The 288,358-nt window shown below is 38.8% G+C and overlaps 1 protein-coding gene and 1 long non-coding RNA gene across 9 annotated transcripts; both read left to right on the forward strand.

Moving 5' to 3' along the window:
- Window positions 1-13,246: 13,246 nt before the first annotated feature.
- LOC149250292 (uncharacterized protein At5g02240-like) lies at window positions 13,247-150,041 on the forward strand. Of its 6 annotated transcripts, none has more exons than XM_089459007.1 (10): window positions 13,247-13,574; window positions 26,052-26,138; window positions 26,233-26,306; window positions 26,667-26,735; window positions 26,916-26,996; window positions 133,773-133,835; window positions 148,247-148,420; window positions 148,550-148,645; window positions 148,739-148,843; window positions 149,404-150,041. In XM_089459007.1, exons 1-9 carry the CDS (start codon window positions 13,388-13,390, stop codon window positions 148,814-148,816), a joined length of 909 nt encoding a protein of 302 aa, XP_089315133.1. In that variant the 5' UTR covers window positions 13,247-13,387; the 3' UTR covers window positions 148,817-148,843; window positions 149,404-150,041. The 6 variants fall into 6 exon arrangements, with proteins under 6 accessions (XP_089315133.1, XP_089315134.1, XP_089315135.1 ...); XM_089459005.1 differs by having other exon boundaries at window positions 13,248-13,574; window positions 26,640-26,735; window positions 149,620-150,041; XM_089459006.1 differs by having other exon boundaries at window positions 13,248-13,574; window positions 26,640-26,735; window positions 148,950-149,447.
- Window positions 150,042-229,015: 78,974 nt separating this feature from the next.
- Window positions 229,016-256,541, forward strand: LOC149250293 (uncharacterized). Of its 3 annotated transcripts, none has more exons than XR_016266824.1 (2): window positions 229,016-229,153; window positions 256,099-256,541. It is a non-coding gene; the product is annotated as an uncharacterized LOC149250293 (long non-coding RNA). The 3 variants fall into 3 exon arrangements; XR_016266823.1 differs by lacking the exon at window positions 256,099-256,541 and adding an exon at window positions 241,073-241,537; XR_016266825.1 differs by lacking the exon at window positions 229,016-229,153 and adding an exon at window positions 241,761-242,005.
- Window positions 256,542-288,358: the final 31,817 nt, after the last annotated feature.

Raw genomic sequence — 288,358 nt, forward strand, 5'->3', positions numbered from 1 at the left:
TTTTTTATTTCTTAGTACACCCCTCCAGGGATTAATTTTCTCTCATTAACTCTTCTATAGATTGATTTCCTCTTAAAAATAGTAAAACATACTTATTTCTAGATCTAATCAATTTCTTGGCTTGGTTAGCACTTACCAGTGAAATTTTAGACTTTCCCTTGTGTGTATTAACGGTGAAGGATTTTCCATCCTTGATGAGGTGATACTGGTTGGCTCTCCACATGAAATATTGCATCTCACATGTACATATAGGGACTTCAAAACACCACTCCACATACATCAAGGGGAACTACATCTAGTTCTACTTAATTAATAAAATCAACACTGATAAAAAATCTGCTTTTGCATTGTTTGGTTCCCTTTATTTTCAAATATGGGATTGGATGATCATAAACTTCCAATCCCAATTTGTTCATTAGGTCTGTTGCAATGATATTCACTTGGGATCTTGAGTCGAATAAAATATCAAATTTTGTCTTCTTTACCTTTATCTTTATATGGAAGAGTTTGGTCATTCGTTCTCTTTTTGTTGCTGAAGGCTACTTAGATTAACTGCCTTCTACTTTGATCTACATGAAATATTCTCATCCACATTGAGATTCTTTCCAATTTATTACTTGAATCTGTGGCCATGATATTTTTGTTCTTAGCCATTTTATTTTTGTTCTTCGAGTTGAGCTCTAAATGCAACTTTCAACACTTTTCCTCTGTATAACTGAATGTTATAGTGGTTGTTGGCATCTTTGTACTAATGTGTTGTGGTTGTTGTCCTTTTTTATTGTCCCCCTTACTACTTCTTCTCCTCCTCATTAGAAGCATCTTGGAGCTCCTTTTGCTTCCACCATTGGATTTCCCTTTCTTTTGGCCTATGTTCTTTAGGTACCATGCATGTACACAAGCTCATCCATCGATCTTAGTTTGAACAACATCACTTTCTTCCACAAATGGTTGTGTAAACCCCCCAAATACTCGAGGAGTACATATGGTTTCTTTGTGGAGATACCAAACATTTTGACCATCTTTCTAAATTTTGTGGTGTACTCGTATACACTCTGCCCCTATTTCTACTTGAAGTAATGCCATAGGATCCATTGGTCCATTACATACCTCATAGGGTAAAACTATGACTTTATGAGAGCTTTGAAATCCTCCCACTTAGTCTCTAGAGGATCTCCCTCCAATCTCAGTGTCTTGATGTGGCTTTCCCATCAAGTTAGGGCATGGCCTTTTAATTTCATTCGAGAAAATGAAATCTTTTATTCTTCCTCTATATGATGAACATTGAAATAAGCATCTAATTGTTGCAACCAATGATTCAACTTTAGATCATCGATCTCACCTTGATATGGCTTGATTTCAACCTTCGCTACCATTTTAAATAGGGATTGTGAATGGTTCACAACATTCGAATTAGGTTGTTCCTTTTGAGGTTTCATCTCTAGTTCTCCCCTATCTACCAATTTCCCCTTTGAACTGGACTTCATGTTAGAACCTCCATCTTCTTCAAATATCCTGAGCTTATTGGTCAAGGCCACCATGAGGAGGCTCACATTATGATTTATATTTGTGACTTGTGCTTCTAGGCATGCAATTCTCTCCTTTGTGGAATTGTGGGGGTTATTAACAAATTTTTTGCACATGGTTGGGGTTTTATGACTTTTAGCTTAGTCAATATGGATTTCCTACAACTCCCCATACTATACCTAAAGAAACCTACTCTAATACCAATATGATTTGTAATATCGTTGATATTCCAATGGACAATTTGTAACAACAAATGTAATGAAACTATACTTAAAATCCAAAATATGCACTATCAAGGACAATTTCTCCTTAGGTTTACAGATTCGTTGATTATTGTGTTAGGCTTATGCACACAATAGATAAAATATGCAAAAATTAAAGAACAACAATATAAAACTCACAAACCACAAATTAACACAAGATATAAATTGAGAAACCCTTTCAAGAGAAAAACCGACTAGAAGATGATGTTTCTTTGCTTTCTTCCTCTAAATGGAAGTGAACGCAAGTACAAAGAAGTGTGGGCTACTAAAGTGCAAAAACCCTCTTTGTTTTCTCTCTCCTTATCCACTTTGGGCTACTCTTCTCATCTATGGAACAAAATGCATTCGAATAGAATGAAACCCCTTTTCCTCCTAGTGGCCCAATCATAACATAACCTGATAGCCTACTGGTGGTTAAGATTGAATCCTTCAACTCTTAACTAGAGTTATAATATCGATTTTTCTGGAGTCTTCTTCATTATGATCATGTGTCTGGCCCCTTTTCCATGAATAATGAGGGATGATGTGGCATCCTCTCGAATCATGGTGGTCAAAATAGGAAGGTCAACTTTCAGGTGGCATGACTTTTGCATGAAAACTTCGATTGAGGTGATTCTTACATTGTTAGAAAGGTATATGTGTGTAAAATAGAGGTAGGGGGTGAACACTTAAGTAGCAAAGTTTTACCCCTCAAAAATCATTGTTTGATGCCTCAAACTACTTTTGAAATGTTCCATACTCCAATTTACCAAACTGGGACCAACCGATAAAAGTGATCATGTAAGCTTATTTCTCCACTTTTTCCACTCTAACAACATCAATATGGATGAAAAATATTGTAATGATCCATTCCAGATCAAAACACCCATTTCGACCAACAATGTGGTGAACTATGGAACATGTAGGGTGAAGTCATTGGTTTGAGGCTTCAATTGGGATTGATAGGAATTCCTACAATTGTACTAACTTTGGGGTCTATATTTTTGGTAGAGACATACTATAGTCTAGTTGAAATAGGTCATTTTAGAAACAACAACCATGTATTGAGAAAAATGAGGGGAACTAGTAAGTTGAAAGTATACTTCAATGAACTAATCAAGGTTGATATGTATAATTATGAACTTGAGTTCAATGCAAAGCCAAACAACTTTCATATACACGCCTCACATATATGTCAACAAGGAATCTAGAGTAGGATAGATCAAAAAATCCTTGAGTACAAGAACCTTTGCAGATGGGGTTGGCTCTAATGGTAGCATATAACCATTCCACATTTAAAATAATAGGTTTTACATTGAGATTGAGGTGTAGAAGACACATTGAATTCATAAATAAAATCATATGGAATAAATGCATATGAGCAAATAAGATACCATAATCCATGCAATGGGGTGGCTAATAAATGCACGTGTTGCAAACATTACTATAAGCAAATGCTATAAGGCTTGTCTACTTAGCTACTATTGACCCACAAATAAAAATAGCTATGATATCCAATCAAATTATACGTATAGGCTTACCATATAATGAAGAAAATTGCCATGATGCCAATAGAAGAAGGAAATCAAACAAAACATATTTAGATAGAGTATTCAATAAGTCAAACTACCGTGCAATAATAATAATAATCCAACAAAGAGGGCTTCAAGAATAGAAATGACAATTGTTAGATTATCATGGTTATAAGCAAGCATTAATGTGTGGGTGGAGAATGATAATGATGTTGTATGAAACACAATTTTAACATGACATATTGTGTATAATAACTCCTACATAAGCTTGTCATAATTGTAGTAGCATACTATACACTACTCTTAGCATCTTTAGAACCATCAATACAAAGCAATGCCATTGTTTTTAAACTTGGTCCTTTTTTGATATTCAAAATCTATCTATGGAAAAAATGTTTTGACAATAACGATAACATTGATAACCTAATTGAGTGATTGTCATACCCATGTTATATATGCTCTTTATGTATCTATCCATGCAATGCACTTACTACTAACATATATATTTTGAAGATAATCTAACAATACAATAGTGGCAAGGGATTTTAATGATAGCCTCAAACCTTCACTGTTAAGCAAGTAGAGGGAAATAAATGTTTAATAGGTCAAATTACTATGCAATAATAATAATAATAATAATAGTCCAACTAAACATGCTTTCAAGAATTAAAATGATAGTTGTGGGGTTATGTTGGACATGTGAAAGCATGAATGTATGTGTTTTTATTTTTGAGGGATAAACTCATGTGCTTCTAGGCATGTGGGCTTTCATACCAAATAAATCATGTAAGTAGAAGGAAATAAATGTAGGGCCCATAAGCTAAATCGTCATTGTCATAGAAATAAAAATAACTATGTTATTCCATCACATCAAACTAGACATGTGTTGAAAATAGCAACAAGAAATGCTAAATATAGAAGTGCTAAAAATAGCACTGCCATAAATAGCATTTCAGGATACCTTCCTATTTTAGTTAGTCCTGGAACTAAAATAGAGAAGCAAAATTCGAATTTGATCTTAACAGTTGTTTGTAAAATAACTAATTATTCATCTTGAGTTAATTAGTTGTAGAAAATCAAACATGAAGTCTACGTGGGGACATGCAACAATTATCCCATTGATTGAGGAATTTATCCCTCAGTTAAAGAGATAAGGATGAGTTGTAATTAGTTAGCTCAGTTAACTGAGTTAAGTCCAATTAGATTAGTTCAAATAGTTTGTTGAACTAATTGTGAGTTCAGTTAGTTAATGCATGCATGCATGCATATAACTGTTGCACTTCAGATAACTAAATATTCTATCATAAATAACTCATGCATGTCAGTTCAGTCAGAGACCCAATTGAGATCAGATGGAGGGACAATGTACTATCGGTTGCAGGAATATTCCATTGTGAATATCTCTTGCATGCAGAAGGAATTCATTCCTTGGAGATTGCACAGTTACTTCTTCAGTTTAGTGAGTGTGTGATGAGGCCAATCACACAGGTGGCATCATTGGACCCCAAGAAAAACTGCGCAAGGAAATAGGAGGCTTGGAGGGCTAAGGGAAGGCATATCTTGTGTCTATTCAGTCTGTGAGTTGTATTATTTTGATTGCAGAGAGAGCAGGATAGCTTGTGAGCTGATTCTTTTTGTAATCTAAACATATTTCCACTTGTATGATAATACAGAGATTGGGGTTTTAGGCTGAGGCTTTCCCCGGGTTATTCTTTTGTTCATGTGTGATTGATTTCTCATTCTCAGTTATATGTGTTCTATTTGATCTTGCTCATATTCGATTAAGCTTCCGCAAGTTTGTTGTAGAAGTAGATCTTGTATTTTGCTTTAGTATATTGCATAATCTGTTGATCTACAGTGAGAATTTCTACATGGTATCAGAGCAAAGGTGATCAAAGCGAAGAACAGTATACAAGAAGGGAGAAGTTCGAAGGTTGAAGTTCCTGATTATAGAAATCAAGTTCTTATCACATCTCAATTTCACTAATGGCGTTCAACAGTTTAAGACTCGAGTATGCCTTGATGGCAACTCAAATTATATAGTCTGGAAGGATCGCATGGAAGCAGTATTAGAGGATAACGGTCTAAAGGACTTCATTGATCAAGAAGTCCCCAAGCCAGCAACAGCTAATGCTATAGAATTGGCGGAATGGAAGAAATGTGTGGCTAGAGCAAGGAGAATCCTCCTGGAGGGAGTTCGAGACCACATTGTCTCGAGCCTCCATGGGAAGGAGACACCATTTTCAATGTGGAAAACATTAAAAGATCTATATCAGAACAACAACGATCAGAGGAAGCTGGCGCTAAAAGACAAGCTTTGGAAAATCAAGTGTGAAAAGGGCGACATGATCTCTACATATCTGAACAAGCTCATCACCTACAGGGATGAGCTTGGAAGTGTAGGGATCACGACAACCGATGATGACATGGTGAGTCTTGCACTCCTCGGTCTTCCTAGGAGCTGGCATAGCTACCAAGACTCAGTTAATGGAAGAGAAAAAACTGCCAAATTGGGAACGACTTTGGTCGGATCTGATGCAAGAGGAGATATGAAGAAGCACCAGAGGTGGATCCTCATCAAAGCAAGATGATGAGGAAAATCTAGCCTTAGCTAGTAAGGCGAGGAAAGGGAAAGGGAAGGCATCCCATCCCAAATCCAGTTCTTCCCATGGTGGGAAGAAGTTTGACAAATTGAAAGTGTGAATGCTTTCATTGTCATGAAGTGGGCCATTATGCTACAAATTGTCCACGGATGAAATCCAAGAAGGGATCCTCGAAGGGATCTGATGGTGAGGCATTGGCCTCACAGTTTGAGTTGGATTTCTCTCTTATCGCATGCATGGTTTCATCCATGGTGGGATGTGTGTGGCACATGGATAGTGGAGCTTCATTCCACATGTCAGGTGACAAGAATCTTTTCAGTACCTTGGAGGAGAAGGATATCTAGATGCAGATCGAGATGGGTGATGATGGAAAGTACCATGTTTCAGGTGCAGGTACGGTTGTGTTTCAGAGGGAGCATGGAGCTCCTCTCACCCTGACTGATGTAAAGTATGTACCAGGTCTGAATAAGAATCCTATGTCCGTTGTTATGTTAGAAGATAAAGGCTATGATGTAGTCTTTAGTAAAGGAAAGGTATTCCTGAGGCATATCGGCATTGGACAGACCAAGCGAATTGGGATTCGAGTAAAGAATCTCTACAAGCTGGAGGTAGACGACTGTGCTGCATTGAGTTCCAAAGCTGAGATGGTGCAGAGCCAAGATATTGGCGAGCTATGGCATAGAAGATTGGGCCACTTGCACAATGGAGACCTGAAGATCATGCAACAGATTTCTACCGAACTTCCCAAGGGAAAACTGGAGCAGATGGATATGTGCAAAGGTTGTACCTTGGGTAAGTATGCGAAATCTTCCTTTCCGGATCGAGACAGTAGAGATGGAGCAATCCTGGAGCGAGTTCACTCAGATGTTTGTGGACCTTTCTCTACAGCCTCCACCGCTAAACAAAGGTACTATGTTATTTTTATTGATGATTTTTCTCGTAGATGCTGGATCTACTTTATGCAAAAGAAGGATCAGAACTTCTTGAGGTTTTGTGAGTTTAAAGACTTGGCAGAGAAAGAATCTAGAAAGAAAATAAAAGCCTTACGTAGCGACAATGGTGGAGAGTATGTCTCCCAACAGTTTAAGGACTTCTGCGCTGCAGAAGGAATTAAACGGGAGTTGACGGCACCCCATAACCCACAATAGAATGGGGTGGCCAAAAGGAAGAACATATCGATTTTGGGAGCAGCTCGAGCGATGTTGCATGACCAAAGTCTACCACTGCATTTGTGGGCTGAGGCATGCAATACAACAATATACTTACAGAACATAAGTCTGCACCGTATACTAGGAATGAAGACACCTATGGAGGCCTTTTTCAGAAAGCGACCAGATGTGAGTCACTTCCGAATCTTTGGATCATCAATTTACTGCCATGTGACCAAAGATGCCTGGAAGAAGCTAGATCCAACAACTAAGTTGGGAATACTTGTGGGGTACACTGATACACCCCACAACTATCAGGTGTACCTGCCTACCAGTTAGAGGATAGTGGTACGCAGGGATCTGAAGTTCGACGAGCAAAAAGCCATGCAAGTATCACTTGAGAGGGAGCTCAAGTTGCATGCAAAGGAGGAACTTTCAGTTCCTAAGGAGGAGGAGGCTCAAATTGATGCGGAGCAGCCGCATGCAGAGGATTCGGGAGTGGAGACATCCACTCATGCTGAGACTTCCAGAGATGGGCGAAAACGCTCAAGGGAAGCTGACAGGTTGATGCTGGATGCGCGGGAGAATGTGGGACAACCATCTTCTCAGCGCAGACAAAGGAGGTCGCCCGAGCGGTACACTGGTTACATGGCCCTGGTTGGGGAGTGTGTAGAGTCCGAACCTTCTTCATTCGACGAGGTAGTGCAGCAACCAGTCTGGGTTGATGCAATGGTAGAGGAGTACAACTCTATCATTCGGAACAATGTGTGGGATGTTGTCCCAAGACCTCAGGGCAAGTCAGTGGTGAGTTCCAGATGGCTTTACAAGGTAAATCAGGTAGCTGATGGCAGTGTTGAGAAACATAAGGCAAGGTTTGTTGCCCGTGGTTTCTCATAGGTCGAGGGGATCGACTACGATGAGACCTTTGCTCCTGTAGCAAGGTACTCATCTATCAGATCGATGTTGGCACTATTAGCTCAGATGGGTTGGAAGATCCATCAAATGGACGTGAAGACAACATTCCTCAATGGGAAGATTGAGGAGGAGGTGTACATTGAGTAGACAGAGGGTTTCGAGACCTTCGATCGTGAGTTGCATGTGTGCCGACTCAAGAGGGCTTTGTATGGGTTGAAGCAAGCACCCCATGCTTGGTACACCAGGATCGACAACTATTTCACCGGGTTGGGCTTCACCAAGAGTGAAGCAGATGCGAACCTTTACCACATCATGGTAGAAGGTAAGCCATTGATCATTGTTCTTTATGTCGATGATCTGATTTTGACAAGTGATGATCAGTTGATAAAGTCTTGCAAGGAGGACATTGTAAGAGAGTTCAAGATGAAAGACATGGGTCTTATGCACTACTTTCTAGGCATGGAGGTGTGGCAGAAAGATGGTGAAGTATTTGTGTCTCAAGGCAAGTATGCCAATGAGATACTTAGGCGCTTTCACATGGAGAAGTGCAAGCCCATGTAGACTCCTCTAGCTGGGAACTGGAGGAAGGAGGATGCTACTTCAGGTGAGGTAGTAGCTGCTACTGTTTATCGGCAGCTTGTGGGTTCACTTATGTATCTGGTGAACACACGACCAGACTTATGCTTTGCGGTGAACCAGCTGAGTCAAGCTATGGTTCATCCTACCAAGCTGTTTTGGAAGGCAGCGAAGCATGTGCTGAGATACCTCAGAGGCACATATCAGTTTGGATTGTGTTACAAACGGACAGAGGGAGTGAAGCTTGAGGGCTTCACAGATGTGGATTGGGAAGGGAGTCCATCAGACCGGAAAAGCACTTCTGGAGGAATCTTCAACCTTGGTTCAACTACACTTTCCTGGTACAGTAGGAAACAGAGGTTAGTTGCACTTAGCTCAACAGAGGCTGAATACATGGTTGCTAGTCAGGCTGCATGTGAGGCCATTTGGATGCGGAAGATTCTAGTGGGATTGTTTGGTCAAAGGATGGATCCAACTGTGATCTACTGCGATAATCAAAGTTGTATCAAACTCTCTGAGAATCCAGTTTTTCATGACAGGTCCAAGCACATTGATATCCGGTATCACCATCTTTGAGATTGTGTGGTCAAGAGGATCATGTTATTGCTGTATGTTTCGACCGAGGAACAGGATGCAAATATTTTGACTAAGGCATTGTCAAAATGCAAGTTCGAGTTCCACAGAGACAGGATTGGGGTTATTGATAATCCCTTTCTTGTTGAGAGGGAGTGTTGAAAATATCAACAAGAAATGCTAAATATAGAAGTGCAAAAAATAGCACTGCCCTAAATAACATTTCGGGATACCTTCCTATTTTAGTTAGCCCCTGAACTAAAATAGAGAAGCAAAATTCGAATTTGATCTTAGCAACTGTTTGTAAAATAATTAATTAATTCATCTTAAGTTAATTAGTTGTAGAAAATCAAACATGAAGTCTATGTGGGGACATGCAACAGTTATCCCATTGATTGAGGAATTTATCCCTCAGTTAAAGAGATAAGGATGAGTTGTAATTAGTTAGCTCAATTAACTGAGTTAAGTCCAGTTAGATTAGTTCAAATAGTTTGTTGAACTAATTGTGAGTTTAGTCAGTTAATGCATGCATGCATGTAACTGTTGCACTTCAGATAACTGAATATTCTCTCATAAATAACTCATGCACGTCAGTTCAGTCAGAGACCCAGTTGAGATCAGATGGAGGGACAGTGTGCTATTAGTTGCAAGAATATTCCATTGTGAATATCTCTTGCATGCAGAAGGAATTCATTCCTTAGAGATTGCACAGTTACTTCTTCAATTTAGTGAGTGTGTGATGAGGCCAATCACACAGGTGGCATCATTGGACCCCAAGAAAAATTGCGCAAGGAAATAGGAGGCTTGGAGGGCTGAGGGAAGGCATATCTTGTGTCTATTCAGTCTGTGAGTTGTATTGTTTTGATTGCAGAGAGAGCAGGATAGCTTGTGAGCTGATTCTTTTTGTAATCTGAACATATTTCCACTTGTATGATAATACAGAGATTGGGGTTTTAGGCTGAGGCTTTCCCCGGGTTATTCTTCTGTGTTCATGTGTGATTGATTTCTCATTCTCAGTTATATGTGTTCTATTTGATCTTGCTCATATTCGATTAAGCTTCCGCAAGTTTTTTGTAGAAGCAGATCTTGTATTTTGCTTTAGTATATTGCATAATTTGTTGATCTACAGTGAGAATTTCTGCAACATGGATATTTATTTTTATAGAGATAAATACATACATGCATACACATGCAAGTTTTGGTGCCAAAGGACACCCATAAGAAGGAAGACGTTAGGTATACCATAGAGTAAAGCCAATCACCACAATGCCAACAAAAGTGGCTAGCTAAATCATAAAGGAGTAAAGCAAGTCTAATGAGTTTGCACTTTAGGAAAACAATCACGAAGTCAACAATTAGAGAATAGGGGAAAAACCCAAACCACACTGGCACCCTGCCACCCCTATTAATCTCAAGAACAAGTCACCCCAATATATGAAACATAACAATAGATAGGGCTATCCAAAATTTTCAACAAATCATTATCATCATTATATGATTAATAAAACAAGGCATTGCTTGACATGTCAAAAAACCTTCAAGTTATGAACTAGATGTTCTAGTAAAATGTGCCTAAAATAAAATAAATAAGACTACACAAGGCCACAATGCTAACAAATGTGATAAGCAAACTTGCAACGAAGTAACGCGGGTCCAATGAGCTCACACCTTATGCAAATAATCACCAAGTCGTCAACCATACACCAGAATAAAGGAAAAATCCAAGCCACACCAACAACTTGCCACCCCCATTTACATATGGAATAAGAAACCGAACATATGAAACATGATCAAAGGAAATAATTGTGCAGAATTTTCAATGAAGTACTATTACCATTACTTGACTGAAAAAACAAATTGACCAAAAAAACTCTAGATTATGAACCAACTGTAAAGAAGTGAGAAACAAAAAACTTTAGGCTAAGGCCAACCCATCACTAAGTTAATGCACTTTGCATGTTGCACACTGTATTGAAAGTCAATGACGATTGTCCCTTGTGACCCCATTTGCTCTAGTGTTAAAGGGTGATGTTAACATTGTAATACCTTACGTTTTAAACATTAATAATAACTTACATCATTGACAGTAGATGAACAAGACAAGAGTATAACGAGTTATGATCCCATAAGGTGGGGGGGGGATAGCTAGAGAGCCTAGACCATTTTATTTATATTTTATTGTACCCATATTTGAATTAGTTACAAAAAAGGTAGGTATGTGAGCTTTTTGGGGAAGTCATGTGGAATTTTGAGGGCATTCATGGATAATTAATCTTACCTTATAGGTTGTTTGGGGGTTTATTCACTCATAATTGTACTCTTGCTTCTTGGAGAGAAGAATAATTCTATTGCAGAAAGCCATTGTTAGCGGCTATGCATAAATATTATTATTACTCAAGCAGATGAAAGATGCATGAGTGCATGAATGCATTGGAATTGTTGATGAAATTGTCCACAACTGAAAGTTTTTGGTGAATCTAGCATTGAGGTTTTCTGTGGAATTGGAGCCTTGGAGGGAAATGACATAGTAGCTAGAGAGCCTAGACCATTTTATGTAGGTATGTGAGCTTTTTGGGGAAGTCATGTGGAATTTTGAGGGCATTCATGGATAATTAATCTTACCTTATAGGTTGTTTGGGGGTTCATTCACTCATAATTGTATTCTTGCTTCTTGGAGAGAAGAATAATTCTACTGCAGAAAGCCATTGTTAGCGGCTATGCATAAATAGTATTATTACTCTAGCAGATGAAAGATGCATGAGTGCATGAATGCATTGGAATCGTTGATGAAATTGTCCACAACTAAAAGTTTTTGGAGAATCTAGCATTAAGGTTTTCTGTGGAATTGGAGCCTTGGAGGGAAATGACATAGCCTTAGGGATTGCATTGCGAAAAAATGAATTCCTTGGATTGGATTGTGCAGGTTGAAGGGGAAAGAGAGTTGGAAGTTGAGATTGCTAATGGTCTAGTTGAGTAAACTTTTACCAATGTGATTGATGTGTGATTGCGTGAACAAAGAAAGCTTGAAAGCTAACTATTTGTGAGTGATAGAGTTGGCCTAGGCACCCATCTTGGTGGAATCATAGCCTCAACTTGGTGGGTGGGCTATTGTAGAGAGTGAATGTACAATAAACCCTATGATTGATTGGAATGTTCGATGTCTGCAATCAATTGATGATCTTTATTCATGATAAGTGCTTTATGTGTTCCCTGTATTTATTTTATGATGTGTTAATTAATGTGTTATTTATTTTTGAATGCGTATGTGAATGAGCTTGCATTTCACAATTATTTAATATTCTTGTCATTTGCATGACTTCTAGTTTGTCATGCATATTTTCTTAATTTTCTTGATTTTCCTAATTATTAAAGAATGCTACTAGAGTTCAAATTTCGCCTAAGAAATTGGTTTTCGAGTGTACCGAGACATGGTCGTACATCACAAGCATACAACACCCAACCATAACCAAGAAAAATAAGAAAAACATAATTAATTTTAATATTCATAAAATCCCCCATTTTTTACAAACTAGCGGAATTGACAATTGGCTCGGACTCATACTTACATGACATAGAGTTAATTTTGATTGCTACCACTAAAACCTCCAAACATAGCAATATAATTTTTTTTATTATTGACTTTAATTTACATATAAAATTTACTAAATATATAAACACCAAAAAAAACATAATAACAAATTAAAAAAATCAATATAAGCTCATGGTACCCTTTGCTACATAACCTAATACCTGCACTTAACATGCATTGCATGTAAAATTTACTAGATGTATAAACACCAAGCCGCATAATAACAGATTAAAAAAGTCAATGTGAGCTCATGGTACCCCTTGGCTACATAACCTAATGCCTACACTATTCTTTACACAATGAATGATGATATAAAAAAATACTTCCAATAAAAACTAAAATAAACTATAAATAAAAAAGTCTAATATTTTTCAAAAAATTGAACAGTTACACGGACTATGGATCCTGTAAAAACACAACAAAGAACAATTTATATTAATTTTTAATTTGAAAAAACACACGCTCATTATTCCAAATTTACACCAAACCGTTTTATCCTTCCCTATTCATTTATCCCATTTCCACGAATGATTTATGTGGTTAGAGCGACCTTATCCTACTCCATTGAATATGTATACCATTCCCACCTTAATTCCATTTATCCTCCACAATTGAATATGTACCCCGTTCCAACCCAAATTCCATCAACGTGCCCGAACATAATCGTTCAATCCCATTTCAAAACATGGCTCTGTTTCTGTATCGCATGCATTCATTGCCTCCACACAAATGCAAAGAATCCGGGTTTACAATTGCACAAAGCAGAATTAACCGTGCCAAAACGTTATGGGTGGCAAGCAGCTCATCCAACAACAAGAAGAAGCAGCCTAGACCTCTTTCCTTTGGAGAACGTTTGCTGGATTACATTGAAGGTAAATGGTCTATGCTCTTTGTTTTTAGCTCTCTAAGGTTTCAATTCAATCTGTATTTTTTCTGATAGAAGTGGTTGTAGTAAGGTTTCTTTCAAATTCATGGATGAACTGCATACAGCCCAAATATTAATGCCATTATTAACTCGAATTGCATTCATTTGAAACTTGTATTTGCATCAAACTTTACAAATGGTTAGGCAGAAATGGTACTCTAGAATGCTAGCGTATTGCTTATAAAACGTCCTCTGAGCAACATTCTTATTAGTTTTAAAATCTCAAGGAACAGCTAGCGTGTTGGATATATGGCTAGTAAATGTTCTTCTTCCCAGTTATTATCGTGCACGCCTGGTGTTCTCTGAAATGGACTTTGGAGCAACACTCCTATTTCTTTTCCATAAGACTAAAATTATGGGTGGTGCCTTGGGTCACTGAGATTGTTTGAGCGAAATTCTAAGCTCATAAACCTTGATGATGGAAAATTGTTAAGTAGTTGGTGCTGACTTCCCAAACCATGGTGAAAACATGGGTGCTAAAGAGGTGAAGGCATCCCTGGCAGCTAACAAAGGCATTTTGGTATTGATGGATATTGTAGTCATTGATGTGCCAGATGGTTGGGGCATGTCGTTATCAAGGAAATGGTGTGCTTCAATAGGTGGACAATTGCAAATGGATCTATCATATGCCACCATTCTCGAATCTAATGGGAACCCATTTGTCCTCTATAGTGAACCTTGGTTGCCCGATCATGTTGAAGACATAGGGCCATTCCCTTATCCTACCCATAATGACCACGAGGACATAATCAAAGCCCTAAAAACTGTGAATAAAAGGCACCCTTGTGGACATTCAACAAGCCTCCTACTTCCCAAGAGGTCTGCCACATCAAGAAATCAAACTCAGAACCAACCATCCTTAAGAAGCAGTGGGTCCAAAAAACAAAGAGGGAATACTGAGTAGGTGATTTTGTTTTGGTTGATAAAGACCTTATCCTTGTTAGAATCCATGGGAAAGTAGGTGTGGGATACTTTTACATTGCCAAACTTGATGGTAAACTTTTTCCTTCTCTAGTGAAAGAGAGCCTCCTTACTTTCTTTGGTGGAAACTGGCATGTATTAATCAGTCATGCATGGTAGTTTAGTTGCATTGCATATTGTGTGAACATTTTAATATCATTCATATCATGTTTCATGCTAGACTAGATTGCATTTAGATTAGATTTTATTTTTTGTACGAATTTATTATCTTCATATAAAACATGGGTGATACCCTATAGCCAATGCACACGCTCCCAAACAAGTTGCATGCATTATGCAGGTTACAGGTCTACCGTATACGAGCCTAGGGATTGCTGGAGTTCTCATAAATTCCCTGTTAGAGCATATGGATCATGCGCTCTACAGTGAGCTCATGTCCTTGAGTTGGAGCGAGATGTTACCCACCAAAATGGAGAACCCTATAGGAGAAAAAATTTCTCCTATTCTTGACAGCCAGCTGGCCATCCACATAGCCAACAATCCATGACAACGGCCACTGGCTGATGACATGCCATTATATCTTTGCCACTCGCATCATCCATATGCTTCTCACCCATTTGGCATGAGCACATGGACGAAGGGGGGATTCCATTCAAAAGGTACTTTATTCATTTTGCAATTGGGTGCTTATGCTTGTTTGTATTTGGGCATTTGATATGGATTATGGTGTGATCCGAAAGAAGGATGGGTTTTGACTGTAATCTTGTTCTCTCACCTTAAGTGGGGGGTTAATCTTCGATCCTAGTCCAGTGGGACCTCCCTGATGACCTAATGGGTGTAGGATGGGCACTACTTGGAAAGCACTGATTGGGTTGCTGGAGTTCTCATAAACTCCTTGTTAGAGCATATGGATCATGCGCTCTATAGTGAGCTCATGTCCTTGAGTTGGAGTGAGATGTTACCCACCAAAATGGATAACCCTATAGGAGAAAAAAATTCTCCTATTCTTGACAGCCAACTGGCCATCCACATAGCCAACAATCCATGACAACGATCAATGGCTGATGACATGCCATTATATCTCTGCCACTTGCATCATCCATATGCTTCTCACCCATTTGGCATGAGCACATGGACGAAGGTGGGATTCCACTCAAAAGGTACTTTATTCATTTTGCAATTGGGTGCTTATGCTTGTTTGTATTTGGGCATTTGATATGGATTATGGGGTGATTTGAAAGAAGGATGGGTTTTGACTGTGATCTTGTTCTCTCACCTTAAATGGGGGGTTAATCTTCGATCCTAGTCCAATGGGACCTCCCCTGATGACCTAATGGGTGTAGGATGGGCACTGCTTGGGAAGCCCTGATTGAGATAACGTAGTTTCATATATCCCTATGTCATACTTAATACTTTCCATCATACATTGTTAGTTTTTGTAGCACCAGACAAGTGTTCTAGTCTCGATTTGTGTCAGAGAGGCTAAGAACACGAGACCTTCAAAACCCATAAAAGGTTTCATGAGATAAGCTTGCAAAACGCCTTAATTAAATTAATTAGCGATCATTTAAATATTTCCTAAGTCTAACCGAGGAAAACTGGTTAATTAATAGGAATTAATTATAGAAAGGTGAGAAAGCTCTAGAAACTCACACGGATCGAGTTTGGGATGATTTTAGCTGTTGATGATGATTTAATCATGGTCGTCGGTAATCTAATGAGAGACTACAAGTGCAGGTCGATGGGGATGGAGATACGCACATCGAGTGAGAGGGAGATCAAGGCAGATCGAATTTCCTAGAGAGCAGAGATTTGGAGGGAATAATCCGAGCTAGAGATCGAGCATCAATGATTGAGGGAGATCAATAGCAGAGTTCCAGAGGATTATCCCAGTTCTGTAGAGCTAGCAGAAGGGAGGCCGAAATATTTTGCAAAAAAGTCGTCTAGGTTGAGTGAGGGAGCCAAAAACCCCAGCGCAAGTGTCAGAAGGAGACCGTTTCAGTTGCAAGAGACTGGGAGAGCATCCGGAAGGCAAAACGACTCATTTTCGGTGACAGAGGGAGGCTAGATAGCCCAACTGGAGGCAGTTCTAGAGGTTGTATGACTTGCCTAGGCCAGTAGTGCTACCAACCAGTTAGTTAGTGCGAGCAGGTCAGAAAGAGGCTGAATTATTTTGGTGGAAGGAGAATTTTTCTCCTAAATATTTTTGGCGAGTTTTTTGTGGGAGGATTGCCAGATTGGCATCCAGATATTGTACTTAGATTTTGCTACTACATAACAAAATAAGCCCTCATTTGTTGAACCTATTTTCCCTTCGAGGTTTTTCCGGGGATTGATTGTCCAAAAATATTGGTGTCATTTTTTATTGTGTGTGCATCTATTTTTCTTAGTTCCGATTTATTTTCTGCAGCGTAATTTTATTGTGAAGTATTGCAGTGTGATTTATTCGTCATTTGTCGTAACAAATAAATTGCATAATTAATCAATTAGAAGAATAAATTTCCAGTTCCTGCAATTTAAGGAAATTTCACATGGTATCATAGCAATAAAGATCAAATTGGAGGCTCGAAAGCGAGAAGGAGAATTTGTGCAGGTTCAGAGGTAGTTTTGCAGCACGATTTTCCAGATCTATGCAGGCCACCTGGAAGTGTGAATTTGCAAAAGCAGGTGTTCGATTTTCTATTACAGGCTGTAGGAAAATTCGATCAGCCTCAGGGGCAAATATTTGCAGGTTGTGGATTTGTCAGATAGAGGGTTATGATGAGGAGGTCAATCAGTTTGTTGAGCAGATCTAGGCGCAATTGGTTTGCAACAATAGATCAACGTTGGAAGAGAAAAGCACATTGAAGAGGAATTTCCAGAATTTCTCAAAGGGTTTCCAGATCCAGATCTACGTGGAGATCGATAATTTCCAGGAGCAATAGGCATTAGCAGTGTTTCTAGTCAGCTAGTGCGAGTTTTAGGAGCAGCAGATCGTGTGCCAAACTCCAGAGAAGGACTTCTAGAAAGTTGAGCGAGTTGGAGTAGCAGGCAGTGTGAGTGCTAGAGAAGGGCGTTTGGAGGCAGACAATAGCAGATTTTCGCATTCCAGAAAGGAGTGTGAGTAGCAGAAAGAGGATGAGTAGGAAAGGGAGGAGATTCCTATTTATTTCCCGGTTTTTGAGTTTCGGGAGATGGCCGTAGCATGTCTCAGAGATCAAGATAGACTTGACAGAGCCTCGAACTTTGGCATCTAGAAGGCTAGGATGCTCTTCCTGTTGGATGAGCATGGCCTGAAGGAGTTCGTGACAACAGTTGTAGTTGTACCAATGGATCCTATCCAGTTCCACAACTATAGGAAGGGTATGGCCAAAGCAAAGAGGATGGCCTTGGATGGAGTTCGAGATCATATTGTTCCACGCATTGCAAAGAAGAATACAACAAAGGACATGTGGGATGCCGATGTGAAGTTATATCAGGATCCATCTGAGAATCAGAAAATGGTTCTCAGGGAGAAGCTGAGGACCACAAAGATGACGAAGGGTGAAGCCGTAACTCCATATCTCACCAGAATTCAAAATGTTAGAGATGAGCTAGCAGCTGTAGGAGAGAAACCAGGGGACATCAAACTTGTGCGAATTGCTCTAAATGGGTTTACCAAAGAGTGGGCTACGTTCGTTTAGTTAATTATTGGACGAGACAGATTACCTGAGTGGGAATGCCTATGGAGTGATTTCACACAAGAGGAGTTAAGGCTCAGTCTTGTCGAGGGCACTACCAACAGCAACACTAGCAAAGGACTGAAGGTTGAGAAGGAGGAGGAGAATGAAGCCCTCGCTAGTAAAGCGAAAGTGAAGAAAGGTCCCAGTCAGGGACATAACTCAAAGGGAGGAGAAAAGAAGAAAGATCTGTTGAAGATCAAATGCTTCAGGTGTGGTGAGTTTGGTCACTATAACACTCAATGTCCCAAGAAAAAGAAGGACAAGAAGGGGGAGCAACAGACAACAGCTTCGACAGACATAGATGAGTTAACCTCTAGGTTGGAGGAGTTTGCATTAGTGGTAGCTATACCTCCAGATGGAAGAGGAGCATAGTGCTTCAGAGTTCAAGGATTGGGCAGGGTCCATGGAAGAGAAGCAACAATTGCAGTATACTCTTCATATGGATCATTACCTTTACTATAGGGGCCCACAATTTTCAGTAGCAGGAGGATCAATGTCAGTAGGCGTAGTCAGATCTCGAGGGATAGTTGCAGAGACTAGTTGCAGCGAATTACTTGAGGGGCGCAAAACCAGTCATGGCACAGACAATTACCCAGTAGACAGTGCAGATGCTAGTTTCAGTCAGAGACTTAGGAGACAGTTGCAGAGCCAGCATAGGGACACAATGGATCGTTCTCAGTGGCAGTGGTTGCAACAACAACAATAGCATGAGATTAGATGCAACGCAAGCAAAGTTAGCAGCAATGCAAGCAAAGTTGGCAGCAGTGTAGTGTTAGCAATAGCACAAATGCAGTGCGGTTCAACTACAGGGCTAGCAAATGAATTAGAGTATGCGTAGTAGTTTGGTGGACAGTGACAGGTTGTTACAAATGTCAGACATTAACAACATGAGGGAAGATGTTATGGGAGAGAACACCTTCCTCGTTAAGAGGGAGTGTTAGTTTTTGCAACATTGGATAGGTGTTCTAGTCTCGATTTGTGTTAGAGAGGCTAAGAACACAAGATCTTCAAAACTCATAAAATGTTTCATGAGATAAACTTGTGAAACACCTTAATTAAATTAATTAGCCATCATTTAAATATTTCCTAAGTCTAACTTAGGAAAAATGGTTAATTAATAGGAATTAATTAAGGAAATGTGAGAAATCTCTAGAAACTCACACGGATCGAGTTTGAGATGATCTTAGCTATTGATGATGATTTAATCATGGCCATTGGTAATCCAATGAGAGATTATAAGAATAGGTCGATGGGGATGGAGATATACACATTGAGTGAGAGGGAGATCAAGGCAAATTGAATTTCCGAGAGAGCAGAGATTCAGAGGGAAGAATTCGAGCCAAAGATCGAGCATCAATGATTGAGGGAGATTAGCAGCAGAGTTTCGGAGAGCCAACAGAGGGGAGGCTGAAATATTCTGCAAAAAATCCATCCAGGTTGAGCAAGGGAGCCAAAAATCCCAGTGCAAGTGTTAGAAGGAGATCATTTCAGTTGCAGGAGACCGGGAGAGCACCCAGAAGGCAAAACGACTCATATCCAATTTTCCAGTGATAAAGGGAGGCTAGACAACCTAGTTGGAGGCAGTTCTAGAGGTCGTACAACTTGCCCAAGCCAGCAGTGCGAGCAGGCCAAAAGGAGGCCGTATTATTTTGGTAGAGGGAGAAGTTTTCTCCTAAATATTTTAGGCGAGATTTTTGCTGGAGGATTGCTAGATTGACATCCAGATATTGTACTCAGATTTTGCTGCTGCATAATAAAATATACCCTCATCTGCTGCGTCGGTTTTCCCTTCAGGGTTTTTTCGAGGACTAATTGTCCAAAATATTGGTGTCATTTTTTATTGTGCGCATCTATTTTTCTCAGTACCACTTTGTTTTCCGCAGCGTAATTATACTGTGAAGAATTGCAGTGTGATTTATTCGTTATTTGTCGTAACAAATAAACTGCATAATTAATCAGTTTGAAGAATAAATTTCCAGTTGTTGCAATTTAAGGAAATTTTACATACATTACAAGCCCTTATCTCACATCCATTCTTTGGGTTTAATTGACCATCGGTTCTTTGGGATTTGGATCCATACATCCTCATACTTGGGTAGGGCCTGAAAGTTTGTTGTGGGAGTTTGATGCAGCTAAAAGAAACAGAAAGAGCATATCATCACCACAACAAAACTAAAAGAAAGAATATCAAAATGCAAAAGATGGCCAGGGACATACACATTAGCACGTGGGTAAAAGCCTAGCATGAGCTCTACCTCACTCGAATGGCCATCACCAGGTTCCTAAGCACATCTTGCTCCATTACATCATAATAAGGAACCCTTGAATGTCCCAACCCTGATGAGCGATAAACTAACTCATCATTAAGGGATAATGCAATTTCTATATCATTCAAAGCAAGCTCTAACTCTTGAACTATGAGTAGTAATACAAAGAAAAATCAAGAAAAAGTAAAAGGCACACAAGAGGGATGGAAAAACAAAGGCCGAGTTGGTAACTCATGCATCCACGATTGCTCCCTCCTCACATATATACACTTAGGATGTGGATCCCTATCAACCGGTCCCTTTGACCATGGCACTTGGCCATGAGGGCTTATCCCCTTCATAACAACATTATTATTCACTAACACCTATCAATTGAAGGGTGGACTAAGGAAATGTTACTTCCCCTTAGGGGTTGGAAACACCTAATAGGGTTGTCCTTTAGCCACTCCTACCTAGGGGGAAAACACCATTGCTAGTTCAAGGTCCCCATGACATTCAAGCTTGGTTCACTTAGATGCAATAATGATTTTTGTCCCTAATGACTGGTTGCTTTCACTAGAATCTGTGTTGTGATTGTCAGGTGGTTCAACAACCCATGTCTTGGGCACCTTACCTACAAGTACCCAGGGCATTAGAGTAGTATATTGGCACTCGCAAGTGAAGTGTTGAGACTCTTGGGCCTCCTAGGAGCACCAACATATCCCAGATATACTAGAACTCTCCTTGCATCTAGGACGCTATGCCACTTTGTACTGGATTTGATGATTCTTCAAGATGACACCCTTGAACCCAACATGCCCCCAAGTTGGCCTTAACACCTTATGAGGGATGGCTACTGATTCAAGGCCCAAATGAGGATGGCCTCACGTTCTGAGACTTGGGAGGGCTAGTAGCACTTGGAAAGCCCTCAATGTTGGAGTAGAGATGGATACTTTTCATAGATGGAGATCCAGAGAGACCACTTTATGGTGTCCCAGTTGGATTTTGAGACCACAAGGAGCCATTGAGGTGGATTTTAGGGCCAACCCTCAAATCATGATTTTTACATGCTTCTACATCACATTTGGCACCTCCTAGCACTTGGACATGGCATTTGGAGGCCATTTATGCATGACGTCAACCCTAGAAGCCTAGCGACCCACATGTGTGGTTTTATTTTGCACTTGTGATCAAAAGCTAGTGGGTTGGCTTGTAACCCAAGGGTTTCTTGTGATTTAACTTGTTATTAGGGGATTTTAGGCTAATATTTGGACTCATCCTCATATAAATAGAGGAGAGGATCATTCATTCTATTCAACATTACTTGGACTATTCGACCCTCCTTATGAGAATTTCGGCCTCTTGCGTCTTTAGAGAGATGTGATCTATGGAGTACTTTACATATTGGAACTATTTTCTTGTCTTTAGAGAAGTTATCTTGGATCAATATTGGATTATACATGCATTTCATCTTGTAAGTGAGCTTTGCTCTTGAAGAAATTTTTATTTGTTATCTAATGTATGGAATGTAATGTTTGTCTATGGATTTTTCTATTGCACCATTAATTATTGCAAATAAATTGTATGGAATCTAGATATCCTCATTGTATGCGTTATTCATATATGGAATGTGAATGGTAATCCCCTTGTTGAACTCTTGTTATAGCTCTCCCAAGTGTCTTTGATCCCTCACAAAGATAATAGTTAGGGTTTTGTTGCTAGGGCATCAAAATATCCTTACTCCTTTGCAAGATTTATCTAATTTTTAACACCCATAGACTCCATCAACCCAAGGATTAGGCATTGGCCTTGTCATTTTGGTGATCAAGCTTTACTCTATCCATAAATTGATTTTTGCTCTCTCTATCTCTCTATTTTCGGCCCTTTAAAGGATAAGTGGCCTCAGCTAGGGCTTGTTGTGAATTTACCTAGGAAGGGAATTTTTGGTATTGGAAGGATTCAACATCAAGAGTAGGATTGGTTGCCTCAAAATCATCCTCCTTGGTGGCTAATCCATCCATTTTTCACCATAATTTCTCTTGCCCTAGCTATTTTCCCTAGGAGAAACCCTAGTTTGGTTAAGCTTCAACTTGAGGGCCTCTTGTGATGAAAACTTGACTAAACTGAGAGGGGGGGGGGGGGTTGAATCAGTTTAGTATATTCATGGACATTAAAATTCTTTTCATTAAACTCATTAACTAAAACATTACATGAGCATCTTAACAAATAATGACCAACAAATTGAATATGTGAACAAGTAATAAGCAAACCAAAACATCACATCAACACATAATAACAACACATATTGACACCAGATATATGTGGAAACCCATAAAGGGAGAAAACCATGATTTTATTATTGTTGTGATGCAAAGGCAAGCTCCTACTCCTTATTACATCTGATTTTCTGTAGGCTCCAACCTACAGGAGGCTGCTACCTCAATTTTCTGCAAGTTGCAACATGCAAGGAAGCTCCAACTCCCATATGTTTTCTGTAGGCTACAACCCACAGGAGGCTCCTACCTCAACTGGATCCAACCTGATGTTTATCAAGCCACTACTTGAAAGGAGACTACAATCCCCTGATGCAAACAAGAAACAACAATGTGCTAGTTTACTTGGTCATAAATTCTGCATATCTCCATCTTCATTTTTGCCTCTTCTTCCCTTCAAATCTGCTTCACATAAGCTTCATATGTGCCAGGTAACTAATGCATAATAGCTCAATCAACTCTCACACATTCTCCCACTCTCTAACATCTCTTTTGCTTCCAAAAACAACATCTTTTATAAAGATAATTTGCTAGTTGTTTGTATTCCACATAAGAATATGAAGTGAATAGGCTTGACTCTTTGCCTTCCACTCATTCGTTTCCAAACTCTTCAAATTTTGAATATTATAAAATAAATAAGTGCTCCACCACATATTATTTCAGCCATCTATAATGATTAGGTGCATCAATATCAACATAGTGCCAAAAACAACATTATACCACCACAACACATGCAAGCATTCTCCAATGTAAACAATATGCACTCAACATATGAAAATAATGCAAGCATATGTATGCAACATTCACTCTCCAAAGCCATCTATATGATCAAATTCATCTTTTCTTCATGCCATTGCCTCAACCTCCTTGAGTCTTGTTTTGTTGTCATGGAATCTTGCCTTTGCTGTCATGGAGTCTTGCCTTTGCATCACAACAATTCAGCTCAACAACAAATTAGTGTCACCACAAATTCTTCATTAAACAATCTCTGCAACATTATCCAAGCATCAAGCCATCAACATGCCATCAACACAAGCATCAAGCCATCAACATGCCAACATCAATGTTTTGCCAAACCATCAAGGTATTTGCTGCTCCTTTGTCTAGTTGTCATCAAGCATGCCAAGAATGATGTTTGCAACATCTAGCATCTGTCTCGCCAACAGGTATTACATCTGCTCCTTTGCATACCTTTGCTGATCTTGATTTGCTCTTTTGCCCTTTACTGACCCTGTTACTGCTCTTGCCTTGTTGCTCCTTTGTCCCTTACTCCTGCACACCTTGCTACTGCTTCTTGCCTTGCTCCTCCTGTTGCTCCTTTGCCATGTGCTCTTTTGCCATTACCCCTTTGCTGCTTCTATTCTTTTGCCTTCCCTGCCTTGTTGTTGCTCCTTGCTATTCTGTTGTCTTCGCTGCTCTTTTGTCATCAATGACAATAATGTCATCATCTTAAAGGTTTCATATTCCATTAGATTGCTAATACTCATTGTTGGATACCTTTTCCTTCACACCTTGACCTTGGGATATTCCATTTTGCATGTTATCACTCTAGTCCTAGGTCTTGCGTGCCCTAGATTGGCCTCTCTACGAGATGCAAATTGCCTCTTCATCATTGTTGGGACATTGTACTTAAGTTGAGTCGTCCTTTGGAAGTAAATTGTCTCACCTTAAGCCCTTGAATCTAGAATATCTCTTGTAGGTGACCTTATACCGGGACTCCTCCAATTGGTGAAAATACATAAAGAGTAGGGGGTATTGGCTGTGGTGACAGCGGGCCATTGCCTCATTGTTGTCACTTGGTCTAGTGTTTGCCTTGTAGGGTTCCCCTCTACAAGACTTGCTAGATTTTGAGGAAACATGCCCCACTAATGCTATGTAATTAATGGTAATGTTAAATTCTTAAAGTATCAATTTTTACTTAAATTTTTAACAGTGCCATTAAATGTTTCAGGATGTTTGAGAGGTTCCGACCTCATTGCATTTCATATGGAGAAAGTAGAATTTTAGATCCCACTCAAACTCTAGCAGACTTAACAGTTTTTAGGATTCACAATTGGTGGGTGTTACCCCGCATGTGAGTAGTGGTACATATACTTATTAGTGTAGCATTCACCACCATTTTAAGCCCAAGGTCACAAATCAAAAGCCATGTGGAAACCATGTGAGGCCCTATATTAGGCATCCTAGAGTCGTGTCTTTGTCATTGAGTTTGTATTTATTTGTTTGGTCAGGCCATGCCCTATCCCTTAAAGTTCCGCTTAAGGTCACTTTTGTCCCTAATTGGATGGGAGGGCTTTTTGCGAACTCTCTTGAGGACTCATGGTTTTATGGGAGTCTGCATCTATAGGGGGGATCACAAGTGTATGGGCTAGTCCAGTCTGCATCAAGGTGCACCTATGTCATTTCACATGGTTAGAATCTTTTGAGTTTGTATTTGACCTTGACCTTGGTGCAGTATTCCTCATGATACCTCTAATTGGGATTACTTGGGCAATGTTACCATCAATGGAGAATGTGCACAAAGTCTTACTTGGCATATGGAGTCTACACAAAACCACATCAGGACCAATAAGTTGTATGCCATGACAATGCCATTATATAGATGCTACATGAAGGAATGAGATTATACAGTTGTAGAAGCTATTCAAAGATGCTAAAAGGTAGGTGTATCCCACTGTTTTTGTTCCTGATATTATGATTGATGAGCAAATGCAACTCAAAGAGAACAACATACAAACTACTATTCAACAGGACTTGTAGTCTACATCACAATCTCCGGACAAGCGTCCAAGATTCACAAAATTTGATTGTTACCTTTATTACTTAATTGTTTATTTGTATTTGCTTACACTTTCTATAGTTTTAGACATGAGGCAGGGAGACACTTGATGTAAAAGGGATAGATAATATTTTCAGCAGATTTATTATCAAAAGAGGATTGTAATGAGCTGAAAAATCCATATATACCATAGAAGAAAGTTGTACAAAATGGTCATCGATCACTGACTTTCAGGGTTCAATTCAGGTGAAAGCATTGAGTATCCATCATATAGAGCATTGTAACGTACAAATATAAGGTATTCTGATAACTTTAATTCTGCTGTGTTCTTTATTAATCACTGTGTAGATCTGTGAATGAATATGTAGTTCATCGATTTCCGTTATTATCTTGCAATTCAGATTTAGGTTTCTCTAATATAGAGAAGTATATTGCACATTGTCCTTGTTTTTCCATTCAATTTCTCCAGCTTCTTAGATTTTATGCATTGAGTTTTGGCTGCAGGAGGACCAAAACTAAGAAAATGGTATGGGGCACCAGACCAGCTTCCAAGAGATGGACTTGTCGGCAACAAGGAGGATAGATATCGAGGTAAAGTTCTCAATATACTTGTTTGAGCATATGCCATGCAAATGTATTATAATAAAATGGCATGGGTAAAGGAAATTCTTTTGAGGCTGCACAGAACCTGAGCAGGAAACTGTCCCTGAAGTTCGAGATGCGGTGCTGGTTACGGATGGTGATAGCAAAACTGGCCAGGTATAACTTTTCTAACAGTTTGTTCTGTACCTTCAAAAGTCTTTGATTATTTAATATCTTGAAAATATAGTGTCAAACCTTAGGATGCCATCTAAAAAGGTTTCTGTGGTGTTTTAGATTGTAACGAGTACAATCTCAAAAGGACTAAGCCCTTGGTTTGTAATATAAATATTGAACAGTAGATTATGCTATATCTCAAAAGGACAAGCACTTCATTTGTCATATATTGAGCAGTAGTGTATGCTATATCTGCCCTGTCCTGGATATTATGTAGCTTGTATTGACTTCTGTAGATGCCTGAAATGATTGCATATTTTGAGGCTTGTAATGTAGTTGGTGATTCTATCATTAATTGTTAAGCGGGCTCGAATCAAGGCACTTGTTAAAGATATTAAAGCTGCAGCTAGTGCCTTTGGTTCGTATATTGAGGTATTTCTTGATATCTTATATAGCACTTTTATTTTTGAAAATATATTTCGGCATGATAATTCAGGACACTTTGAAGTTAACTCTTGCATGGTAATTTCACCCGGTTTCTGTTTTGCATTTGAGAGATTGTTCTTAACTTTGTTCTTTTGGTGATCAACATGGTGTTACTTATGTGGCAAGCCTATAGCTGGAGATGTAACAGACAAAACTAGTGTCAAGAAGGCATTGAAGGGAGTTCGTGTGATCATATGCATAGAAAAGGTAGGTGAAGTACACCCTAAGTTAACAGTTACAAGCATTATTATTGGAAAATCTGGGCTCTAGCAGGAATTCAGCATTATTTTTGTAAATTGGTATTCAACTCAACATAAAATGTTCTCTTCGGAAGGCAAATATCTGTCAATAAAATGCACATGTCTGAATGAAAGAGCTAGTGATGTATAATAAATTCCTTTGTAGAGATGCTGTTAGGGCATATTGTTTCAATCTTCATTTTGGACAAACTACTAAGTTATTTTTCCTACACAATATTAATGGATGACAAAGCGAAAACTAATTGTGGATTCCTTCTGGAAAAAAGAGAAACATACTTCTAACTTCTAACTTCAAGTTTTTCCTGTTTTACTTCCTGATATGCATTCTACTCTTTGCCGATGACATGTGTGGATGGACATTTTCATGGGCATATATCAGGATTTGGTAAAGTCCTGCAGATATGTAGTTATAGGTAAGGTTGCAGGAACCGTCCCCCTCCCCGGGTTCAGGAGGCAGTTTCGTGTCCTGGATGGATTCACGGGCGGAACCATAGTTTCGCTCAAAATTCATGGTTCGAGGACTTTCGGAACAGTGATGGTTCCAAACCGCGGTTTTGCAGGCTTGAACCACAGTTCCAGCATGGTTCCGAAAACTGCTTGCAAAGTTCAGAGGGGATTTTTTTTGTTTGTTTGGAATTTTTGAACCGCTATGTGAGGAACCATGCTTCTCGGACACTCCCAAGGTGCTCCCTTGATGCTTCCTAGATGCTCCCTAGACCCTTCCTAGATGCTCTCTAATGGTGATCTTAAATTCTGAAAGTAAAAGTGACATTCTACTTTATCTTTCATTTTCATCCTTTTACTTAAATTTTTAACATACCATGAAATGACTTAGGATGTTTGAGAGTGGTTCCAACCTCATCGGACTTCATATGGAGAAAATAGAATTTCATATCCCATTCAAAATTCAATAGACTTAACAATTTTCAAGATTTTAGGATCAATGGGATTGTGACATTTCATTAGATTATATCATGTATGAGGGTATGTGATTGGCATTTAATCAAGAGCACCAAGCCCTATATGTACCCCAGTGTTGGTGGTGTTGATTGTTGAACTCCTTTGTCATGGCCTTAGCAAAAATGTTCCCTTCACTCAAGTCAAATCATTGATCATGCATTTTAAGTTTTTTCTACCATATTATAAGGCTTGGATTAGACAATTTGATCAAAATTGGGCAATGTTGACTAATATCCCTAGAGAATCGAAGTAGAGGCAAAGGCTAGACAAGAGGAGAGGAATCTAAAATCTAGATGGTTGATGCTCAAATAATTAATCATTAATGTACTATGGATGCCATTTCTATCTTGATTTGTGTACATTATGCATGCTTTGATATATTCTGCAACTAATTTGGCACTTTGGATGTTTTTTGAATATAAATGCAATGATAATATATATATATATATATATATATCAGTGTTGCACATATCACGATAATATCAGAATTATCGTGATATTATTGCCGGTATTTATCGCAATAAAGTGCCCGAATTAAAATTATCGCGATAATTTCGAAATTATCGCCTTGCTCTATCAATACCAACTTATTAACAATTTTTTTTCTTTTTCAATTGACCCTAATTTTTTAAAAGTGAGTTAGGGGATTAAACTGTGAGGATACTCTAACTATTTCCATCAAGCAAACAAGGGGAAATCCATTGTTTTCATTTCCCATGATTCATCTTATGAGATACATAACCTAGTAGTTAATGGTAATATTAGATTCTTAAAGTAATATTATCTTTCATTTTCATCCTTTTACTTAATTTTTTAATATTACCATTAATTGACTTAGGATGTTTGAGAGTGATTTTGACCTCATTGGATTTCATATGGAGAAAGTAGAATTTTAGATCCCACTCAAAATCCAACAGACTTAACAATTTTTAGGATTTCAGGATTGGTGGGATTGCAATGTTTCTATTACATTTTGTGATGTACGAGGGTATGGAACTAACATTTAATCAACATCACCAAGCCCTCTATGTACCTCGATGTTGGTGGCATTGACTGTTGAGCTCCTCCTTCATGATTGTAGTATTAATGTACACTTAACTCAATTATTCATGACCCTAGTAAAAATGTACACTTCACTCAAGCAAAATCATTGATTAGGATGTTAAGCTTTTTCTATCTTATTTTAATGCTCAAAGGGTGATCTTGATGAGGAGGATCCCAATATAGGCAATGGTTTTGATGTTATGTAGCTATTTGTTGTAGCATGATTTTCTTTGGATTTTAAAGGCCATTTAGAGCCTCTCTATTGATCTTTTTTGATTCAAAGATGGCTTGCACTCGATGATATTTTGGTTATATGCACCCTTGCCATATACAAAATAAATTTTGCATATTTGTGTATAATAATTTGGATTCATATAGATGCACATGAATTATATGTTGTTTTCAAAATTTGAATATTTTATGTATTTTTTGGTCAACCAATCTTTTGGTCCAGTTGAGGATGTTGTGACCATTTTCCATCAAGCAAACAAGGGGAAATTTGTTGTTTTCATTGCCATGATTCATCTCATGAGATACATTTATTTTTTTTGATATGATTTTGTATCATTCTATTAGATCTTATGACTCAGGACAAATATCATATTTCAATATCGAAGTCTGATGTATCACTTGACATCTTATATATCGATTTTATTTTCATATTTATGTAGCAATGTGTTTGTTTGATGTTGATGTTGTTTTAGAAGTTAAAACATTGAGAAAAAATGATTATTTTTGTATTTTTTAAAGTTTCCTGATAATTTTTGATATTTTCCCCGATATTGCCGATAATTTAAATTTTGGACCCCCGATGATAAATTGCCGATAATGATAAATGTAACATTGATATATATATATATATATATATATATATATATATATACACACACACACACGCTTACAGGACACTTCGCTTCTGAGGATTTTTGGAAAACGATGCTTTCGACACTTCGCTTCCAAAAAGCATTCCCACTTCGTGCAACATTGAAATTTATAGGTAAAAGGATGTATAGAGTGCTTATCATTTTCATATGAACACCAATACTCTTTTCGTAGGATGTCTTCAGAAATATTTATTTGTAATAACCCCTTACATCCAGAAGTTGTCAATGAACCCTAGTTATGTTAAATCTTTTTAGTAACTTTGAAAGAAATTGTAGTTGGTAATGAATGGATACTATTGAAATGCTATGGCTATTAACGAGGAGGTATACCTATACATATACCTTATTATTCTTTGTAAGAATTATCTTCAAAAGGTCTTGTTGGACTGTCCTTTGGTTTTGCGAAGAGAATGTGGAAGTGACCTACCTTATGAATAATCTTTGCTCTATCCTTAAATATCCCATTATCTGTTCCTTAGTTAGAAAAGACTTTTGTATTTAAAAAGAATTGTTGAATTTTGCATACTTTTTATTGGCTCCTTATAGAATGGAATATTAATACTTGTACTTTTTGAATTTTTCATTTTTACAAGCAAATTTCCCTTTCACTTGGAGAACTATTAGGTTAGAATCACCAACATTTTTTAAAAGTTTATTTCCAATATCTTTAGCTAAGTTCAAACCAAGTAAAAGTGCTTCGTGTTTAGCTATATTGTTAGTTGCTTCAAATGCCAAGCGAAAAGCATAACATGAAATATTGCCTTAAGAAGAAATACATACAATACTTGCGCCCATACCTGCTTGATATTTGGCCTTGTCAAAGTTCATATTTCATATACTATCAATGTCTTTCTGAGGTGATATTTTTGTTGTAAGTACGGTGTGGGATCAAACATCTTCTTCAAAACAAACCAATTCATTCTTAGGATTCCGTGGATCCTCCACATTATATTTTTTCATTGACTCTCAATGTAATATAACAAAAAGACCCTGAAAATTTGGAATGGTAGTGTATGATAAATCCATTTGAATAATACCTCCAAGTTCAACAACCTATTTTCGAGATAAAAGCATTCCCAAGCATCAAGAACATCAAAGACTACTATGTCCATTACCAAGCATATATCCTATTGTGTTGCCAAACATTCTTGAAGGTCTTTGATCAATCCACACACTTTAACTTCTCTAGAGTCCATGGCACATACATTTCAGTAAGGTCTCAAAGTCTTTAAACCCAAATGATTCATTACTATAAAAGGCATCAGATTAGTTGAAGCTTCGGGATCCAACACACAATTATGCAACATTAAGTCACCCATTATCAAGGAAATGAAGAAAGGCCGATGCTTTGGATAGTTATTTCCCCCTTGGTTCATGGTTTGGAGAATGATGGGGGTGTATATCCCTTTCCCAGACATGGGCAACAAAGACCATCTCATTAGCCTAACCATTCCCATAGGATAAAAATTGAAATAAATTAGGGAATCTCAGGGGAGGAATTAATTAATTAAGGTGACTAAGGAGAAGAATATTAAAAAGTCACTTTATTTAATGAAGAAACTGGTGACCCGTGGTATTTGGACTAGTGTTGCAAACATCAACATCAGGATAAAATCGGCGAGGGTCCGTGTTAATTTTCCACTGCTCTATGATATATCAATTACCTTAGTCCAATTCAATCCTTCATTAAGCAATCTTTTTAGTAACAATTAATTCTTCCAATTATCAACTGTAATTGAAGATAGAACAATAAATGCAATGACAATAGGAGACAATCAAGAACATCAACAAGAGACACTGATTTGGTCAAAGACTAGGGAAAAACCCCACAAAGGGGGAAAACCCTTTGAAAATTCTTCTTCTATTAGATTGTCAAAAAAATGTTTAGCAGAGAGTACAATGAGCCAAATTCATAAACAAGAGTCAAAGTCAAAGCCTTGATTTATCAACGTATCAACCAACCAAGTTTCAATGTGCCAATGATGAAAATGTCAAATCTGGTCAACTGTTATAATCTGCAACTTTATCCAAGTCAACAACAGTCAAAGTGTGCCCTAACTAGTCCACGAAGTCAATGATCAAGCCTTCCAAACAACTCGGTCAAATCAACAATAAATGCGGCCTCAAGTGCTGGTCAAAGTCAACCCAAAATAGTCCAAAAACACCTAGTCAAACTTAGTCAAAATTTGCAATTTTCTCTCCGGTCAAACCTGTGGTCAACCCTGAAGTCAAAACCAATCAAATAGCCCAGATTACCTCGATTTTTGTGCCAGTCAATTTGGCCTCAAGAAATCAGAATTTTCCTAGTCAAAGCATGTCAAATGATGAAGTCAAACTCGGTCAAATGAGAGAAACTCTGTGGTCAAAGTCTACAAATTTTCCTGCGTTCAACTCAAGTCAAACAACCCAAAATTTCTCGGTTTGTGTGCCAAATAATGCGGCTTGCCAGAACAGAAAAATCTTCCAAAAGAACGATGTCAAAACATGCCAAAATCACCCAAGTCAACATTGGTCAAAGGAGTAGAACAATTCAGATTTTCAGCCACTTGTAATTTTCCTTCCTTCCTCCTCGCACGTGTGAAAAAGACTCCTACAATTTTCAGATGTATCGACCCCAAGAAGAGGAGAGGTGTGTGATAATTGATGTCCAAATGAGCTTGAGGTGACATGAATTTATAGGTGTTGGAGGAGGGCTAATTAGCCTCTTAGGTCAACCTTAACAATTTGTGTACCTGTGGGCTTGACTTCAAAAATACATTTTTCCTTATCCAAATTTAGTGCTTCAAAGGTCAATTTTGGTCCTCTCGAAAAGAGGAATCTAGTCCAATGATTGGAATTTATCACTGAGCTGCCAAATTAACACTCCCTCTCAACTAGGGAGAAATTCCAACTGCATCATGTGATCATCGCAAGTATCTTGTCATCAAATCATGTCTCATCTCTGCTTGAATCTATCTGTTGAATCATTCTCAAATCTAAAGAAGAAGAATCATAAGGGAGCTTCAACTACCACCCTCTATCCATCGGGGAGCCACTGCTACCACCTGGAATAACTGCCAGTGGGGAGCCAATGCTACCACCCGAGAATCTCTGCCACCGGTGAGCCAATGCTACCACCCAGGAATCTTTGCCAGTGGGGAGCCAATGTTACGACTCGGGAAACCTACAGATAATAGGAGGGATGCCACTTACCTTATGAGGTAAGGATCACGCTTATCCCACTGCCTGGCAATAATAGGAGGGATACCACTTACCATAAATGGTAAGGATCGTGCCTATCCTATTATCTATTGATCTTCCCAACTTGACCCTAAAGAGTCAAGTGGTAGAACACTTGCATCTCTAGCTTGAGCGGGATGCCACTTACCATAAATGATAAGGATCATGCCTAATGTAGGCAAGCAACACCCATTAACCAGATGGGTGGAAAAGACAAATGCCAATTGGGTTACACTCTGTCAAATCCTGAGGTCCCTCAACCGCAGGAGCTCTAAGGCTCAATTTCTCACTCTGGGAGCTTAGACAGGGGGGAAGAGCATAGCTCAGTGTCCTTGATCAGTCGGGACCCTTACCCAGGAGTGTCACATCCATCTGTCCAAGCTGCCGTATGTCCAAAATCTGCTCATCGGTCGAAGTATGACGGAGTCTCACAACTCCTCTCTGCACCATATCATGTATGTAATGATATCTGATCTCAATGTGCTCGGACTTGTCATAAAACACGAGATTCTCTGCCAATCGAATTCCACTCTTGTTGTTGCAATATATCACTGTCGTATCTAAGACTTGCTCAAACAACTCTTCCAAGCTAACAACGTATCCTGCCTTGGCCGTGCTTAAAGCAACGAATTTTTGTTTCCTGCTTATCCATGATATCATTGTAGATCCCAAGCAACACCCAAATGTGCTCTTCCTGTTACTAACGTTTCCAACCCAATCATCGGTGTATCCATGCAGTCTCATATCTCTAGAAGTGTATCTCAGACCAAGATCTTTCATCTCGAACTCAGAAGCCAACTCCTTCTTATGCTCAATCATCAGAGGCTCACTACTTGTCAAGAATAAATCGTCAATATATAAAACCAAAATCAAAGTCATACCTTGGACTAGTTTGAAGTGGAGGTTCAGATCGACACTGCTTCTTGTGAATCCAAGCTTCACCAGGTAACTGTCAATTTAGGCATACCAGGCTCAGGGAGCTTGCTTCAAACCACATAATGCTTTCTTCAATCTGCAAACGTGAGCCTTCCTGTCCTGTACTTCAAACCCCTGAGGTTGCTCAACACATACTTCTTCCTTGTACTTTTCAATGCTTCCATCTGCTTCATGCTTTATCTTATATAGCCATTTTGAAGTTGCATCAGACTTTCCTTGTGGTCTCGGAACATCCCATACATCATTCTTCATAATCGATTCTTCGGCCATAACATCCTTCCAAACCTATTCTCTCACAACTACTTCATTCTATTCGTTTTCCAAGGCAAAAATAAATACTAAATTCGTCTTCAACCCTGGCACATACATCACATCATGGAGCAAAACAGATTCCCCAGAGTCCAAATGAAATCTAACAAAACCAAAGCCCTTAACAGGATGAGTGTAGTTGTCTCTAAGAATAATCTTCAAACTCGTCTCCCTCTCAACCGGATTTGAGAGGACTTCCTTGTACCTGAAGATGTGTTTAGAAGCCCCATTATCTACCAGCCAACTGTTATACGAATCTGGAGGAGAAGAAATAGAGAGGGCTGAAATAAGAATGTATTCAGATTGACTAGTAGCTATGTTACTTTCATACCTGGAGTTTCTTGACTTCTTTTGAGGACGAGGACTTTCTTCACGATCATCCAGAGTATCTCTTCTTCTTCGATCATCTCTCCCTCTTCTATCATCTCGCCTTCTTCTATCATCACTTCTTCTTCTATCATTGTACCTATTGTTGTTGTAGCTTCGGTTGGATCTTGGAGCATCTCTATTTCTTGGACAGTCTTGGGCATAGTGACCACGCTTGTGACAATTGTAGCATTCAATATCCCTTAATCTTCTATTAGAGTCCTTTGACTCGGGAGAAGGCCTATTTGAACTAGATGGTCTTCCTTTTCCCTTTTTCTTCTTGTCTTGAGTAACAAATGCAACGGGCTCTCCTTCTCCATGTTTTTGAATTCTCCCTCTTGAAATCATCCTAGATTCTTCTTGAGTGAGTTTTCCAACAAGCTCATCAAATGATGGGAAATTGTTGTTATTGCTTATGGTGGTAATGAAGGTTTCCCAAATAGGAGGGAGACCTCTAAGGGTTACCAACACCAACTCCCTATCAGGTACAATTTCCCCAATTCTCTGTAATTGATATTTAAGACGAGATATCCTCATGATGTAGGATTGCACAAATTCTCCTTTATTCATTTTCATATCTTTGAGTTGATCTTTCAAGGAGATGATCTCATTCAAATTATTGACTTCATACATGCCAACCAACTTATCATACATATCCTTAGACTTCTTCAAATTCCCAACATAGGCAAGTAAATGATCTTGTAAACCATCAACAATAATTTTCTTTGCTTTTAACTCACCTTCCTTGTATTTGTTCTTGACAACAATGGTAGCATTTTCTGGAGGCTCGGGTACTTTTCCTTGTATGTATTCCCAGACATCATTGTCATCCTGTATGATTTCCAACCTAATCTTCCAAGCAACAAAATTTGATGTGTTTCCCAGCTTCTTAGCTTCCTTGAAGAAGGAAATAGACATCTTGACTTGATTTGATAGACTCCTTCAATTTTTCCAAAGATTGCTCTACCTCTTGTCTCCTTTGGGCTTGTACTTCACCTTAGCTCTGATCCCATGTTAATTTTCCACTGCTTTATGCTATATCAATTACTTTAGTCCAATTCAATCCTTCATTAAGCAATCTTTTCAGTAACAATTAATTCTTCCAATAATCAACAATAATTGAAGATAGAACAGTAAATGCAATGACAATAGGAGACAATAAAAAACATCAACAAGAGACACCAAATTGGTCAAAGACCAGGGAAAAACCCCACAAAGGGGGAAAATCCTTTGAAAATTCTTCTTCTATTAGATTGTCATAAAATGTTCAGAATAGAGTACAATGAGCCTGTTACCCACCATCTGTGGGTAGTGTATATAGGAGAATTTTTTTCTCCTAGATGGTCCTCAGCCGACAACCAACAACCCCTTGCAACCACCAGATAGCTCGATGTGCCATTATCTCCGCCACCTGAGCCAACCATGTGGTCCCTCGCCCACTTGTTATGATTGTATGTTTGAAGGTGGGCCTCCCGACCTCGAAGGTATGGCTTTTCATTGGTATAGTTGAGTAATTTCCTTACTTGTCATGGACACTTTTGGGCATGGATTGGTGGGGGGATTCGGCGGAAAGAGTGGGCTAGGTCTGTACTCTTGTCTCCATTGCCCGATTTTGTGGTTAGCCTTGTATCCTAGTCCCGTGGGATCTCTTTTACTGGCCATTAGCTTTAGGGTTGGCACTACATGGGAAATCCCAATTTTGGTTGCGTGGTCCTGCTCCTTGACACCATATACATAACTCCCTTCCACTTATTTTAGCCCCATTCATCTCTTTTCCCATCTGGGTCCACATGTGTTCACTGGGTCCACATAGGGTTAGCCTCCTACTCCCCTTGTCCACACCTTGGGTCAGGCCTGGAATGATGCTCGGAGGTTGATGCAGCTAGAAAGAAAATAAAAAGCATAATTTGGCCACTCTCAACAAGAAATGTACGACAAAATGCAAAAGATGGTCGGGACATACAAATTTAGCAAGTGGGCAAAAGCCAAGCATGAGCTCTACCCCTTATCCATGGTCATCACCCTGGTTCCTATGGGTCTTAGATGAATGCCTCTCCATCATTAAGGAACCCATGATTGTCCCAACCCTTGGTGGGCGATGAATTGCCCCACCATAAGGGAGTATCCATTGCTATATATTACACAACATGCTCTCATCCCCTGGAGCCCCGAGCAATTATGAAGAAAAATCAAAGGCAAAAAGCATATGAAGAAGGGTGGAAAAGCAAAGGTCGGGGTAACTCATGTACCACGATTTGCTCCTTCCTACACTCATATACCCAAGTGTGGGCTACCCTTATTATAGCTACCCTTGTACCATGACATGTGGTCTGTATGATTCCCCTAACCCCCACTCCATTCCATCACCATATCATTTGCCACCTACCACTTGGGGGATGTACCATGGACATGTCACCCCCTTTAAAGGTTGAAACCACCTAATAGGGTCCTTGATTAACCCCCTTATTGAGCTTGGAGACATTTGTACATGCGAAAGGCCACTATGGAAGGGCATGCCACCATGAAGTGCCCCATTGGTTCCATGACTTGTAAACTATTTTACTTGATTATTCTAATGATTTGTTGTATTGGAGGGCAAGGGGACGCATTGGATCTTATGCAGGATTGCAGGTGGGTCTCCATTTGTGGCTTGGTCCAGTGTTGCACGAAGCGCCCCCCCCCCCCCCCCGGTTCCAAGCCCCGAAGCGCGTCCCGTACGGAAGCGCCTAGGAAGCTTGGCCGGAAGCGCGCTTCCGAAATTTTTAGACGCTTCCTGGAAATTTGGAAGCGCTGGCGCTTCCGAAGCGCCGAAGCGCGCTTCGTACGGCGCTTCCCAGACGCTTCCCAGACGCTTCCGTACGCTTCCAGAAAAGCTTCCGGAAAAGCATTTAGAAAATCGTTTTTTTTTCAATTTTTTTTTAAATTTTAGGTGAGTTTGCTTGTTGGGGGTGGGTCCACCTTGGGTTAGGGTGACAAATGAAAGCAAAAAAAAATATAAATATAGCAGATGCTCCCTCATGGTAATGTTAAATTCTTAAAGTAAAAGTGACATTCTCCTTTATTTTTCATTTTCATCCTTTTACTTAAATTTTTAACATTACCATGAAATGACTCAGAATGTTTGAGAGTGGTTCCAGCCTCATTGGACTTCATATGGAGAAAATAGAATTTCATATCCTATTCAAAATTCAGCAGACTTAACAGTTTTCAGGTATTCAGGATCAATGGGATTGTGGCATTTCATTAGATTATATCAAGTATGAAGGTATGCGATTAGCATTTAATCAAGAGCACCAAGCCCTATATGTACCCTGGTGTTGGTGGTGTTAATTGTTGAACTCCTTTGTCACGCAGCATGCCCTTAGCAAAAAATTACCTTTCAATCAAGTCAAAATCATCGATCAAACATGTTAAGCTTTTTCTACCATATTTTAAGTCTTGAATTAGGTAGTTTGATCAAAATTGGGCAATGTTGACTAATATCCCTAGACAATCGAGGTAGAGGCAAAGGCTAGACAAGAGGAGAAGAATCTAGATTCTAGATCATTAATGTACAATGGATGTTATATCTATCTTGATTTATGCAAAAATATGCATGTTTTCATGTCTTCTACAATTAATTTGGTATTTGGGATGTTTGTTTTGAGTATAAATGCAAAAAAATATAAAATATATATATATATATATATATATATATATATATATATATATATATAGCAGACGCTTCCGCGGACGCTTCGCTTCCTAGATTTTTGGAAAATGACGCTTCGGCGTCCCCGCTTCCAAAAAACGCTTCCGCTTCGCTCCCGCTTCGTGCAACATTGGCTTGGTCTCCCTATACAGGGTCCTAGCCCTCCAAAGGCCACATTGGAACTTTAGGGTGAACATTGAGAGCCATGGACCTCTACCATAGCAGAGAGTACTTCGTGGATCCCCAACACCATTCATTAATTGCTCGTGTTCCACCTTTTGGATGAGGATGATGCACCTGGTTCACCATGCCCAACCAACTCCACACTTGCACCATACACATGGCAGATGATCCAGGGTCTAGATGAGGGCTTATGTCATAATTCTAGCCCTTACAGATGGTTTACAAGCATTTTCGACCCACTTGGAGCACCATAGGGATTTGCTTGGAAAACAAGGGGCCAACCCCTTGTCCACTATGTTTCAGGTCCATTCTCACATCTTGGCACCCTTTGGACTTCATTAGGCCTCCTCAAACACCCACTGACTCACTTTATTGATCATTCTACCCTCTTGAGAGGCTTATTCTTATGTTATTGAGCTATCTTAGTGGGCTTGTCACCAAGAGATGTTATTATTGCACATTATTTTATTATTTGGGGCTCAATTAGGCCAAATTAGGCAAATCAAACTCATAAGTGATTGTATAAATACAAGTGAGGTGATTTATTTTGATCATCATCACTTGGATTGGATTAATATTTCTTATGAGATTTTCACACTTTTTGTTGGGATGAATTTTTGGAGCTTTTCTTGATGCACTATGATGTTTGGATTTCACTATTGTCTTTGGAGCTTCTCTAATGCGAAGTTGATAAATGGATACACTATCTCTCTCATGTAAGTCAAAATTTTGATGTTGTTCTTGTTATCTTACTGGTTAACTGCATGTATGTTGTTATCTTTACTCTTGTATGGGTTAAATGTAATGCAAAATTCTTCTGGTACCTTGAATAAGTGATTAAATGCATGAGTTGATCATTGAGGGATTGGGCGAATGTTCCTATAGGCACCACTTATGTTAAAAACCTCGAAACTTTGTCTCCTTCGCAAATTTGAAGTATAAATCTCTATTGATCTAGTTGTTGCCCTTGGAGAGGCTAGTAAAGATCAATTAGGGCTCCTTAGCTCACGAAATTTCATGATCTAGGTGTATCTTGACTCCATTAAGCCCAAGCAACAAGGCGCCGATCCTTGTATCCCTTTGGTGGTCAAAATAACATTTCTTTTCTTCGTTTTTTCCAATTTTAGGCCTAATCCTAAAAGGTCTCCTAGGGCATCACACAAAATCATTTGTAGCCATCCAAAACCCTTGAAAATTGGTCTGCTTTGCGTTGTAGTTTGCTCAAGAGTCCTCCAAATTTCAAGCAATTCTGACGGTGGAATCCCGAGATATAGCAAGCCCTAGCCACAAGACCATTTCTTGCCCTAGGTTGATTTTGGGTTAATGACCTCATTAGGATCATTGCATCTAAATCTCAAAAGAAAATTTGTCCTGTGATCCTCTTCTCTTCCCTAATTAGGCCAAGCACCTCCTTGGTTGATTAATTCCACTTCCTTGACCTAATCCACTTGGTCCCGTGTGGTCTCACAACTTTACAACTTCAACTTCGCAAAAGTCACACAAGAACCAAGTCTCCATAAGGATTTCTATGCCTAGGAATTATCTTTACAAGATACATTCCCAAACCCTAGCCTCAAGAATCCTCTTAGCCCTTCCTAGAGAGCCTATCACCTTGCTTTCCAAGCAAGGAAACCACACAATTGGGTCTCTCTTACGAATAGGCTTTGGGAATCACCCTTTATCCTCTCATTAACATATCCATTATTGTGATTCCTCTTATACCGGGTCTCCTCCCATCAGTGAAAGTTCGTAAAGAGCCGGGAGCCTTAGCTAAGGTGACAATGGGCTATCGTTCCATTGTTGCCCTTGGCCTAGTAGTTGCCTTATAGGATCCCCTCCTAGGACCCCTGCTAGTTTGAGCGGTAACATTTTTGGCGCCGTTGCTGGGGACATGAGATGTGTGTCTTGTTTCCCTTACGACATCATTGACATATCATTCTTGGTGAATTCTTTGGAAGAACAAAGCCCTGGTTCTTCATTGAAATTCAAAGTTAATGCTTGTAGGGTGAAGAAAGCATCTATCAAGGCATTTTAATTCACCCTGACGACTCCATTTTGATCCTAATATGCAAAATCATGAAAAATGGATTATTGTCAAAGAGAAATTACCCTTGGCTCTCCATTTGCAAAACTCAATGATCAAGATCTTTAAGAACTACAAAAGAATGTGGACAAATATGTTGAGTTTTATGAAGATTTATTGGAAAACATGGATAAGGAATTCATGCTCAGGTTCCATAGGTCAACACAAAAACAACTCTACATAATGATGTGTGCCTATGAGAAGGATCCTAGTCGTCTCTTTGACTTTGTTGGCCTAACCTGTGCTTTCAATATTCTGACTGACCTAATCAATGAAAAATATTATAATCAGTCGCAAAGCCCCACACAATGTAGTCAATTGGATGATCAAGGTGACATTAAAGAAAGTTCAAGTGTGAAGGACCATCATGAAAGTGAGGAATATATGGAAGAAGGGGATCCATCTAGAGAAGATCATGATAGCCATAATACCACAGAGGACCTTCAGGATGCATACCTAAGGGTTGAGAATGTGCATGACATAAGTGAGAGCCCCATTGAAGATCATTAACATGATGAAATGGAGGCTTACATTCAAGAAAGGGGGTCTGAAGATATGAGTATTGTAGATTACTGTGAAGATGACATTTCTCATTTCTTGTGCATTAATGACGAAAAGTGGGATGTGGGCAACCATCATTTTGATAGTGACCCTATTTATGACACTGACATGGAAAATGAGGTTGAAATTGATTCTCCTTTTCTCTAGAAAATTACTCATAATAGTATCCCTATTCACACCATCGAAATGGAGGATTGTGGTTTTCCCTCACATGAAGAAGGTTTATTGGAAATGACAGGCCCCATTTATGACACCGATGATGACACTAACGAAGGCCTTGTTTTCCCATACCTTCCCCAGGATCTCGATAGCATAACTACATTACCCCTGAGCCCGCACCTTGCCCTTTCTCACATTAGCACCATCATTGATGATCCTTTTTCTCCTCCTAGGTATGATGTTGAGGAAGATCTATCCATTAGTTGTATCCCTCCTCCCACCTCGTACCCTCAGGATTCTGAATATGATCATCATGAGAAACCTGCTTGTTGTGTCTCCCCTTGTCATCAGTCTCCCTTTCCTCCTAGTCATGACCCTATGGTGGTCATAAAACATGACATTAATGATGGGGACCATAATGGGGATGATATGCCTGAGGTTGCTATCCACCGGAGGTTTATGAGCTTAATTGTTGATATCTCTATATTTTGGTTGGAAGAAAGGATCCTGTGGTATAGATTGCATCCCTTGGCTCCCTCTTTCTCCATGATACTCCATGCGTGCTTACTTCATTTTCCCGCCTCCCACCCTTGTGACCTTCCGTGTTGTCATTCCTACCCCTGCCTTTGGATCCATTGCATGACTGAGCATAAGGGAAGTTGCTTTCATATTGACTAGATGATATGTTGGTTACATTGGGTCTATGATTACACTTAGTATTTGGGTGATCTAACATGCATGTTAGGGTAGGATGCATTGCATGCTCATTTTTCTCATTAGAACTAACATCATATGATATTTTCATGATAAATTAGATGCATTTAGATTAAATTTGCATTTTAATTTCTTGTTGATTTTTATAGCCTAATACTAAGCATGGGTGATCATAAGACATCACAAAAACATGCTGCCCTGTGTACTTGGTCTTTGATATCTGCAGGTAACAAGTCTGCAGTACCAAGAGATTGCTGGCGTTCTCATGACCTCCCGTTCGAGTAGCTTAATGTACCTTTGGGAGAGCTCATGTCCTAGTTGGAGCCAAATGTTACCCACCATTTGTGGATAGTGTATATAGGAGAAACTTTTTCTCCTAGATGGTCCTCAGCTGACAGCCAGCAACCCCTTGCAGCCGCCAGATAGCTCCATGTGCCATTATCTCTGCCACCTGAGCCAACAATGTGGTCCTTCGCCCACGTGTTATGATTGTATGTTTGAAGGTGGGCCTCTTGACCCCGAAGGTATGGCTTTTCATTGGTATAGTTGAGTAATTTTCCTTACTTGCCATGGGCACTTTTGGGCATGGATTGGTGGGGAGATTCGGTGGAAAGAGTGGGATAGGTCTGTACTCTTGTCTCCATTGCCCGATTTTCTGGTTAGCCTTGTATCCTAGTCCCTAGGGATCTCCTTTACTGGCCATTAGCTTTAGGGTTGGCACTACATGGGAAATATCGATTTTGGTTGCGTGGTCCCGCTCCCTGACACCCTATACATCACTCCCTTCCACTTATTTTAGCCCCATTAATCTCTTTTCCCATTCGGGTCCACATGTGTTCACTGGGTCCACATAGGGTTAGCCTCCCACTCCCCTTGTCCACAGCTTGGGTCAGGCCTGGAATGATGCCCAGAGGAGCTAAAAAGAAAAGAAACGAAAAAGCATAATTTGACCACTCTCAACAGAAAATGCACCAAAAAATGCAAAAGATGGTTGGGACATACAAATTTAGCACGTGGGCGAAAACCAAGCATGAGCTCTACCCCTTATCCGTGGCCATCACCCTGGTTCCGATGAGCCTTAGATGAGCCCCCTCCATCATTAAGGAACCCATGATTGTCTGAACCCCTAGTGGGTGATGAATTGCCCCACCTTAAGGGGGTATCCATTGCTATATATTACACAACATGCTCTCATCCCCTGGAGCCTCGAGCAATTATGAAGAAAAAACAATCAAAGGCAAAAGGCATATGAAGAAGGGTGGAGAAACTAAGGTCAGGGTAACTCATGTACCATGATTTGCTCCCTCCTACACTCACATACCTAGGTGTGGGCTTCCCTTATTATAGTTAGCCTTGTACCATGACATGTGGTCTGGATGATTCCCCTGACCCCCACTCTGTTCCAACACCATATCATTTTCCACCTACCACTTGGGGGATGTACCATGGACATGTCACCTGCTTTAAAGATTGTGTTATCACATTTGTTAAGTTTGATTTTTTTTAAAAACATGCTGATAATTGTAGTATCAACAAAAAAGTTGTAATAAACAGGGAAAAACGATGATAATGGGAATATCAGCGCTATTGTAGTTTCTAAAGTTTAAAAATACGTTGGCAATGGGAGTGTCAGCGTTATCGGGTGTTTGAAAGAGGACATCAACGCCAAAACGAAGGAATTCAAATTTTTGTTTTATATTGCGCTGACATATTCCACGTCAGCAAAAGGGCAATCATTTCTCAAACACACTCTGATTATTCCGAAAGGTGAGATCACGTGATGAAAGGATCGTTTCTACTGCTGAGAGGTATGTGGGTTCAAAATTCATAATCGCAAGGTTACATTCTTTCTTCTCCATTGTCAGTTAGTTATGACAGTACACGACCTGACATGTTTTTAAATGAATTACCGCATATAGAAAAGATCACCTGTATCAATTATGATTGTTATTGTTTATGCCAAAACTGCTCGGTTTGTTGAGTGCTCGCTAGAGATCAAGGATCAAATCTCGATCCCCTGTTTCTGTGTGTTCGTTCAGCTGCGAAGGAGAATGGGAAAAAGTGGAAAGTTAAATAGAAGTGAGCCGAAAGGGCCTGATCTTGAAATATACTTGGAGATCAAGCAACAGTTTCGGGAAGCCGGATGGGAGGAATTCTTCAGACGATGTACTGATTTTCACAACGAAGTAGCCAGATCATTGCCCAGGGCTTCGATGGACAATGGGTGGTTGTTGGAGGAATTTCTTTTCAAGTGAGAGAGGAATTGATCTCTGAGGTTACAGGTCTACCCACAGATGGAGAAAGAGCCTTCAGAAGCCATATCTTGGCTAGTGTTGATGTACCTTTCTTTTTAAAGGATGAATTCAAAGAAATGAATTGGAGAGTAGGGGTGTAGAGGTCGTGGTTAAAAGATGAATGCCATTGTTTTCTACGGATCGCTCAGTCTTATTTTCCCTGTGGGGGATGCTACAACCATGTCAACCTGTATCGTTTCCGCCGCGAAGAGGTATGTGGGTTCAAAATTCATAATCGCAAGGTTAAATTCTTTCTTATCTGTTGTCAGTTAGTTATCATAGTACACAGCGTGACACGTTTTTAAATGAATTATCACATATAGAAAAGATCACCCGTATCACTTATGATTGTTATTGTTTATGCTATGCTAAAACCGCTCGGTTTGTTAAGTGCTTGTCGGAGATCAAGGATCAAATCCCAATCCCCTGTTTCTTTGTGTTTGTTCAATTGCGAAGGAGAATGGGAAAAAGAAGAAAGTTAAACTGAAGTGAGTTGAAAGGGCTTGATCTTCTTGAAATATACCCGGAGATCAAGCAAAAGTTTCAGGAAGCCGGATGGGAGGAATTCTTCAGACGATGTACTGATTTTCATGACAAAGTAGCCAGAGCGTTTGCCCAGGGCTTCGACGAACAACGGGTGGTTGTTGGAGGAATTTCTTTTCAGATGAGAGAGGAATTGATCTCTGAGGTTATAGGTCTACCCACAGATGGAGAAAGAGCCTTCAAAAGCCATATCTTCGCTGGTGTCGATGTACCTTTCTTTTTAAAGGATGAATTCAAAGAAATGAATTGGAGAGCAAGGGTGCATAGGTCGTGGTTAAAAGATGAATGACACTGTTTGCTATGGGTCACTCGGTCATTTTACTTGTGAGTGGTGCTACAACCGTGTCAACCTGTATCGTTTCCGTTTTTTGGCTCATTTGGAGGGTTGGTTAAGAATCAATGCTTCTTATTTCCTATTAAAAAGCTTAAAACATATGGCCACTCGAGTTCGAGCTAGAACACATGCATCCTCTCATTTTATTTACCATAAAAGTCTGATAAAGTTATTAATTGAAAGCCAATTAAGGAAAGATGGGATAACTTGGGAGCGTTTTCTATTTTGGGGAGGGTTTCAGCCTCAGGCCGCAAAATCTAAAAGAGGTAGGAAGAAGGGCAGTAAGAAGGAAACCAAACAAACCCAACACCCTAAAGCAGGAACTTCATCTCAGAGGACTTATGTTGTACAGACATGGAGTTAGAAATGAGTAGAAAAAACCCCTACTTTGATCCCTCAGTTACCCAAAGTTTACACTAGAAAAAGTTATAGGCTCAAGAAAACACAGGAGACCCCTCCTCCTACTGAAACCCTACCTATAGGCAGCTAGCTGACAGAAAAGGCTAAGGAAAAAATGACTGAGCCCCAAAATGAAGGAATCGTATCTGAGAAAGAATCCACCTTGTCTGAAATGTTTAAAGGAGGAAAGAAGCCTCACACCAGGCCCTGGAACAAGCTAAGTCTGAATATCAAATTAAAACAAAATCCTGAACTAGCTAAGGAAGTCATAGATGTGGATAAGATTCCTCTAAGAAACCCGATCATAAACAAAGAGAAAGCTACCAGTTCAAAAATAGCAAAGAAAGCAAAGGTTTCGAAGGAGGGAACTTCCATGGAGACTCGGGGAAGTAAAAGACAGAGGATGGCCAATGTGGATGTTTTGTTAGAGGCAACTAACACCCTTAGCTGAATTGATTTTTGGTTTTTAAGTTTTTGACCCCTCACTGTCAAAGTGAAATTTTGGTTTTCAATCGATAGAGTGCCTGTCAGCGTTTTAGCACAAGAAAAGGCGAAGGAGTGTTAACAGTTTTGTTGTCAGCGTATTTTGGTGAACAATTTGGAGGATTGCTGACAGTTTCATTGTCAGCACATTTTGGTGAACAATTTGGAGAAAGCGTTGACAGTCAGCCTGTTAGCAGAATTATCAGTTTCTGACCGCTAAAGGATGATAACGAGATTATCAATGATTTCAGGAAAAAAACCGAAAGACAGGAGCTGCGCAACAAAAAGACATTTTTGAAGGAAGGACAGAGCACGAAATTCCAGCAATGAAGGCAGAAAATCAGTGACTATTTTTGAACCTATTTTCCAGCCTTACTTGTAGTACATAGTTATATCTAGATACATATAGGTTTGGAAGATTTTTCATATGCATGTATTTGATAAATATATTGTTATTTTTAGATTTTTGTAATTAAGATATGCTAGAAACATGTTGTAAGTTGCAGTCTTTCCTATAAAGACAGTTTCTAAAGAATGAGAAAGGGTTGGAAATTTTTGATAGAACTTTGATATATTTTGTATACAATTTGACATTAATATAAGCTACTGTGACCGGTGTTATTTGTTCAGAAATTTAGAGATTCCTGTGTGATGGTTTTCTGGTCTGTCTTCTAGTAATTGTTATCTCTTTTGTTTCATAATCTTTTCCCATATGTCTTCTACATTTTGGAAATTAAGTTATTAAAGCTGAACTCTGTTTATCAACTCAGTTTTACTAATGCCAAACTGCTATATGTTTTCCACTTAGATATCTTAAACAAAATTCATTAATTGCTTTGTTTTTGGTATTTATTTCTACTTGCTTCTATCACAGCTAAATGATAAATCGTCTAAGAAAGTTGTTGCTACCTTGCCTTTGTATTTTGTTCATATAGCCTGTAAGCAGTAACTCGTTGTCAAACAAACTCCATGCCCAATGGTTTTTCTGTCTTTTTCCATACCAACGTTGTTCAAATCCAATTAGATCTAGTCAATGTGCTAAATACATAACTAGTCATTGTGATTGAGTTATAGAAGGAATCCTCCTTGGGATTGAAAGGGCTAGCTTTCAATCCAAAATATTGGTTAGAGGTTACCTTAGAGTTTTTCCCACAGCCAAGTTTTCTCTAAGTGATAACATTTTGGCGCCGTTGCCGGGGAATGAAAGATATATTCTCCTCGAACGACTTGATTGTTTAAGATCATATCTCTGAGGGAAAACAGAGATTTTGACATTAGTTTTGGCTGCAAGATTTTTGTTTTGGCGAATCCACTTTAAAAGTTTAAGGTGATCCTATTGATGAAGTTCTGGCTCATAGAGGGTTGGAGGAACCCTGATCCAAATCCATCACATATTTTGTCAAGCTCGAAAAAATTGTTCAGAAGAAAAGCTCCAAAGAAATCAGGTACGATTCACTTAGAAAGGTCTCATTCATTACCTAAAAAGGTTGAAGTTGTTGATGATTTATAGTTTGATATCAAATTTGAAAATACTTTATTCAAATCTAAGTCCGAAAGCAATCTTTCAGACACTGTCCTTGATCAAGCCAGTTTAAAGACCTTTATTCCTAGTTCTGTCATCCCAAAATTAGATTTACTGCCACAAGACCAAGAGATTTGGTCTCATTTTCAAAAGTTGGAACAAAAAGTCCATGAACTCCAGGTAGCTGCATCCAAATCTCCAACTTTTCCATTTTTTATTCCATCATTTTCTGCTTCAACCAGTCCTCTGTTTTATGTGGGATTTCATACTCCCATCTCATCAACTACTACAACAACAACCTCATTACCCTTGACATCTGCTTTTCAAATTCCTATTGTCAGTTTAACCTCATCTCACAACACTATGGCTGCTAGATACGCACCTCTTAATCTCCTAGCCCCGCTACATGATCTCCCTTTGAACTACAGACAACGCCTACTTCAATTCGATGGTACCAGACCCTTCACAAATCAACATGGACAAGTTAAATGACTTCATTGATCTAGAAGAAGTAGATCATGAAGATGTGAAGCTTAGGATTTTTGCACAGAGTCTATCAGGGGAGGTAAAGAGATGGTTTAGATCTTTACCAACAACAAGTATTGCTAATTTCCAGCAGTTTGAACAACAATTTCTTGCCAGGTGGGAGGTGAAGAAAAATCCCCTGCAGATATTAGCTGAGTACGAAGGTCTAAAAGGATTCAACAAAGTTTACAGTTCAATCCCAGCTGAGATAAAGCCCTCCCTGGATTAGCTTTGTTGCACTATCCCCATGGTTTTGATGCCGAATTAGCCTATCAACTCTGAGAAAGGAATCTTGCCACCTTGGAAGCAATGCAGACCAATGCTATTGGAGTAGAAGCAAATTTGTTAGCTAAGAAAGCAAAAATGAAGACTGAGAGAAGGGTGGTATTCAAGGAGGAATCATCTTCCTCATCGGATGTGAAATTTGATGTGATGTTGAAAACAATGGAGAAGTTGGTTGACAAGTTAACTCCTTCCAGGAGTGAAAATCAACCTTAGGTGTGGAACACAAACTTCAGGAAACCTCAAGCGCAAAATCGTCCAAGAGAACACAAGGGTCCTGAAGATCAACAGGTTGTTATACCTCCTTTTCCAGAGAGCTTTGTTGATGAAGATGTCACTGAGGAAGCAAATCAATTGATTGGATGCTTTGATGACAAAGAAACGCAAGTGTTTGCTACCAAGGAGGAGCTTGATATTTCTGCCAGGTACTTAGGAGAAAAAAATAGCATTCACATTTGTGATTCTGTAGTCTACCAGTAGGGTTATAATGTGCAGTAGCATATTTTCAGAGGCAGTACAATCTTAGAGGCTGAACTGTCCCTAATAAGACTCAAAAACAACAACAGAACAACAAGCTGAGTCAAGAAAGGAAATCCTGAAAAGACCAGAGGAGCCTAAAAAGGATAGTCCAAGAAAGGTAGAACAAGCTAAGAAGGAAGTGAAAGAATTGGAGAAAACACAGTCAACATTCAATCTGGAGAGTGAAATTGGTAAGCTGAAAATTCCTATTCCTTTTGCTGAACTTTTGAGAAATGAGCAGTACAGGAAAATAATCTTTTCAATGGTTAAAAGTTCAGACAATGATCAGGTTAATATCAATTCACAGGATTCCCTAAATTTAGATGATGATGCCCCAAAATTTGTTTTTGGTCCACATGTAACTAGTATAAATGATGATGTTCCCCCATTTTATGTAAGCCTGAACATTCATGATATGATCCTTCATAACTCTATGTTGGATTCTGGAGCTTCGCATAATCTGATGCCTAAGTCAGTCATGGATCACTTAGGACTTCAAATTACTAGGCCTTATAAAGACTTATTCTCTTTTGATTCAAGGAAGGTTAAGTGTTTAGGGCTAATAAAGGATTTAGTTGTAACCTTAGCACAAATACCTGCAAAAAGTGTGATGATGGACATAGTGGTAGCAGACATTCTGACAAGATTCGATATGCTATTGTCTCGGTCTTGGGCAACAAGACTAGGAGGAACATTGCAAATGGACATGTCTTACGCATCAATTCCACTCTTTGGAGAGTTAAAGAGGTTATATAGAGAAGTCCAGATGGCTTATATGGTAAGCAATAGAACTCAGCCAGATAATCATCCCATTTATGCAATAGACACAGAGGTTGGATCTCATATTTTCTTTAATGATTTTTGTGCTGATGGGGAAGTATTAGAACAGGTTGAGGGCAATATTCAACAAGAACAGGTTCAAACTTTTTCAGATGAAATCTGGAATTTATATTTTGATGGTTCCACTTGTGAGAAAGGTTCCGAGGCAGGAATTTGGATTGTTTCGCCAGACTGCACCAGTCAACTACATTCGTTCAAATTGTATTTTGACTGCAAAAACAATGTGGTAGAATACGAAGCTTTGATTATTGGGCTGAATCTATTAAGAGAGCAGAAAGTGAAGAAAGTTCGTATTTTTGGAGATTCGGAGTTGATTGTGAAGCAGGTCAAAGGCATATATCAAACTAGACACCCAAGGATGAGGGCTTATCAGAATGAGGTATGGGATATGTTTTCTAATTTCTTTTCTAAACATGAAATTTCTCTTGTTCCTAGGGAAGAAAATGGAATTGCAGACTCTTTGGCCACTGCTGCCAACACATTTAGAATTCCCATTTACCCAAATGAAAAATATGAAATCAATGTGAGACATAGACCTTCTATCCCAAACAATACTAGACATTGGTAGGTTTTTGAAGATGATCAACAAATTAGAAGATTTCTTGAGAGGACTGATGAGTTTCTTAGCACTCCAATTGATAAAGATGAGGATGAAGCCACGGAGGAAGATCTTGAGGCAACAATTTTCTTAAATGTTGTTGCTAGACAGGATATAATTCAACTCAATAATAACATAATCCCTAGAGGTTTAGTCCCTTTAGAGAGGTTGTTTGACACAAATGATGTGGTTGTCAAACCCATAATTTTTCCAAGTGATGGGGAGATGGAAGATTATAATTTAGGGATTGAGGAAAATCCAAAGATGGTCAAGGTTTCTAATACCTTGAAAATAGAACACAAACCGCCTTATGCATAATTATTGAAGGAGTTTTCAGATGTATTTTCCTGGAGATATGAGGATCTAAAAGTTTATGATAAAACTGTCATTCAACATACCATTTCGCTCAAAGAAAATGAAAATCCATTCAAACAAAAATTAAGAAGAATTAATCCTAAGCTGTTGCCATTGATTGAAAAGGAGGTTAAAAGGTTGTTGGCTGCAAAGATTATTATACCTCTAAGATTTTCAAATTGGATAGCTAATTTGGTCCTAGTGAGAAAGAAGAGTGGGGAAATCAGGCTTTGCGTTGATTTTAGAAATTTGAACAAAGTTTATTTGAAGGATAATTATCCTCTACCCAAGATGGACCATATTTTGCAGAAGGTAGTTGGTTCTAAAAGGATTTCTATGCTCGATGGGTTCTCTGGGTACAATAAGATTTTGGTTAATCCACAAGATCAAGATAAGACTGCCTTCACCACACTGTGGGGTACATTTATGTAATCAAAGATGCCCTTTGGACTCATGAATTTCGGGGCTACCTTCCAGAGAGCAATGGATATAACATTTGTTGATGAGAGAGACAAGTTTGTTGTAATATACTTAGATGATATTACTGTTTTTTCAAAATCTGAGTCTGCTCATTTAAAACATTTGAGGACAATTTTCACTAAGTGCAAAAAAATTGGAGTTTCACTAAATCCGAAAAGTCTCATTTTGCCATGAAGGAAGGAAAATTACTGGGCCATATAGTATCAAAAGAGGGCATTTAGATTGATCCTAGCAGAGTTACAACTATACAAAAGATTGAGCAACCGAGAAACAAGAAAGAAGTTCAGTCATTTCTGGGTAACGTGACTTTTTTTATGTAGATTTATTCCTAATTTTGCCGAGATTCTAAAAGTTATAACAAATATGTTGAAGAAGGGAAATGAGATTAAATGGACTAATCAGGCTAAGGAATCTTTTGATGATATTAAGACATCTCTGAGTCAGGCTCCTTTACTTACTAGTCTTGATTTTTCTAAAGAATTTATAATATTTTCTTTTGCCTCCGAGCACACCATCTCTAGTGTCTTGCTTCAGAAAAATGTAGAGGGTCATGAACAATCCATTTCTTTTTTCAGCAGAGCGTTGAGAGATGTTGAACTGAAATATGACATAATGGATAAACAAGCATATGCATTGATTAAATCGCTCAAAGATTTCAGGGTTTTTGTACTTCACTCTCATACAATTACCTATGTACGAGATGCTATAATCAAAAACATTTTAATTCTCCCTGACAGTGATGGTAGGAGGAGAGAATGGATTGCCAAAATGTTGGAATTCGATCTGGAGATCAAGCCTACCAAACTAATAAAAGGACAAGGTTTAGCTAGATTGATGACTGAAGTGAATCTTGGAACTTTTGGAATTAATCTGACTATGGAATTTTTAGGCACAACAAGGGTTGAAACATTTGTAGCAGTGGATGATTGGTTTAAAGATTCTTCATGGTATGGGGATGTAGTTTACATCTTGCAAAATCTGTAGGCTCCACTAGGAATAAATAAGACTCGGGCTAGATTTTTGAAACTTAAATCAGTGAAATACTGTATCCTGGATGGTCATTTGTTCTGGAAAGATCCGCAGGGTATTCTACTGATTTGTTTACTTGAAGGCGAAGCGCAACAAATGATAAAGGAATTCCACGAGGGAGTGTGTGGTGGTCATCATTATTGGAAAGCCACTATTGATAAAATCTTAAGGGCAAGATTTTATTGACCTACAGTTTTCTCTGATGTTTGTAAGGAAGTTGCAGCATGTCATAAATGTCAATTGTTTGAGGGAAAAGCTAAATTGATGTCTCTGCCTTTGAAACCTGTTTCTATAGAAGCTCCATTTCAGCAATGGGGCCTTGATTTTATAGGCAAGATTCATCCAACATCTTCAGCACAACATAAATGGATCTTGACCGGGACGAACTATTTTACCAAATGGATTGAGGCTCTCCCAAGTAGGCAAGCTACTGATCTCGTTGTTATACAATTTTTAGAAAATATTCTTTCCAGATTTGGTAGTCCAAAAAGAATCATAACTAATAATGCTCAATGTTTTAAATCCAAAAGACTGATAAAATTTTGTGATGAGTATCATATAAAACTTAGTCACTCTACAACCTATTACCCTCAAGGTAATGGACTGGTTGAGTCATCAAACAAAAGCCTTATCAGAATCATCAAAAAGCTGTTAGAGGATAATAAGAAAGCTTGGCATACGAAGCTCAAGTTTGCTTTGTGGGCAGATAAGGTTAGTACAAAGAGGTCAATAGGTACTACTTTTCAATTAGTATATGGTGTTGATGCAAATTTCCCAATTTCAATTGGGATACCAGTTATGAGATATTTACAGGATCTAGGAGAGGAACCAAATCATCTTCAAAGGAGAATAAATCAGCTGATAGAAGTACAAGAAAGCAGAGAAAGGGTATATGAGCAGTCTCAAAGTTTCCAGGATCAAATCAAGAAGGTATTCGACAAAAAGACAAAGGAAGATGATTTTAAGTGCCTAGACCTAGTTTTGAAATGGGATGCTCGAATTGAAGATAAAGGTAAGCATGGGAAGTTCGATAATATTTGGAAAGGTCCATATAAAATTTCAGCTTTCCGTGGCAAGAACAATTTTATTCTGGAAGATCTGAAAGGAGTGTTGCTCCCTGGAGGTCCAGTCAACGACGGTTTCTAAAGCATTATATCTCCTAAAAGAAGAATATTTCACTTTCCATTGTATATATCTATATTTTTTGAAAAAACTTGCAGGTGTGGATAAACATTTAAAGAGCTTGAAGCCCAAGGAGAAGGCCCTAAGGTTCTGATAAGTTTTTATCAAAAAATAAAGTTATTTTACTTTAGTTATTTTATTTTTCAATTCCAACAGAGTCTATAAAAAATAGTTTTGAACAATGGTTTTCTTATTTTGAGTTTGTCAAAGTGTTGCTTTAGGAAAACTTATTGTAATAAATAGGCTTCTGGTCTATGGGGTTCTTGCTGCCATCCATGATCGACAACATCCCCGTGGAGTTAGTTGTTATCACATTTGTTATGTTTGATTTTTTTAAAAAGATGCTGATAATTGCAGTATCAACGAAAAATTTGTAATAAACAAGGACAAACGCTGATAATGGGAATATCAACACCATTGTAGTTTCGAAAGTTTAAAAACACGCTGACAACGGGAGTGTCAGCATTATCGGGTGTTTGAAAATGAAGAAAAAAGAAACCTCGCAGAAAACCAGGGTATCAACGCCAAAACGAAGGAATTCAAATTTTTGTTTTATAATGCGTTGACATATTCCATGTCAGCAAAAGGGAAATCATTTCTCAAACACACTTTGATTATTCCGAAAGGTGAGATCACGTGATGAAAGGATCGTTTCCGCCGCCGAGAGGTACATGCTTTCAAAATTCATAATCACAGGGTTAAATTCTTTCTTATTCGTTGTCAGTTAGTTATCACAGTGCACGACTTGACACATTTTTAAATGAATTACCACATATAGAAAAGATCACCCATATCACTTATGATTGTTATTGTTTATGCTAAAACCGCTCGGTTTGTTGAGTGCTCGTCGAAGATCAAGGATCAAATCCCAATCCCTTGTTTCTTTGTGTTCGTTCAGCTGCGAAGGAGAATGGGAAAAAGCAGAAAGTTAAACAGAAGTAAGCCGAGATGGCCCGATCTTCTTGAAATATACCCGGAGATCAATCAACAGTTTCGGGAAGCCGGATGTGAAGAATTCTTCAGACGATGTATTGATTTTCATGATGAAGTAGCCAGGGCGTTTGCCCAGCGTTTCGACGGACAAAGAGTGGTTGTTGGAGGAATTTATTTTCAGGTGAGAGAGGAATTGAATCTTGATCTCTGAGGTTACATGTCTGCCCATAGATGGAGAAAGAGCCTTCAGAAACCATATATTGGCTGGTGTCGATGTACCGTTCTTTTTAAAGGACGAATTCAAAGAAATGAATTGGAGAGAAGGGGTGCAAAGGTGGTGGTTAAAAGATGAATGGCACTATTTGCTACGGATCGCTGTCTTATTTTACCTGTGAGGGGCGCTACAACCATGTCAGCTTATATCATTTCCGTTTTTTGTCTTATTTTGCAGGTCAGTTAAGAATCATTGCTTCTTATTTCATGTTAAAAAGCTTAAAACACATGGCCGCTCGAGTTTGAGCTAGAACAGACGCATCCTCTCATTTTATTTACCATAAAAGTCTAATAAAGTTATTAATTGAAAGCCAATTAAGGAAAGATGGGAGAACTTGGGAGCATTTTCTATTTTGGGGAGGGTTTCAACCTCAGCCTGCAAAATCTAAAAGAGGTAGGAAGAAGGGCAGTAAGAAGGAAACCAAACAAACCCAACACCCTGAAGCAGGTACTTCATCTCAGAGGACTTTTGTTGTACAGACAAGGAGTCATAAACAAGTAGAAAAAGCCCCTCCTTTGACCCCTCAATTACCCAAAATTTACACCAGAAAAAGTGACAGGCTTACGAAAACACAGGAGACCCCTCCTCTTATTGAAACCTACCTACAGGCAGTGAGCTGACAGAAAAGGCTAAGGAAAAAATGATTGAGCCCCAAAATGAAGGAACCTCATCTGAGAAAGAACCCACTTTGTTTGAAATGTTTAAAGGAGGAAAGAAGCCTCACACCAGGCCCTGGAACAAGCTAAGACTGAATATCAAATTAAAACAAAACCCTGAACTAGCTAAGGAAGTCATAGATGTGGATAAGATTCCTCTAAGAGACCTGATCATAAACAAAGAGAAAGCTACCAGTTCAAAAAGACCAAATAAAACAAAGGTTTCGAAGGAGGGAACTATCATGGAGACTCGGGGAAGTAAAAGACAAAGGATGGCCAATGTGGATGTTTTGTTAGAGGCAATTAGCACCCTTCACTGAACTGATATTTGGTTTTTAAGTTTTTGACCCCTCACTGTCAAAGTGAAATTTTGGTTTTCAACCGACAGAGTGCCTGTTAGTGTTTTAGCACAAGAAAAGGTGGAGGAGTGCTAACAATTTTGTTGTCAGCGCATTTTGGCAAACAGTTTGGAGGAGCGCTGACAGTTTCATTGTGAGCGCATTTTCGTGAACAGTTTGGAGAAAGAGTTGACAATCGGCCTGTCAGCAGAATTATCAGTTTCCGGCTGCTAAAGGATGATAATGGGATTATCAGCGATTTCAGGAAAAGAACCCGAAGACTGGAGTTGCGCAACAAAAAAACATTTTTGAAGGAATGACAAAGCACGAAATTCCAAGGAAGAAGGAAGAAAATCAATCACTATTTTTGAACCTATTTTCCAGCCTCATTTGTAGTACATTGTTATATCTAGATACAGATAGGTTTGGAAGATTTTTCATATGCATGTATTTGATAAATACATTGTTATTTTTAGATTTTGTAATTAAGATATGCTAGAAACATGTTGTAAGTTGCAGTCTTTCCTATAAAGACAGTTTCTAAAGAATGAGAAAGAGTTGCAAATTTTTGACAGAACTTTGGTATATTTTGTATATAGTTTGACATTAATATAAGCTATTGTGATCGATGTTATTTGTTCAGAAATTTAGAGATTCCTGTGTGATGGTTTTCTGGTCTGTCTTCTAGTAATCGTTATCTCTTTTGTTTCATAATCTTTTCCCATATGTCTCCTACATTTTGGAAATTAAGTAATTAAAGCTGAACTCTGTTTTTCAACTCAGTTTTACTAATGCCAAACTGCTATACGTTTTTCACTTAGACATCTTAAACAAAATTCATTACTTGCTTTGTTTTTGGTATTTATTTCTACTTGCTTCTATCACAGCAAAATGAGAAATCGTCTAAGAAAGTTGTTGCTACCTTGCCTTTGTATTTTGTTCATATAGCCTGTAAGCAGTGACTCGTTGTCAAACAAACTCCATGCCCAATGGTTTTTCTATCTTTTTCCATACCAACGTTGTTCAAATCCATTTAGATCTAGTCAATGTGCTAAATATATAACTAGTCATTGTGACTGAGTTATAGAAGGCAATCCCCCTTGGGATTGAAAGGGCTAGCTTTCAATCCAAAAGATTGGTTAGAGGTTACCTTAGAGTTTTTCCTGCAACCAGGGTTTTCTCTAAGTGATAACAAGTTGAAACCACCTAATAGGGTCCTTGATTAACCCCCTTATTGAGCTTGGAGACACTTGTACATGCCAAAGCCCACTATGGAAGGGCATGCTACCATGAAGTGCCCCATTGGTTCCATGACTTGTAAGCTCTTTTACTTGATTATTCTAATGGTTTGTTGTATTGGAGGGCAAGGGGACACATTGGATCTTATGCATGATTGCAGGTGGGTCTCCATTTGGGGCTTGGTCTCCCTATACGGGGTCCTAGCCCTCCAGAGGGCCACATTGACACTTGTAGGGTGAACATTGAGAGCCATGGGCCTCCACCATAGCAGAGAGTACTTCGTGGATCCCCAACACCACCCTTTGATTGCTCGTGTTCCACCTTTCGGATGAAGATGATGCACTTGGTTCACCATGCCCAGCCGGCTCAACACTTGTACCACACACTTGGCAGATGATCCAGGGTCCAGATAAGGGCTTATGTCATCATCTTAGCCCTTACAATTGGTTTACAAACATTTTTGACCCACTTGGAGCACCACAGAGATTTGCTTGGAAAACAAGGGGCCAACCCTTTGTCCACTACTAAGTAGCAGGAAACGCTGGGCAGGGGTCCGTTTCCGTACGGAAACGAAACGGAAACTGGTTTCCCCGTACCGTACGGCGTGGAAACGAGTTTCCGTCCGTATGGGCGCGTTTCCCGAGATGGAAACGCGCCCGTACGGACGGAAACTCGTTTCCACGCCGTACGGGCCCCGTTTCCTGTAAAAAAGCACTTGTTTTTTAAAAAAAAAAATTTCCTAATTAGTTTAGGGTTTAGCTTAGGGTTTCTAATCACTTCTAGAAAGCGTTTCTAAAGTTATAAAAGAGCTGTGCCTCTCATTCTCTCATCACACTATTCAGCAAGGAGTTTCTCTTGGAGATTGGCAGTTGTTTCAGTAGCTGGTGTTTTGAGCATTGAGCAAAGTAGATTTCAGCAGCGGGAGAAAGAGATTTCAGCAGCAAGAGAAGGAGATTTCAGCAAGAGATTTCTGTAGCAGCAGATTTGGCTCAGCTACAGCCATATTTATCTTCTCTTTTCTGGCATTTCCGGGTAGTTTCAACCACAGAAAATTAATTTGGGTAAGTAATGCTTTATGATTGCAGTCTTGCACATATATATATTAATAATTTTTAAATGTTTTTAATATATATATATATATATTATTATATATATTCGCGTTTCCCCGTTTCCAAAATTCGGGGAGGTCGCGTTTCGTTTCGCTTCCGCGTTTCGTGTCGCTTCCCCGTTTCCCCGTTTCGTGCAACTTAGGTCCACTATGTTTGAGGTCCATTATCACATCTTAGCACCCTCTGGTCTTCATTAGGCCTTCTCAAAAGCCCAACAACTCACTTTATTGATCATTCTACCCTCTTGAGAGGCTTATTCTTATGTTATTGAGCTATCTTGGTAGGCTTGTCACCAAGGGATGTTATTATTGCACATTATTTTATTATTTGGGGCTCAGTTAGGCCAAATTAGGCAAATCAAACTCATTAGTGATTGTATAAATACAAGTGAGGTGATTCATTTTGATCATCATCACTTGGATTGGATTAGTATCTCTTATGAGATTTTCACACTTTTTGCTAGGATGAATTTTTGGAGCTTTTCTTGATGCACTATGATGTTTGGATTTTGTTATTGTCTTTGGAGCTTCTCTAATGCGAAGTTGATAAATGGATATACTCTCTCTCTCATGTAAGTCGAAATTTTGATGCTATTCTTGTTATCTTACTAGTTAACTGCATGTATGTTGTTATCTTTATTCTTGTATGGGTTAAATGTAATGCAAAATTCTTCTGGGACCTTGAATAAGTGATTAAATGCATGTGTTGACCTTTGAGGGATTGGGCGAATGTTCCTAGAGGCACCTCTTAGGTTAAAACCATTTAAACTTTGTCTCCCTTGCAAATTTGAAGTATAAATCTCTATTGATCTAGTGGATGCCCTTAGAGAGGCTAACAAAGATCAATTAGGGTTCCTTAGCTCACGAAATTTCATGATCTAGGTGTATCTTGACTCCTTTAAGCCCAAGCATTAAGGCATTGATCCTCGTATCCTTTTGGTGGTCAAAATAACATTTCTTTTCTTCGTTTCTTCCAATTCGAGAGCTAACCCAGAAGGTCTCCTAGGGCATCACACGAAATCATTTGTTGCTATCCAAAACCCTTGAAAATTGGTCCACTACTGCGCTGTAGTTTGTTCAAGAGGTCCTCCAAATTTCAAGCAATTCCGATGGTGTAATCTCAAGATATAGCAAGCCCTAGCCACAAGATCATTTCTTTCCCTAAGTTGATTTTGGGTTAGTGACCTCATTAGGATCATTGCATCTAAATCTCAAAAGAAAATTTGTCCTTTGATCCTCTTCTCTTCCCTAATTAGGTCAAGCCCTTTCTTGATTGATCAATTCCACTTCCTTGATCTAATTCATGGTCGACTTGGTCAAGTGTGGTCCCACAACTTTAAACTTCAACTTCTCAAAGATCACGTAAGGACCAAGTCTCCATAAGGATTTCTAGGCCTATGAATCATCTTTACAAGATACATTCCCAAACCCTAGCCTCGAGAATCCTCTTAGCCCTTCCTAGAGAGCTTATCACCTTGCTTTCCAAGCAAGAAAACCACACAATTAAGTCTCTCTTATGAATAGGCCTTGAGAATCACTCTTTATCCTCTCCTTGACACATCCATGATTGTTATTCCTCTTATACCGGGTCTCCTACAATCGGTGAAAGTTCGTAGAGAGCAGGGAACCTTAGCTGAGGTGACAGTGGGCTATCACTCTATTGTTGCCCTTGACCTATTAGTTGCCCTATAGGATCCCCTCTTAGGACCCTTGCTAGTTTGAGTGGTGACAGATCCCAAATCCATAAACAAGAGTCAAAGTCAAAGCCTTGACTTATCAACGAATCAACCAACCAAGTTTCAATGTGCCAATGATGAAAATGTCAAATCTGGTCAACTATTATAATCTGCAATCCTATCCAAGTGAACAATAGTCAAAGTGTGCCCTAACCAATCCACAAAGTCAACGACTAACGCTTCCAAACATCTCGGTCAAATTAGCAAAAAATGCGGCCTCAAGTGCTGGTCAAAGTCAGCCCAAAACATCTAAAAACACCCAGTCAAACTCAGTCAAAATTTGTAATTTTCTCTGTTGTCAACCTTGAAGTCAATGCTAATCAAACAACCAAGATTACCTCGATTTTCTGCTAGTCAACTTGTCCTCAAGAAATTGCAATTTTCCCAGTCAAAGCATGTCAAATGATGAAGTCAAACTCGATATAATGAGAGAGAAACTCTCTGGTCAAAGTCTGCAATTTTCTTGCCGTCAACTCAAGTAAAATAGGCTAGAATTTCTCGATTTGTGTGCCAAATAATGCGGTTTGTGTGAACAGAAAAATCCTTCAAAAGAAAGAAGTCAAAGCATGCCAAAATCACCCAAGTCAACGTTGGTCAAAGGAGCAGAACAATTCAGATTTTCGGCCACCTATAATTTTCCTTCCTTCTTCCTCACACGTGTGAAAAAGACTTCTGCAATTTTCAGATATATGGACCCCAAGAAGAGAAAAAACAAAGTTACTGATCAAACGAGAACTATTACCTCAAAACGAGAACTCTAACCAAAAAACCCCAAAAAAATATGAAAAAACAGTCTGAAAATGAAAAGTGTTGATGCTTAAAAATGGAAGTAAAAGTGAATTTTTTTGTGCAAAAAACAACTTGAAAACGAAAAGTGTTGATGCTGTAATGCTTTTTTTCTGGGTAAATTGTTAACACATTTTAATAATGATGTTAAAGATAAAATTTGTGTCAATATTTTATTTTTAATTAATTTTAAGATTTTGAAATTTGCAAATTGTTTTTTAAAAACTATATTTCATTATTGATAAATATATATTCTAATTTTAATTTTATATATAATAATAATTTAATATTAAAATTAAAGTTCTTTTGAATTTAATAAATCGAAACTAATAAACATATTAAAGATTATGCAAAAACAAAATTGTCGTTTACAGAATCTTATAAACTGTTAAGGAAGTACACCATCAACAAAAAATTGCTCTCTTAGACTTATTACTTATACATATTTTTTATTTTGACATATATATCCAATTAAATATTTTTTTTCCCGTAGAAAAAGTCGTAATTTCTATTATATTATAAGAAATTACATTTTGCAGATGCCTGCGCATATGTATAATGAGGCTGGCCGCCTTCCGGATAGTAGCAAGTAAAAATTTTGTCTACAACCATGTACAAGAAACATAGAAACCAGTAGTTGCCTCCACGCAGGGAGTTACCAGGTCTCAGGAAATTATGATTTTCTTCCTTTTTTCTTCTCAACCTTTCGCCACTCACCTTGAGTAGGAGAGGATTTATAAAGGGCTAGTGAGGAATCCTCGACAGTACGGGACGCGTCCTTTTCTGAGTCAGAGTGTTCTGGGGAGTGGTGTCTTTTGGCCCCGCTGTTGTCCTCAAGAACTGTGTTTTGCTTCGACAAGGAGGCCCACATTCCTTGGCCTGCCAGATTCTCTGATTCTGTCGTCATATGAACTTGATTAGGTGCTGAGGGGGTGGGAGCCGCGGCTTCACCCCCAATTGGATCCTCGTCATGTTTAGGTGGAAGGTTTTCTGTCTCCTCGTCTTCTGTTTCTTCTGCTAGGTTCTCTGTGTTTTGCCAGCCTCTTGGTTTTTTTGCTGGTTTTTTGTTCCTTCTGTTTTCCTTTTTGGCCTGAGGACAGTTATTACGGAGATGACCTGTCTGTTGACAGCCTCGGCATCTGAAGGCCGTGTTTTCATAGTCTAACGGTTGTTTCCATTGGGAGTTGTTATGGATTAGAATGATGCTGTCAGGTAGCCCTTGACTGAGGTCAACTTCGACACAGATTCTGGCAAAGGTGTGAATGCATCTAGCAGTTCGTTCGTCATCATCCTTGATATATTTGCCTATTACATTCCCCATTGCTTCAAAAACTTTGGGAAGCCAAAAGTGAAGCGGGAGATTATGTAACCTGACCCAGACTGGCATTTTGGAGACCACCATAGTGGAGGGATCAAAACCCGGAAACCAGGGGGTCATAAAGAGCCCTGCGTTGCCCTAGAACCATGGCCCCTCATGGAGAACATGGTCTTTTACCTCGACTGAGTCGAACTGTACAATAAAAAAACCTTTGGAGCATAATAAGATGTCACAGTTTGGAGTCCATGTGGAATAGATCCAATGCCGTAAAGCATCTGTTTTAGGCCAAAAACCATTGAATCTACAGATGATTGCCAAAGAAGATAAATGTGTATGAAATTTGTTTACCTCAGGCATGTCGATTGTCAATACTGGGTTCTGTTTACTTTGCTCCACTATATAAGGACTAGGCAGATCCTGTGGTGGTGCTGGCTTGTTGGTGGCTTCCCCTTTTCCTTTGACAGCATCCTTGAAAGAGCCTGTGCCCTTTGAGCTAGATCCAAAGCTTCCTCCTCTCAGCCTCATACTCAGATAAATTGTTGAATCTCTTACTATTCCATAATGCTGCACTGAAAATTTTTCCTGTAGATTGTGTCCTGCATGTACCAAGCTCAGTAAACTTGCTGGTATGCCCAATAATTCTTGAATTTCGTCCTTTAGGTTTTTTATCAGCATCCCTGTTCTTATTTGTTTGCAGATTGTGTTCCCTGACAGGGTTCTGATAAAAATTTGAATCATTTCATGACCTGATTCTTTTATTTCACCTTTTGTTTTTTGCCTGATTTCTTCTGCTGGTTGCTTCTCCCGTACAAGAAGGGGGGTAGGCTTGCCATGGAGAGGACCTGAAGGAGGCTGGGGGCCTTGTATCTCTCGACGAGAGGGAGTCTTGGAGATGGGAGTCTTGAGACTTAATTTTTTCGCTGTCAAAATGGCAGTCTCCCAAATCTGCGCCACCGAGGATAGGGGAGCCTCAAACCATTTGACTACCAGATCCAGTTTCCCGCCCCATAATTGGTCTTCCACCAGGCCATTTAAAGACAGCCATAGTGTGGCAGATCGGGCTCGCAGAATTCCAAGAAGGGGCAGAGGAATAGGCAATCGGCTCTGTTTCCCATTGACGCAGACAGGGCAACCTATCCAGGGTAAGTCACCCGCGTAGGAGGGCGTATCAACCTGAGACTGTGTGAGGGTCGGTTGATTTGAAACATAAAACCCCGGACAATGAAGAGGGGTGCCCAGAGTCGCCCTAAGGAAAACGAACCGTGCCAAGAAGGGGGGAAAACCTCCAATACCTGTTTGTTTTGATTCGAATCCTGTTGCTCCTTTCCGTCAAAGGATCCGGGCCAAGTCCTGAGGGTATCATCGAGCGCTGAGGATCCCGCAGCCAGGCTCCAAGCCGTTCCAGCATCAAACAAATCTGTGGGGGCGGCGGCGGCAACATACGGGCCTGCTGAAACCCTAAGCTCGCAAACACCTGCCATCGCTCCAAATCCACTATCAAATTCAATTGATCTCCAATTAAATATATTGAGAATAGGAAAACATTAAAAAAAACACAAAAAATTAAAAAATAATAATAATAACAAGTAAATAAAAAAATGACAAAAAATATATATTAAATTATAAAATATCAAAATTACAAAAAAAAAACATAAAAAAATAAATTTAAGAAAAAAAAATATTTCAAAAAAACATAATTTAAGAAAATAATTTAAAAAATAGACACAAAAAAATATTGATGTGATAAAATAAAAAATAAAAGAATAAAAAATGAAAAAATAAAAAAACAAATTAAAAATTATTTAAAAAAATATTAAAAGAATTAAAAATATTGAAAATAATAATTAAAAACATTGAAAAGAAAAAACATTAAAACGATTTTTTTTTTAAATAATAAAAGAAATATTTTTTTTTTGAAAAAAATAAAAAACAAATTAAAATCTATTAAAAAAAATTAAAACTAATAATTAAAAAAAACAACAATAAAAAATAAATAAGAATAATAATTAAAAAACAAATTCATTAAAAAAAAGTAAACAAAAAAATCATAATTTATTAAAAAAAATTAAATTAAATTAAAAAAAGCATAAATAAATAAAATAAAAAATTAATTAAAAAAATGGAATTCGGCCTGCCCTGCGACCACCTCGGTGGGGAGGCCGATTCGGGGAGGCCGATTCTAGGAATCGGCCTCCCCGCCTAGGTGGCCATGGGGTTTGGCCCCTAGGCGGGCGGGGAGGCTGATTATGGGAATCGACCTCCCCACCCAAGTGGCCGTGGGGCGGGCCGAATTCCATTTTTTTTTTTAATTATTATTTTTTATTTTTCCATTTTTAAATTTTATTTTATTATTATTTTTTATTTTTATTTTTATTTTTTTATTTATTTTTATTTTTATTATTATTATTTATTTATTTATTTTTTAATTTTATTTTCAATTTTTTTCCAAACTTAATTTTAATTAATTAATTTTTTTTTTAATATTTTATTTATTTTTTAATTATGCTATTTTTTTTTTTAATTTTAGTTTTTAACTTAAAAAAATGATTTTGATGTATTTTTTTGGGGTTAATTTTTATTTATTTTTCTTTAATATATGTGTTTTTTTGAAATTCAATCCCCATTTTTTTATTTAATTTTTGATATATATATATATATATATATTTTAATTTTTTGTTTAAATTTTTTATATTTACAAGTTAATTTTTTTTGTTTACATTTTTTTTTATTTGATTTTTTTTTGTCATGTTTTATTACCAACATGAAAGTCACCAACATTTAAAAAATAATATCCACACTTAATACATTAGAAAATTTAAAGTGTAAAAAATAAACCCTCTAAATAAAAAGGGTTGATGTTGCATTAACATTTTTTCAAAATGAAGATGAAAATCACTAACATTTAAAAAAAAATGTTCATATTTGATACATAAAAAAATTTAAAGTGTCAAAAATAAGCCCTAAAAAAATGCTTTGATGCTGCATCAACACTTTTCAAAATCAACATGAAAATCACTAACATTTAAAAAAAATTGTTCATACTTGATACATAAAAAAATTTATAGTGCCAAAAACATGCTAAAAAAAATGTATTATGAATCACCACTTTTCAAAATTGGGTGATATTTTGCTACCTCAAAAAAACGGGTACTAGGTAATTTTCTCGTTTGATCGGTAACTATGTTAAGAGAAATGTGTGATAATTGATGTCCAAATGAGCGTGAGGTGACATGAATTTATAAGCATTGGAGGAGGGCTAATTAGCCTCTTAGGCCGACCTTAACAATTTGTGTACCTGTGGGGTTGACTTCAAAAATACATTTTTCCTTATCCAAATCTAGTGCTTCAAAGGTCAATTTTGGTCCTCTCAAAAAAGAAGAATATAGTCCAATGATTGGAATTTGTAACTGCGTTGCCAAATTAACATTCAGAAAAAAAAAAGAAGAAAAAATCATAAAAATTGGGAAAAAAAAAAGTGAAAATCAGAAAACATCGACAAAATTAAAAAATACAAAAATATTCATTTTTTTAATTTTTTTTTAGTATCTAAAGCATCTACAACATAAAATAAATGCATTGACACATAAATATGAAAATAAAACTAATACATAAGATGTATAAGATGTGTAGTGCTACATCACACATAACAATGAATCATGTCCTGAATCCTGAGTCTTGACTCAGTGTCAAAATATCAACAAAAGATATAATAAATGTATCTCATATCATGAATCATATACAATGAAATTGGGTATGTAAACCACTAAGTGTGTTCTCTAACTAATGATTTCCTCTGCACCTTTCGCGAGAAAATGTAATGGCTTTTCCTCAAGATGAAGAAGGCCCTTGGGCTAACATTAGACTCTGATGCCCTTAGAAGAAGTAGGAGGAGGTAGACTATGTCCTCTACTAGTACCAGCCATGGTAGGTGATGTCACCTCCTTGTTAGCTACCTCTCTCCCCTGTGGCTGCTACCTCCTCCTCTAACCAATCGGGGGCTGATTCCATGATAGGCCTCTCGGCCTCAACCTTCCATGAAACAATAGTGTCAATCCCATCCAATGAGATGGCCTCCACGTCAGGTGTCTTTTGAAGTTGCCTCACCCACAATCAGAGATTGTAGTAGACGTAGACCATGTCGTTAAGGTGTTGGGACTCCAACCTGTATGAGGGTCATAAATTATAAATTAATAATTATAAAAATAATAAATTATAATTTTTAATGAATTCAAAAAATTAATTTGAAATTTTTTAACCTATTGCGCTTCTTGGTGTGTATTTTGTCAAACACTCCAATTGCGCTCGCATCCGGAGGAGCTGCATGTTTGGATGAGCAATCAAATGGCAAGCTTTTGGGGATTGGGTACTCTGCCACCATAGCTTGTCCACCACACATCTACAACAAATAAGAGAAACATAAGAAAAATATTGAAATTTGAAAGTTGAAACAAATTATAAAGAGACAATGAAATTTGAAACTAACTAAAGCTTACCTTGTTGATTTTATCTTAGCACTTCACAATCAGGTCTATGTCTAAAACATGATCACAAACACACTAAAATGCCACAACACCAAGCACTTTGCACAACGGAAAATGTACAACAGTGAATCAATGAAGTACACAAGATTTTTGCAAACCTAAAACTTGTTATATTACAACTTTAATACAACAAACATAGTGTTCTCGTACCAGGGATCATGGCTTTTACAATTAGCCCTGATACAAGGAAAACTATGGCTTGATGTCGACAACACATGACCATCAATCTACCCAAGAACAAGAACAAACTTGAATTGTTGAAGAAGCGCTTACACCAGCCCTTTCAGTCCACTTGTCTTGAACATCTGGCAGGTCCTTTGCACCTATGCACACAGAGATTACTGTTGCTCCAACACTTCTGCCACTGTTGCTCACAAGTATTTTTGCTGCTCCAGAATTTCTTGTATCTTTGGCTTCAATACTCTGCCTCTAACAGTGCACTTGCTCCATCAAGGGTCATTGTACTTAGGCTCAACAAGACTACCCACTAACTGCCCTCTTGCTGCTCCAATGTGACTGAACTTAGGGCACAAAACAACCTTCTTTCAGACTTCTTGCTGCTCCAGAAATATCTAATCATAGGCTTTCATAAACAACACTCTAATTGTCTTCTTGCTGCTCCAAGGTAACAATCCTTAGGCCACATTTGGCAGCCCACACAATAGTGATTTGATTCCCCAAATCATAGTCACTAGGGTTGCTTGTAAACGTTGTTCAAAACCCTTATGAACAGACCTACTACACTCAACAATTCATCAAACTTAAGACCACAAGCTTACCTCCTTTAGGAACTCGACACAACCCCTAAGGATCCTCGGCCCTGGGCATCAACTTGACTGAAATTTCTCAGCCTAGATAACACAATTGTGTGGCCACCTTAGACCCTTTTGCCACCTTCTATCTTGCGGCCACCTTAGTCACTTAAACGTTGTGATAACTGTGAAAATTCCTTGAAATGAAGCAACTTGAAATTATTCTTCTAACTGGTTTATTATTAAGCAATTTAAACTTTATTTGCTATGAAAAACAACGAATAATTCACACCAATTCTTCACAAATAAAAATTACGCCGTGGAATTGGTTTTTTCGCTGCTTGCTGAAGGAGTTACGCAGCCCTAGCTAGCGAATGCAGCAAGAAGCTCGCAGCTGCCCCTCAGCGGCCTCCTGCTGCTGGGGTTTGAGCACCATGGACGCATCAGAGGACGGAGAGCCTCTCTCAGATCAACAACAAGAAAATGAAGGAACAACAAAAGCTTTTGCCTCTCTCATCTCTGCAATGGGCCCGACAAAGAATAGACCATCAGTCACCAAGTTTGTTAAAATATTGGAAGACATTCCTGAAATCTCACTCCCTCCTGCCCTTCCTCGTAGAGCAACACTTTCTCTGGCGGAGCGTGGATTAGTGGGGCAGTTTACGGGGTTATGGCCATCGCCCAAAACTGTGCAAAAATGGGTAGAAAGGAATTGGACTGTGTCAATAGATGGAAAAATCTCAATTAGGTTTTGTGGAAGAGGTTACTACACCTTTCACTTTGAAACCAAGGAGGATCGAGATCTGATTTTCAGGAATAGACCCTATTTTACGGATACAATCGGTTTGTATCTAAACCGATGGATGCCAGATTTCGACCCAGAAATGGATGTACCCAATGTCGTCCCCGTCTGGGTTAGATTGCCACACCTCCCCCTTCACTGTTGGGGGGATGATTCAGTCAAAGCCATAGGAAATGCAGTTGGGAAATATAGAGACAGGTGCGAGCCAAAGGAAAATATGCATGCATGTTCCAGAATCTGTGTAGAAGTGGATCTTGGGAAAGGGATACCAGAAGCTGTCAAAATCAAAGTGGACCAATGGACGCACATACAACAGCTGGATTATGAACAAATCCCCTTCAAATGCAAGGTATGTCACGAATATGGTCATTTTGCAAATAGATGTACAAAAAAAAAGAAAATGAAAATGAAAAGAGTGAAGATCCGGAAAACAAATGGGAACAGGTTAAAAGAAAGAAGACAGTCCACAAACAACCAAATCTATCTTCCTCGCAGCCCTCCACATCCTCTGATCTCCATCCCTCATCACCCAAAGAAGATAATAATCCTCTTGCTAGCCTTAATCCTTTTGAGCCTCTGGATCCTTCAGCTCCCCCATCCCCTGGACCAAGATCCAGATCCAGATCCAGATCCCCACAACATACCCCCAACCCCCCTTCATCCCCTCTGGTATCAAACTCTCACACCCCTCCTCCCCCCTCAGTAGACAAAATTCTAACCAGAAAACAGTCAAAGGAAGCACCCCCAAATGTAGAATATAAAAAAAAAGCAGGAAGAAAGACAAACAAAGAACTCAGGGATGAAGCAGCAGCAAAGGAAATGGCATTAGGAACGCAACAACCTATGGAAACCTTCTTAGGAAGGAGTACAAGAAACAACGAAAAAAGCCAACAAAGAGGGAAAGGAGCCATGCACCACCCAACAAGTAAATAATGATAGTGGTCTCCTGGAATTGCAGAGGAATGGGATCATCCGTCAAAGAAAATGCCACAAGAGACATTCTGGCAAAAGAAAACCCAGACATCCTTATGATTCAGGAGACAAAAACAAACAACCAAGAAACTAAAAATATAAAAAAAAAATTCAGAAATTATGAAGGGGAAGCAATACAGGCAACAGGAGCGTCTGGAGGTATTTGCACAATATGGAAAAAAGGAACCTGGGAATTAATAAAATACAAAAAAGACCAGCATTGGATCCAAACAGATCTAATGCAAATCAGTACAAAAGAGAGGTACAATGTTATAAATATATATGCCCCAAATCACTACAAGGAAAAAGAGCAATGCTGGGCCACCATAAAAGAAGCACTAAAAGAAATACAAGCTGGGAAAATAATTCTAGGAGGAGATTTAAATTTGGTAAGAAGTATAGAAGAAAAGTTTGGAGGAACATACCACACAGACCCATCCAGGGATATTCTAGAAGAAATAATGGAACAACATAATTTAATAGACATCCCGCCAAGCAACGGGAAATACACTTGGAGCAATAAAAGAGTGGGCAAAAGAAACATAAAAGAAAGGCTGGATAGAATTATGATACAAGAAAACATAGTAGTAGTGCACAACTCCATAAAATAAAAAATTTTACACACCACAGCATCTGACCATAAACCGGTGACAATAGTCATGGGCAAAATGGAAAACCAGGGACTGCTCCCGTTTAGATACAACTCAATTTGGGACAGCAACACAAAAATCAGCGAACTAGTCAAGGAAGCATGGGAGCCAAGAGTAACAGGATCACCTCAGTATATTTGGGAAACAAAATTAAAAACAGCAAGAACCAAATTAAAGGAATGGGCAAGAGCAAATGAAATAAAAAAGAAAAGAAAAGAAAAAAGAGTTACAACAGAAAATGGAAAGCATGCAAACTGAAAAAGAAAACAGAGAAGAAGGCAAGCAAGATTATCTAAGAGAGAAGGAAATCTTCTGGGAAATATATAGGGAAAACAGGAAAGAAGAAGAAGAGGCAAGATTGAAATCCAGAAGTTTGTGGCTCAAGGCAGGGGACAAAAACACATCTTTTTTCCACAACACAATGAAAATAAGAAGAGCAAGAAACCAAATAGAAAAAATTCAAGTCGAAAGCCAAGAGGTCAAAGGTGCGGAGGAACTAAAAAAAGTAGCCTATCAGCACTTTAAAAACTTACTCTCAGCCAATGAAGAAATGGCTGAGAGTGAAGATTTCTTAAAGCACAAAAAAAAATAATTAGAAAAGAACAAAATGCTACAATGTGCAAGGATCCCACAGAAGAAGAGGTAGTGGCGGCCATATGGAGCCTGCATCCGGACAAAGCCCCAGGGCTAGATGGTTTCACAATAGCATTCTACAGATCTCATTGGTATACCATCAGAAAGGATTTCTTAAGAATGGTGAAGAATGTTTTCAAAAAAAAAAATAGGAGGCAACACAAAATCTTCCTACCTTGCTCTAATCCCAAAGGAAGCAAACCCCTCAACTTTCAACAGGTTTCGCCCTATCTCTCTTTGCAATTCATCTTATAAGATAATAACAAAAATAATTGCAAATAGAATCAAGAAAGTACTTCCAATAATCATATCTGAAAATCAAGGAGGATTCGTGCCCAACAAGCAAATCATAGATAATGTGATTATTGTACAGGAAGCTGTACACTCTAGTATGCTAAGGCAAGAGAAAGGCCTCATAATCAAGCTAGATATGGCTAATGCATTTGACAGGGTCAGCCATCCATATCTAATGGCTGTCCTCCAGAAACTTGGTTTCTCAAGAGATATAATGGAAGTCATACAGGCATGCATTTCTACTCCTTGGATTGCCCCCCTCATAAATGGAAGGCCCAATGACTTCTTTCAAAGCACAAGAGGCCTTAGGCAAGGTTGTCCTCTCTCTCCCTTCCTATATATTATAATGGCGGAAACTTTAAGCAGGGCTTTGGAAAATCAAAGAAAGGAAAGAAACATCACAGGGATCAGAATAGCAAAAGGAGTAAAAACAATAAACCACTCACTCTTTGCTGATGACACATTACTGCTGGGAGGGGCTTCAACAATAATAGCAAGGAGGTTCAAAAAAGTTTTGGATGATTTTTTACAGGTTTCAGGTGGGCTATTAAACAATACAAAATGCAGGATATATGGATGGAATACCCCCCCCAGAACTATGCAAAGGATCTCACAAATCTTAGACATCCTTGTACAGGAAAAATGGACACACTTCTTCTATCTGGGACTTCCAATCTCAAAAGAGAACATGAAGACAAAAATATGGACTAAACAAATTGAAAAAATGAAAAACAAAATACAAAGCTGGGGTATGATGTGGCTGAATATGGCAGGAAGGGTAATACTAATCAAAGCACTCCTTGCAACACTACCTATCTACCAATATGCAATAATCATGGCCCAGCAAGTGCCCACAAACAAATGGAGTTAATCTTAAGAAGCTTCTTGTGGCAGGGGGGAAGCAAGAAAACAAAAAATTTAGCCTGGTCAGGTGGGAGCAAGTAGTACTACCTTATGAACAAGGAGGACTATCAATACGGATACCTGGGCTCATGAATGCAGCACTGGGAATGAAAATAGTATGGAGACTAATTACAGGAAAAGAGAGCTGGTGGAAAAAGACTCTTTTATCAAAATATATGGATGGCACCAGGGAAAGATTGCTTAATGGAAATATCCCAATAAGACAATGTACCCAAGTTTGGAAGCTGGTTAAAAAACAATTCCATTAATGAGTAGATACATTTCTAAAATCCTAGGCAATGGAAAAACAATTTCAATTTGGGAGGATAGAATCATGGGAAAAGAACCACTTCAGACTCATCCAGAAATTGAAGACATACAAGAGTGGATGAAAGGTAAAGGTTTCAATACTTTACACTCAATCTCTCTATGGAACCAAAAGGAGTGGCAAGACTGGAAAATCTCAGCAATTCCGGCAGATCTGGAAGGGCAATGGAGCAAAATCAGGCAACTCTTAAAAGGGGCAGCGCCAATCCACCATGATGAGGAAGATGAATATCTCTGGGACCCAAGCGGTGGACATTATACAGTTAGGACTGGATATAAAATCCTTCAAGAACAACCAAATCAACAAGAGTGGGATTCTTGGAAAATAGCATGGAAATCAGAAAGTTTGCCTAAGATAAAAATGTTCATCTGGACTCTTTTAAAAGGGAGAATATTGACCAATGAAAACTTAAGAAAAAAAGGCTTTCAAGGTCCAACACAATGCCCATTATGCATGCAGGCTGAAGAAAATATACAACATCTTTTCCAAGAATGTATCTTTGCCAAAGAATGTTGGCAGCAGCTAATAAGTCCTTTGGAAATAAGAATAAATTTCGAAAAGCCCTTGCCGGATTTTCTTCAGACCTTTGAGAAAGCCTACCCATACACAACAAAGAAAAAAGCCACAATTCAAAGAATATGGAAATGCATTCCAGTGGTTCTATGTTGGCAAATTTGGTTGACATGAAACAAGTGCATTTTCAAAAATCAAATCCCAAGGATAGGGAAGACCCTTTCAAAAACATGGGGTCTAACTTCTGAAATACTCAATGTCAAAGGAACAACTCCAACAGACTATAAAACTCTTCAACAGGAAGAGCGAGATTGGCTCAGCAAAGCCATAATAAATAATAATGGGCAAAAAGGACAGAGGAAGACAAGCTCAGGAGTTATATGGAAAATAAGAATGAGTGAAGAGGAACTGACAAACTGGAGGAAAAATCAGAATAGATACTGTCTATACTTTGATGGGGCTTCAAAGCATAATCCGGGAAAGGCAGGGGTAGGGGGAATAATCCTCGATCCTGATGGGAAAGAAAATGTCACTTATGAATGGGGATTGGGACAAATCTCAAATAATAAGGCAGAAGCATACAACTTGTTGATGGGAACAAGAATAATAAAAAAAGAGAAATCCAAAATCCTATCATAATAGGAGACTCAGCCATAATAATAGAGGCAATGGCAAGAAACAAAAAACCAAGCAATGAGTTCATGAACAGAATCTTTAGAAGAATCAGGAAGAACCTGGAAGGCTCTGGCGATGTAATCTACAGACATGTCTTGAGAATTCACAATCAACAGGCAGATTATTTTGCAAACCAAGCAGTGAAAAAAAATGAAGGGCTTGTTTGTGAAAACCGGGAGGAATACCACAGCTCTGTTCCTTAATAACTAGCAAAAACCACAAGTTCAAAGCTAATCAATTCCAAAGGAAAAATCACAATGATAAAAGAAACAAATCAAAAAACAACAGTGATAAAACAACAAAGGACACATCACTGCAGCGACAGCTAGGAAATCATGGGAAAGCAAAGGAAAAATCATGAAACTTCAGACTCTCGTATGAGCAACAGCAGGAATGAAGATTCTAATCCTAGTCACAAGAACTACGTTGCAATCTATCTCATCGAAGGCAGGTTTCGGGTTGAGATAAAGCACTATAAGAATAGAGGGTACATTCACAAAAATCGCAGCAACAATTTCAGTGAGGAAATCTCCATTTTCCATGTTATTATAGTGATACTTTGGTTTCAAAGACCCTCCCTATCCTCTCTAATAGCCAGCAGTGTTTCCTCTGTTCAGCGCGCAGACTTCATCTTAAGCCCCCACCCTTCTACTTACCCAACTTGCTCTCTTCGTATCTCTTCTCTCCCTTCTCTCCCTCCTCTCAGCGAGTGCAAATCCCTTCTGAGCACCCACGCCCTCCATCTGCCCCTCTCATTATATCAGCCCTCTTCCCTGACAGATATAACCAGACTTTGGCCCTCCTTCAATTCTGTCGTTCACAGGGACTTCAGCTCTATCGGTTTACAAGGGAAAAACCCATCCAAGCGCTTTATCCGGACTTCAAAAAACCATTCATTTGCATCTATTATTATCGTCGGGCCCACACTCCAAAGCCTTTTCCGCAGCGCTGCTCCCTCCTTTCTCCGATCTCCGATCAAATCAGGACCGTTGATCGGGCGCTTGATCCAACGGTCGTTGATTAGCCTGTTCAATCAAATCTGTGCGACTCATCCCCATCGTCGATCTGTACTCATAGGATCGGACGGCTCCCACCGATTTCGGGCGGACAACAAGCATGAAGATTACTCGCTCGAAAAGCGGTTTTCTCTCTCTCCTCCGATGCTACGGGTCGCTCGATCAGTGGAATCGGGTGACCCCTCCCTTTTACCACTAATGGTTTATAACCTGCTCGAAATACCATCTCTGCGTTTTATCCCACCTTTCTTCTCAGTTAACATGCGGACTTGTTCGCGCCCAATGACTGTAGATCTCAACCATTGACGGTTGCGACAGCTCCTCCAATCTCCTCTTCCATCAGCGCCTCTGGTTAATCTCCACCGTCCATCCCCTGATCCCAATCTTTGCGAATTAATCTTGGCCGCTAATCTTCTGACAACCCCGTTTACGCCAAAAGGAAAGTGGTCAACAACAACAAAAGAAGAAGCACCTCAAGCAACACAAAATCAAAGAAGCACAGCGAAATTCGGAGCAGAAAGCAGAGACAAAGGAAGAACAAGCAAACAATTCACATGGAATTCAACCCACTGAAGGAGAGAACTCTTCGAGCAACGAAGGAGAGAACTCGGACAATTATGACAAGAAGAATCAGTCAAATCAGGAGCAATCAGTCTACAAGCCTTGAAAACCTGTCAGAGAGCTCATGACATGCAAATTTCTCTTTCTAGTAGGTCATTTTGTTAGGCAGTACACTAGAATACACATAAAAATACATGAAGTCCTGAACACAAGCCTAGGAGAAGAGACTGCGTTCCTATCTCATGGCTTAGATGTTTTTCATGGTACAGTCTTTTGTAATAGGAGCCTGCTCCATCAAAGCTTTTGGTAATATATAAACTACCCGATCTTGTTAAAAAAAAAAAATTACGCCGTGGAAATAAAATATGCGGAACTGAGAAATTTAGAGCAATCACACACACAAATTGGCATCATTATTTTTGGATAATCGTCCCTGGAAAAACCCAATGTGGGAAAACCAGTGAAACAGATAAGGGTTTTATTTTTATGTAGCAATATTTTTGAGTACAATAATTTGGATGACAAACTGACAATCCAATCTGAGAGAATCACTTGGAAAAATTCTTGTGAGGATTTTTCCTCACCCCACAACTGATCTCAGCTCCCAAAACTGGCTCTCAGCAATTCGTACTTCTTTTTGCGTCAACCTCTGCGCAGTGCTTGCACACGCTTTGCTGGTGTTGCCTTCGGAAACTCCTGAAATCCACAACTCTGCTTCTCTCTGAATTTGGAACTGATTCACTGGCTCTCTTGATCAAAATCCCGACCACCAACTATTGAATCAACTTCTCCTCCAGCTAGATCAAACTGCTCTATTGTTGCTACCTGTGCAGTACTTGCACAATCCCTCTGGGAAAACTCGCACTCCCTTAATCAGTCTCCTTCGGCACCGGAACCCTCCATAGGAACGCTGCCTTACTCCTCTGCAACCTGCTACTTGATCTCTGGCTAAAATCCTCCTGCTGAATCACTCTGCTACTGGAAAATCGATCTGCTTAGATCACTGAGTATCTACATTGTATATTCTCCATCAACCCCATTGACCTCCTCTTATAATCTCCAGTTGAGATTTCAACAACCACGATTAAATCTTTATCGATGGCTGAGATCATCTCTAAGTCGATCCATGTGAGTTTCTAGAGAATTCTCACCTTTCTCAGTTAATTCCTATTAATTAATCGATTTCTCTACGTTAGACTCGGGAATTTTTAATTATCGATCAATTACTTTAATTGAGCAGTCTCTAAGTGGAATTTCTAGAAACGATTTTTAGGTTATGAAGAAATCATGTGTTTTAGCCTTGTTACTGCTCAAACTAGCAGGGGACCACAAGGGGATCCCTAAAGGGAAACTGCTAGACCAATGGCAACAAATGGAGACTTAGCGCACTGTCACCTCAGCTAAGGCTCCCTACTATTTACGGACTTTCACTGATGGGAAGAGACCCGGTATATTATGGAGTCACAAATGAAGGATAAATCAATGTGTGGATGTGGAGTGACCCAAACGATCCCTTTCCAAAAGAGGTTAAAGGATAGAGCTTGCTTGCTTTCTAAGCAAGGTACAATGTCTTCTAGGAGAAGGATGGGAGGATTTAAGGGTTAGGTTTAGGGGATACAAGTCGTGAAACAGTTTCCCAATCCCTAAAATCCTTATTGAAATTGGTATCTCGGATGGCTCTTGAAGAATTGTCTTTTCAAAGGAACGAGATCACACGGGACCAAGCGGACCCAATCTAGGGTTGGGGAAAGAGTATGGCAAACCAATGATATCCTTACCCTAGACATGGTGGGGGAAAGGATCAGAGAAGTTTTTTTCACATGAAAGGTATTGAATTGGTCTTATGAGATACTAGACTTGGGGATGCTAGTGCAAAGTTTGATCTCAGAGCTAGGGCTTGGATTTTCTCCCAACTCCACCGTCGTAATGGCTTCAAAATTGGAGGAGGCCTTGAGGAGACACCAACGCAGGAGACCCTAGGAGATCGAACTTTTTGGAGGGATAGTTTGTCGGGAAAATGATGCCCTAGGTGACCCAACTTGGCTAGACCTGGGAAAAGGTGAAAAAGATGTGATTTTAGGTGACCACCTCTTGGTAGATCAGTGCCTTAGTCTTGGGAGAATGGAGTCTATGATGAATATGAGTGAGGACCTTTGGTTCTTGGTCAAGGAGGCCTCAAGACTACTTCGCTAGCCTTCTAGGTCAAAGAGAAGCAATCTTGCAACTTTTATACTTTGATGTACAAAGGAGATGGCTTATCAAGGTCAATTTACTGTTAGAATTACCCCTAGGAGATTTTGTTCACATTACATGGCCCATACATTGAGAGATGCTATAATAGAGACAAAATTCCACAATTTTAAGCAGTAAATGCATGCAACAATTAGCCTTAAAAATAGCGAAAATCCCAGTCCAATGTATATGACAAAATAAAACAAGAATAACATTAAAAGTATGTACTTACATGTAACAGAATATATCCAACCATCCACAATTGACAAAAGAGAAGCTTCAAGATAAGATAGACCGATATCCACACATCAAAATTCATCCATAAAGCTCCAATTCATCCTCTAGAAAAAGTGTGAAATTCTCAAGAGAGAGAAAAGATCCAATCCAAAGTGATGATGAGCAAATGAACCCATCTCACTTGTATTTATATGCTAACGAGGAGTTCGAATTAGCCTCCTTGGCCTACATAAGCCTCAAAAATAAAATAATGTTCTAATAATCCAACTTTTGGTAACAAGCCCACCAAACTAGCTCATAAATAAAAGAATAAGCTTCTCAATAGGTGAAATAATAATCTATGCATGTCGTAGGGCCCTCTAAGAGGCCTAACGAGGTCCATGGGTTCCAAAATGAAGAGTAGGACCCTCAAAAGCAGTGGATAAGGGGTTGGCCCCTTGTAATAACCTATGGTGCTCCAAATGACATGTGGGGGCACACAAGTGTCCTCATGGGTCTTCAAACAAATCGAAGATGCCTGTAGATCGCTTGCAAGGATGATGGTGTAGGTGATGCAACGTCATCGTGCAAGTCCTGGATCATCTGCCAAGTGCATGGTACAAATTTGGGGCCAGCTGGGCATGATGGATTAGGCGCATCTTCCTCGTCCATTAAGTGAACCACGAGCAATCTTTGAATGGCTGTGGGGATCCATGGAGTGTTGTCTGCTACTATGGAGGCCCATCGCTCTCAACACACACCCTACATGTGCCAATGTAGCTCTTTGGAGAATTAGGACCCCATAGATAGAGACCAAACCCAAGATGGAGACCATTTGCAATCCTGCATAAGATTCATTGCATCCCCTAGCCTTCCAGTACAACAAGACATTAGAGAAATCGAGTAAATGAGCTTACCCATCATGGACCACAGGTGGGGACTTCATAATGGCTTGCCCTTCCTTAATGGGCTTCGGGATATGCCAATGTCTACTAAACTCCAAATAGGGTTAACCAAGTATCCTATTAGGTGGTTTCTACTTCTAAAGGGGATAATATGTTCAAGGTACATCCTTCAAAAGGTGGTGGCACGTGACAGATAGGTGAATGAAGTAGGGGATGAGAAGGGGCAGCCCTGGGTCACATGTTGGGGTAGAAAGGTAGCTAATAAGAGGGAATTCGCCACTTGGGTTTATAATGTATAGGGGGAGAAATCGTGGTACATGAGGTGCACCGACCTTGATTTTTCCACCCTTATTTATATGTCTTTTGCCCTTTATGATTTTCTTTGATTAACTACTCGGGGCTCAAGGGGTAAGAGCATGATGCATAAGATATAGCAGTGAATACCCACTTTTAAGGTAGGGTGGTTCATTACCAGGGATTGGACAATCATGGGTTCCTATATGATGAAAGAGGCTCATAGAACTATAGGAACCAAGGTGATGGCCATGATGATGGGGTAGAGCTCATGTATTGGCTTTTGCCCATGTGCTAAATGTGTTTGTCCCGACCATCTTTTGCATTTTGTGGTACATTTTCCTGTTGAATGTGGCCAAATATGCTTTTATTTTTCTTTTTAGCTGCATCAAACTCTGGGAATCATTCCAAGCTTGACCCAAGGTGTGGGCGAGGGGAAGGGGCGAGCTAACCCTATGTGGACCCAGTGGAGGAATGTGGACCCAGGTGGGAGAGATGATGAATGGGGTAATAATGAGTGGAAAGGGGGTAATATAAGCGGATAAGGGAGTGGGACCACGCAACCAAAATCGGGGTTTCCCATGAAATACCATCCCTAAAGCCAAATGGTCAGTAAAAGAGATCCCACGAGACTAGAATGCAAAGTTAATATCCAAAAGGGGTCTAGGGGACAAGGGCACAAACCTAACCCATTCTTTCCGCCGAATTCCCCCATTGATTGATGCCCAGAAGTGTCCATGATAAGCAAACTACAATACTCAACTACGAAATAACAAGCATACCTTTAAGTTCGGGAGGCCCACCTTCAAACATACGATCATGGTAGATGGGTGAGGGACCACATGGCTGGCTCAGGTGTGGAGAAATGACATAATGAGCTAGTTGGTGGCTGCAAGGTGCTGCTGGCTGCCAGATGAGGACCATCTTGGAGAAAAAAAGGTTTCTCTTAAGCATATTACCCACAAAATGGTGGGTAACAAGCCTCTCTGCGAAGTTTGAGACTAGAACACCATCCGGTGCTACAAAACTAACACTCCCTCTTAGTGAGAAAGTTGTTCTAGTGCTGCACTGCTACAACACCCTGTCTTTGCATCATCCTCCCATACACGCTGCTGATGTTTGACAACTGTAGCTGCCTGCCATTGTCCATTAACCACTGTGCTAACTTTGATTCATCTACTACCGGCTGTCACTGAACCATGCTGCATCTGTGCTACTGTAGACACTGCACTGTACAACATTTACCGCTGCCAACTCTGCATCTACACTGCAACCCAACTAACACTCCCTCCCACTATTGTTGCTGCAACTGATAAGTATCCAACTAATATTGAAAAGGGTTCTCCACTATACCCATTTTTTCTCTAAAATATACGAACTTAGCTCTCCCTAGAGCTTTCGTGAGTATATCTGTAACCTGCTCTTCTGTGGGAACAGACTGTAGTTGGACTGCTCCACATTGCACACAATCTCTGATGAAATGACACCGAATATCTATGTGTTTCGCCCTGTCATGAAACACTGGATTTTAAGAGAGCTTGATGCGACTCTGATTATCGCAATAGACACTGGTCGCCTTGATCCTCTGCCTGAACAAGCTCACCAATAGCTTCCAAAGCCATATCACTTCACATGTGGCTGTGCTAGTTGCCATATACTCTGCTTCTGCAGAGCTTAGTGCTACTAAATTTTGCTTCCTGCTGCACCAAGAAAACATCCATGATCCAACACTGAAGCAGTACCCAAAAGCACTTTTCCAGTCCACTGAACTGCTTGCCTAATCTGCATCTGTGAATCCACATAGTCTGACATTATCCCCTTGGCCATATTTCAACCCATACTCTATTGTGCTGTGCAAATACCTTTGAATGTGCCCTTGTTGATGTCCAATGCATTCTCTTTGGATCCACCATAAACTGATTGAGAGTGTTGACTGCGAAGCAGATATCTGGCCTAGTGTTGACCAGATACATGAGAGAACCAAAGAGCAGTCTATACAAGGTGAGGTTCGACATCCTTTTCGTTTGATGCGTATATCTTCTTCCAGTTGGCGATCATGGGCGTAGACATGGGTCTACAATCCTGCATCCTGAATCTTTTCAGAATCTCTGTAGCATACCTCCCTTGACCAAGGAAGATCTCCCCCTCCTTCTGCCGCACCTCCAACCCTAGGAAGTAGTGCATCAACCCCAAATCCTTCATGTCAAACTCTGCTGCTAGGTTCCTTTTGCAGTCCTCTATGAGCCCTGATAATCCTATCAAGAAGAGGTCATCCACATACAACATTAGGATGAGTGACTCACCCTCTACCATCAAGTAGTAAAGGTTGGGATTTGCGTCACTCTTGACAAATCCCATTTGCCGCAAGTAGTTGTCAATCTAACCATACCACAACTTGGGAGCTTGCTTGAGCCCGTATAGAACTTTCTTCAGCCTACACACATGTGTGTGCCTCTCATGTGTCTCGAAGCCCTTTGGTTGTTCTATGTGACACCTCCTCCTCTATCACCTGTTCAAGAATGTTGTCTTGATGTCCATCTGGTGAATCTGCCATCCCATATGTGCTGCTAGGGATATAACTAACCAGATAGAAGTTTATCTGGCAACTGGGGTGAAGGTCTCCTTGTAATCTATACCTTCCTTTTGCGCATACCCCTTTGCTACGAATCTAGCCTTGTACTTCTCCACACTGCCATTTGCAACATACTTTATCTTAGAGATCCATCGAGAGCCTGCAACTGACCTGCCCTCAGACCTCGACACTACCTTCCAAACATTATTGGTCATGATAGAACAATACTCTTCTACCATGACATTTATCCACACCTAATGTTGTGCGACTTCCTAATGGTTGGAAGGTTCTTCAACCTGTGCCACCAATGCTTGGTACTTGTCTGGCTGTCTGCATTCTCTCTTGCTCGTCCTAGAGCTCCAACAAAATCCTCAGCATCTTTGAATGTTTGGCGAGCTTCTCTACTGATTTGACCATTGGTGGTGGGAGGTTTGATCAAATCCTCTTCTTGCCTTTGCTGCTCCGTCTGCTAAGAACCACTTGGATCACCTGCACCTGAAGATATGTTGGTACTGGTAACTATACGAGATCCCTGTGACTGTCGTGGTTGTTGTCCCTATGGATGCCCCCGATGCTGGACCAATGGAGCTTCTGCTGGTTGATTCTGATCACCTGCAAGCATCTCACGAGATCTTTTGAAGTCTTTGTTCTCCATTAACTTTACGTCCCGTCTCACTACATTTTTCCTATTGCTAGGAATGTAGATCATGTATGCCTTTAAGGTTTCACTATACCCAAATAGAAACCCCTTCTCTACAGTCAAATCCAGTTTGGTGCGCTTCTCATCCGGCACATAGCAGTAAGCTATGCTACCGAAGATCCTGAAGTGACTAACTTTTGGCTTCTTTCCTGAGAAGACCTCTTCTGGCGTTATCTTTCCCAATGCCTTATGAGGAACCCTGTTCTGGATATACACTGTTGTGTTACACGCCTCTGCCCACAAGAACTTGGGCAAATCCTGGTCATATAGCATTGCTTTTGCAGCCCCAACTATAGATCTGTTTTTTCGCTCCGCTACCCCATTTTGTTGTGGATTGTATGGAGCTATCCACTCTCTTTTGATGCCTTCCTTCGCACATAAATTTGTGAAGTCCTTATTTGTATACTCTCCACCATTATCTGAGCAAAGAACCTTGATCTTCTTCCCTTTTGCATTCTCTACTAGAGCCTTAAACTCCCTGAAGCGACTGAAGACTTCATCCTTGGTCTTCAAGAAGTAGATCCAGGTTTTCTTGGAATGGTCATCAATAAAGGTGACGAAGTACTCAACCCCACTGAGAGATCTTGTGGACATAGGGCCGCAAATGTCTGAGTGTACAATTTTCAACACGCCATCTACTTTGTTGTCGCTTCTTAGGAATGCTGCCTTAGCATATTTCCCAAGCACACTCCCTCTGTGCACCTCATTGTGTTCCGTGCCAAGTTGTGGAACACCTATCATACTCTCCTTGAACATTATGAGTGCCCTATGGTGTAAATGTCCCATCCTCCTATGCCATAGCTCATTCATGTCTTTCCCACTATCACTATTATTGCCTACTCGTGCCATTGGAGAATCGAGCTGCAACCAGTACAACCTGTTGCTTCAAACTCCAATCTGTTTCACCCTCTTTCAGTTCGTGTGTTATATGAACACCTTCTTCCCTACGAAGTGGACACCATATCCCTTATCCTGTAACTGGGATACTAAAATTAGGTTCATACCCAATCTCGACACATGCAATACATCTATAATGCTGATACTTGCGCTCGACTCCCTTTGAAGATTGATGGTACCTCTCACCACTGGAGTACACTTGGTCCTGTTTCCCATCGTTATCTAGAAGTCCATCTGCTCTGCATTGTAGCTAGAGAAATATTCTCTAACCCTTGTCATGTGAGTTGACGCTCCACTGTCTATATACCAAACACCTTGTGAAGCTATGCCAAACAAGTAAGCTATATGAGCAACTTTGGTTTCCAATCTGGAAGGCAATTCTATAGCTCCCTGAAAATCAAATCTGGCTATGACCACACTGAAGAAATCTGAAGACATCTTGAGTATAATTCCGTGTGCTATTTCTCTTCCTCTTCTGCTCAAATCTACTTAACGATTTTGCTGCGCTGCTCTTTGGAATTACTTTTTGGCTCTACCTCTGCCTGCTGGAGCTCTGCTCTGAGCAATTCGAACTTTTCCTGCCACTCTGCAACTAGAAATCGAACTTCTGCTTTGCTACTCGCACTGCCTGGCTAGGCCCTGCACAAACCCTGGAGAAATTGTGTTGCTGCTCCCTCTGAACAACAAATTTCTCCCTCTTTGTCTTTGAGCTATTGATCCGATCAAAATCGCTCTGATACCATGTGAAAATTCCTTGAAATGCAACAACTGGAAATTATTCTTCTAACTGGTTAATTATTAAGCAATTTATTTGCTACGACAAACAATGAATAATTCACACTGCAATTCTTCACAAATAAAAATTTGGAAATAAAATATGCAGAACTGAGAAATTTAGAGCAATCACACACACAAATTGACACTATTATTTTTGGACAATTGTCCTCGGAAAAACCCAATGTGGGAAAACCGGTGTGGCAGATGAGGGTTTTTATTTTATTATTATGCAACAGTAAATTTGAGTACAATAATTTGGATGCCAAACTGGCGATCCAATCTCAGAGAATCACTTAGAAAAATTATTGTGAGGATTTTTCCTCACCCCATAGCTGATCTCAGCTCCCGAAACTGGCTCTCAACAATTTGCACTTCCTTCTGCGTCAACCTCTGCACAGTCCTTGCACAAGATTTGCTGTTACTACCTCTGAAAACTCCTGAAATCTGCGACTCTACTTCTCTTTGACTCTGGAACTGATTCACTGGCTCTCTTGATCAAAATCCTGGCCACCAACTACTAAATCAATTGCTTCTCCAGCTAGATCGAACTGCTTTATTGCTGCTTCCTGCACAATCCCTCTTGGCAAACTCACACTCCCTCAATTTGACTCTTCCGGCATTGGAACCCTCCACTAGAATATTGCCTTACTCCTCTGCCATCTACTGCCAGATCTTTGGCTTGGATCCTCCTGTTGAATCACTCTGCTACTAGAAAATCGATGTGCCTAGATCACTTAGTATCTGCACTGTATATTTTCCATCAACCCCATTGACCTCCTCTTATAATCTCCAGTTGAGACTTCAACGACCACGATTAAATCGTTATCGATGGCTGAGATCATCTCTAAGTCGATCGATGTGAGTTTCTAGAGAATTCTCACCTTTCTCAATTGATTCCTATTAATTAATCGATTTCCCTAAGTTAGACTTAGGCATTTTTAATTATTGATCAATTAATTTAATTGTGTTGTCTCTAGGTGGAATTTCCAGAAACGATTTCAGGGTTCCGAAGAACTCATGTGTTTTAGCCTCTCCGCGAAGTTTGAGACTTGAACACCATCCGATGCTACAAAAAACTAACAATAACCTCCCTTCTAGACCTGTAATCACCTTCACTGCTTCTTGAGGGGACTCGACGTTGTCTTCCACTACCAACATCGGTCTCGGCCCTCATTTAAACATAGACTTTCAACTCGGCCTTAACACAAAAGTTACCACAGAAACATTGGAACATAACTATGCCCAGGATTTCGTGAACAAACCATAAACTCAGCCAACCAAAACACAAGACAAGAGACACAACTCATCCTTCTTCTTCCTTCCTAACTCAACTCCTTGAGGTCTGCGGTCACTTTGCTTGTCTTCTTTAGATGAATTGCATGTAGTTAAATGAGCTTGAGTTCATCTCTACTTATAGTGTCTTTGGGGAGAACATTAAACCCCAAGGGTCATGTCTTGTAGGTCAAGCCGACTTGAGCCTACACATACAAACCCCACTAACATAAGAAATAAATTCTCTTTCATTTGTTTTAGTCCTCACATTGTAGCCCTAGGTGCCCCTTAGTCCATCAAGGGTGCTCCTCATGCATCCAATGAATAAAAGATTAATTTCTCCTTGGGTCTTTCGCCCATAATTTTGGGTACAAAGCCCACCACTTGGGTACATTTCCCACAAAACCTCTTTTTTGTGGGTAAATTCCTCACAAACCCAGTACCCCAGGGGTTGTGGGAGTACCTCCCAATCTACACATTTCAACACTCTCTGTTAGCAAGGGAGGTACTTCCACCACTCGGAAGTAACAGGTCATTGTCAGTGACACTAGCCCAATCTCTGGCGTTAACCACTACAAAATACCCTGTAGAATGAACCACACTATTCTCAGTAGTGTCCTTGCCACTAGAAGCTTCCTCCTTTCCAGCTGTCGAAGTCTCCTTACTTCCACTGACCATGCACTCTTCTTGGGTTGTGGATTCTCCCTCTAAAATTGCATACTCCTACTCGAACATGACTCCGTCTGAGTCTCAGGAACCTACTTCTTCCCTTAATCTATAGGCTTTCCTATCAACCAATATAGACCATGCTCCCTAACTCCAATGATAGCTCCAACAAAGTTAGAGCCTTTGGGTCTGAGCATCACTTTCCCATCTTGGAATATCACCTCAAACCCCTTCGCCTTGATCACTGAGACATACAACATGCTGTACTTGAGCTCTGGTACCCACAATACATCTTGAACTCGTAACAACCCACCTGACTCCATCCTGAATGTCACAACACCTGCCCCTCTGACGACTTTCTGACTCTTATCCCCAACCTCCATGTGCAACTTCAAGTCCCATTTAGTTAGAGTCTGAGAAACTTCACGTGAACTTGTCATATGGTTCGATGCTCTACTATCCACGTACCATGCATGCTCGTCTATAGTACCCTCGGAGAAAGGAGAAACTAAAGCAAAGTCCTCCAATATTCTCAAGAAGTTGTCTAGCTCAGAAAATGTAGTAGCACCAACTATCTCCTTCCTCTTCTCATTATCTCCCTTCTTCTTCCGACACTTGCTCGCATAATGACCAAATTCACCACATGTATAACACTTCAACTTGCTCAAGTCCTTTTTTGCCTTGCCCTTCATCTTCCTTGCAAGAGCCACGATATCATTATAAGTCTTCTTCTTCTTGTGAAGATCCTCGTCCTGTAGTTCTTCCTAGATGAAGGCATCCCATAACCTGTTCCAATCTGACAGTGTTCCAAGGAGCCTCAAGTGGAGAAGCTTAGCTTCATTAATGAGTATCCACATAGTCTACCAAGTCAACCCACGTGCAAATGCTCCGACTTTGGACTAGCGAAGCCTGAACTGTCAAGTCACGTGTTTACCTTTCTCCAACTTGGGTAAATGAATATTGAGGAAAGTGTCCTATTGTTGATACAGCCAACTTATGTTGGAGGTTGATTTTAGTGCATCAAAAGGATCAATTGCAAAATACTTTAGATGTGAAGAGTGCTAAAAGTAAAATAGCAAATGAAATGACACAAATTGCAATGAGCTGGTAAGTAATCTAAACCAAATGAAAGCAAAACTATCCATAGAGCATGTAATTTGGAATTAGATATTTTGCATGAAATTAAAATAGCATGAAAGATACTTGCATGGAAATGAGATCAAACCATGAGAGCATTAACGTGTAAATGATCAAGCAAAAATTATCATGTAGAGATAGTAAAGTGAGATGAAGCATCAAATAACCAACTAGCTCAAGATCAAAAGTGCATTAGCGAGTGGAGAGAGCATGCAACTAAATCATGAAAATCTCATAAGCATAACAAGAACATTAGCATGAAACAAAGGACATGTGAACTGTTCGACTTGTGAGAAATGAAAGGAATGAAAGCGGAAATCACAACATGCACACTCAAGAACTCCTTCTCTCAAAAGAGAGAAGGATGGGATGCCAAGGGGAGAATCCCCAAGCTCCCAAAGAAAAATAATTCCTTATTATTAGTGATGTGAGTGCACTCTTATAGAAATGAGGGAATATTTGGGAAGAGTTTGCAATATTCTTGAAGAGCAAGACTACACTTTCCCAAGAGCTACAATGAGTGATTAATAATTTCTTTTGAGAAATGTTACAAAGAAATCTCTCCTTGAGAGGGACTTGAAAATCTTAAATGAATGATGAAATGCAAAGTTACAACTTATCACAACTTGTGAGGCTTTGGGTCAAGAAGATGAGTAGTAAAAGGAAGGTAGAAGTCTTGAAAGTTTTGTTGACTGTCCCTCCTAGTATACTCTGCCCAAAAGGACAGACTTTAGAGGCTGCAATCTCAGTGCAAAAAGACAGTCCCAAAGACCCTCTTCGTTGCCCCAAAAGTCACTCAAAAGCAGCCCCAAAAATCTGCAACTTTGATGTATCTTGACAGCCACCAAAGTGAGGACTTTTTCTGTACCTAATTTGCCCAAGAAGACAACGAGGAGGCAAGTTAGAAATCAGAGACATAAAGGCTGAAATGTGCAAGAGAAAATTGAGTGCATGTGATGAGAACAATTATGGATTAAATGCTAATTCAAAAACAGTTATAATACAACAAATTCATCCACTAAACCAACTCACATGAGCTGATTTAATGAATGAAAGTTGGGACTAAACCCAACACTTTAGCCTTCTATGCTTGATTAATCAATACTTGCGCAATAGAGAGGGAAATAATTCAATTTTAATGAGATGGAAGGAGAAAGTAGAGGCTTATGAAACCCCCTTTTGATCCTCTTCTTTTGATGTCTTTGGAGAGTCCTTGGCTTGAATGAATTATGAGTTCCTTGAGATCATTGGAGATGGCTAGTCCAACCAAAGACGTCCCCAATCTCCAAAGGCACTTGGTAACCTGCTTAAACACAACCAAAACTTGCAAAGCCAAATATTAGTGCAAATGGAGACTTGCCATATGATGGCAAAGTTGGATTTGTTGTTCAACCGAGAACAAACAAATCACAACTATTGCTCAAGATATGCACAAGCTCAAGGGAGACTACAAGAAATTGCAATCTTCCTTCCCTAGACAGAAATGCCCTCAGGCTATACACAAAATCAATAGCTATGCAAGAGAAATTCAACAAAATACAACCATAATATGATAAAAACTCAATGCAAGATACAAGTTACCTCATGCTCAAAGGCATAACAACATAAGACCAAGCATGTGACCCCCAAAGACTTCTTTTATTACTTCAATGAAAATTTTGGTAGAGTAACAACAAGCATCTAGCTTCCAACCATAGCTAGAATAGAACCCAATGGGTCTCTTTATACACAAATGAGAGAAAATCCCAATGAGAAAGATCAATGACAAATGGAACAAAGGTGATAAACCCAATGGAGAAGTCGAATTACAAGTGGTTTGAAGGACTGTTGTAGGTGGCACCAAAAAGCAACGCATACTTCGTTCTCTAGGCCAGCGTATCTCCTTTGACTGGTGCGTATTCCCTCTAGGCTGTCAAGTGTGAATTTCGAGTGGGAGAGGGGAGGAAAACTCCCACTAAATCCTCAACCAAAATTCAGAATTGCGAGACCTTGCAAACAAGTGCCAACGACTGCCATCAGATTTGCGTGCTAGCTGGACTGCGTGTAGGCTAAGTGCTGATGTGTATGGGCTGGAGTGTACTGTTGGTGCACAAGTGGAAAGTGGAGTTGGTGTTGGTGGAGACCAACTCCACTAATATCTCAATCGAATCCCCTTAACTGTCCTCAATCCATGCACTGATTTCCTTGAGGAGATTCGACCTGCCAACAAGGCAAATCGACCCCACAAACTAGAAAATATCTCGACCTCCTTGAGTCCAGTAACTCATGTGATGATATGTGTGCCATATCATCATCCAACTGCTCTTTGACCGCTTCTTACTTTGACTTGCATTTTCCACCTCATTTCCACTTCATTTGACTTGTGGAAATATTTATTATTTCACTACTTATTTAATTTTCTGGCAATTTATTTCCAATTTACCCACTAAACTTGGGAAAAGTGGGTTTTGAGGGGTTAGAAGTGACTTTTTGACCCCCAAAGTGTGTCATAGAAGAATGTTGAGGTGGAGAGGATGAATTTTGAGTACTCATACACCCTCAACATCTTCTGGCATCACTTATTTACATTTTACATAAAAAAAATTAAAAAGAATCCCATCCTACTGGACATTTTTAATTACTAAAAAATCCTATCAAGACTTAGTCAAGTTCTGCGAAAATTTCTAGATGACCTAGCATGGTAATATATATCGACCATAGACACTAAGATGGACCCAAGGCTCGATCTTCAAGCTGTCACCCCAGCTTTGGGGGTATATGTGAGTGAAAAAACTCAGCTAGTTATTCGTCGCTGAAAAGCGAGAATAATTAGCTAAGTGAAAAAAACACTCTAGGGTGTACTCACTTGTTGATCGAGTCCCAAGTCTCCTAGGCCTGTTACAAAGCTTTATTCATCATGCTAGCGACATTTTTACAATTCCCTGCAGGGTTGCAGAATTTGAAAACAGAGTGAAGAGAGAGGAGAGAGAAAGGGGCTAGAATGCCCTGCTGACTTCTGGAATTCTGAATATTTTTTTGATGTATACTTTGTCTTGGGCTATGGAGTCTTCATATCTGCTAAGTGCAACTCAACAGTCAACAAGTACTTATGGTGTGTTGCAGATAGCAGTACTATAGTGAAATTGCATATCTAGTGACAGTATAACCAGAGCGTTGTGGTGCTGAATCGCTGATATTCCAGAATATTTTACTATTGCTAAGGTTTGAATGCAGATGACAGGGATGTGAAAATAAAGGGCTTTATGATTGGTTAAGCTCAACACTAATGTGTTATTGTTGATAATAATTTAGAGTTTAGAGTTAGGGTTGCCTTTATGTTTGCTGCCAAGATATGACAGGGTGACAACGGTTGAGATATGGCATGGCTGAGTGACTTGGCTACAAATGGCGTAATTGTTTTGCTGACCATATCACTATTGGTTATGAGTGTTTCTAGAGGATGTCTGAAAACAAAGCTTATCTTCAGTGACAATGATCTGTGAGCAGCGTGACAACAACACTTAGAGCAAATTTGTGTGAGAGACTTGAAGCAACAATGTGATAGTGTTATGATAGTTGGATAGAAGCAGAGGCAGTGCAACAATGTTATTAACAACAGTGGTTGGATAGTGATCGGGGCAGTGAATAAGTGCAGTCACTGAGCAACATATTCAGTGTGATCTACAACAACGTAATCTAACTTATTTAGTTATCTTATCTTAAGGGTGGTTGGGTGGTGCACGAAGAAGATTGAAGACTCCTTTAGGTTCGTGCCTGAGAACATCTTCAAGCTTTGTTAATTTGTTTTTCAAGTTCTATGCTGTAATAATTACTTAAAAAAATGTAACATTCAATTTCATTCACCCCAGTAACAATTAAGCAATTATAGATAAAACTGTAAACAATAATGCACAATAGAAGATAGTCAAGCACAATGTTACAAAGATTTTTGGTCAAAGACCATGGCAAAACCCCAAGAGGGGGAAAACCCAAATCAATATTCTTCTTAGATATTCAATCAATGTTCAACTGAGATACATTCCAATTTGTACATCCATAAACTAGTCAAATTTAACCCTTTGACTTCCAAGTCAAACAAGTTAAATCCAGTCAAATGATAGAGAAAAAGGCAACTCTGATACCAGTTAATAGTTTGGTCAAAGGGCCGAAGTTTGGCTTGCAACTTCCACAGAAAAGTTCAATCAAAGACAGCAGTCAACCCAGTGGTCAATGCCCAGAAAAAATGTGAAATTTGGTCAATTGCAGGGTCAAAGATTCGGTCAACACAAAAAATATTCCCAATCAGAATCTCGGTCAAACAGATTCAAAGTCAATCTGCGATTTTTGGCCTTCCAAGGCAGTCAAACCATCAGTCAAACAGAGTCAAAGTGCCTAGGTCAACGCAACTCAAACAAAGAGAAAGAATGCTGGTCAACACAGAGAAAAGATGCACCTTTGACTCCTTCGCATGTGTGAGATACTCCTGCAATTTCAGACCGATTGATGTGATGTGATGGTGTCCAAATGAGGGTCAACAATGCCATATTTATATGTGATTTAGGACGTGGATTTTCAGATTGTGGGGCTGACTTGAACATCTTAGGGCCAACTTGGTCAAACCCAAAATTATGAATTTTCTCCAACATTTTTCTAATGAAAATTTTGACTGAAGCTGCCATTTTCAACACTCCCTCTCAGCTAGGGAGGAATTTCCGACTGCATCATAAGTCTCATCTCGGATGTACATGTCTCAACATAAGGAAAGCTGATAGTTGCACCATCATCTCATCTCATCTCATCTCATCTCGTCTTAGCTAAACAATGATGACTCGATCCATAGAAGAAGAAGAATGATCCACACTGACAATAGGGGAGATCGATTTACCACAACCAAGTCCATGGTAGTCATAAATGACCTTGGTAAAGATCACACACCTTATGTCCACTAACTGATCCTCACCCAACTTGATCCTTAGCGATCAAGTGGTAGAACACCTGCATCCAACACTTAGGGGAGATCAATTTACCACAACCAAGTCCATGGCAGTTGCGTCCGACCTTGGTAAAGATCACACACACCTAAGTCTCCTCACCCACTGGCTAGATGGGTGGCAATCCCGACAAGCTTAACCATCTCAATATGGCCCTTGGTCAATAATGACACGAAGGTGACTTGCGGGTAGGATGCATACTGGGGTATGTACTCAGCCAAGTCCATGGCTCCAAGGAGTACCCTCACACCCAAGAGCCTCATTGCTCATCCCCCCCACCAAGTCCATGGCTAGTCGAAAGATTGGGGGAAGAGCATATGCTCAGTGTTCTCAATCAACAGTGTTCCCTCCCAAGGAGGGATACATTCTCTTGCACTCCAAGCTGCTCTCTGAAGAATAAGAACTTTGCTTTCGGCAAAGGCTTGGTGAGAATGTCTGCAACCTGCTCATTTGTCGAGATGTGTTGGAGCCTCACTACTCCTCTCTGTACCATATCTCTAATGTAGTGGTACTTGATCTCGATGTGCTTCGACTTGTCATGGAATACTGGATTCTCTGAAAGTATGATCCCACTTTGATTGTCACAGTATATCACAGTCATATCTGGCACATGATCAAACTGCTTTGCAAAGAGCTTCCACAACCACACTCTCTCAAAGCTAGCCATATTAGCTGCAGTATACTCTACCTCGGCTGTACTGAGAGCGATAGACCTCTGCTTCCTGCTCATCCAGGAAATCGTGGCAGATCCCAAGCTAAAGCAGCATCTTGATGTGCTCTTTCTGTTAGTAACACTCCCAACCTAATTTGCATCTATATATCCATGTAGTCTCAAATCATCACTGGGGGCATATCTCAGTCCATGATTGATTGCCCCATGTAGATATCTTAACACATGTTTTGCAGCCTCCCAATGAGCATGTAAAGGTTCCACCATGAATTGGCTCAAGGTGTTAATTGCAAAACATATATCCGGTCTAGTGTTGACTAAAAACATCAAAGCCCCATTCAAATGTCGGTATATAGAAGGATCTGCTAATTTGGTCCCACAATTTCACCACATACCTTATTGAAGTTTGCCTCCATTGGTGTGGCCATGGATTTAAAATCCACCATCCCAAATTTCTCCAAGAGTTTGACAACATATTTTCCTTGGTTGAGGAAAATCTCTCCAAGTTTCTACCACACCTCTAAGCCCAAGAAATAGTGCATCAACCCAAGATATTTCATCTCAAATTTAGAGGCAAGCTCCCTCTTACACTGGATGATTAGAGGCTCTACTCTTGTCATGAACAAATCATCAACATATAAAGACAAAATCAAAGGCATACCTTGGACAAACTTGAAGTAGAGATTGGGGTCGGCATTGCTTCTGTTGAATCCATGCTTCATTAAGTATCCATCAACCTGAGCATACCAAGCCCTAGGGGCTTACTTCAATCCATAGAGGGCTTTCTTCAATCTGCAAACATCAGTTTCCCTGTCATGTTCCTAAAAGCCTTGCGGTTGCTCCAGGTACACTTCTTCCTTGAGTATACCATGAAGAAAAGTTGTCTTCACATCCATTTGATGAAGACTCCAACCCTGATTAGCAGCTAAAGCAATGATGGACCAGATGGTAGTGTATCTGGCAACAAGAACAAATATCTCATCATAATCTTCTCTCTCTTTCTGGGAGAATCCTTTAGCCATGAACCTCGCTTTGAACTTTTTAATGCTACCATCAGCTGCGTGTTTGATTCTACATATCCACTTGAAGTTACAACAAACTTCCCCTAAGGTCTCGGAACAACCTCCCATAATCATTTTTCATAATGGACTGATATTCTTCAGTCATGGCATCTCTCCAAACCTGTTCCTTCACTGCTTCTTCATAGCTGCTAGGTTCAGATTATTTCATGTTGCTCATCAATGCGGCATATCCCTAATACCTGCAAGCCTTCTTGCTTTCTCTGAAGGTGCCTCTAAGGGATAAGTGTCTCTCTGCATCATGTAATGTATCATGAAGCCATAAAGGTCTCTTCCTAGAATAAGAAGGATCACAAGGAGGAGGATCCAAAGGTGCCATAGGCTCATCTGGAAGGTCAGGCTTTGGTATGGATGGCTTTGCATCTATATCCATAGTATCATCTCTTCTTTCAGTGTTGATAGGGACAGGAGAGTCCGTTGCTTTTCCAAGGGCAACATCTTCATCAATGTTCACATTCCGACTGAACTCAATGTTCCTTTGTCTTGGCACATATATCCTGTAAGCTTTAGATTTTTCACATTAACCAACAAACGTACCTCTCTTTCTGAAGCCTCTAGCTTAGACCTATTCTCATTCGGTACATGAAAGTAGATAGGGTAGCCAAATATTCTCAAATGTCCAACTTTCGGTTTCACACGTGTAAATACTTCTTCAGGAGTCTTGTCTGTGAGTTTTTGGATATGGTAGTAGCGGACAAGTGTTCTAGTCTCATAGGATGTCTAAGACACTAAGGAACACATGATCTCCAAAACCCAGGAAAGCTTTCGCTAGAAAAGACTTGGAGACACCTCAATTAAATTAATTAGCTAATAATTAAAAATTTCCTAAGTCTAACTTAGGAAAATTGGTTAATTAAAGTGAATTAATTGAGGAAGTTTGATTTTGCTCTAGAGGCTTCTATTGATGAAGTCAAATTGATCTTAGCCATCGGTTGAGATGTAATTGTGGCTGTGTAGACTCCAACAAGAGATTATAAGACTATGTCGAAGGGTTTGGGGAAATTATTAGTTGTATTGTGAGCAGTTCGACTACCCAATTGCAGGTATTCAGCAAGGGAGCAGTTGAAGCTAGGGAAGAATCAGAGTCTAGAGTTTCAGCAGAGATTTGAGAGTAGGAGTCTAGAGGAATTTTCCAATGTCCAGGAGACAGGAAAGAGGGGGCCAAATTATCTGCAGAAGGAGGCTGAAATAACATGCGAGTTAGCCAGTTTATCTAGTGCGAGTTGTCAAAGAGACCACGCTTCATTTTCCAGTGCCCAGATTAGTATTCCGGAGCCAAAGCGAGTTGGTTTAGTTGCTACAGGAGGCAAATTTACCTGCTAGGACGAATTCCTAGAGGTTGTGCGAAAATCCAGAGGCAGGCAGTGTGCATTCCGGTTTGCAGTGCGAGTGGCCAGGGAGATTGCGAGCAGGCTAGGAGAGGCCAGATTAATTGTAGAGGGAGGCAAGGTGTCTCTAGATTATTTTGCCAGTAGAGATTGCCTGAGCTTTGCCAGTTTGGCAAGCCGATCATTGTACTCTTGAATTTGCTGAAGATAATAATAAAACCCTCATTTGCTGCGCTAGTTTTCCCTTCGGGGTTTTCCTAGGGACAATTGTCCAAAAATAATAGTGTAAGAATTTTGTGTGTGTGTGCATATTTTCTCAGTTCCGTAATTTTATTCCGCAACGTATTTTAATTGGTGAAGACTGCAATTGTGAATTCATCGTTATTTGCAGTTAATGATAATTAACAGTTGATAAATAAACTGCAATTAGTTAGGAGATAAATATCTAGTAATTGCAATTAAGGAATTTTTCACATGGTATCAGAGCGGATCAGATCAGAGAGGCTCTAGAAGCAAATGCAGTGAGGGTTGTGTAGTTTAGAGGGAGATCTGAAGCACAGTAAACGAGATCTGCGCAGGCCTAGTTAGGCAGTGTGAATTGCTAAGGGAGCAAATCGATTTCCAGTCCAGTCCGAAGGAAAAGTGTGAATTGTCTCAGCGCAGTAGCAGCAGCCAACGAGGGTGCTAGAAAGGGTTTCCAATGAGCAGATCAAAGATTCGCAGAATAGATCTAGCGCAGTGATTTTACAACATAAGGGTTTTTCAGTAGCAGATCGGCGTAGGGCAATGAAGAGAGAGCACACAAAGTTTTCAGAGAGGGAATTTCCAGAAAAATTCTCAAAGGGTTTCCAACATTCCAATAGCAAGAAAGGAGGCCATAATTTTTAGCAAAAGAAGGCCGTAGCAGGTAGTGCGAGCTTGCTAGTCTATCCGGTGTGTGCTTTAGGTTCAACAGTGCGTGTGCCAGTATCATAATAGGTTTCAGAGATAGAGCGAGTTGCCGAGGAGAGAAGTAGCAGGCAGTGCGAGTTTTGGGAAGAGGTCGCAAAAGCGAGTGCGAATTACCCAGAGCAAATCTACGCATTCCAGAGAAGAGTGCAAGTTGTAGGGAGAAGGCCAAGTTAATTTGTCGAAAGGAGAAGAAGATTTCCTAGTTCTCCAGTTTATTTTAGTTTCACATTTTTCAGAAAAGATGGCCGCAACAGGACTCAGAGATTAGGACAGGTTGGATGGAGCCTCCAACTTTGGCATCTGGAAGGCCAGGATGCTATTCCTTTTGGATGAGCATGGTCTGAAGGAGTTTGTGACAACAGTTGTAGCTGTACCAGCAAATCCTATCTTGTTACATGATTACAGGAAGGACATGGCCAAGGCTAAGAGGATGGTCCTAGACGGAGTACTGGATCATATCATCCTACATATCGCAGAGAAGACTACAACGAAAGGGATGTGGGACACCATTAGCATGGTGTATTAGGATCCTTCCGAGAGTCGAAAGATGACACTTAAGGAGAAGTTGAGGACCATAAAAATGAACAACGGTGAAGGAGTAACGTCTTATCTCACTAGGATTCATTCGGTCAAAGATGAGGTTGTTGCAGTGGGAGAGAAGCCTGCAGAGGATGAACTGGTGTATGCAACTCTAAATGGGTTTACCAAGGAATGTCGAACCTTCGTTCAGGTGATTACTATACGAGATAAGCTACCAGATTGGGAATGCCTATGGAGTGACTTCACTCAGGAGGAGTTGAGGCTCAGTCTTGTCGATGGTACTACCAGCAGCAGTGGCAAGGGACCGAAGGTAGATAAGGAAGAGGAGAACGTCACTCTTGCAGGGAAGGGAAAAGCGAAGAAGGGTCCTAGACAGGGACAAGACTCAAAGGGAGAAAAAAAGAAGAAGGACCTTGTTGTAGCGGCTACAACCACCCTCCAAAATTTTGCCTTAGCTTCATTTTGGAGCCTTCACTTCCAACCTTCACAGCAGCTTGCCTTGCTTCGTCAAGTTCACCAACTTCAGTGTTTTTCTTGCACAAAGGCAGCCTCTCGATCACAGCTTGATGCATTCCCCTCACAGGTTGTTCACCCGAACTTGGTCCAGCTGTAGGCTGAGCAGCGTCCCCTAGAAACTTGCGCATTTCTGGAGGGAAACCAACATTCCCTCCAAAAATTGCACAATCCTATCTGGCAGCCTGCTGAGCTCCAAGATTGTGCAATTCTGCAAGTCAATACTCCCAGCAGGAATTGCGCAATTTTCCCCAGCAAGGCTGCTTAGTCCAGAATTTGCGCAAAACTGGGCAGCAGTTCGCTGCTCTGCCCAAAAATTGCGCAAATCTCCTGGGCAGTCAGCTCAGCTCCCAGCCAAAAATGCGCATTTCCTTCAAGCAGTCGAGCAACCTGTTGCATGTGTAGATGAGTTGACCGGTTCCCTCCGGGACCAAGCAAAACAGACTTGCATGCATGGGCTGCTTCTCCCAAGGCAGCATGCAAAGGCATCCTTTGTTTCAGGGATCTATGTTTAGCAGTTGGAGGTTACATGCAAGGATCGTTTCAGAAACCTCCCACCAAGTGTCGCTTTCCCTAGATTTGTGGCATGTGCGTCACAACCTCGATGTTATCAAAACTCATCAATCGGATGTTGCAAAGCTCATTCCTCACATCAAACTTGCAGCTCTGACATCCCACATCACATCTAGGAGCAGTTGGCACATTCGGCTCAACTGTTTTGGGGTAAGCCTGCTTCCCATGCCTTGTGTTGCATTTCTGTCGCTTTTTGTGTTTTCGCTTGTATGAGTACTATTTGCTTGATTTCAGTGAGCGCTTGTTGTCCTTTATGTGTATATTAGCTTGTCCTAGCACCATTTCAGTTTTTGTCAACATCTCACTGCTGTCGCATGCATGAAACTGTTTTTCGCGAACGGTCGCCGATTCGGCGACTCGCCTCACCCACATGCATGTTGTTCCATTTTCTGAATCTGTCATTCACCATTTGCATGCATGATCATTCACTTATGCTTACACTCAGTATCAACATGCATTTGCACTCACATTCACTTTCAGTTGCCCGTCGGCGAGTCTGGCCAACCTCGGCCCAGACTCTGCCTCACCAAGAGCCTCACCAAGACAACATTGCACAATCTTGAGAGGGAAGGCTCTGCCTTCCTCCCCAGAAATGCACATTTCTGCCCAACAGCTGTTCCCCAGGCCTGCTTTGCGCAATCTTGAGGGACAGTGATTGCTGGCCAAGAAAATTGCACAATGCAGTCACTGAGCCTGCAGCCATTGCCAATTGAGATTGCGCATTGCGCAATCCCAGCAGTTAGCAGCTAGACTGGACTATGCATTGCGCAGTTCCAACAGTCAGTCAATCTCCCAGCAGCCTAGACTGTGCCTTGTGCAGTCTTGGCAGTCGGTCTCCCGACCTCCCGGCCGAAATTGCGCAACCTTCATGATCAGTCACACAAGTATGTTGCAAGTTAGTTCTCAAGTTCATTTTGGTTTTCGACTGACAAATTGCTTGCCATGAGTGTTTCCATGTCCCTAGGTATTGCAGGTGCTCATCTGCCTCTCAGTAGTGTAGGTACAATGGTTTCCAAGAGAGTAGAGTCGAAGACACTGTTCAGAGCACACTTGGAGATGTAGTCGATCAAGTGTCTATGAGCTTGCCTACTCACAAAGACATCAAGTTGTTCGTAGACAAGGACATCAAGATATGACAACAACAGCATCACAACGAGCAACATCATGAACAACAGCTGAACGCAACATACAGGATGCAAGAGGAAGGTTGTTGACAACATAGAGGCGGGACAAAGTTGCAAGATCAAGTAGATCCACTGATAATGAAAGCAACTTTGGAGACTCAGGCTATGAGGTGACGGCGCGACATGAAGGTCGCGTGAAGACAGAGAATGGAACAAAGAAGGAGTTACATGTGCTGAAGCAACAACTCAAGGAAGAACATGAAGCTGCACAGACAAACGAATGAGTTGCAGCAGGATCAAGAACAACAGTGGGCGCAACATGCACTCACGGATGAAACTGCGCCCGTACAAGTTAAAGATCCATCCCAGTAGCTGACACAGAGTAGACATGGTGAGCAGTGTTGTTGATCGCATGCAAGGGATTCAGCAACATGCATGTCATTGTGCACATGCATGCAATCCAACCCTTTCAACCAGTGTGGAAAACGTTTGCAAAAAATCAGGATTAAATCTTAAAATTGCGATTTTTTCATCAAAACGATTTAATCCTCTGATTTTTTGCAGACTTTTTTTTTCACAAACGAAAACATCGCGATTTATTCGTTTTATGCCAGATTTTATCGGGAGTCGACCCAAAAAGTCGGTTGTCCTCCCAGGCCGCGTATAAAGAGGCCGAAAAGGCCGAAAATGATATCATTTTCATTTGTTTTTTCTCCCATTCGGCGCTGTGGAGATTCATAGTTGTTTGCCATTGCCCTAAAGGAGAATATTTGTGAGTTTTGTGGTGGGGATTTGGAGATTTGTCCACTGCTCAATGTGAGAGATTCAAAGTGCCAAATTGCTGCTGCCAGGTATGTATTTTAATTTCTCTCTTAGTTTTTTTTACACAAATGGCTTCTTAAATCTTTCTAGGGGCCGGGCCTTCTTCCTCTAGAGGAAAAGGCAAAGCTATTCCCTATTCCCGTAAAAGGGGAAGAGGATCTCAGTGACTGATTACTTTATGACTTTTAGATGACTCATGATATACATTTATTATATTTTTTGTTGATATTTTGACTCTTGAGAGTTGAGACTCAGACAAGACTCAAGATTCAGGAGTTGATTCACTATTTTGATATGTGATGTAGCACTAGACTTCATATACATATTATATATTAGCTTTCTTTACATGTTTATGTGGAAATGCATTTATTTGATGTTGTGGATACTATAGATGTTAAAAGAAATAAAAATAAATGAATATTTGTGTTTTTTTAATTTTGCCGACTTTTTTAAAAAACTCCCGAATTTAACGAGTTTTTCAACTTTTGGACCCTTGTCGAATTAATCCCGACTTCGAATTTTTCCACATTGCTTTCAACACACCCACCAAGGTGAAGACAAGAAGCAAGTCCAACTGGAGCTGAACATGTACTTCGGCAAGTTGATGCGCATGACCACCAACACACACTTGAAGATCAACACAGACACTATGCATCAGTGTGTTGCCGGTTCAGCCGTACCCAAGAAGACCATGCGCATGTTAGCAGACGAGTTGGATGAAGGGGTCGAACTAATGCATCGGTTGCAATGGAGGCAAGAGTTCGCTTCAACAAGATGTCACCATGAGGTGCATGCACACCATCACGGACGACCAAGCTTGGCATCAGCTCACCACCTTCACCATCACAAGCATGTTAAAGAGTTGGTCTCATCACAGTGGACCGAGTGTCAGTGATGTCTTGCATGGCTTGCTCAAGCCATATTGTCTCACACGAGTACATGTGCATTGTAATGTTGAGTCATGTCAAGTGTCAATAGTTGGATGTAACAGTCATAGAGTAGGTGAAGAGTCATGAGGGTAGTTGAACTGTCACAAAGGGGAATGTCAAGGGTCACCCCACCATTTGCTATAAATAGTCCCTCATAACTCATTGTAGGGGCTTTTGGTCAACCAAGCTTCTGATAAGACTATCTTGGAAAGAGCTTGGACAATATTGTAACGCGTTTTGGCTTCTCCACTGCATGGAGCTAGTTCATCTCTTTGGAGGAGCAAGCGGATGTGGCTGTAACGTTCCACTATTGGGGCTAGCGGGTTTACATGGATGTATTGTATGATTGGAACTTACACTTCTTTATATAATAAGAGACAACACATTTTCACACATGTATTGTATTTGTTGTAAGACTGATCTTTAACACTTGTAATGCATGTTGCTTTAACCTGTGTTCTACATCTGAACTGTTTCATTTGTTGTAATGCATAATCTATTAATGGAAATGTGTTGTATATGTTGTTAATGTTGTCCCGTCTGTGTCGACTGCTCTGTTGGACATCAGACAAACCTTCATATGAAGCTTGCTGTAACAACCGTTGCACTCGTTCAGACTGATCCGTGAGTGTTGTACGTGTTATCTTACCTTGTATGTTGTGACTGTTGCATCCGTGTGGACTGCTCCGCCGGAAGCTGTGTATGTCCTGTGTGTTGTGTGTTCCTAGCCGAGTTGGGACTGATCCCTTTCAACCTGGAACTCACCTTCACCCTCATCTCAACCCACCTGTGTTAGAACCTCTCATACACCTTCCTTGACTCACTATAGTGGTCACACCCTTGCTACTGACAGAGTTATCTTACTTGCCTCTGTGCGACATTGTGGTCAAGGCATTACCATACGACCCACTGTTGGGACTCCTACACGAAATGGTCTGAGGTCTGACTGGGACTTCTTACCGGGGAGATCCCCTTAAATGTTGGCGGGTCTAGCACCGTCAACAGACCTGTCGAATGTCAAGTTCTTTAGATGTGGTGAGCTTGTTCATTACGTCAGCTAGTGTCCAAAGAGGAAGAAGGAAAAGAAGGAGAAGCAGATGACATCTTCGACAAAGATTAATGACTTGTTCGCTGGGTTGGAGGATGAGTTTGCTATGTTTTCAGCATTATCCTCAGATGGAGGAGGGGTATGATACTCCAGAATGCTAGATTTGGGAAAGGTCCGAGGGAGGAGCAACAAGAGGTCTAGATCTAGCCAAGGAGGGCTTGATCGGTAGACCAAATCTAGTTGTTGTGTGATACTCAGTTGGGCCATTTCCTTTTGTACGAGAGCCCAAGAGTAAAAGTAGCAGGAGGATCATAATGTCAACAAGGCGCAGTCAGTTACTTGAGAGAGTGCAGAGCCAAATAGGTGCAGTCAAATACTCGAGATAATTGTAGAGCCAATTGTCATGACTCAATAGATCAGTGAGAGATTAGTACACATAGTTGAAGTGATGGCAGCAACGCAGAGGCAAGAGAAAGGCAGTCAGAATTGACCAATGGCACAGAGCAAGGTGCAGTTCCAGTCAGAGTGACTCCAGTGTAGGGGCATCAGTAGTGTGAGATCAGAGTAGCGCAGTGATGCATAGGATGGTTCAATTACAACATGTAGCAGGTTCATCAGAGATTGTGTGTAGCATGGATCAGTTCGGCTACAACATGTTCCCACAGACCAACAAGTAGGTGATACACTCATGAAAGCCTTGGTTAGAGCTAAGTTTGTCTACTTCAGGGAGCAGATGGGTATAGTGGTGAACACTTTCCTCGCTAAGAGGAAGTGTTAGTTTTTGGCTGTGGTAGCAACGGATAGGTGTTGTAGAGTTAGATGATGTCTAAGAGGCTAAGGAACACGTGATCTCCAAAATCCAAAAAAGGTTTTGCGACAAAAGACTTGGATACACCTCAATTAAATTAATTAACCAATAATTAAAAGTTCCCAAGTCTAACTTAGGAAAATTGGTTAATTAAAGTGAATTAATTGAGGAAGTTCGATTTTGCTCTAGAGATTTCTATTGATGAAGTCAAATTGATCTTAGCCATCGGTTGAGATGTAATCGTGGCCATTGAGACTCCAACGAGAGATATAAGAGCACGTTGAAGGATTTGGGGAAATCATCAATTGTATAGTGAGTAGTTCAACTACCTAGTTGTAGGTATTCAACAAGGGTGTAGTCGAAGCTAGGGAACCATCAAAGGCAAAGGTTTTAGCAGAGATTTGAGGACAAGATTCTGGATGAAATTTCCTTAGTATTTTCTAGTTTTCGAGAGACAAGAAAGAGGGAGCTGAATTATCTGCAGAAGGAGGCCGAAATAGCAGTGCTAGTTAGCCATTTTATCCAGTGTGGGTTGTTGGAGAGGCCATGTTTCATTTGCCAGTGGCCGGAACAGTATCCCGGAGGAAGAGCGAGTTGGTCTAGCAGCTGCAGGAGGCAGATTTACTTGCTGGGACGGATTCCCAGAGGCTGTGCGAAAATCTAGAGGCAGACAATGCACATTCAGGGTTGCATTAAGTGGCTAGGGAGAGTGCAAGCAGGCTAGGAGAGGCCAGATCGATTGCAGAGGGAGACAGAGTGTCTCCAAATTATTTTGCTAGTAGAGATTGCTTAAGCTTTGCCAGTTTGGAAAGTAGATCATTGTACTCTTGAATTTGCTGAAGATAATAATAAAACCCTCATCTGCTGCACTGGTTTTCCCTTTGGGGTTTTCCCAGGGACAATAGTCCAAAAATATCGGTGTCATATTTTTTGTGTGTGCATATTTTATCAGTTCCATATTTTTATTCCGTAGCATATTTTAATTAGTGAAGATTGTAATTGTGAATTTATCGTTATTTGACATTAATAATAATTAACAACTAACAAATAAACTACAATTAGTTAGGAGATAAATATCCAGTAATTGCAATCAAAGAAATTTTCACAATGTCTTTCAAGGTTTGATGAGGGCTTCTATTTTGAACATACACTGCAGTATTTGCTGTTTCTCCCCACAGAAACATAGGAAGTTTCTGATCATGAATCATGGCTTTGGCTGCTTCCAAGATGGTCTTGTTCTTCCTCTCAACAACTCCATTTTGTTGAGGGTTGTATGGAACAGTCACCTCCCTCTTAATCCCGACATCTCTGCAGAAGTCTTTGAAATCATTTGAGGTGTATTCACCTCCATTATTAGTCCTTCGGATCTTGATCTTCTTTCCAGTTTGATTTTCCACTAGAGCTTTGAAGTCCCTGAACATGCTGAAAACCCGATCCTTGGTCTTCAAGAAGAAGATCCAAGTCTTACGAGAGAAGTCATCAACAAAGATCACATAGTATAAATCTCCTACAGGAGATGTCACCGGTATGGGTGCACAAAGATTAGAAAGAATAAGTTTAAGAATCTCTTTAGATCTGCTGCTACTAGAAGGGATTGTTCCCTTGACATTCTTGCCTCTAGCACATCCCTGACGTACACCTTCATGATCCACTTGAATCTTGGGAATCCCTGAAACCATCCTGCTTAAGTTAGGCTATGCCCTGTAGTGAAGGTGAGCAAATCTTTGGTGCCAAAGCTCACACTAGTTAGTGCTATCGTGGACCAATGCTTGGATTGGTCTTCCACAATTTTTGTGTAGTCCTTCAATTCTAACCCCAAGATTGAAGGTTGCCTTTAGACTAGACTTCCTTGGCCAAGCAAGGAATTTTCCATCAATGAATTCAACTCTAAAAGCTTTGTCTTCCATGGCTAAAATGGAGACAAGATTCTTCTTCAAGCCTGACACATTCAACACATCCTGTAGATGAAGAGTTTGACCATAATCCAAACGAAAAGAAACAAACCCAATTTCTTTAACAAGATGAGTAGAATTATCATCAAGTATAATTTTCAAATTTGTCTCCCTCTCCAAATTTGAGAGGATTTCACGATACCCAATCAAATGTCTAGATGTCCCACTATTCACTAGCTAGCTATCAATGCTATTTGAAGATGTGCTTGAAGGAGTAGGAAAGAGAAAATATTCAGATTGAGTATTAGCTACATTATCAACATACCTTGTGTTCTTGGACCTCTTTTGAGGGCATGAAGTCTCTTCAACACTTGCATGGGCGACATGACCTCTTCCTCTCTTTCGATTGTTGAAGTTGTTTGTGTTGCCATTGTTGTTGTTATTAGGCCTTTGTGCATTTCTTCTATCAGGACAATCTCAGGTTATGTGGCCAAATTTGTCACATCTATAGCATTGGACTTTGGACAAGTCCCTTCTATTATTATTTAATGTTGGAGTTGGCTTCTTTGACTTCCATTTGGAAGGTCTTCCTTTCCATTTCCCTTTTCCTTTCCTGACATTTGCTGCAAAGTCTGTGTTACCCAACACCTGTGGGTGACATCCATAGGAGAATTTTTTTCTCCTTCATGGTTCTCAGCCGGCAGCCAACAACCCCCCTTTGCAACCACTAGATAGCTCGATGTGCCGCCATCTCTGCCACTTGAGCCAACCGTTGTGCTCCCTTGCCCATCTGTTATGATCGTATGTTTGAAGGTGGGCCTTCCAACCCCAAAGGTATGCCTTTCATTATGTAGTTGGGTATTTTGGCTTACTTATCATGGACACTTATGGGCATGGATTAGTGGGGTGATTTGGCGGAAAGAATGGGCTTGGTTTGTACTCTTGTCTCCTCTGTCCAACTTGGTGGTTAACCTTGTATCCTAGTCCCGTGGGATCTCCTTTATTGGCTACTAGCTTTAGGAGTGCCACTACATGGGAAATCTTGATTTTGGTTGTGTGGTCTCGCTTCCTGACACCATATACATCACTCTCCTCCGCTTATTATAACCCATTTTCATATATTTCCCATTTGGGTCCACATTTGTCCATTAGGTCCACAAGGTGTTAGCCTCCCCTCTCCTTGTCCACACTCTGGGTTAGGCCTGGAACGATGCCCTGGAGGTTGATGCAGTTAAAAAGAAAGTGAAAAGCATAATATGGCCACTATCAACAGGAAATGTACCACAAAATGCAAAAGATGGTCGGGACATACAAATTTAACTCGTGGGCAAAAGCCATCATGAGCTCTATCCCCTATCATTATGGCCATCACCCTAGTTCCTAGGGCTCCTATATGAACCCCTCTACATCACTAAGGAACTCATGATTGTTCCAACCCCTGGTGGGCGATGAACTGACCAACCTTAAGGGGATATTCACTGCTATATCATGCACATCATGCTCTCATCCCCTGGAGCCCCGAGCAACTATAAAAAGGAAAAATCAATAAAAGGAAAAAGCCATATGAACAAGGGTGGAAAAACAAATGTCGGGGTAACTCATGTACCACTATTGCTCCCTCCTATATCTATACACCCAAGTGTAGGCTTCCCTTATCAAAGTACCCTTGTACTATGGCATGTGGCTTGGAGCCTTCCCCTAATGCCCCTCTCCTTCCATTATGTGATAACATGACACTTGCCTCTTGATGGATGTACTATGCACTTGTCACTCCCTTAGAGGTTGAAACCACCTAATAGGGTCCTTGGCTGACCTTCTTCTTGAACTTGGAGACACTTGTACACTCTAAAGCCCATTATGGAAGGGCATGCCACTATGAATTGTCCACTTGGTTCCATGAATTGTAAGCTCATTTACTCAATTTTACTAATGATTTGTTGTATTGGAAGGTGAGGAGACGCATTGGATCTTATAAAATATTGCAGGTGGGTCTTCATCTGGGGTTTGGTCTCCCTATACAGGGTCCAAGCCCTCCAGAGAGTCATATTGGCATTTGTAGGGTGAGCGTTGAGACCCATGAGCCTCCACTATAGCAGAGAGCAGATTGCCACATCTTGGAATCCATTAGTACCATCCATTTCTGCTTGTGTTCAACTTTTTTGACGATGATGATGCACTTGGACCACCTTGCCCAACCGGCTACACTCTTGCACCACACACTTGGCAGCTGATCCAGGGCCCAGATGAGGTTGTGTCTCACCATGGTAGTCAAAGGGAGCGCTTGCATCATTCTTCTAGCCATTACAGATGGGACACAGGTTTGTTCGATCCACTTGGAAACCCATTAGGATGTTTTTGTGCCCCCCACAGCCACTTAGGAGCACCACAGGGCATTTGCTTGGAGATCAAGGGGCCACCCCCTTTATCACTATATTTGGAGCCCTTCCACTCATTTTGGCACATATTGGACTCCACCTGGGCTTTCAATGGCCCTTCGACCTATTGTATCTATCATTTTAGCCCTCTTGAGAGGCTTATTTTCATGTTATGGAGCTATCTTGGTATTGTCACCAAGTAATGTTATTTTGTACATTATTTTATTAGTTGGGACATCATTAAACCTAATTAGGCAAATCGAATGCTTAGAGGATGATATATATTGATGAGAGGATCATTTGATTCTCATCATCACTTGGATTGAGATCTTTATTTCTTCTGGAATTTTGCTATAGCTATTGGAGGATGAATTGGATAATCTTTGATGCATTTTGACATTTGGAAATCTTGTCTTGGTCTTGGAGCTTCGATTTTGTTTCTCTTTGATGGTTGGATATATTCACGATACTTGTAAGTGTTCTTTTCCGGGGAGAAATAACGTAATTTTCATTGATTTCAGAAGATTACATGTTGTAGATGCTAAAAGCATATGTAGAAATGTGGGCAGAGCCACTTACAAAACAATATTCCAAATGAAGTATACTTGAAAAAGCCCTCGGACAGGGCAAATAAACAAAAAAAAGGGTATGTAAACCCCAGAACCTACATAAAAAACAGGAGCCCAAAAAACCCCAAAGGGCCAATATTGAGTCCCGGAGCAGACCTGTAGAGGGTAAACCATACCCATAACAAAAAAAAAAGCAAAGAAAGCAGTGGTGCAGCACCAAAAGAGAGGCAGCAAACCCAATCGATCAGCTCAGACCTGGCACCGAACCACCACAAGCGGAAGATAAACTCCTGAGGAGAGAAACTGAGACAGGAAGCTTTGACCCTGGCAGCCCGGACAAGAAAGAGAGGCACGAAATGAGGAAGAAAGCAGCCAGGGTAGCCACTCCTCCCCCGCCCCCTCAAAACTCTCCTCCTGAAACAGACGAACCAGAAGTAAAAACAGCTGCCCCCAAACTTCCACAACAGCCTTCAGAAACCCTAGCACACCCAGCCATGTTGCAGCGGCACGAAACAAAACGCAGAGATAGTCGACCTCCACACCCATGTTCCCTCAACGCTCCAAAACAGCAGAGGATAGGCCAGCGCGCGACCAACAAGCACCATCTGCAACAACGAGAAACCCATCCGGTCCCGGCCAGAGAAGCAGAGGCGAAACCGGGGGCAGAGGCGGCTAGGGTCAGCCTCCTCGCCCCCGCGCAGTGAAAAAACCCTAGAGACTAGTGGCGAAATTTTTTTTCTTTCGCATCGCTCCGTCCAGCTCAGTCCACTGATCACGATACTTGTAAGTGTTGTTTCATAGTCTATTTCTCTATTTCATGTCACATGTATAATTTATGAAATTTTCGTTCATGGAATCTATGTTTATGCTTTAATTGAAGTGCGAATTTGATTTTGTGAGGGTTTTGCATATGTTACATGTCTAGAATAGTGAATGAATGTTCCCAACGGTATATTATTTATATAATTGCCTTGATAAGTCATCAAATTGCAGCAATAAGAAGAGTAAATTTCTTTCGTAACCTAGTCGCTGCCTTTAGGGCCATACGAAGTTGCTGGGGAACCCCTTGATTGGGGTAAAGACACTTCAAAGGTTGAAATCTATCTCATTGACTCCATTCTCCCAATAGACTAGGCACTGGTCTAATCTTTGGTGATCACTTCAACGAAAATCTTTTCACCTCCTTCTCTCCCTTTTTCTAAGCCATAACCCTAGTGTCTCCTAAGGCATCCCACGAAATTTATTGTAGCCATCCATTTGGTGAGCGAGTTGGACTACAATTGTGTTGGGGTGTCCTCTTGGCCCTCACAAATTTTGTTAAAATTCCCGTGGCCAGATTGAGAATTATCCCAAGCCGTAGCTCTATTATTGGCCTACGGTTTCATTGGTTAGTCACTTCATTAAGGATCATTGTATTGGAAACTCAAGACAAACCTAATTTCTTTGATCCTTTTCTCCTCCCTTACCTGGTTAAGACCTTTCGTTTGAAGTTTCATCCGAAGCCCCTGGCCTTGTTTGGGTCCACTAGGGCATCTTTGTGGTCCCACACATTTGGTACTCTAACTTCACAAGGATCATTTTAAGAGCCCTATTCTCTTAGGATTCTTAGGTCTAGGGTACCTTTATCAAGATATATCCCTAATCCCTAGGTCTAGGCTTCGTCCAAAGCCTTTCTTAGAGAGCCCTACACCTTGCTTCTCGGGCAAGTATCCTCTTTCATTTGAGTCTCTCCTATGAATGGGCTTCTGAACTCACTACCTCTCCACCATTGATATACCTTTGATAGTGATTTCCTAATTACCGAGACTCCTCCCATCAGTGAAAATCCGTAAAGAGAAGGGGACATAGACTAAGGTGACAATGGGTCTTAGTCCCATTGTTGCCACTTGATCTAGTAGTTGTCCCTTTGGAACCTCTCCTAGGTGTTAGTTTTTGTAACATTGGAGGTGTTCTAGTCTCGGAACTTTGTGGAGAGGCTAAAACACAGGAGTTCTTCATAACCCAGAAATCGTTTCTGGAAATTCCACCTCTAAGTGTCTCAATTAGATTATTAGCCTTTTTTTAAATATTTCCTAAGTCTAAACTTAGGAAAAGTGGTTAATTAATCAATTTTAATTGAGAAAGGTGTGAATCATCTAAAATCTCACACGGATCAACTCAGATATGATCTTATCATCGATTAAGATTTAATCTTGGCCGTTGGAGGTCCAACAAAAGATTATAAGAAGAAGTCGATGGGTAGATGGAGAACACACACACAGAAATTGATTTCCTTGGTGAGTTCGATTTTTCAGAGATTGTAGCCAGAAGAGTTCGAGCTTCAGAAGGGAAGCAAAGACAGAGAGGGGCAGGGATAGTGAGTCCGGAGGAAAGCTTTTCTAGATCTGGAGAGTCAGTAGTAGAAGGGATGTATTTCCTAGTGGAGCTGCACAAAAGGCTTCAGGGGGAGATCAATTTTGCCAAAGGAGAGATAAATTCAGTTCCTACTAGTCCGAAAATTCTTTAGGATGCCAAGCGAATTTCTCCCAAAGGCAGAGTTAGCCAGGATGTCATTTTTCTTGCAGTTCCGGGCTTAGCGAGTTGGGGTCTGTGCAAGCACTACGCAGAGGCTCACACAAAGGTTGTACGACTGGCTAGATTTGTTAGTTGTCAGAGAAGGATCAGGCGTGGTGTTGAGGTATTTGCCTCATAGATATTTTGGCCAGTTTATTCTGCTGATTGGATTGCTAGTTGGACATCCATAGATTGTACTTAGAATTTCATTGCTGCATAATAATAAAAACTCTCAGTTGTTGCACTGGTTTTCCCAAGTTGGGTTTTTCCGGGGACATTTGTCCAAAAATAAGTGTCAAATTTATGTGTGCTAGCATATTTCTCAGTTTCTAGCGCTATTATTTTCCGCAGTTTTATTTGTGAAGGTTGTAGTGTGATTTATTCGATATTTGCCTTAGCAAATAAATTGTTAATCAATTAACAATTAGAAGAATTAATTCCAGTTGCTGCAATAGGATTTCAGACTTAAAATTTTCATATGGTATCAGAGCGATTTTGATCAAACAAGAAAGCTCAAAAGCAAAAGCAGAAATTTGCTATTTAGAGGGAACAATAGTATGAATTTTTGGAGGTTGCGTAGAGCCTAAGTCAGGCAATGCGAGTTGCTTGGGGAAGTTCAATTTTTCAGTGCAGGTTGGGAGAAAAATTCGGCTTTCCAGTTGAGTGATTCCAACGAGTAGAGGGAGTAGCAACATAGGTATTTTCTCTAGGCAGATTCCTTGTTTGGGCGCAGAAGGGTTTTGCAGTAGTTTGCAACAACAGAATCAACGTCAGGTGGAAGAGGAAGAGCACACACATAGGGAAATTTCTCTTAGGGGATCTCGAGTTTTAGAGATCTAAATTTTCCATTTGCAGATTGGTAATAGCTGTGAGTAGATCTTCTTAGTCCAGAGGGAGTGCGAATAGCAGATCCAACAACTGAGCAAAGGGAAAGAGGGAGATTTTCGACCATATTTAGAGATGGCCACAACTGGGCTTAAAGACCAAGATAGGTTGGAAGGAGCCTCCAACTATGTCATCTGGAAGGCTAGGATGCCCTTCCTTTTAGATGAATTTTGCCTGAAGACCTATGCAGAGAATGTGGTAGCAGTACCCCAGGATGTCGATCAGCTCAAGGAGTACAGGAAGGAGATGGCAAAGGAAAAGCAGATGATCTTGTATGGAGTTCGAGATCATATTGTCTCACATGTGGCAGACAAAGGTATGACCAAGGGAATGTGGGATGCTCTCTTTGAGCTAGATCAGAGTACTTTCGAGCAAAGGAAGATGTTCCTACATGAGAAGCTGACGAGCATCAAGATGCAGAAGGGCGAGAGCATAGATGTCTTCCTCACCAGGATTCAGGATGTCCGAGATCAACTTGTAGCTGTTGAGGAGGCACCCCAACCCACAAATCTTGTACGGTTGGCACTGAAGAGTGCCTCAGAGGAATGGCAGATGTTTGTCCAAAGTACCTTGGGCAGAGACACATTGTCTAAATGGCACAGGATGTGGTCCAACCTACGGTAGGAGGAGTTGAGGCGGGCTCTAGTAAAGAGTACCATTAGCGGCAGCAGCAAGAAGAGATCAAAGGGTCCTAGTCAAGGATTGGGGGAAAAGAAGAAGAAAAAGGACCTATCAAAGGTCAAGTGCTTCAGATGTGGTGAGTTTGGTCACTACAATATGCAATGTCCTCTCAGGAAGAAGGACAAGCAAGAGAAGCAGGACCAGGCAACAATGTTCGCTGAGATAGATAGGTTGTCCTCCAGGTTGGAGGAAGATTTTGCAATGTGTGCAACTATACCTCCAGGAGTGAGGTGGGGCGATATGGAATTATAGTCCCAGAGTTGCAAAGGTTTGGCAGGGTCCATTGAGGTGTCCTCATGGATCATTACCTTGCTACGGGGCCCCACATTATTCAGTAGCAAGATGGATCAGTGTCAGTGATGCAATCAGATTCCCGAGTGATAGTTGCAGACTAGTAGCAGTCAAATGTTGAGGGAGCGCAGTGCAGTGTTGGTAGTAGTGCAGAGTAAGCAGTAGCGCAATTTCCTTATAAGACAATGCAGTGGCTAGTAGCAGTCAAAACTCAGAGACAAATACACAAGACAGTTGATTCAGTATTTAGGATGCTTCTTAGTTGCAGCAACAACAGATGAGAGGGAGTTGCAGTGCAGATGCAGAGTTGGTAACAATATAGCAGTTTTAGCAGCAACACAGATGCATCATTAGAGTTGTGTAGTGGTTGGTGGGCAGTGGCCAAACATCAACAACATGACAGAGCGTGATACATAGACAGGGTGTTGTAGTAGTAGTGCAACACTAGAACACCTTCCTCACTAAGAGGGACTATTAGTTTTTGTAGCATCGGAAGTGTTCCAGTCTCAAAACTTTGTGGAGAGGCTAAAACACAGGAGTTCTCCATAACTCAAAAATTGTTTATGGAAATTCCACCTAGAAGTGTCTCAATTAGATTATTAACCTATTTTTAAATATTTCCTAGGTCTAAACTTAAAGACAATATTTAATTAATCAATATTAATTGAGAAAGGTGTGAATCATCTAGAAACTCACATGGATCGACTTAGATATGATCTTAGCCATCGATTAAGATTTAATCTTGGCTGTTGAAGGTTGAACAAAAGATTATAAGAAGAAGTCGATGGGTAGATGGAGAACACACATACAAAGATCAATTTCCTTGGTGAGTTCGATTTTCCAGAGGTAGTAGCCGGAAGAGTTCGAGCTTCAGAAGGGAAGCAGAGATAGAGAGGGGCAGGGACAATGAGTCCGAAGGAAATCTTTCCAGATTTGGAGAGTCAACAGCGAAAGGGTTGTATTTCCCAGTGGAGCTGTGCAGAGTCAACGCATAGGGCTTCAGGGGGAGATTGATTTGCTAAAGGAGAGAGAAATTCAGTTGCTACTGGTCTGAAAATTCTCCAGGAGGCCAAGCGAATTTATCTTGGAGGCAGAGTCAGCTAGGATGTCATTTTTCTTGCAGTTCCGGGCTTAGCGAGTTGGGGTTTGCGCAAGCATTGCGCAGAGGCTGTACAATTGGCCAGATTTGTCAGTTGTCGGAGCAAGATCAAGCGTGGTGTTGAGGTATTTGCCTCACAGATATTTTGGCCAGTTTATTTTGCTGATTGGATTGCTAGTTGGGCAGTCAGTTTATGGTGGAGCCGAAGAGAGTGCATTGGACAACAACGAGGCACATTTTGAGATCTTTGCGCGGTACAATTGAGTATGGGTTGAGGTATACTTGAGGGGATGATGTCAGACTCTATGGGTTCACAGATGTAGATTGGGTAGGCAATTCAGTGGACAAAAAAAGTACCTATGGGTACCTATGGATTATTGATGGTTTCTTGGTGTAGCAAGAAGCAGAAGTCAGTAGCATTGAGCTCTGCAGAAGCAGAGTATATGGTAGCTAGTACTGCCGCATGTGAAGCTATATGGCTTTGGAAGCTGTTGGTGAGCTTGTTCAGGCAGAGGATGGAGGCGACTAGTGTTTACTGTGATAATCAAAGTTGCATCAAGTTTTTTGAAAATCTAGTGTTCCATGACAGGTCGAAAGACATAGATATTCGGTGTCATTTCATTAGAGATTGTGTGCAACGTGGAGTAATTCCTACAAAAGAGCAAGTTGGAGATATACTCATGAAAGCTCTAGGAAGAGCCAAGTTCGCCTATTTCTAAGCGCAGATGGGTATACCGGAGAACCCGTTTTAGTAGCAGGGACAAGGTATTTTGGATTTTAGTTGCAACAACAAAAGCAGAGATCAGTTGCATCGCAGTGTAGAGTTGGCAGTAGTACAATGCAGTGTCAGTAGTAGTGTAGATGTAGGGTGATTCAGCTATAGAGTGGCAGATGAATCAGAGTTGCGCAGTGGTTGGTGGGCAGTGGCAGTAGTCACAGATGTCAGTCATCAACAATGTGTATGGAGGATGTTATGGGAGAGAACACCTTCCTTGCTAAGAGGGAGTGTTAGTTTTTGTAGCATCGGATGGTGTTCTAGTCTCAAACTTTGTGGAGAGGCAAAAACACATGAGATTTCCAGAACTCAGAAATTGTTTCTGGAAATTCCACCTAGAGACAACTTAATTAAATTAATTGATCGATAATTAAAAAATGCCTAAGTCTAACTTAGGGAAATCGATTAATTAATGGGAATTAATTGAGAAAGGTGAGAATTCTCTAGAAACTCACATGGATCGACTTAGAGATGATATCAGTCGTCGATAAGGACTTGATCATGGTCGTTGGTGATCCAACTGGAGACTATAAGAGGAGGTCGATGGGGTTGGAGGAGAACACACTTAGAGGTTGAGTTCCTTGTAAGAGATCGAGTTTCCCAGTTGCAGTGATTCAACAGAGAGAAGTTTGAGCTAGAGAGGGGATGCAGAGACAGTGAGTCCAGAGAAAATTTTCCAGTTCTGGAGAGTCAACAATAGGAGGGTTGAGTTTCCTTAGTGAGGCTGCGCAAAAGCTTCAGAGGCAGAGTTCGATTTGGCTAGATTGAGGGTTGATTTAGTTGTTGGAGACCGAGAGATTTTTCGGAGGAGCTAGCGAGTCATTCTCAAAGGCTGAGTTGGGTAGGACGGCTTGATCGGAGCAGCTTCCAGGCAGAGCGTAAGAGGGTTTGTGCAACATTGGCGCAGAGGCTAACGCAGGGGTTCTAGCAACCCAGTTTGTGCCAGTATTTGGAGTTGGATCAGTGTTGGATGAGGTAAGATTTGTCTCACTAATTTTGTGGCCAACTTATCTTGTAGAGGATTGCCAATTTTGGGCATCCAATTGTACTTAGAATTTCACTGTTGCATAATAATAAAACCCTTAGCTGCTGCACTGTTTTTCCTACATTGGGTTTTTCCGGGGACAATTGTCCAAAAATAACTGTGTCAAATTTTACTATGTGTGCATATTAATTCTCAATTTCCAGTTTATTTTCTGCAATGTTTTTATGGTGAAAATTGCGGTTGTGATTTTATTTGTTATTTGCCATAGAAAATAAGCTGCTTAATAATTAATCAATTAGAAGAATAATTTCCAATTGTTGCAATTGTTGAAATTTTCACGGAATTCTCTCTTGTACAATAATTTCACACCTTTCTCTTGGATGCTAGTGGAGACATTTGATACATTTCGATATCTTTGGAAGCTAAATTTTGATCTCTCTTTGTGCTACTTCTTTTCTATGGTTGGATATATCTCTTGTCATCTTGTAAGTGCTATTATGTTGAAATTTTTTATTGGAATAATGTCTAAGACACTAATATGTGGAATAATTGCAACTAGTTAATTCTCTTTTTCCCTAATTTATTGAATATCATTGTACAAGATTATTTGGTTGTAAATTGCACATGTTACTCATTGCATGACAATAGATGAATGTTCCTAGTGGATGGGATTTTGTTCTTTTTCCATGAAAAGCCATAGATATTGAGTAGGAAATTGTTGAAGAGTGGTTGCTAGGGCATCACTCTTTAGCCTCTTTGAAGATGGATTTGGAAAATCTTGAATCATCATAGACTCCAGAGCCCAAGGATTAGGCACTGCTCCAATAAAAATTGGTGATCACCCTTCTTTTCTATCTCATTTCTGCCCTCCAAAAATTTTGACCCCTTTTCATAGACGACTACCTAGGGTCTTGTTACCCACCATTTTGTGGGTGATATCCCTAGGAGAAATTTTTTCTCCAAGATGGTCCTCAGGCAGCGGCTAGCAGCCCCTTGCAGCCACCAACTAGCTCATTGGGCCATTTATCCGCCACTTGAGCCAACCATGTGGTCCCTCACCCATCTGCCATGATTTTATGTTTGAAGGTGGGCCTCCTGAACCTAAAGGTATGCCTTGTTATTTGGTAATTGAGTATTGTAGTTTGCTTATCATGGACACTTCTGGGCATTGATTAATGGGGGGATTCGGTGAAAAAAATGGTTTAGGTCTGTGCTTTTGTCCCCTAGTCTCCTTTTGGATGTTAACCTTGGATTCTAGTCCCGTGGGATCTCTTTTATTGACCATTTGGCTTTAGGGATGGTATTTCACGGGAAACCATGATTTTGGTTGCGTGGTTCCGCTTCCCCATCCACATATATTACCCCCTTTCCACTCAGTATCACCCCATTCATCATTTCTCCCACTTGGGTCCACATACCTCCACTGTGTTCACATAGGGCTAGTTCTCCCCTTCCCCTTGCCCACAACTTGGGTCAAGCCTGGAATGATGCTTCAGAAGTTGATGCAGCTAAAAAAAAAACATAATTGGCCACATTCAACAAGAAAATGTAACCACAAAATGCAAAAGATGGCCAAGACAAACACATTTAGCATGTGGGCAAAAGCCAATACATGAGCTCTACTCCATCATCATGGCCATCACCCTGGTTCCTATAGGTTCTATGAGCCTCCTTCATCATATAGGAGGAACCCATGATTGTCCCAACCCTTGCTGGGCAATGAATCGCCCTACCTTAAAAGGGGGTATCCACTGTTTTATCTCACACATCATGTTGTTACCCCTTGAGCCCCAAGCGGTTAATCAAAGAAAAATGAAAAAGACAAAAGGCATATAAAGAACGGTGGAAAAATCAAGGTCAGGGCACCTCATTTACCATGATTGCTCCCTCCTATACATTATATACCCAAGTGTGGGCTTCACTTTATTAGCTACCCTTGTACCCCAGCATGTGGCCCAGGGCTGCCCCTTCTCATCCCTACTTCATTCACCTCTCTATCACATACTACCACCTTTAAAGGATGTACCTTGAACCTATTATCCCCGTTAGAAGTAGAAACCAACTAATAGGATAATTGGCAAACCCCATTTGGAGCTTGGAGACATTAGCACATGCCAAAGCCCACTATGGAAGGGCAGGCCATTATGAAGTCCCCACCTATGGTCCATGGATGGTAAGCTCTTTTACTCTATTTATCTAATGACTTGTTGTACTGGAAGGATAGGGGATGCATTGGATCTTATGCAGGATTGCAGATGGTCTCCATCTTGGGTTTGGTCTCCCTGTACGGGGTCCTAACCCTCCAGAGGGTTACATTGGCACATGTAATGGTGTGCGTTGAAAGCCATGGGACTCCACAACAGTAGACAACACTCCATGGATCCTTGAGGATGTTCAGAAATGCTGGAGATTCTCCTATTGGACGAGGAAGATGCACTTGGTTCACCTTTGTCCAGCCAACCCCACAGATGTACCATGCACTTAGCAGTTGACCCAAGACTTGTAGGATGATGTCGGATCACCTACACATCATCAAAGCCCTTACAAATGATCTACAAACATCTTCAACTCATTTGGAGATCCACGAGGTTATTATTGTGCCCCCACACCCACTGGGAGCACCACAAGTTTATTGTTTGGAGAACAAGGGGCCAACCCCTTGTCCATCACTTTTGACGGTCCTATTCTTCATTATGGAACCTATGGACCTCATCAGGCCTCTTGGAGGGCCCTACGACATGTATTATTTATCATTTGACCTCTTAAGAGGCTAATTATTTCATTTATGAGCTAGTTTGGTGGGCTTGTCACCAAAAGTTAGGTTATTAGCACATTATTTTATTTTTGGGTCTTATGTAGGCCTAGGAGACTATTTCGAACTCCTTATTAGTATATAAATACAAGTGAGATGAGTTCATTTTCTCATCATCACTTTGGATTGGATCTCTCTTCTCTTTAAAGAACTTCACACTTTTTCTTGGAGGATGAATCAAAGATTTATCGATGAATTTTGATGTTTGGATTTGGTTTATCTTATCTTGGAGCTTCTCTATTGTCAAATTGTTGATGGTTGGATATGTTCTATTACATGTAAGTACAAGATTTTAATGCTATTCTTATTTTACTTTGTCATATACATTGGATTGGGAATTTGATATTTTTAGGGCTAATTGTTTCATGCATTTACTGCTTAAATTGTGGAATTTTGTCTCTAAAGAGCATCTTCAATGTATGGGTCATGTAATTTTGAATGAAATTTCCTATGGATAATTCTATCACTGAATTCATCTTGATAAGCCATCACCTTTTGCAAGTCGAAGTATAAAGATGTAAGGTTGCTTCCCCTTGCCCTAGAAAGCAAGCGAAGTAGTCTTAAGGCCTCCTTGACTAAGAAACAAGGTCCTCATTCATATTTATCATAGACTCCATTCTCCCAAGACTAAGGCACTGATCTACCAAGAGGTGGTCACTCAAAAATCAACTCTTTTTCACCTTCTTCTAGGTCTAGCCAAGTTGGGTCACCTAGGGAATCACTTTCCCGACAAAGTAACCCTTCAAAAAGTTCGATCTCCTAGCATCTTCTGCATTGGTGTGTCCTTAAGGCCTCCTCCAATTTTGAAGCCATTCCGACGGTGGAGTTTTGAGATAACCCAAGCCCTAGTTCCGAGATCAAACGTTACCCTAACATCCCCAAGGCTAGTGCCTCATAGAATCAATTTGACACGTTTACATGTAAATTCTTTCTTTGATCCTTTCCCCCTCCTTGTTTGGGTTAAGAACATCATTGGTTGCTAAATTCTTGCCCCTTAACCTAGGCTGGGTCCACTTGGTCCCGTGTGGTCCCACACCTTTGAAAAGTCAAATCTTCAAGAACCATTTGAGAAGTCAAGTTCAATAAGGATTTTAGGATTGGGAAACTCCTTCATAAGGCATATTCCTCTAAACCTAACCCTCAAGTCCTCACCTCCTTCTCCTAGAAATCTTCGTACCTTGCTTGATAAGCAAGAAAGCTCTATTCTTAAAACCCCTTCTAGGAAAAGGATTATAAGGGTCACTTCATATCCATTGGTCGATTTATCCTTGTCAAGTGACCTTTTGTATATATCGGGTCTCCTCCCATCGGTGAAAGTCCGTAAAGAGTAGGGAGTCTTAGTTGAGGTGACAGTGGGCTAAGCCTCCATCGTTGCCCTTTGATCTAGTAGTTGCCCTTTAGGAATCCCTTTTATGACCCCTGCTAGTTTGAGCTGTAACATTTTGGCATTATTGTCGGGGAGGAAGAAGGTTTGCCTCCCTAGTGAATCATTGAGGAATTGATTCATTGATGACATCTATAAAGCATTCCTTTGGCGACTCCACTCATTATCCAAACCCCTAGTTTACTTGAAGGTGACAACATTCTTCCTTTAACTAGGGCTGCTGCAAAAAGGGGAGAGCAAACTCCATCACCTGTTGGAATCGCTCTTTTCCCTGAATTTGACAAGGTCAGTGATCCATCTCCCAAAATGCCATTTAGTTCTAACGTTGACCTAAAACAAGATCAACCCAAGATGAACAAGAGTGAAAGGCAATTGATTAATGTCTTTGCCTCTTTGAAATTGAGTGATGATCCCAAACCACTACCTGAAAAATATAATCGATGGTTACCCAAGTTCAAAGGGGATGCTACTTGGACTGCCCATGGTTTTATTGAAGAATTCTATTGGCAAATGTCCCCTAGAATGATCTTTGATGAAGATAGGCTCATGATGCTCTTTGCTCTCACTTGAGGGACAAGCAAGAGATTGGTACCTTAGCCTTCCCCCAACATGCATACAAGACTCTGATGACTTTGAAGACCTATTCATGAAGAGGTGGTCATGCAATGCCCAAGGGACCTTTAACATTGAAAAATTCTACCAAATAACCAAGGGAAGGGAAGATGTATGAGAGTTCATTCAAAAATTTGATAGGGTAGTCAAAGATATATTTGATCATTTGAAGCCATCCGAAGCCAATAACCTTCATAAATTCATAAAGGCGATGGGTGGCCACTTCACATATGTGTTAAGGGATAAGAAACCTTCCACTTTGGCTGAAGCTAAAGAGATAGCAATGGAAGTTGAAGAAAACATACGAATCTCGAAGGTAGATATCATTGACCACCCTAGAGCTAGAGCTGAGGTCAAGAAGGAGAAGTTCAAAGATCAACATGAGGAAATTCTTCTTGCCATCCTCAAGAGAATGGACAAGTTCACCAAAGAAGTCAATGCACGTGACAGGGTTATCATGAACAAAATCACCGCCTTGGAAACGGCCCAAAAATCTAGCTATATCCCAAAAGGAAAACCTTTTCCCAAAAAGCAAAGTGAAGAAGATAGGCCAATCTCTTCTCAATTCCCAAACACTTTGGCCCCAACTAATGCTGTTGAGCCAGACCCATCATCTGAGGATGAGGAAAGTGAGGGGGAAAAGAGTGAGGATGAACAAACTGATGAGCAGGCTAAACTTGTGGAATTTGTTAGGTCCCTATACTACTAGTGTAACCCCTTATTGTTATTAGTACAACCCACTTATTATATTGTTGTGCCTATGTAGCCCCATATTGTTATTATTGTGCCCCATAGAGGTCCACTATTGTTATTATTGTGCCCTTACATTATTATTGTTATGTCGGCTCTGATTATATTATGACCCCTTAGACTCCTATATATAGAAAGGAAGTCTTGTCATTTGTATCATCCAAGAATTGTTCATTTGTGTAATGTAAAGGAGGTTGCCCCCTCGAAGAGGCTGAATTCTAAGGCGTTGATCTATCTTTTCTATCTTTTTGTGAGTTGGTTTCATAACATTTGGTATCAGAGCTTTGGATTCTAGGGTTTCACTGCTCCAAACAAGTCATTGTGGCATTTTCGCTATAACTTTTTTTCTGCGACGTTTCAGAAGCTAAAAAAAACCCATTTGATTTGAAATCATTCTGAACTTCGGGTCCGAATTTCAGAGCTTGTCTCGCTATATTTTCGGAGATATGATTTGAGGAAGTTAGGGTTTTTGCAGACTCCCGAATTACATTCCAAACATGTGACCTGGGGAAAATCGTCATAACTTTTGTTCTGAGCATCAGATTGAAATTTCGTAAGAAGTTTCAGAAAGAGGACGACCTGTAGTTTTCTTTATATCAGTTTCAGGTACTAAGGTCGAAACAATGACATGTGGCACTTCGTACAAGTTCGCTCTACTGAACTAGTCTATAATCAGGTCATCGTGGGAGATTTGGCATAACTCTTCCTTGGAGAATCCAATCTTGATCAGACTTGCGGGGTTAGAAAGAGGACTCAAAGGGCTACTGCAGGACGCGATTTCAGATATTCAAGATCCACAGTTACAGAGATACAACAGATTCAATATCGAGCTCTTACAAAGTGAAAAAAAAGGTGTGTAGTTTTTTTTAAATTTTGCATAAGATTGGTTTGAAAAATTAGTTTGAAGGAATTCAAAGGGAATAGTGAAGAATTATTAGCATTAATTGATGCCCCGAAGAAAGAAAATGGAAACACCTAGTAAGCAACCTGAAAGCTCTAGCATGACTCGTGAAGAAGAGGAAGAAATGCAACATGATATATCAAAATTACAAGACCAAGTACAACAAATTTCACTCTCACAAAAGGTAACTGAAGCCAAGATGAATGGCATGGAAGCTAATATGGATGGCGTGGAAGCTAAGATGGATGGCATGGAAGCTAAGATGAATGGCATGGACGCTAAGATGGAAGAATTGAAGATAAGTTTGAATAAGTTGCTACAAGAAATGGTTACTAATGGTGAAAGGGTAGTAAAGGAAACTTATGATGAGAACAAAAGAAATGTTAATCATGATTTCATAGACTCTAATGTTGGATTGAAGACCCACCATGTTCCAAAAATCGATATGAGGAAGTTTGATGGCAAGAATTCCAGAACATGGATACTATAGATGGAGCAATTTTTCGATCTCCATAATGTGCAAAACACACAAAAGGTACGTATTGCAACTTTATATTTGGAACCAAATCAGTTTATATGGTATCGATGGCTTTGTTCTCGTAAACAAATTGTCACTTGGGCAATATTTACGGAAGAAATGATAGCACATTATGAGGATACAAAAAGCAACGCCTTTTTTAGCCAATTGATAAATCTCAAACAAAAGGGTTCAATGATGGAGCACATTGAGGACTTCCAAAAATTGAACATAAGGGTAAAAGATATTCCAGAGGAGCATAGGATTGATGTGTTCATAGGGACTTTAAAGGATGATATCCAACATGAGGTTTGCCTTTGGGAACTTGATTCATTGGAGAAAGTATTCAGGTTAGCAAGAAAAATGGAAAGTAAAATTATGGCAACCAGGAAGCCTACCACTCACAACTATAAATATGGAAGTGTTGTTTCCCCTAGCCTTCCACAACCTACAAGGTTGAGACCACAAAAATTGTAAGAAAAAAGAGCAAAAGAGCTTTGTTACAGTTGCGATAGCAAATACACTAAAGGTCATAAGTGTGCTGAAAAGAAATTATTCTACATAGATTGTGAAGAGGAGGAAGAAAAGGAACAAGAAATGTCAAAAGAAGAGGATATACTCCAGGAACAAACCCTAGATAAAGAAGAAATGAATCTGACCATATCTTGTAATGCATTGGCTGGAATTACCACTCCTCAAACTATCAAGATAGAAGGACATATCAAGAAGAAAAAGGTAATAGTGTTGATTGATTCGGGAAGTACCCATAATTTTGTTCATTGTAAGATAGCCAAGGAATTGAATTGCTTCCTATATCCAGCACCAGAGTGTCAAGTGATGGTTGCAAGTGGAGGAACCATAAATTGCTTTGGAAAGTGCCATAATATCAAGCTATCCATGGGAGAATATGTATTGAATAGCCCAATGCTTTCCATTCCAATGGGTGGTGCTGATGTTGTAATAGGAGTCCAATGGCTACAATCCTTGGGTACAATAGCTTTTAATTTTCAAGAACTTTTCATGAAATTTTGTGCGGAAGGAAAGGAAGTTGAATTAAGGGGTATTGCAGGGAAACCGGGAAAGATAATCAGCTCTAACGGTATGACAAAGCTTCTAAAGAAGGAACAACGAGGCGTAATTGCACAATTATGTTCGCTAGAGGTTCTCACATCGAAATCATCTATTTCTCCAGATCTTCAAAAAGTATTGGACAATCATTCCAAGGTATTTGAGACTCCCAAAGGCCTCCCACCTATTCGTGATCATGATCATGCTATTCATTTGATTCCAGGAAGTGTTCCTCCAAACATCAGGCCGTACAGATATCCCTATGCCCAAAAGAGTGAAATTGAACGTATGGTTGCAGAAATGCTAGAGGCTGGTATAATTCAACCTAGTCAAAGTTCTTTCTCTGCTCTAGTGGTATTGGTGCACAAGAAGGATGGATCATGGCGCATGTGTCCGGATTATAGGGAGCTCAACAAGCTCACTATTAAAGATAAATTTCCCATTCTTGTCATTGATGAATTATTGGATGAATTGCATGGATCAATTTACTTCACCAAGTTGGATCTTCGTTTAGGATATCATCAAATCAGAATGAAGACTGGAGACATTCTGAAAACAACATTTAGAACTCATGAGGGTCATTATGATTTTTTGGTCATGCCTTTTGGCCTTACTAATGCACCTTCTACATTTCAAGGTTTGATGAATTCTATTTTCAAACCCTTCTTTAGAAAATTTGTGTTAGTATTTTTTGATGATATACTAATCTACAACAAGTCTTGGAAGGATCATGTTCAACATGTTGACAGGGTGCTCAAACTATTGGAGGAGAAACAATTATATGCAAAAAGCTCCAAATGTTTCTTTGGAGTACAAGAGGTGGAATATCTAGGTCATATTGTATCTCATGAAGGTGTTAAGGTAGACCCTAGCAAAATTAAAGCCATTAAAGAATGGAAAATCCCCACATCCATAAAGCATCTGCGAGGATTTCTCGGGTTGATAGGGTATTATCGCAAGTTTGTTAAGAATTACGAGAGAATAGCAGCACCTCTAACAACATTATTGAAGAAAGATGCATTTTCATGGACTCCAGAAGCAACAAAGGCCTTCGAACATCTTAAAGAGGCAATGTGCCAAGCACCGGTCTTAGCTACGTCGGACTTCACAAAAACCTTTATTGTGGAATGTGATGCTTTAGGAAATGGAATTGGTGTTGTTTTAATGCAAGATGAAAGACCCATTGCTTTCGAAAGTTGTCCAATCAAAGGAAAGTATTTACACAAAGCTATTTATGAGAAGGAAATGTTGGCAATACTACATGCACTTAAGAAATGGCAACCCATGGGAAGACACTTCAAGGTAAAAACAGATCATGATAGTCTTAAATACTTTTTAGAACAAAGATTATCCTATGAAGAGCAACAAGAATGGGTCACAAATATGTTGGGTTATGACTTTGAAATCATCTACAAAAAAGGGACGCAAAATATTGTTGCAGATGCACTCTCAAGAAAAGATGAGGATGTGGAAGCATTGTTTTGTGTTATTTCTATTATCCAACCAGATTGGATAAACAAAGCAAGGGATGAATGGAAGAAGCATGAAGAAGTGTGGCCACTCATTCAAAAGTTGCAGAAGATCCTAAACAATATTGCCAAAACTTGACGAGGAAGGAAAAATCATATTGGAACCTGGAGCAGTCACAGAAACAAGAACCCGATAGCTACGAAATCGATCAATTTCAAAGTATCTCATCAAGTGGAAGAACTTACCGTTGAATATTCCACATGGGAGGACACGAATTTTATACAGAAGCATCAAGAACTACTCAAGCGTTGAAGACAACACTTTTTGAAGGAGAGGGGCATGTTAGGTCCCTATACTAGTGTAACCCCTTATTGTTATTAGTACAACCTCCTTATTATATTGTTGTGCCTATGTAGTCCCCATATTGTTATTATTGTGCCCCATAGAAGCCCACTATTGTTATTATTGTGCCATTACATTATTATTGTTATGTCGGCTCTGATTATATTATGACCCCTTAGACTCTTATATATAGAAGGAGGTCTTGTCATTTGTATCATCCAAGAATTGTTCATTTGTGTAATGTAAAGGAGATTGCCCCCTCGAAGAGGCTGAATTCTAAGGCGTTGATCTATCTTTTCTATCTTTTTGTGAGCTGGTTCATAACAAAATTTGACATCTTCAACATTTTGCTAGGAGGGTCATATACACATCCTCCCATTAGTAAGGTCACCGTTAAAGAGGGAAAGGAAGAATCCATTCTTAACTCTGATAGCAAGGGAAGGTTTAAAGGGGTCCAATACTCATGAAAAGAAAATAACAAAGACCCTGCAACTTCTAAGGAACCATCTAAAGAAGATCCATTACCTAAGAAAGCCCCTCCCAAAGAATCTCTCCCTGAAATTCCTCCCAAGAAGGATCCCCCAACAAAAGCCAATCCAAAAAAGGATCCTCCAAGAAAGGAAAACATCAAGAAGAAGGAAAAAGGGAAAGAGGTTAAACTTGACATCGACATAGGAGCTGTCATAGGAAGAATGACTATACCCGTTCCTTTGAAAGAGATTGCTAAACTTCCTGAGCAACAACAACAAATCAAGAAGTCCCTGGGAATTCAGGAAGAAGAATTACATGAAGAATTGCAAAACATCCATATTCTTGACGAAAACCCGGGGCATGAACCATACTTGCTCACTTTGGCTATCAATGACCTCTTCTTACACAATTGTATGTTAGACTCAAGGGCTTCCGCAAATATCATGCCTTTAAAGTTATGAAGCAATTGGGTCTCAGCATCACTCGACCGTACAAAAAGGTGTGTGGTTTTAACTCCAAACCTGTGGAAGTGGAAGGTCTCATCAAGGACCTTAAGGTTTCTTTGGCTAGGAATCCCGATATATCCCTCCTCATGGATGTTATTGTCATTGATATTCCTGATGTGTGGGGGATGCTATTATCTAGGAAATGGGGGGCTATCGTTGGGGGTCATGTTCAAATGGACTTATCATATGCCACCATTCCGCAATCTGATGGCACCCCTTTTATCCTTTATAGGGAACCCACCTACTTACCTCATGTGATCAAGCCTGGACCATACTACGAAACATGTGAAATCGAGAAGCCTTCTCCTATTCTCCCGGCTCAAGAAGTCTGTATCCTCAAGTGACCAATCTCTAAAGCAAGCAAAAGGTGGAAGCCTAAAAAATAGTATAAGGTTGGGGACTTAGTCTTGGTTGATAGAGATCCAATATCTGTCAGGATTCATGGAAAGGTTGGGGAGAATTATTATTACATTGCCAAACTCAACGACGAACTTTGGCTCGAGCCGGTCAAATTAAGTTGTATCACCTGTTTCCTTGAGACTTGATATTGTATCATATGCATGGTAGAGTAGGATGCATTACATGATGATTTTTGCATTATAGCTAACGTCATATGATATTTTGCATGGTAGAATAGATGCATCTTTGCATATTTTATTTTTTTCTGTTGATTTTATGGCCTAACATCAAGCATGTGCGATCATGAGACGCCGCGAAAGCATGCTACCCTGTGTTCTTCATCTATTATATGTGCAGGTAATAGGCCTACATAACCAAGAGATTGTTGGAGTTCTCGTGACCTCCCGTTCGAGTAGCTTTGTCCACTTCTTCGAGAGATCACGTTGCAATTGGAGCCAGATGTTACCCACCATTTTGTGGGTGATATCCCTAGGAGAAAAAATTTCTCCAAGATGGTCCTCAGCCGACAACGAACAACCCCTTGCAGCCACCAACTAGTTCATTGTGCCATTTCTCTACCACCTGACCCAACCATGTGGTCCCTCACCCATTTGCCATGATCGTATGTTTGAAGGTGGGCATCCCGAACCTAAAAGTATGTCTTGTCATTTGGTAATTGAGTATTGTAGTTTACTTATCATGGACACTTTTGGGCATGGATTAATGGGGGCATTCGGCGGAAAGAATGGGTTAAGTCTGTGCTCTCGTCCCCAGTCCCCATTTGAATGTTAACCTTGGATTCTAGTCCCGTGGGATTTCTTTTACTGACCATTTGGCTTTAGGGATGGTATTTCACGGGAAACCCTGATTTTGGTTGTGTGTCCTACTTCCCCATCCGCATATATTACCCCCTTTCCACTCATTATTACCCCATTCATCATTTCTCCCACTTGGGTCCACATTCCTCCACTGGGTCCACACAGGGCTAGTTCTCCCCTTCCCCTTGTCCACACCTTGGGTCAGGCTTGGAATGATGTCGTAGAGGTTGATACATCTAAAAGAAAAGAAAAAGCATAATTGGTCACATTCAACAGGAAAATGTACCACAAAATGCAAAAGATGGTTGGGACAAACACATTTAGCACGTGGGCAAAAGCCAATACATGAGTTCTACTCCATCATCATGGCCATCACCCTGGTTCCTACTGGTTCTATGAGTCTCCTTTGTCATATAGGAACCCATGATTGTCCCAACCCCTGGTGGGCAATGAACTGCCCTACCTTAAAAGGGGGTATCCATTGCTATATCTCATACATCATGCTCTTACCTCGTGAGCCCCGAGTAGTTAATCAAAGAAAAATGATAAAAGGCAAAAGGCATATAATGAAGGGTGGAAAAATCAAGGTCGGGGCACCTCATATACCACGATTGCTCCCTCCTATACATTATATACCCAAGTGTGGGCATCCCTTTATTAGCTATCCTTGTACCCCAACATGTGGCCCAGGGCTGCCCCTTCTCATCCCTACTTCATTCACCTCTCTATCACATACCACCACCTTTAAAGGATGTACCTTGAACCTATTATCCCCTTTAGAAGTAGAAACCACCTAATAGGATACTTGGCTAACCCCATTTGGAGCTTGGAGACATTAGCACATGCCAAAGCCCATTATGGAAGGGCAAGCCATTATGAAGTCCCCACCTGTGGTCCATGGTTGGTAAGCTCTTTTACTCGATTTCTCTAATGACTTGTTGTATTGGAAGGCTAGGGGACACATTGGATCTTATGCAGGATTGCAGATGGTCTCCATCTTGGGTTTGGTCTCCCTATACGAGGTCCTAACCCTCCAGAGGGCTACATTGGCACATGTAATGGTGTGCATTGAGAGCCATGGGCCTCCACAACAATAGACAACACTCCATGGATCCCCGAGGATGTTCAAAAATGCTCAATATTCACCTATTGGAAAAGGAAAATGCAACTAGTTCACCATTGCTCGGCTAGCCCCTTAGCAGCGGAACCATGACTTGTAGGATGATGTGGCATCACCTACACCATCATCAGAGCCCTTACAAATGATCTACATGCATCTTCGACTCATTTGGAGACCCATGAGGTTATTATTGTGCCCCCACACCCACTGGGAGCACCACAGGTTTATTGTTTGGAGAACAAGGGGTCAACCCCTTGTCCATCACTTTTGAGGGTCCTATTCTTCATTATGGAACCTATGGACCTCATCAGGTCTCTTGGAGGGCACGAAGACATGTATTATTTATCATTTAACCTCTTAAGAGGCTGATTATTTCATTTGTGAGTTAGTTTGATGGGTTTGTCACCAAAAATTAGGTTATTAGCACATTATTTTATTTTTGGGTATTATGTAGGCCTAGGAGACTAATTCGAACTCCTCATTAGTATATAAATACAAGTGAGATGAGTTCATTTGCTCATCATCACTTTGGATTGGATCTCTCTTCTCTTTAGAGAATTTCGCACTTTTTCTTGGAGGATGAATTGGAGCTTTATGGATGAATTTTGATGTTTGGATTTGGTTTATCTTATCTTGGAGCTTCTCTATTGTCAAATTGTTGATGGTTGGATATGTTCTATTACATGTAAGTACAAACTTTTAATGTTATTCTTATTTTACTTTGTCATATACATTGGATTGGGAATTTCGTTATTTGTAGGGCTAATTGCTGCATGCATTTACTGCTTAAATTGTGGAATTTTGTCTCTATATAACATCTCTCAATGTATGGGCCATGTAATTTTGAATGAAATTTCCTAGGGATAATTCTATCACTGAATTCATCTTGATAAGCCATCACCTTTTGCAAGTCGAAGTATAAAGCTGTAAGGTTACTTCCCCTTGCCCTAGAAGGCAAGCGAAGTAGTCTTAAGGCCTCCTTGACTAGGAAACAAGGTCCTCATTCATATTTATTCTAGACTCGATTCTCCCAAGACTAAGGCACTGATCTACCAAGAGGTGTTCACCCAAAAATCAACTCTTTTTCACCTTCTTCTAGGTCTAGCCAAGTTGGGTCACCTAGGGCATCACTTTCCCGACAAAGTATCCCTCCAAAAAATTTGATCTCCTAGCATCTCTTGCATTGGTGTGTCCTCAAGGCCTCCTCCAATTTTGAAGCCATTTCGATGTTGGAGTTGTGAGATAACCCAAGCCCTAGCTTCGAGATCAAACTTTGCCCTAGCATCCCCAAGGCTAGTGCTTCATAGGATCAATTTGACACCTTTAAGTGAAAATTCTTGCTTTGATCCTTTCCCCCTCCTTTTCTGGGTTAAGAACATCATTGGTTGCTAAATTCTTGCCCCTTAACCTAGGCTGGTCCACTTGGCCCCATGTGGTCCCGCATCTCTGAAAAGTCAAATCTTCATGAACCATTCGAGAAGTCAAGTTCAATAAGGATTTTAGGATTGGGAAACTCCTTCATAAGGCATATTCCTCTAAACCTAACCTTCAAGTCCTCACCTCTTAGAAATCTCCGTACCTTGCTTGATAAGCAAGAAAGCTCTATTCTTAAAACCCCTTATAGGAAAAGAATTACAAGGGTCGCTTCATATCCATTGGTCGATTTATCCTTGTCAAGTGACCTTTTGTATATACCGAGTCTACTCCCATCGGTGAAAGTTTGTAAAGAGTAGGGAGTCTTAGATGAAGTGACTGTGGTCTAAGTCTCCATCGTTGCCCTTTAGGAATCCCTTTTATGACCCCTGCTAGTTTGAGCGGTAACATGCCTCTAGCAAAATCCATCAGAGAAGGAATTTCAAATTCCGCTTGGACAAAGCTCTTTCATAGTGTTTCCTCTTGGAGACCTCAAATTGTGGCGGGATTCTCACAATTAATTCTCCAGAAATCTTATGACCTAGGCATGCCTTATAAGGGTAACCTAGTTAGTTTTCCTTGGATAAGGTGGTCTTCTTAAGGGTCATATGAACCTAGTATTCGGTAGAATAAATCATATAAGACCCTTTCCCCTACCTTGACCTAGTGAGTACCTTGGAGGAGCTCCTCCCATGATTATTCGTAAATTCTAGGTCTAGCATATGCTCTTTCTAGGTCTCTTAAGTGAAGTGAAAACCCTATTTGAGGTGATAAATCATCTTTCAAAGCTTCTTGAGAGGCCTTATATCATATTTTAAATCTTGACTCTAGGCACACCTATCCTTATTGCAAATCTTGATCCTAGGCCTTGTTTTCATCCTAGGTCTTTGTTGGTGAGCCTTTAGCTTCTTGGAAGCATTGAGCATTGATTGAGCCTCTCCTTGAATGGGCTTAATGGAATCAGTTTACACATAGGTGATTGATCCTTCCTTTTTCAAGTGATTGCTATTCTACTGGGACTCGTTGCATTGGGGAAAGTCCATAAAGTGCAGGGGACATTGACTAAGGTGACAGTGGCTCTTTAACCCATTGTTGTCCCATAGGTTCCCCTCCTAGGGTCATACTAGATTGTGTGGCAATAGTAGTCTCCAAGGGTTTTGCGTAATAGAGACCCTAGCATACTATTCAATAAGGTAGGGTTCCAAGTGATATGAGATAGTGAGTTCAAAGAGCCTATGGCTAATTCTAGAGGGCTAAGGTAAGTCTTGGAGATGATCAAATAGATTCCAAACACATGCTAACTTCAAAATTAAAGATTGCTATTATAAATTAGGGTTTTGAATAAAGACAATTTACAATATGCAAAATTTATTATAACAATAGCAAAAGTAACCCACAATTAATGATAAACAATGAAGAATTAAAGATCATTTAAAGAGTAAACCAAGGAAACGATTACAATAATTTTTTTAATGGCTGAAAGTGCAATAAGCAACTAAACCCTAGACGCCAGCCATAGAAAGTTGGTTGAAAATTGCATAAAAAATGATAATTTCCATTTCTAAATTAAAAGATGTAAACCCTAACCCTATGACTATAATTTTTAAGATATTTTAGCTATTTTATGCAGATTTTGTTGTAACCTAACCCTAGTTTACCATTAGAAAATAGAAAGATTTTTAATTTTGAAAGATTGACACACAAAAACTAGTGCCTTTGTCAATCTTGGGTATATGGAGTCCAAAAGGGTGATGTCAAAGGTGGAAGACCTTGATTGGAGCGAGTAAGAGTGAGAAAAAACGCTCAATCTAGTCCTAGTGGCTCTCAATCAATTGGAGATTTAAGGTCAAGAAATACCATTCTAAGTTTCCTTGATGGTTGCTCAGTGACAAATATTGCAAAGGATATTTTAGAGTCATAAAATATGGAACATATCATGAAAGCTTAATAAAAACCCTAATTCTACAACATTTGCAAAATGGAAGATGATATAATAAAACAACACAATTCACCATATCATCACTTCATCAATCTAAGAAAATCCTTTGAAGCAAAAATATTTCCCCCAAGACAATTCGCTACCTTAATGCTCCATTGCATCGAAGAGACAAAAGAACTAGTGTGCACCCTCTTTTGTGAAAATAATGAGTGTGTGACAATTATCCTACTAAACTAACTCCCCTGTACTTATATGAGGGCAACCAAGTCTATTTAGGGGAAAATTAGACTAAAATCCCTAAAAGTAATAATTCAAGTGATTACAAGTTAAGTAGTTCACAAGATGACCAAAAAGATTGCTATATTAATGCTAAAACGTAACAGAAAGGCTCCTTTTATCCCACATTTGTGAGCAAAAGGTTCTCTAGGGATGACATCATCTTCCAATTGTGACGATCTCCATCAAAAAGGTGATATGGATGGGTCAAAGAGTGCTCCTCCATCTCCTCATCAACAAGTGTGCATCATCAAGCAAAACCCTCCTCATCATCATGTGGTCATTGTTACCCACCAAAAGTGGGTAACCCATAGGAGAATATTTTTGTCCTCATTTGACAGGTAGCCAGCCAACAATCGTGTGATGGTCTTCATATAACATTATGCCCGAGTTCTCCACCTATTGCTTTGGTCAATGCTCCCTCCCATCTAACATTCTTCTTAAAGGAAGGTGAGTCATCTATCAGCCAGTACTCTACCCATTTTGGCAACCATGTGCTTTCATTTAATGTTATGGGAATATTAGTATGGATCACGAGGCAAACTAGATGATTGACCACTCTTGATTGTATCCTTGTTTCTACACTTTACCTGGGAGGTTAGTATTTGAGACTAGTATAGTGGATCCTCCTCTGAGGCCTTATGGTTTAAGAAGGGCACTATTGGGGAGGCATTGATTGATATAACATGTCCAAGATAATCCATACTTATCACTTTCCATCTCTTTTGATTCTTCATCTCTAATATCCAGGTTGATTGTCATTGGTCATTGGGATTGGCACCCTATATCCACATCCTTGAGTCAAGGCCCCGAAACATGGCCCTGGATGTTGATGTAGTTGAAAGAACGATAAAAGCATATAAAGCCACACTAGAAAGAAAATGTAAAATGCAAAAGACTATTGGGACATATTTAGCATGTGGGAAAAATACTAGCATGAGATCTACCCCTCCCTCATTAGCCATCACCCAATTCCTCAAGCATTTAATGCTTCATCCAAAATAAAGGAACTCTTGAATATCCCAATGTCAATGAGCGAGAAACTATTACATTCTAAAGTGGTATTGGAATGCACAAAGCAAGCTTGGTCTCCTAAGCTATGCACCAAAGAAAGATGTGTCTTTAAGCAAAAGGCATATCGGAGGGGTGGAATATGTAGGTTGAGGAAAGGGGTAACTCATGCCTTCATGATTGCTCCCTCCTTACATCATGACACTCGAGATGTTTGTTTTCCATTAGCTAGTCTCATAGTTGTGGTATCTTCCTTCAAGTCTTTCCCACTCCATGATCACCTTATCACACACACCTATGGATTGATGGGTTTATCGAGCACATGTCAATCCTCTTGGGAGTTGGAAACACCTAATAGGGTTGTTGACCCAATCATCCCTAACATAAGTGAGGTAACTTGTTTACATATCTTGAGCTAGTTAGACATCTGAAGGGGTGATTTGTGTGAAGTATTGATGCGCCCTTAACATTAGATATGGTCCATTATGATGCTTTGATGGTTTTATGTCCCTAATGGTGTTGATCTCGCTTGATATTGAGAGGTTTTGTTCAGGGGGTATCACACATGCAACAAGGATCCCTTGAAGGATAGATTGACTCCTTTCTAGCCCCATCCAGGGGGTACTTTGCCCTGTTTTGAGAGCATATATGACCTTATGACCCCAATTTTTCCCCTCCAGAGATGGCCATTGGGCCATAAGCAACTTATACATGATTCAACACCGCTTCATGTACTTGTAGATGTTGAAACGCTGAGCTTGATAAGATAGATAATTTTATTAATGTCCAACAAATGACCACAAAAGTAGGTCAATGGGACTGAAGAAGATTACAATAAGTATGAATCCAATGTGGGACTCCAAGTGCAGCTCCTAGAAAATGCAGAAAATGAACTTGAGAGCTTGGACATTGCAATATTTGATGGTGTGCCTAGATGGACCTAGGACGCCTCCAAACCTGCCTTGACATTGTTTGATGGACGATGACTTGTTCTTGAGCCCAAATGAGGATGGATGTCACTGAGATGACTTTTGAGGGCTAGCACACTCTTCCTTGATGCTAACGCTTGCCTTAGATGATGCCATGTCACTCCTACATGCCTTGGAAGGGTGACATAGGCCTCTTTATGGATGACATCATTGTGGAGGAGGTGCCTTTTGGAGATGTATGCATGTATTTTGAATATCTCTTGGAGTGAGGAGCACTTTTGGACTATGAAATCACTTGACGCATTATTGACCATTCTTCAAGGATGATGTCGTGATGGAAAACATTTATCCACACACGTGTGCGCTATTTTTGGCATTTTATGATGTTTTGCTATCTCAAGGTCAGCTTGTGACCTTTGAGCTTGTAATCACACATTAATGCCCTACCATGTCTAACATTTATGTATGTTTGTGTGTTTTTTTCTTACTTTCAGTTCTTCTTTATAATGCTATGCTTCTGCCATGCTATGGAGTCAATGTACATGTTTTTTTTATGTACATTGCAATCATGCTTTGTCCCTTTGTATCCTTCCTGTTGTTTACTTGTTATGCTGCAAACTACTAGAAATCTCTTTTCCCTAGAAATTCCCTGCACGGATTCTTTCTTATTTCTGTAACTTGCTACCCTGCCAGATGCTTCCCAAGGCAGTTTTTTGCTCCTACAAGTAATTAATTTCTAAACAGATTAGGGTCAACTGAAACCTCAGCCTGAACTATGTTTCTGGATGGAGGCATTGTCTTCATTATTTCACACTGCTGGGCAAACTTGAGAACATGGATTTCCTTTCACATTCAAAGTTTAGTTGATGTGTGTTCTTAATCTCGCAGTATGTCATATAGCTCAGTGAATGTAATGGACTCCAAAAGGGAAATCATATAGATCAAATATGCCTTTTGGCATCAGAATATGGTCTTAATTTTTAGCCAGGGCACAGTGACAAGTTGTATCTTTTGTTTTCAAAATATTTTTTCGCTTTTAGGGAGTATAATGATAATTGAATAATTTAAATTATAATGAAGTTTATTCATGTAAATTTTTGGCTTCAGCAAGGGAAGACTAAACTGGACACTGAAATAGATTTGGTATTTAGAGTGATTTTATCATGGGTCGAGATTTTTAAATGTTTGTATATAAGATACTAATTCAGGTGCACATTTCTGAATTTTGGATAAATAAAAATAAAGAGCCCTTGTCTTTTTGTACTGTGGATAATGTCCAATTTTGGTGTACATGTTCCTTCTCATGTGTATTTCTTTAATGTTTGCTTATCTGCAGATGGGCATGTTGGCAGAAGATGAAAATCTGAAAGGAATAGAACATATCATTCTCTTATCTCAGGTGTGCTTTCCTTCACTGTCATTTTGTAGTTATATATGCTTGTTGTAGTCTCTGCAATGTTGTATCTCTACCCTGGACAACAGTTTGCTTGCAGTTCTCCTTTCCAGTGGTAACCTATTCGATACGTTGATACAAGTATCTTATATAGATATCTGTTTAGATCATAGAAAAGGCATTGATATTGCTTGTAATCAATATGGACTTGGAAGGTTTAGAGCTCCATTGCTTCTCAGTTTGATTGTTTTCTTCCAAGAGGTTAGTGGCTACTAGCTAGGAAGGGACTATTTTGCTGGAGGGATTCATGGGATGAGGGTATGTGGGAGTGGAAAGATTGGTTTTGTTGCCGCTTTGCTTGCACACCTAGTTATTGTGGGAAAAATCCTCAACCCCATAAGGTGTGACTTGGTGGCAAACTAAGAGATGAGGTTGTTACCTATTCCCAACTCTCTCCATTAGAGCTCTCTCCTAGTTAAAAATAAGGGGGTGGTCCCTATGAAGGTTAGTGAATGAAATGTGAGTTTCTAAAAGATTATTTTAAATGGAAAGCTTATCAACAATAGTAAATTGATTCCACAATATGAACAAGTAAGGAGATATATGAACAACTTTCAATAATTCAATCAAGAACAATATGCCATCATAGACCAATGCTTAAATAATTAATTGCTCAAAGTAAATAACAAGTACTTGCTCAATTGAAAATGATGACGAGCAATCCTGCAAAAGAGACACTGTTAGATCCTAAGTCACCAGGTTCGAGTTCGAGTTCGAGTTCGAGGACCTTGAAATTCGAATAAAGTTCGGCAACTCAAATTTTGTCGATAAAATTCGACATATAGAAATTGTATGCCTCTTACTTCAATATTAAATGTTTTTATATTCCAAATTAAAAAATGTCAAATTTACTATTAGTTTATATCTTATACTAATCTTTTACAATACTTTATATTCAAAATTACTACTTCTACTTATAATTTACTCCTCAATAAATAACAAATAATATATTGAGCATTACAATACATTTAGATTCATACAGGTTTAAAATGAATAATAATAATTTTGAATTAAATGATATATAATTCAAATAAATATTCTAGGAATTCATTATGTTATCTTAAATGTTACAGGGAAAATTATTAAAAATATATTAAATCATAAATGGAGAGAAAAAATCATAAATCGTGGTTTCAAGTTAGGTAAAATGGATTTGATTGTCATATACTTATTATAATGATAAAACTATTAAAATATACATAACGTATTTAGTAAAATTAAATATATAATTTTAGAAAATAATAACGTGATGAATATAATTATTTAATTATATAATCATCATTATATATTATTGAGAATATGAGGAAAACGAAAGTGGGTTATATTAAAAAATATATTATATGTTTTTGTTAAGCCTTCAAGTTGTAGAGTCTATGGCATCTGCAGCGGCAATGAAAACGTAAACAACCGTCAACGAAACCCGAGCCCGTCGTAGTCTCTGTCTCAGTGTCTTGTAGACTGTAGTCTCTGTCGTGCGTCTGCGGCGGCAATGAAAACAACAACGAAACCAATGAAACGGAAACCTAAGCTAAAACAGCAACACCCATACCCGCGGCGCGAAAAAAACGAATTTTAACGCATCTAAACGAATTTCAACGATTTTAATGGCGAATTTAATCGACAAAAATTCGAATACGCCATGAAATTCGAATACGGCATGAAATACGGCGAACTGGAACGAACAAATTCGAATGAGCTTGAAATACGGCGAACTTCGAATTTTATGGATTAAATACGCCGTATCCGATGACTAAGGTTAGATCAATAATGAAATATCACTTGCAAGATAGAAATGTTGAAATGTTGTACTTGTAAAGAAAGGCTAAAATAACAAGATAATATCATTCAATAATTATGAGCTAAACAACAAGTTGGTGATTTAACAAGTGAAGTAAATATTGCAAATGAAAGATCCACACTTCTTGCAAAATGCTATTTTGAAAGAAAGATAACTTGCAAATGAGATTTAATAAATCCAAAAAGAATTATTTTCAAAATGTAAATAGATGTTGCACTTGCTAACAAGATATGATTACATCAAGAAAAATGAGGCCATCCATCATGACAAGTACATAAAACAAATAAATTTGCAAGTAATTTTAAAGTGCTATAAAGTGAGTAAATTAGCATGAAATGCAATCTATCTAATGTTGAGTGCAATTATCTTGGTAAATTTTAAGCTAAATGTCTATCTAGATGTAGTCTTTCTCTTAACTATTTTGAAACAAGTCTCTAATGTGAGTTGTGGAGGGATGCCCAGGAAAAGACAGTTGAGGCTGTATTAACAATACCTCCCCTGTAATATGCAAACGCCTGATGCCTCTGGCGCTGCAAAGATTGTGACTTTGACGACTGCAAGGTCACTGTGTTAACTACAAGAGAGGGTCTATGTGATCCGTGTTAGGATATTCCGACACATAGGAAATAGTTAAGTACAACTTGGTCTAGTATAGAGTTAGGTAAAGTGTGTTTCTTTACTATGTACATTTTGTAACTTACAATCCGACGGTCACGATATGTAGTGATCCGACGGTTCATTCTCTCCTCGGTATTACCGGCACTTGATCCGTGGCTTAACACCTGATTGGTCCATGATCTCTATTTAAAGAGCATGGAGGGTCATTTGTAGGGTAATCGTCTATGAGAGAAGCATATGTAAATTTTCATTCTTTTATTAATAAATTGCCTGAAGTGGCCGCGTTGGCTCAGGCCGTGGACTGTTTCCCTCTGAGGGTTTTAACCACGTCAAAATACTGGTGTATTGATCTGTGATCTGTTTGTGAGTGGTGTCCTTTGGTGTTCTGTCTGAGGAACTCACCCTGTAAATTCCTACATGGTATTAGAGCTATTTGAGGGCCGCGTCCATTGGTGATCCAAATCTGAAGCCAGGTAGAACTGCATCCGACAACCGTTTCCTAAATCTACTGTTTCTGACTGCTTTTGGGCCGAGAGGACTGCTCTGTTGTGTTGGGAGCATCTGTTCCAGTGAGGAACCCCTTTCGTTTCACGCGAAAAGGTTTCCGGTAGCCCTAGCTGTGTCATTTTTAAGATCTGGAGGTATACAGTGTTTATTTGCAGTTTACAATCATTTTCTCTCTGTTTATTTCGGTTTCAATTTATTTAACCTTTTTTATTACTGGATTTGAACCTTTCATTTCTGCGTATGCTCTTTGCCCCGCGACTCTGTGCGATCTGGGCAAATTAGAAACAGAAAGGAAGGATTTTTCTCATGCGTATGCTCTTTTCCGCTGCGCCTTAGTGTGATCTCGGAAAATCAGAAACATTGAGAAAAATATTTAGTTTCCGGCTAAAGCTAACTTCGAGCCGTAAGGTTCGTTTCTTTTGTATTTCCGTGTTGGGTTTTGTGTTTTTTGTTTTGTAGGGAAAAAGAGCTTTCTCAAAGCAAGCACGCAACCCAAAGCTTCACCCCCCCTCTCTCTCTCTCTCTCAAACTTTTTGTATAGCTCACTTGGTCCAAAGCTAATTTATGAGAGTAGAGGTCTTGGGTTCAAGTCTCCATTTTGTGGGGGCGGATTTTTCATTTCCGCACATTCCCACACTTCGTCGGCGACTTCATCAAATTTTCTTCAAAAAGCCATAACTTCTTCATCCGGAAGTCGTTTTCAGAACCGTTTTTTTTTAAACAGCCTAATTTTTCGAGATCTTTCCATTGCAACACTTAGTTTCAGCCTCTATAGCTTCAATTTTTTTTTTAAATGGAAAGTCCATGCCAAGTTATTCTTGACAGCACCAACTACTTCCAATGGTGGTCCTACATTGTGGATTTACTTAGAAGTAAAGGTCTTTACAGAATAGCCACAGGCCAAGAGACCAAACCGAAAGATGAAGACAAGGCAGCTAAATGGGAAAATAGGCAAGACCAAGCACGTGGGTTGATAGGGATGTCTATTTCTCTAGATCTTAGATTCCATATTGCAGAACTTGATACTCCTGATGAAGCAATGAAACAGATTACTAAAGTCTTTGGAATTAAAAATGAACTTAAAGCCCATCAACTTGAAAATGAATTGCTTACATTGGACCCCAATAATTTTTCTTGCATTGAAGATTTTTTGTCCAAGTTCAAGACCCTTAGACTTCTCTTGGAAGGTGTTAAGGTTAAGAAAGAAGATAGTAGCCTTATCTACTCCATTCTTACTAATTTGGGACCAGCCTATTCTGTGTTTGTTTCCACCTTCCATTCTACAAGAGAAGCTTTCATTTCTCAAGGACAAACCTACAAGTCCCCTTCCTTTGATTCCTTTTGTGATTCTTTAATAAGAGAACAAGAAAAACTCTTACACCTTGGTCTTCTTCATCTTGGAAACTCTTCTAAGAAAGCGTTAGCCGCCCAGCAACAATCAAATCCAAAGTATCCTAAGAAGTTGTATCCTAAAAAGAATGGTCCTAAACCAAACAAGGGTCCTAAGCAATTTCAGCCTCAAAATGAAAAATCATTTCAACAAAATGATAAGACAAATAAAAACAAAGGGAAGAAGACTGATAGACATTGCAACTTTTGTAATCGAGATGGCCACTTAGAATCCAAATGCTTTAAGAAGATGGAAGCCTTGGAAGCAGCAATGAAGAAGCATAACATCCATTTGGAGCACTCTTCAACTTCAACTTCATCTTCAGGAATGACACTTTCTGCATGTGGTTGTCAAGCATCTCGGTCTGGCTATGCACTAAATGTATCTTCTTCTTCTCATTCTCATGAGTGGCTCATTGATTCTGGAGCTTCTTATCACATGGCCAAAAACAAAGCCATGTTTTCTTCTTTAAATGATTGTAACACCAAAAATATATATGTTGGTGATGATAGATCTCTTAGTGTTGTAGGGACTGGAACTGTTCATATAGACAATGGTCAGTTTAATGATGTATTATGTGTTCCAACCTTATCCTGCAACCTTCTATCTGTATATCAGATAACTCATTCAGGTGAAGGTAAAATCGTTGAATTTTCACCTCACGATGTTGTAATTAAGGACCTAAGATATCCTAGACAGATTTTAGCTACTGGCATTGCTGATGATTCTACAAGGTTGTATAAGTTTCACAACTTTGGGTCATCAAATCTTCCCTCAGTATTTGTTGCTCATAATGATGAAGTGAGCAAACTTTGGCATGAGCGATTTGGTCACTTAAACTATCGCTCTCTTCAGAATCTATGTAAAGAAAATATGGTGACAGGTCTTCCAATGGTATCTTGCAGAGATGGTGTTTGTTCTGGATGTGTACTCGGAAAACATCATCGGGACAGTTTTGAAAAACGTGCCTCTTGGCACGCCTCAGCCCCTTTACAGCTTGTGCATAGTGATTTATGTGGTCCACTTCCAGTTGCTTCATTCTCTGGCTACAAGTATTTCTTAACTTTCATTGATGATTTCTCCAGACGCACTTGGGTATACTTCTTAAAACTCAAGAGTGAAGTATTTAACATGTTCTTGGCCTTTAAGGCCTTTGTTGAAAAACAATCTGGACATCAAATTCTTAAGCTAAGATCTGATAATGGCGGAGAATATGTTAAAAACACATTCATCAACTTTTGCACTGAGAATGGAATTCAAATGCAACATACTGTTCCGTATACTCCACAACAAAATGGTGTAGCTGAAAGGAAGAATCGCACCTTAAAGGAAATGGCTAATTGTATGCTTCAATCTAAACGACTTAGTCTTAATTATTGGGCAGAAGCAATTAACTGTGCAAATTACATAATAAATCTCACTCCTACTAAGGTTTTAAAGAATATCACTCCAGAAGAAGCATGGAGTTCAATTAAACCAGATGTAAGTCACTTTCGTGTTTTTGGAAGTGAAGCATGGGCCCATATTCCAGATGAGAAACATAAAGCTTTAGAACCTAAGAGTGAAAAATGTATTTTTGTTGGATATTCTGAAGATGTCAAAGGATATAGACTTATTCCACTTAAGTCCAAAAATGTTTTCATTAGAAGAGATGTAAAGTTTGCTGAAAATATATCGGCCTGCGAGCCTAGTTCAGCGGATGTGCCACCTCTCCCTATCTTTTCTACTTTTGAAAATATTTCTTCTCCAGATGATGAAAGTGAGGATGAAACTCCTCCCCCACCTTCTCAGGATCCTCCTTCAGCTCCTCAGCTTCCAAAATGGGTCCGTGCTACTCGGGATGCAGCAGGTGATCTTGCCGGTGATCCTACAGATCAGCGACGTACACGTTCTCAGTTCGATAGAGCCTCTTCTTTACTAGCTCAAGCTTCAGTGAATTATGATCCTGACACCTTTTCAGAAGCTTCAGGCCATCCAGATTGGGAAGCAGCTATGAATGAAGAATATCATTCATTATTGGCAAATGATACATGGGATCTTGTTCCTCTACCAAAGGGACGAAAACTTGTTAGATGCAAATGGGTTTACAGAACCAAGTATGGACTAGATGGGAAAGTTGATAAACATAAAGCTCGTCTTGTTGCTAAGGGTTTTTCACAAGTTGAAGGCATTGACTACACTGAAACCTTCTCCCCTGTTGCCAAAATGAACTCTATCCACCTTGTTCTTTCCCTTGTTGCTTCTTTCAAATGGGAAGTCCATCAGATGGATGTTAAATCCGCCTTCTTGCATGGGGACTTGCATGAAGAAATCTATATGGAACAACCTATTGGCTTTATACAAACAGACTCCAGCCTTGTATGTCGGCTTAAGAAATCCCTTTATGGTCTCAAGCAAGTTCCTCGAGCTTGGTATGCCAAAATGGATAACTTTCTTTTAGAATCTGGCTTCTCTAGGTGTCATTCTGACAATACTGTCTACACCAAGAAAGTGGGCAAGTCTCTTATCATTCTTGTTCTTTATGTTGATGATCTTATCCTGACTGGTAGTGATCCCAACCTTATAAACCATGTGAAGTCTAGCCTTAAAAGGAAGTTTGAAATGACAGACTTAGGACAGTTACATTATTTTCTCGGTCTTCAAGTCTTGCAATCCAAGGAAGGTATTTCCCTTTCTCAGTCCAAGTATGCCTGTGATATTCTACGCCATTTTCACATGGAAGACTGTAAGCCAACCCCTTCTCCCTTTCAGTCTGGAGTCAAACTTTCAATCACTTGTACTTCTCCTGAAGTTGATGCTACCTTATACCGTCAACTTGTAGGAAAACTTTTGTATCTAACCCATACTCGTCCTGACCTTTCCTTTGCCGTTGGCCTTGTTGCTCGGTTTATGCAAAACCCACATGAAAGTCATTGGAAAGCAGCTAAAAGAATACTTCGTTATGTTCGAGGTACAGTTCAGTTTGGGATTCATTACAGTGCCGAAGCAGCTCCTCTATTGGTTGGTTTCACTGATTCCGATTGGGCAACGCAACAAATTACAGATATAACCATACATATAGAGATGCAATAGAAATAATACTTCATTTCATTGCTATAAAATACTGAAATATGCTTACAAACAGAAATGGAAATAAACTAGCTAGGGCAATGGTAGCTTATCTCTGAGAAGAGATGTGACAGCTACATGCCTCTGAACTGTGTTACAATGAGGTTTGAAGGCCTATTTATTGTTGAGAAACAATGGAAAACCCTAAACATCCAAAAACCTAACCCTAGAAGATGAAACGCCAAACTGTGGGCCCCGTTTGGGTAAATTGGTACATCAACTTCCTGGGGTCGTAACTTTGGCATACGATCTTCGTTTGACGTGCACAATATCTCGTTAGAAAGATCTATCTGAGAACTACAACTTTGGGAAGAGCAACATCGGTCCATGGACCCATGTTGCTCCCAGTTTTCCCAAAAAATGTCGTTTAGGGCCTCAAAACGGCTCCGGAAGTTCAGGACCTGAAAAACTGCTAAAAATAGTAAATTGTGCTACAATTAAGGAAACTGAAAAGCTGAAAGAAACAATGGTGGGGGTCCAAGTGGACTTGGCGGGTGGCCACCAATATCCACCTGGATCATTCCTCCCCCCTTAGGAATCAATGGTCCCCATTACGTTGAGTTCCTCCATGAGATGAGGAAACTTCTGCTGAACTTGGTCCCTGGTGAGCCACTTGCCCTGGTGAAGGAGTTGGCCTGCTTTGACAACTCGATACAGTTGGATATTCTGTTGGTGAGTGTGCTTGATCTATGTATCCATGATCCGATCAGTTGCAACTTGTTCCATGCAATCTGGATTTAACTCTGTGGGTGTGAGCTGTTCTGCAATGTCGGATGTGTCTAGTAATGGTGGAAAGTATGGCCGAAGGCGGTCCACATTGAACACTAGGTGCAGGCCAAGGAATGGGGGAATGCTGAGCTCAAATGCATTGTCTCCCACAGCCTTGGTAATGGTGTAAGGACCATATCGGAGTGGCCTGAGTTTCCGATAGGCTCCGATAAGGCGTTCCTTTTACAAATGCAACCAGACTTTGTCGCCCACCTGAAACTTGTGTGGCACCCGATGTTGATCATGTTGGTGCTTTTACTTAGCATTTGATTTCTCCAGAATGTCGTGGACTTACTGGCGAATATGTTGGATGTGCTCAATGAAGCTGTTTGCCTTATCTGTTTCGGACTGGACATGAGTTGAATCTACGTGAGTAGCTGCAAATGGCATGGCCACATCAATGGGACACAGTGGCTAGAATCCCAAGCCCACCTGAAAAGGGTTGTGGCCAGTCGAGCTGTGGAGAGCCCGGTTGTAGCTGTGCTAAACATAGGGGAGGCTCTCATCCCATGTGCGTGGATGCTTTGAGTTGTACATGCGCAGAATGTGTATGATCATCCTGTTGACAACCTCTATCTGGCCATCAGTTTGAGGATGGAAGGTTGTGGACTTAGTGAGTTTGGTGTCCAGCATCGACCAGAGACTGGACCAAAATGTACTGAGGAACCTGCTGTCCCGATCTGAGATGATAGACTGTGGAATCCCAAAGTGTACCCACACTCATTCAAAGAAGAGTTTAGTAGTGGCTTCTGTTGTGACATTCTTCTTACAGGCCGCCATAATGGCCATCTTCGAGAACCTGTCGACGACCACAAAAACACAGTCGTTTCCATGCTTAGTAGAAGGAAGGCCCGACATGTAATCCATGGAGATGGATTCCCAAGGTCGACTATGGGGAGGCAGCGGGGTATAGAGGCCTTGCTTCCTCATGGTCGGTTTGGCAATGGCGCAGGCAGTGCACGATTTGATGTACTTCCCGACATCCTGTCGAAGATTCCACCAATAGAAATACTTTTGTAGTACTGCCACCGTTTTCTCGACCTCGAAATGCCCAACAGCCCAACTGTAGTGTGCTTCCCAAATCATCTTGGCACGCTTGCTTGAAGGAACACAAAGGTGACCCAGGTGGCATAACAGGGCATCCTAGAGGTGAAAATCTGGAACATGCTGACCCTCCAAGAGTGTCTGGTATGTGTGGCCAAATTCTGGGTCGCTTTTATAGAGAAGTGGCCAATCAGAATTCCCGTGCCCACAAGAGTTGAGCACGGTGGTTAATGCCATGATCGGTGGTCGACTGAGGCAATCTGCAACATTATTGGTGTTGCCCTTCTTATACTTGATATTCAAATGGAACTGTTGCAGGTATGTGGACCACTTCTGATGGCGATCATTCTGCAATTTCCCTTGGGTCTGTAAGAACTGCAGGGGTCGGTGGTCTGTGTGGATGACCGTTTCCTTCCCCAAAATGTAATGCTTCCATTGTTGGCAGGCCTGAACAATGGAATACATCTCTTTGTCATAAGTGGGATACTTTCGGACAGTGTCTGAAAGTGTCTCACTGTGATATGCCACTGGGTGCCCGTGTTGAGTAAGGACTGCCCCAATAGCATAGTCAGAGGTATCTGTCTCGACCTCAAACGGTTGCTGCAAGTCTGGTAATGCGAGCACTGGTGCCGAGAAGAGGCGATCTTTCAACTCTGTGAATGCCTTCTGTTGAGATTCAGACCAAAAGAATTTTGCTTTCACTCCTCCCTTGGTGACTTGACTCAAGGGCCAAGTGATATGAAAAAATCCCAACACGAACCTACGGTAGAAGTTGGCAAGACCTAGAAAGTTGTGGAGCTCTGTCAGAGTGGTTGGAGATGGCCAATCTCGAATGACTTGGATCTTGGCTGGATCCACATGCACCCCCCGTTCATCAAATCCCAGATACTGAACCTGGGTCATGCCAAAAGTGAATTTCTTCAAATTGGCACATAACTTGTGTTGCCGCAGTGTTTGGAGAACCTGTCGAATGTGGTGGAGGTGCTCTTCCCAACTCTGGCTGAAGATCAGGATGTCATCCAAGTATACCACTACAAATGAGTTGGTGAATGGCTGCAAGATGTCATCCATTAGCCTCATGAAGGTTGCAGGAGCATTCGTCAATCCAAAAGGCATAACCAACCATTCGAAAAGGCCCTTCTTGGCTTTGAAGGCAGTCTTCCACACATCGGAGGGTTCGATTGGTACCTGGTGATATCCTGACTTCAAATCGATCTTGCTGAAATATTTTGCCCCCTTCAGTTGGTCTAGGAGGTCATCAATCCGTGGGATCGGGTACCTATTACAGACAGTGATCTTATTCAGCGCCCGATAGTCAATACAGAGTCTCCAAGTCCCATCCTTCTTCTGTACCAACACGATCGGGCTCCCACAGGGTGATGAACTCGGACGAATGTGACCTTTCTGCAGCAGCTCCTGAATTTGCCTCTTGATTTCATCGTTCTCTAGAACGGAGCGCCGATAGATTGGTCCATTGGGCAGCGACACACCTGGGGTCAGAGTTATGGAATGCTTGACCTGACAGTGCAGAGGAACCCCTACAAGGGAGGTGAAGATGTCCTCATAGTCCTCCACGACCTTGTCCATCTGTAGTTGTCATGCAAAGGGGCCCTGTCTCGAGGTCGTGGCCACTGTCTTCTTCTTTCCTTGAGGGCGTATCATCAGGAAAACAAATATCCTGGTTTTGGAAATGAGCTTACTGCATTGTTTTGCAGTAACCAAAGAGATGGTGGTAGGCAGTGCTACCTCCGGTATCCTGTACAACTTATTTCCCAAAGTAACAATAACAACACGGGGCCTTGATTCATACACAACATTCCGCTTGCACAAGCATGGTTGTCCTAATAATACATCACAAACATCAAGAGGAGCAACATCACACAATACCTCACCCGTGAAGGGCTTGATGTTGTATGGAAGGCGACACTGCTGGCTCACGCGAAAATCCCGTCCTTGGTGAAGCCACCCGATGGTGTACGGTTGTGAATGTGTTGTGGTCGGTAAGCCCAGTCGCTTCACGACCTCTGCCGAAATGAGGTTCTTTTGGCTCCCGCTGTCGACAATGAACTGTAGCGGGGAGCCCTTTACCCACATCTGGGAGTGGAAAAGACGCTCCTCCTCCTCTGGATCTTCGGGTTCCTCCTTCTGGATCTTCGTGGTGGCAACGATGGCGTTGGGCTCTGCATCGATAATCTGCTTCCCTTTGTCATTCCCCTTGTCGGGTTCTGACTCAGAGTCGGAACATGCATCTGATTCTAAAACCTTTAGCTCGGCCACCAGTGACTGCTTGGCCCGACACTCACTTGTGTTGTGAGTGGAGCTCTTATGGAACTCACACCACTTTCCCGTGTCCTTTTTCGGCTTCGCGGCGTTGTTCTTTGCTTGCAGCTTTGGCGAGTTGTCTTGGGCCGCCCCGCCTTGGCTTTGTCCTTTGTTCTGCGGTTTGGGGGCACCTTTCCCTTGCTTCGGATTCGCAGATCCAAAGTCTTGCTTCTTTTGTTTAAACTTTTGCTTGATCTTGACGGCATATCGGTATGCCGTGCCGAGCGAGGAGATGTTCAAGAATTCTATTTCTTCCTGGATGTACCTGTGCAGGCAGCCGCAGTATTTGAGTACCAAATGCTGCTTTGAATCCTTGATACCCAACTTTGTGCAAAGGGTATGGAAAATATTGGTAAACTCTGGCACGTCTTGGTCCCTTCCCTGCCGCAACGTGGTCCACTTTATGTATTGATCCTCATAGCTTCCGACAGGGTAGTACTGCTCCTTGATGGCAGTCCGGAATGAATTCCAAGTGGGTGCGGCTGAAAACAGTGAGGCCGTACTTTCATCCTTCTGCTCGCAGTAGGTTTCCCACCAGTCCTTGATGTGGGGGGCGGCTTTGAGAAGAGCGAAAGTAATCTTTTCCCAGCCGGAAAAGTCATGAACAGAAAAATACCCTTCTAGTAGATTTAACCATTTATCTACGACGTCTGCATCTATCTAACCCTGAAATATGTGAATGTCAAAGTTAACTTGTATCTTAAAGGGTGTGGCGCTTCCAGAGTAGCTGCTGGAAGTAGATGTGTTGCCCCTGGGTAGCCGTTGAAGGATCTGGGCAAAGTTGTCCATCATCGCGTTCCTTTGTCGTTCGAGGGCCTCTTCGAGCAAGATTTTGATAGGATCTCCTACCCCTCGTCTTTCTTTTCATCCGCCATGGGAGGTCGTCAGGATTTGCGAGGCTAGTCTTGCAAAAGTTCAACCAGTTCAAGCTCTAACTCCTTATATCCCGACCTCGTTGGGGACATGCAAAGAAAGACAGAGAAAGAGCAGACCGCTCTGATACCACTAATCTGGATTTAAACAGGAACACAACAAATTACAGATATAACCATACATATAGAGATGCAGCAGAAATAATACTTCATTTCATTACTGTAAAATACTGAAATATGCTTACAAACAGAAATGGAAATAAACTAGCTAGGGCGATGGTAGCTTATCTCTGAGAAGAGATGTGGCGGCTACATGCCTCTGAACTGTGTTACAATGAGGCTCGAAGGTCTATTTATTGTTGAGAAACAATGGAAAACCCTAAACATCCAAAAACCTAACCCTAGAAGATGAAACACCAAATTGTGGGCCTCGTTTGGGTAAATTGGTACATCAACTTCCCGGGGTCGTAACTTTGGCATACGATCTCCGTTTGACGCGCACAATATCTCGTTAGAAAGATCTATCCAAGAACTACAACTTTGGGAAGAGCAACATCGGTCCATAGACCCATGTTGCTCCCAGTTTTTCCAAAAAACGTCGTTTAGGGCCTCAAAACTACTCTGGAAGTTCAGGACCCGAAAAACTGCTAAAAATAGTAAACTGTGCTACAATTAAGGAAATTGAAAAGCTGAAAGAAACAATGGTGGGGGTCCAAGTGGACTTGGTGGATGGCCACTAATATCCACCTGGATCACTATGTTCCTCAAGTTTGGGCAAGAGAGAGGGTCCTAAAAGTATTTCAACCAAGCTTATGCTTGGAGGTAAATTAATTAAAGATGCAAATTAACACTAAGGATACCTAAATGAGATGCATGTGAACATTAGTGTTTTCGAAAGAAGTGTAATGAGAAGAAAAATCTTCAAGTACATGCTACCAATAGATTTCAATGGAAATGAAGTGTGAAACAATTAGTTTGATGTAAAATCACAAGTTCAAGATGTGTTGCTTGCAATGAAGTAAATTTTCTCAAAATGGAATAGCACAAGAAAATGTTTCAAGAAATAACCATCAATGACCAAAGTGCCATATGAACATGGAATGATAAAGATATTGAAGCAATATTCTCATGAACTTGTAAAGCAAAGTGAAATAGTTTAAATTTGCCAAATAAAATGCTTGCTCGAATAAAACTTGCATGTATTGTGAGTGGATTGCACAAGTAAATGGAAATGGAAAAATGTAAACTAATATCAAGCATGTGCTAGAAAAGGAAGAATATGAATGCTATGTTGATCATGCATGAAATGAAATTAGTAAGTGCAGAAAATTAGAGCAACTATCTAAAAGATTAGCCAATCCACAAACCAAGTTTCTCCCTCTAAATGGAGAGAAGGGATACCATGGGAAAAATTCCCAAGCTCCCACAAAAGAAATCAGCCTTTTTATTAGATTAGTTACAAGGAGATGAGAGCCTGTAAAGGCCTTAAGCAAGCTCAAGGAAAATCGTTACAGCAGGAAAATCTCTTAGTCTTTGAGGTACTTATGGTTATTTAAAATACATTTTAATTTATAATATTAAATACTTTACACACATTTGCTGTATCACGGTAATTTTTTGCCTCATGTTTCTACTGATATATGTGTATGCTACAGCTCAACGTGAAAGAAGCCTATATTTGGCTTGTATTTCTGTTATTATTCAAAACACATAGAGATGAATTATGAATATTACTATCCCCTCATCTACAGAATCATAGCTTGTCAGCAATTGGCCTATCCAACCTCTTTTTTTTTTGTCTTCCTTTTGTTATTATATAATGGGTTTCATACATCATTTCTCTTGATTGGTTAAACTTTTATGCTTTATGACGGTGCTCTGTAAGAAATCTTCTTGATAATGGAAACCTGTGTTTTTAAGAAGGGTGCAGTTGGCTGTGCTTAGAAGTGGTGGTGGCATTCAAGCTTTTATGAATGAAAAAGCTAAAAGGTTAGCTGAGGCAGATGAGATAGCTGTTATAAACTCAGGAGTTCCATACACAATAGTGAGAGCAGGTTCATTGCAAGATAAGCCTGGCAATCAGCGTGGCTTCAACTTCAAAGAGGTTAGCTAGGTTGAATTTCTGTTTTGAGATTTTGTGGAATGTGATGAGACTCTTTCAGTAGATTTTTAGCTCCACTGCACCAGAAAAACCAGAATATTAAGTGCTTTCTGCTGAAACTTTTATCTTCAGGGTTGTGCTGGGAATGGAACTCTTAGCAGAGAAGATGCCGCAGCAATTTGTGTTGAGTCACTCGATTCCCCTGCAAAAAAGGGACTTATATTTGAGGTAGAATAGCTTCCATATGAAATAACAGTTCCGTACTTATGTTTATGTAACCTATACTGCATCTGTAGCTAATTGTGAGGATTGTCATTGTAGGTGGTTAATGGAGAAGAGACGGTACAAAACTGGAACGAACTTTTCAGTTCATTGGCTAACAGTGGCAATCAAGAATGAGAGATATTTGCCTGTTCACATAGGAAGGTAATAACAGACAATGGCCTTAAGGCATTTTTTAATTTTCATTCTTTTATCTAACTGCTCTACTTAGAAGTCTTGATGAATTGTCTTTTGCTGAATCTGGATGTAGAAACCCTTGTCCAATATAAAATTCAGGCATTTCATCTTTGCAAAGATATCTACGGTATTTTGAATCAAGTTGTTATCTCTGGTTTAGGCTTTAGCAGATATCTCAGTACAAATTATATATTAGATGTGATTAGTGTTGAAACTATGATGTCAGTGTGTCCCTTCTCACATGAAACATTTAGAGCGTTTCCTATAAAACCAGTGGAATTCCTTCTTTCTCCCATAAAACAATTTTGGAACATGTCCTGTAAAAGTCAGTATCTCAATTGTATTCTGTTGTCCAAGCCACAAGTTTGCATTTATAAATGCCTCAAACACATTGCAGCAATCTATTTTTCACTATATTCCAAATATCCTTGGACTTTGTGAAGAAGTTTCTGTGCAGTATTCTTATAGCTTAATTGTGCGTTATTGTAGTTTATTCTGATAATTCCAATGTCTCTTATTTTCCATAGGGAAAGATATTTTGAGTTTCTTGCATCCTACTCGAGTTTCTCCACTTCAAACTTCTTTGTACAACAAAGACTGGTGCTATTGACTTGCTTTGAACATGTAGAAGATTGTTGTTATACTTTATTACGAGATATAAGATTCAGCAATTGCTCGTATTAAGTAGTTGTTTACTTCCTTCTGAAGTGAATAACAATCAAATACTACGATTCACTTGCCAGGGAACCGTTGAGAAAGCACGTTTGGGTACTGTTACGCAGCACAGTGCTTCTTCATATTGAAAAGTATCTCATGATATATGAAATAAGGTAAGCATAGTTCCCAGGGTAATTGAAAACCTGATTCCACTTTGGATGAAACGCTTGCATGAGCTGATTAAGCCTGTCTAACATTGCGACTGAACACCAATTGAGCTCCTGCCCACTAATTGGAACTGAATGCCACCTATGAATTATGATGGAAAACATAGTTGCCTCATCTCCTTGAGGCTGTGTGAGACTTAAGGATATCTTATGTGACAGGTCAGATGATCTTCATGATCATGTATGCATATTTACATCTGCTGTTGTGTTGAACACCATTTAACTTCAAATGCTTACTGGTGCATTTTATGGCAAAATTATGGTCACGTGACTATTGAGAAGTGCATTTTGGCTGCAAGACAAAGCCTATAAGTTGTTGTTGAATACAATGAAATGCTTAACTGACTTGTGTTACTTGCAATAGGAACCTTATATGCATATCATTAACATTCCCATATGATTGTCTAAATATAATCAGGGGTTATAGCTCTGATGGGTAGCTCAGTTGGTTGAATCCCCCTGCCAAGTCTTTGGCCCTCTGTCATGAGGCGACAGAGGCGTGGTTTCAATTCTCTTTAGGTCCATCAGGGTCAGGCTCTGACAGTTGAGTTGACTGGGCATGCAGCCCTTTTGGTTGGGCCTGCCTAGGGGTGTTGCTAGGGAAAAAATTATAATAATCAAGGGTTATGTTCCTATCATAGGTAGACAGAATAAGTTAGAACCATTGTAAAAACCATCGCAACTATCATTTATCTGGTTTGTTATTTCATCTGATTAAATGAATAAGCATGAATAATTGAATAGATCCGGCTATTTATTTTATCTGATTAAATGAATAAGTGAGTAACATAATAGATTTTAGATTTCACCAATTGGGTTGTAGTTCAATGGTGAGGGCAGTAGCTTCTGAAGCCACACCCATTAGGGTTCCAATATCCTTGAGAGCATGTGCTTAAGCATTGCCTCTCGCTGGTTTACCTGCACAGGTAGGTCACTATGTGTTTTATGCCAGAGATGCTTTTTATATTGGGAAATAAATGCATTTCGTTCCCCATATGTTTCAAACAACATCCATATAAAGACATCTTACTTCATCATCTATAACAGATGAAGATAGTTACAAATATGTAATTTGAATAGTGTGGGTTTAAGGACCTGTAATTCATTGTGCATGCTTAGTGCTATTCCCACTTCACTAATATCCTTAGGTTTTCTCTTTACAACTTTGATCACCTTTCGTCTCATTGCTGATCATGGATTTTCATGTAGTAAGTCATTTTAAGGTTGTTTTGATGATCAAAATACCATATTTTCTCATAATTCTTTTTGAAAAGACTTTTAGAAAGGGCTACCAGCTTCAAATATATTACACACAGAAAATATGCATCATTTGCATCGTCAATGCATCTAGAAGTTTATAGCCACATATAAAATTAATTTGCCACAAGTGAGATGCGAATCTAATAACTAGGCATCAATGCATATGTAAAATAGGGGTTCATTAGTCGTAAAGTTGTATAGCCATGGTTTGGTTCCAAATGATGTTTTCGTATAATTATGTTACAGCCTTGCATAAGAATTCTCTGCAGATGTAAAGCCAACTTTTGTTACTCTAATGGACCATTATTTTGCTCACTGATGATGGACATACTACACAGTACACACTAATTAACATTTCTATTATACATTAAATAGCAATATTACTATATACTTCAAAGAAATCTTCTAACAGATGAAGATAATTAGGATTTTCATGTAGTAAGTCATTTTAAGGTTGTTTTGATGATCAAAATACCATATTTTCTCATAATTCTTTTCGGAAAGACTTTTAGAAAGGGCCACCAGCTTCAAATATGTTACACACTGAAAATATGCATCATTTGCATCGTCAATGCATCTAGAAGTTTATAGACACTTATACAATTAATTTGCCACAAGTGAGATGCTAATCTAATAACTAGGCATCAATGCATATGTAAAACAGGGGTTCATTGGTCGTAAATTTGTATAGCCATGGTTCGGTTCCAAATGATGTTTTTGTATAATTATGTTACAGCCTTGCATAAGAATTCTCTGCAGATGTAGAGCCAACTTTTGTTACTCTAATGGACCATTATTTGCTCACTGATGATGGACATACTACACACTAATTAACATTTCTATTATACATTAAACAGCAATATTACTATAAACTTCAAAGAAATTACGTTGTAAATCAATAGTAATACTCTACACATTCAATGACAACTATACTACATATTAAATGTCAATTGTAATTGTACCTAGGTCGATTGATTGTAGGCAATGTCGTCCTTAAGCAAGACAATACTACATTAAGTAGGCTAGCTCAAAGAAAATGCATGTGAAATCATTGACCTGCTCTCTTCCTATTAAATGCTCATTGCTCTCATTATTTGGGATTATTTTATTCATAATAGACTGCTGGCCTAAATATGAAGAATGATCTGTGATATCTTCACATAGAAATTATCCTCATACTTTCATTGTACTAGTCTCACTACAATGGCTTGGTTTTTCAGTTTGAACACTGCAAAAGTCACTAGTGGACTTGGATGATGTATTTTATTTTTATTTTATGCTTTGACTTTATTTTCCCTCTATCATTGTACATCATTCATAGGGAGCCTTGGTCACACTTGATCTGTTGAAGAATGTATCTAGTGTCAGTCTTCATAATTGTATTTGAGTCCTGATGTAATATATTTGTCAAAAGAAAGGAAAATAAATTTTATTATAAAAAGAAATTGACTTATTAAAGCATGGGTTTCATGCTTGGGTCAATGGTCATTAGGTCAAAGCACCCATTGAGTGCTCTAGGATTTTTATATTGAGTCAAAGTCTAAGTCAATGTATTCTAGACCCTTCTTGGGCTATTTAAAGTCAAGAAAGAAAATTATTTTATGTGTCTTGTCTATCCTCCACCAAGTCGGCTTCCTCACTTAATAAGTCGGCCTCAATCTCATCATGTCGGCCTCAAAAGTACAGACTCCAACCACTATATATAGCAAAGATACTCGACTTGTTTTGGAGTGATTCGATTCATGAAGATCATCTGCAATTTGGACATCAAGAAAGGAATGTGAAGGGGTCAAATGGAAGTATTCTTGCATCTCTATAAAGAAACTAATATAGCGAAGGAGGGAAGGATCCTTGGAAGATGAAAATTCTGTCTTTTATGCAACTACAAGGCCGAAGGTTCAGACCTACTTCATAAGTACAAGTGCAGGTTGAAATTCTTGAAGGATCAGGCTCACGTTGACTTAAAGCAAAGAAGTTAATGTATGGAAGCTAAGTTGGTGGAATGAATTTATGTCTTGGTCAAAAGGGTCTTGGTTGTATCAATCTGATTTGAATATTTAGTGGAAGAGTTTGATTGGGTTTTTCCCTCCTTAGGGGTTTTGCCCTGGCTGAGTTCCTACATCTTGTGTTCTCTTGTTGTCTTTGAAGTTTTGGCAATTGTCTTGATGATAAACATATAATAACAAAGAAGAAGAAGTAAGAACTAATCACAAGAAATTGTCAAGTAAAAGAGAAATCATTTTAATAAGAAGCCCTAACTATGTTGCCCTAGATTTCTCAACATGGTTTCAGAGCAAGGTTCATTTGTGTAAGGGAAGAAAGAATGTCAACTAAGGCTTCAAGACAAGAAGAGGAACCAAGTATCCTAGGACCGAGCTCCTAGAGGAATAGAAAACAAATTATAGGCACGACAATAATCCCTATTCAAAGAAGTTTCAAGAGGTTAGAAGCACTATTTCAAAGGTTCGAATAGATGAGAAGACAACTCTCTCAAGGTCGAGCTCCTTGAGCTAGAAATCGAAGTCCTAAGCATCATCCTTGTAATCTGAAATCTCTCCAGAAAAGGGTCTGGAATTCTGTGTATCCTCAGAAAATCCAAAAATCTTTTGTGTCATCTCTATAATTCAGAGATCGAATATAGATTAATAAAGTCTCTCCACTCGAAAGAGTCGAAGACCGAATTAGTTAAGGGTATTAAAGGCTCTATTGGAAGACCTGTCATAAGGTTACAACCAGCCTAGAAGAAGAACCGAATCTCTTATTACTAAGTTCGGGCACATGTATATACATTGGAAGGCCTTATGTAAAGATTCAACCACCTAAGAGGAGTTTTGAGCATAAGTATGTTTGAAAGACTTGATTAAAGCCTCTATCATCCAAAGGAGCCATTAAAGCCTACATAGAAAAGGATCCAAGACTGAACTTGACCCATCAACTATACGCAATCACCATGTTTGGAATAAATTTACAGTCCTTACGGCGGTAGAGAAGTCGAGACTTCTAATCAATCACAAGTATATTGTTGAAGGGCTTATAATAGCCACAATCATATTGGAAGAAGGACGAAGAATCCTTTCTATTGCAAATCAAATTAGTTCCGAAGTTTGTCATTGATCTAAAAGTCACTATAAAGGAAGGATCACAATTTTGGGCATAAGTGTGTGTGCACAGTCATATTCAAGGAGGACTGAAATCTATAGACATGTGCATCTTGAGGAACTTGCCTGAATTGTTTGGAGATTCTCTAGATCTGCCTCAAAAGGCACGTAAGTCCTGTACATTCATCTTGCAAAATTAGAGAAGCCAAAGTCTTGCAATTGAAAGAAATATCTATCTGAAGTCTGCACAGTGAAGTTAGAATCCGATTTTGAAGTCTCCTCAATGTTTGACAATCTCATCACCTACAAAATTGAAGCAAAAAGTCATCCAACATTTGAGGGACCAACTCGAAGAAATCAAGTATTTTTTATTTTCTTTTCATCTAACACTATGACTACAGTTTGTAAAAGAGCAATAAGCTCAATGGAGCATCAAATCTTCAAGCATAGAAGGTTGAGGTATGTAACATTGAGGTATCATTTGTTAAAAGGTTTAGCATAAAATGCTTTAGGATTTGGTTACGTTTATGTTCTTAGGATTGGCTTGAAGATTGTTAATATTTAGGATTATAAACCCTAGATAGAACATATATACTCTTATTTCTAACTCATGATATCTAGGGCTTGTAAGTAGGACAATGTCCCTAGAGCTAATTAAAGTTTGTACTCAAAATCCCTTGTAATCCATTCAAGGTAATCAAAACCCTAGTTAGACATTATGTTATTGTACTTGTATATTTTGTTTGTGCTTGTCAATAAATAATGCATGGATATATTGAAGAAAGAAAAGTTGGTACAAATTGACTCATATAGACCATGAAGATGCTAAGAGGGAGTCCTTCAATAAGGAAACCATACAAGGTTTGTAAAAGGATCAACTCCAGGTATGTCTAATACCATAAGAACTTCTTCATTAAAGGACACGATCATTTTGAAATTTATTACTAACTTTCTTATGTTTAGGTTTTTGAATTGTAAGGATTCTTGTTAGGGTGATTAATCATTGGATTGAATCTACCTATCTCATGTTTAATCATTTTTGTGAAACCCTAACCTTTAGGGTTCATTGTAAAATTCTAGCCTTTTGATGCTTAGGGTATGCTAATGATGAAACCCTAGTCCTCTTAGGGTTTGTTGATAAAGTTTAGATCTCATAGTAAAATTCTACTCTTTTGATGTTTAGGGTTTTGGTAATGTTATGGTTGTTGAAGAATGTGTAACTAGGTTCGGTCTTCATAAGTGTGAAATGTATTCTTGTAAATAATAAAATGAAAAGAAATTATTATTAGACCATGGGTTTCATGCTCAAGTTCTTTTATTTTATAGGTCAAGCACCCATTGAGTGCTTCTAGGGATTGTAGAGTCATTGTCATACATTGAAGACCCTATGGGCACATTATATCTTGTAAAGAAAAAAAATTATTTTGTCTTTAAAGTGTTGAAATACATCCAAGATCAAGTCATCCTAATGAACTGTCAAGTCGCCCTACATGAAGAGCCACATCTCCCCCTTGGAAGAGCCTATATATAGAGATGAACTCGTCCTCCATTCTACACTTTCACTCATCTCATTCTATGAGAAGAAGAGGAAGAGAAGAAGTCGAAGGAGAGGGTACGAAGAAGAGGAAGTCGAAGAAGTCAAAGTGCTTGGGCTAGATCTCTCTCTCTCTTAAGAAGGTCAAAATTAGGGTTTTTGCACTGGGACTATCTTTGGTTCGATCTTGGAAGAGGAAGAGAAGAAAAGGCAAGCGAAGGTCTATTAGGGTGTCTTAGTAGCCCTAAGCTCAAGGAAAGACAAGCGAAGGAAAAAGAAGGTTATTTGAGGGAGATCGAAGTCTCCAAGAGAAGTAGCAGCACTTGCCGTGAGTCAGAATTTTGGATCTACAATGGGAGGTCGAAGTCTCTATAGCTGGAGGCCGAGTTGATCTTGATCTTGGAGGGTATTTGTCTGAGTCACTACGTCATGGTATTTGTCAATTGAAGAATCTATAAGAAGAGAAAAGATTTATGGGTTTTCCCCTCAAGAGGAGGGGTTTTGGCCCTGGCTTGTAGCTTATATATTGTGTCATTGTTCTTATTGTTTTGGTAGTTGTTTGATGTATCACACATTGTAATAATAAGGAACAAAGCTAATAAGTAAAAAGGTAACACAAATAGTTATCAAGTTAAGAGAATTAACCTACTTACTGCCCTATTGAATTCTCAACATGGTATCAGAGCTAAGGTTATCTAAGGGCATCATGAAGATATCCTCTACGGTGAAAAAGTTTGTCAAGAACATTGCAAGCCATCTCAAGAAAGGCATTAAGGAAGCATGGAATTTCTTATTCTCTACAAAGAAGGTATCAATCAAAGAAAGGGATGAAGGTCTCTTCTCGGCTCTCTTTAACACATTTCAAGATGAAGACATTTGGGTAATTGACAGTGGTGCATCAAGGCACATGATTGGTCACTCCAATAGATTGAAGACCTTATCAAAAGGAAAGTCCGCTTATTCAGTGGAACTTGGAGATAACAAGAGCTATCCTATAAAAGGCATTGGATCAACCTCCATAAAGCTGGAAGACGGAAGCAACATCCACCTCAACAACATTCTCTTTGTTCCAGGTTTGCACAAGAATTTACTTTCTATTTCAAGTCTAGAAGAGAAGGGTGATATAATAGCCTTCATTGATGGAAAGGTCGTTGCCTAGGGAAAAGACTCAAGTATAGATGAAGCCAAGAGTTATAGGCATTCGAGAAGGAAGACTCTACAGATTAATGTCTCATGTGGCTCAAGCCCTAGTCCACATTGAAATTAGCCCATGTGAACTTTGGCATCGAAGATTTGGTCATCTACATTTCAAAATCCTTCCAACCCTAAGTTCCATAGTAGATGGAATTCCTAATATGAAAGAGGATCATGAAGGTGTCTATAAAGGATGTGCATTGGGTAAGAATACCAAGAAACCATTTGGAAGCAGTGCTTCACGGTCAAAAGAAATCTTGGATCTCATTCACTCTGATGTATGTGGTCCTATGACTCCTAAATCACTTGGAGGTCATCTATACTATGTCACATTTATAGATGATCATTCAAGAAACACATGGGTTTACTTAATGAAAACCAAGGACGAAGTATTTACAAAATTTCAAGAATTCAAAGCTGAAGTGGAGAACCTTATAGAAAGAAGAATCAAGATACTAAGATCTGATAATGGAGGAGAATATACATCCAAAGAGATTATAGCATTTTGTAAGGAGTCTTGGATTAAGAGGGAGTTCATAGTCCCATATAATCCCAAACAAAATGGAGTTATAGAAAGGAAGAATAGGTACATTGAAGAAGGTGTAAAATCAATGCTACACAATCAGGATCTACCTAAGTTTCTGTGGGGAGAAGCCACGAATACAACTGTCTACATTCAGAATTGAAGTCCCCACAGATCTCTAAGACAACAAAACTCTGAAAGAAGTATTCACTGGAAAGAAGCCATCTGTAGATCATCTCCGGATCATTGGGTGTCCTGTATATGTCCATATACCAAAGGACAAAAGAAAGAAGTTGGATTCTTCAGGCATGAAGGGAACATTTGTTGGGTATAGCAACTCATCAAAAGCTTATAGGATCTACATGAGAGATGGCATCACATAGAAGTCAGTCGTGATGTCATATTTGATGAGAGCATAATATTCAAGATATCAAAGCAACTTTCCATAGATTTCGATGATGAAGAACTTTCGATATTTGAGGAAGAAGTTGACCAAGGAAAAGAAGAATCAAACCATGAATAAGAAGGTCCCTGTGAACCTGTTCAACCTATGGTCATCCCTGAGTCAAGAAAAAGACCAAATTGGTTGAAATCTACACTACTTGATGCATAAGGTCTTGTAGCAGCGACAAGCTCATTTAGAGAAAGCAAGAAACTGAAGAAATATTCTGAATATGTTGCATACATGACAAAACTGATAGAAGCAGAACCATCCTCCTTTGAAGAGGTTGTAAATAATCGAAAATGGAAGGATGCCATGAATGAAGAATATCAATCTATAATGAACAATGGATTCTGGTAGATTGTGCCTAGGCCCGAAGGAAAATCTGTGGTTACTTCCAAATGGATCTATAAGATCAAACATGCAGTTGATGGAAGTATCGATAAGTATTAAGCAAGATTTCTGATGAGAGGCTTCTCTCAACTTGAAGGCATCGACTATGAAGAGACATTTGCTCCAACAACAAGATATACAACGATTCGATCATTAGTCTCTCTGGCAGCATCGATGGGATGGAACATCCACCAAATGGATGTCAAGACTGCGTTTCTGAATGACACAATAGATGAAGAAGTCTACATAGAGCAACCCTTGGGATTCAAAATCAAAGATAGAAAGGCATATGTTTGCAGGCTGAAGAAATCACTATATGGCCTCAAACAAGCACCAAGGGCATGGTATGCAAGAATGGATGCATACCTTCAAAGGATAGGCTTCACAAAAAGCTCTGTTGATTCCAACCTTTACATTAAGGTTGTAGATAATGAACCTGTAATCATTCTTTTGTATGTAGATGATCTTCTCTTGACAGGTGTAGAAGGTCGAATTGAAGAATGTAAGAAGCAACTTGCAACAAAATTTGACATGAAGGATCTAGGGTTGATGCATTACTATTTGGGACTAGAAGTCTGGAAAGGACCTAATGAAGTTTATTTGGGTCAAGGAAAGTATGTGATCAAGTTATTGAAAAGGTTTGAAATGATGGACTGCAAACATATGACTACTCTGATGATCACAAACTTGAAGAGACTAAGGAGTTAAGAATCTAGCACTGTGGATCCTTCCAATTATAGGCATCTCATTGGTTCATTGGTGTACTTGGTGAATACTTGTCCAGACAAATGCTTTGCAGTAAATGTACTCAGTTTTTTCCAAGTGGAGCCGAAGCATGATAATTGGGTAGCAACAAAACATATTATGAGATATCTACAAGGAACCATCCACTATTGTCTAAAATATGATAGAAGGAATGATGTCCAATTAGTTGGATATACAAATTCCGACTGGGGAGGTAGTGAGCGAGATGGAAGAAGCACTACATGAGGATGTTTTAGTTTGGGATCCTCCATGGTCTCATGGATGAGCAGAAAGCAAGACTCAGTTGCTTTGAGTAGTGCTGAAGTTGAATATGTTGCAGTGTGTGAAGTAAGAAGAGAAGTAGTATGGTTGAGGAAGTTGCTATCCGATCTGTTTGAAGGACTGATGAACCCTACAGTGATGCGTTGCGATAACACCAATTGTATACGTTTGTCTGAAGATCCAATATTTCATGGAAAGACAAAGCATATAAACAAGTATCACTATATCCAAGAGCTAGTACAAAATAGTGTGTTGAAGCTACAATACATCTCCACTAGAAGTCTGGAAGGGACCTAATGAAGTTTATTTGGGTCAAGGAAAGTATGTGATCAAGTTACTGAAAAGGTTTGAAATGATGGACTGCAAACATATGACTACTCTGATGATCACAAACTTAAAGAGACTAAGGAGTTAAGAATCTAGCACTGTGGATCCTTCCAATTATAGGCATCTCATTGGTTCATTGGTGTACTTGGTGAATACTTGTCCAGACAAATGCTTTGCAGTAAATGTACTCAATTTTTTCCAAGTGGAGCCGAAGCATGATAATTGGGTAGCAACAAAACATATTATGAGATATCTACAAGGAACCATCCACTACTATCTAAAATATGATAGAAGGAATGATGTCCAATTAGTTGGATATACAAATTCCGACTGGGGAGGTAGTGAGCGAGATGGAAGAAGCACTACATGAGGATGTTTTAGTTTGGGATCCTCCATGGTCTCATGGATGAGCAGAAAGCAAGACTCAGTTGCTTTGAGTAGTGCTGAAGTTGAATATGTTGCAGCGTGTGAAGTAAGAAGAGAAGTAGTATGGTTGAGGAAGTTGCTATCTGATCTGTTTGAAGGACCGATGAACCCTACAGTGATACGTTGCGATAACACCAATTGTATACGTTTGTCTGAAGATCCAATATTTCATGGAAAGACAAAGCATATAAACAAGTATCACTATATCCGAGAGCTAGTACAAAATAGTGTATTGAAGCTACAATACATCTCCACTGATGAGCAGGTAGCTGATATATTGATGAAGTCACTTCCAAACAAGAAGCTTGTATATTTGAGGGACAAGCTTGGTTTGGTAGATGTATCCTCACTAATTGAGAGAGAGAGATAGACACTACATTCTTGTCTTCACTTGGGAAGAAAGAATTGAGGATTGGGTAACCATCTGGCATTCAATACTCTTTGAGAATGTGGTAGGGCATTCAAGACTAGAGTAGTCGTGGACCGATATTCTTTAAGGACTAGTTATCCAAGATAAGAATAGTCCAAAGGAAGGTCATACTCTCTGAACACTTGGGTGGAGTATGAACCTTGTGAGACAATGATTATGGTGTCAATGAATCATTGGTCTTGCCAGCATTGAGCTCTGATCATGTGGATAGAGCTATTAGCCAAGGCCTTGCTATGTAAACAATGTTGGTTGATATGATGCTAGACCGATGGGTTACCAATCCGACTCTTTTTATGAGATCTCTTTAGATTGAGAATGACCATGTACCTCTTATGAATACCTCCCTAGTTAAGAGGGAGTGTTGAAGAATGTGTAACTAGGTTCGGTCTTCATAAGTATGAAATGTATTCTTGTAAATAATAAAATGAAAAAAAATTATTATTGGAGCATGGATTTCATGCTCAAGTTCTTTTATTTTATAGGTCAAGCACCCATTGAGTGCTTCTAGGGATTGTAGAGTCATTGTCATATATTGAAGACCCTATGGGCACATTGTATCTTGTAAAGAAAAAAAATTATTTTGTCTTTAAAGTGTCAAAATACCTCCAAGATCAAGTTGGCCTACATGAAGAGCCACGTCTCCCCTTTGGAAGAACCTATATATAGAGAGGAACTTGTCCTCCATTCTACACATTCACTCATCTCATTCTATGCGAAGAAGAGGAAGAGAAGAAGTCGAAGGAGAGGGTACGAAGAAGAGGAAGTTGAAGTGCTTGGGCTAGATCTCTCTCTCTTGAGAAGGTCAAAATTAGGGTTTCTGCGTTGGGACTATCTCTGGTTCGATCTTGGAAGAGGAAGAGAAGAGAAGGCAAGCGAAGGTCTATTAGGGTGTCTTAGTAGCCCTAAGACTCAAGGAAAGGCAAGCGAAGGAAAGAGAAGGCTATTCGAGGGAGATTGAAGTCTCCAAGAGAAGCAACAACAATCGTTGTGAGCCAGAATTTCAGATCTATAATCGGAGGTCGAAGTCTCTACAGCTGGAGGCTGAGTTGATCTTGAGCTTGGAGGGTATATGTCTGAGTCACTAGGTCATGGTATTCGTCAGTTGAAGAATCTATAAGAAGAGAAAAGCTTTACGGGTTTTCCCCTCAAGAGGAGGGGTTTTGGCCCTGGCTTGCAGCCTATATACTGTGTCATTGTTCTTATTGTTTGGGTAGTTGTTTGGTGTATCACACATTGTAATAATAAGGAACAAAGTTAATAAGTAAAAAGGTAACACAAACAATTATCAAGTTAAGAGAATTAACCTACTTACTCTTTAGTGAATTCTCAACAATGGTAAAACCCTAGCCCTTTTAGGGTTTGGTGAATTAGGGTTTATGACAAAACCCTTGCGATAGTCAATTCTAAGAATGAAAACTTGGGTGTATGTGCTTCCATATAATTGAAGCCCTCACATAGTCAAAATTTGTTGTTTTGGAGTTTGATGTTTGCATCTAGGGTTTACGATAAAATCTAAGTAAGAGATTGATATAAGAAAAATATTAATGCAACCGTAGATATGGAATGCTAATATGCTTGCTTGATTGTTGATATTCATGATTTAGTTTTTGAAATCTAGGGTTTGTTACAAAACCCTAGTAGAGATATTCTAGGGCGTGATAATAAAACCCTATAAGTATAATTTTTCAATTATTGATATGATTTAGTTTTGATGATGAAACCTGGTGTTTGTGACGAAACCCTAATAAATGTCTCTACAAGAAGTCTAATGGATAAATTTCGTGATTAAGAAAACATAACTAGGTTTAGGTCTTGATTGTATAAAATATGATTTATTATACTTGACTTCATGCTCTTGTACATATACACTTGTTTTTTTTGTACTTGTTAAAAGTTTACATGTACATAGTCTTCAAGATGATGAATATGCTTACCTCATATTTGATGATAATTTAATGATGATGTTGAGCATGATGGAAAGAGGGAGCTATGAGAACCTCGATGACATTAATGTTTGATAGATGATCTTGTTAAGGAATGATGAAGTTTTGGAAAGATCTAAATTCTTCGATGAATTGTTGTTGCAAAAGGAAGAGCCTGTATGACAAGAAGAATAAGATAGTTGATGGACTTGTCCTTGGATAAAGGAAAGTATATATTTCCCTAGTTGAGAGGGAGCTTGAAGAGAAGTGAATGGCTTGATGAACAAGGCATGAGGATGTCTGAAATTAGAGAATAACTGAAGCAATATTGATGGTTATTCATTGTGTATAAGACTTGGATGTTTTTGAAAGAAGTGTTGAGGTTGAGTTTGGTGTTGCTGGAAAAGTTGAAGAAGATAGCTTCCAACAAAGATGTGTTTGGATAATATAATGATGACCTAAGCAACATTAGTATATTTGAAGATCCCAGAGGTTTGTGTTAACTTGTATATATATATATATATATATATAAGTTTGTTGCTAATTGGGATTGTGATTGTACAAGATCTCTCCATAAGAAGGTTGAATGTTTGAAGCATGCTTGGATTGGTGGATATATTCAGTTTAGGGTGAGATGAAGCATCTTGGGGCATCATGATGCTTGGGAGGACATCTGGTCGACCTATGATTATTTCTAGATCCCGAAGTAGGGAAGGTGGCATTGGTCTTGGAGCTCTAACCTTTGATACACACCTAGATCCTTGGGTTGGTGTTAGAGCTAAAGCCTGATGGTACCTCCTATAGAGGCTAAAGCTTGAAACACACCTTAGTCCCACCTGATTAGAATACCCTAATAAGGCATTTAATCTGTAGCATTGTGTGTGTTGTAACTCTTCATAGAGCATATCATTTTGAGATCTTCCATGTACCTCTATATATATGTAATTAGAAATACCTCCCTAGTTAAGAGGGAGTGTTAAAGAATGTAACTAGTGTCGGTCTTCATAATTTTTTTTAGCCATGATGTAATATATTTATCAAAAGAAAGGAAAATAAATTATATTATAAAAAGAAATCAACTTATTAAAGCATGGGTTTCATGCTTGGCTCAGTGGTCATTAGGTCAAAGCACCCATTGAGTGCTCTAGGATTTTTATATTGAGTCGAAGATAATGTATTCTAGCCCCTTCTTGTGCTATTTATAGTCAAGAAAGAAAAATATTTTGTGTTTTGTCTATCCTCCACCAAGTCGGCTTCCTCACTTAATAAGTCGGCCTTAATCTTATCATGTTAGCCTCAAAAGTACATACTCCAACCACTATATATAACAAATATACTCGACTTGTTTTGGTGTGATTCAATTCATGAAGATCATCTGCAATTCAGACATCAAGAAAGGAATACGAAGGGGTCAAATGGAAGTATTCTAACATCTCTATAAAGAAACTAATATAGCGAAGGAGGGAAGGATCCTTGGAAGACGAAAATTGTGTCTTTAATGCAACTACAGGGCCGAAGGTTCAAACTTACTTTAGAAGTTCAAGTGCAGGTCGAAAATCTTGAAGGATCAGGTTCACGTTGACTTAAAGGAAAGAAGTTAATACATGGAAGTTGACTTGGTGGAAGGAATTTATGTCTTGGTCAAAAGGGTGTTGGTTGTCTCAATCTAATTTGAGTCTATAGTGGAAGAATTTGATTGGGTTTCCCCCTCCTTAGGGGTTTTGCCTTGGCTGAGGGTCTACCTCTTATGTTCTCTTGTTGTCTTTGAAGTTTTGGCAATTGTCTTGATGATAAAATATAATAATAGAGAAGATGAAGTAAGAACTAATCACAAGAAAATGTCAAGTAAAAGAGAAATCATTTTAATAAGAAGTCCTAACTATGTTGTCCTAGATTTCTCAACATGATCATCTACCTAAAGTGTACATTTTATTGTGCACCTGGGAATCTTGTTCAAAATTGATCACTAATCACAAGAAATTGTCAAGTAAAAGAGAAATCATTTTAATAAGAAGTCCTAACTATGTTGTCCTAGATTTCTCAACATGATCATCTACCTAAAGTGTACATTTTATTGTGCACCTGGGAATCTTGTTCAAAATTGATCACTTCCCAACATTTTATATCTCTATATATATGCAATACAATGAAAAGTGTATAACATATGTACATTTCCACAATCTCCTTTGTACTTACGTGCTTAATCTCTTTAATTTTTATTTGAATTGTTGTTTTGTGCCCATATCAATTATTGTTAGAGCCTTAAGATTGGGGTTTTTTAGGGATTCAACATTACAATCTCCTTTGGGATTTCTTTTTACCAAAAATTCTCCTTCAAGCTCTCTCCAAGTTGTTTGAGCAATTTGTAAGTGCCACGGCCTAAACCATTCTTGTTTGTAGGTTATCAACATGTAGGAAATTTGAATTTTGGAGGGTTAGGTGGCCTATGTAGAAATATATGGAGTTATGGCTTGCTTATTACTTCTTGGATTTGGCCAATTGTCCTTGAATTGATGAAGTATCAACCCACATGCCCCCAGCTGGCCAAGTGCTGTGATATGACGAGAAAGAGTGAGTCCTCCCCATATGGTTAGTTCAAATGATGATGTGAATAACTAGTTTAGTGTTTAAGGTGTTGGAAAAATTGTCATTGATGTCAAAGGGTAAATGGGCCAACATTTTTTTGATGGTATGCATGCAAGAGACAGTGAATTTGAATACAAGGACCTCCTAGATTGATAGCCCTTGTCATACCATTTCGTTTGATAGGTGGCACATTTTGTGGGTCCTCCTGGTTGGATAGGTGTTGATTTTTGAAGTCTGGTGCCCCAAATGGATGGGTTTAGCACCGACATTTTGCCCCACATGTTCATGTAAAAAGGTTATTGTGCCCCTAGAAAGAGGTCAAAATTGAAATTCATATCGTCCTAAATCCATATGTCAAAGTCAACCTTGAACAAAGACATTATGAGAGACAAAATATTTTTTAATTTACCTAAACCTCCTTGTTTAGGTTGGCTTCTAAATAGATGTGACTTTTCAAAGGGAATTTTTTTTATGGCTCAGGGTAGCTCCAGTATAGACGTGACCTTTCCAAAGAAAATTTTTATTTGTTTTAGGTCGGCCCTAAAATAATAAGCCTCCCTCCAACATTATTTATAGCCCAGGCATGGAGCACAAATGACAAGCATCTGTAGCATGATTTGATCAGTATCTCGCAAAAGTTGGTATGAGGCTTGAGCTATATCAAATATTTGAAGAAGGCCAAAATTCAATAAGGGTATTTAACTTGTTTTTTATATTTTTTTTGTGCTAGTTTTTTTGCTGGTACTAAGGCTTATATTTAGCCTCTCTGAGGCAACATCTCTATGACCTCATTTGACCTATCTGGTGGGAGAAATATAGGTCGTAACCAAGATCATCTATGACAATTTCTGATTACAAAACAAAACTATTTGAGGACGATTTTTTGAAGGATAACTCGCTGATCAAGAGGACAAATCTGAGCCTTATCTTCGCTGATTTGAGGCAGTCATCCTGAGGCTGGTCCGAAATTTTTCTAAGCTTATGATATGAGACAAGGGTCACTTAAGGCAGAGTGAATTTAGGGCTCTCGGTGACAAGTACGAACTTAAGGTTATCTATGGCCTCCTTTCAAGACTAATCTCTTATTTGAATTCTTGAGGCACAATTCAAAGTGATTAGTGACAAGCTTGATGCAGTTCTAAAGGTGATTAAGGCTATCTGAGTTTGTTTGAAGATAATAAATTTTGATGAAGTATCTAAGTTGAAGTGTAAGCAAACCTTGAATTGTAGTAGACCTTTTATATTTTGGAGCATACCTTGATTTGTAGCAACCATTTGATATTCTAGAGCAGACTTGGATTTGTAGCAGGCCTATGATATTCTGGAGAAGATCTTGATTTGTAGTAACCCTTTGATATTCCAGAGTAGAATTGGATTTGTAGCAGACCTCTGATATTTTGGAGAAGACCTTGATTTGCAATAACCCTTTGATATTCTAGAGCAGACTTGGATTTGTAATAAACCTTTGATATTCTAGAGTAGACACTGATTTGTAGCAGCCCTTTGGTATTCTAGAGCAAACTTGGATTTGTAGAAAACCTTTGATATTTTGGAGCAAAATTTGATTTGTAGCAGACCTCTAATATTTTAGAGTAGACTTTGATATTGAGTCTTGAAGCAGGAAGCAACCTTTGAACTAAGTTGTGAAGGATAGAGTAAGGGCACATGTTGTAGTGATGATCTAAGGTATGAATTGTATTGATTGCATATTGGACATGGAAAAGGGGTTGTATTGAAGTTGCATGAATATTGTTGTATTTGGGTCATTGTCCCTATTACGGGAGCCCAAGGGGTTTTTTGTTTTATCTTTCATTCTATAGGGTGGTGGGGTGATGCTAGGGAAGGAAGTTGTATCTTCCTTTAGAAGCTTCTTGCCTCCTTCTAGTGGATGTAGATAAACTAGGGGTTGTAGCTACTTCTAGTAGTGGCTGGTAAATATTTTGGGGTTGTAGCCCTTCCAGTTGTAGCTGGTAAATGAAAATTTGTAGCTTACCTTGTAATATAAATATATTGTTCATATATATATATATATATATATATATATATATATATATATATATATGTGTTCCTTTGATGTGATGTTATTGGTTATAATTGTTTTGATACTAAATTACAAAAGAAAAGTGAAATATTGATTCACCCCTCCCCCCTCTTAGTATTTCCAACAATTGGTATTAGAGCAGGTTACCCTCTAACAGTCTAATCATTGGAGGGAAGATCATAAACAAGATGGATCATATGGAAGACATCTCTTCAAGGACAATTCTAATATTTGATGGAAATGATTATCCACTATGGAGCAGTTGCATGGAAACCTACTTGAAGGCTATAGGAGTGGATGTTTGGCTCTCCATCGTAAATGGCTACAAAGTTCCTAAAAATCCTCCAACTGATCCTGACAAGAAGAAGTTGTTCAATTGCAATTCAAAATCTCTTCATGCCATCACAGGTGGATTGTCAAGAACCATTAAGTCCAAGGTGATGTCTTGCACCACAACCAAAGAAGTTTGGGATAAACTTAAAACTTTGTATGAAGGTGATGATAAGGTCAAGCAAGTTAAACTTCAAAAATATAGAGCTCAGTTTGAAAACCTGAAAATGGATGAAAAAGAAGATATTGCAACCTATTTGCTTAAAGTAGATGAAGTTGTCAACTCCATCAGAGGATTAGGAGAAGAACTTAAAGATCCCTTGATCGTACAAAAGGTCCTGAGATCGCTTCCCTTGAGATATGATGCCAAGGTATCTACCATAGAAGAAACCAAGGACTTGACTAAGATGACAATGGAAGAATTACATAACACTCTTACAACATACGAAATGAGAATAGATACAGAAGACAAACCATCAACTAGAGAAGCAACTTTTAAAGCCACAAAGAAGATAAGAAACAAAGAACTCAAGGTCGAAGGAACTCCAGATGATGAATCAAATATAGAATAAAAAATTTCATCAGGAAGCTCAAAAGAGGAACCGAAAAACACAAAGGTAAGTTACCTTTTAAATGTTTCAATTGTGGAAAAATAGGTCATTATGCTAAGAGATGTCATTTTAAGGAAAATAAAAGCTTCCATAAGAAAAAAAGTATTCTAAAGAAGATAATAGTTCTTCAGATGAAAGTGACACAGAAGAAGGGGATGCAAGAGAAGTTCTCTTCATAACCCAAGAAAATCAAGATAATGATCATGATGACGAAGAGGTCAATGATTCAGATGATGAAGAACCAAATATGAGAATAGATTCTTCTGGGGACTTAGAAAAGATTCAAAGACTAAAAAGGAAGATGAATATCTTCAAGAAAAATTAAAGAATAATGAAAAGGAAAATAACAAGCTTAGAAACAAAAATAGAGAATTGAAAAGTCTGCTTGAAAAACATGATGAAGAAATTATCTCCTTAAAGGTTCAACTTGAAGAAGCAAATAGAGTTGAGGAAATAATAAAGACTCAAATGATGAAGAAAGAAGAAGATTGTAAGAAGTTGGAAGAGGAAATTGTGACATTGAGGGCTGAAGTTGATAAACTCAAAAGGAACTTGAACAACTCGTTAGTATTGGATAACATTCTCAATTGTCAAATATTACCAGACAATCAAACAGGGCTTGGCTATACAAGTGCATCTTCAAGCAATGAGGACAAAAGCTCCAAGGAAGAAACTAAAATAAGTCATGTTGATGATTCCAAGAACACCCATCACAAGGATCAACAATGGATTGAACCTCCTCTAAGGAAAAACAACTTCAGAAGATCATCTTATTCTCATGGGTATGGAAACATTTTTCTTGGTTATTGTTACTCTTGTAGAAATTTTGGGCATAAAGCAATCCATTGTAAAATCAATACAAGATACAATTATGTAAGAAATAGGAATTATTATGGAAGAAACAGATCCAGAAATGTTCATGGACCTACCAACATAAATATTAACCATTTAAACAACTAATGAATCAAAACATTGTATGCTACAAGTGCAATAATCTTGGTCACAAGGCACAAGATTGCAGGCTTGAAAATGCTCCAACCATAAAGACAGAGAAGCCAACTATGAAATGGGAAAAGAAAAAGAAGGAAGATTGCAATAGCATTGATTGCTGAAGATAAAGAAGACAAATGATACATAGACAATGGATGCTCGACACATATGATTGGAGATCAAAACAAATTTTCTAGCCTAAAAGAAAAAAAATTGGCAATGTTGTGTTTGGAGATAACTCTTCTGTCAAGATACTTGGAAAATGTGTAGTAAGTCTTGGAAGTGAACGTATGAAAGAAAAAAATGTTTTGCTAGTTAAGGATTTGAAGCACAGTCTTCTCAGTGTTGGCAATATGTGTGATTAAGGGTATAATCTCTTGTTTGACTCTCGGAAGTGTGAAATCAGAGAAGAAGACTCAAGAAGATTGGTTGCAACAACCATAAGAAGACCAAACAACGTATGTGTTCTAGACCAAGTAGAGTGAAAGAAAATTGCAGCTAAACAAAGGAGTCGAAAGCACAACAAAGAAGGGAAGGATAAGAAGACAAAAATTTTATTGAGTGTCATATGTTCAGAGGGAGCAACCCCAAAGAGATAAGTCACTCTTTTCCATTATTGTCAAAGGGGGAGAGAAAATGAAGTGCAACATAGAGACAGGGGGAGCATAAGTGTTGACATGAATGACAAAGGTGGATATTGTTGGAAAAATTGTCATTGATGTCAAAGGGTGAATGGGCCAACATTTGTTTGATGATATGCATCCAAGAGACAATGAATTTGGATACAAGGACCTCTGATATTGGTAGCCCTTGTCATACTATTTTGTTTGATATGTGGCACATTTTGTGGGTCCTCTTGGTTGGAGAGATATTGATTTTTGAAGTCTAATGCCCCAAATGGATGGGTTTAGCACTAACATCTCGCCCCACATGTTCATGGCAAAAAGAAGGCCATTGTTGCCCTAGAAGGAGGTTAAAATTCAAATTCAAATTGTCCTAAATCCATATGTCCAAGTCAACCTTGAACGAAGACATTGTGAGAGACAAAAAATTTTAATGTACCTAAACCTCCTTGTTCAGGTCAACTTCTAAATAGATGTGGCTTTTCAAAGGGATTTTTTTTATGGTTCAGGTCAGTGCTAGTATAAATGTAACCTTTCAAAAGAAAATTTTTATTTGTTTCAGGTCAACCCTAAAATAATAGGCCTCCCTCCAACACTATTTATAGTGCAGTCGCGGAACACAAATGACAAGCATTTGTGGCATGATTTGATCAAGTAACTCGCAAAAGTTGGTGTGAGGCTTGAGCTATATCGAATATCTGAAGAAGGTTGAAATTCAAGAAGGGTATTTAACTTGCTTTTTATATTTTTTTTGTGGTGGTGTTTTCGTTGGTGTTGAGGCTTATATTCAGCTTCTCTGAGGCAGAATCTTTGTGACCTCATTCGCTTATCTGGTGGGAGAAATATAAGCCCTAACCAAAATCATTTTGTGACACTTTCTGAGTACAAAACATGCCTATTTGAGGACGAAATTTTGAAGGATAACTCGTTGATCAAGAGGACAAATCTGAGCCCTATCTTTGCTCATCTGAGGCAATCATCCTGAGGTTGGTCCAAATTTTTTTCTAAGCTTTTGATCTGATACAAAGGTCATCTAAGGCATAGAAAATTGAGGGCTCTCTATGATAGGTCTGAACTTAAGGTTATATATGGCCTCCTTTCAAGGCTGATCTCTAATCCGAATTCTTAATGCATAATTCAGATTGATTAATGACAAGATCGATGCAATTTGAAAGGTGATTAAGGCTATCCAAGTTTGCTTGAAGATAATAAATATTGATGAATTATCTGGGTTGAAGTGCAAACAAACCTTGAATCGTAGCAGACCTTTGATATTCTGGAGCAGACCTTGATTTGTAGCAACCCTTCGATATTCTAGAGCATATTTGGATTTGTAGCAGACTTTTGATATTCTGGAAAAGATCTTGATTTGTAGCAGCCCTTTGATATTCTAGAGTAGACTTGGACTTGTAGTAGACCTCTGATATTCTAGAGAAGACCTTGATTTGTAGCAGCCCTTTGATATTCTAGAGCAGACTTGGATTTGTAGCAGACCTATGATATTCTGGAGAAACCTTGATTTATAGCAACCCTTTGATATTCTAGAGCAAACATAGATTTGTAGCAAACCTTTGATATTATGGAGAAAACTTTGATATTGAGTCTTGAAGCAGGAAGCAACCTTTGTTGAAGTAAGTTGCAAAGGACAGTGTAAGTGCACCTGTTGGTGTGATGATCTGAGGTATGAATTGTATTGATTGCATATTGGACATGGCAAAGGGGCAATACTAAAGTTGCTTGAATATTGTTGTATTTTGGTCATTTTCCCTTGTATGAGAGTCTAAGAAGTTTTTGTTTAATCTTTCATTCTATAGGGTGGCAGGATGGTGCTAAGGAAGGAATTTGTAGCTTCCTTTAGGAGGTTGTCGCCTCCTTCTAGTGGATGTTGGTAAACTAGGGGTTTTAGCTCTTTCCAATAGTGGTTGGTAAATATTTTAGGGTTGTAGCCGGTAAATTGGAAGTTGTAGCTTCCCATGTAATATAAATATATCGTTCATATATATATCTTATGTTCCTTTGATGTGATGTTATTGGTTAATGGTTTTGATACTAAATTGTAAGAAAAGGTGAAATATTGATTCACCCCCTCTCAGTATTTCCAACGTAAGGGTAGGTTAGATGGGCCATTAGCTAGCTCTCCATTTATAATACTTGGCTTGGTTTGGTCCAACTTTTTTTGCTTTGATTGTTCTTATCATTTTTTTTTCAAATCTCTGTTCATTTCTTTTTCTATAGTCCTAGTCCTTAGTCATAGTTTCCCATTCCATTGTTTGTTGGTTAAAGCACACATGAAAGTATCATTTTGTTGTTTAAACTCACATAATGATATTGTTACCAACTAAGTGGGTAACCCCTAGGAGAAATTTTTTCTCCTTTTGTTTCAACTTGCCAGCCAATAGCCCTATGATGATCCACATATAGCTAGCCTCAACTGCATCCCACCCATGCCCCATTTGGTGCTTATTTACATGTAGCTTACTTGTAAAATAAAGGTGGATCATTTATTGTAAGGTACATTAATAATTTATGTATTCAAGTGCTTTTATTTGATGTTTAAGGGCATTCTAGTATGGATCACAACTTGAATTGGATGATAAATAGCTTTTGATTGGATCCTTGTTCCAATGCTTCATCTTGGTTTTTATCCCCTGCCCCTCGTCTAGTATTACCTTCCTTAAGTCCTTTCTTTCCATTGTCTAGGAGGGGCACAAATAGGAGGCATTGTTTGATAATGCCTAACCATGGTAATATATACTTAGCACCCTCAATCTCTTCCTTATGCCCATGTCCCATCTTCGGGTTAATGGTTGTTTATCACCATTATTAGTTCCTTAGTTTCCTTATCCTTGAGTAGGGGCCCATAAACTTTTCCATAAGAGGTTGTGTTAAGGCCCTTAGGCCCCTATATTAAGGCCCTAATAAGCATTCATTATTAATATATTTGTTATATTAGGAGATCGACTATAACCTTTCATTGTACCCTTTAATTTTAATGGTACCTTTATATCCTATATATATATATGCATATGCCAATGAGAACTAGTCTTAAAATCATCAAATATTGTCTTATACATTGTATTCATTGTACAAGGAAGTTCCCCCTCGAAGTGGACTGTAATTATTGGTTTCTTATCACTTTTTAGGCACATGGTTCATAAAAATTGGTATCAGAGCATACAAACCTAGGGTTTTGCTCCTTCAAATGAATCATTGTGGCATTTTTGCTATTAATTTTTTTGGGAATATTTAGACAATGAAATTTTGAGACGATTTAGGAGAGATCTATAAGTACATCAGAATTTCAGGTTTTTGTGTGCTATCCTTTCAAAGGTACACTCTTGGAAGTTAGGGTTTGTGAATGATCGTGAAATCACTTTCAAACATGTGATCCTGAATATGTATATACAACTTATCTGAATTTAAGGTTTTGGTGTGTTATCCTTTCAAAGATACATTATGGAAGTTAGGTTTTGTGAATGATCGTGAAATCAATTTCAAACATGTGATCTTGGAATTTTCAATATATATATATATATATAGGTGTTTCAGATGGTGAAATTTTGAGCATATTGATAGGAGATATTGGGTAATATTTGGTAAAAAATTCAAATTATGGCTCACTATAATTTCGAACATATACCCTATAGAAGGTAGGGTTTGCAGATGGTCCTGAAATTAGTTTCATATGAGTGACATTCGCTTTTTCGCCATAATTTTTTTCCTTGAACACTTCATACTGTGATTTTTTCATAGATTTGGACAAACATACAAAAGTATATCAAGTAGAAATTTTATATTTTGATCGGAAAAATTGGAAATGTGGCACGCTTTACAAGTTTGTTCTTGGGAAGAGGTAAAAAATCAACAAGTTTTGGGAAAGTTACCATAACTTTTACTTGGCATATCAAAAATTTGGTTAAACTTGTGCAACAAAGAAGACAATAAAGTACCTTAAGGAAATCTTTCAAATTCAAGAGAACTCAAATCTTAGATATATATGAAGACAAAGGTCAAACATCCAAAGTAGTCTCCAAATTAAGGTTTTAAAGGTACACAACTTGCAAGTGACATAGCTTTTTATTAGAAGATCCATTCTTTCAGTGACTAAAAAAGGTGATAAAGAGGAGTATTATTATTATTTTCTCACATCCCTCCTTAGAAAGATCCCAAAGCTACTACACCAATTAAACCTCCTAAAGGATCATTCATGACTCATGAAGAAAGAGAAAATGTTCAGTACTGGGTATCCAAGTTGGAAAGTCACTTGTCATAGATGCAAGAATCAGTTAAAAGGGATAGAGATATAATCAAGAATTGGTTAAGAAGATAAAATAACTGTAACAAAAGATTATAGAAGTTGCAAATGTGAGACTTAAAATTGATATTGTATCTTCACCTGGAGCTACTCATGGATGGCTTCCTAAAGGAGTGAACCTTCCCAAAGTTGAATTAAAATAGTTCGATGGAACAATGGCCTTTACTTACGTGAAATAAATATAGCAATATTTTGAATTACATAATATTATGGATGATAAGCAAATTATTTGCATCGCAACTTTAAACTTTGAGATAAAACTCTATCAATGGTATCAATGGGTCGGTAAAAGGAAGCCCCATTTTTATCATTATACCTGGGATTTATTTACAAGAGACTTAGAAGCACAATATGGTAAAGCTTGGGAAAAGCCTACTTCAATGAATTGACAAGACTCAAACAGTTTGGCTGGTATTGAAGATTATAATTCAAAATTTCAGGTTTTGGCCACAAGGGTGGATAAAATGATTTATGAACATCTTTTGGAATCTTACATGGGTGGATTAAAAGAAGACATTAAATATGAGTTTTTCCTAAACATCTGGAAAATGTTATGGAATTTATGCATTTTTCTCATCATATTCAAGCCAAGGATAAGGATACACACAAGTTTTCCATAGGAGCATACATAGGAAGCGAAATTGGATTTTGGGATTCAAAAGATGTTGATTTGTGTAGGTTGGGAGATACTCCACAACCCTGGGTACTGGGTTTATGTGAGTTTACAACACAAAAGGGCTTTGTGGGTGAAGTACCCAAGCAATGGGTTTTGCACCCAAAGTTGTGGGCGTGAAGCGAAGAGGAGTTTGATGGTTTGACCATTGTTGCAAGTGGAGCACCCTTAATGGAGTTAGGGGCAACTAAGGCAACCATGGAGGCATTAATCAAATGAAGAAAATGGTTTTTGTATTTATATGAGATGGGCTAATTGACAAGATGTTCAAGTTGGCTTGGCTTGAAAGGCGCCCTTTGGAGGGCTAGTCGTTTCACCAAGGAAACATATAAATAAGAGAGAGGGAGAACTCATTTGATCATACCATCACAAGAGCATCTCATCATAGGTGAAAGACATTTGAGGCAGTTGCAAACCCTTAGGAGCATATCTGAAGTGAAAGGCAGGCATGCTTGAAAACCTTCTTGTGTTTTTGGATAGGACAAGTTAGGGAATATGTTGGTTGAAGTTTGAATGTTGATTTTGTGCATGTGTTGATTCTTGAGAATAGGCTGAATTATATCTATGTTTGTTGCAGGAGGGTCGAGCCCTAGTTGGGAGCAGAAATGAGGTTGTTTTACCTTTGAACATGCGTGTGATAAAGTGTCGAGTTATCTTGTGGGACAATGTTAATTTGGCAGCTCAAGAATAATTTCCCTCCTTTGGATAACCTTCCTCATCCAGAGAAGACACTCTTTGCCTTTGGAAGAAATTAATTTTGGTCAAGGAAAAATATATTTTTAATGTGAAAACCCTCATGTGCACAAAAGTACAGGTCGACTTTAAAGACAAATTGAGTCTCCTCCAATGCATATGAATAGACCTAATGTTACACCTCATTTGGACACCACAAACATCTCTCTCCTCTCTTGATTGGTTCTTACATCTAAAATTGCAGGGTCTTCTTCTCACGCGTGCAAAGGGTTTGGAGGCACATTTGAAATTATGGGTTGACTTCTATTTGGGACAGGTTGACCAACTCATTGACCAAGTTTGACTTGGAGTTTTGACCTCCCTTGACTTGGAAAATTTTGATTTCTTGAGGCCGCTTTTTTTCCGTGGAGAAGTCGAAGTTTTCTGGGCACTTTTGTCTGCTATTAATTATTGACTTTGACCTCTATAATTTGAAGTTTGGTTGCATACATTTTCTCTCTCCATTGACCAGGTTTGGTTGTTAGGGGTTGTTTTGACTAAAGTTTGACCTACTTGGAAGGCTAAATATTTTGACCTTTGACTGACCTCTTTTGGAGGTTGTTTGATTGTTGACTTGTGACTGGGTAGGGCATATTTGACTATTGTTGACTTTGACCATAATTGCAGATTTGACAGTTTGACTAGATTTGACTTTTGGGCTCATCTCTTGGAGTTTGCATATTGATTTGTTGGAAATTCAAAGTTGTTGACCTTTGACTCTTGGTTGATGAATTGGATCATTGTAATCTTTTTGTTGAACATTTTATGAAAATCTAATAAGAAGAATAATTTGAAAGGGTTTTCCCCCTTGTGGGGTTTTCCCTACTCCAACAACAAGATATACAACAATTCAATCATTAGTCTCTCATAAGAAGTAATTATCAGTTTAGAGGATACTTGAAAATCAACATGGTATCAGAGCCTTGGGTAAAAGAGCAACCTTAACAACCCAACATGTTATGAAGGGAAATATTTATGTTAAAGAAGTATGTCAAGTTATCTATCTCAGTGTGGACCACATCTCTGTAAAAGGGTCAAAGCCCTAGTTTATGGTCAAAGTTCTATTTATGTTATTATTGGAAGATAGGAACGTTTCTTGCATATGTAAGAGAATCAAGTTATATTGTAAGCAGGACGAAAGGCCTATGTCTGTTAAGTAGATCAAAGGAGCCTCAAAACTTGTTTTAGATGATCTAAGATACATTAGAAACATATTACAGAGGGCCAAGAGGGCCTCCGGTCCATCTGAGTAAGGTAAAAAATTCTTAGGGTCATTGCAGGTAGGCCGAGAAAGTTGGTTTCAGAAAGGTCGAGATCATCTGAGGCTAAACCTCAATCTAAAGTACCTCAGAGGCTGAATATGGTTGCATAGGTCAAATATGTACACAAATGGCTAAGGAAAACTTGGTAAGGAAGGTCAGGGAGGTATGATAGAATTTTCTTATTAAAAATCGAAGTTTATGGAAAGAAATCTTACTTTTGTTAAGGGTCTTAATTATATTAAAGCCTAGATTCAACTCATCTCAACTAGGAGTCCAATATTTCTCTCTAAAATTCAATTTTTTCTACCATAAGGTCTAGAAAATTGAGATCGTAATACTTGTCTTGAATAGAACTAGTTCTCTCAGAAAATTGGATATCCTTTTATTTCTATTGTTGTTTAAGAGGCCTCAGAAGTCAACCAGAAGAATCCTTGTATGTTGTTGAAGACGAAGTCAAAATTGGACAATATGCTTTTGAAAATGACACTTGCATGATTATCTCTCTCAAAGAAATATTTTATCCACATTAGTTGATCTACTGTTCAGGATGTGCTCTCTCCATATTCTTATTTCCTTGACAAAATGTAAGGAAATTGTAAAGACATCTTCTTCGGATACGTATTCAAAAGCAAAAAATAGAGAGAGATAAGAAGATAATGGTCATAACACTTGTGGAAGATCTTATAGGATTTGTAAATCTTCACCCTTAACTAAACCTATATCAACATTTCCACTGCAAGAAGAAACCCTAAGCCTATGCAAGGAAGGAAGGACATCATGTTGATAATGAGGAGAAGCATATTAAAGTTGTAAGATGGATGCAAGAAGGCTAAGATCAAGAGGGAGCTAAAATTTCCTACTATCCTCAAAAGATAAGTATCTTGTATTTCTCTTCCTTGATTATTATTATTATTTTACTATTAATTAGTCTCTTGTCGTTATATACTTTGCTTGGTTGTAATTGTTCTTTCATGGCCTCTTAGTGAGGATTGTAGGTACATAGCAAAGGTTTCTTAGAGTTTGGTAGCATGAAGCAAAGTGTGTGACAAGAGGACTTTCCCAGAATCAATGATGTGTATTAAGAGGTATTATACTAATATGAGATATGAGTTCAGAGGGAGCAAGCAAATCATTAAGTTTGAAATATACCTTGATTGTGTTGAAGAGAAGGCGATGTTGACTTCCAAATAGATATATAAGATCTAGAAACATAGACAAGTACAAAGCAAGAGTTGAGAATATAAGGTTCTCCTAAAAAGAGGGAGAGGATCATGAAAATACGTTTGCTCTAGTTGTTAGGTACACTTATGTTAGAATTGTTATCATTGCCTTGAAAATTGCACTAGGTAGATGGAGAGATTATTTTTGGAGTAATTAAGCAAGAAGAAGTGTACATGGAGCTACCTCGGGACTTTGAGGTACATGAGAAGAAGTCTCATGATTAAAGAAGGCTTTGTATGATCACAAGTAGAAATGTTGGGCTTGGTATTTTTGGTTTGATGGATCAAGGTTGACCCTATTTGATTTTTCTCATGCGAAAGCAGAAGGATTCATGTGTTGGAGGGAGTAGTTGTGGCAGAAATAATTGCTTTTAGAGGGAACAGTCAGAGAGCCTTATTTTAGCTTCAGAGAGAGTTGACCCCTAAGTTCGAAATGATGTTCTATCAAGCTAAGAGAGCATCTAGGATTACCATAGCAGGATATGTTTCAGTGTGAGAGGGAGCATCTAGTCAGGGCGACAGGAAAGCAGTTGTGGTGATGGATTCAGTGAAGGAAGCAGATCAACTTATAATTAAGCCAAGGCATGTTGCTCAACATGTGTTAAAGTACCAACATGGTACATTTGGTCATGACATAATCAATTATGGTTTTATATATGCCTCAAATAGTAAAGTATAGCTATAGGAATTCACATATTTAGATCAGGAAAAGAGTGTAGAAGAAAAAAAGAGTTCATCAGGGTGTTGCTTCAGTTTGGGCTTTGTTATGACTTCTTGGATGAGCAGGAAGCAGTCATCTGTCGCACTCAATATTACATGGGTTGAGTATATTGTAGTTGGATTGGCAAGTTGAGAAGCAATAAGGTTTCATAGGCTACTTGCAAGATTATCCTGATTAGGTGTAGGTGACAACCATGATGATAGGTCGAAGCACAGTGAGATCTAGTACCGAGACATGGTACACAAGGAAGTAGTGTGGCTTCATACTAGTCTATAGTTAACCATATTGTTGACAAAGCCTTTGTTCCAAGGTGAAGTTTGAATGTTGGCATTATGGCTAATGTGTTGTCCTCAATGGAAACCTACTTGATAAACATATCAACATAATGTTTATGCAAATGCTACATATGGTATGAACAAGGAAATGACAGATTAGAGATAGATGAATACTAAAAGTGAAGTTTGAGAAAGTATACGTGGATCCTATGGAGAAGGGTCGCGTACATATGATATTCCTACAAGGGAAAGTCGTGTATAGAATTTGAACCATGGTATTTTGGATACCAGGGGTCATTACAATGGTATTGGCCCATAGTAATGGGTGTGACAATGGTTATTTGATCATGTCAAAGAATACTAATGACATTACCATGGGATTTGCCTAAGGTATTGGATAAGGCTAAATCTATATAAGGAGATGGAGATCAAGGTGTTATGTGTGCAAGTTATGGGTTATTAATGTGTAATATGATCTGAAACAAGGATGCACTAGGAAGCAAGGAGATGATTCAGATCTAATAGATCTAAAAATGTAGTGAATACTAATTAATACACTTGCTTGATATGTTTATGATCGTGGCTAACAATGATAGATCTATGGTGATAATGAAACTCTGATATGAATGTGTGACAGTGATGTTTATGCAGTATGTGTTGTGGTTGCAGCGAAAGTATGATTTAGTGATTTCAGATCTATACGTTGGTTTGCCTCTGAATGGTAGCGTACATATGTGGATATGTCTCTATAGGGTTGCATATATATTCTGTGAATTTATACTATATGTTGAGATTTGTATGTGGGTGTTATACATGGTAGTTGCATACATACACTGGTATGCTTCATGGAGGTTGTGTATATATTCTAGGGTTTTGTAGTATGGTTTTATGATGACATTTGATGAGTTCCATTATGTTGGTTGTTGTTTGTCGATGATGTCTCTATCATGATAATCTCTGTTTGACAATATTGATTAGGTTGAATTGGTTATGGAATGGAATATTGATTGGTAATGATGCTACAATGTGGTGATCTGTAATTGGTTTAGTGATTTATAATTGTACATGATTCAGTGGTTGTTTCATTATTACAGTGATTTAGATTCAACAATCAGTGATTTGATATTTGTACGCAGGTCTTCTTCAGAGGAAGCACGTATATACGCGGGTGTGTTTCATAACAATAGCGTATACATTCTGATGTATGTTTGATCAGGGTTTGCAGCGATAGTAATTGGTTTTTGTGATGAACAGAGTATGGCTTGGTATATTTATGAATGATTGTGCATTAGTATGATCTATTATGATTGGTTTGATTTGGTTGCAATAGTTGGTTGAGATTCAATGATTGGTTTGTTGATGTTATAGTGATTCAGTTGGTTTAGTGATTTGATGAGTTGTTACTTGGTTTGGGATTAACGTTGGAAGTGGGTCCAGTATGAAATATTGTGAAACGTGGTCCACAAAAGGTGCTGAGGGTTGGAGCCTTTAGTGAGGGAGTCAAAGCTTCCTTCTAGTGGTAGCTGGTAAAATTGTGCAGAGCGTAGGTGCTCCCTTCCGGTATGATCCGGTAAACGAGATTAGGGGGTTGTAGCTCCCTTTCAATGGGTGTTGGAGAACGAGAGAAGGTTGTAGCCTTCTGCAGGTGGGTGTCTGAATACTGGTAAGAGTCTGTGTAGGGACCAACCCTATATTTTTTTAAATACTAAAAATACAACCATAAGAAAATAGCATTGGGAATTCAAATTTATTAAGCACTATCTAACACATCCCTGAAATTCATTTCACTGAACATATCATAAAATTTACATATATTTAACTAAAGCCATAAAGAAATCATACAAAAGAATATTGTAACACATAGGTACCGTTCACCAGAAGACGAGATTCCACTTGATTTGCCGTTACTTGTCTTCCTTTGTTGTCGGTCACCTCCGAGTGTGAATGACGATGTACTTGATCCGAATGCAATGACCCACCGGTTGACCTCCCAGCCTACTCCTTGGGTACTCTTCTTCCCCACGGACCCTCGAGCTGCAATGGGGTTGTACAATGGAGGAATGTAATAGCTGGTAGAGGAGAGCACTCCTTGGCTCAAGAGTCCCCTCTCTAAAGTCCTCTACCTCACCAAACTCACTATAGTTCGTAGTCACTACTTTGACATAGTCTCATCCATCCAACAATAGGGTCCCAAAAAGTCCCTTCTCCCATGGCTTGCCCCTTCTTTTATAGGAGTCCTCATAGGTGACACTTGGCATGTCATGCATAATTAATTATTTTTTGACAATTAAATAGTTTGATTATTCACCCACCCATGTGTCACTCTCTCATCAAGGGTCTCCAAAATTATTTACTTAAATTTTAATTTAAAACTAATATTTCCTCCCCTCAACAAGATTCCTATTTCATCTCCTAGTTATCTCTTGATCCCCCTTTTTACTCCTTAATTTGTGTTCATTACTAAAGTCAATTGATAAGTCAAGATTTGATCCCCTATCTACTCCCTAATTTAACTCAAGTTATCTCTTAGATGGATATTCTTTTGTTCGTTGTTGCCACATGGAGGTTCTCTAAATTTCTCTAAAATTTAATTTATTAATCCTATTTTGATTCACCATCCTCTTCTCTTAATTAGGATTACCTATTTTAAGACTAATAATTATCCTTACATTTATGTCCCTCTTTCTCCTTTTTACTTGATTAAATTACATTATCTACCTAAAATTTTCCAACATGGGAAGGGTAGAGTTTTTAAGGTAAAATATTTTATTTCTTCCTATGATTCCCTTAACCCAAGTTTTATTCTTGATTTAATTGCCTCGGTTCTACTCATCATTTACCATTTGATGTGAATTTACATGGTTTTCATATCTTGATTATATTTATTAATTTATTTATTTTTATTGATTCCAAGAGTGCCAAGTTTGGTCGTGCCCTTCAAGAACTTCCCTTGAAGTTCCAAGGGTGCCACGCCTAATCATTTATTTGTGATGCCAAGGGTGCCAAGTTGGTCGTGCCCTTCAAGAAATTCCCTTGAAGTTCCAAGGGTGCCACGTCACTTGCCCTTCAAGCATTCAATGGCTATGAGGGGAAGTATAGGTGCAACGACGGAGACCACTATCATCTCTTATGTTGCTAGCTATAGTGAGACTAATGGTGTCGGGGATCAAGGAATCCGCCTTGATGCGCGCCCCCCAGTAAAATCCTCATGAAAGACCGAACTTTGGGACCTGCCCTCATGACATCCTGATCTTCAAGGCGAAGGTGTTTCAACATTTCCAACCCAAGTCATGGCGGGAGTGCTAGTGGGTGAGATCAGGGACACTGTCCCACCCTTCCCATGCAGTTCCATCCAATTTGTACAACCCCATCACCCATATGTGAGTCATTCGGTGTTAGATCCCTATAATACTAGTGATTACCCCATTATTATTGTAGTTGTATCCCTTATTAATATTGTTGTGCCCCTATTGCCCCCATATTGTTATTACTGTGCCCCATAGAATCCCTCTATTGTTATTTTTGTGGCTTTATATTATTATTGTTAGATCGGCTGGGTTATATTGTGACTCCTTAGACTCCTATATATAGAAAGGAGGTTTTGTCATTTGAATCATCAAGGAATCATTCATTTGTGTAATGTAAAGGAGGTTGCCCCCTCGAAGAGTCTAAATTCTAAGGCGTTGATCTATCTTTTCTATTCTTTTGTGAGTTGGTTTCATAACATTTGGTATCAGAGCTTTGGATTTTAGGGTTTCGCTGCTCCAAAAAGGTCATCGTGACATTTTCGCTATAACTTTTTTCTGCGACGTTTCAGAAGCTAAAAAAAAACCCATTTGAGACAAGATCGCACTGAAGCTCGGCTCCTAATTTCAGAGCTTTTCGTGCTATATTTGCGGAGATATGATCTGAGGAAGTTGGTCTTTTTGCAGACTCCTAAATTACATTTCAAACAGGTGACCTGGGGAAAATCGTCATAACTTTCTCTCTGTGCATCAGATTGAAAATTCGTAAGAAGGTACAGAAAGAGGACGGACTGTAGTTTCTTGTAGATATTTTTCAGAGCCAAAGGTAGAAACAGGGACACGTGGCACGTCGTACAAGTTCGGTCTACTGAACTAGTCTATAATCAGGTCACTGTGGGAGATTTGGCATAACTCTTCTTTGAGAATCCAATTGGGATCAGACTGGTGGCATTGGAAAGAGGACACAGAGGGCTACTGCAAGTTGCAATTTCAGAACTGGATGATCTGAAATTACAAAGATACATCAGAGGCAATATTGAGCTCCTACAAAGTGAAAAAAGGTGTGTAGATTTTTTTAAATTTTTGCTTAAGCTTAGTTTGAAAAATTATTTTGAAGGAATTCAAAGGGCATAATAGAGCATTATTATCGGTAACTGATGCCCCGAGGAAAGAAAATGCAAACACCTAGTAAGTAGCCTGAAAGCTCTAGCATGACTCATGAAGAAGAGGAAAAAATGTTACATCATATATCAAAATTACAAGACCAAGTGCAACAAATTTCACTCTCACAAAAGCTAACGGAAGCTAAGATAAATGGCGTGGAATCTAAGATAAAGGGCGTGGAAGCTAACGTTGACGATTTGAAGATAGATTTGAAGGCAGATTTGACAAATTTTCTACAAAAAATACTTACTAATGGTGAAAGGGTAGTAAAGGAAACTCATGATATGAACGAAAGAAATGTTAATTATGATTTCATAAACTCTAATGTTGGATCGAAGACCCACCATATTCCAAAAATCGATATGAGGAAGTTTGATAGCAAGGATCACACGACATGGATCTTACAGATGGAGCAATTTTTCGATCTCAATAATGCGCAAAACACACAAAAGGTACGTATTGCAAATTTATATTTGGAACCAAATCAGTTTGTATGGTATCAATGGCTTTGCTATCGTAAACAAATTATCACTTGGGCAATTTTTACGGAAGAATTGACAGCACATTATGAGGATACAAAAAGCAACACTTTTTTTAGCCAATTGATAAGTCTCAAACAAAAGGGTTCAATAATGGAGCACATTGAGGAGTTCCAAAAATTGAACATAAGGGTAAAAAATATTCCAGAGGAGCATAGGATTGATGTGTTCATAGGGACTTTAAAGGATTATATCCAACATGATGTTCGCCTTTGGGAACCTGATTCATTAGAGAAGGCATTCAGGTTAGCAAGAAAAATGGAAAGCAAAATTATGGCAACCAGGAAGCATACCACTCACAACTATAAAGATGGAAGTGTTGTTGCCCCTAGTCTTCCACAACCTATAAGGTTGACACCACAACAATTGGAAGAAAAAAGAGCAAAAGGGCTTTGTTACAGTTGTGATAGCAAATACACTAAAGGTCATAAGTGTGCTGAGAAGAAATTATTCTACATAGATTGTGAAGAGGAAGAAGAAAATGAGCAAGAAAGGTCAAAAGAAGAGGATATACTCCAGGAACAAAGTCTAGATAAAGAAGAAATGAATCTGACCATATCTTGTAATGCATTGGCTGGAATTACCACTCCTCAAACCATTAAGATAGAAGGACAAATCAAGAAGAAAAAGGTAATAGTGTTGATTGATTCAGGAAGTACCCACAATTTTATTCATTGTAAGGTAGCAAAAGAATTGAATTGCTTCCTATATCCAGCACTAGAGCGTCAAGTGATGATTGCAAATGGAGGAACAATAAATTGCTCTGGAAAGTGCCATAATATCAAGCTATCCATGGGAGAATATGTATTGACTAGCCCAATGCTTTCCATTCCAATGGGAGGTGCTGATGTTGTACTAGGAGTCCAATGGCAACAATCCTTGGGTACAATAGCTTTTGATTTTCAAGGATTTTTCATGAAATTTTATGCGGAAGGAAAGGAAGCTGAATTAAGGGGTATTGCAGGGAAACTAGGAAAGATAGTCAGCTCTAACGGTATGACAAAGCTTCTAAAAATGGAACAAAGAGGTGTAATTGCACAATTATGTTCGCTAGATGTTTCCACATCGAAATCATCTATTTCTCCAGATCTCCAAAAAGTCTTGGACAATCATTCCAAGGTATTTGAGACTCCCAAAGGTCTCCCACCTATTCGTGATCATGATCATGCTATTCATCTGATTCCAGGAAGTGTTCCTCCAAACATCAAGCCGTACAGATATCCCTATGCCCAAAAGAGTGAAATTGAACGTATGGTTGTAGAAATGCTAGAGGCTAGTATAATTCAACCTAGTCAAAGTTCTTTCTCTGCTCCAGTCGTATTGGTGCACAAGAAGGATGGATCATGGTGCATGTGTCCGGATTATAGGGAGCTCAACAAGCTCACTATTAAAGATAAGTTTCCCATTCCTGTCATTGATGAATTACTGGATGAATTGCATGGATCAATTTACTTCACCAAGTTGGATCTTCGTTCAGGATATCACCAAATTAGAATGAAGACTGAAGACATTCTGAAAAGAGCATTTAGAACTCATGAGGGTCATTATGAATTTTTGGTCATGCCTTTTGGCCTTACCATACACCACCTACATTTCAAGGTTTAATGAATTCCATTTTCAAACCCTTCCTTAGAAAATTTGTGTTAGTATTTTTTGATGATATACTAATCTATAGCAAGTCGTGGAAGGATCATGTTGAACATGTTGACAGGGTACTACAACTATTGGAGGAGAAACAATTATATGCAAAAAGATCCAAATGTTTCTTTGGAGTACAAGAGGTGGAATATCTGGGTCATATTGTATCTCATGAAGGAGTTAAGGTAGACCCTAGCAAAATTAAAGCCATTAAGGAATGAAAATCCCCACATCCATAAAGCATCTGCGAGGATTTCTCGGGTTGACAGGATATTATCGCAAGTTTGTTAAGAATTATGGGAGAATAGCAGCACCTCTAACAACGTTATTGAAGAAAGATGCATTTTCATGGACTCTAGAAGCAACAAAGGCCTTCGAACATCTTAAATAGGCAATGTGCCAAGCACCAGTCTTAGCTACACTGGACTTCACAAAAACCTTTATTGTGGAATGTGATGCTTCAGGAAATGGAATTAGTGCTATTTTAATGCAAGATGAAAGACCCGTTGCTTTTGAAAGTCATCCAATCAAGGGAAAGTTTTTACACAAAGCTATTTATGAAAAGGAAATGTTGGCAATACTACATGCACTTAAGAAATGGCGACCCTACCTAATGGGAAGACACTTCAAGGTAAAAACGGATCATGATAGCCTTAAATACTTTTTAAAACAAAGATTATCATCTGAAGAGCAACAAAAGTGGGTCACAAAGATGTTGGGTTATAACTTTGAAATCATCTACAAAAAGAGGAAGCAAAATGTGGTGGTAGATGCACTCTCAAGAAAGAATGAGGATGTGGAAGCATTGTTGCGTGCCATTTCTATTATCCAACCAGATTGGATAAACGAAGTAAGGGAGGAATGGAAGAATCATGAAGAAGTGTGGGCACTTATTCAAAAGTTACAACAAGATTCCAGTACATCTGATACATTTAGCTGGAAAAATGATTCGTTATGGTACAAAGATTGCTTATATATCTATAAGAATTCCCAACTCAAACAAAATATTCTTATGGAATTGCACACTTCTCCCTTAGGAGGGCACTTAGGATTTTTAAAAACTTACCACAGGGTTAAGAAGGAATTTTTTTGGGATGGCCTTAAATCAGATATTCAAAAGTTTGTGGCAGAATGTTTGGTTTGCCAACAAAATAAAGTTGAAACAATTAAGACCTCGGGTCTATTACAACCTTTATCCATTCCAAGCCAACGTTGGGAGGAGGTTTTAATCGATTTTATCACAGGTTTACCCAAGTCAGAGGGAAAGAGTGTCATCATGGTGGTAGTTGACAAACTTACCAAGTATGCACACTTTTGTGCATTATCACATCCATTTAAAGCCAGTACAGTTTCTACTGCATTTATGGAAACAATTCAAAAGCTACACGGAAACCCAAAGATTATTGTAAGTGACAGATCCCATTTTCACTGGAAATTTTTGGACAGAATTATTTTCTTGTCTCGGTACTCAGTTAGCTCATAGCTCATCTTATCATCCTCAATCTGATGGGCAAACTGAGATAGTAAACAAATGTTTGGAAGGATATCTTCGTCGCTTTGTATCTGATAAACAAACACAATGGGTCAAATGGTTGCCTCTGGCTAAATGGTGGTATAACACTTCCTTCCATACAGCAACAAAAATGACCCCATTTATGGCACTTTATGGATATCAGCCACCATCCATCACATCATATTTAAGAGAAAATTCTAAGGTTCAAGCAGTGGAAAATCACATCGAGCAACAACAACAAGTCCTCCAACTCTTAAAGGATAACCTCGTGTTGGCGCAGAATAGAATGAAACAACAGACAGATCAACATCGCAGTGAAAAAAGTTTTGATGTAGGTGATTGGGTATTCCTACGGCGACAACCATATAAACAAATGTCCCTCAAGCAAGCTAAGAAGGATAATAAATTATCACCAAAGTATTATGGTCCGTACAAGGTGTTGCAAAAGATTGGTACGATGGCATACAAATTGGAGCTTCCTACAGCTTCTCGAGTGGACCCAGTTTTCCATGTTTCATGTTTAAAGAAGGTTATAGGCGACAAGCTCCCAGTTCAAACAATATTGCCAGAACTTGACGAGGAAGGAAAAATTATATTGGAACCAGAAGCAGTCACAGAAACAAGAACTCGACAGCTATGAAATCGATCAATTTCGGAGTATCTCATCAAGTGGAAGAACTTATCGGCTGAAGATTCCACATGGGAGGATGAGAATTTTATACAAAAGCATCCAGAACTACTCAAGCGTTGAGGACGACACTTTTTTGAAGGAGAGGGGCATGTTAGGTCCCTATAATACTAGTGATTACCCCATTACTATTGTAGTTGTATCCCTTATTAATATTGTTGTGCCCCTATTGCCCCCATATTGTTATTACTGTGCCCCATAGAATCCCTCTATTATTATTTTTGTGGCTTTATATTATTGTTAGGTCGGTTGGGTTATATTGTGACTCCTTAGACTCCTATATATAGAAAGGAGGTTTTGTCATTTGAATCATCAAGGAATCATTCATTTGTGTAATGTAAAGGAGGTTTCCCCCTCAAAGAGGCTGAATTCTAAGGCATTGATCTATCATTTCTATATTTTTGTGAGCTGGTTTCATAACATTTGGCCAAGAAACTAATCTGTGCCTGCAACCACTAACATCTCATCAGAATATAGATAAACATATATAGCAGGTTTCAAAGTTGACTTTGAATTTCAAAGATAAAATAATATATTTTCATCAAACCAGTTGTCATCAACTCGTCATATGCGAGTGTCTTTGGTGGTTTCCTACCATACTCAATAATCATCAATAACAAGGTTTTATCAGTGTTATTCCTTGTCATAATAACATCATTAACATCACCTAGTCGTTTGCATCATTGTTCATTGTGAACCAGAACTGATGCAAGTAGGTAACATAGGGGCCACATCCATCATGGATATCATCATCATAACATCAATGGAAACATACATATCCATCAAAGCTATCAACATCATAACATCAATAGAAAACATACCTATCCATCAAAGTTATCATCATCATGATATCAATAGAGAACATGCATAACCAGTAATGCTACAATCATCATAATACGAATAGATAACATACATAACCATTAATGCTATCTTCATCATAATATCAATGGAGAACATACATAAACATCACAACTACTAATAATAGAGTCATGTGCTTGGATCCTCAACCTGAGGTCTTCAAAGAATAGTGTGGGAGCCTTAGGGCTAAATAAATTTTAATGTCATATCACTGTCAGTGAACTAGAGTGGGGCACTACAGTCTGCATCAATACAAGATTGTAAGAAGTTTTCTTAATAATAAAAGAAGAAGACATAGATGATGACAGTGGTGGTTTTCTCTCACATTGGGTTTCCACCTAAAATCCTGGTGTTCATGTGTGTTGATAAGTTTCTTGTGTGTTGATGATCTATTTGTTCTTTATTGCTCATAATTTCAGCTTAATGAATGAATAATGAAGTAATGATGCACTGGTTAAAGATGAACATTTGATGAAATATATAAAAAGTTAGCTAACTGGATATACGTTGTTTGCTTTCATTGAATTTGTGTATATATGTTGGTTACATGAATGACACTAGTGTATAGAAATCAGAATAAGAAAATGAAAATTTAATTGGAGTTTAAAATATTGATTGAACCCCCCCCCCCCCCCAGTATTTTTCCCAACATTGAATCTTTCGAGGACATGCTTGGAGTGATTGAGTGTGTATCTTAGAATCTATGACAATCATTCTCCTTAGGTTAGGTTGACCATGATTAGGGAAAATGGTGCAAAGTGATAACATCGGGGGCAAACATTCTCCTTGTGTCAACTATGTTAGCTAGATTAAGGAGAATGGTCCAACAAAGGATAATCATTCTTCCTATGTCAACTATGTTGACGAGATTAGGGAGAATGATCTAGTAGAGGATAGTCATTCTTCCTATGTCAATTATGTTGACCAGATTAGGGAGAATTGTTCGGCATAGGATAATCATTCTTCTTATGTCAAAGAATGTTGACAAGAATTAGGAAGAACGGTCCTGGATACATATAATCACTTTGTTGAGTGGGTGCCCTCTCAGCATGAGGCTCATTTAACATCATGCCTAACATTACTCAGATAGAGTGTGGCCTTTGAAGATTCACCATGTGTCAAAGATATTGACCAAAATGATGGTGAACCAAGACTAGTCTATATACCATGTGTCAAATAGACCATAATTATGGTGACTAGTTGATGCTATTGATGTATCACGCCGTCAAGAGTACTAACCGGGATTATGATGAGGATACACCATAGGTCAGAGGTACTGAGCAGAATTATGGTAACCTATTGATGTTGTTGATTTACCATGTGTCATAGTTGTTGACCAGATTATGGTAATTGGATGATGATGATGATGTTGATTTACCATGTGTCACGCTTGTTGGTCAGATTATGGTAATCAGATGATACTGATGTTGATGAATTGTTATAACATTTTCTTAGATAATTTTTTCAACATGAGAACATCTAGATAATCATTATGAATACCTCCCTAGCTAAGAGGGAGTGTTGAATTTTGTAGCTATGGCCATTCTTCATAATAGACACTTTAGCCCTTGATGTATTTGTAATGATAAATATGAAGCATGTTCTTCATGCTATTATCAAAAGGGACAACATGTGACATGTTCTTCATGTCATTTTTTAAAAGAGAAAAGTTGTGATTTTTAATTTTGAATTTTTGGCCCCAAAATGACCTAGTTGGCCCTCCTACAAGATGAGTGGGCTCAACTTCTAGAGGCACCCATTCGACCTCTCAAGAGATTATATACATTATTTCTTCCTCCTCTAAGTGCAGGTAACTTGGTCCTTCTGAGGAAAGCGAAGAGGTCCTTTGAGGCAAGTGAAGAAGTCTTTCTGAGGAAAACGAAGAAGTCAAATATGAGGCAAGTGAAGAAGACAAATTTGAGACAAATAAAGGATAAATTTGTAGCAAAGTTTATATGTTTATCTGGAGCATAACTAAGTTTTTCTTGAGAGAAGAAAAGGGTGGAAATTCAGCCCTGGCAGAGCATAATAGGCCGGGTTAATTGGGCATCTTGATGACTCGATCTAAGGGTAGTTGACCAGGTTTGACCTAACTATAGTATTGGCCAATTTGACCTTGTATATGATTAGATGTATCTTTGTTGAACTCAATGATTTCACTAAGGAAAAGGTTGTTTGGTTTTTCCCCATGTGGGTTTTCCTAAGGTAAAAATATTATGTTCTTGTTTGGTTGTCTTTCAAGTATTTTGTTTCTAATGTTGATATCCTTTGTGTAATTGCTTTCTGATGAATATGATTGCAAGAAAATGATTAACCTAAGAAAAATCATAAGAAGTAATTATTAGCTTAGAGGATACTTGAAAAATCAACAAAAGTGCTAGAAACTCTTAAACTAGAATTACAGTAAGGAAACTTCAAACCAATGAATGATGGAATTGCTAAAGTGGGATTGGAAAATAAGAATTAAGAAATAGAGTAAACCAATAACTAAACGCAATGCATTGTAGTAGAAAATAGAAATTAACTTATTCTAACGTACAAACAATACCTGACTACGGGGGGGAGGGGGGCTACACCTTAGACAGGGCACTCATTAAATGTCTAGAAATACGTTTACTCTATCAATGCATCACGTATACAAACATAATCAAACAGGAATCAACGATTTTATATTAATAGAAACTTAGCAAAATGTAAGTATAATTCTCTATCTCTTCTCCTTTCTTCCCTCAACTCGTGTGGAGCGAGGGTTTTTATAATGAATCAAATATTAATTTTAACATCGAGGCTGATGAAAGCCATACAAATATTTGATTCTCAAGTTGCCACTCCTCATTACAACAGTATTGGCAAAAGATAGATCATAAAATGGTTGTTGATTCACTGGCCACCTTGACTAACAGAAGATTGGTCAAATACCGTTGTAGTTAAATCTCACATGTTGAATGGTGCTAATCATTTTGTCATTTCCTTTATTAGGTAGTGGAAAGTTGTCAGTTCTCACACCAATTAATTAATGGTGACAACTAGGCAATGGTGGTTGACAGTTGTTGTTGCTCTCATGTTGTCACAACTATCATTAGCAATCGGTGAATAGAGGTGTTGCAACAACATGAAGGAGATGTTGTAATAAATATCATCAAGATGCAATGCACCAGAGGTGTTGCAACCATGCAAAGGAAGTTTTGCAATAACTACCATCAGTAGGCAGTGTACCAAGTGTGTTACAACAACACAGAGGAAGTGTTGTAGTAAATGAACTACCTCATGCAGTTTTTGTTGATGCCTCCAGAGATACATGCATGAGGTTTTTTGGGGAATTTCTTATGATTTCCCATTAGTTAACATAAAAAGGTTGATTCTTTCCTTAACATACTAGTATGAGCATAAGAAATGACATAATCGAAGGAACATTGTACCTTAGAAAAAATGCATCATTGCAAGAAAAACGGGTTGTAGGATGATATGAAGATAGTGAAAATGCTAATAAAAAGGTGGTGAATGGATGTAAAAAATATGTCATTTCTTACATTCTTCATTATCGAAGGCCAATATAGATGTTATTGTAACTAAATAACAAGGATTTTGACACAAAGGAGAACTTGTGGAAGTTCTTTAGTTTTGAAGAGGCTAATGAACATTGCCCCATATTATTTCAAGGAACGAAGCAAAGAAGAAAATATGGTGGTCATGTCCCATTTTATATCACATTGATGGTGAATTATATGTTACTTCATAGCTATATGCCAAACTCTAAGGTTTCCACAAATGTTATGTATTTAAAATTCATGAATCAACTAGGCCTCAAAACCACATGAACTTAAATAAATGCATTGAGATGGACTTATCTTGGGTAGAAGACTTTAGAGAGGCTTATCTTAGCCACCATACCCACACGTGAAAACAAACATTCCATATTGTATAGAGAATTGATGATGAAGTGCCATGTTGAGGATACAAAGGAGTCAATGAATAAGCTCACGTATGTAAAGGATGATTTTGGAAACTATGTTATCATGGTACAATCTACAGTTCCACCAATGGAGTATACACTTGATAAGGGAAGTGAGATCATATGGAAGATGCATTTTGGTAGATATTGATTCAAGACAAGTGTGAGAGTGTGGATGACATGCACATATCCTCAAGGTGAGACCACAATTTTCTCTTACATATTAGACTTTGATTGCCCAAATAATATTGTAATGTTGTAGAGCATGAAGCATTATTGCTAGGATTGGAGTTGGAAAAATAAATGGGTATAAAAGTGTTGAATGTCATTTAGAACTCGAACTTAGTGTTAAGGTAATTAAGTACCAATCTATTACAAAGAATGATAGGTTGAAGAAATGTCGTTGTGTAGTATGGGGCATGATAGAATTGTTTGATGCATTGTCCATCATTGATATCCCAGGGGAAGAGAATTTAAAGTTAATGCTCTGGCTATGATAGAATTGGCTCTTCATCCATGTTAGGAAATTATTAAAATAAAACACAAAGTAGAATTCATTTTTATGATATGCATTCCAAATAATTTTGAGCATTAGCAAGTTAAATTTCCATGATGATGAACAAGTGATTATATTTTGCATAACCTGGAGGAATTATCTCAATTCTAGATAATTGGCAGGGTGAATATTAAGAATTCACATAGTTGATCGACATGACATGTTTAAGAAGCCAAGGGAGACAAGTAAGCTTGAAGTTGGTGTTGAAAAAATACTAGATCAGGAGAAGGCCTAAAGCTCAACCGAAATGGAAAAGCTTGTTTCACCAAAGGGAGAAGAATAATCGAAGTCCTCATTTGGGATTACAAGAATATATTTGCATGGACTTATGATGATCTCCATGCATATAAGAGATATCATTCGAAATACTATCCCATTAAAGGATGAAGGTAAGCCCTTTAAATATAAGCAAAGATAGATGAACTCAAATTTGACAACAATCATATTAAAGGGGCCATAAACAATGTTGGAGGCTAAAATTATTAGTCTTATAGGGCTTTCATCATGGGTGGTAACACAATGTCAATTAGAGAGAAGACTAGAGAAATTCGGCTATGTGTTGAACCAATTATCTCTCAAAGACAATTATACACTTCCAAATATGGATCACTTCTCATGAAAGGTCATTGGATTAAGTACAATGCCTATGTTGGATGGCTTCTTGAATTATAACTAACTTGTGAAGGAGATGGACTAACATAAGCCAACCTTTACTACAACATGGGGAACATTTGTATATCTCAATATGTTGTTTGATTTGTTAGATGAAAAATCCATGTTTCAAAATGTTGTGGACTATGCATTCAATGATGTCATGGGTAAAGATTATTTGACCATTTTTTTAAGGAAAAGGATGCACATGTCCACCATCTTAAGAAAATTTTTGAAAAATGTCAAAGATAGGGAATATCTTTGAATCCTAATAAATCAATATTTGGAGTCTGAAGGAAAGTTGTTTGGACAGATTGTCTCTAAAGAAGGTGTCAAATTGATTCAACAAGAATAGAAGGAACCCAATAAGTACTATTTCCATCCAACATATAGGTAGTGCAATCTTTCTTTGGTCGTATCAATTTCATCAAGAGGTTCACACTTTGCTAAAATCACAAAGCCTATTTCAAAAAATGTTAAAGAAAGAAAGAGAATTTAAATGGAGGAAACAAATTCAAGGGAATTCCAAAAAGATTAAAGAAGCTATTGCAACAACATTAGTGTTGGTAAGTCTTCATTATTCAAAATATTTTTAGATATTTTACTTTGCCTTGGAGACACAATTATAAGTATAATATTATAAAGAACTAAGCAAGACTTGCAGCGACCTATAGCTTTTATGAGAAATGGTATTAGAATAGCTAAATTAAATTATGTTATTATGGGGAATCAAGCTTTGCTCCAATCCAAGCATTACAACATCTCAAAAAATAAGTGGGGTACCCCAAAATACTTTCCTTTGATATTTAGCCAAACATAAAGGATATCTTATCTCAACAAGAATGTTTGTGTGTTTGGGAAAGTGGATATCCAAAATACAAGAGTATGACTTGGTTAAACCAACTAAATTGGTGGAAGGCCAAGGATTGGTTAGGATGATGATTAAAGGAAATGAGAATGCACTAGCAATTGGACGAAAAACATATCTAGAAACGACTTTGGCAGTTCTTGAACACTTGTCGAACCATGAGTCATATGAGGACATCATTTAATATTTGAAAAAAGTGTCATGCCTAGATCACTCGTCAGATCACAAAATAAGAGCACCAAGATTGAAGGAAGAAAATTATTTCTTGATCTAAGGAGGATTGGGTTGGAGGAACACAAAGGGTTTGGTGCTTAGGTTTGTACATCATTCTAAGGGAAAGAAGCTTATAACCAAGTTGGGGTTATGTAGAAGACATTATACAGTCAGGGAAATTGCCCATAAGATTATAAGAGATGGATATTATTGGTTGATTAACTTTTAATTTTTCATGCTTTCATTAGATCATGCCATCCTTGTTAAATTTTTGAAGTAAAGCATAAGTTTGCCATGTTACCATTGCAACATGTGGTGGTAGAAGCACCTCTTCGATATGGGGAGCTTGAGCTTGTTAGATAATTTCATGGAAACTCTAGGAATGGTTTCAAATCACTCATCACAACAACAAATCACTTCACAAGATGAATGTAAGCAATATTGGTGAAGAGGGAAACCAACAAATTAGTAATTGATGTTTTGGAGGAAGAATCATCACCAAGTTTGAAATTCCAACAAAGATCACCATGAACAATGCCAAGGTGTTCAGGTCTTTGGAGTTGGAAAAGTTCTGATTTGATCATGGATTATTTTGACTCATTCTTTAAATATTATCCACATGAATGTGGGTTGGCTCAATTCAACATTTAAAATTTGGCAATGACAATAAAGAAGATCATGGGAGACAATAAGAAGTGTTGGGACACACTCAAATTTGCTTTATGGGAGGATCAAAGTCACCAAAAGGAAGCTACTAGAAGAAGTCCATCTGAGTTGGTCTATGGAGTAAATGAAACTTTCCCAATACATTTGAAGGTCATGACAATGAACCACATTAGATGGTTCGGAACGCGTTGATTAATTATCTCTAATGTGATTTCTCGGAAAATATTTCCTAACACATTTGAAGGTGCCAATATATGACTTATTGCAACATTTTACTTCAGATTAGTAGGTAGTGCAAGCAAGAGTTGATGAATTGGTAGAAATAGATGAAAAAAATGAGGAAGGCCTTTAATGACTTAGCAGAGAATCAAGATAAAGTCAAATGAAAGTTTGATAGAAAGGCCCAATAAAAAAATCTTCAAGCAAGGAGACATATTTTTCACATGGAACAATATAAATGAGAAGTCAGATAAGCGTGAAAATGTTGATAAACAATGGCTTAGTTTGTACAAGGCCAAGACATTCTACTCAAGCCACTTGGGTGGAGAGAAGAGACAACTTCCCACAAATGGGCAATGCCTCAAGATTTATTACACCAATATCATTACACCAAGTGCTTATGAGGAGATGGACCAATAGCTTAGAAGGAATAAGCTCGTATGAGCTAGAAGCAACTTTTGTTTAATGTTCCCTTTGGCATTTGTAGAGATCTTATATTAATTTAACTCTTTAAACAATTTCTTTGAATGATTGAATGGATGATGTAGGGTTAGAGGATCTAAAGTTTGGATCCATCCCACCATTATTACCTAAACATTACAAATGTAGGTTCACCAAGAGAGTGAATATTCTAGGAGAGTATAGTCCCCATATTTGGCTAATTATTAAGAGGTAAGCTTTTGGTGCACCTAGAGGAGAATGCCCTAGTCTATATGAGCATACGAAATTGTTTAACATTGTCAATCTCAACAACATTAGGATGAAACCTTTATGTAGGAGCACTTGAGCTTAATGAGCAAAGGATCATATTTAAAGCATTATGTTTGATGTTGACAAGGTTGGCCCTAGTCAAAGGGGGCCCCATCTCAAAGTAATTTTTTTTAAAGGATAACTATAATTGGCTTAAAGGTCAACCCTAACCTAATGAAAAGAAAGGAGTATAATTCATAAGTGAAACGGGATAAAGGTCATTAATGAGGTTGACATGATGAAGAAGAGGTGCACTAGGGCTTAAATGTCTCTCTTGGGATGTGCACCCTAGTTTAGCAAGCTTCCAAATGTTGTTTCTAGGGGGTCTAGCAAGATGAGGGGCCAATTAAGGAGGTTCCTTAATTGGGGGTTGGAGGTTATGAATACTAAACAAGGAAGGTGCAAAAGGTGTGCAAGAAGTGTGAAGAAGTTTCAATCTCCAGTTGGAGGAAGTCAAATTAAATGTTTATTATATGTGAGATTCATCATCTTATTTTCATCTTTCATGGTTGAATTATGTAATGTTCCAAACTTAAACAAACAATGATATGCAAAAGAAAAAACGATTTATACACACAAAATTAAACAATCAGAGAATACTCAATACACTCCAGAAATGAGAACCAACTGACCCGTTTTATTAATTAAATGGAACAAGTACAATAGTATGGAAAATGCACTTGGGTTTGCCTCAATGGCAAGCTTGACAGTACCCAGGTGATAAAAATAATCTCACAGCTTGAAAATGACTACTCCTCTAATGCTTTGCACTGTCTCCTAGAAACTACACTGCTAGCTGGAAAGGAACTACAAGAAACTTCGTCTTTGGTGCTCAAAAAATGATGAAACTTCAGCCCCAAGCTCCTTGGCCAAAACTCACAAAAACCCAAAAAAGGTTTGGCCTGAATCAAACCTCCAAAATTCGGCTTCCAATATGCCCTACGCCCTCCGAACTACTCAAGAAATACGGCCTACAAGGAACAACAATGAAATCCTCCTCCAAGCTCGGGAAATGAAGAAAACACCTCTTCAAGTATTTCCCTTAACCTCCACGGTAAATTTCAACGTCAAAGACTAATACTCTACCCACCACGTGAGCACCAAGTGATGCCTCTGCAGCAGCCCAGGAAGTGCAAAAGTCACCCAGCAAAGTATCCCACTCCTCCAGATCCCAAACTCTCCAAAATGACAACAATCCTCCTATGCCTCCTCTCTGGAAAATCTCTCACCCCAAACTCCAATACAAGACTCCACAAGCAAACTCGGCCTCCTCTTCATTGCGTCGTCTAGTAATACACACCTCCTGGAGATGAATGCAACTGCTAGAAATCACAATGAGATCCCCCTCCCGAAGAAATGAAGAAAAAACTTCCTAGGGTGGCACTCAAAGTCCCCCGAAGAAAGGGTGAGCTCTTCGCTTGAAGAACTCGTGCTAAACAACGAGTGACTCGGCTAAGCAGCTCGAGCAACCAAAGAGAAATCGATATACCAAAAAGATGAATGAGATGAGGAGAGTTGCCTTCCTTATATAGATTTCGTGGAGCACTTTTCCCTCCAATTCTTCCTCCATCGTGGGCCCTCACTTAACCACCTCCATGCAAATCGAACTAGGGAGTGTGTATTTCCCTAGTGTGGGTGGCCCCCATGTGTAACTTAACCACAACAAAAATAACTTTTCCTAAGTCTAATCTCCTAATAAAATCGAATGGGACCCACTAGCTCCAAAATTGGCCCCATAATACAAAAATTAATCTTGTTCCAAAATAATTTAGGAAGGGACATGACAATCCTCCCCTCCCAAATGTTGCTTGTCCCCAAGCAACTTCAATGTTGGATGCTCAAGTATGTGCTCCCCTTCCCAAGTGGCATCCTCATCTGGTAAACTCTTCCAACGCACCAAATACTCTTTGATGACCCTACTTTTGAGCTTCCTCTCCCTGGTCTCTAAGATGGCCTCTGGCTCTAAAATCAAATGCCCCTCATCATCAAGTGGAGGCAACTCCACAACTTCTGTAACTTGTTGCCCCAACACCCTCTTGAGGCTTGACACATGAAAGATGTTATGGATCCTGCTCCCTGGTGGTAGGTCCAACTCGTAATCCACCTCTCCAATCCTCCTTATCACTTTGTAAGGCCCAAAGAATCTCGACAACAACTTTTCGGCCCCCTTCTGCATTAGCGTGGACTGGCAGTAAGGTTGCAATCGAAGGTAGACCAAGTCCGCCTCCTCAAAATGCCTCTACTCGATGTCGATCAACATACATATTTTGTTGGTCTTAGGTTTTCTGTAAGTTATTGGCTCTCTAGGATCCAATCCTTGGCATGGGGGCCCTACTATCTCCAAAAACAATGTCAGCAAAAGACAAAGCATCATAGCCATATAAAGCATGGAAAGTAGTCATACCAATGGGCATGTGATGGTTCGTATTGTAACAATACTCTTCCAGATACAACCATCGAATTCAAGCCCTCTGCTACCCTGTCACATAGTTCCTGAGATAACACTCTAACCACTGGTTCACCCTCTCTGTTTAGCCATCGATCTGTGGATGATAGTTGGTGCTCGGGGTGAGCTTAGTGCCGACTAGCCTGAAGAGCTCTTGCCAAAATCCTCCCATGAATCGACTATCTCGGTCACTAACTATAGTCTTAGGGAGTCTGTGCAGATGAAAGACCTCCCTGAAGAACAACTTTGCCACCTGTGAGGTTGAATATCGTGTCGATATGGAAAAGAAGTGTGCAAACTTGGTTATTCGATCGACCACCACAAAATACAATCCTTCCCTTGTACCGAGGGAAGACAAGTGATGAAATCCATAGAGATGCTCTTCCATTTCCCCTCAAGGATGGGAAGAGGCTACAACAATCTTGTTGGATGGGTCAACTCTCCTTTATTCCTCTGGCAAGCTTCACACTCCTGTACATGCCTCAACACGTCTCCCTTGAGGCCCTTCCAAGTGAAGTGCTCTCTCACTACCATATAGGTCTTCCTAAACCCCTGGTGCCCAGACAAAGGAGAATCATGAGCTGCTCGAAGGACGTGTTCTCTCAACTAGGATCCTGAAACCAAAAATATGCGCCCCTTATAATAAATAACCTCATCCATCACCCTGTAGCGCTCATTTGCATAGCTTCCCTCCAAGATCTCGCATGCCCGACGATCCTTGGAGTACTCTACCAATAACTGAGCCTTCCAATCATGACAAATGCTCATGAGTGAAATCTTGGCTAGTCTCCTGGACAATGCATCTGCCACTATGTTGTGCTTCCCCCACACATACTCAATATCAAAATCATAGGCCTGCACCTTGCTGACCCACCTCTATTGTCTGTCATTGAGGCCCTGTTGCCCCATGAAATGACGAAGATTGTTGTGATCCGTCTTCACCCGAAATCGGTTCCCCACCAAGTACTCTCTAAACTTGGCTAATGCATGCATTATGGCCAACATCTCTTTGTCGTAAGTGGAATACGACATTTCATGAGGTAGAAGCTTCAGGCTCTCGAAAGCAATGGTGTGCCCTCCTTGGGACAAGACTACCCCGATCCCCACACTTGATGCATCACACTCCAATGTGAAAGGCTGAGTAAAATCTGGGAGTGCCAATACTAGGCAACAACTAATCACCTCTTTGAGGCGATCAAATGTTGCCTAAACTCCCTCTGTCCACGCAAAAGCCCCCTTCTTAGTCAGATCAGTAAGGGGTGTTGCCAACTATGAGAAGCCCTTCACGAACTTCCGATAATAGGTACAAATGCCCAAAAATCCTCTCAACATTGTCACATCTCGGGCCTTTGGCCAATCCCGAATGGCCTGAATCTTCTCCTCATGCACCTTGATCCCATTTGCACCTATGATGTGTCCCAAGTAAAGCATCTCTGTCAGCCCAAACTCGCACTTGGACATCTTGGCGTAGAATTGTTGCTCCTCCAATATACACAAGACTGTCTCTAAGTGTTGCAGGTGCTCCTCCCATGTCCTACTGTAGATCAAGATGTCATCAAAGAATACTAGTACAAACCTCCTCAACTGGCCTTAGAACACATGGTTCATGCATGACTGAAAAGTAGTTGGTGCATTGGTCAACCCAAAAGGCATGACCAGGAACTCGAAATGCCCATAATGACACTTGAAAGTTGTCTTTGGGATGTCCTACTCTCTCACCCGGATCTGATGATACCCTGACCGCAAATCTATCTTAGAGAAGTACTTGGCTCCTCTAAGCTCGTCCATCAACTCATCAATGCGCGGAATGGGGTACATGTTCTTCAACGTCTTCTTGTTGAGGGCCCTGTAGTCAATACACATGTGGAGAGTCTCGTCCTTCTTTTTCACCAACATAACTAAAGAAGCAAACGGACTGGAACTTGGTCTGATGTGGCCCAACGCCAATAACTCTCTGATAGCCCTCTTGATCTCATTCTTATAGGCCTTGGGATGCCTATAGGGTGTAGTGATGATTGCCTACACACCAGGCTCCAGCTCTATAATGTGCTTGAATCCCTTGTCAGGTGGTTGTCCCGGCGGTATATCTCCAAAGACTACTGAATATCTATCTAGTACTGTATGTATGTCTAGATGTGGTGGCATGGTCTTCCCCCCAGCCTCTTAAATCCTCAGCTCCACTGCCCATGCTATGTCTCCATGCCTCAAATCGACCTCCATCCTGTGGGCCGAAACTGTCTGAGGGGGTACGAATGCATGCCCCGAAGAACCATTGGCTTGTCATCTGGTCCAACAAACTCCATCACAAGTTGTTTCTAATCGATGGTAACCCGACCAAGGGAATACAACCATTTGACACCCAACACCACATTGGTGTCTGGTACATCCACCACGAAAAAGAGGTCTGTCATTGAATAGTTCCCCATAGTCACTATTAGAGCGGGAACATATTGAGTGCACTTCATAGTCATGTCCCCTGGTATTAGGACTGAAAACCCCTCAAAATCTGTCGTGGTGATGCCCCTCCTATGGACCATCTGAGCATCAATAAAATTGTGGGTGGCCCCATTGTCTACCAAAACTGAGACATGCTGCCCCTACACCATACCTTTGATCCTCATGGTAAAAAATTGGGAATCCCGCACAAAGAAGCTAGGACTCCCCCAGCTAGTGCGAAAGATGCTCCTCCCTAAGGTGGTGGTGGTGGTGGTCCTCTCCCTGCTGGATCTTCGTTGTCTCTGCCACCAAACTCCAACTCCCCATCATCATCCTGATCACTGTCTGAGAAGACCTCGATGTAATGGGCCTTGCCTGTTGTGCACTGATGACTAGGTGCCCAAGGCTCTCGACATGTAAAACACAACTTCCTCCTCCTGAGGTCTCTCCTGGTCTCGTCATCTCACTGACCTCGCCTTTGAGCTGCTCTCTGCGTTCTAGGCGCTCTAGTGTCACTTCCCTTCTGAGGGTAGGGAGTGCGTGAAGGAAATGGAGCTTGAGTCTTGGGAATAGCCCCCTACAAATCTCGAGTGCAAGATATTGCCTCCAGAAGAGTAGATGATTTGCGTGACTTCACCAGTCCCCGCAATGGCTCTATCAACCCCTCTACAAATGTGTATACTCTCCTCGCATCTGACAAATCAGGTACCATGATTGAGACCCTCAAAAACTATGAGATATAATGCTCTGGATGCCTTGTCTGTCTAAGCTGGGTCAACTCCCTGAAGTGAGCCTCTGGATCCCTCCACTCAAAGCGCTCCACTACTCTCCACTTGAAGGCCTCATAAGAGGTCAAGCTGGCATGCCCCAAAATGGAAAAACCATGAAATCACCAATCATGTGCCTCCCCCTCCAGGTGCAATGTGGCTATCTTGATGGCCTTTACCTCTATCATCTGGTTCAGCTGGAAGTATGTGTCTAGTTTCTCTACCCAAGCACGTGTTGTGCATCTAGTAGTGCCATCATATGTAGGAAAATACATTTTCCCAATAGAATGATGCAACTCATAGTTCTGCGTGCCATAACCTTTCCCCTTCTCATTTTGCTTGAGCTTGCAAAAGTCTCTGAAGGTCAAAGCCCCTCTGAAGTTTGCCCCCATGGACTGCCACTCCCGGAAATGCTCCCTCATCAACGATGGATCCTCTCCTCCACTAGTCTCACCCTGCACTAAAGGTATAAAGAAGGGTAGAGTAGCTCGAGTTAGCTCACTCAAGGATGGTTGTTGTGTAGTAGGTGAAAGGTGATCGAACTGTTGAGAGGCCCCTGAAGTCTCTCCAACTACAAACTCTCGGTGAGTGCTCCGCTCCCAGTTCTGCATCTTGATCTCATCCAACATCTCCTTCTGCCCTTTTGCCAAATCACTCAAAGCCTTCAAGAGATTATTGAAGGCCATCTCTTCCCTACTCTTGGGCTCACCCATATCTTCTACTACCACAGTCTTCCCACGATCCTCCATGTCTGGAGTAATCTCCAACTCCCTTTCCCTGCTCCGGTACCTCTGCCTCCTGTAAGTAATATTTTGTCGGTCCTCCTCACTCATAGAAAATTTTTCCCACGGCTGAGCTAGAATATAAGCGTTGATACCACTATAATGTTCCAAACTTAAACAAACCATGATATGCAAAAGAAAAAACGATTTATATACAAAAAAAATAAACAATCAGCAAATACTCAATACACTTCAGAAATGAGAACCAGATGAGCCATTTTATTAATGAAACGGAGCAAGTACTATAGTATGGAAAATGCACCTGGGCTTTCCTCAAGGGCGAGCTCGACAATACCCAGGTGATAAACAATAATCTCACAGTTGGAAAATGACTGCTCTAATGCTCTGCGTTGTCTCCTAGAAACTACACTGCTGGCTGGAAAGGAATTGCAAGAAACCTCGTTTCTAGTGCTTAGAAAATGATGAAACTTCGGCCCCAAGCTCCTTGGACAAAACCCAGAAAGGGTTTGGCCTCAATCTAACCTCCCAAATTCAGCCTCCAATATGCCCTACGCCCTCCAAACTACTCAAGAAATACGACCTACAAGGAACAACGATGAAATCCTCCTCCAAGCTTAGGAAATGAAGCAAACGCCTCTCCAAGTATTTCCCTTAACCTCCACGGTAAAGTTTAGCCTCAAAGATTGATACTCTACGCACCACATGAGCACCAAGTGTTGCCTTTGCGCTGGCCTGGGAAGTGTGAAAGTCACCCAACAAAGTAGGACACTCCTCCAGCTCCCAAACTCTCCAAAATGCCAACAATCCTCCTATGCCTCTTCTCCGGAAAATATCTCACCCAAACTCCACTGCAATACTACATAGGCAAACTCAACCTCCTCTTCATTGCGTCCTCCAGTAATACGCACCACCTGGAGATGAATGGAACTGCTGGAAATCGCAATGAGGTCCTCCTCCTGAAGAAATGAAGAAAAACCTTCCTAGGGTGGTGTTGAGCCTCAAACCTGCACTTCTTTACACATCCTCTCAACCTCCTTTTCCTATTCATTTCCTTCTTTTGCCACTCATTCCCTCCATCAAATTGCTCAAATCATTGTATTTTAGGACTTTTTCCATGGTTTGCTAATTATGCTAATGACTATTGTTGGTTTAGAATTTTGGTTCAAAGTGTTGCGTTTCCGCAGCTCACACAGGGTTTCCGCAGCTGATCCCGGTTTCCGCAGCCAACCCCGGATTCCGCAGCTATTTTATTAAATGATATGTTCCAGGTGTCCTCCGGGAAGAAGAGCCACATGGGCAAGTTCGTGGAACCGAGGACATGGTGTGTGTCCTTCCAGCTCACCCAAACCGGTCATAAAAACCCGTGGTCAACGAGGAGGCAAATACGGTCAACATAAGTCATTGGCGGTGGCACGACTCTGCGTGTTCTGTTTTGGAGCACGTGAAGAACAGGTGGCATCTTCCTCAGCCACGAAGACAGTGGGAAACATGAATCCAACAGTAGATTGAATGCCCACAACGACCGTTGCCTAAATCCGAGGACGCAACAAGATTACGTGTTTTTACACAGCTGCTTGAATAGCTTAGTTTTCGATAAGTTAGTTTGCTTTCCTCTGTTATAAATAAAGCGTCTTTGAACGCTGGATAGTTAGTCGTGAATCCATTTTGAAAACACTGTTGAAACCTCTTTTGTAAGCATTTTATAAGCTCCCCACTGTATTTTACATTTGTTGTTAATCTATGAGAAGACTGTTTTGTTTCTAAGCGTGTAACTACTCTTTGGATTGGCTGAAGTAGGCAGAGGGCCCCTGTTTGCTGCAGTCACTGTACAGTAGTTTTACTTTAATTCCTTGCATTTCTTTTTCTGATTTCATGTATAATAGTTGTACAGATATCTTTTAAATTGTTGCGTTTTCAACATGTATAATAGCTGTATATAAACTTTGATTTCTGTTGATTTACATTTCTCCACTTTTATGTTCATGACTGATCAGTGTGTTATGCAGGTTTCTTAGGCGTGCCCGGGACAATTTTCTTTCTTTTCTTTTCATAGCTAGTGGCATGTGTGATCATCTTGTCTAGGCTGCTGACCTTAATTTTTCTGCAGTTTGATTTTCATTAGTATCATTTCTTTAACTTGCACTTTACTTTCTGCTCAGTAGTTATCAAGTTGTTCATTTATTGATGGTTCTTTTTCTATAATCAACTAACTTTATTGGAGCCAAAATATCACTTAGTGCAGCTTGGTTTATTTTGCTTTAAGACTCACATTACTGACCTGTTCATAATTGTTCTCACATGATTAAGAAAATGTTAAAATAGTGTGATTTGTCTCACTTAAATTTCACATTGATTAGATTTAAATGAAGAGTTAAAATAGTGTAAAGTAGTTGTTCTTGCTTTTAATTGAGTTAATATAGATTTCATTTTCATTTTCATCAGCAGCAGAGATACTGGACCGATGCCATTAGTCCTTTATTTGATTTTAAGCTTTGATTTTATTTCAGTTATTATTCAAGTTTTCTTTTAGAATACTCTTTAAGTTTCAAGAAATCACTTAGAAATCATCACAATCACCCACATTCACTCGCTTTATTACATCTCCATCACATCACATTAGGAAAGATACAATCAAAAACAAACTAAAAAGATAAAAACGACAAAAGATTAAGAAAACAGTTACCTAAGTACATATAGTACACCTCACTTCATCAGCTTACGAGCCCCGGGTTGACATTTAAAAGTTGCAATTTAGACATCACTAAATTGACCAAACATTTTGGCGCCGTTGCCGGAGAAGTGAAATTAGGTAGCCAATTCTTAAAAAAAAAAAACAAGAAAATTTCAAGGAAGGAAAATTAATAACCTCTCAAAGTATGCTCTCCTCTTGCACCTAGAGTGATCTGGAGGATCAGAAAAGAGAAAGTTATTGGTGTAATAGTTTCTTGAGTATGCTTTCTTCTTGCACCTAGAGTGACCTGGAAGATCAGAAAGAGAATTATTACCCCGACTTGAAGAAAAATAAAAATGACATGCATAGAGCAAGAGATTCTAGGGGAAGGTTTTTAGCTAGAGCTAAGAGTTCGATTTTTACAAGTCCATCTACTTCAAGGAATAGACAAGAGACACCTCCATCTTCTCCAACTTACACTCCAAGCCCTAGGATTCCTGGAATTCAAGAGGCAATAGTTGACTCTCCCACACCATCCATCGAATCTGAATCAGAAAGGGACCCTTTTCTTCCTTTCATAGGAGGACAAATTGTAATTGAAGAAGTAGAATCATCTGAAGAAGAGGGAGAAATTCCTTCTCGTTCACCCTTAGTAGAGGAACCGGAAAACTCTGAAGTCTCCGGGGAGACTACCATGACAGAAGAAGGAGCACCTGGATTTGGTAGAGGTAGAGGTAGTAGAGGAGGAGGAGGATGAAACAATGGAGGAGGTCGAGGTAACATTGGAGGAAATAGGGATGGGGATAACTCATTCGGGTTTCCTATAGTTGATGACGACTCCCGAGCCACCATGAAAAACATCTCACCATCTGTCCTCCCAAACTTCCATGGGATGAGGAATGAGGACCCTGAAACATTTCTATTTGAGTTTGAAGTCGTTTGTCGAACTTATGATTATCTGGAAGACTCTCAAAAACTCAAACTGTTCCCTTCAACATTGAAAGGAGCAGCTTTGAAGTGGTTCATGGGATTACTCACTCAATCCATTAGGTCTTGGAATGATATGAAACAAACATTTTTGGATAGATACCTGGACTATTGTATGCCCACCAATCACAAGGATGAGGTATTCAAAATGATGCAAAAAGAAGATGAAAATTTGGAGGATTTGCTTGAAAGATTTCAATACAACTTGAAAAGAGCAAAAATGAACAACTTAGATGAGGAGACCTTGAAAGCCCTTCTCTTAAAAGCCATTAGAGATGAATGGATAGATATTTTGAACATGATGGGGAAGGGAGATATATCTCAACTTTCACTCAATGATATAGCAGAACTATGTGTCCATCTCTCAAGGGGGAAATCTAAAACTCAAAAAGGGCCTAGAGATCCTTCTCTCATCAGAGCAAACAAATCTGCAACTGGATCAGTAAGTAGGGCTGAGATTGGCAATATGCTTGATGAATTCAAAACTGATATCTTAGGAAGTCTTAGTGAACAACTAGACACTCTTAAGATTCACAATAAGCAGAAAGCAGAAGCTGAGGCTTTGGCCATCGTTTGCCCAAAGTGTAGAAAGAAACATGCTCTAAGGGAATGTCCCTTGGATGCAAAAGTTGTAGAGACATGTGTAATTTGTTCAGAGAATCATGAGACCAAGGATTGTCCTTCAATCCCTGGGCTCAAAGCTGTCTTTCAAGAAGATCCAAATACAATCGAATCTCTCTGTTTCGTCGCAAGGAGACCTTGGCAGGGGCAACCAAACCAAGGGTTTAACAACTCTATGAATTTTCAACCCTCACCAAATTGGAATCCTTGGCAACAACCTTGGTCCCAACCTCAAAATCCTTTTCAATCATGGGTACAAGGTATGCAAAATCTTTATGGGAGATTTGCTCAATTTTACCAATATCCTCCATCTTTTCAAAACCAACAAGCTCCACAACTTCCAAATCAAAATCCACAACTATCATTGCCATTTCCACAACAACAACAACCTTCTCAACAGAATCCAAACTCTCAACTCTTGCTCCCATTCCAACAGAAGTCAAATCAACTTCCTTCTCAGCCATTGCCAAACCCCAATAATAAAAACCCTCAAAATGCTTACATGATGGAAGGTCAACAATTTCCTACCTATATGATTGTTCCTCTCAATGAAGTACAACTTAGATCAGGTAGAGTCCTAGATAAACCTTCCATAAATGCTCAAAAGCAAAGCATTTTTGAGGAAGAGTCTCTTGAAGCCAATAAGGGTTCTGAATCATCTCTTCAAAACCCAAACACTCAAAAAGAAAAAGAAAAAGAATTAACCCCCACAACTCCCATAGTTGAGCAACCTGCATCTTTATCCACACCTCCTTTTCCTGAAAGATTACAAATTGACAAAGGAGTGGAAAAACAAATTTGGTTGCCTGACTATAATTTTCTAGATGAATTGAAGAATGTCTGTATTAAGATTCCCTTGTTACAAGCCATTAAGGAAATTCCTATTCTAGCAAAAACAATAAAGGAGTTGAGTTTTAAAAGACCAGGAAGGAAACCAAGAGATACCAAAAGGATCCACCTGGTAGGAAAAATTGCAGATATCATGATGGGAAAAATTACTATGCAGAAATATGTAGACCCTGGTAGTCCAATTGTCAAAACACATATCAATGGGGTAGAAATACCAAATACTTTGATTGATTTAGGGGCTGCTATTAACATCATGAGTAGACAGACTATGGAACAGTTAAAACTTCCTAATCTTCTTTTTACACCTACTTTATTGCAACTTGCAGATCGATCAATTATTAAACCAGATGGTGTATTAGAAGACATTCCAGTCTCCCTAGACTCTTGGGAATATCCAGTGGATTTCATGATTTTAACTCCCAAGAGTAATCTAGGAGGACATCCTCTTATTTTAGGAAGACCTTGGCTAGCCACAGCTGATGCTTTCATAAGTTGTAGGTCTGGGGATATGTATATTTCTGATGGTAATTCGACAAAGAAGTTCAATCTGTATCCTCCAGCAAAAGCAATTACAGAAATAGGGGATAATGAGTGGGTTGATGATGAAGATACTATACAACCTGTCTTTACCATTTCTGAGATTAGTGAAGATAGTCAAATTCTGAACACATTAGAAAACTTTGAACCATCTTCAGAATATGACCACACACAATTTCATTTGGATTCTGATATTGAGTGTCTATCATCTAGACAAATGTCTCTTTTCTCTATGGAAGAGTTTGGTAGTTCTGCCATTGAGATTTTTCCAGGAAAAACATTGAATATCAACAGAAACTTGGAAAAATCACAACAGGGGGAGCTAACCAAAATCTTACAAAAACATTCTACTGCATTTGCATGGGAGTATACTGATATGAAAGGTATTGACCCTAAGACTTGCATTCATCACATCTACATTGAGGAAAACAGTAGACCAATCAGACAACCTCAAAGAAGGATGAATCCAAACCTTAGGGAGATAGTGAAAGAAGAACTCCAAAAGTTACTTAATGTAAACTTCATTTACCCCATTTCAGATAGCCGGTGGGTTTCCCCTTTGGTTATAGTACCTAAAAAGAATGGTAAATGGAGGGTTTGCATTGATTACAGGGAATTGAACAGAGTAACTTTGAATGATCACTTTCCTTTACCCTTTATTGATCAAGTATTAGATACTTTAGCAGGCAAAAAGTACTTCTCATTTTTGGATGGTTTTAGTGGTTACAATCAAATTCAGGTAGTACCTGAAGATCAGGACAAGACCACATTTACCTGTCCTTGGGGAACTTTTGCTTACCGAGTACTTCCTTTTGGATTATGTAATGCACCCGCAACATTTCAAAGGGCAGTACTAGGAATCTTTTCTGATCTAATTCATGATTGTGTAGAGGTCTATATGGATGATTTTACAGTTTATGGTAATTCATTTGAAGAGGCATTAGAAAATTTGGAAAAAGTCCTTATAAGATGTAAAGAAACAAATCTTTCATTAAGTCATGAAAAATGTTTTATGATGTTTACTAAAGGGATTGTTTTAGGACATCATATTTCAGGAGATGGAATTAAAGTTGATAGATCAAAAGTTGAAGTCATCTCCAAGTTACCTGTTCCAAATTGTCAAAAAGATGATAGAAGTTTTCTTGGGTTTACTGGATATTATAGAAGATTTATTGAAAACTTCACCAAGATAGCATCTCCACTCTTCAAATTACTTACAAAAGACTGTGAATTCAAGTGGGATCCTGACTGTCAATCTGCATTTGAAACTCTAAAAACAAGAATATCTGAAGCACCCATTTTGAGAGGGCCAAATTGGAAACTTCCTTTCCATATTTCTACAGATGCTTCAGATACAGCTCTAGGAGCTGTGTTGGGTCAAAAGGATTTAGTTCCTTATGCCATTTACTACACCAGTAAAAATTTGACTCCCACTGAGTTAAATTATACTGTGACTGAAAAAGAATTCTTAGTCGTTGTTCATGCAATTAACAAGTTTAGACACTACATAACTGGCTATGAAACTTTTGTCCATACTGATCATTCTGCAATTAGATATCTCATGAACAAACCTGTTACTAATGGCAAAGTTACAAGATGGCTTTTACTTTTACAAGAATTCAATATTACTATGTTAGATAGACCAGGAAAACAAAATACAGTAGTTGATTTCTTGTCTAGAATCCAAAATACTAACGAAGATTCTCCCGTAGAGGATAAGTTTCCAGATGAATATCTGTTTGCAGTAACTACTAAAACTCCTTGGTATGCAGACATTGCTAATTATTTGGTTACAGGGAAGCTACCTCCACACTTATTTCCTAATGAGAAAAGGAAAATTATTCAGGAGAGTTCACATTATTCATGGATTTCTAATGAATTGTTCAAAACAGGGCTAGATTGTGTGATCAGAAGATGTGTTCGGGAAGATGAAATGCCTGACATCCTTAAGGCATGTCATGATGAACCGTGCGGTGGACACTTTGCTGACAAGAGGACTGCCTATAAAATCCTTTCTTTGGGATATTATTGGCCTTCTCTCTTCAAAGATGCAAAACAATATGTTAGAAGGTGTGACAGCTGCCAAAGAGTTGGAAGACCAACTCTTTCAAATGAAATGCCATTACAGCCACAGGTACTCATCGAACCCTTTGAGAAATGGGCTTTAGATTTTGTTGGACCTATTAATCCACCATCTAGACAAAAGAAGTATATATTGGTTTGCACTGATTATGTTACTAAATGGGTAGAAGCCAAGGCATTGCCTTCTGCCACTGAAAATTCAATTGTTCAATTTCTTTTTGAGGATATTTTTACTCGTTTTGGTGTCCCAAGAGAAATTGTGACAGATCAGGGAAGTCAATTTACATCTAACTTGATGGAGAAGCTGATGGAGGAATACAAAATCAAGCATAGAAAATCTACTCCATACCATCCGCAAGCAAATGGTCAAGTGGAATCTACAAATAAAGTTTTTGAGAGCATCATCACCAAGACTGTTCATCTTCACAGAAGAGATTGGGCAGAAAGGCTTCCTGAAGCCTTATGGGCCTATAGAACTACATGGAGGAACACAACAGGACATTCTCCCTATGAACTTGTTTATGGGAAAGAAGTCCTGCTCCCCATTGAGTTTCAAGTCAAGACCTTCAAGATGGCAGTTCAGTTGGGGATGAGTCTATCAGAAGCCCAAAAGCACAGAATGGAGCAGTTGAATGAGCTAGATGAAATAAGACAAGATGCAATTTTAAGAATCGATCTAGTTCAGCACCAAAGAACTAAGTGGCATGACAGATATATCAAAGAGAAGAAGTTTCAAAAGTGAGATTGGGCGTTACTGTTTGATTCAAAGTTTAAAGACTTCAAAGGAAAATTTCAAACTCATTGGCTTGGGCCATATGAGATTGATGAAGTCTTTAGCAATGGAGCAGTTCGAGTCAAGACTATTGATGAGTTTCAAACTCCTCTCATTGTGAATGGCCACCGATTGAAAATTTATCATAAGCCACTCTCAAAAGAGGACTTTGTCAAAAATTTTCAAGAGAATGCTGCAATGAGGCTGGTGGAGAAGAATTCTTCTCCTCCATCAGCCTAGTCTTTGTTTTCTTCTGTTTAAAAAAAAAAAAAAAAATGTGTATAAGCCTGAAAACCAATCTCAGATTGGCGGTCTTATACAGAAAATATGGAGTGAAAATCAGGGACACCTGACACTCTATATTTTCCAAAAAAAAAAAAAATCTCTTTTTCTTTCCATCTTCACTCCACCTCACTTGTCATCTTCACCTCCATCTCATCTTCATCTCCATTCCACTACACTTCCATCTCATTCCATTTCCATTTCATTCCATTCCATTAATAAAAGTCCCTCTCAGGACTATTTCATTCAGTTAGTTGTTTTTCTAACTATTTTGTGCAGTTAAAGGGGTGTTGTCTCAGTTTCCGCAGCTGGGAACCGTTTCCGCAGCTCGCACCAGTTTCCGCAGCTCGAAATGATTCCGCAGCCAGCATCACTCTGTCTCTACAGCAGCACTCTGTTTTCAAAAGAAAATCACAGTCAAAGGTTAGCATCATCATCACCAAAGGCAGCAAAGATATGAGGCACCTGCAAGATCAAAAAGCAATAATGGGTCAGAAACCTTAATCAACAAATGGCAAACTTATGAAGGTATGATCAAAATCTTTTCCAAACAACAATTTAATGTCATTTTATGCATAGTTATTAAATCGTGGAAAGAGCCACTAAATGCAATGATTCGGCAAGATCATCCCACTCCTCCACGATAATGCTTCGTCCACCTCATCCCTTTCTAACGGTTCCCTAATCATTCTTAATTCAAACTCGAAATGGGACTGCGTTTTCATTTATTAGCCGTACGAGGAAGAAGTGACCTACTGTACTACGTCTCTCCTCCACCATCACTTCCACAGCCAAACGCTGAGACGTGTGCGTAAGCCACCCGACTCTAAAGGATTCGGCCGTTATTCCGTCCACTTATCACTCCATTTCCGCATGCATTGAACTCATTTCTTGTGTTTGTCTTCTACTCCCTCGTACTCACACTATTTCCACTCTCATTTCCGCTGCAAACTCCACAGCTCTGTTTCAAACCCCGATTACAGTTCTGCAATACGCCTTGCATTACGTTACGGCTACTCCACTTACAGTCGTAATCCACCTGTTTTTTTCCCGTGAGCATCCTCCTTGAGCATCCACACACAGTCAAAGCTTCAGCCGAAGTTGAGAGTCGAAGATAGGGAAGCTGCTTAGAGCTGAACCTGAGGGTCCGAAGTATTTAGAAGGGTATCCACAGACGAAGGAAGCATTAAAGAAAGCAAAGTGGTTGAAGTTTATTCAAAAATTCAGAGGGTATAATAAGGAGGTAACGAAAGCATTTGCTCGATCCTTCAATGGACACACTGTGGAAGTAGGGGACCTGAAATTCACAATAACAGAGGATACAATAGCAACAACAACCAGTTTACCACAACAGGGAGACAGATGGTTTAAGAACAGAGGGCTGGAAGATCAGGGATGGAAAGACATGCTTAAGAACCCAGGTATGGACACTTCAATATTCACTAAAGGGATTCCTGTGCATGTAATTAAGGAAGAATGGACTGCATTGTTATTACTTGTTCAAAAGTTTATCACATGTGAGGGCCGCTTTGGCACTATGTATATGTACCATGCAAGGATTATGATGAATTTCATGGAAGGCCATGCCCTCAATTTACCCTACTTTCTGTTAGCAAACCTAAAGAAAATGAGTTCCACTGTCCAAAAGCATGTAGGCCATATTGAATCCCACCTTTGTCATCACGGGCTCATTAGAATTCTCATAGAAGAGCAATTGAAGAATAACAAGGATACATGGGAAAAGTTTCTAATCAGAAACCATTTCCAAGAGGTGACTGAAGCCTCTAGCAGTTCCCCTAGAATTCCAAAAAGAAGTAGGAGAAGAAAAAGAGATGTTGCAGCCCAAGATCCTCCTACAGTAGAAACTCAAGAAATTGCTCAAGAAGAAGAGGAAGAGGGAGATAAAACCAAGAAACAGAAAAAGGATAAAGGGAAAACAATTGTTCAAGAATCATATCCATCACCTGAACCTTCAGTAGAAGAAGACTCTCAAACCTTGGCTGATAGACTAGCACAACTTCAAGCTGATGCCCTCTCAAAGAAGAAACAGAAAGAAAAACAGAGTGCCCAGCAAAAGAGCACTAGTGCACAAGTGAGAAGAAGCAGTAGACTTAAAGGAAAAATGAGTGTGACTAAAGAAAAACAATCACATTTCATTGATTTGGGAGAAGGTACACCTGAAAAGGCTCCAACTCAGCTTGACCTTGAGTCGAGTCCTCCACGTGTTGAGTCCACTCCTCCACGTGAAGAGAGTCCCTTTCAGCCAGAACCTCAAACAAAATTTGATTTTGAACATAGCCCAAGAGGAACACCTGAAATTGACCCTGACCAGCAGGAGGTATACAATTATTTGGAGACCTTGGAGCAATCAGTTGCAGGTCCAAGCACTATATTGCCTCTTGATGAACAGGTCCAATCTTTAAAACAGGAGGTGTTTGAGCTAGAAGTCCTGAACCGACATATTAAACAAGAAAACGAAGCATTGAAAGAACAAAGCAAGGTGGACAAAATTGTCCATGACAATACCATGCTTCACTTAGGACTCTGGCAGAAGAAGAACAGAAAATTGAAGAGAAAATGTAAGAAGCTGAGCAGGGCATTGATCAATTTAAAATTCAAGTGTTTAGTCAGAAAACCAAGGACAATTTTGGCAGCAAGGAGAAAGAGAAGAAGGCTAGATGTTTTGGCAGAAGCATCTGAGCACATGGATTGAAAAACAATGACAAAGTTTTGGTTGCATGAGGACATGCAACACCTTCACAGTGGGGGTATGTTGAGCCTCAAACCTGCACTTCTTTACACATCCTTTCAGCCTCCTTTTCCTATTCATTTCCTTCTTTTGCCACTCATTCCCTCCATCAAATTGCTCAAATCATTGTATTTTAGGACTTTTTACATGGTTTGCTTATTATGCTAATGATTGTTGTTGGTTTAGAATTTTGGTTCAAAGTGTTGCGTTTCCGCAGCTCACACAGGGTTTCCACAGCTGATCCCGATTTCCGCAGCCAACCCCGGATTCCGCAGCTATTTTATTAAATGATATGTTCCAGGTGTCCTCTGGGAAGAAGAGCCACATGGGCAAGTTCGTGGAACCGATGACATGGTGTGTGTCCTTCCAGCTCACCCAAACCGGTCATAAAAACCCGTGGTCAACGAGGAGGCAAATACGGTCAATAGAAGTCATTGGCGGTGGCACGGCTCTGCGTGTTCTGTTTTGGAGCACGTGAAGAACAGGTGGCATCTTCCTCAGCCACAAAGACAGTGGGAAACATGAATCCAATAGCAGATTGAATGCCCACAACGACCGTTGCCTAAATCCGAGGACGCAGCAAGATTACGTGTTTTTACACAGCTGCTTGAATAGCTTAGTTTTCGTTAAGTTAGTTTGCTTTCCTATGTTATAAATAAAGCGTCTTTGAACGCTGGATAGTTAGTCGTGAATCCATTTTGAAAACACTGTTGAAACCTCTTTTGTAAGCGTTTTATAAGCTTCCCACTGTATTTTACATTTGTTGTTAATCTATGAGAAGACTGTTCTGTTTCTAAGCGTGTAACTGCTCTTTGGATTGGCTGAAGTAGGCAGAGAGCCCCTGTTTGCTGCAGTCACTGTACAGTAGTTTTACTTTAATTCCTTGCATTTCTTTTTCTGATTTCATGTATAATAGCTGTACAGATGTCTTTTAAATTGTTGCGTTTTCAACATGTATAATAGTTGTATATAAACTTTGATTTCTGTTGATTTACATTTCTGCACTTTTATGTTCATGATTGATCAGTGTGTTATGCAGGTTTCTTAGGCGTGCCTGGGACAGTTTTCTTTCTTTTCTTTTCATAGCTAGTGGCATGTGTGATCATCTTGTCTAGGCTGCTGACCTTTATTTTTCTGCAGTTTGATTTTCATTAGTATCATTTCTTTAACTTGCACTTTACTTTCTGCTCAGTAGTTATGGTTCTTTTTCTATAATCAACTAACTTTATTGGAGCCAAAATATCACTTAGTGCAGCTTGGTTTATTTTGCTTTAAGACTCACATTACTGACCTGTTCATAATTGTTCTCACATGATTAAGAAAAGGTTAAAATAGTGTGATTTGTCTCACTTAAATTTCACAATGATTAGATTTAAATGAAGAGTTAAAATAGTGTAAAGTAGTGTAAAGTAGTTGTTCTTACTTTTAATTGAGTTAATATAGATTTCATTTTCATTTTCATCAGCAGCAGAGATACTGGACCGATGCCATTAGTCCTTTATTTGATTTTAAGCTTTGATTTTATTTCAGTTATTGTTCAAGTTTTCTTTTAGAATACTCTTTAAGTTTCAAGAAGTCACTTAGAAATCATCACAATCACCCACATTCACTCGCTTTATTACATCTCCATCACATCACATTAAGAAAGATACAATTAAAAACAAACTAAAAAGATAAAAACGACAAAAGATTAAGAAAACAGTTACCTAAGTACATATAGTACACCTCACTTCATCAGCTTACGATCCCCGGGTTGACATTTAAAAGTTGCAATTTAGACATCACTAAATTGACCAAACAGGTGGCACTCGAAGTCCCCCGAAGAAAGGGTGAGTTCTTCGCTTGAAGAACTCGTGCTAAACAGCGAGTGACTCGGCTAAGTAGCACGAGCAACCAAAGAGAAATCGATATACCAAAAAGATGAATGAAATGAGAAGAGTTGCCTTCCTTATATAGATTTTGTGGATCACTTTTCCCTGCCATTCTTCCTCCATCGTTGGCCCTCACTTAACCACCTCCTTGCAAATCTAACTAGAAAGTGTGTATTTCCTTAGTGTGGGTGGCCCCCCATGTGTAACTTAACCACTACTAAAATAACTTTTCCTAAGTCTAATCTCCTAATAAAATCGAATGGGACCCACTAGCTCCAAAATTGGCCCCATAATACAAAAATTAATCTTGTTCCAAAATAATTTAGGAAAGGACATGACAAATTATGTTGTTAAAATTGTCTTTTAAATTTGTTGTAAATACATTTTGTAGAAAGGTTATTTTGCTCCATAAAGAAGGATTAAGGTTGAGGTTAAACCCTTTATATGTCTTATTATTGATTATCGATCAATATATTATTTTATCTCTGTTATACTATTTTGAGACTATGATATTTTTATTTATTCATGATCACACATATTACTATTAATTTGTAATGGTTTGATAAGCTGCACTTTTGAAAGGGCCCTTTCTTTATTTTTTCATAATGACCAAAGATATTTGGTGAATTAGTGCATGTTCACCACTATTTATGCCTCCATTCACTTTAAATTAAACCCTCTTAAATCTTACTTTAACTTCATCACCCAATTAGGTTGACACTAATTAATCTTACTTTAACTTCATCACCCAATTAGGTTTACACTAATATGTGCGTCAACCTAATATATTCTTTGACTTAGCTATAATATTAAAAATAATAATTATTATTATCATAAAAAAATATTATAATCTTCTTAAAATTTCCTCTTAAACATCTTCTTAAAGTTTCCTCTTAAACCCGTTTAAATGAGAACAAGTAATTTTGAAAAACATTAAATAACTTTCTGAAATTCCCCTACCATCACATTTGTTTTAAAAACTTTGTAACTTAAAATACAATTGTAAAATATAACATTATTCATTAAATATTTTTTTTTCATTATATTTATATTAAAAATTATTTATAAAATTTTACAAACTAAAAAATATATATTTACTATTTCTAAATTATAAACTTTCGCATGACATTTTATTTAAACATGCACATTTCAAAATAAAAACTTCAAACTTAAGATTTAAAAACAATACAAACAAGTGTAATATGTAGCGGTGTTGCTTAGTACCTACTTTTTATGGAAAAAATATTTGACAGCGGAATAATCCAGTGAGAATAATTATAGTGTAGTAAAAAATTGTCTATATTTTCTTGTCCATATGCCAAAATGATTTCCATTATTTATTTCATTCATATGAGGAAGAATACAATTTTTAAAATAAAGTTCCTTGTTAGTAACTTAGGAATTGAAAATGAAATAGTTAAATTTGAAGATTTTGATAATTGTATTATTGCTTTAAAATATATATTTTTGGGTATATTTTTGCTTTTAGGTCAAATAGCATTGTGTTGTGCAAACACTGAAATAACAATAATGGATGTTGCATAACATTATTTAAAACTTTGTAGATTTCGATGTTTATGTAACTTACATGATTATTCATAAAATTAAGGCAAAAAAAGACGTCTTCATGTATTTCCTAACTTTTTTCTTTTAATATTAAATATAGGTCTCATTAATATATATTTTTCAATTTAGATATGATATAAATTAATATGTGTTTTTCAGTTTATCCAAAGTAAAAGTTGTCAATGTCTAAGTAACAAGAAAGGTTATATGTGTATTTAAAATGAAAAAATATCATTTCTTAAGTCACTAATATCACACATCGCAAAACAATTCTAAGTAATTAATATGTGGAAAAAATGATTATTTATTTATTTTGGTATATTGAATTTTTATATAAATTAAAATAAAGACAATGATTAACTTGTATTGATATAAAATTTGTTTTATTAAAATAAATATTGATTTATTAGAAATTAAGAAAAGTAAATAATTACTTGATTTTAACTTAGTCCATGTACTAAGGTATATATATATATATATATATATATATATATATATATATATATATATATAGATATATAATTGGTTTAAATTTATTTTAATTATGAATTTACTAAATATTAAAGTGAAAAAAGACAGGATTTCTCAATAATTTAATTTTTTTAATAAATTTAAATCTTTAATTTATTTCTTTATATAAAAATATATTATTAATCAAGATTAATTTAAAACAATAAAAAAATAAAAAATAAGAAATATGTAGTAAGTACATTTTAATTACTGTAAATAATATTAAAAAATTAAGAACTATAAAAAAAAATGGCTATAGACATTAGTTTAAATTGTTTGTTGCAACATTTTACTTTTTGTGCATGACAAATATAGATATTTAATAAAACGATGATAATGACATAACGAGGCTTGGAGTTTCAAATTTATATTTATCTTAATCAATAAACGAAACATAATAAACTGGGTAACAAGCAAACTGAAGATAGAAAAATATGTCTTTATTTCTTTTAATAAAGATTAAGCAAGAAAAAATCAATAAGGATAAGTAATTTTAAATAAATTGTTCAATCAACATTATCAGAAATATTGCAAAAAAATAACAATTTATTTTAAATTTAAATGGTTAAATTTTTACATTTAAACACACAATTTAAATTATCAAAAATAAAAAATTTACACACTATTATAATAATTTCATATGTACATTTTAATTACTCTAAACAATATTAAAAAATTAGGAACTCTAAAAAAATGGCTATAGATGTTAGTTTAAATGGTTAGAGGTAACATTCTACTTTTTGTGCATGGCAATAATAGATATTTGATAAAACGATGATAATGACGATAATGGCGATAACGAGGCTTGGAGTTTCAAATTTATATTTATTTTACTCAATGACCAAAATATAATAAACTGGGTGGTAGTGAAGATAGAAAAATATAATAATTGTTATTTCTTTTAATAGAGATTAAGCAAGAAAAAATCAATAAGGATAAGTAATTTTAAATAAATTGTTCAACCAATATTATTAGAAATATTGCAAAAAAAAAAAATTATTTTAAATTTTATTTTTACATTTAAAAACACAATTTAAATGATCAAAAATAACAATTTTACAATTTCACACACTATTGTAATTTTTCTTTTTGTAACCTTGGTAGGACTACATCTTCATCATGTCCAACTTCTCACTTCGATTGAGGGGATATCACAAGATTTGAACCCAATTTTTCTTTTTGTAACCTTGGTAGGACTACATCTTCATCATGTCCAACTTCTCACTTCGATTGAGGGGATATCACAAGATTTGAACCCAAGACTACCAGTTTGGTGAGACTTCATTTCCACGGCCATTGCGAATTGAGCTACCCCAAGCGGACTACACACTATTGTAAATTTAAATTTGAAAAAACATTACAATTTTTTTTAAATAAAACATTTAAATTCATAGTAAAACAAAATGGCTATAATTTGTTAAAGGAACTTAGTTCAAGTAGTATGGTTCACGATTTGTGTCCCAAGTGGTGTGGGTTCAAGTTTCCAGGGACATGTTGACCCATGTGGCATTTATGAAATAGTTCTACTAATGATGAAATAATGGAAGCTTTTTTTACGAAGTTACTGATTGTGCCTAGTGGAATGTACTCATTATTGTTAAAAAAACTATCAATTTTTTTCACTTTATCTTTAAGCAAAGCCTTCTTTATCTTTGTGACTTCTTTTGATGATTTGTCACCATGATTTTGAAATGGATATGTGTCATTTTTCTATGGAAGAGGAATCTGAAATGAAATCTCATAGGTTTTCATCTTGAATGAAATGTTGATGCCTCTCTACATGCACAAGCAGAAAGAAAAACTGGTCTTGGAGTTACAGTACCTAGAGAAACGTGAACCTATTGAAAATGTTGCTTGTATTTCGGCTAGTGTTTCTTCTTAGTCCTCCTAGGAAGTGTGTTTCTCTAAAGATAAGGATACTCATATCTCATGTTGAGGGTCAAAGACTACAATGGAAAAAACCATGGTTTAAGAATACAATGAGAAAAACCATGGGTCGTGAAAATATTCCTCCTAGGAAGTGTGTTTCTCTAAAGATAAGGATACTCATATCTCATGTTGAAGGTCAAAGACTACAATGGAAAAAACCATGGTTTAAGAATACAATGAGAAAAACCATGGGTCGTGAAAATATGGAATTAATGTATAAATATTAATTTTATTTTTATATAATTCGACAATGTCAAAATGTTTACAAGAACATTACAACATCTCTTCCATAGTGGGTGCACTTCTCCATCGCACTAAACAATAGGCGTAGTCTAACTTACAAAATGACATTTTTCATGACATTTTTTCTGGTTAATTTTAATCAAAATTTAACAAATAATTTTAAAAACTTGAGTTTATTCGAGTGGCCCAGGGGTTTTTTAGGGTGTTGAATCCATTTATGCATTCAAAAATGTATTTTGAACAACAAAAAGCCTTCAAATTGTATTGCCAGATTTTAGTGAATTCCGATAAAAAAAATATTTTATCTATAAGTTAGACTACACCTAAACAATATTATTATTTATATTTTATAAATAAATTTTATTAAATGTATATAAAATTTTAAAATTAAAATTGATGATTTATAACCATTAATTATGATATTGCTTACTAATCAAATTTATCCACAATTTTGTCTCCTTGTTAATGCAAAATTTTCCAAAACTTTTAACATGTTATCATTGTTCATGATAAATAATATATTATTTAGTGTGAAAATAAATTTTATATATTTTAGGCTTTTTTTTTTATCTTTTCTTTTTTATAAAAAAATTGAAAAATAATGTTAATACGAGTGTATCTATATGATTAAATAATTGGTAAATGCTAATATGTACAAAAACACTTTATTATACATCTCAAGTTGTCCAAAAAAAAAAATTAAAAAAAAAAAATTTATTCATAAGATTTAACTAAACTATAATAATTTTGTTTCAAGTTATTATTATTAATGATAAAAAAATTAATATATAAGTTAAGCATCATTTAAAAAAACATGTAATAAAATTCTTAACCACCCTCACTTTCTCATGGACACTTTAATGTGTAAATAGGTTTTCTTACAATATCATGGGCCAGTACCATGAATTATTAATACCTCATGCCTAAAAAACTATAAATTATTTTAGGACACTTGTTGATATGACATTTTTTTAATTAATGAATTTAATTGAAAGAGAAAAAAAGACATAACTATTTTGGAAATTAGCTTTTAATTTATGTACATTACAAAGAATATTCAATAATATTTTTTGGAGGTTAAATCTCTATTATCCACCTAATAATTATTATTTATTAAATTAAAATTTTGGAATATGCTTATCAACATAATTACTTGATTCCTTTTCAAATTTTGATAAACAAAATTTAGCTATTTCTTTAAATGGTGATGATTATATACTATATTAGAATAAAAAGATTTCACTAGCGTATTGAAAATCAGATCATTTTTTTTAATGAAATGGGTAGGATTTTATATTAACATCAAATTGGTTACAAGGTCAGTTCCTTCTACATATTCAATAGATACCTCTACTATTGAGTTCACACAAGTTCAAAAGTGGCCTTGATTTCTACTACACCTTCTACTTAGTATATAACTATATTGATATTGTCTGAGAGCCTTCCAAAATACTCCTAAAACTAATACATATTTGCAACAGATAATTCAACAGGACATTTAAACTAGCCTCCACTTGATGGCCCATTATCAAAATTCAGTTCGATAGATGCCTCTGCTCTTGGCTACAACAACTGTTCTTGGGAAGGATCCTGAGTTGGCCCCACCTCCTCCCTTGCCTCCTTTCCAACACTAGTGTCCTCCATGCCCTTGCTATTGATAACTTCCAATTTTCGCAGACAAATCTCCATCCTATCCAATTTGGCCTGGAGCCTCTTAATTTTGCTCTAAACCAAGTCAGTATTTTGGCTGAGGAGTTACATCTGGACTTGGTGTTTCATTGCCACATCTCCCCTTGTCGATTGAGCAAGGTTATAGTGTGCTTCATTGTCACCGAAATGTAGTCCAACTGACGGGTAACCTCCTCATACTCTTTGGTAATTGTAGTATGAACTTCACCCTCCATGCTTTCACCTGCGCCTTAGTCTACTTTCCTACCGACATAATCTCGCTTCCATTCACAAACCTCGGCATTTAAGATGATGACCTTATTGATCTTATATAAGTTGCCTCTTGGCTTCCCCGTTCTCGTTAATCAACGCAACCACTTATGTCTATTAATTTGGTGACATGCATTATTCATTGCATTAGTCATACTCTCCTTTGCATTCATTCCCCATAGTAAATCTTAACCAATGCCATTGAATCATTGTTGTTCAAGTGTGTTCATTTCACCAAGGCAATGCAAGATTTATACTGAAGATCCCACTTGCATTTACGGGAGTTGATGCAAAACCACCATATGTCCCAAGCTTCTTGTACTAATATGATCCTTGGCCAAGTGTTTAAGGAGGTTTGAGCCCTTACATTAAAGTAGTGTCATTGTTCTTCAATATATTGAATTAGTGGGATCATTGGTCGAGGTTGAGATCTGACATAAAGCCAACAAGACTCACACTTAGTAATTTGACTATTGAATACACTAGTTCCATTTGTAGCACCCTTTGTATGGACTTTAAGATATAATCTCATGGTAAAGCTTTAAATATAACATTACTATGGTCCTTTGCTAACATTCCTTGTTCCATGGAAATTCCTTTATTTGCCAGCACATTTGCATGGGATTCATATGCCTATTGACATGATAGAACTCTACAATAAAAAAATTCCTATTTACATGTGTATCCTTTGTAAATTAGAGGTTGTGCATTGAGGAGGTTCTCTTTGAGTTTGACCACTTGTTGAATGACGATCAAGGAGTTCCCAAATACCATCAAATGTAGAATTTTTCTCGAAATGGCCAACTCTAGCCTCTGCCACAATGCAAATTTTTTGCTTGGTTGTTTGTAGCACTTTCCAAGCCCCAAGCATATTAAATCTCTATTTTTTCATTAGGGCAATAGATAATCCCTCCTGCTCTTGCTTCCCCTAAATCACCTTTCGATGCACCATTGAGAAAAAGAGAAAACTGCCCCTCACTAATTCTCCAATTTTGAAATTCCTCCTCAATTTTGAACAACTCATTTATGAATGAAGCTACCAACATGTCTTAAGACTTTACCTAAGGTGAGCCATTCCCGATCTCTTGTTGACAAGTCCCCCAATTCAACCGAATCATATCCACGAGTCGTGGTAGCTTTAAAGACTAGGTTTAGAGCCTTAATTGTCGTCTTAGTCGAGTTTGTTAAATATTGCTTTATTGTGTGCTATCCACATTTCCCAACACAAATACTTAGGAAGGGCCATCCAACATCACATTGTCATTGAGTTAGATTTCTTATTCCATGGGATTTTAGTCCTCCAGGCTTCGAACATATCGTTCTAGCTATCTGGTATGCTTGCAATGGAGATAACTTTATCCAGGGATTTTTGCCAGACTTCCAAAGTAAATTTACACCTTCGAAATACATGGGGAGTGTCTTCTTCTTCCAGTTTGCAGAGGACACACCTCAAAGCCCCCTAAATATTCGTCTTTTTGAGGTTCTCAGTTGTCAAAAATTTCCCATGAACCATTACCCAACATAAAATGTTGATTTTTGGTAGGCCATCCTTTTGCCATATTTCACCCCATAACTTATCTGAGGATGGGTGAGGAAGCGTTTTAACTAGTATCTCGTAACCAACTTTAATTGTGTAATTTTTTTCTTATGGCCCAACCAAGTTCGATGATATGTGCATGTAACTTCAATTGTGGCAATATATTTTAATGAACTCACCAGAGTTACCCACTATGTCTAAATATTGGAAGGGAGATCTTGGCATGCCCATCTTGTCCATTGACCTTGGTCATCCCATTGTGTGATATTAGCAATCTTACTATATCCCATTGAATCCATCTAGTTTTCCAACTCCATGATTCCCTCATTATCTACCATTAACCTTGTTGATGACACTCGATCCTTCCATAAATTATTGCGAATTCCATTCCCAGCTTGCCACCCTAAATGATCTAATATGGTAGGGGTCACCAATTTGCATAACTTCCAAATTTTTGAACCTCGACTTGACCAATTTTTGTTCTTTTCTCTAATGAGCCTACTTTTATGAAAATATTTTCTAAGGAAGGCTTGATTCTACCACTCTTTAGAATCAGAGAGGAGGCACCATACTTTTTTTCTCCTAAAGCCGGATTCATGAATTGGGGGTTGTCGATTTCTAATCTCCATATTTTTTAGGAAGCCAAACTATATTCAAATTAACCAAATGAAACATTTTTTCATTATTCTTAATCCCCTGCCAAATAAATATTCGAATAAGGCTACCAATCTGGTTAATCACTCCTTTTGGGTCTAGTAAACCGATCCCACATAAACATGAAGGGATGATAAGATGGATTTGATCAAAACAACCTTTCCTACTGCATTTAACTAATGCACTCCCCAAGAATTAATGTTCTTTTTTAAATTTTTGCAGAACTTGCACCCATTCATCAGTGTTTATAGCTCCCAATGATATCGAGATTCCTAAATACTTGAAGGACCTCCATCTAAGAGAAATAGGGAATTCTAACACCCTTGATATTTCAGCTAAAGTCACTTCTTGGCAGTTCCAATCATAAAGTTGGCTTTTCTTTTTGCTAACCAACCCTTACGAAAGATCAAGTTATTTGTTCAGTAGTTTTTTTAAGCAAACTGCAACAATTTTTTAGCCCCCCCAAGAAGAAAGGTGTCATCTACTAACTGTGAGTGATTGACCCCTTTTGTAGTTCGAGCAATACTCAATCCCACAAAAATGCTATGCATCATTGCCTTTTCAATATTTATGCTCAAACTTTTAGCTACAATGATGCAAAGCAATGGGGAGAGGGGGCAACCCTGCTTTAATCCCCTTGAGCCCACAAAAGGAGTGGGGCGGCCATTTATCAATGGTGCAATCTAGGACGACCCAATACATGCTTTGATCCATCGAATAAAGTTACTGTAGAAACCCATATTTTCAAGCATCAAATATAAGAAAGAGTGTCTTACCCTGTTAAAGGTGTTGGCCATATCCAGTTTGATGACCAAACTCAACTCCCCTACTTCCTTACTAGAATGAATTGCTTCATGTGTTGGAAAAATATTATCCAATATTTCCCTTTGTTGCAAGAAGCCCCCTTGATTTTCAGAAATGATCTTAGGTAGGAGTTTCTTCAATCTTGACGCAATAATTTTAGTGAGAATTTTATAGGTTGCATTACATAGGGAGATAGGAAAAAAATGAGAAAAGTTCACAGGGTTCAACTCCTTGGGAATTAATGCAAGAAAGGAAGAACTTGTACGTCCCCCAATCTTATCTTTCCTTTGCATTCTGTTTAACATTTCGGCAACTCCTTTTTTATCATGGGCCATAAGGCTTCATAAAAGCTTATAGCGAAACCATCCATTCCAGGAGCCTTGTTGGGGTTTAATGCCCATATTGCATCCATAACCTCCTCTTCCTTTACTTATTTGATGAGTTGTTGATCGATTGATTCCGAGAAAATGGAGGGAACACATTGGAGAAACTCTTGAGATTGTTCCATATCTACTACTCTATCTTCCTTATATAACGTCTGAAAATGGAGAAATGCTTTGTGCTTGATGTCTTCAAAGGCTATCAACCTTGGCTTGCCTTTTAGTACTATCCCCTTCACTTGATTTCACATCTCTTCGACTTTGGCTTGCTTGTGGAAAAAGGTAGTATTTTGATCTCCTACTTGCAGCCATAGACTCCAGGAATTTAACCTCTAGTATTCTTCCTCTTTTTTGTTCCCTAAGAAAATATGTCGAGTCAATTCCTTTTCTTTATCTAGATTTCATGCCTCCACTTGACTATTTTCGATAAGGATTTGATGAATTTCAAGTTGCTTAACTAACTCGAGCTTCTTCTGGATAGGAGGCTGGTAGTTTTCTTTAGCCCCACTTTCTTAATGCTCGCTTTACTGATTTCAATTTCGACTCCCACATAGGTGGGGAATCCTATGACTGACAGCCTCCAAGCCTATTTAATGATATCTATAACTCCATCCTCTTTTAACAATCCTAGGTTATATCTAAAAGGAATTGAGCCTAGATTTTCCAAGCGATCAATTAATAATGATATAGGTATATATCAAGCTCACCTTGGGCCAAGATTGGAGATGAAAAATATAGCCCTTTGATTAGCTAGTTGCTATGCATTAAGAGGAGATAAAGTCACACTACTATGTGGCTATCCCCGCTTTTTCTATTTTTCCATACGTTCTTTGAAAGGATCATGAACATGGGTTCCTCTTTTCTTCTCCGGGGAGCGAAGGATGGTATTAAAATCACCTACTATGATATTGTTGTTATGCCAAAACCTTTCTTTGAGAGAGGACAGGGAGTCCCAAAATTCTGACTTTTCACCATACAATACTAGAGCATAGACATTGATGACAGGAATTTTCTTCCCCATATATTTTCCTTCCAATAACATTGTTATTGAAGATTGAGGTTTAACACAATCTTTCAAACTGAAAAATGTATCTGACCAAAACGTACCTAATCCGCCACAAACCCCCGAGAGATTTGTGTAACTCCATGGTTGTATCGCCAAAAAGGTTTTGTTGCATTGAGAACTTCATTCTCTTCAAGCTTGGTTTCTTGGAGTAAAAGAATCCAAGGCCGCTCCTGCTTCACTGTCTTCAACCAATAGGAATTTTATGGGGCTTCCCAAACCCCGTATATTCCATGATAAGAGTTCCATAATTTTTTGGAGGGTTTTTGTGATTTACCTCTTCCATATTCAATTGCTTCTTGCTCTTTGGGTGATATCAGCTTAAGTATCTCAGTGATTACTAGATGATTTCCCAACTACTTAATATGTTTGGCCTTCGATTCTTGCTCGGTCTGCTTCAGGGGCCTCCCTTTCTTTTTCTTGTTACTCTCAGTCTCTTGGAAACTACCCTCATATGCCCAAGTTAGGGTTTGATCATGATTCCTTGTTATGATCCTTGATGGAGTTCCCTTGGGTTTAATTATCAAGCCCCCTTCAATGTTTTTAGATTTGTTTGAAGGGATTCCAATATTATCTTTTGTTGCATTATGATCCTCTTTGGAGTTTAGATTTGGGGAATGCATATTGCCTTCCTGCTCTAATTTTGACTCTTTCTCTTGATCTTTTATTTCCCCTTCTTCTTTATCAAGATTTATAACTTCTTCTTCAAGGGCTCCTTTACCCCATTTTGAGTATTTTCGTCCTGTTCATTCCCTTCTTTAGATTGCAATACTTCAAAAGGATTTGCCAAAGTCAATGTTGCATTTATGTCTTGTACATTTTGGGGCTTATTTGTTGCCAATCTCCCTTTATTCATGCCTTTTTTTTGGTTCCGCCACTGCTCTTCTTGCCTTGTGGAAGATTCCTCCCCTTTGCTTGCTTTATGCCTTCTTACAATCGCTTGCAAAATGCTTGTATTCGGGGCAATATTTGCATTTGAAGGGAAAGTGCTCATATTTGAGACTCTGATAATGAGTCCATTCTCCTCGAGTGAGATTTATTTATGAAGGCAACCCTTTCTCTAGATCTACCTCTACACAAATCTTTGCACATGCGAATTAAAACCCTTTGGGTTCTGCTCTATCCAAGTATTTCCCTAGCCCATTTCCTATAACTCGCAGACAATCATCTCTCTAACATGAGAGTGGAAGCCAGGGAAACTTTACCCAAATGAGAACAACATTTGGTGTCCCCATCTAGATTAAAGTCCAGAGTCCATTTATTCAAATACATCCCTCTAAATCCAAAAAATAGGGTCCATTTCTAAATATCACATCTTTATCCTCCTTATATTCAAACAAAAGGCTTCCATGTCTTCTCCATCCATATTTCCATAAATTGAGGGGAAGAAAACATTCTAGTGAACTTCCCCACTAATGCTTGCTTAGAAAAAGCCAAGGTGGTTCTGTGAAACCCTGTAGGAAGAGTCACATAAGAGGTATCTGTTGCCTTTTTCATGAACTTTTCCTGAGCTTCCTTAGATCTGGGTTAATTTTTGAGAGTTGCAATGAGAGCTTGAAACGTTGCAGCCTCATCCACCAAAGGGGAGGAGCCCCTCCAGGGTTGCCATAGTGAAATCTAAATCGAGGTTAGGGTTTTAGTAGAGGATGCAAGCGAGTAGCAACTTCAACTTTCTACTTAGAATTGTTATTTTTTTCTTATTATAATGTAAATACATCATTTTAAATAAGAATATTATCATGTATTATTATAGAATTTTTTTTTATAAGCTTGGCACGACTACATCTTCATCATGTCCAATATATCACCCTAATTGAAAGGAGAATTGAACCGGTGACTTCATATCAAAGAGTGCCTTAACAAAACACCCAATCATTGTCTATCCAAAATCAGTAGACTATAAATTATTATAGATTTAAAATTTAAAAATATAAATATAAATTATTATAGATTTAAAATTTAAAAATAAAAATAAAAATTATAATAATAGTTTTGATATATTATTATGTTTTTTTGACATGTAAACATTAAAATCTTATCATTTTTAATGTAACTTTTTTCTAAATAAATAATATAATAATAACTTTGTTGCAAATGAAATTTAAAAAAAATATTCCAAATTCCATTATCTTCTCTATACCATTCAACATACAAATCTCATTTTCTTGTACAAAAGAGTTTTACCCAAACAAAAGAAAACAATTTTCGAGTTTTAACAAATTAAACATATCTCTCACATATTACAAACCACACTTTTTACATGATAAATATATTAAAAACTTTATTATTTATGTAAATATATTTTATATATAATCAAAATAACATTACGCCACTATAACCAAAACGTTCATGATCGATGATAGGTTGGAATGATTTTTACTGGAGTCTGGCATAAAAATCCCCTATTATCTGAAAAACCTAACGTTTATGGCAAGTAACGGCGCATCTGGAATGGAGTCCGCCACCCAATGTTGTTGCAATGGTGAGGATTCTATACTGGTTGGCGCCTCTTGATGAACATCAAGGTCTGAAAGGAAGCCCATGGAAAATTACAGGGAACGGATGAAACCTCGAACAGCTACAGCTACAATGTCTCTTGCAGAAAAAGGATGTGCAGATTTTAAATTAGATTGATTTTGCAGACTACACAAAAACTGTGGAAGACATAAAACCAGCACAGAAGACATTGTAGCTGCGCTTGTTCAAGGTTTCAACGGCATGATGACCTCAGTTTTCCTTTTGATCTTCTTTTCTTTTAAATTTCATAATTTGTTTTTGTGAGTACTCATGACCAGAATTCTTTTTTATCTTCTTATTTTCCTGCATATTCTATAAGTTTTGTGTGAGTACTCATGGCAATAATTGAGTAATTGTCTGGCAGCTGCTGAAGTGAAGTCGATCTTTGATATACATTAATACCGCTATGTTTGTCTTCAACTATGCATTTAGGCTTTTTGCTAAAGTTATGCACTTCGATTTCTGTTTCTATAATAATACCGGGGAAAATTAACACATGAATTGACACTGCATTAACCTTGAGCTATGCACTCTAAAGTTTATATTAATATACCCAGGGGTTTAACCTAGCTTGGGAGCGGGCTATCAATCTCGAAACCCTATGAATTAACGCTAGCTTAGGAATGAGCACTCAGTCTTGAAACCCTAGAATGAACCCTAATGGGGGTTGACATGTATATTACAAATTACCCCTACTTGAGCCTTGAGCTATATATTGCAAATTAACCCTAGTTGAGCCTTGAGCTCTATTGAGAATTAACCCTCATTGAGCCTTGAGCTATATATTGCAAAGTTTAAAATGTGTGAACTGAATGCTGTCTCATAAGCCGCGCATAATGACTTATTGTTGCCCTGTGGTTTGTTGTGCTGGGAAGGTCATTGCTGGTGTTATTCCTTTGCCATCGAAAATATCGGGATGGTATCTATCTTCTTTATTTACTGTTCATGATAATAGATTTGCATCCGATTGCCTTAAGTATCTTTTAAATAATTATGATGTGGTATTCACAAGTCTCCTAACTGCCCCCAAATATGTGTCTATTTGACATGTATTTTCATGTATACTTATTATGTTTTGCCTTCTCACCCTAATTGCTCATCACAGTTTCTCTCTCTATATATAGAATGTCTAACTCTGCAAAATGACTTAGTCCAACCTACCTACCTACATGTGACGTTCTAGCAAAAGGTAAGGTTAACCTAACTTGAGCAGAAAGATCGAATGCTTCTAGTTCAATTAAGGTATGTGTATAACCCTAAACATATTCCTTTGCCATCGAAAACTTATTCAGGAACATCGGGACGGTATTTGTCTTCTTTATTTACTGCTCATGATAATAGATTTGCATCTGATGGCATTAAGTATCTTTAAAATACTTATGGTAACCAAATTAATAAAATATGTGGTATTCGCAAGTTTTGCTAACTGCCCCCCAAATATATGTTTACTTAACATGTTTTTCCATGTATACTTAATATGTTTTGCCTTCTCACCCTAACTGCTCATCACAATCTGTGTGTGTGTATATATATATATATATATAGGGTGTCTAAGTCTGCAAAATGACCTAGTCCACCTTCCTTACTTGTGACATTCTAGCAAATGTAAGGTTAACCTAACTTGAGCAGAAAGATCCAATGCTTCTAGTTCAATTAAGGTATGTGTATATACCTTAACAAAAATTATCCCTTACTTTTGATATAACAGTTGATCTTGTTCTTCCCTAATCTCTACTCAGGTATTGTCATAGGCAACCCTTCATTAGATGGTTTGATCTTGGTCCCGAACTCTACTCAAGCAAGTAAGGTCTTGGTTCTAAGCTCAGGTTAGGTCTTGACTAATGGGTCTCACGTGAGCCGAAGATAAGTCTTGGTCGGAAGCTTTGCCTAAGGTCCTCGTTCTCACCTCAACTCTAAGATCTCACTTGAGCTTATGTGAGAACTTTTTGTTAGGGTCTTAACATAATTGATGTAAGGACCCAATTGAAATATCTCAGCTTGGCTTAGGTAAGGTCTTGGTCTTTTATTAAGGTCACGTGAGTTCAAGCAAGGTGTTGACTACAAGGTCTCACCTCATTCCAGATAATGTCTTGGTCATGTGGCACTCATGTGTAGAGGTCCTCTTTATACTTAAGGGCCTCATCTCTTGTGCACATTCATTCAAAGTTAATAATCTTCTTTTGGCATCCCTTCTATTTTCATAAAAAAAAAAAATTATGACCTTCTCATATTGCTCTATTTCCAATCACATTAACTGATATTAGGGCCTTGTGGTTTTTGGGAGATATTGTGGCTTTCTCTTGTAATGTAGTCTGATAAAATTTTTTTAGTTGGTTCTATATTGTTTACATAATGGTATTTGAAGAAATTGGCTCGTCTTTTCCTGGTAGTGGATATCAATTAGTTACCCCATGTTCTTACAATATTTTTGTTCACATTGGCCCAACTAGAAGTTGCCTTCTAACTATTACATTTGTTGTACTTGTCACTCTTAGCAATACGTTCATACTAGCCATAATTGGGTGTTTGCATTGATTCCAACAAAGATCAAGCTAAACTTCTAAAGGATAGACACTTGCAAAGAATTACTTCAATAATACCAAGTAAGTAGGATGCATAACTGTTATAGCTCAAAATGTCACCCTCAAGGTCTATCATATCTCAAAATGACACACCCTTGGGTCTACTTGGGAAACACCTCAAAATGAAGGCTAGAATGCAGAAGAAAGTCCATGGAAACCCTATTAAAAACGTTGTTTCCCTATTTAATGCCCCTCAAACACTAGCAGGGAGAGTTGCAATGCTCTAGTTACACAACAATAGAGAGTTGAAGCAACCACTGTTAATTGAAGTTAGAGATGGAAGGGTTCTGCTAAATTTAGAATATCATTAAATTTGGCAGCGGAACCCACAAGTGAAGCTAAGGCGCAGTGATACTTTCACTTAATTTTGACTTAGGAAAATTTCTAATTTTCCTATAGTCAAAAATAGCAAATCGATCTTGATAGTTCGATTTCAGTTAATAGGCCAGTTCGAATTCAGTTGATGGGCTAGTTTGAGGTTATAAAAGAGGAAGGGTGCAGACTTGGCTATCATCATCACGCACTAGAGACTTGTGTGTTTTAACTCAGCAAGAAGAAATTCCACCTTAGCGTGCTAGGGTAGAGAGAAAGAGGCTGAATAACCTTAGTAATTTCTTTAGCAGTGTGCTCACTTACCGAGGCCGAGTCATCCTATGTAGGAGGGTCGAATACCCTATACGAGTCTGTACATATGGTTATAGAGATGCAAAACAGTGTGTTGAGGGACAACAAATTGAATGGGAATTTTTCCCAGTATTTGTAATCAATTTTCAGAGATTTTTACTGAGCAAAATAATAATAAAACACACAAGTTGGTAGGTTTTCCCCAGTTGGGGTTTCCTAGGTAAATTCTAGTGTATTATTTATTGTGTGCTTGTGTCTTTGTGATTTTATTTTCCGCTGCTATTATTTGTTAGAATACTCAACATATTTAGTAAAAGAGTTTGGATTTCAATTTTCGTTTTCCTCCTCTTAGAATTTTTATTAAATTAGTAGTTGGGTATTAGAAAGCTAACATGGTATCATAGCAGGTTTCTGATTGAAGACCAAAAAGCATGTTATTTTCCTTAGAAGCAAGTGAAAGATGCAAGAAAGGGGACGCAGTTCACTTTAGGGTTTTTGGCTGTGTGACCAAGGCATAATCCTCGTAGGGGCTTCTCAAGCAGGCTCTATGCAAGGGATTCTAAGCAATTCGAACTTGCAAAATGGTACATTTGGGGCTAAGATTTGAGGACTACCTTGATGGGGTCTTGAATTTCTGTTCTTGGAAGGAGAGGATCGGTATAGCTTTGGAGGAGCAAGGAGTTTGGGAATTTGTAGAGAGACCACTAGTTGCACCAACAGATCTTCAGCAATGGACCCAACATAATAAGAAGGACGCAAAGGCCAAAAGAATAATCCTTGAAGGAGTCAAGGATCATATCATATGTCACCTTTCTAGAAAAAAGACAACTCAGGCCATGTGGAAAGCTATCTTAGGGTTGCACCAGGGTACGGGTGAGGCCAGAAATATTGGTACTCAGAGATAAACTCAGAAACATCAAGGTGACACTCAGAGATAAACTCAGAAACATCAAGGTGACTAAGTCTAAGTTCGTGATTTCTTACCTAACCAAAAGATTCACCCAAGTGAAGGATGAGTTAAGTTGAAAAATGTAACTAGGTTTAGTCTTAGGTTTAGTCTTCATAATAACATATGTAATCATGATTTTATGTATTTAATGAAAAGAGAAAAATAAAATTATTATTGTGAGTCTTGAGGCATGGGTTTCATGCTCAAGGAAAATTTATTTTTAGGTCATCTCCCATTGTGAGCTCTTAGTTTGGTCATTGAGTCATCAAGCCATTAAAAGTCATTGTCATGTATGAAAGACCCCTGTGGGCATGTTACACATTATAAGAAAAATTATTTAAGTCAAAGGATGAGTCAAACAAACCCTCCAAGACCTTGTCAATGTGCTACATACAAGTCGGCCTATCATAAGGACATGTCAGCCTAAAGATGATGTCAAACCGACCTTAATGCATGGAAGAGAAGCATATATAAAGGACTCAGTGTCACTCTAGGTCATCATTCATTCAAGCAAGCAAAGAAGGAAAATAAGTGCGAGTTAGAAGCCTCTTGGATAAGCGAAAAAGTGAAGCAAGAAGACCGAGATATTTGGATCTGTTTTGAGCTTAAACATCTCGCATGTGCAAGAAGGATTAGGGCTCTCTCTACTGCTAGAATACCAATTATTAAAGTCGCCATAATAGTCCAATATGGGGAGGAAAAGTAGTCATCTTAAAGGCCAAGTTGTTTAAAAGGAAGTCTGACCAAACAAAGAAGAAAGGAGGATGATTTCTCCATGATCTTGGTCACACGCACAATCTAGGATTTTTGTAGTTAGGTCGAATTACAGTGAAGAAGTTGCTGCTACTAGAAGGCTAGTTTGACTAAGGTTGATTTTGTCGAAAAAAGGCACATCGAAGAAAGGAATTGACTTGGTCTTGGAGGGGTGTTTTGGTCAAGGGTCTTGGTCTTGGAATTCATTAATTGAAGATTCCATAAGAAGAAGAATTTGGTGGGTTTTCCTCTCAAGATTGGAGAGGTTTTGGCCCTGGATGGTAGCCTATATCTCGTGTCCTTTGTCTCATTGTTTATTATGTTTTGGTAGCTGTTTGATGAAGAGAACACACTAATAATCAAGCTAAAGAACAATATAATCAAGAAAAGTAAAAAGCCTTCACAAGCAATTATCATCAAGCAAGAGAAATCACCTACTACTGCTGCCTTAGATTTCTCAACATGGTTTCAGAGCTAAGGTAACAAGTTAAGGGAGGGCAACTCAATAAAGGACATTCAAGGACCGAAGTTCTAGAAGAATATCAAGGGCTTCAAAGTATCAAGAAGATCCTCTCATCTCCAAGGCATTTCAAAGACAAGGATTTCATCATCATCTTGAAGGAAGTATCAAAACCCTAGATCAATCAAAGAAGAAGCCCACACTAAAAGCATTCTTGGGAACCTTGAAGATCTCAAAAGACCCTTATCTCTACTCAAATAGAAGATCGAAACATCTTGAAGTCTACTCATCTAAAGGAAGCAAGAAAGGAGTTGTTAACATCATCAAGAAGTCAAGGTGATCTCCCTCTCTCTAAGACAAGGATCACTATTTGAAGGAAGACATCTTCTTCAAGAAGAAATCTTCTATTACCATATCATCATCAAACTCAAGAAGGCAACAGATTGAAGATATTGTCATCAAGGAGTATCTTCACAAGTAAGTATCTTTATGTCCACATCTGAATCTATAAAAATGTCTTTTTGCAAGGAGAGCAATAAGTTGGTTGGGTCATCAAACTTTCTTGCATGAAATAAGAGGACTGATTTAATCCTCATAAAAAACGAAGTTGTAGAACATGTTAAGGGTTTAATCACAAAACCTCCGAAGGAAGAGGCTCAAGCTCTTGCAAAGTTTAAGTTAGCTTTTCTAAATGATGAATTGGAGGAAGAAGTTTACATTGAACAACTTGAAGGTTTTCTGCTCTATGACAAAGAAGACTACGTTTGTAGATTAAAGAAGGCTCTATATGGTCTCAAGCAAGCTCCTAGGACTTGGTATGCTCGTCTTGACGGATATTTACATCAACATGGATTCAAGAAAGGAAGCGCTGGCAGCAATCTTTATGTGAAAGTGGATTGAGATAACTTAACAATTATCGAAATATATGTGGATGATATAATCTTTGGAAGCAATGATGACAGGTTAAGTAAAGACTTTGCCACAAAAATGCAAGGTGAGTTTGAAATGACTATGATTGGCGAACTGAAATACTTTTAAGGCTTTAGATTTCTCAGCAGGATAAAGGAATATTCGTATATCAAACCAAGTACATCAAAGAAATGCTCAAGAAATTCTAGATGGAAGATTACAAGCCAGTGCTTACCCCCATGGTAACATGTTACAAGTTAAGCTTAGAAAATTCGTCAAAGGATGTGGACCAAAGGTTGTATAGATCCATGATTGGTAGTCTTTTATACGTGATAGCCTCTCGGCTTAATGTGATGTAGGCAGTTGGACAAATAGCAATATTCCAAGTAGCACCAAAAGAATCTCATATTATTACTGTCAAAAGAATTCTTCGGTATCTTAAGGGCATAACGGAATATGGTTTATGGTATCCCAAAGGAAATGATCTAGTCATCTAAGCTTATACAGATGCAGGTTGGGCATGAAGTGTTGATGATTGTAAGAGTACCATTGGAGCAACATTCTATCTAGGTGGTTGTCTTGTTTCATGGTTAAGTAAAAAGTAGTCTTCAATCTCGTTATCCACAGCAGAAGCAGAATATGTCACGACAGCAACTTCTTGTACTCAAGTTCTTTGGATGAAGCAAACTCTGCAAGATCTTCAAGGCAAGTTCGATGAGACTATTCCCATCTTTTGCGATAACACCAGCACCATCAGTATCTCCAAGAATCCTGTGATGCATTCCAAAATGAAGCACATGCTAATTAAATATCATTTCGTTAGAGAGCAGGTCGATGAAAAGAATATCAAGCTTGAAAATGTTGGCACAAAGGAACAAATTGCTGACATCTTTACCAAACCATTGCCTCGTGCAACATTTGAGTATCTTCGCCAAAAGCTTGGGATTCTCCCAAGTTTTCATTAAACTCTTTCTCTTACTACTCGAGTAGAAAGAGGGAGTGGAGGTGTGTACAGGTCCGTAGGATGGCTGTTTTCAGGGGGAGTTACCCTTTTCCATTGATGACAAAGGGGGAGAGAAGGCAGTAGGAAGAGGTGTCATGATCGTAGGAGGAGTACTTGTGTTGCCATCAATGCCAAAGGGGGAGATTGTTGATCAGTGGTTGTCCTTGATGTCAACGCAAGTAGCACTAGGGGCTACCCCGATTTTGCATGGGCATTTTGACTTGACAACTTACTCTATTCCGAGTCAAGGATCTTCTAGATGGATTCTACTCGTCGAGATGTTTCGGTTGAAACTTGATATATGGCACGCCAAGCAATTCTTCACGGTTTGAGAGATATTCATGTTTGAATTTAGTAACCCCAGTTAGTGGGCTAAAACCCTATGGGGTTGTGGCATGACACTCAAAATTGGTTGTGGTCATTGAAGTTTGTTGTCACTTATATCATATTTTGGTGCAACTTCATATACACATAAGTTGGACGTCAATGTAAAAATTGTTACGCCTTCATCAAGATTGCTAAAATTGAATATTCATTATTTGAGGAAGAATTCATTTGTTCCATCCATTTCATGAGCTAGGATGAACAATTCTTTATTGCTTGGTTAACACATGGGTTTTGTCTTTGGGTTGCATGAGGACATGCAATATATTTAGTTTTTTGTTGCATAAGGAAATGCAATATATTCAGTTTGGGGGTGTGTTGGGCCGTTAATATATCATTATTATTATTAGTTTTTAACACTTATTTCATCTATTTCTACTCTTCTTTATCATGTCATTTATCATGATTTATCATATAAATCCATTTTATATGAAGGATATAAGGGTCACTATTTATATGAATGTCTTGAGTTGAGAAAGTCCTCAAAAAGTGAACGTTGGAGGGATTTTGTGGCTTCAATCAGGTCATCGTGGCATTTTCTCTATAACTTTTTTCCTATGAAACTTCGGAAGCTAAAATTAAAACCCTTTTGAGCTGAAAGCTTGATGAACCTGTAATGCTTAAAAAAAAACTTAACCAGATATTTAGCCTAAACAAAACTTAACCAGATATTTAGCCTAAACAGAATATGAACTCTTCATGAACCTGCTTTAAAATTTAACCAAAATTCATATATCAAATTAATTGATTTGATGAGAAGTACCTACCTGGGTTCCTGTGGATGAAGAGGCTTCAGAATTGCTCCAGCTCTCGCTCCTGTTACCAAAAGACCATAACCTCCCAGCCAAACTGAGTACAACCTAGGTACTCAGTCCAGAATGCTTCTCAATTGCTGCAATTTGTTTCCCCCGTGCCCAAAAACTTCAGAACAAACAAGGCTCAGTCCTTACTGTCGATAACTTCGTATTACAACTTTTCCTCCTCTCAACTGTACTTCCTCCAACCGCCCTCTGATCATTCTTTCCCCCCCCCTTTCTCTCAAGATAACCTTCCTTCTTTTAAGTCTCCGTTCACCACCTCCCTCCATCTCTGTGTCCTAATTTTGATACGTGTTAATTTTATAAAACAAAATCTTATTTGATTTGGTGATTTTATTCGAATATGTAAATTTGATTTGATAAAGTTTATTTATTATTTTAATGAATTAATTTAATTTATAATTTTAATTAATTAATTTTATTAATTTCATAAATTTTAATTTACAAATTAAAATTTAACATTAAAACTAACATTTTTTGTTCGTTTGAGGATTTATCATATATAGTGCGTTACATACGGGTCCATGCATACGTAGTTATCGTATGGAGGTCTCGTATGTATGCTAATATTTGTATTTTATTTATAGCTATAGGTGGGTCATTACAGAACCTCATGACCGAATTTTAGATCTTGGTTCGCTATAATTTTGAAGATATGATATGAGGAAGTTAGTGTTTTTGCAGGCTCTCGGAATTCCATGTCAAATAAGTGACGTTGGGAAAATCGTCATAACTTTCTCTCTGAGCATTGGATTCAAATTTCGTAAATAGTCACAGAAAGAGGACGAGCTGTAGTTTGTTGAGTAGCGTTTTCCAGGCCGAAGATCGCAACAGTGACACATGGCACTTCATACAAGTTCACTCGAGTCTATAATCAGGTCATCGAGGGAGATTGGGCATAACTCTTTCTTGAAGAATCCAATCTTGATCAGACCTGTGGGGTTGGAAAGAGGACTCAGAGGGCTACCACAGGATAAAATTTCTGACCCTAGAGATCCGAAGTTACATAGATACAACAGATTCAATATTCAGCTCCTAGAAGGCAAGAAAAAGCATGCATTCAAGGATCACTGCAGTAAGGATCACACATAAACTATTGATTTGGGGTAGCATCGGATGTGTTGTAGCCATGAAAATTGGTAGACTGGCTAAAGCACATGAGATCTCTAAGACCCAAAAATGGTTTGGGCAGATTCTACCCAGTTTAGGAGATATTAAAATAATTAATATTTTTAACGGAGTTCCTAAGTCAACTTAAGAAAAATAAAATATTAATGGGTATTAATATAAAACTGGGTTAGAAGGTTTCAAAAGACATGGGTCAAGCCAAATCTAATCTTAGTCGTTGATTAGAAATGTAATCTCGACCGTTGAAGGACCAACAGGAAAAGTAAAAGAGGAGGCTTGAGGGTCAGTTGGAGAATACACAAGAGTGATCAGTGATTCGATTTTCTAGAGTGGGGTTTGCTAAGAAAAGTCAAATCAATGATCAATTTGCAGCGAGGGGCAGTGACTACTGGACAGAGAAGCAGAGATAGTGCTGAGAGACCAACGTAGAGACAGAGAGGCAGATGTAGAAGCTAGAGCAGGCCACGCAAAGGCTAGCTAAGACAACGCAGAGGCTAGAGGGACTGTGTCATCACGCAGAGGGTAGCAGGAGTGATGCAAAAGGCTGTAAAGGCTGCGCAGTGCCTCAGAGGGCTGACACAGAGGGTTTAGAGGCCGACGCAGAGGCCAAGAGGGTTGACACAGTGCTTTAGTTGTGCTGGAGAGGGTTTCGTGAGGCAGATTTTCTGAATATCTACTTCTGAATAGAGAGGTATTACTGCTGGTTATTTTTCTCTGTTGGGTGAGCCAGTTTGGCACCCAGTTGTACTCAAGGATATACTGCATAATAAATAACCCTCAAAATTGTTGCACCGATTTTCCCAAGTTGGGTTTTTCCGGGGACGAGTTGTCCAAAAATAACGGTGTCACTTGTGTGTTTGCTATTTCTTTCAACTGTTGATTTGTAGATGGTTGAGACTGTATTGTGTTTATTTCGATGTTTATATGTTTAAATAACTTGTTTGTAATTAACAAGTAGGAGAAATAAACCAAAAGAATACAGATAAAATTTCTAACGGTTAGACTTAGAAATTTCAACATGGTATCAGAGCATGGTTGCAGATCACAGGAGAGTTGAAGGCACCAGCTGAAGCAGAGCATTTGCAGCAGAGACAACTGTCCCGAGTGACAGAAGTTGTTCCTTGCAGAAAGTGACAAAAGAAGGGTTGGCGCAAAGGGACTACGTCATTAGTCTGGGTAGCGTAGAGGCTGAGGAGGGAAGAAAAAGGCTCACGCAAAGCCACGCAGAGACCAGGAGGGTTGACGCAGTTAGTTAGGGGAGCATTTCAGCTAGTGCCGGGATTGCGCAGAGCCTAGAGGCTTAGTCCTTCAGTTGTTGGGGCATAGGAAGTTGTGGGCAGAGTGTGAGGAGTGAAGCTGGTGGGGTGTTGTGGGTAGAACAGTACCTAACAAGGCAAAACCAAGGTAGAGGGAGTCGCTACCGAGGCATATTTCTAGCCAAGGAATCCGGATCAGTATTGCAGTTGAATAGGAGATCGGAGAGGTGCGACTCGACGGTTGGCAGGTGGATTTTCAGGAGGGAAATCGAGACTCAGAGGGAGTCTAGCAGAAAACTTCCAGACAGAAAGTAGCGACTCAGAGGGAGTCGAAGAGAGAACTTCCAAAGGGAAGTGGAGACTCAGAGGAGTCGACAAGAAGGACAAAGAGATGGCCATGAATGGACTGAGGGATCAGGACAGGCTGGACGGGGCGTCCAACTTTGTGGTCTGGAAGGCCAGGATCCTGTCCATTTTTGACAAACATCGCATCAAGGCCTTCACCTTGAGAACAGTGGCTATCCCAGTTGACCCGGCTAATAATGAGAAGTACGAGGAGGCAATGGCCAAAGCGAAATGTATCAACCTTGATGGGGTCAAGGATCATGTGGTCCAACATATTGCTAAGAAGGAGACGTCAAAGGAAATGTGGGACACCTTAAAGACGTTGTATTAACATACTTCCATGCAGAGGAAGATGTTAGTTGAGAATCAGCGGCGGTCATACCAGATGCAGAAGGGGGAGCGGATAGATCACTTCCTTGGTAGATTGAAGGAGATCCGGGACCAACTGACTTCCATAGGGGCCATGTGGGATCAGGAGTTGATGGTGAGGACAACTCTAAACGCAGTTGTTGAGCATTAGAAAAGGTATGTAATTGCCACTTATTTCTTTATCTTTTCCTTGAATTCATAACTTCTTTACATTCTAAGATAGGTATATGATAAAGGATTATGATAAAGTTAAGGGGATTTGTGATTAATGTAAAATGACTAATTGTTGCCTTTTTCTATGCAGAAAATGAAGAAAATGGAAGATTGCCATTTCGGAGGAAAAGACAAGGCAAAACCAACTGTTGTCCCTTTGACAGGAAACCGCATCCAGACGAGGCAATCGAGATCGGAGCGCATGGGCCAGGAAAAGGAAGAAGAAATGCAATATTAGCGCAAGAGGACGAAAAGATAATTGAAGATTAAAGATATGGCGAATCCCCTAGGATCCTTTGATTCTGAGAGATCGCTATCTTAAGGATATCTGTATTTTTGATATTTCCACCTGGCCACTATAAAAAGGGACAGTGTTGCAAGCCCAAGGGGCAAATTATTGTTGATTTATAGAATTTGTTGTTGCAATCTGAACTTTGATCATCGACTCTCTTTAAAGAGCGATCACTGTAACTCTGTTTTATGATTAATACATAAACTTCATTGCTGTTCCGTTATTTGATTCTAGAGTAACCGTAGCAGTGCGTCCCTGGTGGCTAAGGGCCCGAACCTAGTGGATCACTTGCTTTCTGTATCATTATTTTCCGATTACAAGTCGTGTGTGGTTTGATTTCCTGTATTTATTTTATTCAGTAATCTGTTGTTCCTTGACATTTCATTTACTTGCTCTGTTATATTGAATTCGCATTTGAATAGTGAGACTATTATTTGCAACTGAAAATGTTAAGTTGTTCATTCTAAAATCATATCGCGTTGTCTAATTCGGACATTGTTGTTCATTTACAGATTGATAGTATTGTTCATTTGCGGAGTAACATTGTTGTTCATTTACAGATTGGTATTGTTGTTCATTTAGCTACAGTTTACCTATAATTGTGATTGATGTTCATTCGGATTACTATTCCATTATCATTGCAATTGCGGCTCCCTTATAACTGTGGTTAATATTTATTATGCTAAACTCAGGTTATTGATTCCATCGTTCTAGATTCGCTGCGTGTTTACAGTTAAGTTTGTTGTTCAATATTTCATAGACTTACTTAGGTTTGCTGTTCCATTCTTGGATTGTTGTTCAGTTCATTTACTAGTTAAAGATTACTGTTCAATTCCTTTCGGTTACGATTGCTGCTTGATTTATTCTTGTAGGTTAAGTTTTGTTGTTCGATCTTTTCAACAGATTAGTTGTTGTTCCTTTTTCTGTCAATTGAATTGTCATTTCAAGTATTTGCTTTGGTGTGAACATAACGATTTGCAACTGTAGCAAACATTGACTATTGCTGTCTAGTTCCTAGATTGGAGATCTTCTCTTTGATTGATTTTCATTTGCATCAGTTTACAAAGAAAAGAGTTATCATTATTGCATCTTTGACTGATGATTGCTGTAGTTTCTTAAGTGAATGATCTAGTTACAAAGCATTTAAGTTTCTTGCCATTACATTTAGAGTTCATTTCTAGCATTTGTTTACTTTTGTAAAAGCACTATACTATTAGCATTACTCTTGACAAGTGACCGCCTCAGACTGAGTACACTCTTGAGATAACAAATCATACTTGGATTAATAATTATTGTAGGGTAAATAGAGGTTAAGAAGACCCTTTTTACTAAACATTTTGGCGCCATTGTCGGGGAAGAGTGTAGCCATTTATTTCTTTTGAGAGTAGTGTAAGTACCTGCTAGGAGAGAGTTGGGTTTTAAAAACGGAAGGTAAGAACTTGCGTATGGAGCATGTAATAGCCCTGCTCCCCCACCCGCTTTCCTGCATAATTGTTGTTATTTTGGGTAGAAATAAGCATTTGATTTGTGTGCATGACTAAGCAGAAAAGGCCTGAAAAGAATCTTAAACCACTGCCCAAGCCTAATAAACCTAAGGGGCCAGTGACCCTTGGCCGATTGACCTTTATAGACGAAATCCTTAAAAAAGCAGAATCTCAACCTTCAGTAGGACCTAAAAAAGTTGTTTCTAGACAACCTACTAGTTCCCTTTAGGCCACAGGATCACCATCTGTAGCCTTTGCTAAGGTGCACAGCCAAATAGAGGAGCAAGATTTTCAAGAAATTGAGAATTCTAGCCCACAATCATTACAAGAAGGGAACCTTAGTAATCTCTGCGAGGGAAAAGGAGAAACAGGGGAAACTGAGGAACCAAGATCTCCTCTTGGAATTGTTCAGCCATTAAGCAGCCTAGATAAGGGATGTGTTGTAAAAGTCATTCAGAACGAAGTTGAAGAACCTCAAGAGCTAAAATCCCCCCAGACATTAGTTCAGCAGGGAACTCTCATCATCCCAGACAAAGGAAGTGTTGTTAAGGCCATTCCTGTTAAGACCATTCCTGCTCCTTATAGCCAGCATAGGAATACCTTCCTAGAAATCCCAGAAGGATATTGGCACATATTTGATCAAATGGCCCAGAACAAGCAAACTCCCCAAACCTCCACACTGCAATATCCCATTGTAGATACTGCAGTTAATGCACCTATGAAGGCCATTCCTCTTCAGCATATCCCTACATTTCATGGCTTAACATCGGAAGATCCAGACGCATTTTTGTTCGAATTCGATGTGCTGTGCAGGGGGTACGACTATACCATCGATCCCCAAAAGCTGAAACTATTTCCCTCTACATTAAAAGGCGCTGCTTTACGATGGTTTATGGGGTTAGGTGGAGGTGTTATAAACGACTGAGATCAGATGAAAAGTGCTTTCCTGACAAAATATCAGGATTATTGTAGGTCCAGAGAGTTAAAGGATGAAATATTTCAGATGGTAGCTAGACCTAATGAGACATTAGAAGAATATGTTGAACATTTTCAATATAATCTTCAAAGATCTCTGTATGCATCATTACCCTTACCTGATAATGTACTAAAGACAACATTAATTAAATGCATGAAGGAACAATGGATTGAAACACTAAATATTATGGGAAAATGAGACATCTATCAAGAAGATTTTGCTAACATCATTGATTTATGTATCAAGAGTTCGCGAGGTAGCACAAGGCTAAAACCAACAGAACATGACAGGTTCACAAGGGACAACAAGATCTCTGGAGAAGGAGTAACCCGCGCAGAAATCGGAAATTTATTGGAGAATTTCAAATGATATATTAGGGACTTTGACAACACAGCTCGATATTATGCAAGCGAAACAGAAACAAGCAGAAGCAGAGCAAAATCTGGGAATATTCTGCCCTAGGTGCAGAAAGAAACATAGCCACAAAGAATGCCCACCAGATGTAGTTCAAGTCTGCGCTATTTGTACAAAAGACCACTCTACGGAGAATTGCCCCACTTCCTGGTTTGAAAGCAGTATACAAAGAAGCAGAAGAAGAACCAGAATTGGTGTACTTAGTTAATCAACGCCGTCAATGGAAGCCACGACAATCAGGTATGTTCCCCGATCCATCTTCTTCTTTCCAGCCTCCGCAATATCATGCTCAACAATATAATACAATGTGGCAAAATCAACCTCCCTTCTCAAACTGGTCACAACAACCATTTCCTTCATCATCACCATGGCCGAATCAAGCAAGCCAATCTAATTGGCCAAATTTTCCCTACGCTCCACCATATTGGCAAAACAATGTGTATCCAACACAATGGTCCCCTCCCACTTCGCAGAGTCAAGCCTGGCAGACAAACTGGCAAAGACCGATGAATCAGCCAGTAGGAACCATTCCACTCCCTCAACCTACACTGCTAGCACTACAACAAAATCCCCAGTCCAACTTAAGACCGCAACTCCCAGCCCAACCCAACCCGAACCCAAATAATAGATCGGTTCAATCCGTTCAAATAATCGAAACACCAGAACTAGAAACTGATCTAAGGGAGTGCAAAGACCTTCAATTAAGGTCTAGGCGCATTATAGAAACCGAGGGAGATAAAAGTGTTCTAGTTGAAAATCAGTTACCCGCAGAACAACCATTACAAGAAGAAAATGTGGTCAGACAACAGACTTATGACCAAGCAACGACATCTTCTCCCCCATTTCCAGAACGATTAATCATACCGCGCCCTATAGAACATCCTGACTTTGATATTTTGGGAGAACTACAAATTTTGTACATAAAAATCCCACTCCTCCAAGTTATCCAAGATATCCCAATATATGTAAAGACCATCAAAGAGCTATGTCTAAAAAAGTCAAGGAGGAGAATAACAAATAACCCAACAGTCCAATTAGTTGGCACCCTATCTGATTTGTTATCAGGAAGACAAGCACCTGTCAAATATGAAGACCCAGGAAATCCAATAGTGACAGTGCAAATCAATGGAGAAACCTTTTCAAATGCCTTAGTTGATTTAGGGGCTGCAATTAATATTTTAACAACCACCACTTGTCAAAAACTGGGCATTACATCAGGAGAACCAATCTCCACCTTATTAGAACTGGCTGACCGAGCAGTAGTTAGGCCAGAAGGTACACTACATGATGTCATGGTATCCGTTGATTCCTGGGAATACCCTGCCGACTTTTTGATAATAAACCCCAAAAACCGACTCGATGGACACCCGTTAATCTTCTAGGTAGAACTTGGCTTGTGTTTGCTGATGCTTACATTCGTTGCTGACAAGGTAGTATGACCATAACTAAAGGGAGTAATATCAAGAATCTAGCCCTATACCCTCCAGCCCAGCCAAGTGTAACGATAATAAAAACTAACAAACATCCTGTATCATACCTCACAGAAAACATTAATCCCCATTAACCATAGAAGATGCCCTCGTTTCTAAAGATCAAATAGAGGATGATTTTATTAACAACTTTATTAACGAAGCTGAATCCAGATCCCGTGTACAATGTCACATGATAGAGGTAGCATTTGACAATGAACTAGAAGAAGATCCTCTCAAAGACACTCATGATCAAACAATACCCACTACCTCTGTTTCAAACAACAAAACTATAGATTGAGCCAAGAAAAACTTTGAACATCAATAATAACCTGACTCCTAAACAAGAAGAAAAGCTGGTCCAATTACTGAGAAAATATAAGGAAGCTTTTGCATGGGATTATCCGGACATGAAGGGAATTGATCCCCAGCTATGTACGCACCACATTTATACAGAAAAGGATGCGAGACCCGTTCGCCAACTCCAACGGAGACTTAACCCTCACTTGAAAGACATTGTGAAAACCGAATTACAAAAACTTTTAGATGTAAACTTTATTTATCTCATCTCCGATAGCAAGTGGGTCTTTCTGCTAGTAGTGGTGCCAAAGAAGAATGGAAAGTGGAGGATTTGTGTAGATTATAGAGAATTAAACAAAGCAACTCAGAAAGACCACTTTCTCCTTCCATTCATTGATCAGGTATTAGATACATTAGCAGGAAAGAAATTTTTTTCTTTCGTGGATGGCTTCAGTGGATACAATCAAATTTAGATTGCCCCTGAAGACCAGGACAAAACTACTTTTACCTGTCCTTGGGGAATTTTTGCCTACAGAGTCCTACCCTTTGGCCTATGCAATGCCCCTACGACATTTCAAAGGGCCATCCTCAACATCTTTTCAGATTTAATAAATGAAGGGTTCGAAGTATACATGGATGATTTCACACCATACGGAGATGATTTCGACCCAGCACTAGACACATTGGAAAAGGTGCTGCAACGATGTATCGCCACCAGGCTTTGCTTGAGCTATGAAAAATGCTATATGATGATGGTTGAAGGACTCATCCTAGGTCATTATATCTCAGCCACTGGAATACAGGTAGATCCGGCCAAAATTCAAATGATTTTGTTAACACCTACTCCTACCACACAGATAGAGGTACGCAATTTTCTTGGATTTTCTGGTTATTACAGCAGATTTATAGGACATTTTTCTCAAATAGCTACACCTCTATACGCACTAACAGGAAGCGTTGATTTTGTCTGGACAGATAAATGCGACCATGCTTTTGAGGATCTAAAAAAGCTTGTGTCAACAGCCTCAGTGCTCAGAGGCCCAAACTGGGACCTGCCATTTCAAATTTCATCAGATGCTTCGGACACAGCTATTGGAGCCTTCCTTGGGCAGGAAGAAGAAAAAACCATATGCAATCTATTACATTAGCAAGAATTTGTCACCTGCTGAGCTAAACTATACTGTTACTGAAAAAGAATTTTTAGCTGTAATACACGCTGTAAATAAAATTAGGCATTATATCACTGGATATCCTGTTGTTTTATATACAGATCACTCTGCCATAAAATATTTAGCAAATAAACCAATTACAAACGGTAGAGTAACAAGATGGTTGATTTTATTGCAGGAATTTGACATCACAATAAAAGATCGACCTAGGAAAGAAAATCCTGTAGTTGATTTCCTCTCATGGATGCCGAAACCAGTGGACACAGCAACAGTCGAAGATCAATTTTCAGATGAACATTTATGTTCTGTTACTATCAAGACACCCTGGTATGTTGATGTTGCAAATTATTTAGCAGTAGACAAATTACCAAAGCATCTGACCCCCAATGAACGAAAACAGATTGTGCAACGTAGTACCCTATTTTCTTGGATTGGGGGCTGCCTGTTTCATACAGGGGCAGATATGCACATCAGAAGATGTGTTCATAAAGACGAAATATTTGACATTCTAAAAGCTTGTCATGACGAACCATGTGGCGGACATTTCGCAGATCGAAGAACTGGTCACAAAGTTCTGTAAACAGGGTATTATTGGCCCACAATCTTTAAAGACGCGAAAATTTTTGTTCAAGCCTGTGACAATTGCCAAAGAGAAAGACGCCCTGGTCAGTCTGACGAAATGCCTTTAAACTCACAGCTAGTAATCGAACCATTTGAGCGTTGGGCGCTCGATTTTGTTGGTTTGATCAACCCAATATCAAATCAGAAAACATATATTCTGGTGGCAACAGAGTATGTGACCAAATGGGTTGAAGCAGAGGCACTTCCAAGAGCTACAGAGGACTTTGTGATCCATTTCCTATTTCAAATATTTGTGCGATATGGCCTCCCAAGAGACATAATCACGGACAGAAGACCACAATTTGTAGGTAATAAAATTGCTGCAACATTAAAAAATTATCATATTCAGCACAAGATTACCACTCCGTATCACCCACAGGCAAATGGCCAAGTAGAAAGCACGAATAAAGTGATAGAAGCAATATTAACAAAAACCATTGCGTCACACAAACGTGATTGGGCTACAAGATTGCCAGAAGCCTTGTGGGCATACCAAACAATGTGGAGAAACACCACTGGTTATTCACTATATCAGCTAGTATTTGGAAAGGAACACATCTTTCCAATAGAGTTCGAGATACAAACGTTAAGAACAGCACAGGAGGTCGGTCTAGATTTAAATGAGGCCCATAGTAATAGATTGCAGCAAATTAACGAGCTAGATGAAATCAGGCTCTCGGCTCTTCAACACAATACATTAATCCAACAATAGAGAGCAAAATGGCAAAACACCCTGATCAAAAAGAAAATCTTCCACGAAGGAGATTGGGCACTCCTATACGACTCCAAGTTTCAGGATTTTCCAGGAAAACTTCAAACTCGCTGGCTTGGACCGTATGAAATCTAGAAAGTGCATGACAATGGCACTATTACTTTGACTACTATTGACGAATCTGGACATACCTTTAAAGCAAATGGCCACCGAATGCGACTGTACCATAAACCGCTTACTTGGGAATCCTTCTACCAGCAACTCCGGGAAGATTCTGACATGCAGATTTTGGTTGAGGAAGAGAATTCTTCCTCGCCTTTGGTTCACTAAGTAATTTTATTGCTTTTAAATTTTGTACATAACTTTTTTCTGTTCTGCTTGTATAAATTACTTTCTGTACAGATTTCTGCATTTCTGCATTTTTTTACATCTTGCTGTTCATTTCCAAAGGAACAACATTTTCTCTGTTTTGCTATTCCTTTTCAAAGGAACAACGCTTTTACATTTTGCTGTTTCTTTCCGAAGGAACAACTTTTTCGCCGTTTTGTTGTTCCTTTCCGAAAAAACAACACTTTTGCATTTTGTTGTTACTTTCCGAAGGAACAACATTTTCACCGTTTTGTTGTTCCTTTCCAAAGGAACAACACTTTTGCATTTTGTTGTTCCTTTCCGAATGAACAACATTTCCGCCTTTTTGCTGTTCCTTTCTGAAGGAACAACATTTCCGCATTTTTGCTGTTCCTTTCCGAAGGAACAACACTTTCGTTTTTTGCCGTCCCTTTCTGAAGGAACAACACATCCACATTTTCGTTGTTCCTTTCCGAAAGAACAACACTTTCGTTTTCTGCTATTCCTTTTTAAAGGAACAACACTTTCGTTTTTTGTTGTTCCTTTCTGAAGGAACAACACTACACTTTTGTTTTTCGTTGTTCCTTTCCAAAGAAACAACATTTCCGCATTTTTGTTTCGCGCTTGCTTTATTTGCTGTTTCGATTAAGGAACAACTGTTGTTCCTCTTAAGGAACAACAGTTTCGAGTATGTTTTTCTTTTGCTTGCTATTCCTCTTAAAGGAACTGCAGTTTTTGTGTGCAAATATTCTTTTGTTGTCCCTCTAAAGAAACAACAACTGTTCCATCTAAAGAACAACACTTTTTGAGTGCATTTTTCTTCTTTTTGTGTGTATGTGTGCTTCACCATTTAGAGGATTTTTTGTGAGTGATGGTCATTTAAGGCACAACTATACATTTATGCAAGAATACAAAAACTAGAGGATACTGAAATCAGCAAACCAAAGAAAAATCATTATCTTTAGAGAAATTGCTTTGAATTGATAAGAGAAAAGAAGAAAGGACACAATTATGCATATCACTTTGCTGTCTTTATTTTCACTAACACCAATTTGATTGATTATTTTTATCATGATGGTTCTTCCTGAATCCCCATAATTCTCTTTGATCATTATTATTGAATAAGAATAAGGACATATTTTCTTCTATTGAGATGTTTAGACTTCTTCCACCGTCCCTACTCTTAAGGAGTGATGAGCCACCCTCTATATATAAATAGGAAAGTGTTATATAAAAGAAAAGAAGAAAAAGAAAAGATACATATCTATATGATTACTAACACGATTTGTCAGATGAAGGATAGGGGGTCTCATTAAGAGCTAGCCTACCATGATCATAAGGAAGAAAGTGAAGTGGCATTCCCACTATGACCACCACACTAGGGATATGATCCAAGAGGCACATCAGAAAAATAACAAGTCCTTGGAACAGGAGGTTTCATCACGAGCCGGCCTGCCCACCTTTCACTCCTTCTTGGTGAATGGCATTATGATTCATCTGGTTACCAAGCCAGCACAATGGCCTCCATTCTGACATTGCACAGCACTTTCCTAGGCATACACAAAGGATTATGGTTCCAAGGGTGAAATAAGCAACTCTGTCAAGGTTATGGACACCTATGGGCAACAGAGCTCTGCTGATGGTATTGAAGTCATATTTTTTTACACCAATAGTCATTATAAACCCTTCTTCTTATATCTTTATAGTGATTGCAAATGAGATTATGTCATATAACTTTTTCGAACCTTTTATACATGAAAATCATTTACAAGTCGATCATGATGGTTAAAGTGGATAATGATCGCATAAAAACTTTTACTCACGTCAGCTGTCCTATCCTCTATTTTTCACATCATATCACGGCATTTCCATATTTATTAGCGATTTCCATCATAAGCCTCGATTTCAGTAATCCGCTCATTTTTGTAAACATGTCATCGATCTATACGTTGTTCCTTTATTCCACTGTACGATTGCAGTTCAGCATGTTGCTCCTTTATTTGACGACCGAGGACGGCCTATCACATTTCAGGGGGGCGCGGGTGATCTCCATAATTCACTAGCATACGTGTCAGCTCATTATTTGGAGGTATTATGACTTCATCAAAACTTGGGAATAGCAAGTCTAACGGTATTGTATTTCCCAACATGCATGGCTTGCTGTTCCAACGCCATTTCTGTGTTTTGCTCTGTAAAAATTAACAGTGAGCTAAAGTTTGAACAACTTGCTGTTCCATCGTCTTCTCTGTGTTTTTTTTAATAGTGAGCTAAAATTTGAACGGCTAGCTGTTCCATCGACATCTCTGTGTTTTTTACAGTGTGCTAAGCTTAAACAAAATGGGAGGCAGATCAATTCGCAACGAGCCACAGGTGTTAATGGTCTCTGACGCTGCACGCGAAATCTTAGTAAGGGCAGGATGGATAGCCTACCTTAACTGTCTACAACAATCTAACGAGACGGTGGCAATTGAATTTCTGCAGAATTTGCAGGAAAATCATTCCATGGTGAGAGGGAGACAAATAGCAGTAACATATGAGATAATTGTTGAAGTTTCGGGCAATGTGGAAAAAGTCGAAGTCGGGATTAATTCGGCAAGGGTCCAAAAGTTGAAAAACTCGTCAAAGTCGGGAGTTTTTTGAAAAAGTCGGCAAAAAGTCGGCAAAATTTAAAAAACACAAAATTATCCATTTTTTTTTTTTTTTTTTTAACATCTAGAGTATCCACAACATCAAATAAATGTATTTCCACATAAACATGTAAAGAAAGCTAATATATAATATGTATATGAAGTCTAATGCTACATCACATATCAAAATAGTGAATCAACTCCTGAATTTTGGGTCCTGACTGAGTCTCAACTCTCAAGAGTCAAAATCTCAACAAAAAATATAATAAATGTATATCATGAGTCATCTAAAAGTCATCAAGTAATCAGTCACTGAGATCCTCTTCCCCTTTTAATTTATGTTTCCGCTAATTGTATTCAGAAATAAGTCATGCATTTATTCGGTAGATTGTAATTTGCTTGGGTAATAAGGTGTCAGGTGGTAGGTCCAATGAAAATTAACAGGGACAGGTGGTAGGTCCAATGAAAATTAACAGTGAGTATCACAGTAGATGTGAAAATTAACGCTTAGTGACTCCAAGCTGCTTATTTTCTAAGAAAACAGTAGATGTCAGATTACTAACCTTATCCATTTTTATTTTTAACATCTAGAGTATCCACAACATCAAATAAATGCATTTCCACATAAACATGTAAAGAAAGCTAATATATAATATGTATATGAAGTCTAATGCTACATCACATATCAAAATAGTGAATCAACTCCTGAATTTTGGGTCCTGTCTGAGTCTCAACTCTCAAGAGTCAAAATCTCAACAAAAAATATAATAAATGTATATCATGAGTCATCTAAAAGTCATCTAGTAATCAGTCACTGAGATCCTCTTCCCCTTTTAATTTTTGTTTCTGCTAATTGTATTAAGAAATAAGTCATGCATTTATTCAGTAGATTGTAATCTGCTTGGGTAATAAGGTGTCAGGTGGTAGGTCCAATGAAAATTAACAGTGAGTATCACAGTAGATGTGAAAATTAACGCTTGGTGACTCCAAGCTGCTTATTTTCTGAGAAAACAGTAGATGTCAGATTACTAACCTAGCCTTGGCATCTATTATTCAAAAACTCTTGGAGGTAAAATCCACTTCTTATACATAACCTTTGCCCACATTTACAGGGAGTTCACCACTAAAGAAGATTCCCTTTCAAAACGTGCTCTCATTGTAGGAAGGATCTTTGTTGTCACAAGATTTCACAGGTACTTTGTTCCTGTCTGAAAAATGGGTTCTTTTTTGAGGCACTGGTTTTGTTTTTTTTGGACAGGTTGTTGCTATTTGATCTTCATGACCTCCTCTTTGTTGTTTCTTCTGGAAGCATTCAACAACTGTAACAATGTTTTTGATGGTGTGGGGTTCTTTCTACGGAAGACTGTTGTATGCCTGTCCTTTTGGTACTTTTGTAATCTTTTGAAGGGGCAGTGGCTGTTAGAGTCTGGATCACTGAAAGCCTGGAGGCTTAGCCAATGTATACTTTGCTTTCTAACTAGAAATATGAAGTATAAAGATTTGTTTTTCCTTGGAAAACAAAAACATATCTTAACCTCAAAACTAACAGATTACAAATGAGACTGCTATGCTCGCAAGAAGTATGACAAACAATACAATGCAATAACTTGAAAATGCATGGATGGAAGCTTCAATTTACAGTTTTTTCACCTTTGCGGCCTCTTTATCCGCGGCCTGGGAAGGGAGGCAGAGTTTTTGGGTCGACTCCCGATTAAATCGGGAGTATAAGGAAAAAATCGGGATTTTTTCCTTTGTGAAAAAGTCGCCAAAAAGTCGGGGGATTAAATCGTTTAGTTCAAAAAATCGCGTTTTTAGGATTAAATCGGGATTTTTTCCAGACTTTTTCCACACTGGTTTCGGGACTGCCTGCCGTTGGACCAGTATGGACCCTGAAAAAGGTGAGACTGCAAGACGCTATAACCATCTTTTGAGACGAAGGGCAGAACCTTACTGTCAAAGGGAAAGGAGTGCTGCCGGCAACCCTGGGAGAGCCTTGGGCAGAATTGGCCAGAATTATCCAAAACTACATCACTTGCGATGGCAGAAAAGATGTGGTAAGACCACGCCATCTCAAATTGTTAGCTGTGTTAAAACAAAAATGTGCTGTGAATTTGCCTGCGTTCTTAAATTTTTTATTGCATGATGTTGCCCGAAGTATAAGAAAATCTCGCCATGTAGAATCAGTAGTAAGCCATCACGGTTTAATTCGGTTGATAGTCAGTTACAATCTTGCCCAACAACAAAGTAGTTGGGAAGAATTGATCTTCTCGATAGATGGGGGATTGGCTTTGCCAGCCCCAAAACGTAAACACATTGCTAGCACATCAATTAGACCACCGAAACGAAGACAATCTGTCAAATTGGCAAGAAGCAGAGAAATGTTGGGAAATTCCTAGGGAAACAGTAGCCAACCTGTGGAAATACACAACTCAAAAGACGAGCAACCCCCACAACTTGAAGGGGGGAAAATGAAGAAGAGGAACCGGAAGAGGAAACTGAGCAATCCGGTCAGGAAGAAGGGGAGGAAGCAGAGCAACGCAACAAAAGTCCACTGCAAAACCCTTTGCAAGAAGATGAATTGGCCTGAATTTTGGCCAACATGGGCGAGTATGTCCAACCTCACAACCCACTCAACCCCGATACCGAAGAAGGGCCGTAGGAACACTCTGCTCATGATAAGAGTGCGTTTGAGGAAATGTGTGACGAGGAGGAAGAAGAAGAACAATCCCAGGATCACTCTGCTCATGATAAGAGTGTATCTGGGGAGAAGGGTGACGAGGAGGAAGAAGAAGAACAGTCTCAGGAACACTTTTCTCCCAGTCAGAGTACACCCGAAGAAATGCACGATGAAGAAGAAATAGAAGAAGAAGCTGCCCAGGAGACAACAGAACAAACCAGGGTTTCTACCCCTGAAAAACCTGATCAACAGAACACTGAAGAAGTGTTCCAAGAAGGAAACATGGAAATTGGCCAAGGCGAGGGTACAATCCCTGAAACACAAAGCCCAGGCCCAAGAAAAGAAACAGTTGTTCCTTCTAAGAAAACAAATGAAATTAAAAAGTTGCGAAAGGAAAAGCAGACACTGCTTAATGTAATTAAACAACTCTGACCACAAATAAGGGTCCTAAAAATGGGGAAAAACTCAAAAAGAACCCCTAGAGCAAAGCATGCAGCCACCCAGGAAAAACCCCATAAGAAGGCGGCCAAGAGGACTCAGGTCAAACCTGTTATTATTCAGGACCAAAAGGAACAGCATGTGGCTGTTACAAATGCAGAAGCACAAACAGACAACACACCGCCTTGTGATAAGGAAGTCTAGATAGAGGCACTGTCCTCTAGCAGCACGACCAACTGGATAGTTCGTGAGAAGGAAACACAGACCATAAAAACTAGATGTTGCAATAAGGAGGTCTAGGTAGATCTCAAGCCCAAAAATGTCATGATGGATAATGACCGAGGAAAGTAAAACTGCAAAAAGATCTGGCACAGGGCCAACAAACGATAGAAAAGCTCACAGAGGAAACTGTTCCTCAAGAGAAATATCAGAAGTTACAACAATAGCTAAAGAACATCAATGCATCGGAAAGCCAAGCCTTCGATGGATGGCGAAGGGCAGAGGAAAAAGTCAAAAAGGTAACCCATAGACTAGACACAATTATGAATCAAATGGATACCTTATGTTCTCTGTATACTGATGTTTTAGCGTGTAGGGCACCCGCCAAAAACTATGCTTTGTTTTTTGATGGAAAGATATTTACAATTGAAAATTAAGGCTGTCAAGGCAGGGGTGCCTATAGAGATAAAACCATTGACGATTTCATAAACTATTGTAAGCATTACGGGGTGAAAGTTCAACGATTGTTATGTGAGTTTTATTTACATAATGTTGTGTTAGATGGAAACCCTAGCCCTTTTGTGGGTGATATCGAGCTTCAGGCATTTATTTCTTTTGTTGTTAATCAGATAAAGTGGCTTAAAGCCTACAATACCTTCTAGAGACAGGAGAATGGGTTAGATCTGTGGGTAAGGGGTGAACTTAGAAACCCATTGCAACTATGGAATAAACATAGGAGCTTAATGAGAACGAAGGGTGTGATCCAGACATTGGGACCTATTCACACAACAGTCATCCGGCAAGGGGTAGAATACTTCCTAACCATCAAAGACCTTGCCATAGCAACAACCAAATTCTGATACCAGACTTCTAATCGGAATATCCAAAACAGAGAACCATTCAATTATGAGAATTTTAAGCTAGCTGTTGACCGCTTGGTTATCTATGGTGACCTCATCTTGAGAGAAGGCCTGTCTTGGTTAGGCTATAGGTTCCGAAGTCCAATCATCTGGTATCCTGCACCAAGATATAAAGCCTTATATGAATTGCTTGAAGGTCAGACAGGGCATATTTTTGAAGTCTTAGCTAGAAATCATGGTTTTAGACCACTGATTGAAAATCCTTCTCCAGCCTATTCCCTAACTGCCTTGCATGTCAATTACAATGTTTTCATGAGGGCATGAAAAAGGGTAAGCAGGGGGGTGTGTTGAGCATTAGAAAAGGTATGTAATTGCCACTTATTTCTTTATCTTTTCCTTGAATTCATAACTTCTTTACATTCTAAGATGGGTATATGATAAAGGATTATGATAAAGTTAAGGGGATTTGTGATTAATGTAAAATGACTAATTGTTGCATTTTCCTATGCAGAAAATGAAGAAAATGGAAGATCACCATTTCGGAGCAAAAGACAAGGCAAAAACCAACTACTGTCCCTTTGACAGGAAACTGCATCCAGACGAGGCAATCGAGATTGGAGCGCATGGACCAGGAAAAGGAAGAAGAAATGCAATATCAGCGCAAGAGGATGAAAAGATAACTGAAGATTAAAGATATGGCGAATCCCTCTGTATTTTTGGTATTTTCGCCTGGCCACTATAAAAAGGGACAGCGTTGCAAGCCCAAGGGGCGAATTATTGTTGATTTATAGAATTTGCTGTTGCAATCTGAACTTTGATCATCGACTCTCTTTAAAGAGCGATCACTGTAACTCTGTTTTTATGATTAATACATAAACTTCGTTGCTATTCCTCCATTGTCTGATTCTGGAGTAACCGTAGCAGTGTGTCCCTGATGGCTAAGGGCCCGGCCCTAGTGGATCACTTGCTTTTTGTATCATTGTTTTCCGATTACAAGTCGTGTGTGGTTTGATTTCTTGTATTTGCTTTATTCAGTAATCTGTTGTTCCTTGTAATTTCATTTACTTGCTTTGTTATATTGAATTTGCATTGGAATAGTGAGACTATTATTTGCAACTGAAAATGTTAAGTTGTTCATTCTGAAATCATATTGCGTTGTCTAATTCGGACATTGTTGTTCATTTACAAATTGGTATTGTTGTTCATTTAGCTACGGTTTACCTATAATTGTGATTGTTGTTCATTCGGATTACTGTTCCATTATCATCGCAATTGTTGTTCCCTTATAACTGTGGTTAATACTTATTATGCTAAACTCAGATTACTGATTCCATCGTTCTAGATTCGCTGCGTGTTTACAGTTAAGTTTGTTGTTCAATATTTCATAGACTTACTTAGGTTTGTTGTTCCATTCTTGGATTGTTGTTCAATTCATTTACTAGTTAAAGATTACTGTTCAATTCCTTTCAGTTACGATTGCTGCTTGATTTATTCCTGTAGGTTAAGCTTTGTTGTTCGATCTTTTCAATAGATTAGTTGTTGTTCCTTTTTCTGTCAATTGAATTGTCATTTCAAGTATTTGCTTTGGTGTGAACAGAACGATCTGCAACTGTAGCGAACATTGACTATTGTTGTCTAGTTCCCAGATTGGAGATCTTCTCTTTGATTGATTTTCATTTGCATCAGTTTACAAAGGAAAGAGTTATCATTACTGCATCCTTGACTGATGATTGCTGTAGTTTCTTAAGTGAATGATCTAGTTACAAAGCATTTAAGTTTCTTGCCATTACATTTAGAGTTTGTTTCCAGCATTTGTTTACTTTTGTAAAAGCACTATACTACTAGCATTACTCTTGACAAGTGACCGCCTTAGATTTAGTACACCTTTGAGATAACAAATCGTACCTGGATTGATAATTAATGTAGGGTAAATAGAGGTTAAAAAGACCCTTTTTACTGCTCAACAACAGTCTCCGAGGAGTGGGAGACATTCGTCGAAAGCATTCTAGGCAGGGTGAATCTTTCAGATTGGGAAGAATTGTGGGTGGCTCTTCGCCAAGAAGAGATCAGACGACTGAGCAAGATGGGAAGTAGCAACAAAGGAGTCTGGATCAAGAAGGAAGAGGAAGGGGATGCAGCTTTGGCATCTAGCAACTTGCTTTATAAGAATAAGAAATCCACCATGTCTAAAATGTAAGATACTTACCAAATATCAATACATCACATGAACCAGAAGTCAAACTTACTTTCATATGCATGCATGATTCATTTATGAAAGTGATATTCTCGTCATACCTCAGGGCTTGACTTGCCATCCAATATTGAAACTAATAATGTACTATGCATACATTGTAATATTCAAATACCTTTGTAACTTGTAGCACTTGTCATTGGCAGCTATAGCACTTTGTCAACTTTCCATTAGGTACCTCTTTTCTTTTCCAACACTAGCTCTTCACTTCCTGCACTAGCTTTCTTTTCCCGCACCTTAGATGATCCTCAAGAAGGATTTTCCTATCACATTTCATCTAGAGGTTAGAAGTATTCAAATACTCAAAATATGCAGGAAGGCTAAGCAATAGTCAAAACAATAAATCTAAACAAAGAGTAGTGTTATGAAAACATAAATCGAAATGGTACTTATCTTTAATGAGAGGTGATCATCTCCCTCTTGAACCAGCCTTCAAGAGTTAGTACTATCCATTTCCATATATCAATGTTGCCTTCAATGTTCCAATCGTTTTCATTAGCAACTAAATCTAATTGAGACTAGCCCAACTAGGGTTACACTTAATATGTCACAAGTGCTAGAGCAAATTCTCATTGATCATGCTAGTGTTTCAAGACTGCAAAACTCAATCCTTTTTCATACTCCAATGTTTCTTCCAAAACCTAATCTCATGATATTCATCAAACCCTAATTGAATCGCCTAGGTTTTCCTTCAAACCCTAGCATTCTTTTAGGTCTCCTCTATCTTCTCTTGCTTCCATTAATGGTGTCTTCACAAGGGTGATCTTCAATGACTTTTCTTCAGCCCAACTCTAATTCCATGTTAATTTTTCTTAGGGCTATATTGTTCTTTGCTTTAGATAATTGTATTTCATCATTTACATAATGAATTCACCCCATAACATCATAACATGATTAGCAACATTTGCAATTATGTAGAAAGAACAATATCATCAACAATGCAGCGGAACATAAAGGAACAATAGAATAAAATCATTCACACATAGAGACATCAGGATTGGTTGGAGACCAGGGCAAATCCCCACAAGGGGGAAAACCCTTTCAAATTCTTCTTCTTATTAGATTGTCATAAAATGTTTAGCAAAGAGAGACTACAATATTCCAGTTTCTTCAATCACAAAACTATCTAGCAAAACCAACCAAACAATATCTCAAAGATGAACCCAACAACACTACTAATCAAAATCATTGTTCACAAGCCTGCAGTGAATTGTTGACATCTGCAATCAATTGTCAAAATCTGCAGTCAACTATCACCTGAAACCCTAAGTCTTAGCTGCATGGAGCAAGTGATCCTGCATGTGGCTGAAGCGTTCTGGATGTACAGAGAGGCTTCTGTGCGTGCGGCTACGGTTGGAAATTTCCTGTGACAACCCTGCGGCTGCTAACCAAAAACCCTAATCTGTATGTGCGAGCTTTGAACCCTTGCAATCTCAGACCTATACGAACCATTCTTCGCGAACCAACTTCAGACCTATGCGAGCCAAACCAAAGAAGAGAGAAGAAGAAAATGTTTGATGATGATCTCCAAATGAGGGTCACTTGACTTGTATTTATAGCCATCCAAGGGTGTCCAATTTCCTTTTAGGGCCGACCTGTCCTTTTGTGCACATGTTGGTTTCCATAATAAAATTATATTTTTCTTTAACCGAATTAAATTCTTCCAACGCTAGGAGGGGTTTTTCTTGACGAGGAAGTGTTAATTTTAGTTAACTGATGATGATCTCCAAATGAGGGTCACTTGACTTGTATTTATAGCCATCCAAAGGTGTCCAATTTCCTTTTAAGGCTAACCTGTCCTTTTGTGCACATGTTGGTTTCCATAATAAAATTATATTTTTCTTTAACCGAATTAAATTCTTCCAATGCTAGGAGGGGGTTTTCTTGATGAGGAAGTGTTAATTTTAGTTAAAAATGGTATGTTCTATCCCTAGCACAATTACTTCAATGTTCCTTTAGCAGCCCAATGACAATTTCCAATTTAGATTTCCAATAGCAATCACATTAACCATTAATCGCATTGATAGTAAAAGTAGATAGAGCATGAAACAAAATGCAGAAGACAAGCCAAGATAAGAGGACACCAGATTTGGCGGATGCGAAGGAAAAACCCCAATGTGGGGAAAACCGTTTGATCAATATTTCTTATTATTATATCAAAATGTTCAGCAGAGAGAGTTCAAAAGTCAAATTTACTTGCCAAATTCAAAGTCAAAACAACCCTGTCAAAATCTATAGTCAATTGTAGTCAAATAAGCCCTAACCAAAAAGTCAAAGATGGCCAACGCAACTATCAAACTTGCCTCCTTGAGCTCGGTCAACCACAATCAAACTCGGCCTTCCTTGTTGGTCAAAATCAGCCCAAAACGGTCCAGTCAAATTTGGTCAAAGGAGAGAGAAAAACTATTGTAATTTTCTCTCGATTTATGTGCCCAAAAAAGTGGCCTAAAAATACAGAAACAATCCTCCAGAAATTGCAGTCAAAGATGGTCAAAGAACCCTTGGTCAAACTTGGTCTTCTTCTTGAAATTTTTGGCCCTACAACTCAACCCATAAATTCGTCCTTCTTGTGCCACACGTGTGAGAGAGAATACCCAATGTTGTATGAACCAATGAGAGAAGGAGAGAGAATGTGTGAGTGATGATGATGCCAAATGAGGTGAGAGGTCACTTGTATTTATACAAGTCGTTGTGGGTGAAGAGTCATGTCCATTGGGCTTCATGAGCCTACATGATGATGTGGTCGACCTGAACAATTTGCACATGTGTGGGCATAAATTCAAAATCACACTTCTGCTTGTCCAAATGAGATGATCTTTATATCAATTTTGGTCCTCTCAAAAAGAGGAATTTAATGCAATCATCATCTCCATCAATTGAGCTGTCCCAAGGTGGAATTTGGCCCTAGTTGCCAATTTTAACACTCCCTTTCAACTAGGGAGAATTCCACCTGCCAATCATTGATCATCATGCCATCCTATCGTCATATACCATCTCTATATCTCATCTCATCTCAGCTCTGTTGAACACTGATATGAATAATGAAGAAGAATCGATTGAGAGTGAGTCACAAGACCTTACCACTCTCCACCGACAAATGTCAGTCTTGATCCCCGATCAAGTTGTTGAACACCATGCATCCTAGACATAGGGAGTGCCACAGTACACAATGCGTTATTGGTAGTGCTATGGTCCCTATCCACGTTTGCCAACCCATTGGTCAGATGAGAGGTACTTCCCATGAGTCTAGGACTACATTGGTAAGATGTATGTCGGGGCATCAACAGGAGAAGTTGAACCAGTCATCTTGCTCATATGCCATAGGAGAAGGTGAACCACTCATCCTACGCATATGTCAGTCGTAGGGGAAGGTGAACCACTCACCCTATACAGTCAACCATCATGGGGTATCATAGGGGAAGGTGAACCACTCACCCTGTACACAACACACCAATAGGGGAAGGTGAACCACTCACCCTATGGTTGCTCATAGCTCCAAGAAGTACCCTAAGCCCCCAGGAGCTCCCAAAGCTCAATGTCCAACTCAAGCGCCACCCTCATGGGAGGGAGGGTCTTTCCACAACTCTAAGTCTCTCTCGGAAGGCGAAGAATTTGACCTTCCCTAAGGGCTTCGTGAGGATGTCTGCGACTTGCTCATCAGTCTTGATGTTTTGGAGCCTTATTGCTCCCCGTTGTACCATATCCCGGATAAAGTGGTACCTGATATCAATGTGCTTGGAGCGGTCGTGGAACACAGGATTCTCTGAAAGACAAATCCCATTTTGGTTGTCGCAGAAGATCACATTGATATCCATCACGTGCTCAAATAGCTCACTAAAGAGCTTCCTCAACCAAATAGCTTCACAATAGGGCTTAGTAGTTGCAATGTATTCGGCCTTGGCGGTGCTTAGAGCAACTGATTTCTGCTTCTTGCTCATCCAAGAAATTGAAGCAGACCCTAATGAGAAGCAACATCTAGACGTGCTCTTACGATCCACCACACTGCCAGCCCAGTCAGCATCAGTATATCCATGTAGCCTCAAATTCTCGACAGTGTATCTCAGTCCATAGTTGATTGTGCCACAAAGATATCTCAAGAGATTCTTAGCAGCAATCCAATGTATGTGATGAGGCTTGACCATAAATTGACTCAACGTATTCAGAACGAAGCATATGTCGGGATGGGAATTTACCAAGAACATTAGGGCCCCCCACAAGTTGTCTAGATTCTGAAAGGTTTGCCAATTCGGGTGCAACAACAGTTCCACATAGCTTCTTGAAGTTGAGTTCCATCAGAGTAGACACAAACTTGCAATCCACCATCCCACATCTCTTGAGCAACTTCACAATGTATTTTCCTTGAGAAAGGAAAATCTCACCTGGCTTTTGCTAGATCTCTAGGTCTAGGAAGTGGTGCATCTGACCCAGGTCCTTCATCTCGAACTTAGAAGCCAACTCCCTCTTGCATTGATAAATGAGAGGGTCTGCACCTATCAGAAAGAGATCGTTCACATAAAGGACCAAAATGAGAGGCGTATCCTTTTCAACCTTGAAGTATAAGTTAGGATCAACATCACTCATAGTAAATCCAAACTTCATAAGATAACTATCAATCCTCTCATACCAAGCCCTAGGGGCTTGCTTCAACCCATAGAGGACTTTCTTCAACCTGCATACGTGTGTGCTGCGATCTTGTACTTCGAACCCCTGAGGTTGTTCCAAATAGACTTCCTCCTTAAGCGAGCCATGCAAGGAAACAGTCTTAACGTCCATTTGATGTAGGTTCCATCCTTGAGAGGCAGCGAGAGCAATAATCAATCGGGTAGTAGTATATCTGGTAAATGGTGCAAATATCTCGTCATAGTCCACTCCTTCCTTTAGAGAGAAGCCTCGAGTAATGAACCTAGCCTTATATTTTTTAGCACTCCCATCAACTCCATGTTTAATTTTGTATAGCCATTTTGAGGTGACCACGGACTTGTCCTTTGGTCTAGGCACCACATCCCAGACATCATTTTTCATGATAGATTCATATTTCTCATTCATTGCATCCTTCCAGACTTGGTGTTTTACGACTTCTTCGAATGTACATGGCTCAGATTGAAGAATAGTACTCATAGCAACTAAGTACGCTTGATACTTGTTCGACTTCTTGCTTTCACGGAATGTCCCTCTTGGAGCAATATGTCTTTCGGCATCTTTGAGAGTATATTTGAGCCACAAAGGTCTTTTCCTTGAGGTAGAGGGATCATGAGGTGGTGGATCAATGGGTTCCATCAAGCCTTCAACATCGGGCATAGGTTCATCTGTAGGGGGTTCATCTTGTTCTTCCGCAACATCATTATTATTATCCTTCCTTTGAATGGGGAGATCTCGGGCCTTCATAAGCGCAGTATCTTCATCGAAGGTGACATCATGGCTAGTTTCCACATCTCTTTATTCAGGCACATAGATTCCATATCCCTTTGAATTCTCACTATATCCCACAAATATAACTTTATTCCCAGATGCTTCTAACTTGTTTCTTTTCTCTTTAGGCACATGAAAATGCACAAGACAACCAAATATTCTAAAATGAGAAACATCAAGTTTCTTACCAATGAAAAAATTTTCAGGTGTCTTGAAATCCAGTGCTTGATGCAGGCTCCTATTTTGAACATACACAGCAGTGTTGGCAACGTCTCCCCATCAGAACTTTGGTAGGCCTTGGTCATGGAGCATAGCATGGGTTGCTTCCATGATTTTTCGATTCTTCCTTTCAGCAACACCATTTTTCTCAGGAGTGTATGAAACGGTTGTCTCCCTCTTAATGCCAGCCTCTCTGCAAAAGTCATTGAATTCATTTGATTCATATTCAGTGCCATTGTTAGTCCTCAATATTTTGATCTTCTTCCCTGTTTGATTTTCCACTAAGGCTTTGAAAGAACAAAACCATTTGAACACTTCATCCTTCTTCTTCAAGAAATAGATCCATGTTTTGTGAGAGAAGTCATCCACAAAAATTGCATAGTATAAGTATCCTCCCAATGATGTTATGGGAAACATGCCAGATAGGTCAGAATGGACCAATTGAAGAATATCGAAAGTTTGACTTTCACTTGAAGGGAATGGTTCCCTTGCAAGTTTCCCAGCTGCACTACCTTGACAATTTCCTTCATGATTCATGTTGAAATCAGGCATACCTGTGACCATCTTCCTTACCCCAAGTAAGGCTTTATAATGAACGTGAGCAAATCTTCGGTGCCATAATTCAGATTGAAGAGATGTATCGCAAGTAAAGGTTCCCAAAGGACTTCCTCCAACTTAATAGAGACCTTCAATCCTAAATCCAAGTGTAAAAGCATCTTTAAGGTTTCTTTGCCAAATACATACTTTTCATCAATGAATGCTATCTTGAAGCCCTTATCTTCCATTGCAGAAATAGACACCAAGTTCTTCTTCAAATCGGGCACATACAACACTTCTTGTAGATGAATGGTTTGACTTTGATTCAAGTTAAGAGTGACAGTACATATTCCTTTCACGGGATAGGTGGCATTATCTCCAAGTATGATTTCCAAATTAGTCTTCTTTTCAACCAAATTTGAGGAAGATCATCAAACAAAGCTTGGGATAAAGTTATGTTTGGCCTTTAGTGGATGAAGGTTCACTAACGATGTTGGAAGGGAAGTTTACTAGGTTGGAAGCCATAGTAGACTCTATAGTGATAGCAATGGCCACAATGGTGGACATTTTCTTGGAAAGGCAAGTTGTTTAAGACACAAGAGGAAAGATGAAGATGGTGGAAGATTCAGCCAATGAAACTTGCAACACAGTGGCAACAACAAGATGCTTGGCAGTGTTTGACTTGAATGTTTTGTTGAAATTTGGTACCGGAGGATAGGTGGTTCCCTAAGGCTTTGATCTTTGGCCTAGGGAAAAGTGTCAAAAAGAATTTAATTTTTCTCCTAAAGTGACTATAATTTTTATAAAGTCAAATCTAATTTAAAAGTGACTTTAAGTGATAAAGTTACTAAAGTCTAATTTTAAAGTAACTTTAATAAAGTCAATGTAAAATTAGAAAGGAAAAGTGACTTTGGACATAAATGACTAAGTGGGTCTTTATTAAAGTGGGGTGAATTAAAAAATAGAAAATGAGATTTAAATGAGCATTTAATCTCAGCCTTAGATCTCAATCTATTTCAACCATTGGATTTAGGGATTCTCCAAAAGTCACTTAGGGTTAGATTAAAGGAGAAAAAGGAGGAAAAGGTTATTCATTCTTTCATGAGCAGATTGAGAGAGAGAGCAAAGGAGATTTCTGGACAGTGAGGAGGAGGAGGCAGCAACTTGGCACACATTCCAAGGCAGCGTTTCAGCAAGTCCGTACAGCTGAGTTAGCACACAGTAAAAGGCAGATTTTTGGGCACGATTTTCTAGAAAGGTTGTACAACAGTTTTGGTTCAGATTCCAAGGAGGTCGTACAACAAGTTAGCATAGAAATCGAGGAGCAGAAAATCTAAAGTTTGTTGGCACGTTTTTCAAGGGAGGCTGTACAGCAAGTGGTTATACCTTGGCATGCTTTTCTAGGCAGAAATCTGTACAGCTGTACTGTTGTTTTTCTGCACAGAAATCGAGGAAAACCATACAACAACATTTATGGCAGCTTGCACGCTTTTCTAGGTAGTCCGTACAGCAACATTTAAGGCTGAAATTTGGGCACAAAAATCGAGGAGGCCGTACAACATTTATAGCTGTTTTGTTTTGCTGTTTGCAAGTTTTTTCCAGTTGGCTGTGAGGCACGGAAAATGAGATAAGTTGTAAAAGTTTGCTTGCTGATTTTTTTGCTGAATATTTCTCTCACTATAAAAAGCATTTTCCAGAAATAAGGAGGAGCTTTCGAACTGGTTTTCCCCAAGAGTTGTAGGGGTTTTTCCAGGGTCACCTTGACCAAAAATCACTGTTTAAATGTGTTGAATGGTTGTTTGTATGTCCTGATATTTATTTCTGTATTTTCCAGCATTTTGTAATATTTCCAGAATTTGTGTTTTCAACAAAATTTATTTTCCAGTGAGTGAATGTATGGATATGGGAAAGGGCATTTAACTGTTTTGGAGAAATAAGGTGAAAATGAAAATCGGGGTGGGAAATGAGAAATTTCTACATGGGATCAGAGCTTGAGTGCTGAAGTGCAGTTTGGGACAGCAAGGAGGAAAATTACAGTCTGCTAATTTTCACTTAGAAAATTCCAGCAAACTGATTTTTTACAAACAGCAGTTTTATCTTTACTACAACAGTGCTATTTTTTCAATTTTAGGACAACAGGATGTCATTGGAATTGAGGGTGGAGGATAGGTTGGATGGGCATACCAATTACAGGATTTGGAAGGAGAGAATGCAGAGTATCTTTGAGGAGGCAGAAGTCTAGGACATTATGGTGCATACCACACAGAACCCTGTTGTTGTGCCTACTGATGCTACTCAGTTGGCTGCTTATAATAAAAAGAACAAGGGTAAGAGACTGATTCTAGATGGAGTCAAAGACCATTGCATTCCTCATGTGAGAGGAAAGAGAAATGCCCATGAGATGTGGACATCATTGTTCAATCTCTACCAGAGTACCAATGAGAACCGGAAAATGGTCCTGAAGGAGAAGTTGAAGACCATTAAGATGGGTAATGATAGTGCAGCTGGATATCTCACAAAGATTACTAATGTGAGAGATGAGTTGGCAGCAGTTGGAGAGGTCATTCCACCCACTGAGTTGGTGCGGATTGTAGTGAATGGCCTCCCCCGTTCATGGATGAACTTTGCTAATGGGGTTTGTGCACGTGAGACCCTTCCCACATGGGAGAAGTTTTGGGATGATTGCATTCAGACAGAGATCAGGAAAGGTCAGCTTGGGGTAGCCAAGCCAGTTGAGTAGGATGAGGATGTAGCACTGTTGGCAGGAGGCAAGAAAGGCAAAGGGAAGAAGCAGGCTTCCACAAGCAATGGTGGGGGCAAAGGCAAAGGTAAAGGTAAACAGGGTAACACACAGAAGGACTATTCCAAGGTGAAGTGTTGGAATTGTCAAAAGATGGGACACTATGCAGTTATGTGTCCGGAGAAAAAGAAGAAGAAGAACCAGAGCTTGGCAGCTTCAGCAGAGGTTGAGGACTTTGCAGATCGTTTTGACCGGGAGTTTGGGTTCACTGCGTGTGAGTCCTCTAGTGCAGGATCACCTGCCACACAGGTTTAGAGGGAGCATGCTTTTCCCTCGATTAGCGGAGCATCTTCGAGTATCTAGTATGTGGACAGTGGGGCTTCACGTCACATGACAGGAGTCCGTGAGTACTTCTTGGAGCTTTCAGAGAGTGGCACTGATATAGAGGTAGTACTTGGTGATGATAGAGTTGTTAGAGCAGTCGGTGTGGGGACACTGACATTTCAGAGGGAGTACAAACCTCCCTTGAAGGTGTCAGATGTTCTTTATGTGCCAGGGATGAGGAAGAACCTCATATCCGTCTCAGCTTTGGAGGACAGAGGATATGAGGTACTGTTCAGGGGAGGACAGGTGTTGATGTATCCCAGGGGCACTCCAGCTGATTCAGCCAGAGTGATAGGTGTACGCCATGCAAAGGTGTACAAGTTTGCATTCCATCCCCTTTTGGCATTGAGCAGTAGTACCGACAGCAGAGCTAACAGTTCTGAGCTGTGTGAGATTTGGCACCGCACGATGGAGCATATGTATCATGGAGCCTTGAGTACCTTGCGGGAGATCACTACAGGTGTGCCAGATTTCAGTACTGATCACTTTGATACTTGCAGAGGATGTGCGATGGGCAAGTTTGCCAAATCCCCTTTTCCCAGCAGTGACAGCAGAGCGACTGGGATACTTGATTTGATTCATTCCGATGTGAGCGGTCGGATGTCTCATGTTTCCTTGAGTGGATATGAGTACTATGTTTTATTCATTGATGATCACTCTAGGAGGACTTGGATTTATTTCTTGAAGACCAAAAGTGAGGTCTTCAAGCGGTTTTAGGAGTTTAGAGCTCTTGTGGAGACACAGACAGGTCGGAAGATCAAGTCCCTGAGGTCGGACAATGGGGGAGAGTACACCCTTGGAGAGTTTGTTGACTATTGTGCGGAGGCAGGCATTAGGAGGGAGTTCACTGTTCCTTACAACCCCCAGCAGAACGGGGTTGCGGAGAGGAAGAACAGATCCATCGGAGGGGCTGCCAAAGCCATGTTACATGATCAAGGGTTGCCATTGTTCTTGTGGGCAGAGGCCTGCAACATAGTTGTTTATTTGCAGAACAAGAGTCTGCATCGTGCCTTGGGGCACATGACTCCGGAGGAGGTTTTTTCTGAGAAGAAGCCTGATATTGGTCATCTTCGTATCTTTGGGTGCATTACATACTCCTACATACCCAAGGAGAAGAGGACCAAACTAGAGCCCACCGCAGAGAAGGGTATCTTTGTGGGCTACAGTGAGACCTCAAAGGCCTTTCGGATTTACATTCCTGCATAGAGGAAAGTTGTTATCAGGCGGGATGTGAAGTTCGAGGAGGACAGGGCCTTTAGGAGGTCACGGGAGTTAGAGTATCTGGATCAGCCAGACCCTCAGCAACAGTTGAGTCAGTTGCAGGGATCCAGTGGGCAGGGATCAGGAGGATCCGGAGGTACATCTATGATGATGTCAAGTCCATCAGTGAGCAGTGGCTCGTCGAGCCAGAGGGGTGGTGCTCCGGGCAGCATGCAGAGCAGTCCACAGAGCAGTTCACTAGGGAGTCCACTGATGGACAGTTCACACGGTACCTCAGCTTTTACAGATTCAGGTGCAGGCAGGAGGACAACAGACAGACAGTCAGGAGTTCAAGCTCCTGAAGATGATGAGGAGGAGGAGTTTCATTCTCCAATGGGAGAAGTATGCTCAGGGAAGAGGAAGCCCAAGTGGCTTCAGGATAGCCAGCAGGTCTGGAGAGAGGCCATGCAGGAGGAGTATTCTTCTATCATGAAGAATGATGTTTGGGAGGTGGTGCCGAGGCCTGAGGGCAAATCCGTGGTTACTTCCAGATGGCTTTACAAGGTAAAGCATGCTGCAGATGGCAGCATTGAGAAATTCAAAGTGAGGTTTGTGGCTAGAGGGTTCTCTTAGGTAGAGGGAGTTGATTATGAGGAGACCTTCACTCCCGTGGCTCGATATGCTTCGATCCGCTCCATTATATCGATAGCAGCAGAGATGGGTTGGAAGATCCACCAGATGGATGTGAAGACTGCATTTCTCAATGGCTTCATACAGGAGGAGGTGTACATTGAGCAGCCACAGGGCTTTGAGGTGCATGGGAAGGAGTCCCATGTGTGCAGACTGAAGAAGGCCCTTTATGGCCTGAAGCAAGCTCCCAGAGCTTGGTACTCCATGATAGATACATACTTGCAGGGGATGGGTTTCACAAAGAGTGAGGCAGATCCGAACCTTTACTATATTGTGATAGGTGAGGAGCCTCTCATTCTGGTGTTGTATGTGGATGACTTGGTTATTACAGGTGCAGAGAGACTCATAGAGCACTGCAAGAGAGATCTTGCGGCGAAGTTTGAGATGAAGGACATTGGCTTGATGCATTACTTTTTGGGTTTGGAGGTGTGGCAGGAGGAGGGGCATCTCTTCCTGGGGTAGGGGAAGTATATTGTGGACATCCTTGGCAGATTCCACATGGAGGATAGTAAACCCATGTCGACACCGATGATCACCAACTGGAAGACGCTTCATGCTTCGGATTCCGAGTTGGTGGATCCCACATTGTACAGGCAGTTGATTGGTTCCTTGATGTATTTGGTCAACACTAGACTAGATATTTGTTTTGCAGTCAACACGATGAGTTAGTTTATGTGTGAGCCTAGGAAGGTTCATTGGGTAGCTGCAAAACACATTTTGCAGTACTTGCAGGGGACAGTGGATTATGGTCTGGACTACAAGCAGGGGGATGGAGTGAGATTGATAGGTTATACTGATTTTGATTGACAGGTTGTGCTTTTGATAGGAAGAGCACTTCAAGGTGCTGTTTTGGGTTGGGTTCGGCAGTAGTGTCATGGTTCAGCCGGAAGCAGCAGTCAGTAGCATTGAGTTCAGCGGAAGCAGAGTATATGGCAGTCAGTCTAGCTAGTTGTGAGGCCATCTGGCTTCGCAAGATGTTGTTTGGCTTATTTGGTCAGCCGTTGAGACCTTCAGTGATTTACTGTGATAATCAGAGTTGCATTAAACTCACGAAGAATCCAGTATTTCATGACAGGTCAAAGCATATCGGGATCAAATATCATTTCATCAGAGACTATGTTCAGAAGGGAGCTGTGAAGCTTGAGTATATTCCCACTGATGAGCAGGTTGCAGATATTCTTACCAAAGCCTTACCATGGGGCAGGCATGTCTACTTCAGAGACAAGATGGGTGTGGTGAGGAACACCTTCCTCGGAAAGAGGGAGTGTTGAAATTTGGTACCGGAGGACAGGTGGTTCCCTAAGGATTTGATCTTTGGCCTAGGGAAAAGTGTCCAAAAGAATTTAATTTTTCTCCTAAAGTGACTTTATAATTTTTATAAAGTCAAATCTAATTTAAAAATGACTTTAAGTGATAAAGTTACTAAAGTCTAATTTTAAAGTGACTTTAATAAAGTCAATGTAAAATTAGAAAGGAAAAGTGACTTTGGACATAAATGACTAAGTGGGTCTTTATTAAAGTGGGGTGAATTAAAAAATAGAAAGTGAGATTTAAATGAGCATTTAATCTCAGCCCTAGATCTCAATCTATTTTAGCCATTGGATTTAGGGATTCCCCAAAAGTCACTTAGGGTTAGATTAAAGGAGGGAAAGGAGGAAAATGTCATTCTTTCTTTCATGAGCAAATTGAGAGAAGTAGAGCAAGAGAGCAAGGGAGATTTCTGGACAGTGAGGAGGAGGCAGCAACTTCGCACACATTCCAAGGCAGCGTTTCAGCAAGTCTGTACAGTTGAGTTAGCACACAGTGAAAGGCAGATTTTGGGCACGATTTTCTAGAAAGGCCGTACAACAGTTTTGGTTCAGATTCCAAGGAGGTCGTACAACAAGTTAGTACAGAAATCGAGGAGCAAAAAATTTGAAGTTTGCTTGCACATTTTTCAAGTGAGGCCATACAACAAGTGGCTGTACCTTGGCACGCTTTTCTAGGCATAAATCTGTACAGTTGTATTGCTGTTTTTTTGCACAGAAATCGAGGAAAACTGTACAACAGCATTTATGGCAGCTTGCACGCTTTTCTAGGTAGTCTGTACAGCAGCATTTAAAGCTGAAATTTGGGCACAAAAATCAAGGAGGCCGTACAACATTTATTGCTGTTTTGTTTTGCTGTTTGCAAGTTTTTTCCAGTCGGCTGTGAGGCACGGAAAACGAGATAAGTTGTAAAAGTTTGCTTGCTGATTTTTTTGCTGAGTATTTCTCTCACTGTAAAAAGCATTTTCCAGAAATAAGAAGGAGCTTTCGAACTGGTTTTCCCCAAGAGTTGTAGGGGGTTTTTATAGGGTCACCTTGACCGAAAATCACTGTGTTTAAATGTGTTGAATGGCTATTTGTATGTGCTGATATTTATTTCTGCATTTTCCAGCATTCTGTAATATTTCTAGAATTTGTGTTTTCAGCAAAATTTAATTTCCAGTTGTTGAATGTATGGATATGGGAAAGGGCATCTAACTATTTTGGAGAAATAAGGTGAAACTGAAAATCGGGGTGGGAAATGAGAAATTTCTACATGTTTTGGACTTGAATATAGATCGAGACGACAAGGTAGATGTCATTGACCTTGGTATGAAGTAATTGAGGAAGAGGATGGGTGCTCCTTGGACAAGCTTGGGTAGGAAGGTTGCCAAGACGATTTGGAGAAGATTGTTGGTTGAAGGTGATGATATAGTTGGTTTGAACATGCCTTTCTTGATTAAGAGGTATGATGTTCTTGCAAAAAATTCATACTACTTATTCTAGGTAGTTTTTAGAAGATGTTAGTTTGGAATGTTCAGTGTTAGTGGCCATGGTAGCCACTTGCCACCCTCTTTTTGTTGATGTGATGCCACAAGTTAGCTCCCTATCTAGAAGTAGGAAGTGCAACCTAAGGCGCCAATGAAGTGTTGTCTAGATCAGTGAAGAGTTTGAAGATGTTGTTCAACAATAGACCATCTACCCTATGAAGCCAAGGTAAACGGTGGGTGTAAGTGTGTCAGACTTGCATAGGTAGATAATCATAATTAGTTGGAGTCTTTGGAATTGCAATGCAAACTTGGAGGTGGAAGAAGGTTGAAGAAGAATTTGTGTAGGGTGTACAATATACAATAGACTCGAAAGCAAAGCACTTGAGCCGACTAGAAATGGTAGTGCATTTTCTTGGAGTGAATGTGAATTTGGATCAGTTACTCAATTTGTCTAAGTCATGATAGTGCAATTGTACATAGACATGAAAGGTTGGCTTAGTAAGAAGAAACAATTGTGATTCTCACTATGATATTAGAGTAGTGGTTGGAGTGATTGAACAACAAATGGATGTGATACTTGTGTTGAGGACTAAGTATGAGCAACAAACTTCAATTTTGTGGAACTTGTAGTCATTGAGGTGTCGTTAGGATGTGAACATATTTAAGTGGGGTAGGATGTAATGCTTTTCCTTCAATTGAGAATAGGTACCCCCTTTTGACCATTCAAGCAATTTGACATAAGTGTGACAAGCTATGTTAAGTAGGTGACGGAGCTAGCCTTGATGCAAGTATTTAGTGGTCTTGCTAGGAAGAAGTGAGGTTCTCTTAGTTGTTGTATGACTAAGTAGAAGTGAGCTGCGCTTGATTGTTGGATGACTTGGCAGAAGCATTTGGCAAGTGTGGAGTTGTAGGTGTGGCAAATGTCTTATTGTGTCTTCATGAGGCCTTTTATGGAGAGGCTACACAAGTAGTGGAGAAACTTGGGGTTGGCACAACTTTTGGAAACAATGATGAAGCAAGGTATGATCCATGGTTTGGAAGTGTTCCCAAAAGGTCTGCATGGTCAAATTATTTGTAGATGGTTGGGCACCTAGACATTGGGTAGATGACAATATCTTCGACATCTTGTGGTGCATGCCCACTCCTGGAGGAAAAAGGTTACTAGTTGTAGTGGATGTTTTAAGGGTTTAATTATGTTGCAACCCGTCAAGCAATGAAGGTTGTCTTGAGTATCAAGGCCTTCAAGTGAAAGATATTGGTTAGAGTGTCTTGACAGATTTGGTGGAGTTGGTTGCAATGGCCTTGGCAGCTTTTGTGCATGCCCACACTTTGAGGAAGGAGGTTACTCATTGTAGTTCATGTTTCAAGGGTTTGTTTGGGTTGCAACCAACAAAGCAACAAAGGATGTCTTGAGGAGCAAGACTGTTGAGCGGAAGGCATTGGCTAGAGTACCTTAGCAGCTTTGGTGGAGTTGGTTGCAACCACCTAGCAATTCAGTGGGCAACATATGGGTTGTGGTTCTGATTCGCATTGGAGTTGCTGGTATGAGACCCTGTTTTGGGGAAACAGTTGTACACTTCTCTTATTCAAAGTAGACTCCTAAGGCATTCAACATTCTTTCAAGCTTGGAGAAGACATTCGACAAAGGGTAGTCAAGAGAGATTCATTTGGCAAATGGATTGGATGGATTCATTTAGTGATTAAGGTGGAATGAAGAATCTTGGGGGTTTTTGAGGTTGAGTGGTGCAACTTGAGTTTGGTGTGTTCTTGGGTTGTTTGCATGATGACCTTGGAAGAGTCAAGACAAGTAAGAGTTGACAAGAGTGAAGGGCTTGGCAGAATTGTTCTTTGGACATTGTTGAAGAATAGGATTTGTAGGAGGTAGACTTGCTGGTGCTTCAGAAGTTGGTTGGTGCAAGTAGGATGGAATTAAGTCAAAAGTGCCTTGGTCTGTTTTTACTCTTTAAAACAAGTTGTAATCCATGGCCGAACAAGTTGTGGGTGGTCAAGACTGGTAGAGTTGACTAGAGTCAAGGGAATGGCAGAATTGTTCTGAGTACATTGTTGAAGAATGGTATATGTAGGCAGTAGACTTGCAGGCGCTTTAGAGGTTGGTTGGTGCAAGTGAGGTGGCATTAAGGCAAGAGTGCCTTAGTCTATTTGTACTTCTATAAAACAAGTTGTAGACCATGGCCAAATTTCTTTATGCACTCCTGTTGTTGTAATACTCCTCATCTATAAATTTTAGGCATCCACCTTGGGTGCTGTCCTAACAGTGTAGTGGTGTGGCCTCTTTATGTTGGATGTTGGACATTGTGTTAATGAACTTGGTTGTAGTGCTAACAGTTGTAGCTCAGAATGAAGCATGGAGAGTTTCTAAGTGAAGAGGTGTAGTCTAGTTGCAGGTAGGCTCAGGTTGGTCAATTCCTTGAGGTTGGAGCAAGGTCGTGTCACAAGACTTCGAGTGCCTAAAGTGAAAAAAATATGTATCAAAGAAACATAATTGTCTTGAGGAAAGTTGGCTTTAGATCTGCTCTTCACCACATCTTGGATGGAAGTATGATGGAACAGGAGGTTTTGGTGCCATGTTTGATAACTGGCGTTGAAGTAAGATGAACATTCCTTAAACATTCTTCTCCTCCAAGGAATGATTTGTTCCTTCCTCTGTGTTCATTACTGGAACCCTCCATTGGTCTATTCCATCCTTCACCTTCATCACTAGATCCTTCTGGCACCAATGTGCTCCCTTGGAGGAACGTTCAAGGATCATTCACCTTGCTTCAACACCAACTGTCAAACTTGTAACTGAAATCTCTTGCTCTGTCCAAGCTGTGGTGAAGAGCAGATCTGGACCGAACTTTCTGCTAGTGTCAATAATCAATAATTGAATGGTATCACTACAGCTGCTGTGTTCATTCCAGCACAAACCATTTTCAACATAAGCTTAACTGGAAAACCTGGTAACCATCCTTGCAGAATGTTGCTGGCTTAAATTGCTGCTAGAAATTGATCATCTGCACCTGAATGCACTGGAAACAAGAATCTAAGCATCAGAATAACTATCGTTGCCAAATAGACCCCCACTGCCCAGTAATAAATCAAAGCAGGCACACATAGCTAAGCGCTGGCAGAAATTGTGGGCAGAGTCGCAGACAGCCACAAAATGCACAATTGGTTGGAAGTCGTCAGCCTAGGGTTGGAGTTGCCGCTGCCAATTTGTTGGAGGAATATCCGGAGCAGTGAACAGTGTTTAAAGGACCAAAACAGTCATGTTAGAATGAAATTTTTTGATGGTACACCCAATGTCAAATGGCATACGGAAAACTAAACATTAAATAAAAAGAATTAACCTCAGTACAGAAAAATAAAAAGGGAAGAAGAAAGAGAGAAATTATTTTAACGTCCACGAGGCTAAAGATAGCCTATGGGACAGATTGCTTCTTCATCTGCTTGATGTATTCAGCCCTTTTTCTATGAAGCTTCAAAATAAATGCTCCCAGCTTTTCGACAAACCCCTCGCTAAATAGATTATCCCAAGAGATCGCTGTCAGCATATCTGCGTAACTTTCCCTGTTGTCCTTGAAGGCCTCACATTCTAAAATGAAATGTTTTTCTGTTTCCAATTTTCCGGAAGAACAAAAAATGCATGCTCTTTCTTCCCACACTTCTTTTGACCTTTTCCAGCACCCTGTTTCACAACGGAGTTGATGAGAATTAGTCCTTAATTGAGCAATAAGAATTTTGTCTCTCCAAGAGATATTGGCCTCTATGTATGCTTTTGGTTGATGACTATGAGTGGGATTAAACACTTAATTATAGTACTTTTTCTTTCTTCCTAGCTCCTTATCTCAAGTACGCTCATGGAACTTTTCCATAGCAAAAGCTTTTATCTCTTTATTGTTTAGAGGACACGCGTTCAAGCGAATACCCCATTTACTAAACCATTTGTTATTTTGCTTCCTCCAAGTGTTTTTTTCTCTTGCACAATCTGTCATTAAAGATAACCTTAGGCCATCTACCCTTGTCTGTTTGCTCAATTTTTTTTAAATACCTCATGACTCGCACCATAGCAATTGCTTCAGTAGGAGCAGTCCCTGTTTCACTTAACAAGATAGCACAAGGAACTGCACTTTTAATCTTGAATTTGTTTGTAATCAAACGCTTCTGAATTTTCTCAATTTGTCTCCACTGCATGTTGGATGTCCTGCTGGCCCATAGTTCACAACCATAGAGAATCATTGGAATCACTAGAAGCCCAAAAAGAGTTTGAGTGGTTTTCCAGTCCCATAACTCTGCCTCTCTACACCTATTTTGAAAAGCATAAAATGTTTTCCAAACCCCCAAAGTTATTTTCTTTCTACAACCATTCCAACTTAGATTTTTGTTGAAGTCAATTCCGAGGTATAAGCTGAAGAATATTCTTCTATAGGGTATCAGAGAAAAAAAGTGTTTTTTTGTTATTGACCAGGAATAAAAAACACACACACATATACAGGTTTTCTGTAGTAAAGATCATTACAATAGACTGCCAAATGGCAGAAAGACCAAACTTTCCCAAAAGGAGCAAAAAGCTGATATATACTGAGTTTGATTGTCCTGAATTGTGCATTTTATGAGAAGCACAAGCTCATCCATTGGATATATTGGGCTTGGTGTGGAAGGTGGGCAATTTGGAATTCCAGTTTCTTATGAAAAATCGTTTGAATTACTGTCAAACCAGTTACATGCTTTAGTAGGCTCTTAAATGTTGGATGCAAAGGGATCTCAGGAGTCTTTTCAATCGGTCACATGGAGAAACTCTGATTTTGCTACAATCGAGGTAAGGGAATAGAATAATTGACAAGAAGGAAAACAGCGAGTTTCCTTCAAGAAGGAAATTTGCTTGCCTTGAATGTGGCATTGATGATCGAACATATATATGGTTAAGTGTTTCCTTTTGTCAGAATCTATGAAATGTTTTCCTGGTTGGTTCTTTCGATATATGTTTGCAAACTTGGGACTGCTGTGTTTTACTCAAAGTAGTTTTCAGCAAGTCTTGACGCCTATTTATTGTGTTCTTGCACTACCTTTGGCTGTGCTTTCTCAGCCTCTAGTTTTTTGAAATTATTGCAATACATGCTTTTTAAATTTTAATAGCTTTGTGTTTGAGATTCTTCCGCTGCATTCAAGTTCTTACTTATTTATCCAGGTACACCTGGAGTATTTATAGAGGTAAAATTTGTTGTCCATATAAAGGACTTTGTTGTTCGCTTTACCTTATTTGAACTTTGTTCATGATGTTAAAACTCATTATTACAAGGGATTATGTTTGCGTCTGTCATTTCAATTTATGGGTTTTGTTCTGCTTCATTCAAAAAGGTTTTATATATATATATATATATATATATATTTTTTTTTGTTTTAGATTATAGTGAAGTTTGTTTTTTATTTTGTGATTATTTTATTTTTATTTTAAAAGGTACAAGTGTCAACTTTAGATCAAGTTTAGATTGAGTATGGAAGGAATTAGACATTTCCTTCATACTGGGCTGTAAAATATTGATTTAAGAGTTTGTGAGAGGTACATGAAATTGAAAGAAAGTTAAGTTAATTGTAGGCATTAATTTAATCGTTGTGGAATGTGTTAGTTTAAATATTAAAGAGTTTGTGATAGGTTTCACATAAGGATGCTATGATTTCATAATGAATGTGTGTACATAAAATTGAAAGAAAGCTAATGGTAAGTATTTTAATTTAACATCAAATAAATGGAACTGGAGAAATGTTGTTTAAACTATGTAGTCTTAAAGTAGCAATATGTATCACAACTTACAAATAACAAAATAAACATAATAGTTCTTTATTGATAATAAATATTACAGTTTGGTTTACTATTTATTTACACCAACTTTAAAATATTGTAAGCACAAGTGTTCTACATGAGAAGCTTCGTGAATCTATTTTTAATGTTTTTTAAGCATGTTTACTAATTGACCCACGAATTATTGGTCAAAGGCTTAGGAATTGAAGAACTATTGAAGTAGACAACTAAAACAAGAGGAAACAATATTAAGGTTTTGCCAATTGAACTTGAAGGATGTTCCAAAAATGTTTGATAAAGATTGTGTTTGTTGCCATGTCAAACATAATATTAATGGTTGTGTCACCCCTCATATGGTTTAAGGGTAACTCTTGTGAATTTCTTCACAAGATATGATTTGCAACATGATACCTATGGGGTTTTTAATAGATTAGAGGTATACACTTTCATTTTTTGCTTGGAGATGGTGCTTTCCTTAGTTGAGTAGATTGATTATCATGCTTGATGATCACCTCTTAGTATGTTATTTGAAAATTATGGAGCTTGCTACCTCATCATAGTGTTGCATGGCTAAACTTGTTCTTTCTGACTAAAGGATGTTGCACCTTGGTTCATGTATATGTTTCTACCTCCCAAGGGTTGTCTGCTAGTAGTATCAGATGAGAAGTAAATTGTGTAGAGGGATTGTCTTAGTATGGTTGTATGATTTGGTTTATGCTGGGATGTATTAGAAGATACCACTTCTTAGTATGGTTGTATGACTTGGTTTGTGCTGGGATGTATTAGAAGATACCACTTATATTTTCATGGTGCAACACCTTTATTAAGTATATCCTCATTGGTACATATATATGGAGGCAAAAACTATTATTGATTTATGTGTCAATGGGGCCACCTCCCTTATTACTCCATTCATATGATAACTTATTTTAACTCATGCAATGACATATTGGGCACAGGTTCACACAAATTCTTGTTATAATACATTTTGATAGGGTTGCCTTCATATTCCTTGAGCTATTGCATACCATGTTATCAAGTGACTCCATGCCACATACATAATGTTTTTCCTCCTTAAGCCCACAAACTTGGGAGATAACATCAAATTGTCACATATGTTGACAAAATGCATATTTTAATGCATTATAATATGGTTTCCCCCTTTCTTATTCCACTCATATGATTGCTAAAGGCCATGGGATTGAGTCACCATCAAGGAGCCACTATGCATATTTTAATGCATTACAATATGGTTGCCCTCTTTCTTATTCCACCCATATGATTGCTTAAGGACATGGAATTGAGTCACCATCAAGGAGCCACTAGTTCTCTTCATGGCTATTTCACATAGTTTGGGTTGTCCATCCTTTGTCTTCAATCACACTCAAGAAGTTATGGCATGAAAATTGTATGGAGCCACCTTATATTATGCCAATCCATGTGCCACTTTTGACCATGAAGGTGATTTGAGCTAAGCTTTGATTCATTGGATATTGGATGGGTTTGTATTATTATCATATACATTGTTTATCCATTTAAACCATCCCTTTACTATCATGTGATTTGATTAACGATGTGATACATGGAGCTACATTTCTTGTTATGATTAGTTGGCATTACTATATGGGGGTCAATACTCCATTACTCATGGGATGTGAGTGGCTTCTTAAAACAATTAATTGATTCCTCATTGGTGACACAAGCTTGCGTGTATGTGTGCCAATTCTTCTAATCAAAGGACCATGTGAACTTTAAAAGCATGAAGACTAGTCGTTGACTTTTGGATCATTACCATTTGTATGAAGCCAAACCAACATTTGGTCCACACATATGTATGGTGGGGCCACTTTCTTATCACATATGCATGCATGTAGTGGATTGATTTTTATTGAAGATCTTAACAGAGGTCCACTTTGGAGATTAATACTACATTATTTGAAGAGATTGTTGATTTGTGTTATTTTAGGATTGAGTGCACTATTATAATTGTTTTCCTTAATATTGATGTATATTTTATTGTTTCTTCTTGAAGAGGAAAGTGGATCCCAACAACTCACTCTAATTTTAGTAAGGAATTTGTTGAGGATGGAAATGTAATATTTTATTATATTCTTTGGAGAACTAATAGATTTAGGAAAACAATTAGTTTTTTTATTGTAAGACAACTTGAATTCAAACCTATATAAGGGTTCGCTCTTGTCCTTGTTTGTATGGTTGGATTTGAGAGAAGTCCCTTGGAGCTTAATGAAATATCTATTGGATGTGTTTGGAGGATCGATAAAAATACTTTGTGGGTGAGAACGTCTTCTAAACTTTTTTGCTATAATTCTCGCTAGAATTATCTTGACTCATGCTCATAGAATATGATTTTTTATTAACCTTATTCATCTTTCTTTTATATTATCAATGGAATATTGTTTATAATTGCATGTATCTCTACTCTAGGATAAGCACATACATATCATTCATAATTATCATAATCTTCATGAGTATTGGACTTTATCTACTTGAGTAATATTTTTGCAATTTGGGACAAGGAAATAGTTGTTGTAGCTTGTGTGTTTTATTCTCAATTGCAATTTCCCCTCATTAGGATAGCCTCCCATTTGAGCCTTGATTTGACTCCATTCTCCCAATGATAATACCAATCTTTGGTCCACTCATTCATTTTATTTAGTGAACTTTATCAACTTGTTTTGCTAGGGCCATCTCTTCAATTCTACTGTAGTCTTTACTACATAAGCTTTAGTAATCCTAGTTTAGAGAAACCCTATTGGAGTTAGGGGAGAGTCGTCCTAACGTGTGAAGAGGGTTAGTGAGGTGACATTGGCCTCCATCTTAGTTCCTCCAAGGCCTTGCTTGAGCTTTAGGACTTTATTACAAGAGGTGAGGGTTTGAGAGATAATAGGTTGAACATGTTTCAAATAGTAAGTTTTAGTGATTTACATTTTTTTATCCAGAAAAAAATAATTTGCATGACAACGTGGCCTTTTAAAAATAACCTTAAGCAACTTAAACATGAAAATCATAATTACAAAACAAACTACCACCAAGTTTGGTTAGTATATAAAAATAGCTATGTTTAATACTTACAAAAGATTTGCTAAAAACGGAAGTCTCTTATATGGAGCTTGTTATAAGGAGCGAGTTTCTTTAGAAATTATCATTTGTTTTAATCTCGTTAGAAAAATAATTGTATGAATCACTATTGTAGAATGTGATAGCTTGAATATCAAAAAGTTTGTAATAAGTTCCATTTAATGATATTATGATTTCATGGTTATTGTGTACATTGAATTTGAAATTGAAAGAAAGTTAATGGTAAGGATGCTATTGATTTAACATAAAACATGTAAAGATGGAGAAATGTTGTTTTACATATGTAGCCTTAAATTTGCCATCATTGTGGCCACCTAAGCTTAAAAATAATGAAGTAAACATAATATATCTCTACTAAAATGAAATGCTACAATTATATTAATCTACACTAACTAGAATATTGAGCACAAATGCTCTACATGTAGAGCTTCATGAATCCATTTTTTAAGGTTTTCTTACCTTGGCTACAAGAAGCAATATCTTCCTACCTACCAATAACCCATGCATCACTGGTCAAAGGCCCAAGAACTGAAAACTATTGAAATAGCTAAGTAATACCAAAGGAAACAAGAGGGAGCATGTTTTTCCAGTTGAAGGATGTTCCAAAAATATAGAAGATTCTCAAGGTTGATGATATAAAAGAAATTTGTGTTCAATGAATTTTTGAGTGATTATGCATATACTTGGTCACTTTTAGTATCGTATCCACCAAAGCAATTATCGAGATGATAGATAGACTATAAACAATGTACTACCAACTTTCACAACATTAAAGGAGTAACAACAATTTTCAAAGGGGTGCCCCTACTTAACATGACAAGGTTATACCATTGCTATTAGGATGTTGGGCTTGATCCATGGTTGGAAGATTTTTTCCAAAGCACCAATATGTATAAGATTATGCTAATTCACATAAGGATTTTGGCATGAAGAAATCTTAGGAAGGATATTTAATGTATATGATAGATTAAGTGCCTAATTAGATTACTAAAGTCACTTTGACAATACTAATCTTGCATTATGAAGTATAGGAAGGGGGTCACTATATGGTTTATGAGAGTTTTCCTTCTAAATGATGTTGCAACAAAAATGGACACAGACTTGCAAGATTATGTGCCTACTATAGATTTATCAAAATCACTCCCAAATTATCACTATGAAAGGTATGAATGGGGCCAACATGTAGATTATGAGAGTCTTCCTTTTAAATGTTAATTGTCAAAAACATGGACATGGACATGCAAGATTATTCGCCTACATAGTCCTATCAAAGTCATCCCTGCATTGGTAATATTATGTTAGGAAGGGCATGAATGTGGTCATCAAATGGAGTATGGGAATTTATTTTTGAAATGTTGTATTGTCACAAACATGAACATCTCATATGAGATTGTCCATACCTTCAGAGAGCATACAAAGATGGACATTAGAAAGGGAAAGAGGTATAATAGAACAATAATAAAGCAAAACAACCTCAAAGAACATGGAAAAGAAAGGAGCTTAGAAATTAATATGTTGAAAATATGTTTATGCCTATGAATACAATTATAGAGAACATGGAGCTTACAGGAAATCTAATAATAAGGGAAGAGTGAATCCTTAGGCATCATAAAGAAGGATAAAAAAGTGAAGAGGCAAGGAATAAATAAGAATTTGCACATGGAAGAAAGGACAAAAAGCAAATGAATGAGGAATGCAACTTCATAATGGTGGAAAATAAGATAATAAGATCCGAAATTGGGGAAGCAGAGGAAGCACAAAGGAAAAATGGGAAAAGATACGTAATGATACATTTGTCAAATCATAGCTTAGACAATAAAGTTTTAGAGGAAGATTGTCAAGAAACCTTTCTATAATTTAAAGGGGATGTTTAGTGATAATGGAATCGCTTCAAGGGAACATGAACGAAAATAGGAGAAAGAGACTTTCACATGAAAGAATCCCACTCTATTTATTTAAAAGGGAGGTCTAATAGTGAAAAAAACTAAGCTAAAATCCAAGTGCCATAAAAGGGTCGAATCAAGAAACCATTAACAAGGAAATAAGAACGCTAATTCATTTAATCCTAGAAAGACACATTATTCATTGAATCTTATCAACCAAATAATAGAGACAGTTTATATTCACACAAAACATCACTCCAAATTATCAACAAGAGTTATCTCATGAAAAACATAAGAGTGATAATTCCATACCAATATAATGCTATGAAAAAACAAAAATATCAACAAGAATCCATTTTTTTCTTTAATGGGAAGACTAAAATGCAAATAGAAGAGATGAAAACATTGGCAATGAAATTGTTGAAGCAAAGTAAACATATCCATCAACTCAAATGGACAATTGAGAGGATGGGTTATCCTTCTTTGGAATCAAAGGAAAATAGGCATTAAATTGGAGAAAGAAAATAGATGGTGGTTAACAAGAAAGGTAAATTTTCTTTGTCTCTTTCTACTTCTTTCTTAGGGAATATTGTGAATTATATGTTCTAGTAGACTAAATACGAGATCCCTTTTGTTGGAATACTTTCTCCTTTGGTTTGTATAACATATGAGTAACTAGATAGTATGGGGTGACCCAAATTATATATTGTGTCCTTGAAAAGAAGGGAGGGCAAAGAAAACTAGGCAATACTTCCATTCTCTTAAACTGTTTTTTAGAGACAAACTTATTGATAAACATCTTTCCATTGTAAGGGTTTTTACCTAAAACGACTAAAAGGCCAAGAACAACTTGGATGCAAATAGGGTAGATGGTTTATTAGTAAATAAATACCATTTTCTGTAGGACATCAATATTGACTCCATCTTGGAGGGGAAAATGTTTAATTATTCGCCCATCCTACTAAAGATAGAAAAGAAACAACCCCATACCACCTTTTACATTTAGGTGATAGAAAAGAAACAACCCCATACCACCTTTTACATTTAGGTGATTGTGGATGAACCTTCCCCAACTTAAATTAGTGGGAAGAAGGAACTAACGTTATAGGCATTAAGATGTTCTAAAGAAAATTTAATGGTTCACCTTTATGAAATCATTATTCATGAATGTAAATGGCATCAATATAAATAAATAATTATTCATTATATGCAAATGACAATAAGAAATACAATTGATGTGTATGTAAATACATGTGGAAGTGATAAGTCATGTCCTTTTGAAAAAGACATGACTTGTCATTATTACAACATTAATGTAAATTGTAGCTTATAATTAAATTATAAAATAATTGTTTATATATCATTACATTAATGATAATATAGTCTAGGTATATTACAAGGTCTTTTTGTTAAAATGTTTTGACTTCAAAATATAGGTGGAGAACATTTCCTTAAATAGAATGATATATCTTCTTGTAACTTTTACTTATTTGATAAATTTTAGAACATGAGACGATATCAAAGTCTTGAACAATATTATTGCGTCAAAAAAGGATCAATGTATCATAAATGGATCTCTTCTAGAACTTTGATGATACGGTTCTTGATTCAAGCTTCTTTATTTTTAACTTCTAGTTGGGTGGATTTTCAAATGCTCCAATATATGAGAGCATCTTTGACATTGGTATATTGACTTTTGTATGTTACAATTTATGTAATTTGGGATCCAATACTAGACTCTGATAAGTTCATTCATATCTCAGGCTTAACTTTTCATGATTTTCTTGTGTCATCAACTTAATATTTGATATTTTTGTATTCGTTGACACGACAACCTCCCTTTCTATATATATATATATATATAGATATATCCATCAACAATGATTGATGGAACTCCAACCATTGTTGAATCCACTAATGGTGACTTGTCATTGAATTGTTTCTTGATTGCAATTTCTAGATACTCTTTGACTAATAAAACTTCATTAGAATGACACTTTGATTTTTAGTTTTGCACGATTATGATAGACTATTTATTTGCAATTTTAACTCCTAAATAATTATTTGATTCATTGGCATTAATGGCTTTCTCCTCTCTAAAGCATGCTCAATGTGTCATTCATTGACTAATTAGTGACAATACATTATAGTGTCTCTATGCTCTCGACAAGAGTGTTCAACAGTAGCATAAGGATTTTGGAGAAATTTTGGTAGCATAACAATAAGTTAAAACACATAGACTATTTTCCTCCAACCCCAACACTCAATAAATAAGCATAGCAAAATCATAAACCATTTTATGGTTTCCTAATTATACATGCTAGAAACTACCAACAATTAATTGGTCAGTTGTTACTACTTAGAATTCATTGCATGCTAGTGATTTTCATTTATTCCCTGACACTATTCAACAGTTACACCATGACACTACTCAACAATTATTCCTTGGTACTATTGGAAAATGTAACTAGTTTCGATTTTCATAATTATCATTGTACTCATGTCATTATATATATTTTATATTACAAGAAAGAAAGAAAGAAAAGTTTTGAGCGTGGGTTTTATGCTCCATTTTTATGGTCATCTAGGTCAAACATGTTCTTCATGCTTCTAGGGTTTGTCATGTCAAAATAATATTTTTCTCAAGCCAAGAGAGTCCTTATTATTTGTATAAGACCCTATTGGGCAAGTTGTAACATGTAAATGCCATTAATTGTGTCTAGAAATTCCTTCAAGCCCCCTAGCACAAGTTGGACCTGGCAGAGACAAGTTGGCCTAAAGAGGGGTATTCAACCTCATGGAAAGCCTATAAATAGAAGAAAATTTGACCTTATTTAGTCACCAATTCAATCTCTCAAAAAAGAAGTTCAATCTAGAGCAAGGAATATCAAGGAAGCTAGAGTGAATATCAAGGAAGCAAGAAGTTTAGAAAAACAAGGAAAGTATGTTTTTGGGCCTTATTCCCTCACACATGTAAAGGTTAGTGTTTCGAGAGTTTCGAGGAAGGCTGAAAATTGCAGGTTCGAATTGCAGATCCAAGTTGAAGGAGAATTGAATACTTTGATTTGGTCTAGTTTGACTTTGGAGGCCTTAACTTGTTTGAAGGAAGACTTCTTGAAGAATCGACATGTGCCAAAATTAGGGTTTTTGTAGCAATTGCAGGGCTGCAATTGCGGGTCGAAGATGGAGGCCGAAGTTGAAGTTGGAAGCTAGTTGAAGTAAGATTAACTCTTGTTGTCTTGGTTAATCTCTGACCTAATTGGAAGGGTTTCTTGGAGGGTTGACTTGGTGCTTAGAGGAGGACTTGGTTTAGAGTTTTGGGTCTTTGCTCATTTGAAGCACATTCTATAAGAAGAATAGTTTTTCTTCATTTTCCCCTTGGAATGGTTTTTCCCTTGTGCCCATTGTCTTTATTACTTTTTTCTTGATAATTGTCTGATGAAAAGGATCTAATAAAGAAACACAAGAAGATAAATAAAGTTCACAAGCAATTATTAAGGTTAATGAGAAAATTGAATTAATAGTTTCCCTAATATTTTTTCCAATATGTAAAACTTAACAATCATTTCCTACTCTACTAAAGGACTAAAAGGTGTATGCATGCACCTATCCCAACATTCTCCCAATTGTCATATACATTGCATGAGTATAAGGAAGAATGCATAAAATTGTGACTTAATTGCTAACTATGAGCTAATTGTGATTGGGCATAAACTCATAACACCACTTGAATTTATCTATGCTCACTAATTCATCAATGCAACTATAGGATTATGCAAAGTATCATCTTTCTCTAGTATCACCTTTCCCTTCTCTACCATGTCTTTAATGAAACGGTAATGGATATCTAGATGCTTTATTTTTTCATAAAATGTGTTGGGAATCACGATTACTGTTAGACCAAAACCCGCAGGTGTTAGTCAACAATCGCATCGCCAGAGATAAAGATCCACAAGAGACGGTTAGTCCATATCACGAAACACATGGGGAGTGTTGGTTTATCCAATGTCCAACAATCTCCCCCCAAACGCGAGTCGGGTGTGTATCGAACTCGTAACCTATGATCTAATACCATTTGTTGGGAATCATGATTACCGTTAGACCAAAACTCGCAAGTGTTAGTCAATGATTGCGTTGCCAGAGATAAGGATCCATGAGAGGCGGTTAGTCCATGTCACGAAACACATGGGGAGCGTTGGTTTATCCAATGTCCAACAAAATGTTAGGTTCTTAACTAGACAAATGCATTTTTATTATCATATTGAACTATGATAGCTCTCTAATACATCCCTCCTTATTAACATAGTTTCATAATCCAAATGGCCTATTTGTAAGCATAAAAATCTTCCATATACTTTACCTTTGTAGTCGACAAAGCAACCATAACTTGTCACTTTCTCATCCAACTCACTACTCCATTAAACAATAAAAAAACATATCCATTTGTAGAGCTCCTTTTATCTACATCCCTAAACCAATCAGAATCCACATAATCTTGTGTATCCCCTAAGTGCAGGTCCCCTAAAACATCACTATGATAGCAAATAGAACATTCAAAAGTACCTTGCCTCTTCACTACAACCCAATGTTCACATCCAATATTAGCCATGAATCAATTCAAGACTCCTACAACTTGGGAAATGTTTAGACTAGTGTAGACCATAGCATACATCCAACTACCAAATGGACTGGCATAAGGAATAAAATCCACATCCTACATCTCTACATGTATTGTGCTATCCTACTTAATTGATAGCTTAGTTCACACAAAAATTTCCATGGTCTACAATTTTCCATACAAAAACACTTTAGCACAGAGTTACATACTTTCTATAGCTCAACTAAATAATTTTATTTTCTCTATCTCTCCTTTACATTCATAAAATATATTTTTCGTATCCCGAGTCCACATCAAATTATGCTAAAAGCTAAGACCTCAAATTACAAATCACAATTTGTTGTTAGCAAATAATAACATATTAGTTACATATAGAGTGCTAAAAAGGTAATGACCACCATCCTATTTGTAATACACATAGTGATATGAGTTGGATCTCAAGAATCTCATTCCCATTACAAAATAATTGAACTTTTGGTACCACATTCTAGGAGATTTCTTGAGACCATATGAAGACTCTTTGAATTTGCAAACCAATGACTATTTACATTTTCACTATAGTGCTCTAATTATTTCATATGTGCTGATTTTTGTAGCTATAGTCGATCTTCATAATTGAATTTTTAGCCCTCCAAATATATTTTAGACATGTTCTCCATGTTGGCTTCAAAAAGAGAGAATTTTGAATTTTCAAATATTGAAAATTTGCCTCCAAATGTAAGGTTGTCTTTAATTTGGCCTCAGTGAATGATCACACCAATTTGGCCTCCTAGGATCACTATATATATGCCATTTGACTTCCTCCTCTTGAACAATTCAAATCTCACACATAACAAGTATCTTCTACTCATCCATGTGAAGGAGACAAGGAAAAGAAAGGTTGAAATTGACTAGAAGAAGACTGAGATCTCTCTCTCTCTATTTGACCTCACACGTGTGACAGACAGGTTGAAAATTTTTGGGCATCTTCACAGGGAACAATGAGAGTTTTTCTATGGAAGAAGTAGGTTTGAATTTCGGCCTATTTGATTTCCCTTGACCTAATCTTCAGGCAACATCTCATCTCATTTTGTGGATGGATTGACCAAGTTTGACTTGGTAATATTTTTGGTCAGTTTTATCTTGTTTTGACTAGAAGAATTAGACATATTTCTTAATGAATTGA

Source organism: Pinus tabuliformis, chromosome 7 (assembly GCF_031772625.1).
Source record: "Pinus tabuliformis cultivar Carrire ecotype Pingquan chromosome 7, CPIR1, whole genome shotgun sequence".
Classification (NCBI taxonomy): domain Eukaryota; kingdom Viridiplantae; phylum Streptophyta; class Pinopsida; order Pinales; family Pinaceae; genus Pinus; species Pinus tabuliformis.

Bases quoted from the DNA above. Each gene is read 5' to 3' on its own strand.
- LOC149250292 (XM_089459005.1), top strand. From the start codon at position 13,388: ATGGCTCTGTTTCTGTATCGCATGCATTCATTGCCTCCACACAAATGC. The intron at 26,307-26,639 runs GTATAACTTTTC...CTTGTAATGTAG, and splicing joins GTGATAGCAAAACTGGCCAG to TTGGTGATTCTATCATTAAT. The intron at 26,997-133,772 runs GTAGGTGAAGTA...GCTTATCTGCAG, and splicing joins TGATCATATGCATAGAAAAG to ATGGGCATGTTGGCAGAAGA.